Here is a 288,358-nt window from a genome sequence, read left to right as displayed (position 1 = left end):
ATTAGACAGCTGTGGTCTGACGTTTACGTCCACTCATCACGGACATGAATGTCACAGGAATTTTTAATGATTTCTTTGACCTGTTGTTCCAGCGTGGAATGATTCATTTAACACTTTAAATGACTTAAAAAAACACGCTGGAATTTAATTTGGATTTTCCCTCAGGGTCAAAAGTTTACAAATATTTGCCTCCACTCAGTTAAAGATGCAGCGCTGGAGCTTCTACAATGTCTTTTGTCTCGACAAGGTCTGTACACAGATTACTAATCCAATGATACTGAGGTGCACAGGTCTGATTCATTCCCACACCAGTACCTCTGCCTGTCTCACATCAGCTACAATTATCCCGGTAACCAAACCGAGGCAGGTTAAATGATAACACGCAATTTGGAAAAAGCAGGATAATGTTTAGAAGGGATAAAGAAATCTGAGCTGGCAGCAATCGCTTCAGAGTGTCGGGTCAGAACACTTGCAAATGTTCAGACGTGAGAGGAACGAACAGGCAGACACTGTTGTTCGGCTGCCATTTGTCTCTGAACTGAAGCTGCGGACATGCACACCTATGGTGCATTCAGGGGGCATAGGGAATCCCATACACAACCCTAACCCTTTTGTACAATAGCATTAAGCTTCGTCTTCCCAAAACCTCAACCCTGGAGCTAGGCTTTAAAGGCAGTCTGTGCCCGGACACCAAACAGTTTAAAGGAAGTCTACAAATTCTGCCAAAAACAGAGATCGGATATTATTCCAGAACAAACGTCTGATCAAACATCTGTATGTATGCAAGAAGTTCCTGTTGTATAAAGTGGAAAAAGGAAGCGTTCAAAGAAATCGCCAACAGACCACAACTGTGTGTTTCTGTTAACAGTTTGATGTTCACAATAATAAATCTCAAATTATTTGTGTCCTCAGTTTGGCCTTTGCTGTGTTGCATCCTTTAGGATGAAAATTAATTTGGCTTCAGATTAGGGGTGGGGAAAAAATCGATACTTTGTAGTATCGTGATATTTTGTTTGATAATAATGTATCAATACAGGGACAGCAGAAATCGATACTTTGTTACAAAAAGGTTTTTGTGCTGCAGAGCATGTTGATCCTTTTTCTGAGCAAGAATCCTGACATTCCTTCACTGTCCAAATGTGTTAATTTAAGACATGTTTTATTTTAATTAAGTTTAAAACTTTTTTATTTAATGTAAAATTATATTTTGTTTTAATTTACTTTCAAATTCTTCAGTTGCTGAAGGGGCTGCATAGTTTTCATAAACTGCATAGTTCAGAATAGCTATAATTGTACCAGATGGTTGATTCAGTTAAGTTGGACTAGACTGTGATACAAACCGTTCAGTTTGTCAACAATAAAACTGAAATGAGAGAAAGACTAAGTGTGAGACTTTGATATTAGATAAAATGAATATTGATAAAGTTTACCTTTATGTACAGAATCTGAATATCGCAAAATATTTTAAAAATTGCAATAATATCGTATCGTGAGTTAAGTATTGTGATAATATCGTATCGTGGGATGTATGGTGATTCCCACCTCTACTTCAGATACTCCGGAGCATCTAAGGACGAGCAGCGAATCTCACGTTTGATTTCACTTTAAAATAATCTAAGTTTGATAAAGAAGTGATTCACTGCTCCTTCTCTGTAAGGCGACCTGCCCGCCCAGTTTGTAAAAAGTCACAAACTGACATAAAAGTTAATATTTTTATGTTTTCTTCATGTCCGTGAACACTTCACAGTAAAGTATTTCAATAGTAAGTGTGTTTCGTGGTAGCAGCCCATAATTGTCCAGAAAAAGTGGAGAACATCACCATGGTAACCACAAAACCAAGGATTTTTACCTGAAATTAAATTTTCTGAACCTAACCCAGTCACAGTTACTTCCTAAACGTAACCACATTATTATTCATTAATAATGTATTTCATATTCATACAGGTATGACTAAACTTGGATCTTTGGTGTGAGCGACAGAAGGATTTGTGGAAGTGGGAAATGTGGACACCACCAGACCCATCGTGCTCCGAACATGAAGCAACGTTTGGAAATTCTTGTCAAAAATGTCAAATTTGAGTTCAGAATAAACAGACGGGTTATTTTAGCACTTTATTCCACATTCACCGACTCGGGGCTCAAGGATACTTCACCATCCAGACTGGAGAAGCCAGGGATCAAACAACGAACCTCCCAGTTAGTAGGTGACCCGCTCTACCTCCTGAGCCGCATCCACTCTGAAAGTTCAAAGAGCAGGAACATTTCACAGACTGTTGGACGTGGATGAAACGAGGCAGTAAGACATGCTGAGTGATGAGCTCTTCCAGAGTTTTGTAGTTCCTCTACAGCAGATCTCCATCAGCAACAACTGTCGAAGAGTCTCACGGTCTCATCTGGATTCTCTGAGGACTCTTTCACACACTTCCTTTACATCTCGACGTCATCGACTGAAAAAAGACTGAAGACGAGGGGAAATCGTGGCCGCAAGCTTTTGTCTGGGTTCCTGTTTTTGTTTAAACCCACTCAAATGTTTACCTGTCTTTCATTTATTTATTTGATTTATTTCGTTTTTGTATGATCCAGACTTTGGGCCTGATGTGTTTTTAACCTGCCTCAGCGTCCTGCATTCGGCCCTCTCTCAGGTTCAGGTACCTGTAGGTGGATTAGGTCTGTGATTCATCCTCACAAACAAACAGCACGGAGGCATCAATCCCCACGACATGAGCTGCTCTGGCTGAACGTCTGGGGACAAACAGGACCTCTTACTGTTGGCTGAACACAGAAGACTGTTTCTGATCGTCGGAGTGATGTGAGGAAGAAAAAGGCTGATAGCAGTGCAGAGCTGAGACGCAGATTTTTCCGGGATGTGATGAGGGGAAAAAAGCTCTCGGCGGAGGAGAGCGCGCCTGCGATCGTCACAGCCGGAGTATTAAAGCTCGGTGCTCACAGAGAAATGCAGGCATGTCTCGGCTTCCCTGACTAACAGGTGTATTTGCATACATTCTGCCAACAGTTTGTTGACATGTCTGCAGTTCTTTTCTTATCTCCAACGCAGACGTACGAGTCAGGGACTCGACGGTTTTTCAGACGTCTGTAATCGCTGTCTAAACAACACGATGTGAACACAGTCGTGACTTAAACCTAATAACACACAGGCGGCGTGACGCGAGGCCCGCTCTGCACTTCCTGCACGACAGCGGGCCCGTGTCTGCTTTAGTCAATACAAACCAAGCAGCGGCGGCTCCAAAAGAAATTAGAGGTAAATTAGACTTTAATGGCGTGCAGGATGCTTCTTCAGCATCCTGCACGCCATTAAATATTTAAACTTGTAATTTTCTGTTCTAATTTCAGCAACTTTTTAATATATAATTTACTTTATTCACCTACAGTTTGACATTTGCTATATTCATGTTTGTGTGTCTTGGATTTTATGGTCATTTTCTGAATTTGTTGAATTTTTCTTGTTTTTCTGTGTCGAGCTTCCTCCTGTTAACATTTAAACAAAGATTAGTGAAAAACGGCTGATCCAAATCATCCTCTTATTTTCATACCTAATAAAATTATGAGCATAATTACATCATTTTATACAATCACAAATAAAAAATAAAGTTCACGGGCACAAGAAGAAACCCAGAGCAGTTATCTCCTCACGCTGAGCTGCGCCAGAAACAAAAAGAAAGGGCAAAATATACGTCAGCGAGTCAGGAAATACAAAACAAAGAATGCTGCTCTGAATCAGAACCACGGTTCAAAAACAAGAGAAAACGCAGAATAATAAACACGGCACAGCTTCCATTAAACAAACACTCGACTCTATTCAGGCGAAAACCTTTAGAAAGTTCACAGAAAGCTTCTCAGACGTTTTCAGATGTTTTTGTGTTTGTCCTTCTTCAGTATATGTTTCTGATAAATCCACAGGGACACAATCCAACAAATATTAATGAACCTCACACTTCTAAATGTCGAAACGATAACAGCAGCGTGCGGTGAAAGAAAACGCTCAGAGAGAGAATGATATATAAAAATGTACAAACTGGATGAAACAAAAGTAGAGACGACGTCGAGTCGAGTGGAATTTCTTTTGTAATCATCTTTATCATCATCCTCATCATCCGTCTTTTATTATTATAATCAGTTCAGTTTTATTTGTACGGCACCAACGCTCCATCTTTACATGGTACCATAAACATTTACCTCAGCAGGAGCTGAAACAGGGAGCGGGACCGAATCATCCGTGTGCAACCAGGCTGCGAGACTGGAGCAGGTCTGCAAAATAGTCTGTCGCCTCATTCAAAGCAACTTTGGTGCATTGAGACAAAAATGAAACCGAGTGAGTCTGCAATCTGTTTCTGACCGAATGACAAGAAACTGTGAAAATCAGCAGAAATTCACATTAACTGAGTCCAGACAGAACATCTTAGATTTGAAATGATATCCCATGAATAGTGACGTCGTTGCTGGACTTTTACCTGAAAAATGACAGAAAGCATTAAGACTGGCTGTAGTGTGCTGGCAGTCTGTCTGAGACTGGTTGCAGACTGGTTGCAGACTGGTTGGACACTGGTTGCCTCCCACCAGGACACCTGTGCAGTTGCCTTCAGACTCCAGAGCAGAAACCTTTGTTGCATGCAGGGAAAGCAACACAAAAAGAGAACTTTAACACTACATAGCAATAAATAATAGCATGCATTAAAAATGTGCGATTAAAAGTGGTCGTGCAGAGGATACCGGACACTTTGGCTCGCAGGCCGGAGCAGCCAGGGATCGAAACAGTGAGATCAGAGCGGCTTAATCAAGCGCTCGGCGAGTACCTGTGGGCGATCTTTGAAACGCCGCCGCCCCGTCCAAAGCGTGCCGGCATCAAATCCGGCTGATTCCTTGAAAAAAAACTCAATCAGTTCTTTTCCAGCTCATCTCACTGAAACTGGACTTCACAGGTTTTTAGCTGAGTTAGCTAAACCAGGCGTGCTGCGTTTACCCGTCGAGTCCAACACGACTACTGGACCTGCAGTCAAGTGCAATCAGACAACCACTGAGTTTTCCTGTTGCAAGCAGGCTGCTGCCCTGCTGTTACTCTAGTGTGAGCCATTAACCAGTGGCCTTAATCTGAGGCACGCACTCATCATCTGATTTTGACTCCTCTGCTGAGGTTTCAGCCTCCAAGTCTTCATCTTATCTCCGTATCTTATAATGACAACGTAATAAACGGGATGGAAGCAGATTCTTAAACAGCTTCGTGTTTGTAGGAGTCTCTTAATAAAAATCACATGCTTTTACAAAACTGATCAGCTGATTTGATAACATCAGAGTGTGGATGACCAAAAACCTTTAGAGGCCCAACATTTAAATTCTCGTTGTGCTTTTCCATGTTTGGGCGATGCTGACACAAAGACTTTGGTTCTTTGAAATGTTTTCAAATTAACTTTTAATCTCATCATTAATAACTGAATTATTTTAGTAGCTTTAGACCATGTGATCATTCAGCATGATAACAAAGCAATAACTTTGGATATTTTAAACTGTGAGAGCAAAAAACCCATGTAGGCTCTGATCCTGGCGAGACTTCTGGTTCCTGTTGGCAGAGCGACTGAAGATGGCACACCCCGGCTGAAACCACGTGGTGCATTCCAGCTTTTCTTGTGTGTGTGGTGTTAGAATACGCTCAGAGGACTCTTGTCAGGAAGGTTGTCAGGAAGCCAGGGCCGACAGGTTGAACTGGATCTGAATAGTTTGGCAGAACATCTTGAGTTTGTTCAGCACACATTGCAGAAGTGCTGAGAGAAACCTGAAAACAAGCCCATCACGTGACGCTTCTTAAATCTGACGTTGAGACAAACGGTTGGGAGCAGTCAGACAACGTTAAATAAGATGGATCTAATAACTCCTGCAGGTTCACTGCGCCAGAGGAACAGAAAACGACCATTACTGTAAATTATCATTCATCACAGGGAAAAAGTAAAGGGCATAGTAAGATTTGGATCATGCAACCACAGCATCCTCGGTTGGATTCCAGCTGGCGACCTTTGTTGAATGCCACCCCCTCTCTGCATCCTCACTTATACTGCTGGTCTGAATTGGGTAAAAGCAAAACTGCACAAACAGGAACACGTATATCAGCATACATGTTTCATCATGCGGTCGGCTTCTGAAAACAAAGCTGAACAAATATGAATGATGAACCGACGGGCTCGTGTTTAAAGTCGTTTCTTTTACTGTGATCCCAGCCGTGGTCGATTTCACAGCATTTGCATCAGGCTGTAAACGGCTTTATTTCTGCTGCACACTTTAAACATGCGAGCGGGGGACCGACTCGCTGCTGGAGCCTCTGCTGGACGTCAGGGGAACTGCAGCTTCTAACACTTCTACCTTTGCTTTAATTACCAGTTACTGTTGACTGAAACGAAGCACTTTATGCTGCTACTTATAAATACACATGTCACTTCATTAGGTACACCAGATCTTCTGCTCATTAACACATATCTAATCAACTAATTTAGACACATGAACATGTTTGAGATGACCTGTTCAAACTGAGCACCAGAATGATGTGGAAAGCCGATTTACCCCAACACCCATCTCTGAATGGTTCAGAAAACAGGAAATATGCAGCACGCTGCAGTTCTCTGGGACGACATGAGGTCAGGCATCTGCAGAGGAGCATCTCTGAATGCACAACACGTCAAACCTTCTCTGTGAGGCTTCTCAGTCCGTGTCCTGCAGAGGTTTCACACCTGAGCGCTGGTGATGGTAATGACCCACAGCTTTTGATGACTTGTGATTAATTCCTGGCCAGCTCTCCACAGGATCCCCTCAACCCCTGTTTAACCCCCGGTTTAATACGTGGGACTCCAACTGTTGTTTTAAAACTGCAGAAACCTTTTGGATGAGAGGCAAAATATCTCCACAAACCAAAAGACGTCCCACTGCCCTCTTTTCAAGCCCTCGAGACAACACGTCCAACCTCGGGACAGCTCAGAACCGTGACCACTGTGTACCATCTCCTGACTGCTTCAGGCAGGCTAACGCACCGCTAACGCTTTCTTTAACATGAGTTCACTGTGGTCTCCAAAATCAGCAGACCTCCGTTCCCTAGAGCACCTTTGGGACGTGGAGTTCTCATCATGGATGCAGCCAACACATCTGCAGCAGCTATGTGACGATGTCATGTCAACATGGAAAATGTTTGCAGCACTTTGTTGAATGTGAGCCATGAAAACCTGCTGAGCCTTCAGTGTTTTTATAGAAACAGAAATGTAGTTTCACTTAAGAAGTGGAACTGCAGGGTTTGGCATTTCTGTGGTGGTATTCAGCTCAAGAAGCAAAGATAATAATCTAATAAAGTTGTTTTGCTCAAGGACAAAATTCAAACAAAAACACCTCAAATGAAACAACTTAACAACCATAAGATAAAAGAGCCCTCATCTGACGGGCAGCAGATCGTTCCTGACTGCACGACTGAGTCCATCATAAACAATACAGCAGCTTCTTATTCAAATGACCCCAGTCATGCTCTCATGGAGATAAAAAGCTGTCGTCCTGATGAGGAACTTCTTGGTTCTTTTTATTTTCCTGGGACTTCGCACAAAAACACTAAACTCATTAAAGAAAAGAGCCCAGGTATCTCATTTCCATCTACAGTCCAAGGGCAGGTGCACACAATATTAAATAAGCTATAAAATACCAGACCATCATACTGGAAGCACAGGATAACAATCCAGCTGAAAAGGCTTTTAAAATGCTGGATATGATTAATGTAGACAGAGCTGCTTTCTTTTTGTTTTTTTGCTTGAAGAGAAAAGATGAAACTGTGAGAGCTCTTTGCAGAACGTAATGGGCTTAAATGAAAAGGAGGCTTGTGCAGAAGTGGAGCTCCTTTGGGGAACTTACCCCGAGCAGCTGACCTTGAGGCTCTGCTTGTCTGATCCACGCAAATCCAAACAAATCTTTTTAATGGTGGAGGCGTGGATTTAATCTAAATGAAATCAGGTTCTCAAAACTGGATATTTTGTATTTCATACAGATGCAAAAAAAGTGAAATTGCTGCAGTTTCCTCTCCAGAACTTTCAATTCAGCTCAATTCAATTTTATTTATTTAGCACCAAATCACAACAACAGTCGCCTCAAGGGGCTTTATATTGTACAGTAGATACAGAGAAAAATCCAACAATTATATGACCCCCTATGAGCAAACACTTTGGCGACAGTGGGAAGGAAAAACTCCCTTTAACAGGAAGAAACCTCCAGCAGAACCAGGCTCAGGGAGGGGCGGGGCCATCTGCTGTGATTGGTTGGGGTGAGAGAAGGAAGACAGGATAAAGACATGCTGTGGAAGAGAGACAGAGGTTAATAACAGATATGATTCAATGCAGAGAGGTCTGTTAACACATAGTGAGTGAGAAAGGTGACTGGAAAGGAAAAACTCAATGCATCATGGGAATCCCCGGCAGCCTACGTCTATTGCAGCATAACTAAGGGAGGATTCAGGGTCACCTGGTCCAGCCCTAACTATATGCTTTAGCAAAAAGGAAAGTTTGAAGCCTAATCTTGAAAGTAGAGATAGTGTCTGTCTCCCGAATCCAAACTGGAAGCTGGTTCCACAGAAGAGGGGCCTGAAAACTGAAGGCTCTGCCTCCCATTCTACTTTTAAATACTCTAGGAACAACAAGTAGGCCTGCAGAGCGAGAGCGAAGTGCTCTAATAGGGTGATATGGTACTACAAGGTCATTAAGATAAGATGGGGCCTGATTATTTAAGACCTTGTATGTGAGGAGCAGGATTTTGAATTCTGGATTTAACAGGAAGCCAAAACAGGAGAAATCTGCTCTCTCTTTCTAGTCCCTGTCAGGACTCTTGCTGCAGCATTTTGGATTAACTGAAGGCTTTTCAGGGAGTTTTTAGGACATCCTGATAATAATGAATTGCAGTAGTCCAGCCTGGAAGTAATAAATGCATGAACTAGTTTTTCAGCGTCACTCTGAGACAGGATATTTCTAACTGTAGAGATGTTGCGCAAATGGAAGAAAGCAGTCTTACATATTTGTTTAATAATTGCGTTGAAGGACATGTCCTGGTCAAAAATGACTCCAAGGTTCCTCACAGTGTTACTGGAGGCCAAGGTAATGCCATCCAGAGTAAGAATCTGGTTAGATACCATATTTCTAAGCTTTTCAGCACCAAGTACAATGACCTCAGTTTTATCTGAGTTAAGAAGCAGAAAGTTAGCGGCCATCCAGGTTTTTATGTCTTTAAGACATTCCTGCAGTTTAACTCATTGGTGTGTGTTATCTGGCTTCATGGACAGATAGAGCTGGGTGTAAATGGTAAATGGTAAATGGACTGATTCTTATATAGCGCTTTTCTACTCTCTCGGAGTACTCAAAGCGCTCTATACAACATGCCTCATTCACCCAATCACACCCATTCTCACAAGCACTTTATCTACACGTAGTGCTTTCTAACAACATTCATACACATTCATACTCCGATGGACGCATCGGAGAGCAAGTTGGGGTTAGTATCTTGCCCAAGGATACTTGACATGCAGACTGGAGGAGCCAGGGATCGAACCACCAACCTTCCGATCAGTAGGTGACCTGCTCTACCTCCTGAGCTACAGCTACAGGTGTCATCTGCATAGCAGTGAAAATGTATGCTATGTCTTCTAATGATGCTGCCTAAGGGAAGCATGTATAATGTAAACAGAATTGGTCCTAGCACTGAACCCTGTGGAACTCCATAATTAACCTCAGTGTGTGAAGAGGACTCTCCATTTACATGCACAAATTGGAGTCTATTAGATAGATATGATACAAACCACTGCAGTGCAATACCTGTAATACCTACAGCATGTTCTAATCGCTCTAATAGGATATTATGGTCGACAGTATCGAACGCTGCACTGAGGTCTAGCAGGACAAGCACAGAGATGAGTCCACTGTCAGAGGCCATAAGAAGATCATTTGCAACCTTCACTAAAGCTGTTTCTGTGCTGTGATGAGCTCTGAAACCTCAACTTTGAGGGCCTGTTTAAGTTGCATTCAGGTGCACTGAGTTGCCGACGTGTCTCCACGTTTAGGAGCGAGTCGGTCGCCGTTAGAGTGGTTGAGAGGTTCAGGCTAGTGACGGGGTGTGAGCCGGGTTAAGGCATTTATCCTTGTATGTGTGACATGATGTTCATGGAAAACTCAAAGTGATGACGGAAAATCCCCTGCATGGACGGACGAGGTTGCCAGCATTGGGAAAAACCCGCCTGGGGGAGCAGAGGGTGCTCAGTGTCATGTGTTCATGAACGAGCCTCGGTTGATTTGACAGAAAGAGTACTCAGTAAGTTTTGGAGTTGAGACCGATCCAGGAAGGATTATTTACCATTTGGAGATAAGGCACAATTAAACATATATAAATGAGCTTTCAGATATTGTTCATCTGTTGTAGATAGTTTTCAGGCTTGAGACTTCTTTTGTCCTCTACTTGACCAGATGCTCTACACACCATGACGAGATGTGCTAAATTTTAGGCCAACAACTCTTTGGGAATCAAACTGTATTATCTTTGGTATTTGATTTAGATTGGGCTGAGGCAATGGGAACAAAGATGTGTTTCAGTGACAGGCTGCTAGCAACAAACAGCCTAAAGATACAAATGAAATGCATTCTTTGCTAAATTGTTATGCGTAAGACGCTCATCTGCTGAGTTAGGAGCCTTTTTGTGCTTGAATGATTCTTAGGTCAGAGCTACATGCCTCTGAAAGTGGTCAGGTACAAGGACCGGACTGAAATATTGCTCAAGAGCACGTTAAAGAGTTGCACCGAAGAACTGTAGGGCTGTGTTTTGGGCATCATCTTTTTCTTTCTTTTTGTCTTTGTTTCTTTTCTTTGCCAGTCTCACTGAATTCTTTATCTGCTAATATTGACACAAACCAACTGTACAGGAGGCTGTGCCAGAGTCTCCACATAACGATCACACCTGGGACCGGGAACAGAAGAGAAAATGAGAAGGAGAGCAGAAAAATTAGATCAGCAGAGGTCCCTTTTTAATGAGGAGACAGAAGTTGTTTGTTCAGGGAGGTTTCTGTTTCTCTTCCTCGAATAAAGAAGTGGAAGGCTCATAACCGGGTCACTCGCTACAATCACCATCTGAAATCTTACTCGACCTTCGTCAGTCCAGATCCAATGAGCAGAAATGTCAGAGGCAGCGTGACGACGCCTCCTCCTCATTTGATGATTCAAACCAACAAACGAGCCGTTGTCCCGCTGCTTTCTTGACTCCCGTGTTTACAGGCCTGCAGGCAGGTTGTCAGACACAAACCAACACCGAGGCGCATTGAAATCCACAGCCGGAGTTTATCTGATGTTGAACTCACAGCCACTCTGGAAAAAAAGCAGTTTTAAGTCTTCATTGCTTCTAAAGTGACAAACTGAGCAGGAAAGTGGCTGTGACACATCATTGTGTTACTGGGTAACTGTTTGTTTTGACATGATCATAAATTAACTGTTTTCCATGAGATGGTTATTTTTGGACGTGGGGATAAAAGCTCGCTGTGTCGAGGTCGAGTAGTTGCTTTCTTGTGATCACAAGAACACAACAAACAGAGAGAGGGAGTGCGGCGTGGTCTTAAAGGCGGAGAGAAAGCTTCCTTTAAAGGCTCTGTCCTTTTGTCGCGGTTAGTTAGACTCAGCTGGTGAAATCAATGTTTTAAAGGCTTGTGAATTGTCGAGTTTAAGCGTCATTGCTGAAGATAATAAACTTCAGACTCCATGTTTTTAATGAAAACCTGGGTTATTACCTGCAGGTAATACTCAAGTTGGCGTGTTTGGCTCTAAGAGCTATGTTTGTCTATCTGGATGCCATTAGCTTGCCCTTCAACACCACTGTGGGGATCGTTGGGGCTCTTTGGGGTTAAAAATGGGACACTGCTCCGCTCGACTTCCCGTGTTAGGCGACATATCCGATGCTCCACTTTGCCAAAAGAAATAATGTTTGTCAAACTAGCCACGATCTTTGGCTTCGATCTTATGAAAAAGGGCAGGCGCCCCCGCCTCTGTCTTCATGTGGCTTGAATCATCTCCACTGACGTGGTTTGAGAAGAAAACTGTGTTTGAACCACTTTAACCAGCGTGGGTCTGATTTTAGGCGCTGTGGTCTCCTGCGAGTTGACAGCGAGACATGTTTATTATGTTCCACTGTGGATTTGTGTGGACACGTATTATCAAATTTCAGCGGTTATAATGTAACCATGAATCTGTGTTTGTTAACTCCACTAAACGGTTTCTCTTCTTTGTTGGTGGATGGGTGACGGTTTTCAGAGAAGGCTGCAGGAGACACCGATGGTTGACAGAATTTAATAAATGCAGCAGCAAAAAGTTGGCAGCAAAGTGGCGACTTTAGGCAGGAGTCTAGAACAGGAGAAACAGGTTGGCACAGCGAGGAGGAGGAAAAACCACTAACTGTAAGGTCAAACATCAAAATGCCAAAACCACAAACAGTCAAGTAAACTTTGTTAGTGAGCCAAGAGACACTACACTCAGAGCGAGGTATGATCTTTAAGCAGGAGGCGGGTGGGTGACGGCCTTTGTCTGGTGACGGGTGTGGCGTTTGAGTATTTAGGGATTATGTTTTTATTGGCTGTGTTGTTTTTGGCTCTTATGTCTTAGTTAATCTGCATGTTGACATGTTGGATGCACCAGTAAGGCACAGCGTTCGCTTAAAGTTTCACTGCTGATTGGTCCTCGTCTTGTACACAAAGTGCAGCCAACAGAGCAACAGCGAGCGACTTCAGGGAACCGGGTGGGGGTCACCGATGAGTCTGAAGATTTCAAGCTGGCAGAAGCGTTTGGTTACTCATCCAACTGACTTCTTCAGTCTCAGCTGACTGCAGGTTTTCCCAAACCAACAATCACTTCCTTTGCACAATGACTGACACGAGCCCACTGACTAACGATGGGCTGTGAGGTCAGTGTTGGAGAATGCACACCAGCCGATCTCTCCTCCTGAGGACTGGGCGTCACTTAACTTCACTTACGTAGCGTTAGTGATGTCTGTATATTCCATTTCTATTTTTATTTTTGGAAATGTCTCAATGTTCTCAGGAAATGTGAAACTGGCATCCAAGAGTAGCTGCACTGGTTGAGTGGGCAACCATGGCACAGGCTGCTGCAGGGGGGACCGGTCTGAGTCCACCCAGAAGAACATTCAGGAGACTCTGACATTAAAAATGCCCTCAAACGTGTCACATTCAGCCACCTGTGTCTGACCACACCCCCACAGAGCCGTTATCCATATGCATTGGGAGGCTGACACACTCTCAGACTGCAGGCACAGCTTTCAGCCATCAGTCTCCTCCAGGTTTGGGCTGAGGAGGAGGACAGTCTTTCTCCCCACTGTGACCAAGTGATGCTCACAGCAGCGTCTGGTTGTTGGGTTTACACTGTAATACTGACGAGTCTTTGCTTTACAGCGTCAAGCACGCCGAGGCAATTGTTGTTGTCTGGTGCCACATAAAACCTGAGGTTAAAAATAAATCGGTTCAGTTTTATGGGCTTCGGTTTTTTTAAGGACAGAAAACAAAAGGACATCAACAAAGTCCGAAAGTCTTATTTTACTGTGCCTCATCTTCTTCGGCATCGAAGAAGAATGATCTTTCCGAGCACCAAATATAATTGAGTATTGAACTTGTTTCAAGGTAACTGACTTGATTTGTCTAAAAGGTTTTTTTGCAAGGTTTCTATGTCCAGATGTGCCATATGTGTAGGAGGGAGCGAACTTCAATGAAATTGGATTTTTTAAGAATTTCTGTTCTCAAAAAACTTATTTTAAAAAAAGAGAATAAAAGTTATTTCAAGGGTTTCCTGTCTTTATTTGAAGATGTCTGAATTTCTAAACTTTTCTGAATAATGAAAGACAAATATTCTGTGGTAAAGGCTAACACCGTCTGTCTGCAGCGGCTCGGTGCAGAGATGCTGAGACCTTCTGAGGTGTTCCTGCATCTGCCCCGGGGTCTCCTCCCTACAGGACAGGAAATATTTGTCCAGGAGGTGTACATGAAGCCACCATCCGGACACTTTGGATGTGGGGGAGTAACTATGAGCGTCTCTCTTAAGATCCAGACAAGCTCATTTCATTCTTTCAGCCACCACATCGCTCCATTTTCAGGCTCAGCTCTCTCTTTACCACAACAGATCGTTACAGCTCCCTCTCTACTCTTACTGCGCTCACAAACAAGAGCCTGACATTCTTGAACTCGTCCATTTGGAGCAGTGAATTCCCCACAAGCTGGAGGTCAGCGCTCGATGAAGCCTGCAGAACTCCCTGACCTCTGGGCAAAGCTGCAGAAGGATGTTAGCATCCAGAGCATCGGGGAATTTAGGGTGAACCTCATCCACCCCTGGAGCCCACTCCATCCATCCATCTGTCCATCCTAGCTGTGGCTCGGGAGGTACGGCAGGTCATCTACTATGTGAAAGTGTCCTTGAGTGAGATATTGAAGTCTAAATTGAGTGTGAGTGTGATCAAATACAGCACTGTGAGAATGTCAGTGTGCTTTCTAAAGCTCTGCATGCTCAGTGAGAGTAAAAGGAACTATGAAAACACCAAACCATTTATTACGTGTCCGTCTGTCTGATGAGAGACCAACGAGAGAAATCCAGAAATCCAAAACAATGTTAATGAAACAAACCTGAACAAACATTTCTAACATTTCTTTAAGACTGTGCAGGAAGTGATGTATGTGCAACCATGCTGAGATATAAAGTAAGACTGCCTGCTGTTTATTCTAAAGCTCAAAGACTCCCGAAACCTGAAACACGACAACAATAAGACACCAAACATGCAGCGAATTATGAGTCACCAGGGTCCAAATCCCGAGGCCAGGACATTCATTCAGATGCATGCAACCAGAAGATCTCTCACAGCGGCGAGCGGTCTGTCTGAAAGTCTGAAACAAACACATAAATCTGAAAGATTTTGCTGTAGAAGTATCGTCCTGACTTTTAAGAGAAGTTTTTAACCTCACTGTTTGCTGGCCCGAAGCAGGAACTTCATGGACTTTGTGCTGATTGTCCCAGTTTGCCCCAAAGACAAACAGATTACTTAGAAATGACAAAATACTTGGAAATGTGATTTAATCACATGAAATATCAGCTCACCGTGTGCTCGGTTAGATAAGTGATTTAAGACGAGGATACAGCTTTGTCTTTAAGCACAGTCACTTCTCAGAATTCAGCAGAACTCGTAAAAACATTCAAAACAAAGTTTCTCTTTTACTTTGTGTTTATTCTGCTGAGACGAGCTCCTTTGTCTCTGCAGCATTTTGTCTCTTAATGTGGATTTTAGATAAAACTCTGGACTCATTCAACGTTGAAACAAACAATCTACAACTGAGGGGAACTCATTTCCTTTTTTAATTGCATCACAAATCGCTTCAGGAATTCATTCTTCGCTGAAGTGGGTGTATTTCAAATCAAGTACGAGCTGCCTGATCACAAAATGTCAACACTTCATCTCCGCTAACACCTGAAACAAGGCAAGCTGAATTAAAAACACACCAAATTATCACTTCTGCTTCTCAGTTACTTCATAAAGAAAATTATGACAATAAATAAACTAACAATGTGATTTGTTTGCAGCGTAACCAGCTGTGAAGAATAAATATGAGTCTTTGATGGTTCGGCTTCGCTGGCAGAACTTTCTGGAACAAAGATGGTCTTCAGATCCTCGAGGCCTCTGGGAAATCTGAGGAGCTGTGACGACAACCGAGAGGTCACACAGACACACACACACTCGGCCTGATACAAATACATATTGTATGCATCAAACTGTATAATCTTTGTTAGCTGACACAATTTCCTGAACCGCAGACGATCACCCTGAATGTCTCATTTAAACTCTGCACAGATGCTGAGTCATCTGCCTGCTCGAGACGAAGATCCAGAAAATCATCTGTGCAGAATCCACGATGCAGAAAGTCTTCATGCCGCAGCACGCTTCCTCTGACAGCAGAGTCAGGTCGTGTCTGTTCAACAGGACAATGAAGCGAGTCCAGCTGTTTAAGCTGTATCTGCAAGCTGCTTTGCAACCCGCGGCCTGCCTAGGTTGGTTCTTCTGTGCTGTGTGTGAATCATCTGTTCACGTTACCTAAGCTTCGTCTTTTGTTTGCAGAAAAGTCGCCATCTTCCATCCAAACTAGACGCTGTGAAAATCTGCCAGCAACCAAAACATCCACCAGGAGGTTTCTGGTGCAGTGCAGTGTATCTCTGACCAGTTTCCTCCAGCCAGCAACCACTTACCAACCCGTCTGCGTGACTATGGCTACGTTCACACTGCAGGTCTTAATGCTCAATTCCAATTTTTTTGTCTGCTCGTTCACACTACAAATAAAATGCGACAGCAAACGCGCTCTAGTGTGAACGCTCAAAGCGGCCGCATGCGCAAAAGAAGACGTCACACACAACGCGCTCTGTTTAGACCCAGACCAACAGTATTGTTTGACTGATGGCCTTAATATAAAGACTTCGGACTTTACGTTTCCCAATTTTGCTTTAAGTTATTTTGTTATTTACATAATAATGTAAATAACCTAATAATGATCCTTATTGCTGTTTTAGAGGAGTAGTGCTTCAAAGGATAGTTGCAGATTTCTGTCAGAATCTGCAGATTATACAGTACAAATAAAATGTTCACGTTTCTCCAACGTTGTCTTCCCAACAGTTTCACCGGATGGGCAGGAAGCGTTCACGATGTCTTCTCCGGAGCTGATAATTGCCGTCTGTCTTGTGTCAGTGATGTAAAAGACGGATTTAATGCGACATGACCATCAAACAGCAGCTTTCTAAAACATCAGGTATGTATCGGATTCAGAACCACATACGAAAGTGACCCATATCGGATTTGAAAATATCGGATTTGTGCCGTTCACACAGTCACACCATGATCGGACATGGGTCGCATAGGGTCAAAAAAATCGGATTTGATGCGCTTTCGCCTGCAGTGTGAACGTAGCGTTAAGGGCTAAGCTCAGATAAATGGTTATTTATCTATTATGGCACTTTTCTACTTTCCTGAAGTACTCAAAGCGCTGGATACAACATGCCACATTCACCCAATCATACAAGCACTTCTAAACACGAGTGCAAACTAAACTACATTCACACTCCGATGAACGCATCAAACATCTTACCCAAGGATATTTGGCATGCAGACTGGGGAAACCAAAGATCGAACCACCAACCTCCCGATCAGTCGCGGATCTGCTCGACCACCTGAGCCACAACCAACCCCCTCTGTTCCCTGGGATGAAGTCTGGTCAGTTTTTAGCATTGTCTTCCTGTCACATGATGCCTTTTGTCTCTGCCCTTCAAGATGAAATTTACTGAGAATTATTTCACCCTAATTCTCCATCTTCCCTGTGGTAATGAGCCTAGCCATACCATCTGTAGCTATGCAGCAGTTAGCAGCTCATCGGCTAGTCTGACTTCACTAACCGTCCAAACCTCAGATTTTTGTCGTTTAACACTAGTGTGGAGCTGTGACCATCGTGTATCTCCTTTACGTGGAAACGGGCTCGCTGACGTCCTTCTGAGACCTGTATATCCTCGTTTTCGTGTCTGGATCTTAAGCTTTATGGTAACAGCCGTGAGAAAAACAGCAATCATCATTTTATGGCAGCTGAGAGAATCTGGACCGTTTTTCCACGGCTCTGTGAAAAAATGAGCAATGTAGCTTTTTAAATGATTTCATCAAAGTAAAGTAACTCATGCCGTTCACATTTACATGAATACTTCCCTAACGAGTGTCTTCAGGTCTGAATATTTCAGTGTCTGCTTTGCTTTCACTGCTGGTAAACAAGCATCGCTCTGCACAGCCATTTTTCTCATTTCAGAGACATTTTTTTATTTCCAGCCCTGAAAGCGTTCTCGATTAAATACACGCCGTTTGATGTGGTGCGGTCAGCTGGTTGAAGGCACCAGAAGAATGGACGTCCTTTAAAATGTGCTGATAAAAATGACTGGAGCTGTAAAGACTGCTCACTGTCAGCCAGCCTGCCCTTGATGGTGCTGCTCTCAGATTTGTCTCGACGGCCTTCTTCACCTGCTTAGTCGGGAAATCTGCCAAAAGAAGGCAGAAATATGCAAAGCAACAAAATTAATGTTATAATTCTACAGAAAAGGTCACTGAGAATATTTGGAGGCACTTTCTTTGTAAACTCCAGTGTTAATGACTGCAATGACATCCTTTCTCTGTGTAAAGGTGCTCACCACGGTTACTCCATTGTTTCATCAAGAATTAGAGCAAAAGCTGGAAAAACCCTGATGGTGTAACGTGCTCCATTTATCTAAGAACAAATCGGTCAGCAAGACGTGGAGTCCTGAGGGGGGAGTCGCATCAGACGAGGGTTATAGATAAAGTAGTTTTGGCGAATCATTACTCCCACAGTATTTTTGGACTGTGCCCTATATTTCCTCCAGGTGTGGAGGAGCTTCTGTCCCTGGAAGTAAGACAAAGTCAAACTCAGTCTTTATCAATATTATTTACTGAGGAACTCTGACTCCAGGCTCTGATGTCATTATTGGTCTCTATTTACATTTATTATGTGTCCTTTCAGCATTCGTGACTGGCTTCAGGTGATTTATCGAGTAAAGTCTGTAAGTTGGTTGAAGCTTGAGCTGAATAGGAAGACTCGTGGTTGCTTCATGAACACATCAAAGATATTGATTGCAAGTAGTTGTGGCAACAAAGCGATTACCTAAAGACTGAATGTGCAACACCGTCATTGTCTGAACGGCTACTCCAAACCATCCCAGTCACATCGAGTCTCCACCTGCAGGCTCTGCGCTGCCTTTACTCACCTCTGCCCATTTTCTGTGTCATATTTGCACTGAGCGAGAATAAACTGTATGAGGCTACGTCCACACGTACACGGGTATTTTTGAAAACAGAGATTTTCCGTTTTCGTTTCAAAAAATAATCCCGTCCACACGTAAAGGCAGAAATTAAGGAAAACGCTGCTAGGAACATGCCACAGCAACAGGTGGCGCCATATTCCTAACCGTGCAGAAATGTTGGCCAATCAGAAGTCTAGAAGCCTCGGTGGGAAAAAGTAAACAAAGCTGGGGCATAGAAGCAGAACCGAGTCGTATGTGTGGAGGGACAGTAGCTGTGTGTGTATATGTAAGCATTTAAACACTGCAGAGACAACAATTAACAGTAACAGTATTGTAGAAATTCATTTCACCGAAACAATAACGTGGCGCACAGTGTGACGTCAGAAAATGCGCACACCTTTGACGCTGCGTTTTCTCCATTTTTCTCGTCCACACGTAAATGCAAAACGGAGTTTTAGAAAATATCCACCCTGGCCGGAGTTTTTAAAAATCTCAGTTTTCAGTGACCAAAAACGCCGTTTACGTGTGGACGAAAGGTGCAAACGCATAGAAAAATCTGCGTTTTCAAAAATACCCGGGTACGTGTGGACGTAGCCTGAAAGATGGAGGAAACTGCTCCAACTTAGGGGTGGGTTTAAAAAATCAATTTCCCAATTAATATCAATTTTAAATTAAATAATCATAAATAACCATATCAATTCATGATTTAACGCTAAATTCACTTTGGCATTAAATCATAAATCGATTTTTAAATATAAACGTATTTTGCCTGAAACGGTAGAATCTCAGGTTAAAGTTTACAAAACGATTTCAACAACATCCAAACAGCTGAAACAGTAAATGAGAGCAGGCACACGGATTCTGCACAAAGCGTGGAGCGTTCATCCGACGCCACGCACACAGACACGCCGTCGGGCCTGAAAGTCAACAGCTCACAGATTCTGATGATGCAGGTTTCGTCACTCTGACCAAAATTCACTGAACCGGCAGAAAAAGAAGATCCAACCCACACTTTATCACTTTGTCACCAGTCTACTGTTGTGTACAGCGCTGACGGTCTCCGTCAAGAAAGCCTCATTTCTGCTGTTCAACACTGAAGAAATGAAAACTTTTTAAAATGATGCCAAATTGCAGAACGCTCAGCTGTGTCTGTAATCAAACCTCTGTAACTTCAACAGCATCAGGTCATGTTCAGATTGTTGATTTGTGGTTTTCTTCGATATTTTTTAAGGGGTTTCGAATCGACCTTGTGAATCGAATTGAAACGATTATAGAAATGGAAATCGATACCCAGCCCTACTTTGACTCCAGCTGTTGTTTCTGGACCTCTGAGGTTAATCAGAAACATGTAAGAAGAATATGAGGCTGGTAGAGTCAAAGATACGTGTTTGTACTTTGGAGCCTTTCTGTTAATTTCTGAAAGGTTAACGAAACTCTTGGACTGTCGCCCGGGCGGCTGAGGCTTGTGGCCATGCGTGACCACATTATTTAGGATTATGGATCAAAACTACATATTTGGAAGAAGAAATAAATAAGAGAGCCATTCACAGCTAACAGCATAAGAAGAAACGCTGCAGTGAGAAACTGAAAAGTTTTTTCTCCCTTTAAGCGTCTCTTTCGTAAATGTAAGCTGGTACGTTTCATCAGGGAAGAACAAAGAGCACAGTCAGAAATGCTGTCCACGTTTTTTAACAAAGCCTTTTATCACACAGCTCCGTTCCACCGTCTGATCATATGTTTCTCTTTTAGCTGCTGATTGGCTGTTTGGGGCAGATGAGCCACCATCTTTGCCAGCGGGCCAGTTCTCTGATCACGTCCCTGAACCAGGGTTTTAATAGTTTTGCAATTTTCATTAGTTTTAATTTTTATTTAGTTTTGACTTCAGATTTTCAATTTTATATCAGTTTTAATTAGTTTTTACCAATTGTTTGCTAGTTTAGTTTAGTTTTTATTTTTTTGAAAATCCTTAGTTTCAGTTTAGTTTTGATTAGTTTCAGTTATAGTTTTAGTCGTGTTTGCAATAATTAAGTGTAACAAAATCCCAGTTTCATCATATCAGTCATTCTGCTCATCCTTGGGTATGTTGCTATTCCAGCTACCATACAGCACCCTGGACAGGTCGCCTGTCTGTCGCAGGGCTAACATGCAGAGACAGACAACTCACATTCCCACCTATGGGTTCTTTAAATAAATAAAGGCAGATGAACAACTATTGATACCAGGCAACTATAAAATGTATATCTTGGCCCCAATGAGACTATTAACTCTCGCAGCACCGGGTGTTCGTAATTTTGGTTCAAGTGAATTGATAAACTTTTTGAAGGTAATTGACTCACACAGTTGTGTAGATATCCCCGTCCTGTTGTCTCGGGATGCATCACGCTGCCTTGCCTGGGGTTAGCTTCTGTTTCTGGGGATGAGGGTTGAGTGTGCTCCCTTACCTTCTCAAGGTAAGCTAGGTTAGCCTTCTTGTGTGAGCTTTTCAAGTGCACTTTAAGGTTTGTGGGATTTTTTTCCCTTTAGAAATGTCCCTCATAATTTGTCTGTTTCCACTACAAGACACTTGCTTTATCCAAAACACAGTCATATTCAAAGTAATCCCAAATTGGACTCTGGCTCCCGACTTTTCCTGACATGATTCTGCGCGTGGACGGAGCAGCGACACAGACGACTCGACTAACGTACTGCCACCTGCTGGCATAATGAGACACAGCAAGAAAAAAACCTGGAAACTAAACTTCATTTTCACCCTTGACTATTGTCTGACACGCACACATCAATGAAAACTAAACACATTTTTGCTATAAATTCAGTTAATTTTAGTTAGTTTTGTGAACACTCATTCCAGTTTTAGTTAGTTTTCCTTTTTTTGTTTTTATTTTTATTTCCGTTAACAAAAATGTTTTTTCACTTCTAGTTTTCGTTATTTCGTTAGTTTTCGTTAACGATAATAACCTTGCCCTGAACTCTTCTGGTATTCACTTCATTTCTACCATCTATTCATAACAAAGCACTTCAGCCCTTAAACTGCAATCCAGGAACAATGAAGGTCATTCGTGTTGTGGATCCTCTTGGAAACATGAAACGTGTTCCACTTGGATGCAGCAACAAAAACTTTAACAGCTGATAATACCAGCACGCACCCAGTACGACCTGCTCTGGACCTAAAGCTATATTTATCAGTTTTATTTCATTATTAATCATTCTCACTGTTTTTCTGTGACCCCGGGCAAGATGATGACAACAGACTAACCACAAAAAAACCACAGCATATTTAGCGTGATGGGAAAAAAATCATGCAGGTGGCACGGTAGTTAGCACTGTTGCTGCACAGCAAGAAGGTCCTAAGTTCAATTCCAACATCAGGTCTTTCTGTGTGGAGTTTGCATGTTCTCCCCGTGTTTGTGTGGGTTCCCTCCGGGTACTCCGGCTTCCCCCCACCGTCTAAAGAGGATGATCTGATATCGTCGTGTTGGTGTTGTTCCCAGATCATCATGAAAATGTTGTTCCAGGTTCAACATTGCAAGTGACCAATCACATTATTGTGACGTTATTCTTTTGCGCACCAACCCAATCGTGCATTTATGAAATTCCAATGTTGCAAGGACAATATCAATTCTGCTTAGCGTTGATTAAAGGGTTAGGGTCAGGGTTAGGGTCCGTTGATCGGCGGACAAAGGCGGTTTCTCGCAGCTTAAGTACAGTTTTTTGTTTTATGCCGGTTTTTGCCGAAGTCGCAAAAGTATGACATCACAACATTCTGACTGGTCACTTGCAATGTTGATCCTGGAACAACCTTTAGTATGATGATCTGGGAACAACACCAACACGAGGACATCAGATCGTGCGTCCAAAGACATGCAGCTTGTGGGGATAGGTTAATTGGATAATCCAAATTACCACTAGGTGTGAATGTGCGAGTGAATGTGAGTGCGAATGGTTCTCTGTCTCTGTGTGTTGGCCCTGCGACAGACTGGCGACCTGTCCAGGGTGTACCCTGCCTCTCGCCCTATGACAGCTGGGATAGGCTCCAGCGACCCTGAAAAGGAGAAGCGGATGGATGGATGGATGGATGGGAAAAAAGAAAATACGTTTTTTCATGATCAGGCGTTGTAACTGAAGCAGCTCAGCAAATTGTCAGAAACTCAGCCGTCGCGTTTGTCAGACCCTCCGGGTGAGAAGGTTTTGTTTTGTAACTGAGCGCTAACAGACGGTTCAGAATAACCATCAGATGAGCTGAAGCATCCTCCGATTCACCGGCATGAAAGAAGGAGCTGTTCGCTAATTTGTGAAGAGGATGAATCCAATCCTTTATATGCCGATGGTAAATTTGTGGTTGTATTTTAAGTGCCAGCATCCAAAAGAGAAGAAAAAATATGAGAGAATACACTCAGAAATAACTAGATTCAGTGGCTGAATGGGCCAAGAGCTTGGATGAAGAACTCAAGGTCACAGGTTCAAGTTTCCTTTCAAATTTCTAATTTGCGAGTGTTTTCAAAGCCTACGTGTAGTGGAAATATTGAAAAGCTTCACGAGAAGAGTGCTGAGGCTATGCAGAGTATTAGCTCACTGCAGTACGCAGCTGCGCTGAGTTGTGGCGTGTTTGGAGTTGACACACTGCTTTTGCTTTTGACAATCAAGAGGCAGCATCTAAAGGAAAAACTTGAAAAAGCTCTCGCTTATGAAGACTCAATGGCTCAATCAGCAAAGCAGACAGGTTTAGAGGTGATGAGATCAAGTCACATCTCTGCTTCTGAAAGGCTGTTTGAAAGCCGGCGGCGGTGTAAAGACTGAAAAGCTGCCAGTGAAGCAGCTGCAGGACTGAGCTGATAGCATGAAGGCTGTGGGTTTGAGTCCCATTTACAGCCTCAGTCTCTGAACCTCTGAGTGTCTGTGGGAGACACAGATATGAAGAGGGAGCTTTCATTCCTGCCTGACTAACGCTAACAATCACAGAGACTTTTAAAGAAGAGAAGCCCAAATCAAGGTTCAAACTCTAAGAGGGAACCAAAAGTTTCATGACAGAAAAGGCCAGAAAAACAGCCCCTTTGGAACCACGAAGACTCAAACATCTGGACACATCTGCTGGATAATCAAAAATGAAATCACATCTGGAGAACTAAATAAATAACCACCAACGTTTGAAATGGAGAAATTCAAAGACCTCAAAGACCCCGACCAGACAACCAAAACAGGATTTTGCTCAATATACAGACATGAACCCATCGAAGCATCGAGTGTCTCTGCTGTCAGATCATCTGCATCTCCTCCCATCCTCTGTCACTCCAACCTGCTGCACGTCCTCCTCCAGTACATCCATGGATCTTCCCAGAGTGTTCCTCTTTTCCTCCTACTGGGATGCTCCATATTGAACATCTTTAATCCAATATATCGTCCCCTGGGTTTCGGCACCTTCAGCAATTCAGTCTGAGAGCAGGTCAATCCATTTTACTGTTGAACGCGTCATTTCTCATGTGCTGCAGGCATCATTGCTTCTAGTGAGTAATGAGAAACCTCTACATCTGATCTCAGGGTTTCCCCACCTGCCAAATAACTGTTGCTGTTCTCCAGCAGACCAAGTTAAAGATCCTCCTCACTCCCAGTGAAGATCTGAGCCTTCACGTTGGCAAACCTTCATCTTCATATGGGATCCAGAACTATAACCTGTTCACACTGAAAACCTAACCAAAGCCAGCCCTCAACAGATAACTGAAATCAAGACCCCATCAGAGAAGCAACACACACATCACACTTACAAAAACCAAGCTGGAGAAAATAAAACATCAGCAGCGCCACTCCCCTCGTCCCTCGGAGCCTTTGAAGTACCCACATGAAATGTTCAGGGCTGAAAAACACGTTTCATCTCTGTTCACAACTGTAAACAGATCAGGTTGCTGTTGCAAGACAAAATCTGATTTTGTTCAGCACGATTTATTTCCATAACCAACTCTGAGCGCCGGCATCGCGGGACATCTACTGGTTTCAACCCCAAACCTGCACCAGTTTAACGTCTGTGACGTCGAGGAGTAGAAACGAGCCTGGATGTTTGATCAGTTTCTGATCACTTGTTCAAAACCAGAAAACCAAAAACAACCAGCCGGCTTGTCTCCCTCAGCAGCGTTGTTGTATTACAGCTTCTCACCAGCAGGGGCAGCAGAGAGCCCGAGCTGCAGATCAGCAGCAGGTGAGAAAGACGAGACAACTGAGCACCTGAGTTTCACTGCCGCTCGTCCCGGTGAGTCCCTGTTTGTTTATGACTGTGTGTGTTTGATTTGTCATCACTGAACTTTAATCATTTTCAGGTTTATGGCCTTGAAACACTCGTTCATATCCTCATCTCATTAAACAACCTGACGTCACAGACTTACTTACCAGTGAGGGAGGATGAAATCAATGACGTGCAAAACTTCAGGTCCCGACTGTCCAATAAAACCTTTGGACGTTTCTGGCTCTCACAGTGAAGCTCAGGTTGAAGTCCCTGAAATGTTTGGAGCTTTGTGGAAATCACATTTGGCAGGAAGGGGGCTGATTTTTTTATTTCCTCATAAACGGAAAACAGATTTTTTCCCCAAACAATCCAAATCAGCCGAATACTTTCACAGAGATTAAAACCTGAATATGGAAAAGCACAGCAGCATTTCACCAGGTAACAAATCCAAATTATGTTTTTAGGAAGAACAAAACAGATTTAAAATCTGTGGTTGTGATCGCACTCATTTTCTCACTAATATTAATTTTTAAATACAGTTTGGAAGCAGAAACAATTTCTGCAGCTCAAAGGAGTTTTCTTTAATAAAATAAAACTCTGTGAATTTAAAGGAAATGTCCATTTTTCATACTGGACCAGTGTGGTGATGATTTACAGACTGAGTGAGCTGTGCTGATGGGTTTCTTCGGCTCGCCATTTTTTGTGATATTTCTTTAAAAAGTTGTAAATCTGTTCAGTAAACATCTTTAATGACCTTAAAAACAAGAACTGTGTGCACAAGCGTTCATTCATTTAGGATCTTCTCTGATCCACACAGGCTCAAACACAAACACCCCGCTGATCTTTGCTTAAAAGTTCCAGAGCACGTTAAACCTCGGCCGGATGCTTTTGCGAGCAAGCTTCTGGAATAACTCTGTCTGGCTATCTGACCAGTGTTGTTTGCAGAGTTTGTTTCCAGAAGCTTCGTGTTATCCTGTATCCTTTATTTGGGATCACTGTCCTGTAGGAGCACCAACTGTGTCCCAGTTTGAACCGTCTGGCTGCTGATTTGAGGTGAAGAATCATTATTCCATCTACCAGAACCACTGCCAGGTAAACGCTGTTCCCAGTTCTGCTTGTGACTCCTGGACGCTTCCTGAACATCCCAGCAAGATCCTCTCATCTGAGGGCGACGGGTTGGATCTCCTTCCAGACTTTGGCAAAGAGCACAAACATCCAAATAACTTCTGCTTATGAATAGTTGGTTGAACTGATGATTGTGAAATCTGCAGATTTTTAGAAACGGGTCTGAGAGACCTCCCAAACTTAAATCCAAGTTCCTTTGACTTTTCCGTAGTCCTGAGCGTCCGTCTGTTCTGTCAAACAAATCCTTTTTATGCTGCAAAGAGGATCCCAGCTGCAGCCGATCATGGACACTACCCGGGAGTTAGCAGGCCTCGGCCCTGTCAGCGTTTATCTGAGCCTGTATGCAAACGCGTAACCCTGCAGATTGTTCTTGTTTTTTAGTCACAAAAGTTCTGCGTTTTAACCACATCAGCAGCTTCCTGTCACAGGCCAGCGTCCTCTTTATAGCCTGGTTGTCGGTTTTCTTGAATATTTAGCGGCAATGTAATAGCACAGCGCTTCGTTGAAGGTTGTTGAATTTGCTGTTCTTCTTTATTTTTGGGGTATTTAACCGTCATCGGAGGCTGACCTGAGGTTCTCCCCCAGATGTGCCCGCTGGGTCGCTGTTGGCGGCGCATTATTCCTGATCGTGTGAGGCAACATCCTTACGTCACGGTTTTTTCCTTCCCACTGTCGCCAAGTGCTCACAGGGGTCGTTCGGTTGTTGCAGTCTTTACCTTACAGGTGGCTGCTGTTGTGATTTGATGCTGTGTGAAGGAACCTGAACAGTATTCATGTGGAATATGGCCGAAGGCCTACCGAGCGTAAAGGTTACTTTCCTCTAAAACCTTTGTTTGTCAGGTAAAGGTTTTAGTCAGAAATGATTCTTGACTGCTGCTCAAGTTTGTTTTTCTTTCATTTATTGCCATATCGCATGTTGTTGCTTTTGTGTGCTGCATTTCTGGCACCTGCATCCACCTGAAGGATGTGTAATCAGAAACCGAGCCTCTGCGTTTGTCAGTCCAGGCCAGCGTTCACCGCTCGCTGCAGAGAAAAATCAAGACAATCACACATTTTTAAAAAGCGATGTGTGCAGGCTGTTTGTCGGGCCGCTTTGTTTTTGCAGCCTCTCGCTGTACGTTTTAAACTCCACCACCAGCTCACCTGATTCAGCTCTAATGCAGTATTGATTAGGCGCTGTCTGAGCATGCCAGCGCGGATCAAAGCTGCGATAAAGACTCGGGGGTTACGCTGCTGCATATCGATCGCTGAACCTGTTGTTAGTGAAGATGTTTCTGTGATTCATCGTCAGTGCGAGCCCGTTTCAGGTCGAATCCTTCGGCAGCGATTGTGTGTGAGCCGCGGGTATTTTGATCATCTGTCGCCTGCCTGTGAAGTGAAAGCGTGTGAGTGAGAATATACGTCTGTTTGAAGCCGCAATCAAACGCTTCATAAAGAATATCAGAAAGTAAAGATTCAACACATTTGGCTTCTCATTTAGTCTCTTTAACATCGCGCCTGTATTCAGGAGCTCGTGATAACCTGCGTTTAATGAATTTCCTTTAATGTGTGTTTTCAATTAGCCGAGCGCCCTCGTTAATGAACCCGCCGCTGTAATAACGCTCCGTCCCCCTTCAGGGATCAAACTCGCGTGCAGGAGCTGCTGATGGTGCAGCCGACCGTTTATCCTGCCGAGCGCTGAGGAGCGGCCCTTCATCATCCTCCTCTTCCGCTTTAAGACGGTGATAAAGTGCTTCTTGCACAGGCGGGGCCGTGATTCCGGCTTCCCGATGTGTCCCAGGTACGTCTTATTCTCGTCCTCGTGTTCATCGTTTCTGCAGCCGTGGGGGAAGTAAACATCCAAACCGCAGTTTATCTTCGCCGAGGGTTTCTGCTTCCTGCTGAAGTCCTCCGCTGCTTGCATCAGCTTCTTCTTCATGCAAATGCAACATGAAATCTTACACCGAGCCGACACTCAGTAGTAATGAGGAGAAAATCAGCCTGTGTTTAGTGAAATTAAACACGCATGTCTTCGGTGATGACTTCCTCTCATTGTTAGAGAGCGCCTGAATCCCAAGAATGAAAGACTGCATTATTTTGATGTAGCGCCTCCGTCTGTTCAAGCATTAAATCTGACAGCACTGAATGCTTAAAAACGATGGATGTAGTTAATTCAGTTGCGAGCGTCCAGTTTTAAGCTCGACACTAATAAAATACTCAAACCTCAGCCTCCAAAACTGAAGCACAAACACAGGCAGAGCACTGAAAGCACAAACACATCGGAGGTGAAGGCCGGCAGCTACAGCAGCCTGTGTCGGCCTCCACCTGTCAGTCAAACAGGCCAGGTGAGTTATTAACGCTCTGTAACACTCTTATGTTGAGACCAGAGGCTGTGAATGTGTTTATTTCTGCTGTGAAGTTGGATTTTTACCACAGGAGTCTGTGGGGGCGGACTCGTTGCTGGCGCCTCTAGTGGCCATTAGAGGAACTGCAGTTTTTAGGTTGCTTTAGCCTTTGTTGGTTGTAAATGAGCTAAATATTTGGCAGGTCCTCTTCCTCCTACAGTCAAGAGCTCCATGATTCAGATTTTTACCGTATGAAGGTGACAAGATGGTTCCTTTGGTTTTTCAGCTCCAAACAACGGAGAACCATTGATGTCTGCTGGGTTGGCTAACAGGAAAGTCAGGCGTGTCTCTTTGTGTAGGTTTGCTTGGTTCTCCATCGGGATTATCTTTGGTTTTCAGAAACGTGTTCGTGTCTTTGATCATCTGGTGGCCACATTTGTTTGGCCTCATGTGTTTTGGGTCTCTGGTGAACACGTGGTTACGTGTTTGGATCTCCTGTCACAGCACAGCAGGGTCAACATCTTATTTTGGGTTCTCCAAAGTGGAGGTCGGTTACTGTTATTTTAAGGTCTTTACCTTACAGTATAATAGGCGAGTGAGTGGGCACTTTATCATGAAGTTAAAGTCTTTGTCTGGTGAGTGGGTCAAAGTCAGTATATTTATATAAAGAACTGTGTTTGGCGATTCATCAGTTGTGAGGGGAGGTGGTCTGTTTATCATTACAGATGTATTTATATAGATCATGTTGTTCTCCACTAATAATATCACCTTATTTCTGGTTCTCCTGATTCTGAGGAGACCAGGTGGGAACCTTTTTAGTGATTTTATATGGAATTCCTCCACAGCATGTCTTTATCCTGCCCTCCCCCCAAACCGGTCACAGCAGATGGCCCCGCCCCTCCCCGAGCCTGGTTCTGCTGGAGGTTTCTTCCTGTTAAAAGGGAGTTTTTCCTTCCCACTGTCGCCAAAGTGCTTGCTCATAGGGGGTCATATGATTGTTGGGTTTTCTCTGTATTATTTTGTGGTTCTTACCTTACAATCCGGTCGTTAAGTGATGATGTGACGAATCCTACTTCCGGGCCTAAAGTAGTCTGCGTTTAATATGCTTTTGTGTTGTTAACATGTTTAATGTTTTGTATTTTCTTCTATTTAATCTCAAAAAGCTCCTAAAACAGTCAGTGATCACTGTTGACCTCCCTCGGCTTTTATTACAGCTAATCATTTATTTAAGCTCAGTTTTTAAACCCTTATGATGTAACTACAGCCCAGCCCATGCAGCAGTATATGAATGACTAACCTCGTATTGTGGATGGATTATCTCAGTTGTTCTTCTGGCTGAAGTTTGGTCCTTTTACAGCATCCTGCCATGCAATTACATTTGTTCCTGACCACCGAGAACACTCACGCTAACTTTTATGGAGTGGAAAAAAAGTTAGCTTGTTTATGTTATGCTAACATAGCTGTGTCGCTAGCGGTCACGTAGCACATCATTATATACCAGCTAGCCAAACTTCAGTAACCCTACAAACGTCACTGCTGTTTAGTTTTCTGTCTTCATTTCTGTTGGAAGTGATAACAGAGCTGTACGTTTGAATTTGTTTCCAAAACCCCGCAGTCAGGACATGCTATATTGTATTTAGATAGAAGCTAGCGAGCTAAATTCCTGCTAACTTCTAACTCCGTTAAATGTCATAAATTCCGTTTTCACGGATGCCTGGATGTTAAACTCAGTTGTTACACCTGGTAGAGCAGAACGCTGATCATTTTATTAAAGATGAAAGACTTTAGACAGTTTTTCAACTCTCAGTAATGCCATAGTGATCGTTTGATATATGGACCTGCAGCGGAGTTTAGGCCCAGACACGGCTAGTGACGTCAGACTTAACGACCGGATATAAAGCACCTTGAGTTGACTGTTGTCATGATTTGATGCTGTAGAAATAAAACTGAACTGAATTACCCTTTAATATTTTAAATCTTAAAACAAACTGCTTATACCTGCAGTGGTTTAGATGTTTACTGTTTTCAGGATTTATTGAATATCAGAGTGAATCTTTGTCTGTACTGGAAGCAGGAGCTTTTCTGAACTTGGAGAACCTCAGACTTTTTTGTGTTTAAACTGAAAACATATTCAATGTTTTAATCAGTAAAACATGGATGGAAGAATTAGCCAAAAGGAAAAGAAATGAGCAGAAACTGAAGCAGATTTCAGGCGTGTTCGTCTCTGCTGCTTAATTCTGCTGCTGTTTGTTGACTTGTTCCATAAACCTACCAGTTTGTTCAATTTCCCTCCAAATAAATAACATCTCAAACAATCTGAGGAGATTAGAAATAATCACTGATGAAACCGTGTTAATGTATTCTCGTCAGAGCGAGAAAAAAAGTCGCTCGCATCAAATTGACGTGAAATTTTCTGACACACAGGGAGGTGAGTCTCAGCCTGACCCCGAACCTGCTCTGTCACAGTCGCTTAAAACGGCGTCGCTCGGCTTTTAAAGCAGACACGCCTTTGTCAGTCCTGTTCACGGGACAAATGTAAACTGAAAGTACAGCAAACCCAACGACAAACACCACCTGACCTCCTCCTGTAGCTCCCACAGCTCCTCCAGGTGAGCCGCAGAGGAGGAGGAGGAGGAGACATCCTGAGCGCTCGGAGGACACGCTATAATTCCCTCTGACAACATCTTTAATGGCTGCTGCTGATTCCTGCGCTGTTAGATGGGGGAGGAGGAGGAGGAGTTGGGGGTTGATGTAACCAGGCTGAAATCACAGTTTTAACATCCCAATCTGTCAGAGTATCTGAAAACGAGACATCTGACAGGCTGCGGCGCTGCAGAAGGTGTCAGAAACAGCAGAAAAGCAACACACAGAAGTGCAGACGCTCACACACACACATATTTACTCTGCCGCCTGCTGAACTCGCTGATTTTTAGAGGTTTTACAGGATTATCTGTCCCATACTGCAGCTGTGACTTCTCTATATTTGGGGATTTGGTTAAATGTCTCCCGCTCTGATCAAATACTCTTTGAAAACGTTCCTCTATGGTTTGTTTTATGTTTCATTAAAGCACCTGAAGTCAGGCTGTCTCTGTTGGTGATCAATGGAGGAACTTATGTCCTGTAAATCATCATAAGGCTGCGTGTGTGTGTGTGTGTGTGTGTGTGTGTGTGTGTGTGTGTGTGTGTGTGTGTGTGTGTCATATGCTTTGCTTTTTATTTTTGGGATTCAGACTAAAGCGTCTTTATGCTGTGATCACACACCAAAAAATAGAAACACCTGCACAGACGAACAGCAGCCTCAGACAGACGAGTAATTTATTGTTTCACACTTTTTTTTTTTTACATCTAATTAATTGGATGATTGGTTCTCCGGAGACCTCATTGATCGTTTTGTCTCAGAAATGTGAAAAAGTCCTCCAGAAAGCAAACACCAGGTCATCGTCACAGGAAAACAGCCTGAATCCAGAGACTATTCTGCAGGTTTGCTTTTTATCTTTTAATTTATTTGAATTGATTTATTACTAATTTAATAGGAAACAAGTCGGTTTATTATCAGAGGAGCTGGAAAATGTTTTTTACTTCAAAATGACTAAAACTATTATCTAATTATCAAAATCGGTGCACAGTATTGTTCATTTAACTGACAATTTCCCGCAGCTCTTCAGCATCGTAACTTCACTGTCTGAAATGTCTCTGAATTATGTTTGAAAAAAATCTAGTTTATTGAATAGTTTCTGATGCAAAAACTGCAAACACACCTGACTTTACCTGACTTTTTGCCAACTGTGGGTGGGCGTGACCTGTGAAATCTGACCCGTTGGTGACGGGGGGAACTAGAGCTGGGCCATTTTATGGTAAGACTGGTATAATGTTAGGCTATGATTAGAAAAGGAAATATCGCGATAGAATATGGGTAAAACGCATTGTTTTCATACGCATGCGGTAGAAAAAGCACAGCGGCGACAGAGAACGAGAAGAGCGAGATCATTGAATGAAACAGATGAACCAGAATTGGTTTGTAAAAACTTAAGTTTTGTCCATCAGATACAAACCAAAGCACATTTTTTTGTAGAGCATGCAAGCGAGCTGTCGTTATTACCGTATTTTTCAGACTATAAGGCGCTCTTAAAAAATCGACGGTGCACTAATTTGCACTAATAAAGTTGTGGAGCTGTAAAGTATTTTGTCTCGCATCAATTATATCGTCAGTTTTATTGTTATCGCAAATTTTCAAATATATCGTGATAAATATTTTTGGCCATATTGCCCTGCCCTAGTGGTGACTTTTTCGCCCTAAAGATAAACAACTTTTTATTGTTAATCAGAAAATCTGAGTTTTTAGGAAACGGAAGAATAAATAATAATAATAATTTTGGACCTCGGCTAGTTTCCGTGTGCTGCTGTTGGAGAATTACATTTAAAACAAACGATGAAGCGATTCAGACGTTACAGGCTTTCGTTGCCTTGGTAACCTGCTGTCTTATAGTCGACAGAATCCTTTGATGTCATCAGTCGTATTTCGGAGCTACACATTTGCATCATCAGCAGTTATTTCCTGTCATCAGTTGAAGTCACTGAAGGATACAGGAAGTGACTATCGCCTCTCCCCAGGACATTGATGTCGACCGAGAAGCGAATTTTTAAGGCGGTGCGATTATTTTCAAGGTCCAGTCAGGTGAGTTTATGCCGGTTGAAGTAACAGAGGTGAGTCTGTGTTTGCTTGAGTTCAAATGTTTCAACTTTGGTGGGAAAAGCTCTTCACCGAACACCAGAAATGGAGGAGGAGCTTATGAATGCCGTCTGAGGGGCAGATTTTAGAAGAGACAGGAAGTAGCTTGGAGAAGACTCCATGCTAAGCTCGTATCCCGTTAACGTGGCGACCGTGACGCCACCCGCTGGTGTGAAGTCCTGTTTTTGACGCGAGAGGAGTTCTTCTGACGACCAGGAAATATAAACCAGACGTTTTACTGACGCGTATCGAGTCCTGAGCTCACGAGCTCAGCAGGAATCTGTTTCCAGAGCTGACCGAGACGTTTTTTATAACTTCTTCCTGTCAGGAAGCCTTTGTACTCACAGCTGTCGCCATCTGGTGGTCTTCAGACAGAATGCAGGTTTAGGGCATTTCCACATTAGCCTCATTGTTCCGAGGCTAATGTGCCATTAGCCTCTACCCCCATGTTTGGGTGGTGTACAACCGAGGTGTTGGTTGGTGTTCAGCTCTGGGTCTCCATGTTACCCCCGCCATCCTGAGGTGGAGGCTGCAGGACCAGCAGTTTCTCCACGAGATGGACTTCATGGTCAGAGCGTACGCTAGTTTCACACCTGACATCTATGGAATGACCCTCAGTCCTCCATCACCTCCACCTGTATCCATGAATCCTTTTTATTATTATTGTTGACCTAACATGAATAACCATCGTCTTCCATTAATACTGAAGGCTGAGTGAATGAGACGCTCACACAGCTCTGATGGAGGCGTTTGATGTCTTATTTTCCACTAAACAAGATGATGAAGATGTTCCACAGAACATTTTGTTTTCACTTTGTCGCCCTGCAACGAATCCTCTTACAGTAAGAAAGGCTGCGTTTACCTTTTACCTGAGCGTGTCTCTGAGTTTCTAACAGAAACGCCGTCAAACAAGATCCTCTTACACATTAAAGATGTCTGCGCTCTAATTTCAGCTCATTTCTGATTTTCAGATGTAACAGAAATGTATCAGACACAATGTTTGATTTCTTTGTTGTAATGATCATTAGAGGTTTATCGTTTCACTGGTTCAGTATTTGTTACTGTTTTATTGTTGATTTTAACTATTATCTCAGAAATAGAAACACTGATTTGCACGATGGGACTCAGCAGTCCTGGTTAATCTGTGAGTTTAGAGCCAGAGCCAAATACTGCAGGGGATCTATTAAAGGTTTATTCATTTTTAAATGGTTCTGACCTGATGTGGGCGTGAGTAACCCAAGTAAGACCGTGTGAGCTGGTGTTTCAGGGAGGTGTTTGTCTCATCGGGTGGTGTTTCAGAGTCTTTGCTTCAGGGCAGACACAGCTGGGACCGTTTTTGGTCTCCTGAGTCGAGACTGATAAATCTGATGGAGCTCAGATCCTGAACCACGCTGGAAACGTTTGCCTTCAGAGTAAAAGCGGCACCTTTAGAAACACGTTGGTTTCAACAGTAAGGCACAACTTTCACTTTGAAGGTGAATCGTCTCCGTTTCTATTTTTCCCGGTCTTCCAAATGTCACTCGGTGGTCTGTTGGTGAGTGTTTGCAGACAGAGAGCACGTTCGACAGCAGTAATGATGGGTTTTGGAGCTGTGTCCTCTTTACAGGGGATGAAATCTGTCACAACAGTGACTGAAGGTTACCAGGGGTCACCAAGTGGTCTGTAGGCGGTGTGATTGAGGCTTAGTCAAACCCAACACGGGCAAAGACACCGACACAGCAACTCCTTAGTAAATTCATCCGTCCATCAGTGGGAAAGAAGAGATTTCCTAGGATGGAGAGAGACTGCACGCTGCTAGTTCAGCCTTAGACGTGACGGAGAGACGCTTGAACAACTTCCACGAGTATCTCATGATGGTGACGTTGGTTACCTTTGAGCATTGCTGCTGAAATAAACCAGAGTATTGGTGTAGTATCGTGTTACAGGACTGCTGCTGTCCTCGCTGGTGTCAGATGATTGATTAAATAAATGTGATGAAGCCCGGCTGAAGGGCCCCCTGTGAGTTTTTGCCCGGGGCCACGACAGACTGTAGAACCGGCACTGCTGAACTGTTTATCGTGTCCTTAGGCAAGATAATAAAGCCTCTAAAAACTGAATTGTGGTGTTAAAATGTGCAAGTGTGGACTGTAGTGGATGTTTTTGTGTCATCAAATGTGTCCCACCTGATTTGCCTGGAAGAAGGAATGACTCTCGCGTCCTCTGTTCTTGGCCAGGATGAAACTCCTTGCTGGGCTGTGACGATGAGGAAACTGAAATAAAACGTTTTCTACTTCTGAAACAAATTTTTGGCTGTCGTTCATAAATACGAGCATTTAAAAAATTCATAATGGGGGAAATGAGAGACAACACCTTGACAATTTTTGGCTTTGGTGCATGGTGTCATACCTGGGGAATATCTCGCTGAAACATATTCAAGCTTTAATAAGATTAAAATAAGATTAAAATTCTGCAGAATATACGAGAAACTGTAATAAAACAGCCTCATGGTTGAAACTGTGGTTTCTGCAGGCCTCCAAGCCTGCTGTCAGACGTCCACATGTTTCAGGGATCGGCGTTAACCCGAGCCCACATTCACAGATATTTACTCTCAAACTCTCAAGGAGTTTTCTAGATGATGGGATTTTGAAACGATGATAGAAAAACAGCCCTTGAAACGTAATTTTTAGAGCAGTGAATTCAAAACAGCGCTTTTTAATCCGAGGACAGGGTCATGTCAGGTAAACTTCTGGGATATTGATCTGGTCAGTTAAGTAGCAGAAGGGGCAGACTTCATGAGGGTGTCCTGAGGGCCCCACATCCTCTAGGGGGCGCTGTGCTCTCTGCCCGGCACCGTGGAGCCTGAGTGGCATTTACCATAGAAACAGGTTCAGCCTGAGCACATGTGACAGATGTGACAGATGTGACTGGAGAAATGCTGCCCAGCATCGTTCCAGCACATGGTCTGGTGGTGGTTGGTGATGGTCCACTGCCATCAGGTATCAGGGCGAAGTCCTTGGACCTGCTGACCCTATGCTGGTGCAGGGGTCCTGGATCGTCCTATGCGAGTGTGCAGGCAGTTCCTGGACAGAGGTGGAGGCTGGGCCAACAGTCCAGGTGTAATTCTTTTGTCATCCTCACAGATAAAAACTGAGACGGTAAAACTGTGACTCAGACCTGTGGCTCGTGACGTGATCCACTCCACAAACCACACAGTCCTTTCAGTGGGCCGGATCGAGGCGTCCGACAGGCCAGTTTTAAACCCCGGGCCGTATGTTTGACACTTGTCGTAGTCACTGGAACGAATCTTCATAAACGGCATTAAAACTGACGCGTTGCCACTTTAAGCTGCAAACTGGCGCCTGTTTGTCTCGGCGCGTCGATCCGCGCCCGTCTGCTGCCCCGCCGAGGCTAACGCTAAATTCTGAGAACATTATATAACGTCGCCGCAGCGCTCACATCTGCACACGGATCTGCCTCCTAATGCAGGCAGAGAGCCACTCTTCAAACTCTCAGACATTACACAGGGGAGTTTGCATCTCGCTCCGGCGACCCGGCGGCGCGCAGGGAATGTAAAGGAAAACACGTTAGTCTAGTTAGAAGTGACAGACTCAAACAGCTGCGGCAGCTTTGATGCAGAGGAGTCAGGCGGTTCCTGTACGCCGCTTTGCGGTGTTAATATAGGTTAATACGACACGGGAACATAAAGGTATACAGCCGAGAATAAACGTGACAGCTCGAGAGGAGGAACGCTGACGCTCGTGTCCAAACGTGGCCCGACAAGAGGAGCGCCGCTGACAGGGGCAGCAACGCACATGTATACACACCGGGCTACACGTATACACACACATCAATATATATGAACACACACACACACACACACACATCAATATATATGAACACACACACAGAATCCGAGCTGGTGTAATTCTCTGTTCCTGTGACAACACTTTCATTTCAGCACTGACCCAAATAGACCCACATGGCTCTGCCTGAGTGTGTGTGTGAGTGTGTGTGTGTGTGTGTGTGTGTGAGAGAGAGAGAGATAAGGGTTTACTCTAGTTGTGAGGTCTGGCAGCTTCAGGGAAGGTTTTATTTTTGAGATCTGAGGTCAGAAACAAGATTCTGAGAGTTCACCTCGCAGATGTAAATACAGGATTGAAAAGAGTGTGTGTGTGTGTGTGTGTGTGTGTGTGTGTGTGTGTGTGTGTGTGTGTGTGTGTGTGTGTGTGTGTGTGTGTGTGTGTGTGTGTGTGTGTGTGTGTGTGTGTGTGTGTGTACACGTGCATAAGTTAAAGGAGCGCTGCACCCCAGTTTCCCAGCCATGCAGCTTCCTGTGAACGCTGAACAATCCTCCATCACAATTGTTTCAAAAGTTTTGACCCTGCGGATTTCGGTTCATTGCTGATTTGAATTGGATCTGTATTCAGGTGAGAGAGGTCACACACACACACACACTGTAAACACACAGCAGATGGTTAGTGCGACTGTGCTGAGCCGGCTCCCTGAATATAGCACAGAGGTTTGAATGCAGTCTTTGTGCGCTGAAGACCTCAATAGCCTCGATGCAATTGTGTAACGGACCTCCTTTCACAGAGATGGAGGCAGAGCGAGAGGAGGGAGGGGGAGGAAAGTAGCGCAGGGGTGAAAAGTGTAGGATGAAGAGAGGAGACGCAGAGACTCGATGAGGAAAAGGAAAGCAGGAAGAACGGGATAAACCAAAGGGAGAAGACGGAGAGGGTGAGAGTTGGGCCAGAAGTATGTGGACACCAGGATGTGTATCTCCTCATTCACATCGTAACACAGAGACCCTGCAACCATCCATCTCTCTTTCATGATGATGATGATGATGAGGGATCACTCCACACATCTGTGTGGTTATGGTTGAGACGCCGTGATGCGGCTGAATTTATTACGAATACTTTAAAGCACTGAGGTAAAGTCACCTCGATGAGGGAGCGTCCATCAGTCCCTTTGACCGTCGTCCATCCCCGAGCTCACCGTCCGTCGACACAACAAAACTTTTCACCCGCAGCGCTCCGTGAACCAGCCTGCACGTCTGCAGCACTGAGCAGAAACGGCGCGCAGGATAACGGAAGTCCTCGTCGCAGCTGACGTCAGTAGGCGTCGCCTTGGTGGCCGCGGAGCTCCGAGGCCGGGCCGGTGTCCACGTTTTTGTGCCGTCAGTGAAATTGTGCACCACTTGTTGAACATCAGATTAAAGCCACCGCGCTCCACACACGTAGGGAGATCCCAGACGAGCTTCTGACTGATTCTTTCAGGCTCTGCCCACGGCGGGTGCGTTTGTGGGGATGGGAATATAGATCAGCAGGAAACAGCTCCCCACTTCGATCCACGTGGGGGTGTCCCTCGTCCCTTTTTACCACTTGTGTGTCAGGCTTGACGGTACTTGAACTCACTTGAAGCAGCTGCTCCAGCCGAGAGCAGGCAGTCCTCTCCGTTCACGTATCCGACTGAAAGTGGCCGACTGACTGCCAGAGCAGCCAAAACCACAGCAGCGGCACACTTAACAACAAAAAAAAGGATTACAAGAAAAACATAATAAATGTGAGAGGTCTTTACCCTCGAGACTCACACACAATAGTATGGAGGAGCCTAGCTTTCACTGGAACTGATGGGCTTAGACTGAACCTTGGAAAATAGCCCAAGGCCAAGATTCAGTTGGATAAAAAAGGGTCCTCATACTTTTGGGCATTTTTATTCTGAGAAACAAAAGAGTCAGCCGTGTAGAAGCGACTGAAAGGTGGCTCAGAGTGTTTTAGCTGTAAAATTAACAGGAATTCGTCGCGCCTCCAACGGTGTTGTGTAGCATTTTAACATCCCAATAATTAACACGTTGACTCACAGCTGTCACAATCAGCATTTCCCCAGACGTCGCAGCTGCAGGAAACACTTCGAGCAAAGTTTGTGGAAGTAAAGCAGCTCGTGAGGTTTCCGTTAAAACGTTCCTCCTCTGTGCAGATCTACCGCATCATTTTTAAAAGTCGGTTGTGACTGAGTTGCGACGACCCTGTGAAGGCCAAACGCAGAATAAAAAGTCTTTTCCTGACAAATAAATCCCGGGTATGCCCAGCCTCGTCTGAGCGCCGGGCTGTGGGCTTAGCGGGCACATTAGCTGCACGTTAGCTGCACGTTAGCTGCACATCAGAAATTTGTGCATTAAAAACATTTTTCCGACTCACGTATTCTTATTGCCGCCGTTCACACAGACCTGCCACTGTCACAGGACTAGGGATGGGTATCGTTTAGGTTTTATCCAAACCGGTACTTTTGAAACGGTGCCTAAACCGGTGCTTAAAGAATCAAGAACACAAACTTTGTCCAAAAACCTCTCATGTTCAGCTGTTTTTTTTTGTAAAAAGATAACAATGTTAGCCTTTTCTGCAGCTATGGGGCATATATGGTATCACTCTTGGTTGGAAGCAGCTTAAACAATGGAAAAACACAACACGCTATGTATGTATGTATGTATGTAATAACGTGGTTAGCCTACTCAACGTAAATTACACACGAACAACATTAAGCTACTCACGCAGAGAAGAACGGCTGCTGCTGCATCATCATCCTCATCATTTCTGCTACACTGGCAGGGCTAGGGGCCAGGACTCTCCTCTTCGGGTTCTTGGGGGATGTTGCTAACTCCGGGTCCGATAACAGGCACCACACCCGCAGTAGATGTGCTCGGTGTGAGGTCTCGCAGCAAGCTATCAAATACGGCATATTTCTCGGCTTTTAAAAAAACGCTATGCGTCGCCAGGTGTTTCATCAGATTTGAGGTGTTACCTCCTTTGACAGCATCACAGTATCAGCTTAAAGCACTTGTTGCAGCTGCTGAGTTTGCATCTTTTGCTGTGAAGTACAGCCAGACTTTTGACCGCTTCGCCTTGGGCATTTTTAATCTTTAGCTCTGCTCTAAAAGAACGTACGTACCTGGACCCGTCCACTATCCTCGGAAACGTAAAATGATTGGCTAGAATCTAAAGTGTATCACAGCTCAGGAAAAAAAAAAGCACCGAAATGTGCGCTGCTTTTCAGTCTGGTTACTACCGTTTATGTCAGAACTGGTGCCATCATGGCACCGGATACCGGTACCCATCCCTACACAGGACGCTGTTTATTATTTTAGCTCAAGCTTGACTTTTTTTCTTTCAGTTTTTTGGATCCGAATAAACAGATCTGACCAATCAGACGACTGCGTTTGGAAACAAGTGCGCTTGTAGCTCAAAACAAGCAGCAGTACTGAAAATACAAAGAAACTTTAAAATCGTGTTTTCCCTCAGACGCAGCGCTTTACACAAATCCTCTCTGCTGCTGAGATCTGGATGAACCAGAATCTGTTTCTTCCTTTTCTCGTGTAGCAACAGCTCGTCACTGCAGGAAAGATGCACCACACGCTCGGTGTGCAATGCCCTTCAGTTGGCATAAAGTTATAAAATGCTTTCAGCAAGAATAATAGTAAAAGTATTTTTACTCAGCAGCTGATGAAAACAGAAGCAGATGTGAGGTTACCTTCAGCCCACGCCTCGGGCTTCTCCTGTACCTGAAGTATTTTGGTTCCATATTCTTGTCCTGGGACTTTTTAGCCGTTCACATTTTAAACTAATCCTCCTTTCTCCCACTCTTAGTGCAAACAAACATTTATCCTGTCTCAAACCAGCAGCTTTAGCTCCACCCAGTTCCAAGACAACTCTTTTCTGATTGGCTGCCCCTCAAACAGAACATTTGAACAGCAGGTGGGTGGAGCCTCTTTGTTAATAGCATCCATATAAGCCGATTCCTTCATAAAGATCCAGGAGTGTTGAAACGTGTACAAACTTCCAGTTAGACCCAAAGTCTTGAACCTTTTTTTACAAGCGTTCTTTAAATGACTCATTTGACACAAAATTCAAACGGCTTCAAAAAGTGTCGATGACGAGCTTCACGGAGTGGAGTTAGCACGTGTGCTTCCTGTTCACTCCTCAGGCCCGCCAGCCCGTTTGGTGCTTTGGTGCTGGTGCGCCTGACACGGAGCTGGATTGGACGTCAGTGGCAGCTGGTCGCTGTGTTCAGGTCGGTGGTGTGTGGACTGTAAAAAGCTGGATTAGTGCACTTTTTATTTTAAATGCTTCCCGAGACTCTCTGTTCACACACTGTAATGTTTTGTGTGGCTCCTCGTTTCCCCCCGGCCTCTCGGCGGAGAAGGAGAGCACACACTCAGAGCCACAATAGCCTCACTAATGGGAAACCCACCAGGTTGAAATAAAGCAGAATTATCCTTTAAGCCCTATTTTGGACGGGATTAACCTTTCGGGGAGGTGGATGTGGCTCCGGGGCACTGATCCGGATGGGATTTTAAACTTCTCAAAATTACATGATCTTGTTTGTACAAGATAATCAGCAGGACGATCCGAGGGAGGAAGAAAGGAAACATCATTAAATCAGACGTGTCAAAAAGACTCGTCAGGACCTTCCTGTGACGAGTGTTTCCTTTAGTGTCACGGCGATGCAGTCGGGGTTCCCCGTGCGTTACAGACGGGAGGTGATGATTGGCATTAGAATATAACACAGTTATCAGAGTTTGGACTTTGAGCCACACATGTATATGGACTATAAACACCAATAAATAATGGTGTGTTTATTTATTTATTGGCAATGATGTGACATCTGCTCACTAAGGTAAGCTCACGTTAACCAGCAGAAAGCCAGGGAAGCTCCTGCAGGTATCCTTGGCAACATGCCGAACCGTGGGTTTGCCCCGATGCATCCAAAGGAGCGTGAGTGTGAACGTCAGGCTACAAGTGCTTCGGCTGTTGTCCTGAGTACCAGTGCACTTCCTGAAGCCTGGGTGTGATCCACTGTAGGTCAGGACCAGCCGTGAGCATTCATGCTAACTTAGCTTCAGATTTATTTCCCCTTTTTGTGTGTTTACAGTTTTTATATGGACACATTTGCCCTGCTGACCCATGTATGGCAGTCATGTGACCACTCCATGTTAACTTGTCCAGGTAACCTGAATAAGGTCAGTGACCCCAACTGCCTGTTGCTAGGGCAGGGGTCGGCAACCTGCGGCAGTTATTCTCCACCGTGAACTATGTTAGAAACAAACACGCTCACGCCTCACAGACGACAGCTTACAGTCCTGTAAAGATAAAGTGACTTCGTACAGCCTGATCTGCAGACGCTGTGCGCAGAGGTTCAGGAGCAGAAGTCTTATTGTAAACATATCCCGGCAGACCCGACGATGTTTGCATGAACACGCTTTTCAGCATCTCTTTATTGACCACTTTACACACACGGTTGCTGTACGCACACAGCCGGCTGTAGCGTTTCAGCTCACAGCCCGACACACACCAACAACAGCACAGACGTTAAGGCAGCGAGGCGTGATGGCGGGTGCCGCTCAGGTGCATCCGCCTCCCCTGCAGCAGCACTGCAGACCACGCCCCGCCACACACATTAACCAGGTAAAATACATATTTTGGCAGAATTTTGCAAATATTTATTTTTCATCTTTCAGCAGCATCGAGCTTTTTTCCAATTATTTTTTTAAAAGTCAGGTCAAGGCTCCAAAAGCCCAAAGGCGATATAAGGTTGGCGGCTCACAGCAGTTTTTGTTTGCTGGATCATTTTAGTTCAGCTTTCCTTTTGTTATATTTCACACCTTAGTTGTTCACACAAAGCATAAAGGTATAAAACAATATATACAGTGTTATCTTCATTTTAGATGTCAACAAGGATTTGCAGCTCCCAGTGTTTTCGTTTGCGTGGAAACTGGCTCCAAGTGACTCTTTGGGTGTTAAAGGTTGCTGACCCCTGACCTGACTCTGTAAACCACTCAGCTGGTTTCACCGGGTGAAGCTGCTCTTTGCTTTGGTCGCTGACGATGTCGACTTGTCTGCAGATGTTTCACAGCTGCTCTCTGAGCTGCAGTGAAGCCGTAAAAAGTTCGACACGACCTGGAAGCATAGCAAGTTCCCCTTCAAAATAAAAGCTTTGAATCGGCTACCCATGAAAATAACAAATGCTCCATCTCAGACACTGAATTCATTACCCAGTGTGTGATATCATCCTCCATCATCATCATCAGGGTGATTTTTTATTCTTGTGCTTTTATTTCTTTAAGATAAACTGTGAAAAATAAAAGATGGAGGAAAATTATACAAATTATTACTCACATATGCAAAATCATTATTTAATTAATTTCTAATTTGTCAACAAACGCTGCAGTTAAAAGGAGAAAAATGTGAATTTTCTGGCATTTATTTCAGGTTCAGCCGTCACAGAGAATATGAAAATGGATGAAACGCTTTCTCAGCTCAAACTTTAAACTGGGCTGACTCTTATTTTTCATATTTCTCTGCAGAAAACATTTATGTTTGATCGTTCTAACCAGCTGGATATTTTTAATGGCACAAAGGAGGAGAACGGCCCTGCCACACCTGAGCGAAGGAGGCGAAGGAGGCGAAAGGCTTCGGTTTGCAACGTGGAAACGGTGAAAATCAAAAGCAAGCTGTGTGAGCGAGCCGTGCCGCAGTTTAATCACTTCAATTGCAGCTTTTAAAGGAAACTGGAAGCAGAGAAAATAGTGCCTCATTTTCTGTTTTGGTGACGTTTGGGAGCCAGAAAAACAGGCGGAGAGCCGAAATGAAAGGCTGGAGAATGAGGGCAGGGTGAGGCAGAGATCAGGTTATAAGGAGTGAGGAGGGCGTAAAAGAGCGAGACGGAGGGAGAGAGCGCAGACAGAGGATGGAGAGAACAAAACCGAGCAGAGGGAGAAGCGACGAAGCGAGACGAGTGACGAAAAGAATACTAATAGATGAGAGACACACAAACACTCCTCCGCTGGAGTTTGTCTGAGGTCTTTACAGAGCGACTCTCTATATAGTGTGAATGCAAACGTGTGACAGGTGATCATCATCATCCTCCTCCTCGTGCTCACAGCGTCCTCGACTGCATCAATTAGACAAAGGCAGTAATGCGGTGGCGGTAATGCGGTGGCGTTTGAGCGGCGGTGACGGGTCCTACACTTTGTGAATTTCGATGAGTGAAATACAGCCGACACGTTTCTGTGCGGTCGCACTTCTGCCAACACGCTAAACACTTAAACGTGTGTTTGGAAACTTTCTGTTGGGTCTGTGTTTCCACAAGCCCGCTGGTTTAGAAACGTATTCCCGTTAACCACAAAAACAAGGCGAAGATCAAGGGAGGCCCCGCCGGTGTCTCAGCGAGCACTCTGGATCCTACCACAGACTGACCCCGACGACGGCCTCCGCTCGCTGCCTTTTATTGGGAAAACAGTTCACACAAAACACATCACAGCAAAAGCACCTCCCACCGTAAACCCCCAATGGTTCTAAGACAGGGAACTATGTGTGTGTCTCTGTACGCATGACTTCCTGCTCACCAAAAGGGTCATAAAAGCAGGAAGCAACAACACGAGAAACAGATCTGTCAGAGAGGATGTATCTGCAATAAAACCTCCCCCAGCACCGAGTGGCTGCAGAGATGGTCAGGATCTTGATCCTATAGATTGAACTCAGTTTACAAATTTAAGAAACACAATGACACATTCAACCATTAGACTTAACATTTCTCCGTGTGTTTATTGGCTTTGTAATAATGAGAGCTTCACTGACTGTTTGAAATACTGTGCAGTTATCTCAGTGCAACTGAAAGCACAGGTGTGACGTGTGCGCTCGCTGCCCAGAGCCTCGCTGCATCAACAGTGAGCAGCGGTCGCTAACGTTAGCTTCAGCAGGGCGTTTGGTCCAGATTGATTTTCACAGACCCTGAGCTCTTTCCTCTGGTTGCTGATGGCAGCTCAACGATCCATCCATCCATCCATTCGCTTCCGCTTATCCTTTTCAGGGTCGCAGGGGGCGCTGGAGCCTATCCCAGCTGTCATAGGGCGAGAGGCGGGGTACACCCTGGACAGGTCGCCAGTCTGTCGCAGGGCCAACACACAGAGACAGACAACCATTCGCACTCACATTCATTCACACATTCACACCTAGTGGCAATTTGGGTTATCCAATTAACCTATCCCCACAAGCTGCATGTCTTTGGACGGTGGGAGGAAGCCGGAGTACCCGGAGGGAACCCACGCAAACACGGGGAGAACATGCAAACTCCACACAGAAAGACCCCGGCCTGATGGTGGAATTGAACTCAGGACCTTCTTGCTGTGCGGCAACAGTGCTAACCACCGTGCTGCTCAAAGATGTCTCGCATAATTAAAAAAACGCCTGCCAGGTGTTTGGGTTTGAGCAGCGCTCTCACCAACTTCACCGAGCACAAAATCTAAAAGATGAAGCTCAGATTTCAGCTAGCGAGAGCCAAACACCTCCAGCAACCACTCGTTGTGGAGTCTTCACTTTTCTCAGCTGATGGTTGCTGACTCGTCCCCAACCTTTGATTGGTCCAAACCCTCAGAGCGCATCTGGAAACTCGGTGATCAGCTGTTACAAACTAACTGTCCTCAGCTTCATGGAGCGCAGCTGTAACTAGCTACGTGTGTCTCACTTCCTAAATCAGATCTGATTGGCTGTTCTGCGGGGCTGTGTTGTCTGATCAGCTGATCAAGGATGTCAGCTTGTTTACATATTTTCTAAAGAAATTATTTTGGAGATCAGTAAATCACAGAGAAACATGAACAGCTGGTGACTCACAGCGCTTCCAGAGGTCCTTCTGTAGCTGCAGGTATCGCCCCCTGATGGTCATTAGAGAGAGTGCAGCTCCACGTAGGCTTAACTTCCCGACACTGAAGCTAATGTCCATCTTTTCTACTGTGGATGGTTAAAGTCCGTGTGGGAAGCTCTGCGTATATACAGAAATGTGTTCATAAATAATAACCGTCTGAGCTTGGACTCGGTGAGCGATGCAGGTCTGTGTTACAGTCTGAGTGAAGCAGTTCGTTTAGCAGTTAATTCGCAGATGCAGGAACGATCGAAGAGGAGCTTCAGGGATTGTTAAACATACACAGACCTCATTATTTGAGTTTATGGACGTGTTTAATAGGAGCAGCCATCACTGGAGCACGACAGGAAGTGAGGAAAAGCAGTTTACCTTTGATCTCCTGCTGAATCCAGATGTTGGCTCCTCCCACATGTATTTCCAGGTTGATTCTTTGTCTTCGCCCCTTCAGCAGCTGCCCGGCAGAGGTCACGCTGCGTCCACCGGGTTAGTGAATCAACCAGTCGGTGTTGGAGGTGTCGGTCGGGCCGGTCGCTCCCAGAGATGGAAGCGTTTCTATTTAAAGCCACCGTGCAGACGCGGCATATGTGGGGTCACCCGAGGACGCGTTTTTTCCTCAGTGGAGGCTCAGAGTGTGTTTGTGCACTCATGCGTGCCCCCCGCCCCCCCCGCCTGCATCCGTGCATACGTGTTGGCTGGCGTGTGTTTAGGTTTCCCGACGCACTGACCTGAAACTGGGAGTTGGTGAGCGGATGGTTTTAAAGCCGTGAACAAACAGGAGTGAGAGTATATAAGGTCTCTCCTGACCTGGTGACTCACCCGCCGAGGAGTGTATTTATGTTTTCTTTTCTTTTTTTATTAAATGGAGGTCATATAGCCTCGGCGAGCGCACACGTGCCGAGCCGGAGTGTGTTTGTTCGCTCAAACGTGAGAGCGTCAGAGAACATGAGGCGGTGTGTACATTCAGCCGGCTGCCTGGTATCCTGGGAAGACCCGTCACACAGGCCGGCTTTCCGCCACATCACACACACACACACACTCACACACACACACACACACACTCTTACCCTCAACTTTACCCTCGCATAAACCCAGCCTTCATCCTCCTTAAAGTTCTGATTCCCATCATGAGGAGCAGCTTTCTGTTTACAGCAGGACTCTGGAAGCAGATTTATCTCACTCGCACATGCACACGCACACACACGCACACGCACATGCACACACACGCAGCTACATCTCCTGCGTTTCTGCAGTCACACATGTCCTCAGTTTGACCTCTATCTGACCTCGCTGCAGCTGAAAGTTTCTGAAAATCGTGCAACAGAAAAAGTCGGCTTCAGTGACGGCGCTGATCTTAAATTCACAGACATAAAAACAGAAGAAGAGAAAAACAGAATAACTGTTTCATATCCAGGTCACACGTGTCGTAGTTTGAATGACGTTTTGTGACATCAGCAAAAGCTTCATTTACATGTTAAATCAGCTGACGCCACCATACTGTCGTTTAATTAAGGTTGAATTCTCGGAGCTGCGTTCAGACTATGAGACACACATCAGCCTTCGTCTACACTGATTTCGTGGAAGCGTCTCTCGACTGTGGTTCTGTCACGGGAATCGAACCAGGCTCACACCGGACCTGCTCCGTCTGGTTGCTTCTTGGTGCAGTTTGTTTGTGCAGCAGCCAATAAGAAGCATCGGGGTCAGACTTGGAAACACCTCGACGTGAGGGCGACTTTTTTGTCTTCAGGTTTGAGATAAAAATCTGTCTGAGAGCGCGAGACGTTCAGGGTTTGTTCTGGTCTCATAATTAACTGCACCGAGCGACTCCGGTGAACAGATGATGAATTAAAAAGTAAAACTGCAGCAGAAAACAGTCGACTTCGTGCTTGCAGGCGCAAATATAATAATATTGGGTTTAGTTCTGCCAATGCCACGCACAGAAAGCGATGCTTGGGAGGGGCTCGATGTTTTTATTATGTGCTTCCAGAAGACAAAGAGACAGCAGATTAGGCAGCTAACATGGAACTGCAATTAAGCACTGCCCATTTATAAACACAAGCTGACAAATACAGAAGTAAAATGAACCAATAAACTTCAATTATCTCTGGTGGGCCTGACAGTAAGCGAATAACCAACTCGTCCAGTTTTAGGAGGCTCGGTGAGTGAGGAGGCCAGAATATGACGTCTGTCTCGTGTTTCTGACCTTTCACGTAATTTTGTGTAATTTGAAGCAGAATTTAGCAAAGTGCTGTTTGTCTGTTTCTGAGAGTTCATCGCGTTTCACCAGTTTTGTGCGTCAGCGATGCTTTTGGGAGCAAATATGCTTGTTTATGCAGTGCTGTCCTTGGGTTGCAGAGTTTCTTATATATAAGTGGAAATGTGATTTATGAAATCATATTTTAGGTTTTTTTAGGTGTTTTTTTTTTCTATACCACCAATTCACAACAGATTTATCTCGTATTACCCTACAGCAATACAGAGAAAACCCACAACAATCAGACGACCCCCTATGACCAACCACTTGGCAACAGTAGGAAGAAAAAGCTCCCTTTTAAAAGGAAGAAACCCTGGGCAGAACCAGGCTCAGGGAGACGCAGCTAAACTGACTGCTAACAAATAGCTTAAAAGCTGAACTCTGGATCCAGCTGCTGCTTAAACACTTCGCCAAACCCAGAAACTGCCCATCTGTCCATCTTCTTCTGCTGATCCAGTCCAAGGTGGTTGGAGCCTATCCCAGCGGTCACAGATCGAGAGGTGGGGTTACATCCTGGACAGGTGGCCAATCAGTCACAGGGAATCCTGAAGCTGATGATTCAAACAACCCAGGACACTTCCACCACCTCTGACTGAGGTAATGTTGGAGACTCTGACTGCTATTTGCTGTGTCGTGTTCGGTTTATGATGCTTCCTGATGCAAAATGTAATCTATTCATCACAAGCAAGACAGAGCCAGGAGACCCATCGTCATGCCTAAACACCTCAACTGCCTCCTTTCGATGTGGAGGAGTAGCGGGTGTACTCTGAGACCCTCTCGAATGACTGAACTCCTCCCCCTATCTCTAAGGGAGGTCAGCCTGACTTCGGATAAAGCTCATTTCTGTTGTATTTGCATTCTCGTTCTTTCAGTCGCTATCAAAACTTGCGCCATACTATAGATGAGGCTAGGAACATAGATTGACCAGTAAATCGATAGCTTCATGTATTTGCTCAGCTCTGTCGCCACCACAATGGACTGCAGACACCGTCTGTGAATCTCTCGCTGCCCTCTCTCGTGAATAAGACCCAGAGATACTTCCTTTCTCCACTTGGGGCGGAAGCTCATCATTGACCCAGAATTAACTTTCTGGCTGAGGACCACGGCCTCAGACTTGAAGGTGAAGGCTGCTTCACACTCGGCTGTGAACCACTTCAGCATGAGCTGGAGGGCACCACCTGATGATGCAGAACAACATCAGTCCTGGTGAAATCCACCACCCTCCAGGAAAAAGTCCAACTTATCTCAACCGGCATCCAGGACTGTTGTTACAGGCCAAAACCTCCATGAAAAATCCAAACTGAGTTCTTTCACACTGCAAAACCATCCAGTCGGACAGACTGGACCATTGTCCTAGCCCGTTCTGGCCAAAGTCGTACCTACTGCGATTGAGTATTGACTATTGATTTATTGATTAGCATTCAAATATCTCAGTGAATACAGAATAAAGATCTACCACAAAGCAAGAAAGCACGAGACAAGGCTAATCAAAAGGTATTAGCTGAAGCATTTGCTTATTACGCCAACCCTTTTAACAAACGATCTTTTAGCATGCAGCTCATGCTAATTATTATTCAGCCATGGATTCCCTTTTGGAGCGGCCTCTGGTGGACATCGGAGACATTGCGGTTTCTGGCTTCATTCTTCAGGCTCTTGCTGGGAAAAGACGTATATACGTTTTTTAAAGTACACATAATTTATACCTGCAGCCCCAGTGTTGTGTGTTCTGCTAATTATGCGTGGTTTAGGTTCATTGTGAACATTTTCTGTGAGCTTAGAGTTCCTCGGTGTAACCAGAATAAATCAGGTCAGTCTCAGAGGGTCAGCGTGCATTACACATGAAGCCGGCTGACTCTTGATTTGGGTTTAGACAGTTTTAATACCAGCGTGCAGTAAAGTAAATGCAGTTCAAACAAAGAATCAGTGAGTGCTGGATATTTGTCTCTCCCCGTAAGCATTCACCGAAGGCCAGACTTCAGCCTGTCAGGGGTCTTCTGAGGACACGGCGGTCCAGCCAAGCAATCTGTCAGAGCTGAGGCATCCGGGACAGGCGGCCATCAGTTAATTCAGGGAGGGGCGGCTGGGTGAGGGGAGGCCGCGGCAAATGTTCTCATGTTAAAGGGATTATCTGAGAACAGAGCCAGGGAAGCGCGGCGGGCTGGAGGGACTATATTTCACTGCGGCGGGATACAAACTGTTCCCTCTGCTTTGATGGTCAGCACAACGGCGCCTTTTTAACCCGATTTCAGCCGTTTTTCTTTCATTCAAAGTTGGAGGAGACATATAAGCTCACTGATCCCACCAAACCCAGACGTGTGTCATGGATGTGAACCTACAGCGAAGAAAGGGTGTCAATATCCATGCATGTCCTTCATGTTTAAATGCAGCTTTGGAGGGTTATGACCCCAAAACCTGATCCGCAGATGGAGAACAGAGGTCCAGTTTGTTTCGTGTTTGTTTCATACAAAAAACATTTGGTAACTAACGTGGTTGTGAAGCGGTGATCAGATGCAGACTGGTGTTACCAGAAGCCTGTTTTAAAGACATGAACAACACCACTTTTGTTTATCTGCATCTAAATGGTGTCTGCACGGTGTCTGGCCTGTCGCAGCCGTCGCCTCTCTGCTCGTCTCTGTCAGCGTCATAAACATGAAATGCGATCACGTCTGCATCAGTTAGATGGATAAGAAACGGACCCTGAAGCAACAGGTCAGGTGTGCAGTTTGTTTTTCCCTTTGATGTTTTAAAGGTTTCACAGGTTTTTGTTCTGTTGGGAAAAAACTTAACAGAAACTTCTAAGAAGTTCACTGCAGCTGTCCACACGTCTCCATTGGCACAACTTCAACTGTCAAATCCTAAAAAACCAAACAACATGTAGACACATGAGCACAGGAAGTAGGAAGAAAGGTCCAGTAAGGCAGGACGTCTAAAACCTGACTCAGACTTCAGCCAAGAGAATCTGAGATGTTTGAGTCTGAATCAGAATCAGCTGATTATCCTTTAAAATAACTGCTATATTTAACAAAGCTATAAACACTTTCAGAGTTACTGACAGGATTCATTTAGGCCCTCGAAGTACATCTGGGTGGGTCGAAATTCGGTGTTTTGTTTCTAATTCCAGCTTCTTCTTTTTGTTAATTGTCCCTTGGGGATAAATAAAGTCTTCTGATTCTGACTTTTTGAGTCGTCAGAACTTTGTGAATCCAGGAGATCCAGAGGAAATCCTCAGGGCTGAAAAGCCTGCGACCAAACCGAGGTTACAGCCACTCCGAGGGTCAGCATCTAAAGTTTCTGCTCAGCACGGTTTGTCTCTCTAACCTGCTTCAAGCCTCAGACGCATCATAGACTGAATGAACCGCATTTCTAAGCATCGTACCTTCACGTTGGACCTTACTGTTAGCTTGTTCTCTTTGTGACTGTTTGGCCAACTTAAATCACCCATGAACCACCAGCAGTGGGTGGAGCCTAGTTAATCAAGCCTTTACGGGGCTCCACCCCCCCAGCGGCCCTGAGCCAGATGTGCAGTTAAGAAAACGAATGTGACCGGACCTGTTTGTCTGCGTCTTTCTTCACCAGCTCTAACATGGAAGATAAGATCGATGTTTGCCGGGTCTGAACATAATCATCAGAGAGAATTGTTTGCTTTTAGGGGCTACTTATACTCCTTATCAATATTATTAAAACACTTGTAGGGACCCTGATAAGAGCTGCCAGTAAATGAAGTGCAGTGTGCCGGACAGATAGCGATCCCCTCCTTTTGTGACTGCAGCTTAATGAGTTATTATCGTTGTTCCTATTGAAAAAAACGATGTATAATTAAATTATGTGTAATTGAAGGAAAATCCTGGATGAATTTTAAGCAGCGTTCCTTCTGATGTAGTATTTAAAGGCTCAGCGCTCGGCTCGCACGTGCAGGCTGTAAACTTCAGAAATCCAGGGAGGAGAAAACACAAAAAGCTGCAGTGACGCGTCTGCGAGCCGACAGCGGTGAATTATTTATTCCCATGTTGGAGGGATTATGGGGGAGGAGGGGGAGGAGCTCTGACAGTTAATAGAGGAGTGGAGAGAAACGCTGTTTGTGCCGTTTTCCCTTTTTTCTGATTAATGGATATAATGAGAGGTGCGATGACTGTTAGCAGGTTTCCAGCCAGCGTGTTAGCGTTTATGAGAGCTCGCCACTGAAAAAATAGACCGACAGCTTAGGATGACGAATAAATACAGGACAGCTGCCACCTGGACTCAGAGTCGTACGTATCACGCTCACAGACGCAGCAGAGGGAGGCTAAGTTACACTCTGAGGTCAGCGGGTCACATGAGGTCATCTTCATGCACATGTTCGTGGAAACAAACCCCTCCCCCTGTCCCGCCTTCTCCTCAGAGACTTTAGAGGAACTCCAGTTAAAGTTTTCACAGTGATTGTCTGTGTAGATGCTGCAGATGTCACAGGAGGGCAGGGGTGGGACTCGTTGCTCCACCTTTAGGCTGAAATTTGTTCCTTTATTGACTTTGGACAAAGTTTAGGCCTCAGCTTTTATTTTGGGGGGAAAATGAATAAAATCAAAAGGCCATAAAACCAAACCACGACTTTAAAGACCGAACAGTCTAAATATAACGAGTCAGCCTTTACTTTGGTGTCATATTGGATATGTTTGAGTATTAAGAACAAAAACACTGTTTGGTCTGAGAATAAAGCTTAAATGCTGGCGCAGGTTTAGCTCAGTGCGTTGGGCGACCACATGCCCGGCTGACAAAGGCCGGCCTGGGTTCGAGTCCTTTGCCGCATGTCTTCCCCCTTCTCTCCCTGCACCTGCTCTCCTGTCCTTCCTTCGCTGTGTTGGTCAAATAAGCTGAAAAAGGCCAAACAATATGTGGAGATTAAACCCTCTACAAGCTGAAAATATTTCTCTTTATATTGGACACCACAGGTGAAACTAAAACCTCAGAGGACTTTGAAGTTTGTGAGAGAGAAATGATTGAAACAGTAACACGAGGGTCAGCGGCTCGGTGACCTGGTGGGGGTCGCACTGGCCTGTATTTGACTGTTTTCACCCCCCGGCCCGTCTGTGGATGCTCTCCTTGGTGTTGTTATCGTAGGAACATCGATATGACGCGATGAGAAAAGCACCGCCGGTCCTCTCTGACCCGTCGGGTCTCGTTGGGTCTGGACTGCTCTGGCCGCTCCTACAGATTTGCATCTGCAGAGTTTGTGGAGGTCGGGTCGGCGCCTCAAGCTGTTTGCTGCGTTACATGTGGATCTACGGCGAGTCGGCACGCGGCCTCGTTTTTCAGCTCCTCTCTGACAGACGCACAGTTGGGATCCATCTCGTCCTCACGATGCAAACGAGCGGACGCACGAACGAATGAACGGATGAATAAGCTGCCGGGGCCGAGCGATGCGTTTGCGTGCGGCCAGTCAGCAGCCAGGCGTGTGGATATGTAGGGCGATGCAGCGAGCAGGCAGCGACCGCGGGCACAAGCCGCGATGGGAGGGGTCTGTGGAGGGGTATAGGAAGAGCGATGGAGAGAGCGACGGGGTAAAGCGAGGAGAGATGTCCTCAGAATGACCCACATCAGCACCAGACAGCTTCACCCCCTCCCCCTTACTCTATATCTCCTCATGCTCGCTCGCTCTTTGCTGCGTAATCGGCTGAAAAAAGAAACGAGGGGAAAAAAAGCAGAGGAGCACGAGCGGGACGCCTGCACTCTAAAAACGCTCTCATGAAGGGTTCAGTAAAGGTTCCCGAACTCTGATGAAAACAGGAAGTGTGTTTGTGATCTGCAACTTCATTAAACACAAACCTCTGACCACAACAGCCTTTCTGACGCCGCCACATCATTTCACGCTAACATGAGCTGAATCTCACTGAAACCTCCGACGTGCGGAAACGGTAACCATCCTCACACCGGCACACGGAGCTGTCGGGAATGCCACGTCACTTTCCACTCGCCGTTTCCTCTCAGAGGTTTCCCCGTAACCACGGAGCCGCAGTGACGTCACCTGCTCACACCTGCACTTTGGCCCTTTTGGTCTGACTGCACTCCGAGGCACACTGCATCCTCATTGGCTGACGACTTCTGACTGACAGAATGCTCACCAATAAGCAGCCGTTGGTTTCTGACTTTCACCGTAAAATAAACGCGGGGATTTATCCTCCGTGGGTCGTGTCGAGGACGTGACTGAGCAGGCCGAGGACGCTGAGGAAACAGTTTCCGAGGTCCAAACTCTGTGTAACATGTTCCAAAGTAACCCATTACTGTAATCACATTACATTTTTCAGTAATACAGTAATGTAATGAGTCACAAAGCCCTTCAGTTATCTGCACACCTCTCTTTCTGCATGCGCGCTTCTGCTCCGATCAGCTGATGCGAGAGCCGTCATCCACACATGGACAAAACTTGGAACGTCGCCCGATGAATGGCCGGCCTTCCAAAATGACTACAAGAGCACGTGACACGAACATCAGGACAACTGAGTGATTGCAACGCAACAGAGGCTTAGAGATAAAGTCACCTCGAGGTTCTTCATACAAGGTGAGGAAGCACTTGGCAACAGTAGGAAGGAAAAACTCCCTTTTGACAGGAAGAAACCTCCAGCTGTGACTAGTTGGGGTGAAGAAGTGAGAGAAGATGAAACCCCCAGTGCATCATGGGAATCAGCAGCCTACGTCTATTGCAGCATAACTAAGGGAGGATTCAGGGTCACCTGGTCCAGCCCTAACTATATGCTTTAGTTTGAACACAAAAGTACTGAGTAAAAGTAACAAATTACTTTCTCTAGCAACTCATTCGGTAGATGATGCATTACTTTTGATAAAAGTACTAGTAGTAATAGATTACTTTTTGTACTAATGACCCCAGTAGCAGTGGCACCCATGATTGTGCCTGACACGCGTGTGATAGTGTTGCACTGATTGGTGGGAGTTGTGTGTTTGCAGCAGTGCAAACAGGAGCTGCTCATAATGAATTCAGCTAACTTTTAATGCCTGCTTGGCTTCCTCTGCGGAGGCTGTCAGCCTCAGAAAGCCTCGGCTCTAAAAGGGCCCTGCACGCTCTCCTGCGCTTCTACGTGCTCGTGTGTGAAGCTAACGCGGTGGGAAGCAGGACCGGTGTTTTTCAGAGTGTGCTCCAGAGACGGAGCGTGTGAGCGCAGCATTAAACGGGAGGTTTAGCCCCGTCGGCGGCGCTATAGATTCAAACACGTGCGTGGAAGTAGGTCAGTAGTGAAAGGGTTCACTGCTGTCCTCGCACGGCCTCTGCTCGGCCCGTCACACCACACCACTCGCGTCGACTCTAATTTTCTCTTCCTCGCCCCTCCTCCTCCCACTGCCCCCTTCCTCCTCCCCCTTCATCCCTTTCTCTCTGCCCCGATTAGGAGCAGGTCCCACCCCTGGTTCAGACGGGTCTCCTGTAGGTTAACTCTTCCCGCTCCGAGTGAACTTTCATCTCCCTGCGAGGTTCCTCCTCGGCGGTCGGCTCGTGTTTTCACCGCGGCCTCTGCCAGACCATGTGCGGCGTGTAACTGGTGTTTTTGAGGGAGACCCGACGCCACAAAATGGGGCCAAGCTCGGCGCTGTGAAGGCAGGACATGAATCAGCCTTTTCTCCCCGAAGCTCGAGTTAAAAGCAGAGGCCAAAAAAATCTGGGAAATTAAGGAGAGAGGGAAACGGAGCCAGTGAACTTCCAGGAAGGCTGGATAAAACCCAGATCTGTGAACAAATGGTGTATTACCCAACCCGGCCAGCTTTACATGATTTACAGTAGAGGTTAGAGAGGGGCGGGTGGCTGAGCTCACACCGCCATCTGCTGGAAAGCAGCGGCAGCGCGAGGACAAGCCCCCCTTTAACCACACAGACGAGCCAAAATGCCCCATCATGGCTCCCAAAAATGTGGCACAAATTCACACCGAACCCGGAGCGAGTGTAAGCAAAGATGTTTTCTGAAAGGCGCTGAAACGCCGAGCGATGAGGGTTAACGCGAAGATGTAGAGGCGAATACAGTGGTTTGAATATCTGGAGGAGAACAGCGTGTTCCCAGGACTGGTTCGGCTGGTTTCTATGGTGCTGATGGTTTCTATGGTGGCGGTGTTTTTGGTGGCGGCGCTGAATACCTCGAATAATTGAGGCGGTTCAGCGAGGAGGGAAAACAGCGCCGAGAGTTAAAGAAGGAACAATGAGAGAACGCTGGAAATGAATCTTTTTAGACGCAGACACAGATATCATAAAGCTCAAAATATACACGTGTGCTCGCAACGGTCACTTAACCGACGGTCAACACATATCTAATCAGCCAATCACATGACAGCAACTCATTTACTGGGATTAGAGTGTACAATATCCAGACCCCGTTACAACCGAGGCCTGCAAGAGCATCTCTCCGTGCACCACCTGTCCAAGATGGAAGCGGATGAGCTACAGCAGGAGAAGACCACACCGGCGACGCTCCTGTCGGCTCAGAGCAGGAAACTGAGGCTACAGCTCATACAGACTTAAAACTGGACACAGACCAGCGGGAAACACTGCCCGGCTGCTTCCGAAAGGAAAACACACCACGTCATAAAGCTCCAGTCATCTCCAGCTGGTAACACTGGGAATCACCAAAAACCCACCGGTGGCCACCAGCACACTTCAGCCTGTGTCAGTTTGATCTGTCCAAACCTCACGAACATTAAAAAGTGCCGGTTTGGAGGAGCGTCTGTAACGCTGGAGCGCACGGTATCAAGAATCAGCCTCAGACCACAGCAGCTACAAGGACCAGGAGAGCTGCTGCATCATGTGACTCCACAGTAGAAAAAAATCAGCTGACTCTGAGGAAGGGGTCAGGTGAGACCTCCAGGGCCGACGAGCACGTCGTTAATCTGAAACGAACGCCTCGGTGTTGTCCTGCTGAAGTCTCTACATCAGTCACTCTGAGCGGTCACAGCAGCGCCGGTGCCAGTGCGACACCTGCTGGTGGTTTCAGGAATTTAAGAGAAATCCAGCAGCCTCACATGTTACTGCTGATTGCACATCTGCATGTGTTTCCACCAGAGTTTAGAGGATGTTTCATTAAAGGTGGTCTGATAAACCTGAGCTGCTCAGCCCGCGGTTCACGTCTGCAGGCTTCAGCTCACCGACTCCTTCCTGTTTCACAGCAGAACAAAACTAAAGAGAAAAACCTGAAATAAGATCAGAACGCCTTTCAGGGAGCGATGCCTCGACGTCCCTTGGGCAGGTCGATCCTGAGCCTCGGGGGCTCCACCTCCAACAGCCCCGCCTTCAGGTTTCAGCCTCCAGCCGTGCGTTACGGTGACATCAGCGAGGCCACGAAGGACCTTCAGAAGCACCAGTGCGGTTTTAAATGAGCCGGTGTGAAAACACCCAAACCCAGAGTTTGTTTTTTAGTGGTTATGAGAGAGAAACAACAAAGCTGTGTGTGTCTGTAAATGTTACAACAGGTCTTAGTTGTAACATCTGATAAAAACATGACGTCAAAATGTAGCGTTCGTCTTTATTTTAGGGTCTTTATGTCCTCATCGGGCCGAGGAGCCAACACTGCGCCCGAGACACCGAGGTGGCCCGCGGGCCGGAGTAAAGATGCTGAAAGACCGGAGTTTGCCATCTATTGTAAATGATTTCTAAAAAACATCAAATGTTTGAAGAATTTATGGAGAAAAACTCCTTTTTTAAATTTAAAGGTAAATTACAGCAGTTACAGTTTCAGACATAATTTGAGAACAATATCTGAAAATGCAGTTAAATAAAACTACACTAAAAACTAAAAGTGCAGTAAGATGCTGTCAGTAAACATGAGCATCCAGGACCCACCGGCCAGCGGGAAACACTGCCCGGCTGTGTTTTTCCTTTTTTATTCCTCGTTTCCGCTAAATTTGCCGGTTTTTTAACCTTCAGTAACACCAACACGCTGTCGGTTTTATTTACTCGAGACATTTTTTTGATCGTTTACAGGCACAAAATCCTGATTTTACAAAGACTCGACTGTATTTGGAACATGAAGATAAAACGCGTTCACACAAACATAAAACAGGAAAACAAACTAGTTTTTTCACTTTTTATTTTTTGCTTGCAGACAAAAAAAGATCCATGAAAGTCCAGATATAATAAATAAATTAACTACTAAAAACCGTCGACTATTAAAGCGATTTAAAGAAGAGGACGAGTGGTTGAAAGGTTACAGAGAAGATTTTACTGCCCACCTCCACCTGCTGATTGTTCCTTGATGGTTGCATATCCTATCAGAGACCTACGAGGTTCCCTCACCACAGGAAGAGCACAGAAAAGCAAAATAAAAGCTTTTTCCCCCCATATGAAAAGTTAAAAAGCTCCTGTAAGAACTGAGCCTGGTGGTTTATTGTCCCTAAAATATCGTCTTTAATTCGAGGAAACCTGAAAGATCTCATTTAACTAGTTCACCCGTATTTGAGCTAATAAACGCAGTAATAACTATGTCTTCTTCTGCTGTTCCTCTTTGAAGCGATTCGCTGCCTTTGGAGGCGAACGCCGTCTGAAAGACATAATTATTTTCATGCATACAGTAAAGGAGAAACCTGTTGTCGAGTGTAAATGTCACAATCTTGCCGAGTTTGTAGCTTAGCCGACTGAGGTAAAGTTGCCTGTTTCCTGAAGTAGAGCGCACCTGCCTGTGTGTGTTTTCTTTTTGGACGAGGAGACGGCGCTCGGGTTCAAACGTCTCTCAACTTCATCGGTTTGTGAAGTTCAGATTATTTTTTTTAAAAACCCAGAAAAAAATAATCCGAGCAGCGTTAAAGGAAAAATCCACTTCCATCTGAACGTTTAGTTTTTGCTCTGTGACACGTCCGGTGATGTCCCAGCTGTTTACCTGTTACCTCTCCAGTGTGTCCTGGCCAGCCCTGGGATCTCCTCCTGATTGGACACATCTCTGATAGGTGTTCGGGAGTCCAAGCCTATTTTCAGGGTGGTCAGGAGGCGACCGACCTGCGGTCACCACTCGCAGCCCGTCAGCAGGGGTCAGGGAACGCAGAGCATCTGGAAAACTGACAGACAAGCTGTCCCGTTCCTGCAGACAAACTTGGAGCGGCTTCTCACTCCCAGCCCGGAGTGTCGGGAATATTTGAGAACCGATTCTGAACCCAGCTGACCTGCGGCTGAAGACCAACCCAGTGGACCAACCCTGAGGTGGAGGCCATCGCTCAGCCCAGATCTTCCGTCCACTGAAGGGAACAAACCAAGCTCGCACTGCAGCCCTGGAGGCCCCACCCCCACCACAGGAGCTGGAGCAGCGCTCTGTAACCAGGATCAAACGGGATCGCTCCTCTAGCATCCTGGGATCTATGAGCGAGACCCACCTGAGGCTGAAACCCTCTGGACCAGCATCCGTCGAACACCATCTGTGGATGCTGGTGGTGTGAGCGGTGCAGTCGTGATGCAGGTAGTTTGATTAGAAGCTTCAAACCAGCAGTTAAAAGTTTCCATCGGCACAGACGAGTAAACAACAGCGAGAATCAAAAATCTGTTTATGTCGAGGCGTGCTCATCTGTGGTTACCCTGCAGAGGGTAAAACTGAGCACGCTCTGAGTTTTAAAGTGGATTTTCCCGTTAACGGTGCGTCACGTGTTCTCTGGTTGTTTTGGTTCAAACTGAAATGATGTTGAAACTGAACCCGAATGCCTGAAAACAGATTCAGCTTCCATTATATGTTTTATGTTGTTCAGACTTTAAGAAATCACCTGGAAAAATACAAAAAGTCGGCTGTGGGTCTCTTTCCAGCGCTGCGTTTGTCTTTATTTAAACAATCGTAGAAACAGAATGGCACTGATCCGACTTATCGGAGCGGTTTTAAAAACCTCGTCTTCAGAGGAGCCGAGTGTTTCCGGGCCGGAGGACGATCCCTCCGGAAAAAACGTCCGGCGGTTCCTCTGTTAATCTGAAAAAAGTCCTTTTAATAAAGAGAAAACCATGCGAGGTCTGACCTCTGAGAAATGTCCTGGACTTCTGTCTTTATACAAACGCTGATTTCTTTTTAGTTCTGTATGAAAATGTGAGTAAAAGTCGCTGTCAGAGTAAAAGCTTGTTGTTTGTACAGGAGCAGAGTTGAAGCAGCGCCGTTCGGTCCCCGGCAGACTAAATCCACACGCTCCGTCCTCCATCGCGGCGATTCTCAGCTGCACCGCGACCCAAAGCCTCTGAGGCTCCAACTCATCGCTCGACAAGCGAATGTCCATCTGACCTTACCGCGGCCATCTTTGAGTCCCGAACCACCAACTGAGAAACACCACATCCTCTGTCATCTCTGCGCGGGGGGAGCAACGATAAACCTGAGGAAGGACAGGTGGGGAGAAGAGAGGCGGGTAACTACGGAGAAACACGCCGGTTCATTCAGGATTCATCTTGTTATCCCAACAGCGTCACATGGAGGTAACTCAGGAAGTCAGCCCCGGGTTTGGTGAGATGGCTAACAGCACCTTCACCCGAGGCCAAGTTTGCAGCATCTGACCAATCAGAATCATGGACGTGCCTACGGTGCACTGACTACAGGGACCCACAGGAGGGTCAGCGCTGTACACACTGACTGTGCACTGCCTCATGGGGCCCACAGGAGGGTCAGCGCTGTACACACTGACTGTGCACTGACTACAGGGGCCCACAGGAGGGTCAGCGCTATACACACTGACTGTGCAGTGACTACAGGGGCCCACAGGAGGGTCAGCGCTGTACATACTGACTGTGCACTGACTACAGGGACCCACAGGAGGGTCAGCGCTGTACACACTGACTGTGCACTGACTACAGGGACCCACAGGAGGGTCAGCGCTATACACACTGACTGTGCAGTGACTACAGGGGCCCACAGGAGGGTCAGCGCTGTACACACTGACTGTGCACTGACTACAGGGGCCCACAGGAGGGTCAGCGCTATACACACTGACTGTGCAGTGACTACAGGGGCCCACAGGAGGGTCAGCGCTGTACATACTGACTGTGCACTGACTACAGGGACCCACAGGAGGGTCAGCGCTGTACACACTGACTGTGCACTGACTACAGGGACCCACAGGAGGGTCAGCGCTATACACACTGACTGTGCAGTGACTACAGGGGCCCACAGGAGGGTCAGCGCTGTACATACTGACTGTGCACTGACTACAGGGGCCCACAGGAGGGTCAGCGCTGTACACACTGACTGTGCACTGGATTCAGTTCAAAGCTCGGAAATCAAACAGAAACATGGAAATCTCCTGAACAACCACTGCAAAGTGGAGCAAACATCAAATCTGTGGCACAGCTGCAGTGTCAAAGACCGGGCCATGTAGTCTGTCTCCTGTAAACGACTATTATATGAATAAAGTTCAGTCTATTTGAAGTCAGGAGGCTAAGCTGGTAGAAGCAGAACTGCAGCACATGTCCCTGCAGAGAGCAGATTCAACCAATCAGGAGCTGTAATATCAGGCAGCTCCTCCTGTGCTGACAGGCTGTGGTTCTTATCTGTAGTTGGGTCGACTGAGCGTGAGTGAAGAACAAAAGGTTTCATGAAACAAACTGCTTCTACCTGCTCGTCGACTCACGCGTCTGCAAACTGTGCAGTAATTTTCCTGGTTTTAGTTTCTGCTGAATCTCTGGAAATAAAAAAGGAATAAAACTGAAAACATCGCTCACCTGTCTGCTCACGTCTGCTCTTCTGCCTGAGGCTGTGATTGGCTGAAACCTTCAGATCCCTCCCGGATCTCTTCATCCTCCTCCTCCTCTTCTGCGTCCTTCTCGTCTTCCTCCACGCAGTCGTCGTCCGATGCCTCCTCTCCTTGTTCTTTCACCTCCATCTCTCCCTCGCTGTCTGCGTGCTCTGCCGTCGCCTCCTCCTCCTCTTCCTCGTCCTCTTCCTCCCCCTCCGCCTCCTCGTCGCTGAAGAGCTCCGCGCCCTCCTCCGCCCTCCTGGCGGTCTCGGAGAACCAGTCTCTGACCTGCTCGTAGCTCATGCTGGACTTTGCCACCAGCTCGTCCAGGTCCTTCTCGCTCAGGGCTCGGTGCTTGAGGTAGTACTCCTTCAGAAAAGCCTTACCGGACTTCACCTGCAGGAGGAACAAAGATCACCTTCAGTCAGTCACTTAAAATCCTCACATTTGCTACACAATGAGTCCAGGAGAGGCTGGACGATCCGGGGATCGAACCAGCGACCTGGTTGGCAGACGACCTGCTAAAGTCCAGCTGAATACTGGAGTTCTCCAGCTGCTCTCCAGCAGTTCAGAGACAGGCTGTTGTACCGCCTCTCACCCAACGATGGCCAGCCGAGTAGGAATTTGTTTCTTTTTTTTTTTTTTACTAAAAACGCACCTTGATGGCACCGTCGCCGCCCTGTGGAGAGCGCTTGCAGGGATACGGCCGGCGCGTCCTCCTGGACCAACCACGGAAACGCTTCCTTGACTTCTTCTGGCTCTTAGCGCCGCCGTTCAACGCCTCGTCCACCTGGAACAAGAAAAAAACCCGTCAGATGTTACCAGGAGATGAAGCGTGGCGTTTGTGTTACATCACAAAAAAGGTTTCCTGCGTGCGCACCTTCCCGCTCTGGTAGAGGTAGTACCACTTCAGGTTGCTGTTCTTGCAGGCGTAGCGCGTGTCTCCGAACCAGTTCACGATGTACGTCCTCGGCAGCCCGCTCTCCTTCGCCATCTGGTCGTACTCCTCGGACGTCGGCCACTGCGAGTGGACGAAGGCCTTCTTCAGGATGTGTAGCTGCTCCGGCGTCTTCTTCACCAACTTCCTGCTGAAGGGCGGCGTGCCCTGTCGTTCCTGAGCCGAGGGCGAAGGCGCGGCGGCCGGTTTCGCCTTCTCATCGTCTCCCTCTGCGTCGCTGTCCTTCGACTGACCCGCCGACGGCATTTTCCTCCTCTCCGTGAACCAGGCGTCTACCTCGCGCCTCGTCAGCTTCGTCTCCGCCCGCAGACGGCTCAGCTCCTCGTCTGAGGGCGTGTCCGACTTCTGGAAGCTGGCCTCCAGCACGAGCAGCTGCTCCGGAGTCTTTTCCTTGAACTTCTGCGGCGTGAAGTCGGGGAAGGCGTGGCGGAATTTAATGCGGAGGTCGCTGGAGGACCCAGCTGAGCCCGGAGCGCCGGCCGAGGTTGGCGAGGAGTCGCTGGCATCGTCGCTGGAGTCGATGACGATGGTGGAGGTGTTGTCGCTGTTGTTGCTATCGTTGATGCTGATGCTACCGCCACTGCTCCTTCCTCCTCGGCCGCCGCCGGCCGCGGCTCTGCCAGGCGTGGCCTGCGTCAGCAGCAGGCTGTGGTGGTCCTTGGAGTTCCTCTGGTTGTAGCGCGTGTCGCTGAACCACTTCTTTATCGCTCGCTTGGAGAGTTTGGTGACCTGCATGAGGCGCGAGATCTCCGCCTCGGTGGCGAACTGCCGCCGGCTGTAGCTCGCCTTCAGCTCTGCCAGCTGCTCTTTGGACTTCTTCGGCTTGCTTGTGGTCGAGTCCAGACCGAGCGACACGCCGGCCGACGAAGACGACATCTCGGCGTTCGATTCAGACGTGGACGGCTCGGCGGCTTTGGGCTGGCTGCCGGGGACGCCCGCGACCGTCAGCGTGATGGGAGAGGCGACGGGGACCGCGCCGCTGTTCCCGGCCACCTGAGTGAGGACGAGGCCCGGCTGACCGACGATCTGACACGTCTGGAAGATGTTCTGCAGGCCGTTCGTGGTGGCGGCGATGTTAGCGGGGATGACGGTGATGGTCTGAGGGATGGTCTGCACTGTGCCGTTAAACTTCTTCCTCCGCGCCTCCTCCACCTGCAGAGAGGAGCAGTAGAAGGTCAAAGGTAAGGTGTGACATCACCGACTTTCAAAAGTTATTAAAGTTGTGGGAGTTATTGTTTAGATGCTGCAGTGAAGATGTTTCTGCCTCAGGCTTCCTCAGAGCCACAGACTTATTCTACATCTACGAAACAACCAGAACGACTTCCTGTCAGGAAACTGAACAACCACAATCATCATCAGCCACAACAAAATCTGACCGGGAGTCACGTGATCAGTGAGGCGGTGACGGCCTATAAAAACCTGTTTTATAAAGCGACCTGACGAGTCTGGCAGCAGTTAATAAACACTCATTAACTGCAGTTCTTAACCCTTTAAGACCTACCATAGAACCAAGTCCACCAGAGCTTATATTATATGTTTACATGCTGTGGAGCCATTTTTGGGAGTATTTCAAGTTGCTATACATCAATACAACCATTACAGCCTAGATTTTAATAATATGTCTGCATTAAGTGCATAGTAATTACATAAATTGCAAAAAATTGCAATAAACTAAAAAAAAATTGAAAATCGTTTTTGTTTTTTTAACATATATTTCTAGTTAGAGAAATTTAAGAGGCTTATCCCTCAAAACTGTAAATACAAAAAAGTTGCACAAAATAGTTTCCCACCACAGGAAATTTATTTTGAGTGTCTTCATAGTTTTATTTTTGAAATACACCAATTTTTATATACTGCAGGAAAAAGGAAAATAAATATTATAATGCAAATTTGCAAAAAAGCAGCATATGCATCAAAATAAACTATTTCCAGCAGTGCAATATGAGTCCTAAGCATCCCAGAAACCACACAGAAAGTCATAAAGTCAAACATAACTTTTAAAAACACCAGTATAGGCTCATGAGGCCCTGATGGTAAAAAACTACATTCCCGCGAAAATGACGTCACTTCCGGTTTCGGGCAGGTCATGGCAGACATGCGATAGTTCGCGCTGACGTCTATTCCAACGTAGGAAGTGTTACGAACAGCTGATCGGATCGGCAAAGCGTGTTTCTGGAATATTATGTTTTTGTTGCTACAAGTGCTTTTTATGCAGTTTTTGCAAAGCTATATGTGGAAGGAAACTGTGACCGAGGACAAGCTGATGGCATAAGATGTAAGAACAACTCCTCCGGTTTCATATGCAAAAAAAATTATTGCTCTAGCTCACGTGGTTGCAGAGCTACCGGGATTTAAAAATAGTTACGCAAAACAGAGCGTGCCCGCTCTGACCGGCTTTAAAGGGTTAAAAACTGGACCACGTTTGTGCTCAAGCACTTTTTTTAATGACCCAGGAAGAAGTCTTTAAAAACAAAAGTTAATGATGTAGTTTCTACTCACACAGAGTGACACTCAACAGCACAATGATGTTTCCTGATGTTTTTCTCTGAGAGTAAATCTGACATAGGAGCAGATTCTTCCTGTTACCAGGATTCATCTGTAAACGTGTCGCTGACGCTGACTGCAGATGGACCTGGAGACGCAGCATCAGCGACACGTTGAAACAAACTGCTGCAAAATCCACTTTCAGTTTGAAGCCTCTGGTGGCCTTTCAGAGCTGTGGGACCTGCTGAGACTCGCCCTTCAGGCTGCTCACACACAAACTCGGGATATCTGATCAAATTAGACTCTCGCGTGGTAACCGGAACAACATCAGACGTGACGGGAAGTTTAACTGCGTGTGTGTGTGAGCGTCTGCTGAAGCACCCACCTCCTCCGGCGTCCAGCTGACTCCGTGTTTGAGCCTCTGAGCAGAAAACCAGACTTTGATCTGCTCCTCGCTGAACTTGGTCTGCGACGAAAGGCCCACGATCTCCGACACCGAGGGATACGGAAACCTGCGACACAAAAAGCACACGCGCTGAAACGGCAGCGGGATTACACACCGAGAAACACGTCTGTGTGCTCGTGGAGCAAAGCAGTAACCTCCACCCGTCTGTGCTACGGGTGCCTCCATCCAGCTGTGACTGATGTAAATGTGGGTGTAGTAACCGGGCGGGTCGGCTGCTTTTCATCAGGTGCACAGAAAAGTGCAGTAAAATAAGATAAAGCATGAGCGACAGCTGGCCTTTCAAAATAAGAGCGAGCCAACTGTCTGACAGTGATAAAATATACAAAAAGCTAAAATCAGTGGGCGGTTCCACGTGTGCGGCGCCCCTCAGGTGTGCTTACCTGTTGTAGGCGCTGACCAGCAGGACGTTGTTGTCCATGGCTGCGTTGTAGGTGGGGATGCTGCTGATGGGGATGAGGAGCTGCGTCTGCGTGCTGTTCTGCTGGCTCTGCAGGGCTGACAGAACCTGCGCCAGCGTCCCCGGAGGCAGCACGCCGCCACCAGCGGGGGAGGCCCCGCCTTTAATCTGCAGCACATTGGAGCTGTTCACCACGATGCTCTGCGGCACGGCCTGGACCTGCAGCGGCGCGGTGACGGGGATGAGGCGAGGGGCGACGGCAGCGGGGGCCATCGGCGCAGGCGACAGCGCAGGCGGCTCCTTGTCGTCATCCTCGTCGTCGCTTTCCACTTTGATGACATCGTCGACGGCCATCTTGTGCGCGGCGGTGAACTTCTTGGGCTCAGCTCGGCTCTTGTTCCTCATGATGGGCGTCTTGCTGAAGGCGATGCCTCTGCGCGCCGTCTCCTCCGCCTCGTCCTCCTCCACTTTGACGAAGCTGCCGTCGAAGGTCAGGTCGTTCACCGTCTGCTGGAAGATGGTCTCGTTGTTGCGCTTCACCATCGTCCGCGTGAAGTTGTCCTCGCCCGGGTGCAGCCGAGCGTTGTGGGCCAGCAGCGTGTCGTAGCTGGAAGCAGAGGATCATGGGTAATTAAACTATGGTAAAGTCCACAGTGCTGATGCTCAGTTACAGATCATTTTTACATCCTGACACTTGGCGTAAAAGTCACTGAGCAGCAGCTTTCAGCCCTGAAATTAGGGATTAAAACAGTGATTTTTTTAATCGTCTCTTTATTGAGATTAAAAATCGCTCTTTCTGCTGTGTTTGTGTGTTTTTTAAGGAAGTGAATGAAAGTTTTGTTTCCTTCTGCTTGCTGGGACAAGGACTGCTGCTGTGCATTTACAGGAGGATTAAAAATGAAACATTAAAAATGGACGAGTGGAGCCATAATCGGCGTTTTTCTGTCTGAAGATGATGAACTTTGACACGTGTTGGTGTGTTGGGTGTTATCAGTTACTCTAACCTGCCTTCAGGGCCTGGATTTGGGCTGTTTTGGCTCTTAATCTTTCACATTTCTTTTTAAATAAACGCACTTCCTGTCAGGTGGTGCGAGCGTGGTACCTCTTGGTGTGGTAGTCACACTCCATGCAGACATAGGAGGTGTTGAGGACGACGTCGGGATGCTCCGTGTCCACGTGCATGGTGAACAGGTTGAGCTCCGACGTCTGGAAGCTGCAGTATTTGCACTCGTAGCCTCCCTCCGCTGCATTCGAGTCCAGGTAGGGGTCCGACGCCGCGACGTCACGCCTGCCGTCGGCCTCCTCTCCTCGCTCCTCCAGCAGGCCGGAAGCCTCCGAGGAGACAGTTGCCGCGCCGTTGCTGTCCTCCGGATCCGCCGCGCCTGTTACATCCTCCATCTCCTGGTCCGAGTCCACAGTTTCTCGGGGAGGAACCATGCAGGGGATGGTGGACTTCCTCCTGCTCGCCATCCTGAGTTTGGGTGAGCGCCGCGTTCAGCCGAGTGTTGGAGCCGACTCAGTTCAAGCCGTCCTGTCGTGGCTCCATAAAGGAGGTGGTCACCAGTCGAAATGTTCCCTTCGCTGTCTTTAAACCCTGTAGCACAGAAACGCATCATTACTCAGAGCACACGATCACGCCACCTGTTCAGATCACACATCAGCAGTTAACCCTTTAAAGCCGGTCGGAGCGGGCACGCTCCGTTTTGCGTAACTATTTTTAAATCCCTTTAAAACCAGAACCGCGTAAGCTAGCGCAATAATTTTTTTGCATATGAAACCGGAGGAGTTGTACTTACATCTTATGCCATCAGCTTGTCCTCGGTCACAGTTTCCTTCCACATATAACTTTGCAAAAACTGCATAAAAAGCACTTGCAGCAACAAAAACATAATATTCCAGAAACACGCTTTGCCGATCCGATCAGCTGTTTGTAACACTTCCTACATTGAAATAGACGTCAGTGCGAACTATCGCATGTCCGCCATGACCTGCCCGAAACCGGAAGTGACCTCATTTTCGCCGAAAATGGAGGTTTTTTACTTGTAGGCCTTAAAAGCCTTTACTGGTGTTTTTAAAAGTTATGTTTGACTTTATGACTTTCTGTGTCGTTTCTGGGATGCTTAGGACTCATATTGCACTGCTGGAAATAGTTTATTTTGATGCATATGCTGCTTTTTTGCAAATTTGCATTATAATATTTATTTTTGTTTTTCCTGAAATATATGAAAATTGGTGTATTTCAAAAATAAAACTATGAAGACACTCAAAATAAATTTCCTGTGGTGGGAAACTATTTTTTGCAACTTTTTTGTATTTAAAGTTTTGAGGGATAAGCCTCTTAAATTTCTCTAACTAGAAATATATGTTAAAAAAACAAAACAAACGATTTTCAAATTTTTTGTAGTTTATTGCACTTTTTTGCAATTTATGTAATTACTATGCACTTAATGCAGACATATTATTAGAATTTGGGCTATAACAGTTGTATTGATGTATAGCAACTTGAAATGCTCCCAAAAATGGCTCCACAGCATGTAAAAATATAAAGTAAGCTCTGGCGTTCTTGGTTCTATGGTAGGTCTTAAAGGGTTAAATTATCACGTACGGGTCGCTCCACCTTCATCCACCTTCATCGCTCTTGTCTGTCAGAGGCTTTGTATACAGTGAAGTCACATGTTTTTAAATGAACTGTGCAGTTATTATGCTGTAAATGCTGAAACAAGGTCATGCTGATCAAATCACAGTATTAAACTCTTCCAGCACCATCAGTGAATCCTTCCTATGATTGCTTGATCACGACCACGCTCAGTATCATAAAATCAACGATCCATTTGTTAACACATCATACAATAAAATGTCCTTTTACAGCAAAGATGGAGGGCGACAGCTCGTTATTCCGCAGCTCTGACTGGTTAACTAGCCTGTCTCAGAAGAGCAACTGCTCATGGTAGCCACAGGGCAACGGGGCAACACAAACAGTGTCACGCCGCAGAAATCAGTCTGATTCTCAGAGGATACAAAAAAACCAGACACACACACACAAAAAACAACAAATAATCTTTCTGTTGCTCCGAGTTGCAGGTCAGGAAGACGCCACCAGAGGGCAGCACATTGTCCTGTAAGCTATGGTGAAAAGTACGGCCAGCCTACGCTGACATGGTCTGTCCCACTTTGCAAACTGCTGGATTATATAATCCAACGAGGCTTTAGCTTACACTGACGACAGCAATAATTACTTAAATGAATATTTTGGGCATAAACAGCAAATGTATGAGAGTTAAATAGTTTAGTCGCATAATCCTTCATAACTACAGCTACAGACAGCTTTGGTGTATGACAGCAGGATCCTTTAGATGATAAATGTAACTCCTAACGTCTTTATCATTATTCTGTCATATTACATATCAGGTGTTACTGACCACGTGACTGTGTTTCTATTACCACTTAATTAACCTGCCGTCCCCGTACACAAACAAACCCAGAGGTGTTGAAGCCGTCTTGGTTGGGTCTGTCTCCTCAGCTGCTTTCTACAGTTTTGTTTATTAACTGTTAATAAAATCAGAAGTTGCCAAAAGTCCCAGTTTTGGTTTAATTAGTTAAAAAACTAACATCAGTGAAAGGGGAGGAGCCTGAGTCAGTGTCAGCTGATGGCTTCTTCTTCTGTTAGTTTATGTCAGGCTCTTAGCTGCCTGACTCTGTTTGGGCAGAAACATGGTGACCCTAAAGATTTCATTTTCCTTTGAGCCGTGGATTTAGGGGCAATAACGCAGAGTATTCAGAAAACCACACATGATTTTAAATACTGTAAACAAAACAACAACATAATAATTAAAATAGTGCCAGTGTGGGGGATGATCACAGGATCCTTTCCATGAGTAACGACTCTGACCACTAACCCTGCAGCTCACTGTGAGACATCAGGGACATATAAAAGAATGAAAGCAGTTTTCCACCAAAGCCAGTGTAACTTTGCTACTGTGCACCCTGGAGATGCGTCTGGTACAGTGGCAGACCTAAATAAACTTTTACTGCAGTATATCCTAATCTTATACTGCTGCTGTACTGCATTTCTGAGGTAAATATTTGCACTTGTTGCTGCCCTACTTTGACTGTAGCCTCTACTTAATTAAGTCTGCGCTTTATTCCTTTGAAACAGCTGTAAACAGCTGATAGCTTCAGATTGGGATCATTGATTAGTCCAAAGTCCTCCTTTGTTTTCTTATTAATCATCGTATGATCCCTGGTGACCCTTCAGAGGGGCCCAGGCCTTAGTTTGGGGACCGGTTTACAAACCGTTACCAGCTACTTCAGTCAGAGATACATTTCCTGCAGGGAAGGTACTTCTGATACTTCTGCTCAGCACTGATTGCAGTACTCAGTGCCTTGCCTCGGCGGTTGGGGGCTTGGTTCGTACTCGGTGTACTTCCTGCCCAGCACACACGTAAACATGTTAGAGCTCCACGACTATCTCCCCTGTCCTCACTGAACATCCTCCCGCTAACGTTAGCTAGCCGCTCCGCGCTGTGCTAGCCGACGCTCCGCTGCTTGCAGCGGCCAGCAGGCTCCAGCTGACGCCGCTAGCAGCCTGCTGAGAGCCCGGGCGTGTTTACCTGCACTGTCGGTTTCCGTTTTCCTGCATGTCGGAGCGAACAGTTAGCTGTAGCCGTCTCTGTTGATACGCAGTCTTCCGCCTTTTGCTTGATTTCACCGCGGCTCCCATCTGCTTCAGCCGGACACAGAGCCGCTCCAGCGGCCGGGGAACATGCTAACTACCGCCGGCTAGCTCCGGTTTGGGCCGGTCGCCGCTCCGACTCGCATTGCTCGCTGTCGCGCTTTGTTAATGAGACGGACCGTTTAAGTGAAAAGGGTCCGATAGTTCACCGAATCTGACGATGGCCATTTTTCATACCGCCACTACAAGCGAGCAACGGCCGAGAAATGTAACCGGTTTGAGCTTTTCGCAATAAGAGCATCAACGCAAACACGAGAAACGCCAGTAACATGAACCGTGTGGGTAACTGTGTAACAGTCACCGCTGTAGTTGAAGTCAACAACCACAGCGACGAAACCCATTTAAATACGTTAAATTACACTAATTACATCTCACAAAACCTACAACCTGCGGTGCTGTTATTACAAATTACTAATAGTATTAGAAATATTTCATTTAAAAATGATGCTATGTTATTTTTTATTTTAAATTTCAGTTAGTGTAATAATGTTCAGGATGTGGGTTTGAATCATCTGGGCTTTTCTGTGTGGAAGTTATCTCCAGGTACTCCGGCTTCCTCTCACAGTCCAAAGCGTTTAGGATACCTGGTGATTCTGCGTGGACTGTGTGAGTGAATGGTCGTCTGTGTTAGCCCCCCGACAGCCTGGTTACCCGTCCAGGTGCACCCCGCCTCTCGCCCTGCGGTAGCCGGGACAGGCTCCAGCCCTGGGTGGTGTTTTCTTCCAAGTAAAAACAATAAGTTTGTTTTACAGCGTTTCATATTCTGGGATGTGTTCAGTCAAAATAAAGCGCAACGTAGATGAAAGGAAACTAAGAAAGTATATTTAAATGAAAGCTAATGATGATCACTTATCAGCACACTCAGCTCACCGTGGCATCGACAAACCACCAACAATGTATAAAAAGACTTTATTTTGAAGAAACCTCCGTGAAGCGGAAGCGTCTCTCAGCGTGCTGAGGTCAGTGTGTGACATTAATTAATTATTTTTTATTTTTTAAATATACACACACATATATGAGCATGGAGGGCACGAGCAGAGCCTTTGTGGTTACGTCACATGGCTGCGCTCCGACTTTCAGAGTAAAAGTACCATCACACACACACAGGAGAGAAAAAATCCACCATCATGAACTGAACTCACACACTGAACTCTAGCCTTACTTACAAATCACTAATATCATTTATTTTATTTAATACTAACGGATTCATGTGAGAAACTGAAATAAGCTCTTTGAGTCTGAAATCCTTGAAACTGTTTCCAGCTCTCTGTAAACACTCAGATACTAACGTTTCCCAGCATCTGCATTTCTGTCAACTCTTCTGTTTCTGGAGCTCGAACCTTCATCTGACTGTGACTCTGTGTTCAGGCACAAACACCCCTCGGCAAGCCCGATCGGCGGCGGTTTCGGGGCCGCGGGTCTCGTGTTTGACACCCTGGTCTACAGGTTTGTCTCAGAGTGAAACATGCAGCTGAGGCAGCTGAGGCCTGTGACCCCAGCTGCATGTTTTCATGGTTTTATTCTGTGGTTTCGTGCTGGAGTCGCATGTGCAGGCTTTCAGCGGTCAGCTGAACAGGAAACAGAGACGGCGGCTTCATTCACGCTCACAGAGACTTTATTAAAGCCACATCAGATAAACAGCATGGAGATAAACATGGTATTACTGTTTGAAAAGCACTGCACGATAAAGCACACAGGAGAAACTGAACGATTGCTGACGAATGAACGACACGTTTGTTTGAACACTGAGGTTTATTGAAGTCGAGCTGCTGGAGGTCAGGAGAATCGATCGATTTCTGTCTTCATTTCCTGGAAAACAAAAGTGAGAAAACTGAAAATGTGCTGATGGCGTCTGTGCGCTGCAGGCTGGAGGCTCGTACTTGATAAAGAAGCTACTGTAATCAGTTATTTATACTGAGGTCACATGAGCACAGCGTCCTCTGGGTCTGTGTGGGCGTCGTACCTGCAGCAGCTCTGCCTTGTTGCAGTTGTCTCTGTGTCGGTAGATGCACTGAGCGAGCCGGGCGTAAAGCTTCTCCAGTGGCTCCACCTCGGCGCCATCCGTCTTCGCCACGGCTCTCCTCAGGAGCTCCTGAAAAACAGAAACCGGTTTGAGGTGGTGCCTGCAGAGGGCCGTGGGGCCCACGGCCCCCGCTTTCAGACCTGTGAGCAGCTTTTATTCATTACTGGCTGCTGGGGTGGGGGAGGGGATGCTGTGCGACTTCCTGTTTGTTTCCGGTCTGAAAGCAGCTCTTCAACCGTTGGTGCTGCAGACTGAAGATGTGAGCAGACGGCTTCCTCCAGTCAGACGTGAGCAGATTCCTTCATGTTCAGCTTCCTGACGACTCGCTGAGAGCAGACGGAGACGATGAAGAGCTTCCTCCTCATCGTAAAAGGACAAACTCAAGGCGTCTGACCGGTAAAGCAGGACAGCCGCAGCTTCTTGTTCCTCATGTTAGTCAAGTATACTTCACTCTGTATGTAAACTCAGACGGACCATCCAGGTATGGAGAGTGAAACGAAGTTGGAGATGTAAATCTGCAGTTACGTTAACAGCCAGCAGGGGGCTCCAGCTGTGTCTGTGACCTTGTTAACTCTGCGTTGTTGGGTTTACGGTCACACTGAGTACAGTGTGAAGGCTATTCTCTTCACGCTGATCCAGGATCTGCTCACTGATGAACGCTGACTAATGAACACAGCGTCACATTTTATTCAGTTTGAGCCCCTTAAAGAGGCGAGCTGAGACTCACCTTCAGTTTGCTGCGATCGACGATCAGCGGTGGAGTTTCTTCCTGCTGCAGCCTGTCCTGACTCAACACCTGCTCCAAAGCCGCCTTGTTGGCCCTCGACTCAGACTGTTTGCTCTTCTCTGAGGAGGAAGACAAGCAGAGGAAGAGGGCATTACCCTGCAGTGCCTCCCACAAACAGCCAACTCTGTGCCTTCACAGCTGAAATCAACCAGGTTATGGCAAAAAGAAATGACTGTTTTCAGCTAACGGTAGACATCATTTCCTTTGGGATTAATATTCTGATTTGTTAGAAAGCTGCAACACACACACACACACACACACACACACACACACACACACACACACACAGCAGCCGTGTTATTGGTCAGATCATTTTAAAAACACCACTCAGAGCAGCGAGCAGCTCCGTCACTAACTCTGAAACTCTGCACCATCGATCGACGTCAGAGGAACTGGAGGCGGAAGCTAACAGGTCAGGTCTGATTGGCGTGATGCAGCCATCAGATTTACAGATGCAAAGCTCCGCTGTGTGTGTGTGTGTGTGTGTGTGTGTGTGTGTGTGTGTGTGTGTGTGGTATTTACAGTGTGAGCTGAACCACAGAGCCACACTCTGGAAGCGTGGCGTTAGCGCTCCTGCAGCGTGTTTCATTCAGACTAAAGCAGCCGGCTCTGACACCTCAGACGCTCCTCCTGCTCGATGCCCGGAGCGCTGTGGAGCCTTGTGGCGTGAAGCGACGGCCTGTAGAAGCTCGATCGGCAGCGGCTGCGCTCTGAAGCGGTCCAGTGAGTCGGGTTAGTACAGCGAGGCGCTCGCACTGCTCGTGCTCACGCGCACAGACCTAAGCTGTCCGCGGTCTGCCCGTTCAGCACAGTCTCCGGGCCTGGGGGGGTCTTTGATGAGCGGGTTCGACGCACGCCTACAGGTACGCCATCAGCCAGCTGGCGATGAACCGGCTCGGTGTGGCGGTGATACCCGTTCGTGAGGACTCCGTTGTGGGCTCTCGTGATGCGGTTTGGGGTGCGATGGAACCCGCTCAGGCCGCCGTCACTGCTCTCTGATGGGCTGGATGAGCCAGCACCAGCAGACCCGTTTACCGCTCGCCGTCCAGCAGCTCTGACCTCCTCCGCACTCGACTCAGAGCTGAACTTACTGGACATGGAGGAGAGGGAGGTGAAGGAGGAAGAGGAGGAGGATGGGACTGGTGGCTCCTCCTTCTTCTTCTTCTTAGGTTTCTTAATGACGCCGGTGCTCCACTTGGACTTTCGGGGCCGTCTGTAACGTTTCTTCTTACGAGCTGGAAAACAGAAGTGGGGGTGGAGTGGGGAGGAGGAAGAGTAAAGGTCATTAGAGAGAAAGGTCACTTCTCGTCCTCTCTTCCTGTCCTCGCCTGCCCTGCGGCGCTCACGTTTGAGCAAACACTGTGGCTTCCTGCTCTCGCTGCTTTCGTTTTCACTGACACGTTTTTAAAGCAGCTTTTTGCTGCAGCAGCTGAAAGAAGCGCCAAGCTTCCTGTTCATCAGACGTTTCACAGCGTGAGACGAACCCGGAGCCTCAGTCCTGCTGCGAGTCTGTGAATCCATCGTTAACATGACGACTTCTGCTAAACATACACAGACAAAGAGAAAACAAAGAAGAAGGACAGGCAGAAAGAAAAAAAGAGGAGGCTTGGAGGCAAACAGCAAAGTCTTATCGCAGGTATCATTTGTTTGAAAAGTGAATCAATAATTTAGAGAGGGCGTGGATGTGTGGATGTCTGGTTTATGACGATATGTTGCCCAAGCTACCAAATGAAACTATAGAATTGATGGGGTGTGGGGGGGTTTGTAGTTTTTCCAATACAAAAATATTTGTACACCCAAGTCATTACATTTTATTTATATAGCACCAAAACTAAACAACAGTCAGCTCAAGGCGCTTTATGTTGTGAGGTAAGGACATCAGAAAATTAAAACACAGTCTTTTAGGTTTTCATTACATTTTTTGCACCGTTTTTTAATGTTGTTTGTTTTTAAAACTCACACTTTAAATTGTACTCAGGCTTAAGGTTACGGTGAGGCCACTTTGAGTGATGGTTGTATATGAAACTGGCAGCTGTAGCTGCTAGCTAATGCTGTGCCTCACCTCAGCTAATTTTAGTCACTGAACTCCCCCTCTTGCTATGTGGTTAATTATGCTCAGCGTTTCCGAAAAGGTCTTTGTTAAGGTTTTTTGTGAGTGAAATTGAAGTATTTTTTTTGTAGGTCACTTAGGAATAATTAGCATGGGTCTGTGTAGCCTGTGTATGGTCACTTCTGGCTGCAAAATAACAAGATGTGATGGCCACAGTGCTAAACTTAGCTTCAAATAGAGGGATTCGGAAACACCAGTTACCCTCCTGTTGTATTAATTACATGGCTGCAGAAGCAGTGTTTGCTGTGGCATTAAACCATACTATCACAACAGTCATCTGGCCTAAACCACCAGGAATAAAAATATTTAGGAGAAAGCAAATAGCATTATGTAAATGATACACAACAGCAACAAATGATATGAAAAACGGAGACGGACAAATTCGAAAAGTTCCAAATTTAAATTCTTATGAGTATTATGTAACATCATGAGCAGCTGTGTTTTATTTTGCCTGAGCCGCTCTCATGGATGAACAACATGCCACCATCATGCGGTGTTCTTCATAATTTAGCATTAATTGAGACTTAAACTACAGGAGTTCAGCAGCCCAGCACGTTCCCGTCGTTAGACGCAGTGCTGACCGCACAGTGAACTAGGAATAGGGAAAAAGAAAGAAAATAGAAAGGAGAAGAAAAGAAAAAGAAAGGAAGGAAAAAAAAAAGAAAAAAAAGAAAAAAAAAACAAAAAACAAAAAAAAACATGACGACTTCTGTTTTACTCTCATTTGATCTAAAAGCTGCTCTGAGGAGGCGATCCCAAAGAAAAACACATTTCTGTAGATCCACAGACGAGGAGAGTCAGCTCGCTGGCTGACAGACGACTTTTTATAAAGTTTGATGGTTACTTTTTGATCTTATAAAATCGACTGTTTTTGTGATTTAAACGTCACCTTTTTGGCATTTTGTGAAAGCAGCTGAGTTTTGAGAACTTCTGAAGAATATTTTTGGAGCAGCCTGATGTCCTAATGTTTGGTACGTGAGTCCAGACTCTGAAACAGGAAGTGAAACTGGTGTACTCATCAACTGTCACTTCTCTCTCACGGACCAATTAAAAGTAGGGGCGGGGCTTATCAGCACTGCTGACAGTGGCTGACGGGTGGTTGACGGCTCACTGGTGAACACGCTGACTCTGACGGTGATCAGACCTGATGTGATGTCTGCTGGTTTGCTCTCACGTCACTCATATTTCTAACGGTTTTGTGACGCAGCTGCTGACGTCTGAGCCTGAGCCGCCCCCGTGTCCTCTTTAAAAACACCAGATAAAACTAATTTCTGCTGTTTCAGTTCAGGGGTGAACTTACGTTGGAGAGTGTTTCTGGAGAACGCCGCGCTGCAGACGCCATCGGCCTCCTGCGGGTTGGCCACCATCAGAGCTGTCACCAAAATAAAAGTCTTAATATAAAGTTTGACAGTACACTGTTAGCAGCAGCTGGATGAGGTGTGAACATCTGGCTGAGTTTCACCTCTGTGGATGCGCGACTCTCTGATCTCCTCGCAGACTCTCTCGAAGTCTTCGTCCAGCTCGTCTCTGATGATGGCGCGGACCGTGTCCTTCAGGGCGCACGCTCGGTGACGGATGTTGCGATCTGACACACACACACACACACACACACACACACACACACAGAGTAAAACAAACAGGTTTTTTATCACCTCTCCGCAGGTGAGTCCAGCTGAGAAATCTGCTTCTGTTTAGTTCGTCTCTCCTCAAACAGACGCAGACAAACAGAAAAGGATATTTTTTTAACCAACAGCTGAACTTATAGCCCCGCCCACTGTGGAAATGTTTCCACCTGGAGACGCCTGCTCCGTCTGTCTCAAACAGACAGCAGAAGAAGAAGAAACTAAAGAAAAGGAAGGAGACTGTGGGGCAGAGGACAAACTAAGAGAACGGTCACGGGTGACATCGTCTCACCCATGGGGTCGCTGTCCGGGTTGTACTCCAGAGCGTTCTTCCAGATGAAGTCAGCGTCCGCCATGAACTCGCCGACGGTGACGTACTTGTGCTCGTCGATGTTGGTGAGCAGGGTGGAGAGGTCCATGGGCTTCTTAATCACCATCAGATAGTCGGGGACCTGGAGGAGAGGAAGGAGGAGAGTTTCTGCTGACGGTGTTTGGTTTGGCCACTCGGGGGCAGCAGAGATAAACACTCTGGGCTGATTCACAGATAGAACAGGCGAGAGCGGCAGCGTTGTTTTCGTTTTATAAACCCCTGGTTGGCCTTCCCCTGACACCAATGAGCCAATCAACAGTCAGAACAGGAAACCAATCATGATGTCATGCACGGTGTCGGCGCGAGGCTGCGGTCTGACCCACTCGTGAGTGTAGTAAACATTTCTGACGTTTGCTCCGCGTGCTGATGGGAAACTAAAATCTGATTTAGTGAATGCTGAATGTGTGGATTTGTTCCAACATTCTATTCAATTTTATCTCTATATCACTAAATCACAACAGCAGTTGTCTCAAGGTGCTTTATCTGGTAAGATACAAACCCTACAAAAATATAACAGCCCACAGTCAGACGACCTCCTATGAACAAGCACTGTGGCGACAGCGGGAAGGAAAAACTCCCTTTCAACAGGAAGAAACCTCCGACAGAACCAGGCTCAGCTAAGATGACTGCTGACCCGTGAGTCTGGTCTTGCAATCTGACCTCATCAACCTGCACTGAATCTGCTGCACGCTTTTTTAATAACATGTACGGCGTGGAGCTGGGAGGAAGGCGTGAACTGATCCGATTCCGTTTGTTTAATTATTCACGACCTTAAAACTGAGCGGCAGATGTCGGCGTGTCTTTCTCTCAAACTCTCACCTCCTCGATGTCGACCGGTTTGGTGAAGGCTTTGAAGCGGCGGTCCAGAGACAGGCGCTCGGTGATGTTTCGCAGGAAGAGACGGAGCTCTCGCAGCACGTCCTCCTCCTGCTCCTCCAGGCGGAGGTGCTCTTGCTCCGACATTTTGCGAGGAGGCGGCGGTGGAGCTAGGGGGAGGACCTCCATTGCCTGAGATACTGAGAGAGGAGGAGGAGGAAAGAGTGAGCAATCTATCACACTCTGGGCTTAACAACCGCAGCATGAAGGCGGAGTCACACACATGTTTTTCTCTTAGAGGGAGGGGCCTCAGCCGCCTGGTTCAGAATGAGATCCTGGAAGAAGCTGGTCCTCTCCTGCTGGGTGGGAACTCTGAGGACGTAGACCTCCTCGTAGTCCTCCCGAAACAGGCTCTGAATCTGGGAGCAGCACAGCATCGAAGATAAAACCTGTGAAACCTCCACGCGCAGGGACACAGCTGAGATAAAGCTTCAGTCCTCACCTCTGGGTCCAGCTGCTGAAAGGACACGCTGCAGGTGGCGAGGAGGAGGATGGGAGAGAAGGACGGGATGCTGCCCAGCAGGCTGAGGAAGGATGCCCTCAGTGCCGGCCCCGCAGTGTCCCACCACTGCTGGATGTGCGGCATGTAGAGGATGCTGGGAGACGTTCGCTTGGCCTCACAGAACACCTGATCAGGGGAAAGGTCAAAGTTCACATCCTGAGACTGTCCGGCATAGACAGGCTGCTTTAGATAATTAAATAGACACAGAGCCGCCTGTTAACACTTCTAAAATGATTAAATGAAGTTTTTATGAAGTGTGTTTATGTTCGTGTGCACATGCGTGTCGACCTGTACATGCACATGTCTGGAGGAGTCACCTGTGCACAGGCTTCCTCTGGCGACGTGCTGCTGACACCAAACAGCACGGCTGAGTCCAGGCTGTGGACGGTGAAACGCTCCAAAGCGTGCAGGATGGCGGGGGCCAGGTGGGAGGTTTGACCTGCGCCAGGACGACCTGCCAGCAAGATCCTGGGGCGGTGAGACGTCGGCTGTTTGACGGCACTCCTACAGGAGGTCGGGGGAGAGGACCAGAGAATGCAGCGTTTATAGAGCCCATCCCTGCTTTCTACATGACCAGTTGACACATAAATCACGTACACGTATAAATCATACCTGTGATACTGCAACGCAGTGTTTGCTGCGGCACCTTTACTGCACTTTAACACACAGAATCTAACCTCGGATCACAGGAATCAGTGAAAATGTGGCGCTTTGACCCAGCTTTAGACTCGGCTCCTGTTACCATGGTGATTCACTTCATAGCCACGCCCCTCAGGTGTGGATAAAGGCTCACCTGAAGAAGTGCAGGAAGGTTTTGTTCTTGGAGGGTTTGGAGATGCTGGAGCCCTCGTCTTCGTCAAACATCAGAGTGTCATCGACGATACCCGAGGTCAGGTCTGACACAGGAAACAGGAAGTTTGTAAACAGGAAGTGATGTGTAGACACAGCAGAACTTTGGCCTCTGGCTCACCTGGTTCCCTCTTCCTCTTCATGCCCTCCTCAGCGTGTGGAAACATCCTCTGCAGGGCATTGAGGATTTCTTGCAGGGCGCCGCCTAGAAGCAGGTGGACCACAGGGGACAGCGGTTTGGCCGGGGAGGCGGCAGAGCGGTGTGAGGCGGGCGACATCTTCTTCAGGGCTGCTGCAAAGTCGCAGCTGCTGACGGCGATGGTGGAGACATCCAGCAGGAGCTTCTGGGACGTTCCGTAGATCTGCGGGTAGCGTCGGCGCAGAGCGCACAATGCCGCCTCGGTGCACACCGCCCTGATATCAGCGCCGCAGTAACCTGAGAGTGACGGAGGCGCAGGAAGTCAGGTTACCAATAAAAAAATAAGAGACAAAGAAAGCTGCTGCCATTTTTCTCACCGACACATTTTTCTGACAGTTCATCGAGAAAGTCTTCAGACGGAGGAGGTTTCCACTGCCGAGTGTGGATCTTCAGAATGGCTTTACGAGCCTGAAACACGCACACACACACACACACGCACACACACAAAAACCACACCTAAATTAAGGTCCCTGCTGCAGTTCCTCTGATGTCCAGCAGAGGCGCCAGCAGTGAGCCGGCCTCAGACTCCCACGGTAAAACTTTACAGCAGAAACAAACGTTTACATCCTGATCCTGAAACAATCACTCTCCTTCATCACAACCGTGCTGTGAGATTTTTTAACACCAGCTCACACTGACGCTGCACAGATTATGGATACAGCTTAAAATATATATAATCTAATAAAGTAAAGAGTCACCTCTCTGTCGGGAAGGCCGAACAGGAACTCGCGGTCAAAGCGCCCGGGCCGCCGCAGCGCAGGGTCGATGGAGTCGAGCCGGTTTGTGGCTCCGATCACGACGACCTCCCCTCGACTGTCGAGCCCGTCCATCAGAGCGAGGAGCGTCGACACGATGGAGCTGCGAGGATTTCCATTTATTTAGTCTTTAGCCTGTTTCCTTTTCTTTGTGTCAGGAATAATTTTACAAACGTTCACAAACAGATTATTACTAATCTACAGCGGCGTCAGCGCCTCTGACCCGTTACACTGGATCTCAAACTCTGACACCACTGAGGTGACACGTGTGGAGAAGCTGACCTGTGGATCTGGTCCTGCCTGCTGGATCGGACCGGAGCCAGACCGTCGATCTCATCGAAGAAGATGATGGACGGACGCATCCGATACGCCTGAGGACCACACACACACACACACACACGCACACACACACACACACACACACACACACACACAGAAAAACACACACACACACACACACACACACACACACACACACACACACAGAAACACACACACACACACACACAGAAAAACACACACACACACACACACACACACACACACACACACACACAGAAACACACACACACACACACACACACACGCACACACACACACGCACACACACACACACACACACACACACACACACACACACAGAAACACACACACACACAGAAACACACACACACACACACACACAGAAACACACACACACACACACACAGAAACACACACACACACACACACACACAGAAACACACACACACACACAGAAACACACACACACACACACACACAGAAACACACACACACACAGAAACACACACACACACACACAGAAACACACACACACACACAGAAACACACACACACACAGAAACACACACACACACACACAAACACACACACACACAGAAACACACACACACACACACACAGAAACACACACACACAGAAACACACACACACAGAAACACACACACACACACACACACACACACACACACAGAAACACACACACACAGAAACACACACACACACAGAAACACACACACACACAGAAACACACACACACACACACAGAAACACACACACACACACACAGAAACACACACACACACACACAGAAACACACACACACACAGAAACACACACACACACAGAAACACGCACAAATTTTAAACATTTAAAGTTTCTAACACAGCAGACACAAAGTGCTGTCAGAGTATTAAAGTGTTGCTGACACAAACAGATGCAGATATATGTCACAGTGCTCAGAGAAGCAGCATCTCTCTGCTCAGACTCATTAAACTCACTCAGGTGAACGTTTACCTGCTCAAACAGCAGCCGCAGCTGTCGCTCTGACTCGCCCACCCACTTGCTGAGGACGTCAGCTCCCTTCCTCATGAAGAAGGACACCTTCCTGTTGCCGTGGCTACACTCGTTGGCCAACGCCCGTGCAACCAGCGTCTTCCCCGTCCCGGGAGGTCCGTAAAACAGACACCCTCTGCAGAGAGACGCAGGTGGAGCGTGTTCACTGTGTAATCCGTCTTAAAAACATGAAGTCCAACCTTTGACCTCTGCCCACTCACATCATTCAGTCTCATGTTTCCTCTGAGCTGCAGTCTCAGCAGGACTCAGTAACTACTACAGCACACATTTACCTTTGTGAGAAGGTAAACTCATCATGTCCCTGCATCAAGCATCACTCACCTCTGATGGTTTCTTTATATATTTAGAATCTGGGGTACACAAGCGTGTATTCATATCTTTGTGGGGACCAAATATAGAAAGTTTACTATACCTTTGGCGACCAAAATTCTGGTACCAAAGAGTTTGAAGGGATTTTTGAGACTCAAAATGTGATTTTAGTCTCAGGGTTACAGTTAGGTTAAAGTTAGGGTAAGAGGCTAGGGAACGCATGACGTCTATTAGATGTCCCCACAAGACATGAATACCTGACGTGTGTGTGTGTGTGTGTGTGTGTGTGTGTGTGCGTGTCACCTGGGAGGCTGAATCTTGAAGTTGTCAAAGACCTCAGGGTAGAGAAGGGGGAAGACGACCATCTCCTTCAGAGCTGAGATGTGACCTGACAGACCCCCAATACTGTCAAAACCCACCTGAGGAAGGAAGGAAGGAAGGAAGGAAGGAAAGGATGGATATAACAGGATCAGGTGGAGAACAAAACAACACAATTAGAAGATTTTTCTGTGAATCATGTGTGAAACACGTGGTCACAGGAGAACATATCTAAGGTTTAATCTCACAGATTGGTCGATGGCCATGGGATCGATGTCCGCCAGGCCCGCTCCTGCGGCCATCTTGTCGTTGCGGGTTCCCAAAAGGTTGCCGGTACGCAGGCTGAGTGGGAGACAGCTGAGAGCGAGAGACAAGTCTCAGTAATACAGGCAGCAATCCACATCTAATCTACTCCGTACGCCTCGTGCTTCACAGTTAAAAGCATTGATGATGGACGATGTATCAGGAAGTGGTTTGATGATCCAATCAGATTGGCTGTCTCTGACCTGTCAGGGGCCTCCTCTTCATCATCAGAGTCTTCATCAGATTGTTTGGACCAGGCGCTCTTAGTGGGTCTGCAGGAAGAAACAGAGACCTGAGTGTGACGGATGAAGGTGAAGGATCCAACAGGTGAAGTTTTGGTGATGATGATGAGATCTCTGTTATTCCTGTAGTGAAGGTGGTGATTTTACATCACCCACCTCTGCACTGTGTTTGTGCTGTCCTCAGCTGACCAACAGCATGGCTGCTGAGGTTACAGCACTAACAGGGCTGAGCTCCAGTTTGGTGAAATTGTAGGACTTTAAAAGCAAGTTTGCAAAGGTTTTAAAAGCCAGTGATGTCACAGTTTATACATCAGTCTATGGTGGCCCCTCAGGATCAAACGGATACAGGAACATTTGTGAGGGAAAATAAAAACAAGAATGCAGAAAAAGTGTGACCTGAGTTTTTGAGGGTTTAGCCTGTGCAGCTAACCTGCTTCAGATTACATCATACTTCAGTGTTCAGCTGTGTCCTGCTTTATTTGAAGGAGAGAGGAAAGGCGTGTCCACGCTCTGACCTGAAGGCTGCTCTGCGGGTCGTGTTCGCTCCGGAGGCGCTGACCGGGAAGGTTCCTCTCAGGAAGTCTAATCGATACCAGAGAAAACAAAATCATCAGAGCTGGAGCTTCAGTAAGTTTCAAGTGTGTGGTTTTATTTTTCTCCTGAAGAACCCGTCGTTCACCGATTTGTAGTCTTTTAGGGTTTTTATTGTATTACTCAGCATGTACAGACGGCGTGTTTGGAGCGGCGTACTGACCGCTGGTCGGGCCTTGGTACAGCGACGAGGCTCGGCTCAGTTTGGCATCAACGTTGTGGCTGACGCTGCAGTTGCTGTCTTCATCTGCTGTTATGGCCTTCCTGCTGTCCTCGTCAAAGCTCGCCCCTGGAGACACCAGAGAAGACCTTTTTACCACCTCGTCTCCCTCTCGTCATCATTCCTCTGCTTCTAACCATCTGCACTGACCTCGGCTGTCCTCGCTGTCGCTGAGCTCTCCTCGTAGTGGGACTGGTGTTTTACTTCTCTGGGCTTTAGAGTAGATCTTCTGCAAATGTATCAGTTATTAGGTGTGTAAAGATCAGTTAATCATCCCGTTGTTTATCATAGTAATGCATTTTTCATCTGATTAAAGTGACCAACGTGACAACGAGGGATGGGACTGTTTTTGGACATTTCACAGATCAGTTAACTCGTTACTGAGGAACATTTCAGAACCGCTAATATAAACACAAACTCCCACTCTGGACACAGAGCTGTGGGCCTGTGTGATGTCACAGCTCTGACACGTTCTGCTCGTTTCCAGCTCCATGTTTGTGTTCTAACCGTGACCCCTAATCAGGATGCAGGTAATCACTGATTGATATGTGGCAGTGTGGTAAATATGTTAAATGGTCACCTCGGCAACCAGAGCCTCGAATGTCCGCTAGCGGCCAACCGCGAGCTACAAAGTGATGATAGGTGGACTGACATAAGACTGGAGCACAGTGCCTTAGAATAACACGCAGTTTAAAGTAATCCTTATTATTCTGGGCCTTGCAGCCCCTCAGGCCATCCTCTGTCAAGGTGTTGTAGCTCCTCCCCCTTTAAGGTGCACCTTAGGATTACACAGACATCACACAGATCCATGAGTAAAAGAAAACTTGACCAAACTGAGAGTTTCAAGCAAGCTTTTGGTTCACTGGGATGACTGCACATACAACAAACTCATTATTAGAAACCTGACTGATGTGAACATCCACGGCTGGGACAGAAGATCTGTGAGCCTGCTGTTGTTCTCTGACAGGATGTAAAGCACACGCCACACTTCACACACTCTGATTACAAACGTCTCAACGACTCTCATTGTTTTACTCATTCAGAGCAGGAGAAACTCCATGTGAGGAGGAAATATGAACACGTGAACACAAAAATAAGGGCTGGTGCTTGTCAGCTGCTTTCCAATATGGTGCCAGCTGATATAGACGTTGCCCCCTCCCCACAAGCCGCGAGCAGAGGGAGGGGGGCTGGGTGCAGCCGGGTCCACCGCCCTCATAAAGACCTGATAAGAGAGGCAGCGCCCACCGAGACGGCGGCCTCAGCTGAGGGTTCACAGCTGACTCGGGATGTAAACAAACTCTCAGCGTTGATTATCAGCGTAAAAACATAAACACAGCTCCACGGCAACAGTGACGCCACAAAGCGCACACACGCGTGTGCCTTTATAAACACTGCAGCTGCCTTAGATGTTTGCGTTGCAGTGCAGTCTGGGTAATGATGCCAAAAGGTTACGGTGAGGAAAACGTGTCCTCTGTTCAGTGTTTTCTATTTGATCCTTAAAGACTGTTTGTGATAATGGAGACGATCACAGACGATCACAGTTACTGACCCCAGAACAGCTGGTGACCAGCGCACAGCTGTCTGCATCTGAGCAGACTGTTTGAGCCGACGTCACTCCTGGTCAACGGGGTCGTGACCTTTGATGACCTCTGACTTGTGGCAGAAAATACTTGACACAGCGTCTGGTTTGAGTCCTCGCTCATACAGATCAGCATCTGTGAGCTCTTTAATTACAGCACTGTGTTGACCCTCCCCTCGTTTCTTTATATTTTTCTTCCAATGAGCCAAAAGTCTGAAAAAGGTTTTCTTTTTCACTCATTTTCAGTCCAGTCCTTCTACCTGAGCGTGTTCAGAGGAATGACTTTGCCTGTAATAACTGAGAAACAGGCAGGATAAATACTTATAATCACTGATCCACTCTAACGGCTCTACTCACTCCTTCCTTGTTGTTACTGAGCCGCCTCTTCTTCTTCATGCTGTCCATCCTGTTCAGGACCGACCTGGCGGCGCTGCAGAGAGAACAGCGTGGACGTCACCACGATTCAATCTACCGTATTATCACAATCGTACAGGTTTGTGGCATAAAGATCAGTGCAAACATGGCGGACGGCCACATGTGGCCTCATTCATCACATCACTCTGAGCTCCTCAGGTTAAACTTCAGACTTTTAATGTATCAAAGACATCCGTGAATCCCAGCAGGGACGATAAAACACAGACCTGTTGTTCTGCGTGCTTCTTTCTTTGGCTGTCTCAGTGTTAACAATCATCATAACCTGAACTCATCTCAGTGTCTATGTCACTGCTTTTACTGCACGTCCATCACCTCACGTCAGGAGGATTTTCTTACTTGGTGCTGATGCCGTCGAACATGTTGGAGGCCTCGTACCTGCTCGTCACTTTGGTCAGCCTCGTGCTTCTCCTCAGCCGGCCACCTGACACACACACACACACACACACACACACACACACACGCACACACACACACACGGGGGAGAAACTACAACCTTTAATTCCTGAGCTCGTGTTTCCGACTGATGCTGGACTGTTTTACATTAAGAGGTGTTTCTAATGTTGTGTCCAATGCATCTTCAATATGAAGTCATAATATTAGAGACACGTGCAGGTACACAGCACTGATGAGTAAAACCACCACTGAAGCTCAGCATATTTTAAATACATATTAAAACCGTTTCCCCTCATAAACATATAAAATATCAGGACTTCAAATGATGCTCTTACATAAATAAATATTCAGAGAAATGTTTTGTTCTGCAGCTGGAGAAATAATGGACCATTTTGTGGTCTTGCGCTGTTCCTGTGTGAGATGTTTTCCTGTCTTTGTGTGTAAAGTTTAATAAAGTGCACAGTGTAAACTCTGAGATCTTTCGGAGCGTGTTAGCGTTGTTTTTCTCACCTGAACGCTTCTGGAGCCGCTGAGATTTCCTGCCAACACAAAACAAACATCAGTGACAGTAAAATGAAAGATTCACGTCACACACTGACTCGTGAACCACAGTTAGAGCCGGTTTAAAAGCACCGTTCACATCTGTATCCTGTGGCCTGCAGCTGGATTGTTCCTGAGCGCAGTTCCTACTGCACGCCGACACAGGTGCCATGATGAATTGTAATCGCCCAGCTAATCATTTTAGCTCTGAGCATGCTCAGTAAAACAGCTTTAACTGGTGACCTTTGTCTGACCTGATGACGCTTCCTGCTGCTTTCTCATCTTCATCCTCGGGTGTTTCGGAATCGGTGAGGTTCTGCTCCTCATCCTCAGATTTACATACCTGAGGAAGATTTGAGAGGTCGGGTCACTCACACTCATTTGGAGGCGCATACAGCACTACACGTGATACACGCATCACAGACAGTTTTACACTAAGTGAGCTTCACAGGACTGCAGCTGTAAGACCAGAGAGGTATTTTACACCTGTCATATGACCAGGAAACCTGCTGCACCATGTGACCTTACAGTGGTTTACATGAGGCTGATGTAAAGTTAAGGAAAACAAAATAAGAGAGTGACCCGCTCAGAGCCACCTGAATGTCCGGTACTTTGTGAATGACAGTTAAAGATGACCCTGACGTCACATGCAGGTAGAAGGAGAGCGCTCATGTGTGAGGAGGCAGCTGTAAGCCGCTTCTCTGTGTGCGGCTGAGCTCAGAATAAGCTAGTAAAATATCTGCAGCGTAATTAAAAAACGTTTAGTTTCCGATTTAAGCCCCAACACTAATGATAATATCTGGAAGTTTTTTTTAATATTCATAATAATGATGATAAAAATATGGTTACTTTTAAATGTAATTTATACATTTAATTTGTTTTTTAAACGTATTTCTTTCCATTTCGTTCTCAGAAACTAAACTAAGCTTCGCGCTCACTCGGCGGCCATCTTTAAACAGGGTTTTTATTTATTACCCGGACTTTTACTAAAGCTCGTTAAAGCAGAGCGAGTGCGACCAGGAGGAAACTCCAACTGTTTACTGATTTTTACTAAAATAAGTTTAAAAAGCTGCCCCCGGTCCTCTCCCGGTCAGTTTAACGTTTTCCTCCCTCCGGTTAAACTGACGGTCATTTAAACGTCGCCTTGAGTTAAACCTTACACACCGAACACGGACACACTCACATCGGACCGTCCGGACTCTTGAATCCGGGGAGCCTTCTTCCTCCTCCGGGTCTTTATCTCAGATCGTGCCGGGGTCCCGGTGCTCGAGCTCAGCCCGTTTCTCCGGTCCGCGTCCCCTCTGCCTCGGAGCGTCACCATGGTAACGACGCAGGCATAAGCTAACGAGATTAGCCTTAACGACAAAATTAAAGAAGAAACTCCGAAGAGGCTGACCCCTCCGAGTATCCGCCGGCTGTTTGTTCCCGAAGAGCGTCTCCGACTGTGGAGGCTCAGCTGAAGCTGCAACACACCCAAACACGAGCTCGATAAGCCGACAGACCGCACAGCTACACCGCTGTGGTTCAAACGCGAGGGTTCTGCCGCCACCTGCTGACGTCATGCCGTAATGCGCGTGGTGCGTAAACTGATAATAATAATAATAATAATAATAATAATAATAATAATAATAGTACAGGTGTTTTCAAAGCTCTGTCCTGTCAGCGGCTGTTTAACTGTGTCGATCTGCGGCTGTTTGCTTTATCAGTGAAGATAATTAATTATTTTAGTGAATAGAAATCCAGTTTCTCTCCCCCCTCTGTTCTCAAACAACCAGTAATAATGGTTAAATTAAGAAATCTAGTTGGAACCTTAAGTTTTCAATTAAAATAACAAGTTAATGCTTCAAACTGTAACATTTAAGACGTGCAAATACAAATAATTTTGCTTAGTTTTTTCAAAGCAAGTTAATTTTAAATGGATTAAATATTGATTAAACATCTTTAATTGGTTAAATTGATTAAATATCATCTGACCTGACTGACTGTATTTAATGCCACATGTAATGATCACCTTGAGTGTCGTAAAGCTGCACACTAAAATCTGTTTTCTCTTTGCTTTCCTGAAAACTTCCCTCCAATGGGACTGCAGTGGTGATTCCTTTGTTTGTCCAACCAAACATCCAACAATTTAAAATCTACAAGCCACTGCTGCACTGTGGTAGTATTTTGTAAGCAGGCAAAAGAACCTGAAAGTTGCGTTTTATGGTTTATTTATCCAGTTTGGCAAACAATAACAAAGATCCATTTCTGTTGCTTACTGCTGCTTCTCCTGCTCTGGTAAAAAACACATAGGCCCTCCCCAGTGCATGCTGGTCCTATACCAGTCTCTTAATTTATAGAAAAAAATGGCCCCACAGTTCTTCCTGACTGACTTAACAAGATAAACAACAAAACAAAACAAAAAAAATGGTGCAAGTATTAACCTACAAATAAAACGTGTAAATAACAAAAGATATAAGTAAACCAACAACAAACTAACAAATTTCAAAATAATAAAAATAAAGAACAAATCGCTCCAACAAGGACTGCATGAAATTTTCCATCCATCCTTTTCTGGACGCACGCTGCACATGTGGTCAGTCTGCAGGGCTCACTTGAAATTATACCAGGAAAAAAATAATAATGAAAAAAGACTTATGAACAAACTGAGATAGTTTTATTAAAATACATAAAATCCTGAATTCACCTCTGACCTCATGTGACGTTCACTGTGACTGAGGTTCAGCTTAAAGAGTCACTACACTTTAAGCTGAACTACTTTTAAAAAAACAAAAACCCTTAGTCTTCATGCTCTGCACACTGGTACCTATGTTTTGGTAAATCTGGTGTTCTGTGTAGATCTGACGCTGTATAAAACACATTTCATGTGCTCTGTGTTTGTCCTTCAATGTGCGCTGCATTACTGGTCCATGGTGTAGCATTTGGCATTTTCCCCATTAAAAAGAAAACAAATTGATTGTGTATTTATTTCTATTACATCTGTGTGTGAAACACGCTTATCCTTTAACACACTGGCACCAGTTACATACAGAGGAGTGTTCAAAAAGATGAAGTAACTTTGGTAAGACATTCATCTGGATTCATTTAGGACACAACTGTAAATCTAATTATCTCAATGTTTCAACCACATTAAGCTTTAATACTTCCAAAATGGGAGTAATCCCGCCAACTTAGTTTCATTCTCTGCATATCCAACCTCCTCTAGTTACAGTCTCCTCTTCCCTCTCCTCTTTACGCTTGATCTCCACATCGGTGACTCCCTGGCCTCTGGTGGTGCATGTCAAGAGGGGTTTTTCGCCGTCCTTTGAGTTCTGTGCATACACCTCAACATGAGCTGGAAGGAGAAAATGTAAAACGATGTGCTCAGTGTGGATCGACACATGATAACTTGCTAGAATGAGCAGGAAATAGCATCTAAATCAAAAATACTTTCAAACATTCACAATGTGACTGCTCCTTGAAGATGACCCAAAACGATACAGCTGTGGCACACCTGTCACATACCAGCTACACTTTGTGCTCCATTTGTTTTTTGCTTGTTCTGTTCAGCTTTGCATGTTAAGATAAGATATGAACTTTATTTATCCCGAGGGAAATTCTTTTATCATGAGCATGCTCACAGCAGCAAGATGAAAGAAGAAAAAAGAGTGCACAAGAATACAATAAAATAGAATACAATAAATAAAATAATAACATACCTATCAGTAAAGTGAAATAGTTGTGCAAAATGAATTAAAAAAAAAAAAGAATTAAAAAGAATTTTAAAAAGTAGTGTAGCAGCATATACTGGGAGAAATGAGACAAACGTATAATCAATAACTAACATATGACTAATAATATTGCACAAAGAGTATAAAACAAAATTACATTAATATTAATCCTAAAGGTCATCTACAGAGGGAGGAAGAGTTATACAGTCTTATTGCCACCAGTACAAAGGATTTCCTGTGGCGGTCAGTTCTGCATTTCGGGACGATGAGTCTTTTGCTGCGTGTGCTCCAATGGTCCATAATGGAGGCGTGCATGGGGTGGGAGGGGTTGTTCATGATACTGAGAGGCTTTCTAAGCATTCTCCTCTCAGACAACTACACCAGGTTCTCCAGTCTGGCACCCAGGACAGAACCAGCCTTTTTAACCAGCTTGTTCAGCCTGTTGGCATCAGCTGTCTTCACCCCACTGCCCCAACACACAGCTGCAAAGAACACCTCTCTACCACAGCGTGGTAGAATATGGTCAGCATTTTCCTACAGACATTAAAGGACCTGAGCCGTCTAAGTAGGAAAAGCTGACTCTTGGACCAGTCCAGTTTACGGTCGATGTGTACCCCCAGGTACCAGTAGTCCTCCATGACCTCCACATCAGCCCCTCTGATGATGACGGGGTAGGCGGAGGAGTATGCTTCCTAAAGTCCATTATCAGTTCCTTTGTCTTTGTGATGTTAAGTTGTAGATGGTTTAGCTCACACCACTCAACAAAGCTGTCCACCACACTCCTGTACTCCTCCCATCCCTGATACAGCCCACAATGGCTGAGTCATCAGAGAGTTTCTGCAGATGACATGACTGTGACTTGTACCTGAAGTCAGATGTGTAGAGGGTGAAGAGGAAGGGTGATAGGACCGTCCCCTGTGGCGCCCCCGTGCTGCCCAGGATGTTATGTGAACGGCAGCTCTTCAGCCGGACATGCTGTGGTCGACTTATTAAATAGTCCGTGATCCAAGCTACCAGTGGGGCGTCCACCTGCATTTCTGTGAGCTTATTCTCCAGCAGTGATGGTCTGATCGTGTTAAAAGCACTGGAGAAGTCAAAGAACATGACCCTCCCAGTGCTCCCAACAATGTCCAGGTGAGAATAAGCCTGGTCCAGCAGGTAGATGATGGCATCCTCCACACCGATATGAGGTCGATAAGACAACTGCAGGGGATCCAGCCAAGGCTCCACCAGCAGATGCAAGTGTCTCAAGATGAGTCTCTCCAGCATCTTCATGACATGTGAAGTCAGAGCCACTGGCCTGTAGTCACCGGGGATCGACGGGTTAATCTTTTTGGGGACAGGAACCAGGCAGGATGTCTTCCAAAGTGATGGAACCCTCTGCAGTTTCAGACTCATGTTGAAGATCTGATGTAGAACTTCAGACAGCTGGGCAGCACAGCACAGGGCCTTGGTACTGATACCATCAGGGCCAGCAACTTTACTGGACTGGAATCTCCAGCGCTGCTGGAGCCCATCACCCACCGAGAAAAAAATCAGACTTATTGCTGGCTATGCGGACAAAGCTCTTGCAACGGTTGTATAAGGACTGAATGGCCTGTAGGGGAAAAACACCCTACACTCCTGGAGCACCCCCCACAAGACGCCCCGAGGGACACGGTCAAATGCCTTCTCCAAGTCCACAAAACACAGGTAAACTGGTTGGGCAAACTCCCATGCACCTTCAAATATCTTCGAGAGGATAAACAGCTGGTCCAGTATTCCATGACCAGGACAAAAACCGCATTGTTCCTCCTCTATCCGAGGTTTGACTAACTGATGGACTCTCATTTCCAGCACCCTGGCATAGACTTTCCCAGGGAAAGAGGAGTGTGATTCCCCTGTAGTTGGAACACACTCTCCGGTCTCCCCTCTTAAAAATGAGAACCACCACCCCGGTCTGCCAGTCCAGGGGTACTGCCCCTGATCTCCACGCAACATTGTAGAGGCGAGTCAACCAAGACAGCCCTAGAACACCCAGAGCCTTTTTTTTTTTTTTTTTTAAGTATGTTTATTGAGATTTTTTGATATAAGGGAAAAAAGGACACAAAAACAAATCAAACAAACAAAAAAACCAATAAAACAAAACAGACAACACAACAGCAAGGGCAAAAACACACAAATAAGACAAAAGATTACACTGCAACAACAAAAATACTACTTCAACACTGGCAATAAACAGAAATAAAACACTAAGGTGGTAGGCTGAGTTATTGGTGATCGATCAAACAAGACTTTGTTTTAATACATGATCTAAAAATGGCTTCCACACATCAAAGAAATTACTACGTTTGTCCGCTAATGTGTACCTAATTCTCTCCATGTGCAGTAAAGCAGTCAGTTCTGTCAGCCACATTTTGAATTGAGGTACAATATCCGACTTTCAGAGAGTCGAGATAATTTTCTTAGCAATTACCATTCCAAACAAAACTGTAGTTTGTGCAGCAGAGCTGAGGTGTAAAAGGGAAGAGGAAGATCCAAACAATGCAGTTATTGGGTCCGGCTCTAATGTGCAATTATAGATATCAGAAAAACATTTAAAAATGTCCAACCAATAGTTATGCAATTTGGGGCAAATCCAAAATAAATGAGTGAGAGAGCCTTCTCCAAGTTTACAAAGATCACATGTTGGACTAATAGAAGGAAAAATCCTGTGCAGTTTAGTTTTTGAATAATGAAGTCTGTGAAGCACTTTGAATTGAATTAACCGATGCCTTGCATTTATAGAGCATGCATATTAGATCGTTTTTTTTAGTGAAATATAATCCCTCCAGAAAGACAGGAAAAGCCCGGAAACTTACTTTAAAACTAAATATGTTCCCTAAAACAGTGACAGAGCTACAGACCCATGACAGCCTTACACAGTGAGCCAGCAGCTGTGACCAGCACTAGTTGTGCAGTTAATAAAAGGACAGGTAATGTTTGTCGCGCTGTTGCACACACAGCACGCTCGTTTGTTTCGTCAGGTGCCACAAGTCAGCTTACCAACGTGTACGTAATAAGCTAATACTCCTGTGTGCTGTACACTACAGTGTACGCTGTACACCTACTTACTGGTTTTGTCGCATCAGTCTGTGTCTCTGAGTTAACTTGTGTTTCTCCTACAGCTCCCGACCGCAAAAAATGCGCGTGCTCTTTGTGAGCTCGTTCCCGGCTCGTAACCAGCGCTTTCTGCCGTCAAGAGCGATCATTGGTTAAATGTGATCGTGTGACTGATGCAAGCCAGATCCTTTTATTTAGCAAAAGCTATGATTGATAGTTAAATATTCTTTTTGAGGGGCACAGACAGGACTCCGCACGCACACACACACTTAAAAAAAAAAAAAAAAAAAAAATTTGCTTCCACAAAAGGGCACTTTGGGCACATTCCTTACACATTCCCACAGTCACTGAATAAGCATCTGTGGCACAAATAAGCTTCAGGGACTGACTTGTTTTTTAGAACCGACCTTTGATAGTTGGATGTTGGCTTAATTTTTACCCAAAGAGAAATTTGACCCTAATAATAATTTAAAAAAAAAACAAAAAACACGATACTGTGGTGAATACTTACCTCAACTTTGATGGTTTTTTCACAGCTATTTATTTAGAAAAAAAGTAAACATGTTACAAGGACACAATGCACATTGCAGAGTACATGAATGGGAAGTAGGAATTCCTCCTCTCTATACTTACACTCCTCCCTAACAAATGCCAAGTCATCATCTCCATATTGTGTGTCCTACTTTTCGAGTTTCATTGAAGTGTATCCAAGTGCACAAGATGAAAAACATTCTATTAGTTTTTAAGCCTCTTACATTTTTTGTTGGACACAAGAACAACTCGAGCATCTTTCTTTCGGGAGCCGAACTAGGGCTTACAAGTTTGCCGTGCCCCTGGGGACCAGTGCGAGGTTGTGCAGCGTGGAGGGTCCAGACACTCCCACGGCGCAGACTTTGCTATCCGCACAGAGCGTTTCTGGTGTGGCTTATGCAGAAGAGACAATACAGCTCCCGATAAGCATGTCTGTTGTAGCCTGCCCTTTATAAATATATCTCTTTGATTATTCAAACAGTGTTTAAATTGTGACTCGGTTGTTATCCAAAAACATTTTATCTATGTTACTGATTTAAAATATACAGATATATATTTCAAGTTTTTAGCTCAAACAGACTCTTGAGCATATTCATATAGCAAATCCACATAACCAGTGTGGAGCCTAATGTACATCTTTGAACTGTATGTTAATCAGTACATGAAGCGTACCTCTGAAAAGAGTCCATCATTTGTGAATTTACTGATTTGTTTTTTAACTGCAGTTTTCACAAACTGCGGATGATGAAATCCTCTGTATTGTAGAAAATGTCTTTAAACTATCGCTGTTCCTACTTACTGAGTTCCCGAGCTACTTCTTTACTATGTGAATAAACAATTTGAACGAGAAAGGATTTAAAGACACATTGAAGCAAAGGCAAAAAAAAATTTGTAAAGAAATTTATGTGACCATTATGTGAGGTCACGGCAGGAGTTCCCTGAGTTGACACGTATGAACCATAAAGTCAGTTTGGACTGAGGAGCAGTTGATAAACTGCATTCAGTCTTGACAAAATTACTTTTTTATCCAAAGCATGCACAAGAAATCAAATCTCTGTATCACATTGATTTCAATAAAGTCTTATTATTTTATGGGGGCAATATCACAAATTACCGTAGATCATTAATAGGGAACAAAAAAGGAGGAACACATCAGCAATAGGAGACAGAAATTTTGACACGTGCTTATAACTTAAAACACAAAAAACCCAGTTACAGCTGCTAAGATTTATGGTATAAACCAGACTTTCACAGTCTGCATCTTTACAGGGTTTTTTCTGCTTTTGTTCACTCCTAGTGTGATTAACAAACAACAACCACAAACACAGAGCCCACTAACTATTAGCCGCTTTTCCCCCTAAACAGTCAGTTGACTGACAGAAATGCAATCCATTATTGTGAACGCTGAAGGAGATGTGCTCCATAGTCAAACTTATATTTCCTTAACTTACATCCTATATTCTGTTTAATTCCGGTATCCCTTTGATGGAAAATTGGTTAAACCATTGCTCAACTTATGTCTGAATGACAGCAGATAATTCTGATGAAAAGGAAACTGACCACGTAAGCACTTTGCAGCTGAGTCGAGGGCTCGTGGAAATAAGGTCAGGAGGAGTCCGGCGTGAGTACGGCCTGACATTCCATTTGGGACATCTGACAGACACATTAGTGGATAGTGGTTAAGGCGAGAGATTGCTATTCTGTCTTTTACAACGGTACAAAGGGAGGACTAAATGCCGCTTTAAAACAGTTCAGGTATCTTTGTGTTTACGGGGAGAAGTGAATAACTGGGGCCGAGGCTCTGAAAAGAGACGGTCGCTTCACCGATGGGCCTGGGCTACTTTGAGCTGGTTAACATCGACGACGAACGTAAGACTGAGTGCACAGACATAATTGATTGTCTGGACAATAAGAAATTCCAGATATGTTTTCCACAGGGAGCAGATACGGAAATAAAAGATGTAGCCATTCCAGGGCAGCAGAAACCTCCACACGCATCAAATAATGCAAAGCGCAGCGGTGGAGTGACATCAGTCTTAGATGTAGCACGGCAGAACGGATTGAGTCTAAAAACAGCAAAGAAATGGGCAGCAGCAATGACTGTAAGAAGGTTTACAATCGACTTTGTCAGCAGTATCCGCGTCTGAAACGATGGATGGAGAGTAGATTTCCTAAAAATTCTTTCCAGGAAGCACTGAAAAACAGGAAGGAGAACTTTGGAAAGAGACGACAGTCTTTTACTGAAATTCGCAGTGTTATGTTGCTGCTCGAACTGCGCGAGTCAGTTTGTCTCATAACTGGTTCCTTCATAAAGCAAGGCACAGGCTTTGTGCTATTTGACAACTTTGTCTTGACCGACGCCCACTTATTCGACTACTGGGTTAAATCAAACTCACCTAACTGGCATGAATTTGTAAACGTTACCGTGGTCTTTAACTTTGAAGACCAAGAATCAATCAGGAACAACCTCAGCGCTCAGGTGTTCATCGGCAACGATAAGTTAGATTATGTCATACTTAAGCTGGAAACAGAGAAAGTGCCGCCGGGGCTCCTTAAGAGATTTGGGCCTGAGCCTTCAGACGGCGAGGCCTGTTTCGTCGGACACCCAGGAGGAGGAGTGAACAAAACGAGTCCCACGTGCGTCATCGAGAAAGAGAGGCGAGAGAATAATGAAAATGTAGAAGACTGCGAGGAATTTTGCAGTCTTTGTGAAATTAATCAGCAAATCAAAAACGACCCGTATGAAAATATCTACGTCACCTACAACACTCTCATGCACCACGGCTCTTCCAGCTCCCCGGTTTTCGATGCAGAGGGACAAGTGTTTGGTCTGCACAGTGGTGGGTTTTTCTACGGGTTTCCGAATCTTAGCGAGAATGTGTTATGTGAAGGCTGTGTGCACGCAGGGGTGGTGACATGAAGGACCCAAAATGCAGACTCAGGAAATCAAAGGTGAACTTAAATACAGCTTTAATGTTAAACTCAAAAAAACAACAAAACTGAGTATCCAAAAATAACTTACACGAACAGACTGACAGAACACACAGCTATATAAACAGTAGATCGCGACAATGACAAACTGAAACACAGGGCTTAAATACATAGAGGGAGCAATCAGGGAATGGACAACAGGAGGGAAACACAGCTGGGGCAAATCAGAACTGACGAGACAAGGAAGCGTAAACTGAACACACTGAGATAAGACAGAGACCTTCAAAGTAAAACAGGAAACACATAACACAGACTGAACAAAAGACACAGACTCACATGCAGGCACTACAACAGAGGGAACAGAGACGTGGGACCAGGGCAGACAGACACTGACTGAACACGGGGATATAGCCGACAGGGGAGACAGCAACTAAGGATTACACAGAGACAAACCATAAGACATGACTCTAACGAAAACCCAAAGACTAGAAATTATAAATAATATAATAAACTCAAAACCCCTGGGTCAACGACCCAGGCATCCTAACAGAATGTGATTGAGTACGCCTTTGCTCTGCTCACTATATTTGAAAACTTTGTGGATAATCTGAAGATAGATGAGTATGGGGAGGTGCTGGAAAGAGTTGAGCAGGAGGCAAAGGGAAATCCTCACCTAGAAAACGTTATAGCCTGTGTTGCGGGGTCAAAGGAAGGCAAACCTGACGCGTTGTTGCAGGAAGTTGAGAGTAAAACAGATTCTGAGGAGATTGGTGATGCACTAGAATCTCTGGTCAAAGCACACACGGCTGTGTAGAGACAGAATGATCGCAGTAGTTTGTTTGCTTGTTTTGTACAGACGAGTGTTGAACTCTTATTTTACAAATTCTTAGTTTTCACTCGTTATCATTATTATTACGACAAAGGGTATGGGGCTCTTGACAACCATTTTCACCGTGTCACCATTTTTGGAAAAAGCAAGAACAATTTGTGTTTCCTTTTTTATTTTATCGTAGTTTTGTTTTTTAGTTTTGACAGACTCAATACATTTAACTTTGTCATAATTTTTTTCTTTCATGAGCCTTTAAGATTAGTTGAGTGGCCGCATGATTTTTCATTGCTCAACTAGTGTAATGAAATCAGTTTTTCTACTTTTTTTGTGTGCGTGACCTCACTGTAGATGCTGAAGATGTTGTAATCCCCGTCCCTCTTTTTTCCCCCGCTCCATCCCGCTGTTTTTCCCCCCCTCTTCCTTTCTCCCTTTTCTTTTCCTCATTCAAGTCTGTCCCGTATCTAGCAAGTGAAAATAAAAAATAAATAAAATAAACAATAAAAGGTAAATCAAATAGACCATTACGGCAAGGCTGGGATGGTCAATTTGGTAAAGTAAATCCGTTGGGCATCTTCCTTCGCCTTTAGACAATAATTCTGATGGCAAAAAAACCAAACGGGACAGGCAAAAAAAAAAAAAATCAAAGATATCATTACTGACTCGACCCTCCCATTTATCCAGGATTAATACCAGCTACAGCTTGTGTTCCACTTGATAAATGGACTTATATTTGTGTAATCTTTCTCACATGGTGTGTCGTAAACAGTGACAGAAAAATGTCTGTCACAACATCTGAGACTATTTACATTAAGGCAAAGCTGAAACAATTTTGATATTTAATTAAAAAATTAATTTCAGCAATCTTATTGTCAAAACAGACAACATTTTGTTGAAATGGGTTTGTGTGTGGAAATATAGTCATTAAATGATGTTGAACAGCATTTTGAAAAGTACGTTAATGAGAAGAAGCTGGTTTGCTGGACACGCTTTCTGGAGTAGAGCCAAACATTTTTAATTGTGGAACCAACAACACTCATGACCTTTGTAAACTTTAAATTTCCTTGTGATGGTGGTGCGACTTAAATGAACAGAACCACATTCAGCATTATGATCATAAATACTTTGCCTATTGGTGTTGTTCTGGTAAAACTTGGTAAATCTCAATCACAATTTTGGCTTCCACAATTAAATAACCATAATGAAGTGTGTGTTCTGTCAATACAATGTGAAGCAAAAACAAATCAAGTACTGCGGTGTATACAGCCTAAATAGTGCATCAGTGCACTGAATTTATGTTAGTAAGGCCAATTTTTTTTTAAATTCAGGAATTTGTGCAAATATGAACCAGAACTCTTCTCTTTAAATGACAGTGCACTATAAAAGGTTGGTTACAAAAATCATAAATAATTGTAACAAATAATCATAATTATCATTTTGGGAAAAATTGCGCAGCCCTATTTTCATCTGATGGAAGTTCTTATGAGGGCTTTGGACATCTTGGCTTGCCACTTTCAGCAGTCTGGCTGTTTCCAGGGCCTCAAAATCTTAACTGTCATAAGCATCACCTGCAGGAACACACAGCAGTATTATTTTTACATGTATGAAAACAAACAGAAGGTTCAGTGTTGATATTTTTTATTTTTTTGTTTCCCTTAAGTGTAAATCTGTGCAGTGCAAATTTCAATAAAACATACTCACAAGAGAAACCACAGTCAAAGTCGAGTTCGATCAGTCATTCTAATGTTGTTAATAAAAGAAAGTGTATTTAGATGTGGATTTAAATTGTATAAACAACAACAATCCCACATTATATTTTGTAAAACACTAATAGCAAGCAGTATCATGGTAGCTTTGAAAAAAGTGAATTTTGTAGTTGCATCAAATTTATATATTGCAAAACTGTTCCAAGCATTGAAGCTATATTTTTACAGAGGAAAACTTACCTGTTGATGAGATGAGTAGACTCGTCATCAGTGTTATTGCCTGCACAAAGACACGGACAAACGCACGCAAACATTACTGCTGCAGCATCTCCCACAAGATTGTCACATGTATCAAAGCCCCTTGTCAAAACACCAAATGCAGTGGTTGGCCAGCAGCTGCTTGTCTACATGAATAAATGCATGAACTAGTTTTTCAGCGTCACTCTGAGACAGGACATTTGTAATTTTAGAGATGTTGCACAAATGGAAGAACGCAGTCTTACATATTTGTTTAATACAGGGGTCAGAAACTCTAGGCACGCGTGCCACAGCTTGCACACAAAGGGTTAACTGATGGCACCACCATAGCTGGACTGGCCATCGGACATACCGGGCAAATGTCAGGTATGTCCGATGGCCGGTGATTTTTTGTTTTGTTGTAACGGTATAAACAATGAAAGGTGGTGGATTGGATGCTGGTCTATGTGTAAAAATAATCCAGTTGTTTGGTGGTGGCTGTGGCGGAGCTTCCACAGAGGCAACAGGTGGATGAGAGAAAGGGGAGGCAGGAGGAGCAGAGACCCGAGGCAGCTGCCGGTCCGAGTGTCAAGTGAACTGAACTTCAGGTAAGAAGTTATGACCTGCAGTCTATCTGGTCAGATATAAACCAAGTTTAGGTGGAGTTTATTTTCATTATGCTGACTATACTAGCTAGCATGACGGAGTTTCTGTACAGCTGGGTGGGTGCTATGGTGTTACTGATAATGAACTTTATTTTATTCATAAGATTAGTTAGTAGAGTGTCCAACCGTCCTGTAAAAAACTGAATCGTCCTGTATTCAGAGAAAATATTACGTATTTCGTATTGAGGTGAAAAGGAACACAGTTTGTCCCGGACTTCAGCTACAATGGAAAAAGACACAAAGCTGGAGTTACTCTGCACAGCTGCCTCATCTTCTCTCTTTCTCTCACCCTCCTGTTGATACTTCAATCATGAAAGTGTGTGAAGGTTCTCAGTCATCCAGGTCATCGTAGTCAAAGGAGCTTGGAAAGAAAAGCGTCTGGACTTCTTTAAGTTGCTTGAAGACGTTTCACCTCTCATCCAACAAGCTTCTTCAGTTCTAAAGTCAAATGGCGGAGAGTCCCAGATTTAAACCCAGTGGGAGTTTCCCCACAAAGAGGGACAAAAGGACCCCCTGATGATCCTCTACCTAATCACATGAGCCAAGGTGTGAAAACAGGTGTGGGTCACAATCACCCAGGGTTTCGGGTGAGCTTATTGCTTATTGTGTGCCAAGTCTTGATGGCTTTTCTATGTTGTGTATTTGTGAAGTGGCTGTTTGGTCTCTCCAATGTAGAGGTCTGTGCATTCCTCACTGCACTGTACAGCATACACCACATTGTTAAGTCTGTGTTTAGGAGTTTTGTCTTTGGGATGAACCAGTTACATAAGAAGAAGCCTAAGAAAATTCTCGGATGAGAGGTGAAACGTCTTCAAGAAACTTAAAGAAGTCCAGATTCTTTTATTTCCAAGCTCCTTAGACTACGACGACCTGGATGACTGAGAACCTTCACACACATCAAAAAGAGCACTTTTGAGATGCGGTGGAACTGGAGATTGGGGCGACCGTGGCTCAGGGGGTTGGGAAGTGCATCTGTAACCGGAAGGTCGCCAGTTCATTCCCCGTGCTCTCTGTCCTGGTCGTTGTGTCCTTGGGCAAGACACTTCACCTACCGCCTACTGGTGTTGGCCAGAGGGGCCGATGGCGCGATATGGCAGCCTCGCTTCTGTCAGTCTGCCCCAGGGCAGCTGTGGCTACAACTGTAGCTGCCTCCACCAGTGTGTGAATGAATAGTGGAATTGTAAAGCGCTTTGGGTGCCTTGAAAAGTGCTTTATAAATGCAATCCATTATTGTTATCATGCATTTACCTGAATATTGTAAGTTGCTGTAAATATGCCAAATTCTCACATAATGCATGTTAGAGTATTGTGACTTGAATAGATTATGTGCAACACACATTGATATTCAAATTCTGAATACATTAAAAGCTAAAGCTGGATTCAAACATGAGTGTACCAATTATTTTTTTGTGTGATCAGAAAAATAATGACAAAGAGAGTCTTCTAAAGAATCAGTAAATCTCACTTTTGACAAATGACAAAAACAAAATAAAAGTTTCTTACCCCAAAACTTAATAATCTTCTTAGCGCTGTGAATGACTTCACAGCTGTACATGGACAGGTCAGACTTTAAAACCTCCACTTCTATTTTTATCTCAAAGGCTTCATCGTCATTTTTGAAAACTCCTGTGCTTTGCAGTCCTTCCTTTTCTGTTAGAATTTGTCCTCTCTTTTTGATCCTCATGGTGATAACATCTGGGTAGAAGCCGTTGGCGACACACACCAAAGTGAGCTTTGTCTCAACCTGGGATTTCGTTTTGTACAGAAACACCTTAGGGGGAACTAGAAAGAGAAAATGTAAAGTGATATGTGCACAGTGGCTCAACATAAATGATAAGTACTAATGTAAATTCTATGCCAAATTCCAGCTAACAACATAAACAGGGAGGCCCACAACCTCTTAGCATACTGCAGTGTCTTTAATCTAACGCTTTTACATATATTGCTGCCGCATTACTTCTTAAATCATGAAGACAGTTGCTTAATAAGATATTTATAAGAAATTAATAATAAATAATAATAATTATTATTAATAAATAAATAATAAGATACTTAGGAAATAAATATCTTATTCCTATCTAATAATAATAAGATATTTATTTCCTATCTTATTCATAGCCTTTTCTTTTTTCTTTAGGTCACGAGCAGTTGTGTAAGCATTTCACTGCATATCGTACTGTGTATGACTGTGTATGTGACAAATAAAATTTGAATTTGAATTTAAAGTGCTGGTTTAAAAGTCCTGACCAATTTGTTTATAACCTCTCCTCCAGACTGCACCTGGCCTGGCCTCTAAACAAAAACACAAAAAACACAAAGTGCCAAGCCAATCTGGGTCTTTTTTGTCTCATTTTATGGTAAAGCTTCTGGGAAGGAATGTGCCAAGTGCAGTATGAAGGAGAGGGAATTTGGTATGAGGTTGAAGAATCTGTTGATTTGAAACATTTTACAGTCTAGGGGCATTTTCTAAATATTTTTATATTAATGTTTCCACTAGTAATTTATTTAATTTATTACCACTGTATTGTATTTAAGCAACATATTGAGCACTGTTATTTATTTATTTACACATCATCTGTGACCAGCTACATCAGCAAGTGCATCGATGATGTCACTGTCTCTAAGACTATCAAAATATGCTCCAACCAGAAACTATGGATGACTGCAGAAGTGCATGAACTGCTAAAGACTGGAGACACTGCCTTCTGCTCACTCTTGATGGCGCTGTCACTTGGTGTTCGCTCTCTCTGTGGTAGAGTATCACTTCCTGTTCCTGCTCAAACACAGTGGTGTTTCTTAGTAGCTTATCTGCTATGCAATTTAATTAAAAACTTTAAAATACATTCTTTTTTCAGAGTATAATCTTCACGTGCTTCATCCGGAGCACACTTTCTGTGTACTCACTACATAATTTAAAGCCAAAGTATTCACTCACTGTCTCTGTACTGTTTCGCTAGCTTAGCTTAGCCGACTCGTTAGCACCATGGCTACTTCACCTGTCCCTCCTGCACTTTCCTGCTCATTGTGTCAGATGTTTAGTTACTCCTCGGCCTCCTTTAGCAGTAATGATACTTATAACAAATGTAGCATATTTGCAGCTCTGGAGGCCAGGATTACTGAATTGGAGACTCTGCTTCGCACCCTTCATTCACCTGTAGCTAGCCAGGCCCCTGTAGCTGGTGCAGCCGAAGATAGCATAGGCCCCGCTAGCTGTTCCCCGGCAGACCCCAAGCAGCTGGGGAAAGAGGGCGGCTGGGTGACGGTGAGGAGGAAGCGTAGTCCTAAACAGAAGCCCCAGGTACACCACCAACCCGTTCATGTGTCTAACCGTTTTTCCCCACTCGGCGACACACCCGTCGAGGGTCAAACTCTGGTAATTGGTGATTCTGTTCTCAGACATGTGAAGCTAGAGACACCGGCAACCATAGTCAATTGTCTTCCAGGGGCCAGAGCAGGCGACATTGAAGGAAATTTAAAACTGCTGGCTAAGGGTAAACGTAAATTCAGTAAAATCATAATTCACGTCGGCAGTAATGACACCCGGTTACGCCAATCGGAGGTCGCTAAAATCAATATTGAATCGGTGTGCAACTTTGCAAAACAATGTCGGACTCTGTAGTTTTCTCTGGTCCCCTCCCCAATCAGACCAGGAGTGACATGTTTAGCCGCATGTTCTCCTTAAATTGCTGGCTGTCTGAGTGGTGTCCCAGAAATGATGTGGGCTTCATAGATAATTGGCAAACCTTCTGGAGGAAACCTGGTCTTGTTAGGAGAGACGGCATCCATCCCACTTTGGATGGAGCAGCTCTCATTTCTAGAAATATGGACAAATTTATTAAACCTCCCAAAATGTGACTATAAACATAAATAAATAAAATACAGCAATTCCTCCACGTAAGATGCTATAGTGGAAACACTATAGCAGTCTCGTAACAACACTCCAGACTCAGACTTTAAACAAGTGAAGAAAATTGATTGCCAAATGGTGTGCCCTGACATAAGATATCAGCATTTTGTGATGAATAGGAACAGGTTGTTTGGAGCTAGTCACAAAACTCCCACTGGAGAGGAACACACCCAGTTGTTGGTGCCAAAAAAATGTACAGGTCCATGTTTTATGAGTTCATTCTTGAGGATGAATGCAATTAGAATCACTGGCCAAACCCTATTTGTAGTGTGGAAGGTGCCCAGGGCCTCCATTGGATTTGTTGGGTGGTGTTGGATTTCATTAAATTAAATGGTGAGGAAGTATCAAGCGCAAGGAAAATTTTAATTCGGTACTCTCTGCTTGTATTACCCCTTTCTTCTAGCTCAAAGTTACTCGCCAAGTGGCAAGGATCCTTTGTGGTCACACAGCGAGTGGGAGATATTGACCAGGAAGTGGTGCAGTTGGATAGGGAAAGAGCCAAACAGATCAAAACTTGGTCAAGGAATGACATGTGTCATTCATGAATCACACTCCCTGCTGGTGGCTGATGCTCTCAGGCGTTGGTGAGTTGGTGGTTCTTGGTGTCTGGGGCTGGGTGCTCAGGTATGTAACGGCTCACTCCCGGTGGCTGCATGGCGGGGCCTTCCGCCCGTGGCTCAGGCAGGTCTCTTCTGGCATGTGGGGGGCCCTCAGGCCTCTGGGCCTGGGGCTCGGTCCTCTCTGGCACAGCTGGCTGCCAGCAGAACCCACGGGCATGTCACTGCAGCCCCCTCTGGCTTCTGCTCCGTGGCTGCTGGGTTACCCCTCATCTGGGGCTCTCCTCAGCTCCTCCTAGGAGGGTGACACAGATGCCCCTCCAGAGCCTCATTGGGCTCTCAGACAGGTACACACAGGTGTTCACAGACACAAACTACACCTTTCTTGGCTGCTACCTCAAAGCACTTTGTGCGCTGTTGGTCCTGCAAGATGCACAACAACACTGAATATTTAGTATTTACTGTTAGCTAGATTAATGCGATGGTGCTGCGATGTTGTATTTATGCAACATTAAGGTGCAGATTGAGGTCACCGTAACATAAATAAAGATAAAGCAAGCTGCACGAAATGGGCAAAGAGAACAGAGAACAGAAAGCGAGGGAGAGCACTTGCTATTATCCATGACGGATCAATCAAAGGCATTGAAAAGCTTTAAGAAGTCTTTAATTTTCCACACATGACAGTAAAAGAAATTTCTGAGAGGATTCCATCGATTATTGAGAATAACCTAGAGCTAGAAAAAGTTGTTGTTCATGCTGGAGCTGCTGACGTCTTTCTGAAAAAATCTGAAATTTTAAAGAAAGACTTCTTGGATTTACTTCAGAACTTTCAAAACTACAAGGTAGAACCTCACGTATCTGGACCAATTCCAGAAACGCCCTCAGATGAAGAATATAGCAGGATGAAATTCAGCAGGTTTGTTAAAACTGTCTGTGCTGAAAGGTCAATTCAATTTCTAAATAATTTTAAGATTTTTTGTGGAAGGAAGCACCTGTTTACAAGAAATGAACGTAACATTAATAAGAAAGGTCAGAGGCTTTATCTTCTGAACTTGTTGTCTCGTGTGAACTCACCGCCCTGTTCTCAAATTCAGATAAAGACATCAGAATCAGCTTGCACAATATCAGCTGAGACACACAGTGGATGCCAACCAGCTGGATCACACAGAGACCATGACATACTTGCACCCTTCAGTGATAAGCCCGCCAGAGACATATCAGCCGACCCAAAAACAACGGTCCCTGATGACTTTCGAAAGAAACAGAGTTTCAGCAACTGTGTACAGAAACATATCAGTTGACATAGCTCAAACTGCTGAGTTACTATGCCAACCCCCAACAACTTCACTTCCAGCAGCAGTTACAGCAACTCCAGCTAAATATACAGATTCAACTCTGTGCAGAAACTCACCAGCTGATGTCTGTACACCTTCATGATCATTATCCTCATCAGTGATCATATCACCATTTAAGTCATTCCCCGAACCCCTTCAAACCCAAATTAACAGAGGGATTCATCTGACACCAAAAGTGGTACCACACCCACCTACTAATTATAAACAATATGGCTCTCCACTCCACCTAACCAAGTCTGATATCTGATGCCGACCGGACGCCATTACCAGATTGCATCATTCCTTCATGTGTCCAGTCACTCTTATTCTTATTCTGAAAGTAAAATACCAGTTATTATAAGCAATAGATCCTTACACACTAAAAGTACTTATAATCAAACAGTACAGAATCTGAATATAATTGCAAAAATAATCTCTCAATCACTGAAAGAAATATTAAAGCAGCTGCACTAAATATTAGATCCCTATCAGGGAAGTCTCTCCTAATTAATGATTACATCACTACACATGATATACATGCTCTGTTTCTTTCAGAAACTTGGTTAGATGGAAATTCAGAACAAACTGTGCTAATAGAGACTTGCCCAACTGATTATCACTTCATTAGTGAGACCAGAAAAAAACAAAAGAGGTGGTGGTCTTGCTGCAATCTTTCACCAATCACTAAACTTCAAAAAGGTTACGCTAGGTGAGCACCTCAGCACCTTTGAATATTTAGCTACTGAAACAAATGAACCAAACAAAGTTTTATTTCTAAACATCTAACACAAACTTTTTTAATGATTTCAATGACCTTTGCTCTGCAATATGTCTAGAATATGACCAATTGTGCAATTGTGGAAGATTTCAACATCCATACTGACAAGCCTCAAGATAGCAGAACAAAAGCACTAAATGATGTCCTCCATAACTTTGACCTAATCCAGCACATTAGTGAGCAACGCATAATCGAGGACACACTCTGGACCTACTTATTAGCAAAGATCTAAATATCTCTAACATTGCTGTAACTGATATTGCATTATCTGATCACTTCTGCATTTCATTTGAAAGCACCAGTTTAGCCAAAATACCTAATCAGAGTAAGATCACTGTTAAAAAACGCTTCCTTAAAGAAAACTCAGCTGAAAACTTAAACTGATGTACACTTCTACCTTATTGAAATCACCAATATCCACTAACACACATTCAGTAAACAAATTGATAGATTGAGCCATTTAAGATTAAAACTGTCTCTAGTAAAAAAGAAGTCTCCGTGGAGAAGTGATCCACTGGTATGTAATGAACTAAAGAGAGTGCTGGTGCGCTGAGAGAAAATGGTGGAAAACTCTACTCCAGGTTCATTGCGAGATATATAAAGAGAGGCTGAATAAGTATCAATTAGCCCTGAAGGATGCAAGGGAATCATTATTGTCTGAGATTATTCACAGAAACAACAATAATGCTAGGACATTATTTGCTACAGTGGAGAGATTAACTACACCTCCAGTGGCAGCAGCCCCTGAACTAAGTTCCACTATAGGGCCTGCAATGAATTTGCCAGCTTCTTTACTGAAAAGATCTTGAACATCAGAAGGTCAATCAGCATATCAGTTTCAACCCCAATACCGACGTTAAGCCCAATTGACACCCATGCAGAGAAAATGACTCATTTCCAAACAATAAATCAATCAAGCCCTGATAAAATTATTGAGAAACTAAGCTCTGCCACCTGCTGCTGTCAGGTTGTTGTGTGTGGGCGAGGAAGAGATGACCCAAACGCACGACTCACGTTGCTGAATGATGATGATTTATTAGAGCGAGTGAACAGAGCAGGAACGGCAGGACTGACTAACTAACTTAAAGACTGAATGGTTGGCTGAACAACGGAATACAAACGGGAAGGACAACAATCACATCATCATTGACACGACCAAGACCAGGAAGGAACTGAGGACTTAAATACACTAGCTGAATAATGACTGATAGGTGACAGGTGAGTGAACAGCTGAACATAATTGAACTAACGATACATGGAATGAGTTGGAAGACAATACACAGGTACACAGGCTGAAACAGGAAACAGGAAGTGAAAAACATGGCAAAATAAACTGAACATGACAAAACTGAAAACACTGGGTCAACGACCCAGGAAACCTGACAGCAGCTTTGATATCTTACCAACAGGTTTTCTTAAAAAGGTCCTCCCAGCCATCTGGGAGGATCTGATCCCAATAATTAACACATCCCATCTATCAGGTGTCTTTCCCAAAGCCTTAAAAACAGCAGTTATCAAACCAATATTAAAGAAGAAGAACCTAGACAGCACATTAATGCAAAACTACAGACCAATCTCTAATATTCCATTTATGGGTAAAATTATTGAAAAAGCTGTTTTCCAGCAGTTAAACAGCTTTCTCACAATGAACAACCGCTTTGATATTTATCAGTCTGGTTTTCGTAGGCACCACAGCACCGAGACAGCCCTTGTCAAAGTGTTTAACGACATCCGTATAAATACTGACCGTGGGAAGTCCACAGTATTGGTACTACTGGACCTTAGTGCGGCGTTTAACACCGTTGATCATGATATATTACTGGAACGTCTAGAGAGCTGGGCCGGACTTTCTGGTACAGCACTCGACTGGTTCAAGTCCTACCTTAAGAACAGGAACTTCTATGTGTCAATTAGCCCATTCTCATCACAAAAAATAGAAATCACATGCGGGGTCCCCCAGGGCTCCATCCTAGGGCCCCTCTTACCTGGCATTTATATGCTCCCATTAAGCCAGATTATAACCACCAATAATATTAACTACCACAATTATGCAGACGCTACTCAACTTTATATCTCAATGTCACCAGGTGATGTTGAACCTATCCAAACCCTTAATAAATGCACTGAGCAAATTAACAACTGGATGTCTCATAATTCCTGAAACTGAACAAAAACAAAACTGAAGTACTTATCTTTGGACCCAAAAAAGATCGATTAAATATCAGTCATCAGCTTAAACTGGTCCAACTACAAACTACCGACCAGGCCAGAAATTTAGGCATAATAATGGACTCAGACCTGAACCTCCAGGGCCACATAAAAGTTATAACAAAGTCAGCCTTCTATCACCTGAGGAACATTTCTAGGATTAAAGGACTGATGACACAAGGAGACCTAGAAAAACTCATCCATGCATTTATCTCTAGCTGCCTTGATTACCGTAACAGTATCTTCACAGGTTTACCTAAAAAAAATCAATTAGACAACTGCAGCTGATCCAGAACGCTGCTGCGCATGTTCTCACTAGAACTAAGAAAATAGAGCACATTACTCCAGTTCTAAAGTCATTACACTGGCTCCCTGTAGCTCACAGAATAGACTTTAAAGTGCATTTATTAGTTTATAAATCCTTGAATGGGTTTGCACCAGAGTACATTAGAGATCTGCTATTATAGTACAAACCATCCAGATCAGTCAGGTCCTCCAGCTCTCGTTTATTGACAGTCCCTAGAACCAGAACTAAACATTGAGAAGCAGCTTTTAGTTTCTATGCTCCTCACATCTGGAACACACTACCAGGAGACTGCAAAGCTGCAGAGACACTGAACTCTTTTAAGTCTAAAATTAAAACTCACTTATTTAGACTTGCTTATGAGTAACTGATCCTATTATGGCTTTCCACTTGCTTGTTTTTAATTTTCATACAAATTATTGTCTTGATTATTGTTTTATTGTAAATGCTTTCTTCTAAACGTTTTCTTATATTTTAAACTTTAAAGTGATTTATGTTTTATTTTATGTTTTAATTTTAATCATGTAAAGCACCTTGAATTGCCTTGTGCTGAAAGGATGCTATACAAATGAAATTGCCTTGCTGTGTTTATTATGTTGCTCTCTTTTTTTGCTTGTTTTTTCTTTTTTTTCTCTCAACGGGTAATCCGGGAGATTTTTTTTTCTTTTTAAGTGCCCTTTCTCACTGTCCCTCATCCCCTCTGTTTTTCTTTTCCTCCATCTTTCCTTCTCCCTTTCCTATCCCCCAGCCATGTCTGTCCCATCTGTAACAACTGAAAATAAAATAAAAATAAATAAATAATAATAACAAAGGTTGATCAAATGGACCAATACGGCAAGGCCGTGATGATCTACTTGGTAACGTAAATCCATTGGATATCTTTGTTGGCCTTCAGACATCAGTTCTGATGGCTAAAAAACCAAACAGGACCAGGAAAAAAAAAAAGGAATGACATGAAGTGGCGCCGGAGGTGCCATAGTCAGCTTGTCTCGCCTCACTCCATTGTATTAACCATCTTACATAGGCCTAGTACGCAGATGTTGCTGCATCGCAACACCATTTTCCACTCACCTCAACCAGCTGTGGCACATGGCCACGCCTCCCTTGGCCTAGTTTTTCTGAAGGTTTATTCAGGTTTAAAGGGTTTTTTTCACCGAACCGTTTGTCACCAAAGTGCTTGTATTAGTGTAGGGTCTTTTCCTTACAATTTAAAGAGCTTTGAGACAACTATTGTTCTGATTTGGCGCTATATAAATAAAATTGAATTGAAATGAAATGACTTTTGTATCTTTAACATTATTAAAATTCACTTCCGAGAAATAAAGCACTTACTTGGTCCAGAAGTAGCAGCAGTAGAAGATCCTCCTGTCAACAGATATAAAACAGAGGCAAAAGATGCTCAAAGACAATGAAATATTAGTATCTCGCTGTTGGGCTAGCCTGTGTCAAGTTTGTGCAAACATTTAATTAATCTTTGATAGGTTTTAAAGTGTTAGGTTGGCATTCAACTTTTTTCCAATCATATATGCTTACATTTATCTAAATGAAAGACCGTAGTTCAGAAAATCAAAAGATCTGACTCAAAATTGGTGTGAAAAAAGTCACAAAAGACCAAGAAAATGGATGGAGGTGGAGAACAAGGAGTATCAGATCTATCATTCTGGGACGCAAACGTCATATTGTTGGACATAAGAAGGAAATCAGAGACTGCAGGTGATGATATACAAGATGGAAGACTTTTTTAATGGCTGTCATTTTAATGTAGAATCTGAAAATGTTTCCTTTCATATTTTCAGGTAATGGGCAAATCACCTTATATGCACCACTTAAATTTAATTGCTCATTTAGCATATTTTTGGAATGTTTTGTAAAACTGTAAAAAATTACCAAAAGTAAATCATTACTATTTTTTCCTGTACTTTAAAAATTATATAGTATACTGAACTTACCACAAATCGGTCTTTTACAGTAGCACACAAAAATAATAACAATTGCAATAATTGCAATTGTGGGCACCATGATGTGAGCTTTGTTTCCATTAAACACACTGATATCTGAAACACAGAAAACATTCACATTAATTGTGTCTTGGCAAATTGGCCCTGAACGAGGGACCAGACAAAGAGAGATTCAAAACCACGTATGAGTAAAAGATCAAGAGAACAGTTTACCCAGCCACCCAGCCGAGGATAGGGTTAACTACTGGTGGTGGTCAGAGGGCCCAGTGGCGCCAGTGTCCAGCAGCCTCGCCTCTGTCAGTGTGCCCCAGGGTGGCTGTGGCTACAATGTAGCTGCCATCACCAGTGTGTGAATGGGTGGATGACTGGATGTGTAAAGTGCTTTGGGGTCCTTAGGGACTAAGTAAAGTGCTATACAAATACAGGCCATTTACCATTTAACGGGCCCCCACCCAGAAGGCATGCCTGGGGAGGGTGCCTGAGGGTGACCGGCTTGTGGCTGGACATTAGTCCATGGGGCCCGGCCGGACAAAGCCCAAAAAAGGGACATGGGCCCACCCTCCTTTAGGCCCACCACTCACAGGAGGTGCCGTAGGGGTCAGGTGTATGTCCTGCGTGGTGGTCATGGGCCGATACCCGGCTACCGAGACTAGCAATTGGGACATGGAATCCCACCTTTCTGGTTGGAAAGGAGCCTTAGATAGTCCTTGAGGTTGACAGATACTGATAGATATAGTTGGGCTCACCTCAAAACACAGCTTGTGCTCTGGAACCAGTATCCTGGAAAGGTGCTGGACTCATTGTGGAGTTTGATAAGAGGCAGGGGCCTGGGGTGGGTATCTTACTATCCCTTTTGGCTTGCTACCTGTACACTAGAGTTTTTCCCAGTGGACAAGAGGGTTTGTTCTCTCCACCTTTGTATTGTGGAATGGGTCCTAACTGTGTCTGTGCTCATGCACCAAATGAAAGTTCAGAGTACCCGGCCTTCTTGGAGTCCCTGGGCGGGGTACTTGAGGGTGATCTACCTGGGCACTCTGTTGTCCTACTGGGTGACTTCAACACTCGTGGGCAATGACAGGGGCGTGACTGGGAGGAACCATCTGCCCTGCCAGATCTAAACCAGAATGATATTTAGTGGCTGGACTTCAGTGCAAACAACAGTTTCTCCATAACAAACACAATGTTCAAACATAAGGGCATCCATGACTATACATAACAACAGCACACCCTATGCATGGCATCAGTCAGCTAAATCTGCAACACACACCTTGGCAAAGCTTCAACAGCATTTCAAAAGACACTGGGGACACTGTCCAAATAGACCATGTTTAGCATCTACACTGCTAAAAGCTGCTGCCCTGAGCTGCAGCAACAAGGTGGTTGGTGCCTGTAGTGGTGGTAACCCCAAACCAGATGGTTACACCAGAGGTGAAGGGAACCATCAGGCTGAAGTAGGAGGTCTATCAGGCATCTTAGCCTGTGGGAATTTTGAATGCAAAGTGCCAAGTGAAAAGCAGCTCACGCACTGACTGAAGCAAAAACTTGGGTGTGGGAGCAGTTCAGAGAGGAAGCAAAGTCTGGGGACGAGAGAGATGACTCATCTATCACCAGGGCTGAGGACACTGAGGCAGTTGAACAACTCCTGGTGGAAGGCCCCCTAGGGCAGTGGTTCTCAACCACTGTGCCGCAGCACATAGGTGTGCTGTGAGAAATGATCAGGTGTGCTGTGGAAGATTCTCTGGTTCCACCGGATTAATACTCTAAGGCTACGTTCACACTGCAGGCAAAAGCTCATCAAATCCAGCTTTTTTGACCCTATACGACTCGTATCCGATCTTGGTATGACAGTTTGAACGGCACAAATCCGATATTTTCAAATCCGATCTGGGTCACTTTCATATGTGGTGCTGAATTGGATACATATCTGATGTTTTAGAAAGCGACTGCTGTTTGAATGGTCAAGTCGCATTAAGTCCGTCTTTTACGTCACTGACACAACACAGATGCCGATTATCAGCATCGGAGAAGACAAACGAGAAAGCACGGTGGCGGACACTGGAGACAGGGCGAGTCAGTGGACAGAAACCGAGGTTTTGGACTTGATTAGCATATAGGGAGACAATTCTATTCAAGTTACGACTGTGCAGAAATTGATAGACTGCTGCAACAACACCTACTAGCTCTGTAGCCACCATTTTTACTTCCGTAAACAGAGCGCGTTGTGTGTGACGTCTTGTTTTGCGACCGCTTTGATGGTAGTGAACTGTTCACATGAGAGCAACTTTGCTGTCACATTTTATTTGTAGTGTGAACAACGAGACCAAAAAGAAAAATCAGACTTGATCAAAAAATCGGAATTGAGCATTAAGACCTGCAGTGTGAACATAGCCTAAACGACCAGCGTGAGTAATGGGCAGAAAATTTACATTCTCTTCCACTAGAGGGCAGTAAATCTACCTGCTCAAATTAAATAGGTCACCAATTGCCAGTAAAACAGAAGAAGACAAGAAGAAATTAAATATGCTGTGAGTGCGACTACACAGTGTTTAATAGCAATAGATAAATATTTCAAAAGAAAACGTAGTCAGTCTGACCCAGTCCTGGAGAAAATTCCAACCCAGATGAAGGCCCTAGCATGAGTAGTGGTCAGAAAAAAGCAAAAAGGGTATACTGGGAACAAACTGGGCCAATTCTGCTATAGCTGGTGTGCGGTGCAAATAGTTACCTGCCACTTGCCCTATGGTCGCTGGGATGGGCTCAAGCCCCCATCCCCACGACACTGACAAGGATAGGTGGAAGAGAATGGTTGGATGGATGGAATTTCCAGGCATAGCGTGCCGATGATGTGGTTGTATTGGTTTCATCAGGTGGTGACCTCTTAAGCGGTTTGCAGCCAAGTGTAAAGCGCTAGGAATGAGAATCAGCACATCCAAATCTGAGGCCATGGTCCTCAGTTGGACAAGGGTGGAGTACCCACTACATATCTCAGGGTCTTGTTCACAAGTGAGGGGAGAGGGGAAAGGATTATAGCTGCGGCTGGAGTAATGCAGACGTTGTAACGGTCCACAGTGATGAAAAGAAAGCTGAGTAAAGCTTTCATTTTATCAGTCATTCTATGTCCTTAGTTTCACCTATTGTCAGAAGTTCTGAGTAGTGACTAAAAGAAAGAGAACTGAGATACAAGTGGCAGAAATGAGCTTTCTGAAGTTTGGCTGGCCTCTCCCTTAGAGACAACGTGAGGAGCTCAGCCATTTGGGAGGGGCTCAGAGTAGAGCCTCTACTCCTCCACATTAAAAGGAGCCAGTTAAGGTGGTTTCAGGCATCTGACAAGGATGCCTCCTGTGGGCCTCCATTGTGAGGTGTTCCAGGCATTTCCCATGAAGATGGGCATAACCAGGACATGCTGGAAAGATTAAACTCCCTTATGGTAACCACTTCTGGCTGATTCTTTTTTTCTTTGTATGAACCATGACTGACAATACATCATTATTTTTTAAACTTTACTTTAATAGATTTTTTCTTAGCATAACAAAGAGATGGAGAGAATCACATCTCGCTTCAAGTCAACTGTTGTTATGATTTGGCACTGTATAAATAAAATTCAATGAACTGAAAACATTTTACCAACCACAAAATGGGTGAAAGAGAAAGTACAAAAATATACACTTTATGGCAACAAAAACAACATATGCTCCTTTACAAAAAATTAGAGGAACCATGTGCTCATTGTCTTGATATCATGCACATATAATAAAGTATAATGTATTATTATTATAACAATTTCTGTAAAATTAAAAAGATAAATTAAATGAACTAAATTCCAGAATTCCAGACTAATATTGCAGGAATCAGATGATGACTATAAAAAGAGTTTCTTACCCCAAATCACTTTAACATTCAATTGGGATGCCTCATGTATGACTTCACAGGTGTACAGCGACAGGTTAGACTTTAAAACCTCCACATGGTCACTTCTCTGGGAGGTCTCGTCTCCATTTGGAACAACTCCTGAGCTAATTAAGCCATCTTTTTCAGTTAGTATGTACTCATTCCTTTTGATCCTCATGATGATGTCTTTTTGGTAGAAGCCTGTGACGAGGCATATGAGGGTGATGTTTGTCTTGACCTTAGCTTCCTTTTTGATTGCATACACCTCAGGAGCAGCTGGAAAAAGAAAATGTGAAGTAGACACATGTGATATATTTGCCTTTGGCATTGCAATAATACACTGAGTATAAAAATATATATACATAAAGCGAGTAAAATAGTAGTAATAGTAAAACTATTGAACACACCATCAATTTTCTAAGTAAATCTATTTCTAAAGGCTCTATTGACATGAAATTCTAACCAGATGTCAGTAACACCACATCCAATCCAGACACGCAAAGAAATCAAACCATAGATGTCCATAATTTAAGTTATGGGTAATAATGACAAATGACACAGGCGAAAAAACCTGAGTGAAGTTGCCCCTGATCCTAACTATATGGTCTAAGGAGCTTGGAAAGAAAATTGCCTGGACTTCTTTAAGTTGCTTAAAGACGTTTCACCTCTCATCCAACAAGCTTCTTCAGTCCTAGGGTCAAATGGTGGAGAGTCCCAGATTTAAACCTAGTGGGAGTATCCCCCCCCCCAAAAGAGGGACAAAGGACCCCTGATGATTGTCCCGATTCGTGATTGATTTGTTTTTGGCAGCAGCCTTTTTTGTGTCCTGACTTATGTGTGTAAAGCGTTCATGCCATCAGCAACTTGTTTTTTTTTTTGTTTTGTTTTGTTGTTTTGAAAAATAAATAAATTTGTGATCACACTTGTGGATCACAGTGACACATAATGATTAGGCATATGATTTACAAATATAGATGAAGTTTATTCTAAAATTCAAGGAGAACAGACAAAAACAGCATTTTCAGTTGTGTCTTGACTGTTGTTCTCTGTGTAGTGTGCTGAGTTTTTGTTTTGTTTTTGACGTGTTGCTTGAGTGAGGAGTACTGTGACTGTGGCTCTCACCATGCGACCTTGATGATGATAAGTTCAGAGCCAGCTGAGAGCTGGGTTGTCTGCTTTGTTTTAGGTGATAAATCAGAAAAGTTTAAACTTAGTTTCTCGTTTTGAAGAAAAGAAAAAAAAGAAAAAGGAGGTTTTGTGTTTCTCAGCCAAAAACAACTACAATTTCATTTTCTGTTTTTGAGAAAGGAGAATTAAAAATAATAATAATAATAATAAAACAAAGAGTGATGTTTTGTTTAAGTGGTGAAGAAAGCTAATACTGCAAAATACTGTATAGTGCATGATCTGTGAGCAATAAATAAAATCACTGAAATGATGCCACCAGTAGCAGCAGATCACCACTCTATATTGAATCAAGTCACTCCAAAAGAACAATGGTTCTCAGTGATAGACTTATCAGACGCTTTTTTCTCAGTGCCTTTACACCCCGACTCACAACACCTGTTCGGCTTCACTTCTGAGAGACAGAGACAGTTTCTACTCTACGTAGATAACATTTTAGTGACTGGCCACACAGAGGAAGGGTGTCTTCATAACTCAGCAGTATTAAATGTCATGAAATAGTCTAACTCACTCACAGTAAGTCAGCACAGCAGTATAGGATAATACAAACCTATCTAATAAATCTAATAATTTTCACATTCTTTTAATTCAGAAGTATGATGTGGCCTATAGCAGCATCATGATTTACTCATTTTGATTACAGGTATAATGTAATATATAACAGCATAATAATCTCACAACTGCTACAAGCACATTTGCCTTTCTTAACACACACGAGAGAAAGGCAGCTGTTAAGAAAATGCCCTTTTGGGTGAGACAGGCCTACAGGCCCTGCATGCAAGTGTACTAACACACATACATGCAATGAAGAGCAGCTTACACTATAGCACACACTATACATGCGCCTATATCTCCCATTGCTGTTAAAGCAGGGAAAACTTAACAGAGTTTTGTTGTCAAATGCTGAATTTATCCACTGCTGACATTTAACTCTCCAGCTTGCAGGACAACAGGTGAAACGTTTGTGAAAATAGAGAAGAAAAAGAAAAAAATAAAGACAGAGAGAGAGTCTGGTATGACCAAGCAGTAATCAGACAATAAATTTAGTTGGTAATACAATAAATTGTAAGATGCTTTCTGTTTGATTGATGCAACACAAGTAATTTACTGTATGAAGGAAATTCTCTTTTGTGATAATATTTTGAACGTGCATTTCTGGTGACCTGTCAACTTAGCGCATTATGAGCTGATATGCAAATTAGTTGATTGATACTAGATTTGGAAAAATGACTGGATTATAAAATAAGTAAATAAGATGTAACAGAGGGTTGAAATTAGTTTCTTATTTCTAGTGTGTGGAGAAAGGTTTTATCATGGCACACATCTGTTTAAACGGGAGGAAACTCCTCATGTGATATGAAATTTAGCAATTTGCAAATGTGCAGCACATCTGAAATTACAAAGGGAAACAATTTTGCTGACAACGCTACAAAAGCAGCAGCCATAGCAACCACAGTCTGAGGATTCCACTTCCTCCACAGAAATCAACTAGGAAAGTTTCACCCTTGCTTGGTTGCTTCAGTGGTGAGGGTGAAGTGCTGATTGAGCATTGCTCGCACTTCCACCTCCAGCTATTGACCAACTCTAGGGTAACCAAGCAGTAGGGTGTGACGGACCTGTACGCAGCCATGGGAAGGTGGACCCTCTTGGTTACCTTGACTACGATGCTCACCCTTACAGGACCCCAGCTGAAGCCAACAACAGCTGAACCACGAGGCAGACAGAAAAGATGGACACACGACAACTCTCACCTAACGGACATGACACAAGACCACATCCACCCTTGGATGAACAATGGACCAGGACCAGGGCAGAATCAGCAAATACAGACTGTTATGTCTGTTCTCATATGCCCACCATCGACGACACAAACCCATTTATCATTTACACCAGGGGTGTCAAACTCAAATTCACAGTGGGCCAAAATTCAAAACTGGAACAAAGTTGCGGGCTAACATTAATATTTATTGAAATATATTTATTCCTCCAGATTTAAGAATGAATCTTTTCTTATGGACTCAAACACGTTTTGCTGAAAAACTGAATATGGAACAAGCAAAGCTTAATACTAAACAATATATATATTAGCTGTATAATACCAGTAGGCCAGCTCTGATAGTAATTTGGCATGGCTTCGCGGGCCAAATGTAATTAGGCTGCGGGCCAAATTTGGCCCGCGGGCCAGAGTTTGACACCTATGATTTACACGCTTCACGTCAACCTTCTAGGAGGGTTACAACACAAGAAAATCACCAATGAAGACGTTGGATTTGATAAAGGAGCATGTGATCAACTTTTCTGGATCAACTTCAATGTGACAAACCGGAATACATCCATCCATTTCCCAGTGTTCTTGGACCAAACCCCAGGGAAGAACCACTCCATGTGCTATAAGCAAAACAAAGGTAACAGGCGGCTTGGAAACACCACTAACTGCAACCGGACCGCTGGAGGGAGAGAAGGTTCCCCTGTGAACACAACTGGACCATCTAATGGCACATACTGGGTGCAAGGAATGGCCTGGCTATGTGGACAACGGGCATATTTCATACTACCCCCAGGCTGGACAGGAACATGTGCTCCTATATTCCTGTCAGACCACACTTTCAGAATGACCGCAGTAAACACTACTTCAACTGTACGCCGGAAAAGAAGATCAACGAAATTCAAACACATGACCCAATATGGGGAAGCGACGTACCCAAGGAATTCAAACTGTGGACTACCGGACAGAAAGTACTCCACACATTGTTCCCCTGGGTGGGAACCGGAAAAAACATGCTGAGGATTGAAACTCTGGACTACCGTTTTGGACTTTTCCTGAACGCGTCGTGCAAAATCAACGAACAGCAGAACCAGGAAATCGATGCATTACGGATCGCAGTGATGCAACATCGAGTAGCTCTGGACATGATACTAGCAGAGAAAGGGGGACTTTGCGTCCTCTTTAACAACACCTGCTGCACTTACATACCAGACAATGTACACTAAACAAACATGACTGACGCCCTGAACGCCTTGAGACAGATCCAACAGGCCCAAAATCAGGACTATGTGAGTAATACAAGTGACTGGTTTTCTTGGCTTTACACTGGCTCCTGGTTACAGGTGTTAAAAAGACTGCTCATCGGAGTTGGGATATTTTTACTTTTATTTTGTGTTTTTGTAACATGTATCCTGCCATGTCTAAAGCTCATGATTAACCGCATAATTGTTTCCACTGTTGCTGCATACATAGACGTGACAAATGATGATGATGATGACCCCGACCTGTTGGAACATGAAGACTTTGTGTGATTAATGATGATGTGACAGAAAATTATCAACAAGATGTTACATACTGATATCTCATTTAAAAGGGAGTTTTTCCTTCCCACTGTCGCCAAAGTGCTTGCATTGTTGGGTTTTTCTCTGTATGTATTATTGTAGGGTCTACATTACAATATAAAGCGCCTTGAGGCGACTGTTGTTGTGATTTGGTGCTGTATAAAACAGAATGAATTGATGCAATGCCATTTTTTCTGAGTAGATACAAAGAAAAGAGAAGGGGACTTGGAACTGAGCTCTTTGGGACACCACACGAGGAGGAGGACACGTGGTCACAGAGACTTGTCAGTTTACTCTGCCAAGAAACACCTGAACCACTCCAGTGCTGTGCCCCTTATGCCTATCAACTTCTCCAAACGAGAGAGTAAAATGGCATGATCCACTGTATCAAACACAGCTGTCAAATCTAAAAGTACAGGGACAACAAAGTCGCCAGTGTCAGTAGCCAAAAATATGTTATTAAATACTTTTAAAAGGGCTGATGTAAGGATTTAAAACCAGATTGGAAAACCTCTAAAACATTTTTCCTTTCCAGAAAGGGCATTAACTGGCTGTAAACTATCTTTTCAAAGATTTTAGAAAGAAAAGATAGTTTGAAGATAGGCCTGTAATTTGCAAGAACCGTGGGATCAAGAACAGGTTTTTTATTCAGAGGCTGGACTACAACATGTTTAACCCTCTGGGGTCCAGGGTATAATTTTTTGATTACTCTTGATTTTACCTCTATATTTAAAAACTGTTTATCTTGCTGTGTTTGATATCATTTTTTTAATGCAACTTCACATATCTGAATTTGGAGTTTGTTTGTTAGATTTTCAGGGTTTTTTTTTGTCTGAATTAAAATCAATTGAGCTAATACGGTATGTCAAAATGAAAAAAACAAAGTCATATGGTACTATTTACCTAAAAATGCAGCAAAGGCCTCAGGTGTTTTTTTAAATAACCATTTAAAACTATTTACAGAACAATCAGATGTTCTGCAACAAATAAGAAGGCACACAAATTATTTGTGCCACTCCAAAATTAGTTTCTGTCCACTATAAGACAGAGGAGCACACCACAGGGCTAAACCTTGCAGGTATGACAACACGAGGTATATCACTCATCTTGTTTTCCGCCTGGAAATAGCGTTTACACTGCAATCTGCCTATGGTGACTTTTTTGGAACAACTGTGACATTCACTATAACTGACACACAAAACAACGACTACACTGCACACTAACTATAATCTCCAAACATGCTAAACGTCACCAATCTCTCATATGTGAAAACTCACTCTCTCTCACTGGGGTCACTCCTAACCCCCCCCCCTAAACAACCAAGTGCCACATGTTTTGGCTTCCCTTCATTGGCTTCCTGTTAAATCCAGAATTCAAAATCCTGCTCCTCACATACAAGGTCTTAAATAATCAGGCCCCATCTTATCTTAATGACCTTGTAGTACCATATCACCCTATTAGAGCACTTCGCTCTCGCTCTGCAGGCCTACTTGTTGTTCCTAGAGTATTTAAAAGTAGAATGGGAGGGAGAGCCTTCAGTTTTCAGGCCCCTCTTCTGTGGAACCAGCTTCCAGTTTGGATTCAGGAGACAGACACTATCTCTACTTTCAAGATTAGGCTTAAAACTTTCCTTTTTGCTAAAGCATATAGTTAGGGCTGGACCAGGTGACCCTGAATCCTCCCTTAGTTATGCTGCAATAGACGTAGGCTGCTGGGGGATTCCCATGATGCATTGAGTTTTTCCTTTCCAGTCACCTTTCTCACTCACTATGTATTAACAGACCTCTCTGCATTGAATCGTATCTGTTATTAATCTCTGTCTCTCTTCCACAGCATGTCTTTCATCCTGTCTTCCTTCTCTCACCCCAACCGGTCGCAGCAGATGGCCCCGCCCCTCCCTGAGCCTGGTTCTGCCGGAGGTTTCTTCCTGTTAAAAGGGAGTTTTTCCTTCCCACTGTCGCCAAAGTGCTTGCTCATAGGGGGTCATATGATTGTTGGGCTTTTCTCTGTATCTATGAAGCGCCTTGAGGCGACTTTTGTTGTGATTTGGCGCTATATAAATAAAATTGAATTGAATTGAATGTTGCCATATAATTCTTTGATTGGTCAACATGGTCTATCTTAACACCAATAGGAAAGGAGTGTTCTTTCTTTTCTTTTTTTTTGCTCTCAAGCAGAGAGTGCTTGCCCAACTAGTTATTAGGTATAGGAGCAATCATTTTTTCCACACAGGGCCATGTAGGTCCTGTGTGCCTCCATAACCAGTTACCAAGACTATATGAGGGTACCCTTGGAAAATCTACTAGATGATTTGAATGCAGCACAATGGACAATACCTACTGCGACCACTACCAAGACTAATTAGCTGATCTAATATATATATATATATATATATATATATATATATATATATATATATATATATATATATATATATATATATATATATATACACACACACACACACACACACACAGTACTATTCTTAGTTAGTGTATTGTCTGTCTTGTTAATGTTGGTTTATAACGGAGCACTGTAACAAAAAATAACTTCCCCCAGGGATCAATAAAGTATTCTGATTCTGATACACCACAGCAGCAGTGATCAGCAACATGCTTGGCTACAAGATGAACAGCCACAAGGAGCAGTACCCTCCCTTGAGAAGGAGAATAGAGGCCAAGATCAAGGAAGCAGGGAGGGAAATTAGCCTACTATTGGAGCTGCGGAAAGGCCCGATGAAGAAGGTGCCTTAGAATTACAGCAAGCTGTCCATACTTGAGGCCTTGGAAACTGTCCAGCAAAGACTCACAGCCTTGGCCAGCCGCGTGAAGAGGTATACCCGAGAAATACAAGGCAGGAGAATAAATCAGCTGTTCTTCACAGCACCATCCAAGGTGTACTCTCAGTGGCAGGTGACCAATATGAGAACAGCACCACCAAGGCTGGGGATAGAACAATACAAGAAGAGCAGAAGGACGCAGCCTATAACTGAAAAGCTCAGTGGATAGTGGATCTAAGAGCAGACGACAGTAACCTCCCCGAGCAGCGTCCAGTAACCATCACAGTGGCAGACATCCAAGAAAGGGTCTCCAGTATGAAGAGTTGGACAGCACGGCCCCGACATGGTTCATACCTACTGGCTGAAGAAGCTGACTGCACTCCTAGGCTGTGTCCCAATCCAGTGACCCAATCCTTCAGAGTACGCATTTTGAGACCTATTACGTCACAGCGACGCAACGACGGCTGTCCCAATCCGAAGAGTATTCCAAATGCACCGTCGATTTCCCCAAATTTGAAGTGTGGTCTGGTGTACACTTCGTGGTCCCATATATCCTACAATCCATAGCGCGGCGGTGGGTGTGGATAATTTTGCCAAAAAATACGGCAGACAGCTGAAGCAGAGCGGCCAAAAAGTGAACTGTCAAAAGTAAGTACTAAATATTATGTCACTTATTTATGTGCGAATGTTCAATAATGAACATTAAAACATTACTGTTGGCCACATGTCGGCAAAGTTATGTGACATTAGTGATGTTTGTACTTTCAGCGTTAACTTGGTTTTAAAGCCTTTACTTTCAAATTTACGCTGTTCAATAGTCGACCTTAATCTTACAGAGAATGTTGACAGGTCTCGTCCACGTCGCCGCTGGCCACGAGCCAAGCCGCTCGAGTGTGGCCAGCCATACCTGCTTCCCCACTGCCACCTTCCACGTGGTCGGCCCCCTGACCCATTGAACTATGAACTGCTGTGCTGTCAACCTCCAAGACGGCCCCCCGAACTAATTAACTGTGGACTTTTGTGCCGTCACCCTCCAGGTCGGCCCCCTGAAAGTTTTAAGAACCATCTCCTGAGCTTTAGTGCCTTTCATAGACTTTTTGCACCTTTTTTGTGGGACTTTTGCTCTGGTTTTGGTCAGTTTCAGTTTACCCCTGTGTTTTAGTCTCCTTTTGCCCTTTATGCGTTTCATGCTGCGTGTCTTATGTTGTCAAGATTATATTGTCTGATACTGCACAGGACCCTCAAGCTCCCAGACCTCTGGTAGAGGACCGGCGCTTGAAGGATAGACCGCCTGCAGGGTGAGTGGGGAATTTTTTTTTTTTTTAAAGATGTGTGTATATACAGACAGTGATGTGGTGTCCCATATTTCCCATTTTTTGTTCAAGTTTGTTAATTTATATTAAAACTTCTACAATTTAATTTTATGATTTTAAGTCATACATACAGGTGTTTCTAAGCTGCTGTTGCCCACAATTCAATAAGTTGCTCAGCCAATCAATGCAGGTGTTCTCCAGGTAGTTCTTGGTGTAGCCTTTAGCATTCCAGTAGTGGTCCCACTTTCTCTTGGTGAGTTCTGCCACATAATTCACAGCTCCCCACTCTTGGCCTTTATTATCCAAGTACAGGAAGTCATCTCCATCGTAGTTGTACTTCCAAAATCCCTGCAGAAACTTGAGCTTGCCACCAGGCTGCATTTCAACCTCACAGCCCACCATCCACTGAAGAACATGCAGGACTAAAAGAAGGGAGGATGAAATAAAGAACAAGGAAACTGAAAAATAAACACTCAAAGGAAAGAAGAAGCAGTGGGTGAAACCTGAATACAAGTCAAATGATTAAAAAACTTTTAACATTTGATCTTAACCTAATTTAAGGCTAAAGCATGCTTTGATATAAATTCTGTTTTGTTGATTTTTTTCATTGATCCTTCACATTTTTGGGATCTTACCGGAATCATTCTGTCCCATTTGCTGCATCAGAATGTTGATGCTCTCTTTAAACCACTGCAGCTTGTTCTTGCGGGACTGTGTGCCTTCTTTCCAGTAATTCTCAGGTACACATGTTTTCATCCACTCCTGTTTGGGAATTTTTGCCTGATTCTCGCTGTCAAAGTAGTCGATCATCTTGTCGTCCAGCAAACCCATGGCTGTGAACTCGTGGATGCCCGGGAGTCCAACAGGTTTGGAGAGTCCCGTGTAGATGTAAGTGAGGGAGTGATTCTCTGAAAGTCCCACAGGTGGGAAAACATAGAGGGAAATGTATTTATTCCCCACAGGCGAGAAGCACCATATGCACCACCATCTCTTATCCTTTACTGAGCAGGTACAGTGGCTTGCAAAAGTATTCGGCCCCCTTGAACTTTCCCACATTTTGTCACATTACAGCCACAAACATGAATCAATTTTATTGGAATTCCACGTGAAAGACCAACACAAAGTGGTGAACACGTGAGAAGTGGAACGAAAATCATACATGATTCCAAACATTTTTACAAATAAATAACTACAAAGTGGGGTGTGCGTAATTATTCAGCCCCCTTTGGTCTGAGTGCAGTCAGTTGCTCATAGACGTTGCCTGATGAGTGCTAATGACTAAATAGAGTGCACCTGTGTGTAATCTAATGTCAGTACAAATACAGCTGCTCTGTGACGGCCTCAGAGGTTGTCTGAGAGAATATTGGGAGCAACAACACCATGAAGTCCAAAGAACACACCAGACAGGTCAGGGATAAAGTTACTGAGAAATTTAAAGCAGGCTTAGGCTACAACAAGATTTCCCAAGCCTTGAACATCCCACGGAGCACTGTTCAAGCCATCATTCAGAAATGGAAGGAGTATGGCACAACTGTAAACCTACCAAGACAAGGCCGTCCACCTAAACTCACAGGCCGAACAAGGAGAGCGCTGATCAGAAATGCAGCCAAGAGGCCCATGGTGACTCTGGACGAGCTGCAGAGATCTACAGCTCAGGTGGGGGAATCTGTCCACAGGACAGGACTATTAGTCGTGCACTGCACAAAGTTGGCCTTTATGGAAGAGTGGCAAGAAGAAAGCCATTGTTAACAGAAAACCATAAGAAGTCCCGTTTGCAGTTTGCCACAAGCCATGTGGGGGACACAGCAAACATGTGGGGGACGCAGCAAACATGTGGAAGAAGCTGCTCTGGTCAGACGAGACCAAAATGCAAAACGCTGTGTGTGGAAAACTAACACTGCACATCACTCTGAACACACCATCCCCACTGTCAGATATGGTGGTGGCAGCATCATGCTCTGGGGGGGCTTCTCTTCAGCAGGGACAGGGAAGCTGGTCAGAGTTGATGGGAAGATGGATGGAGCCAAATACAGAGCAATCTTGGAAGAAAACCTCTTGGAGTCTGCAAAAGACTTGAGACTGGGGCGGAGCTTCACCTTCCAGCAGGACAACGACCCTAAACATAAAGCCAGGGCAACGATGGGATGGTTTAAAACAAAACATATCCATGTGTTAGAACGGCCCAGTCAAAGTCCAGATCTAAATCCAATCCAGAATCTGTGGCAAGATCTGAAAACTGCTGTTCACAAACGCTGTCCATCTAATCTGACTGAGCTGGAGCTGTTTTGCAAAGAAGAATGGGCAAAGATTTCAGTCTGTAGATGTGCAAAGCTGGTAGAGACAGACCCTAAAAGACTGGCAGCTGGAACTGCAGCAAAAGGTGGTTCTACAAAGTATTGACTCAGGGGGCTGAATAATTACGCACACCCCACTTTGTAGTTATTTATTTGTAAAAAATGTTTGGATTCATGTATGATTTTCGTTCCACTTCTCACGTGTTCACCACTTTGTGTTGGTCTTTCACCTGGAATTCCAATAACATTGATTCATGTTTGTGGCTGTAATGTGACAAAATGTGGGAAAGTTCAAGGGGGCCGAATACTTTTGCAAACCACTGTATGTTTTAAGAGCCATGAATCAGAAGGTTTGGCCCTTTGGTATTTCAGTCACTGATTTAAATCAATGAGCAGCAGTAAATAAGCACATCTGGGTTATTTTTGTCACAGTTTTTTAAATAAATCTCTTTAGACTTGATTTAAAGTATTTTTTGTTTTTGCATCTGTTCTGATTATTAGAACTGTACGGGTAATAAATCTTTGCACCATCAGGAAACGGGTTAAATGAAAAACAAAACATTTCAAAAAAATTTAAATAAAAACAACAAAAAATTTATACAATTACAAAAAACTTGAATTTACACATTTAAAGTAAAATAACAATGGAAAAACGCCTGTAGATGTGAAAAATCATGTTTATATTATTTTATTTGGAAATTTTTTTTTTTTTTTTTTTTTTTTTTTACACAAAAAGACAGTAAAAGCTCAGTTACAAGTGTAAAATAATTTCACAAATATTCCATGTTCATTAACATGCCTTCCCGATCTGTCATATTTATCTCATTTTCCTTCTGCCTGTCATGTCTCTCTCTCTTATGCTCTTTTATTTATTTCTGCATGCAAGAATGTATTTCAGTGTTTGCGATCATCCATATACACACACAATAACAGTCCCTCTCGCTCAGTTGTTGGCATTTGCTCTTGCTCGATCCTGAGGACCTGCTCTCAGTGTGTCATTCACGTTCACAACATCTGTGTAATGATGTGCGAATCATGAACGATTCGTTCAATATACTAAGAATCATTTTACTGACTCATGAATCATGATTCACAAGCCCAACTGACTCACTGACTCATCCCTGTTGCTGTTAGCAAACTAATTTCATTAGTAGAAATGTATCTAGCTTATAATTAAAATTGTGGAGAAAAACACAACATCTAGTTTCTTAACAAAAACATTTTTGGTCTAAACTGGAAGAAAAAACCCTGAGTAGAAGCTCATATCAAGACAATAGCTCCTCAGTTCACAATAGCGTCGCTTTGCTAACATGCTAACAGCACATTTAAGCTACTCACCCCCTCCCTCCTGTGCTGAATAGTAGCATGAACGAATCACTCACTGGCTGTGTCCCAATTCAGGTTCTGCAGCCTTAAAGGTGGCATTTTAAGGCCGATTACGTCACAGCGACGCGCCGAAGGCTGTCCCAATTCAAAGGCTGCTCGAAATGTGGCCCTCAAATGCGTCCTTCATTTCCCTGAATTTTAAGGATGGGTCCGTGTATCCTTCATGGTCCAACATATCCCACAATTCATAGCGCGGCAGTGGTGTGGATAATTTTGCCGGGAAAAAAAACGGTTGAAGCGAAGGGCCCGAAGAGTAAACTTTCAAAAGTAAGTACTGAATATGACGTCACTTATTTATGTGCAAATGTTTAATAATGAAGAACATTAAAACATTACTGTTGGCCACATGTCGGCAAAGTTATGTGACATTAGTGACGTTTGTACGTTCAGCTTTTACTTGGTTTTAAAGTTGGTTGGTTTTTCTCTGTTTCTTTCTCTCTGATTGTGGAATAAAAGTATGAACATGTGTTTATAAGTTACACTTGTGTTTGAATCCTGCAGCTCATCACACATTTGATTTCCATGTGTGACGACTGCAAGTGTCCAGAGTGAGGACAGACTGAGGGACCCACTGCTGCACATCATCTGTGAGGCTTTGCACCCCTGATGATCCACCAGGACAAACTCAGCAGTGTGTGAGGAAGAGGAGGAGGAAGAGCCAGCAGCAGCTGACAGATGGAGAGAATAGACAGACTGTTCCCTGTTTGTGAAGGACTGCTAGAAAAGTTTAACATCACTAACTGTCTGTGCTGAATCAGTCTTATTAGGTAATGTTCAAATAATGTTATCATCCCGTGTTTGCAGTGTGGGAGAAAGTACTCAGAGCCTTCAAGTTACACACTATGAAAGGCAGCAACAAGTTTAATGTTCAGAAACCTAAAGTATGTATCAGCAGCAGAACGGACCTAAAAATAAATGTTTGTTTCAGTTCTATGAAGCTTTGAGTATTTTGGATCAGTAGCTGCTGTGTATGTTGCATCATATCGCTGTAATTGTTTATATGCTTTATATATTCTGAGCTAAGCTGATCTATAGTGTTACATCATATTCTATAAGGATGTTATGTGTTTGTAGACTTTCTTCCCAGTTTGACCCATTTAGCAGAAGTCAGCCTGTTTAAGGCTCTGATATCTATTCTGTGTGACTTAAAGCAGTTATGACATGGTCTGATTTTCTCACCCAATAAAGGAATATTTCATATATCAGTCTACTCTTCATTTGATCAGAAACAGTTATCACAGCTCGTACATTCTCCTTTTTACACATATATGTAAGCATTGAGCCAAATTTAGTAATGCCAACATATTAAAAGAACAATACTTGTCTCTTATATATGATACACCTATATATGCACTGTCACAGATACTTGAGTGTCTTTGAGTGAAGATTTAAGGTGATATGAAATATAAATAACTGCAACTTGAATCTGTACTAAAGCTCAGTATTTGACACAGAGTTCATTACAGATTAATATAATAATAACTTTAATATTATATTTACATTACCAAAGTGAGATGACTTTAGTCTCATGAACAACATTAGCTAATTGTTATTTACTAGCTAATCTTAAATGACTGTTCAGTACAGAAATGAAGCCCAACAATCATGTTTTACAGTCCTGTGGTCTCAGCCTCAGATACTCAGCTAATCACACAGAGCTCATGTAGAAACAAACAAATGAACAAAAGATTTTCTCCTTCATTTCTGTCAAACAAAGCTGTATGACACGTTTCCAGCGGTTTCATGGTTGCTAGGCGACCCTGGGCAGTGCGACGAAGGCTAGACCATCCCATTTAAGAAGCCTCGCACTTCCGGCCTTAGCGGTCTTTGAGTAGCCCTTGAGGTCTTAAGGCTGCAGACCCTGAATTGGGATACAGCCAGCCACTCACTCACCCCCTGCCTCCTGGCTCACAGCTTCTTCTTCTTCTTGGTTGGCAACCAATTTTAAGGCGCATTACCGCCCCCCGGCTCACAGCTCAGTGAACATTTAGATGAGAAAATATATATTTGACACATTCAAGGAAAATACTAATAAAATAAAATTAAAATAAATAAAATGAATGTTCCCTTTAGAATTGTTTTGCTCTTTTTTGTTCTATTAAATAGTTGTTTTCTTTTTCAATCACTCATCTTAGCAGTAGGATTTACATGAAAAGAGAAACAAATTAAGTTTGAGTGAAAATGTATATTTTTTGCACTCTCTGGTCAACTGACTCAGTGAATCAAATGACTCAAAAAACCCGATTCACTTTGGTGAGTGACTCATTCAAACTCGATTCAGTAAAAATAATCAAATTTACCATCACTAGTGCTTAGTGCGCACTTAACTCTGTACACCGTTGTAACTGTGCCACAAAACCAACCAATCACAGACTTAGATGCAAAAAATTCTGCCCAGGCAAATATCCCAGAATGGCTACGACTTCCGGGTAGGCTATGAGAGGGTGTAGATGCGTGTGTCAGTGGCTCCTGCACCTGACTTGTTGAAATTGCGATAATCATCAAAGTAACACATCTTTTTCTTAAAAAGCAATAGAGTGGTTGTGAAGAGTGCATTCTTTTTCGAAATGCCACCAAAAAAAAAAAAGACAAACCCAAAGCAAGTGGCGACTGAAACGACCGATCTTGGTGAGGCCTCGGCTGAAAATGACGGCGCTAAAGCTAGCACGCCCGCTAGTTCTGCACATGAGGAGTACACACAAGGCAATAAACAAGTGCTGTCTGCGATTGCTTCTTTGGACACCAAGATAACTCAAATAAAAGCGGACATTTGTGATACTCTGCGTGGGGAAATTGCAACGCTGAGGGTTGAAAATGATGGGGCCATTTCAGCTTTGAGAACTGTGATGGAAAACCACAGCTGAAGTCTTTATCAGAATCGGCTACAAGCACATCAAACTCCGTGGTGAAATTAGAAGAAAAAGTTAAACAACTTTCTAGCAAAGTGGAACAACTGACTGAAAAATGCATTGATCTGGAAGGGCGTTCAAAGAGGAACAATATAAGGATAGCCGGGGTACCTGAAGGCAGAGAGAATGGTCAGCGCGTCAGTGATTTTGTGGCAAAGCTGTTACGAGATCTATTGGACCTGGATGAAACTCCGCTGTTGGACCGAGCACGCAGAGTACTGCGAGCGACCCCAGAAGATGAAGCCCCGCCACGACACTTGATCGCGAGGATACATTACTACCACACCATGGAAGAAATACTACGAAAAGTTTCTATCAGAAAGAATTTGAAGCTTGGTAAAACGACATGCAGCGTTTACTCCAGTAAGGAATCTGCTTCGAGACCAACCTGGAGTTAAATATGGACTTCTATACCCTGCCAAACTCAGGGTGACATACAACGATACGGAGCTGGTGTTTACGGATCCCAATGAAGGGTTGGGGCCCATATCTTGACTGCATAAGTATGGAGAGTACCAGAATTAAGCCGCCTTAATTTATTCAAATGCAAGACAATGGAAATAGAAATGTAAAGAATGTGGATTTAACCTTTTGTACATGGAATGTTAAAGGTGTAAATGAGCCTGTTAAGAGAGGCAAAGTGTTATCACACTTGAAATCTCTTAAAGCGGATATTATCTTTTTACAAGAAACTCATCTGAAAAATGCTGCTCATAATAAACTTAGGTGTAGATGGATTAATCAGGTGTATTACTCAACATTTTCTAAAACCAGAGGGTTAGCTATATTAATTAAGAAAGATACTCCATTCAGGCATACCTCCACTAGCTGATAAGAATGGTAGATATGTATTAGTGACCGGGGAGCTGCACGCCATTCAGATTATTCTACTGAACATTTATGGATCTAACCATGATGACCCAGAGTTATATAGAAAGGTTTTCAGCTTAATTCCAGATATACCTAATGGTAATTTAATAATTGGAGGTGATTTTAATTTTGGGTTAGACCCATACTTAGATAAATCCCTCTCCAAAAAAACAAAAAAAAAAAACAAAAAAAAAAAAACACATTGTGTAAAGGTAGCAACTTTATTAAAATATATATGAACAATCTGAATATTTGTGATGTGTGGAGAACTTTAAATCCATCAGGTAGAGAGTATTCTTTCCACTCTTCTGCACATAACGTTTATTCAAGGATTGACTATTTTCTGGTAGATGGAAAAATGCTCCCCCTTGTTCATAATGTAACCTATCACAATATTATTATCTCTGATCATTGCCCTGTCACCTGCTCCTTTGCACTTAACAACTTCACCAAAGCATATAGGAATTGGAGATTTGACCCACAACTACTGAGCGATTTAAAATTTCAACATTATATAAGTTCTCAGACCTCTTTATTCTTCGATATAAACAATAATGCAGAGACCTCACCGGACATGTTATGGGAAACGTTTAAAGCCTATATCAGGGGGTGCATAATATCATATCAGGCCTCACGGAATAAAAATAATAAATTGGAACAGTTAAAATTAGAAAAAATGATCCACGATTTGGACGCCAATAATGCAAGGGCTCCCTCTTTAGATAAGTACAACACTATTTGTGTTGTTAAAATATAAACTAAATCAAATACTAACCAGCAACATGAATAGAGCGTTCACCTTTGTAAGACAGAAGTACTTTGAATTTGGGGACAAGCCACATAAGTTGTTAGCTAGACAGCTAAAGAAGTTAGAAAATGACAGGATGATTCACAAAATTAGATCACGCAATGGAAACCTGGTTACATCACATAAAGACATTAATGATAACTTTAGACAGTTTTATGAATCTCTGTATACTTCTCATCCCACTGCAGGGCCTAAAGATATGCAGGACTTTTTAGATAAGTGTGACCTCCCTGTGTTAGATCAGGTGTATCACAAGATCCTGAATGCTGAGATTACAACTAAAGAAATGACTAAATCTATTGGTTTACTAAAAAAAAATGTTAAGAGTCCAGGCCCAGATGGGTTAGGGAATGAATTTTACAAACATTTCAAGATTAAACTTGTTCCATATCTACTTAAACTGTACAACCATCTATACAAAGTGGGCAATCTATCACCAACATTGAATGAATTATTACAGTACTCCCAAAAAGAAGGTAAAGTCTTGGAGGAAGTGGGATCATACAGACCTATTTCTTTATTAAATTCGGATCAAAAAATCTGGGCTAAAATACTAATGAGTAGACTCAATATGGTAATAGATAAACTGGTACACTCAGATCAAACAGGCTTCATACCAGATAGGAGTTCCTTTAATAATCTTAGGCGTCTATTTAATATAATTTACTCCTCCAAGGTGCAACAGGATCTACTTGTACTTAGCTTAGATGCCGAAAAGGTATTTGATCATGTGGAGTGGTCCTCTCTTTGCTGTCTTAGAGAAATTTCAACTGGGACAAGATTTAATCTCCTGGATAAAATTACTCTACAAGAACCCCACAGCCAGAATCCTTACAAACCAAACATTATCCACTCAGTTTAAGCTCAGCAGAGGGACAAGACAGGGATGTGTTCTTAGTCCATTATTGTTCGCTCTGGCTCTGGAACCCCTGGCACAGACAATTCGTACTCACCCTGATATATATGGCTATGACACAGTATATACTTCTAATACTATATCGCTCTATGCTGATGACATTTTACTATACATAACAAAACCCCTAACTTCCCTCCCAGCAGCCCTCTCCGTTACTGACAAATTTGGCACCTTTGCCAGTTACAAGATCAACTGGGGAAAAAGTGAAGTATTGCCCATCAAATTTGAAAGTAGTGAGTGGCTTGCATCTCTCCCATTTAAAATAACTTATGAAAAAATTACATATCTGGGCATCACAATAACAAGAATATATAGTTCCTTAGTAAAAGAAAACATTCTCCCTCTACTGGAGAAGCTAAAAAACAACATCCAGTTTTGGAGGACGCTCCATATCTCATTGATAGGAAGAGTGAACTCAATAAGGATGGTATTTCTCTTGCAATATCTGTATTTGGTCCAAAATATCCCAATTTTCCTGCCCAAATCTTTCTTCAAAAAGTTGGATGCCATTATTATGCCATTTATATGGAACTACAAAACACAGAATAAAAAAAAGAACATCTACGTCAGGGGTGTCAAACTCAAATACACAGTGGGCCAAAATTCAAAACTGGATCAAAGTTGCGGGCTAACGTTAATATTTATTGAAGAAAAAGAAAAAAAAAAAAATCTTCCTCCAGATTAGAGATGGCACGATACCACTTTTTTATGTCCGATACTGATACCGATATCATAAATTTGGATATCTGCCGATACCGATATGAATCCGATATAGTGTGTTTTTTAATCAATAAAATTTTTTTTAATATCTTGCTGCATTTTGTATAAGTTTATACTCAAGTTTAAATAAATAACTAAAGCTATTCTGTTATACCTTTATGTAAAAAATACACTGCACTATATTTCCTAGTTCAGCAACACTGATCAATCTAATAAACTTAAACCTACTCTATCCTCCCTATTCTGGTATTTTAAAGAGTACTTAGCAGAAATATTAAGCAACCTAACTAATAGGGTTGCAAACTCCCAGCAAAAAAAAAAAAAAAAAGGGAACCACCCTCCACCTCATGATGCTTAATTGATGTAATTAAATTTAATTTGATGCAGGGGGAAATGCACAGAAATAAATTATTTTTCAAGAATAATTAAATAGATTCAACATCTTTCTTCAACAGAATTGCAGACTGCACAGATGGTATCTTCCCAAAGGAAAAAGTACTATAGCTTACTAGGGTATATTAGACTTAACAGTTACTATATACAGTAATGGACTTCTATATATTTTACATCAGATTAAAACTTTGGGTGTAAGAGTCAGATAATTATTTATTAAAAGCTAGACATTTTAAATGAGAATAAGAAAGAAAAGTATGTCTTTGTGCCCCCTTTTCCCTGTTCATGCCCTATCGGCCCCCCTGGCTACACTTTGCTAGATCCGCCCCTGCACAGTTACCAGCCGTCAGCTGCGTAGAAAAAGATCCTGGTGTAGAAATAATATTAAATAAATTCTAACAACAGCTTATCAAGCCTAAACGTGCTGCTGTGGTTCAGCCGCTGGTTTCCTCTTTCTGGTGAGAAGTGGGCCAAAAACTAAGAAGAGAGACGGACTCGCTACAGAAAAGCCGATCAGCTGATCATTAAGCAGTTTCACGGTTGAAGTAGCAGCAGGAGAGAGAGAGAGAGAGAGAGAGAGAGGCAGTCGCTCCATATGTCTGTTGTTAAGCTTAACGTGGGAATGCTTTACAAACATTCAGAGATGAACTTACACACTTGCTTTACTTCTCTCTGGGAAAACTTCCTCGGAGATGAAATGCTGGTTTGCTAGCAAGGCTACAAACACACACAGCCGCTCTATCACGTGATGCACACTGCTGTGACGTGCTACGGTTATGAGCCGAGTTAAGTCTGTAGCAAGTTTTGTGAGGTGCTTTTTTGATATTTAATGGATCGGATTACATTTTTTATTTCTCGCCGATATCCGATCCAGTAATTTGGGTCAGTATCAGACCGATACCGATACGTAATATCGGATCGGTCCATCTGTACTCCAGATATGAGAATGGATATTTTCTTATGGACTCAAACAAGTTTTGCTGAAAAACTGAATATGGAACAAGCAAAGCTTAATACTAAACAATATATATAACTTATATAAACGTATATATATAACTTAATATTGCACACATGCAAAATCAAAATTCCAATTAAATAACACATCAGTGGAATTCATTTCTTAAATAAAAAATGTATTTGCAGCCTTCTGAATTAAATTTTATCATTTATCAAATTGTCATCATCTTCTCCCACCTGTCCAGAAAGCTCCTGTTTTCTGCCTCTCTTTTTTCCATTTTGGGATCAGTAGCATGGCAGTATTTGCATGGTTGCTATGACTATGGTCAACAGAGAAGAGGGTGCTAATGGGTCCTGTCATGACTGACGCGCCAAAACACCAACAGAGCATTCTGGGAATTGTAGTATTAGCAGTACATGCACTGTATAATACTGGCAGGCCAGCTCTAATAGTAATTTTGTATGGCTTCGCGGACCAGATGTAATTAGCCAAATTTGGCCCGCGGGCCAGAGTTTGACACCTATGATCTACGTAAACACGGATCCCTTGGTGGACTTGCACTACCTAATTTTATGCATTATTATTGGGCATCAAATTTAAGAATAATTTCCCTCTTACTGGATGATACAGCGTTACTCCCCCATGGTCTGCAGATGGAGCGGGAGGACTGCCTTCCTTACTGTGTTGGTGGAATATTACTTTCTCCTACTCCCTTGACAAGTGCACACTATAATTATAACCCAATGATCCATACCACTTTGCGAATTTGGAAACAAATAATTAAGCACTTTAAACTGAAATCATTATCAATGAGTACGCCTGTTACAGCTAACCCCTCTTTCCTTCCATCATGTGCAGACGGAGCCTTCAACGTGTGGCAGGAACTGGGAATTCGTAAATTAAAAGACTTGTATTCAAATGACACCTTCATGTCATTTCAACAATTAATAGATAGATTTGGACTACCGCGCAGCCATTTTTTTTTTTAGATATCTTCAACTACGAAATTATATCCGCACACATCTGCCGCAGTTTGAAAGCATGCCGTGTGACACCTTGGATAGATGCCTTAGTGATAGCCGGGGGTTCAGACAGCGAATCTCATTATTCTATAACTCACTACAGGAGATGAGTACACCTTCAACTCACTCAATTAAAGAGGAGTGGGAAAAGGAATTTAGGAAATTCCCTATCGGAAGATTTTTGGCAGGAGGTGTTACGCAATATAAAAACGCTTTTTATTAATTCCCGTCACTGTTTAATTCAGTATAAAATTGTACGCAGGTTACATTACTCCAGTGGCGTGTCTAGAAAATTTTTGTTGGGGGGGGGGCCAGGTAGGGGCACAGATTTGGAGAAGGGTGGCAGATGTAATTGGCAGATAATGTTAAAAACAATTCTACCAACCGTTTACCATAATTCAATAACCCTATAAACCTAATAACCGAATGTGCTTTTAACTCTTATTATAATGAGATTTTAACCACTACGGTGCAAAGTTTTTAGATACTGTGTTGATAAAGTACAAGAGATACAATCAGTCAGTGTTTATTCAGCATTCAAGGACAGCAATATTTGCATAGTATTTTTACTGACATGTAGTGCACATATGTTTTGGGCAAAAACATTTTTGAATATTAAAATATGAACATTTTTAACATACAATTGGCAAATTAGCCAATGCAAAACCAATGCCTATTAAAAAAAGAAGATCATTTTCTTACAAACTGGTGTTTGATTTTGAAACAGGAAAAAAGTGGGGAAACAACTGAAAAGACTAACATTTGAATGAAACCTGAAAGCAAGTAAATACTTTATATGCTGCCTTATGGTAAACTTTGGTAATATTAATGTATAAAGAACAACACTGGCTGATGATGAAATACAGTCAGCTGGCACGGTGATACTGCCAGTATTAACCTGCAGGGCTGGACTGGGACAGAAAATTGGGCATTTTGACTACAGACCGGCCCCCCAGGTATTAAAGCCATAAAGCCTTTGAATGAAAACAAATGCTGTCTTTTTGGTATATGTATGATTTCTATACATTTACGTCAGATAAAAACTTTGTTCGCAAGATTCAGATAATTATTTAATAAAAGCTAGACATTTTAAATGAGAATAAGAATGTATTTCTTTGTGCCCCCCTTTCCCTGTTAATGCCCTACCTGCCCCCCTGGCAACACTTTGCTAGACCCGCCCCTGCACAGTTACCAGCTGTCAGCTACATAAAAAAAGGATCCTGGTGTTATTTGTCTCTCAGAAACAGTTCAGAACTTCAACTCATCCATGTCACCTAAAAGGTAAACCTGTTTCTCCATCACCTGTTCAGCTCTGATGATTCAGTAAGGACGTCTCCTGGTTTCATCTTCATGTTTCCCTCTCACCACATATCCAAACCGACATCATGACCAGCAGCTTTACAGCTGTGGCTCCAGCAAACATCAGCTGATACTAGAAATTAATATTAAATAAATTCTAACAACAGCTGATCAAGCTTAAACGTGCTGCTGTTGTTTAACGCGACATCCGCTGGTTTCCTGTTTCTGGCGCAAAGTGGGCGATAAACAAACGAGAGAAAAGTTGATCAGCTGATCATTGATCAGTTTCATGATTGAAGTAGCAACAGTAGAGGGAGGGGGGGGGGGGGGAGATAAGAGGCAGCTGCAGCATAAAGACAGAAAAACTCCAGCTTTGTGTCTTTTTCCATTCCAGCTAAAGCACGGGACAAACTGAGTCTCTTCTCAGCTCAATACCAAACGAGTAATATTTTCTCTGAATGAGGGACCATTCCATTTTTAAGGAGCCGTTGGCAACTCTACTAACTAACCTTATAAATAAAATAAAGTTCACTATCAGTAACATCATAGCAACCAAACAGCTGTATAGAAACATTATGCTAGCTCACGCAGTACGAGTTATTGTAACTGACTGTAAAAAGTCAGCATAACGAAAATAAACTAAACTTGGTTTATATCTGACCCAGACAGACTGCAGGTCATAACTTCTTACCTGAAGATCAGCTCACCTGACACTCGGACCGGCGGCTGCCTCGGGTCTCTGCTCCTCCTGCCTCCCCTTCCCTCATCCACCTGTTGCCTCTGTGGAAGCTCCACCATAGCCACCACTAAACAACTGAGTTATTTTTACAAATGGCCAGCATCCAATCCACCACCTTTCATTGTTCATGCCGTCACAAAAAAAAAAAAAAAAAAAGTCATCAGCCCACCGCGCAAATGTCCGATGGCTAGTACAGCTATGTTAACTTGTTAATCTTTCCCCGAAAAAATGTTTTCTGTGGTGCCTCTTTCCTGCTTGGCTCTCCTACCTTTGCTAACATGATGCTCATAGTGCAGAAGCCGGTGCTGCATTCACTTACCCTCGGACATCTGAGCTTCACTGTGAAACCATAATCGTACATTTGATATTTCATTAAATTTTATAGTTTTAACTTTGGGGTGGCCAGTCTGGTTGGCGGGGTGGCCTGGGGGCTGGACACGCCGCTGCATTACTCAAGGGTAAGACTTCACAAAATGTACCCAGACTCCCCTCTGTGAAAAAGGTATGACACATTATGGAAATCTGTTACATAGTTTTGCACTTTGTCCAAGGCTTCGGGGTTTTTGGTGTGACATTTTTACTTACATTTCTAATATTTTTAAAAACAAGATTGAGCCAAATCCAACAGTAATTATCTTCGGGATCTCCAAAGAAACACAGAATTTACAACACTCTCAAAAAAAGGTTTATGTCATATGCATTGATCATCGCAAAGAAACTGATCCTGCAGCTTTGGAAAGGCAAAGAGGTTCCTGTGTTAAAGATGTGGCTTGCAGAGCTTACAAATACTCTTCACCTTGAGGAAAAAAAAAAAAAGGATTTTTATATATATATATATATATATATATATATATATATATATATATATATATATATTAGAATGGCAATGTGAAAGATTTTGAACTAATTTGGCACCCTTTACCTGCATATCTTGGGAAAATATAATTTTTGTGGCAGTCGGGGGATCGGGGCCCATAGAGGGTGTTTTTTTTCTCGTTTGTTTTGTTTAGAGAAAAAGGGGGCATAAGTTCTATTCATTTGTAACAACTGTGATACTTGCTTCTAATAATAGATATTTGAAATATCCCAGAATGCATGTCGTCCATAACCTAAACGGGGTAGTGGCGGAAGAACGGAGAGTGTCGGAGTTTGAAATATTTCTCTCTCTCTGGATCACTAAATAAACTTTTAAGATATTTCCAGGCGAGAATGTTGCTGTATAAACTTAATCACATCACATATTTGCAAAAGTAACATTTTCGGAGATGCCTGTTACAACTGAGCGAGAGGGGCTGTCATTGTGTGTATATATGGATAATCGCAAAGACTGAAATACATTCTTGCACGCAGAAATGAATTTTGTTCGCTCAAAATCATTTTCTCCTCAACATGCAACATTTGCTCCTGCAATTTTTTTTTACGTGCGCTCTGAATAGAGGCGCGAAAATAACGCCATAAAATATGCACCCCTTTACTTTCACTTTTAAGCCGACTTATTAAAATTGCTTAGAAACTGTAACTCACCACTGCTTGCCTTGAGTAATGTCCCCAAAAGGACAAGAACTGCGAAGACGAACATTTGAAATCCTAAGCATATCCTTTTTCTCGTTTTAAACTCATTTTTTCGCGTTTTTTGAATCGTGTATGCTCGCCATTTCTTTCGACACGATCGGTCTTCCGGAGCAACTGGTGTAGATTAACCGGGCAATGTCAAACCAGGAAATAATCACTGTGCAGGGCGAGCACTCCCTCTGCCGCCTCTGCACTCCAGTATCAACACCCAACCCTACAACATAACCTAACAGATCTACACCTGAGTGCACAGATTCGGTTTGTATAGGGCTTTTTTTCTGGGATTACACACAACCCTGGAAAAATAATTAATACATAATGGGCTTGGATTAACAACATTATAAATGAAATGTGCTCTATTTGGAAGCAGCCCGCCCCCTCCCCTTTCAACAGGTTGTGTGTGAGACTTCAGCACAGCAGCAAGCAGGCGCACTGAGGGCCCTTGTGCTCACTTTTTGCGTATATGTGTTTGATAGAATTTAGAAAACACATTGGTGCAAATTATAAGTCCTTTCATAATGTCTTTAGTTTTTGTGTTTGTTGTAGGGCTGTCAACGTTAATGCCGTCATCACCATTAACGTGATTAAAATTTTAATCGGTGCCCATGCAATCCCCAAAATGCGTTGGCATGACGTCGGGGCAGCGTGGGTGCAAACAACTTCTTTTACCGATGCCATCCTGGGTAACCGCCCGTTTCAAAAACCGCTACTGCCACTGTGAATGTCTTTAAAATGGATCTCTTTGCTCGTTTTTTAATTTCTCTTTGCTATTTGGGCTGATTGGGACCTGATGAATGTAAAAACAAAGAATAATCAGATTTTATTTTTTAACCTGATTTTTGTTGGCTTTCTTCTTGCCACTCTTCCATAAAGGCCAACTTTGTGCAGTGCACCACTAATAGTTGTCCTATGGACAGATTCCCCCACCTGAGCTGTAGATCTCTGCAGCTCGTCCAGAGTCACCATGGGCCTCTTGGCTGCATTTCTGATCAGCGCTCTCCTTGTTCGGCCTGTGAGTTTAGGTGGACGGCCTTGTCTTGGTAGGTTTACAGTCGTGCCATACTCCTTCCATTTCTGAATGATGACTTGAACAGCGCTCCGTGGGATGTTCAAGGCTTGGGAAATCTTTGTGTAGCCTAAGCCTGCTTTAAATTTCTCAGTAACTTTATCCCTGACCTGTCTGGTGTGTTCTTTGGACTTCATGGTGTTGTTGCTCCCAATATTCTCTTAGACAACCTCTGAGGCCGTCACAGAGCAGCTGTATTTGTACTGACATTAGATTACACACAGGTGCACTCTATTTAGTCATTAGCACTCATCAGCCAACGTCTATGTGCAACTGACTGCACTCAGACCAAAGGGGGCTGAATGATTACGCACACCCCACTTTGCAGTTATTTATTTGTAACAAATGTTTGAATCATGTTTGGTTTTCGTTCCACTTCTCACGTGTTCACCACTTTGTGTTGGTCTTTCACGTGGAATTCCAATGAAATGGATTCATGTGTGTGGCTGTAATGTGACAAAATGTGGGAAAGTTCAAGGGGGCCGAATACTTTTGCAAACCACTGTATGAATGGGAGCTGAGCTACTTTGAACCTAGATTTGCCCCTGCAGTTTAACACACTTGAAGGAAGTGTTTTCTATGTCCTGTCACTACGTGCCTTTAAACATCAAACCAATTTAAAAATAAATGGGGGGAACAGCCTAAGCAGAGAAGCCCAGACCTCCCTCTCCCCAGCTACCTGCTTATCCGGGGGAACACCAAGGCGTTCCCAGGCCAGCTGAGAGATATAATCTGTCCAGCATGTCCTAGGGCTGCCCCAATTTTAAAAAGACGATTTATTAATCATCTTTTTAAAATCAGATATAAGATCTGTATGTGATGTAAAGTTACGTTTTTTCATATAGTGAAATGTCCCACATGACGAACTGAAAGTTCATCACCTTTTGGAGAGTCAGGTGATTAGAGGAAGTTGTAGCCCCTTTGCATTTCCAATTCCAAAAGAAGACTGCTTTTTGGGTTATTTATATTTAACCACATTACAGATGCATTACGGAGACAAAAGGATTGTCTCTGTAATGCACCAAGCACATTTCAAAGATTGATGGAGAGAATGTTTGGTTCCCAGATTCACCAATCATTTTGTTGTATCTGGATGATGTAATTGTCTTTTCTGCCATAGTGGACGAGCGGTATAAAGCATATAGTTAGGGCTGGATCAGGTGACCCTGAATCCTCCCTTAGTTATGCTGCAATAGGTGTAGGCTGCTGGGGGATTCCCATTATGCACTGGGTGTTTCTTCTTCACTCACTATGTGTTTATACACCCCACTGTATTTAATCACTAGTTATTTGAATCTATGGCTCTCTTCCACAGCATGTCTTGTCCTGTCTTCCTCCCCTCACCACAACCAGTCACAACAGAAGGCATCGCTTATGAAGCCTGGTTCTGCCAGAGGTTTCTTCTTGTTTAAAGTTTTTAGTTCTCCTGTTGCCCAAGCACTTGCTCATACTGAGTTGTTTGACTGTTGGGGTTGTCTGCATTATTGCGAAATAAATTCAGAGAATGCAGTTTTATTTCATTATGAAGAGTTTAAAAAGCATAAATCAGTAAATTTTCAAGAATTGCAAAATAAGGAAGTTTCACACTTAATTTTTGAGACTCAGGTACATGAAAAATGTATTTATGGCAGAGATTCAGATATACTGTTTAAAAGATTACCCTGCTTTTACCCATTTTTGCAAAAGATACACTATTAAGTTCTTTTCAAACCTTATTATCTATTTTTTATCAGGATCCGAGCTCACACCTGTGTATTTGAAATCATTAATCTCCAGCCATTTATAAAAGCTACACCTTCATTAAACCAGTTTGAGATAAGAAGATAAAATGATGTATGCAGCCACAAAAAACAAAACAAAAAACCTTGATTCCCTACTGACATGTTTTTAGATTTATCAGGACTCCACTGAGGTTTTAAATACATTTTTAACTGAGGAAACCCACCTGACCTCAATTAAATTTATCAGAGGTTGGTAAATGGTAAATGGCCTGTATTTGTGTAGCGCTTTTACTAGTCCCTAAGGACCCCAAAGCGCTTTACACTACATTCAGTCATCCACACATTCACACACTGGTGATGGCAGCTACATTGTAGCCACAGCCACCCTGGGGCGCACTGACAGAGGCGAGGCTGCCGGACACTGGCGCCACCGGGCCCTCTGACCACCACCAGTAGGCAACGGGTGAAGTGTCTTGCCCAAGGATATTTGATATGCAGCCAGGAGGCAGCCTGGGATCCACTGACCTTCTGATTAGTGGCTGACCTGCTCTGCCACCTGAGCTACAGTCACTTTAAGGTTCAACTTAAAGGAGCAGTAACAATTTCTAAATGTATTTTATGGAGATCAACAATGAAATTTCAATGCTGATCCACCAGTTTTCCATTCTTTAAATGCAACAAAAGCAGAAATATCCGACTGATCCTCCCATAGTCTCAAAATCTGCTTCACATGAGTCTTCATGGATAAAATTTCTTGTCACTGGGCTGTGGCAGGAGATTGACGAGGAATCCAGCACACGGGGTTGTTTATCAGTGCGATTTACTGCAGGAACAAAAAAAGAAGTATTAATTTACATTTCATTTTGCTTTTTTTGTTCTGGCTTGTTCTTGAATCCTCTTTGGCAAACCTACAATCTACCTTCACTAACTATGGTTCAGATTATAAAAACAATTCACAGCAGGTTCTCTATGAGAGATATACTGATTGGATAACAAAATGCAAATTAATAAACTGCAAGCTTTTACATAAAAGGCAATATAAAAACAACTTGAACATATATTCAAGCTGTTCAAACTTTAACTTCAAGTAATTTAATGTAATAAAACTTTCAAACATTAATGATCTTATTAATGCTGATTTATTAGTACAATTATCTTTGCACTAATCTCATTTGAGCTCAATGTTAAAAGTCTATACTGCATACTACACTATTTATGCCATGCTAAACTTAGACCTAAAAGTAAAGAAATTTGTGTTTGGCAAGTTTTTCTTGTGCACAACTCACAAACTCACACACAAATCCATTTTCCTTACATGTGTCACCATTTAAGAGGAAATAAACAGGCTTTCCAACGGAGTCAAATTTATTGCCAAAAAGCATTGTTACAAAAAATAAATAATCAACCAAACACAAATTTCTTTAATTTTTCTGAAAGATATTTTATGTCTTCTACTCTAACATTTTTTTTTTTAATATTTCTACATTTTTTTCCCCATCATACTTTGTTCAAACTGACACTTTGCTATCTGTTTCCTCCATAGCATACCAGCAACCAGTGTAGTGCTGCTTTGACAAAAATCAAAAAACACAGAAATAAACTTTAAATAAGCTAGTTTTTACAATATTTGATCCGACTCTTGATTAGCCAGGATCAGACTAACATCAGACTGGTGCCCATCTTGAGTTGTAAGTAACTAAACTCTTCAAAAATTTGCACTGTGGTACAGTTTGTTTGAAATACATCCTGTATTTGTAGAGCAAGAACTCAGTCTTATGTATAAATCAAATCATTACAATAGTAAATTTACAGTAAAATAATGTAACATATTTATGCATCACTGCACAGGACCAAGCTTGATCCAACACGTCTGCAGTTCGAAACTTACTGATGCTGTTCTTGACAGGCTTCGCCAGTGTTTTCCTCATCAGTTTCCCCTTCAGCTAAAACACAAATGTAAAAAACTAAAGTTAATTATTCTATATCTATATGGCTACAGTTTCTGTAAAGATGGTGCACATACATTTTGCATTAAACAACATGGCAAGGATAAATTGCAGAATGACAAGGTTTGTGGTCAATCTAATGTGAAGGCCATTCTTCTCATTATTTACTGCAGTGTTTCCCAGTGGTTGTGGATTACCTATGGTGGTAAGTGGTGCTATTAGGTAGTTAAAATTGCAACCCAGGTTATATTTGTATAAATTAAAGACTGAAAATTTCCCACTGTTACTGAACACCTCGCATCCAAGGCATCTGTACACACCTGGAGAGAGGGATTAATGACTTTGCTAAATATAAGGGTGCTCCTCAATAATTTTTTATTTTCTATTTAGGAAGTATTAAAAAAGTAAAAGAGCTGTAGCTCCCACAATTATTGTATATCATTACCCATAAGAAGGATCGAAGTACATTTTAGTGAAATAAAAAGAAAGCACTACAGCATTAAAGTCTGAATTAGTTTCACTTAAAGCTATCCCCTTGTCATCCACATCTACAAACACACACAAAGAACATACAAAAATTGTTGTGTTGCAACGGTTTTTGTATGAACATCCCTGCATAAGATACTTACCAGGCATGAGAGGTATATGCTCATAGACAGGTTTGTGACCTAAACACACAGAAAAATATTAAATCAAACTGTTGTAACCTGTTATCAGACTATCAATTTTTTTTCTTTCTGCTAATTATCTACTATTTAATTCAGGCCACTAAAATCTGTCAGAGAAATTGTTTGTAAAGTGTTTCCCACTCAATTGATATGTAAAAGTTAAAAATATACATTATATAAAATCTTAACAGTTACAGATTACCTTTGCAGATACATTCTGATATCTTAATTTAAACAACTTTCAAAATCTACAACAATTTAATTATTTCAATATTTATTTTCAAGTAAGAGAAACAAGTTAATAATTATTCAGGACCACAGATAAGTTTAATGATATTTTCAATGTTTCTAACATCTGTTTGTAATGTTTGATCTATAACTATTGTAAGATGGTTGCAAATCAGTGCTACTATTAGTGTTTTCACAGAGTTAAATGAAATGGACTGTAAAAATCAACAATAAATAGTTTCTTCTCTTCCATAGATCTGGGTACCAGGATAACACTAACACTGGGTGAAATAAGTATTTGATCCCCTGCTGACACCCTATTAGAGCACTTTGCTCTCGCTCTGCAGGCCTACTTGTTGTTCCTAGAGTATTTAAAAGTAGAATGGGAGGCAGAGCCTTCAGTTTTCAGGCCCCTCTTCTGTGGAACCAGCTTCCAGTTTGGATTCAGGAGACAGACACTATCTCTACTTTTAAGATTAGGCTTCAAACTTTCCTTTTTGCTAAAGCATATAGTTAGGGCTGGACCAGGTGACCCTGAATCCTCCCTTAGTTATGCTGCAATAGATGTAGGCTGCCGGGGATTCCCATGATGCATTGAGTTTTTCCTTTCCAGTCACCTTTCTCACTCACTATGTGTTAACAGACCTCTCTGCATTGTGTTTTGCTCTGTATGTACAATAATACCTACAGAGAAAAACACAGCAGTGAAAGAAGAAAGAAGAAAAAACTCCCTTTTAACAGGAAGAAACTTCCAGTGAGTGAGAAAGGTGACTGAAGAAGAAACATCCAATCCAAACTGGAAGCTGGTTCCACAGAAGAGGGGCCTGAAAACTGAAGGCTCTGCCTCCCATTCTACTTTTAAATACTCTAGGAACAACAAGTAGGCCTGCAGAGCAAGAGCGAAGTGCTCTGATAGGGTGATATCAGGGCTTGCAAAATCGCTAGCCCGACGTCCCGGGGCTAGCGATTTTTCCAGTCGGGCTACCAAAATCTATCTCTGCCCTGCCCGTCGGCCTATCGTAGCAAGGAAAAATATATGTCAATGCTTTTGCATTCTTTCGGAAATGTAGCTGGGTAATTATGTCATTGGCATCGGTGAGCCACTGTCAATATGTGAAATCGCGTTTGAATTTGCGCTTGTTTTTTGCTTTCACTTTGCAATCGCGCGAACTGTGTATAGAGAGCGACAGCACTGATTGGTGAGTGACGATAATTTGCGCACCAATTCCGGAAAAGTTATGACAAATCAGACTATAAGGCAAAAAGAATGTGCAGCTTTATGGTTTCATGGACAAAAGAATTTCTGTGGCTGCAATATGACGAGCTAAATAACCAGGGCTGCACATAAGTGGTCCGCAGGTGCGCATTCGCTGTCAAAATAAAAAACGCCACAAGATAAGAAGTTGCAACGCGTGTTTGCGTACATAAGATTTTCTGGAGGAGGACTCTTAAAGATGTCGAAGAAGCTCCTTTAAGCAGTTACTGTGATGTTCCTCCACCTCCAAAGAAATGTCAGGAGTCCAAACCACAAAAGAAGCGCGTATTCTCGGAAAAGTGGTTGCAGGAGGTGAGCTGGCTTCAAACAAATGATGAACGCACAGAGATGTGGTGCAGAATGTGCCGTGAAAATCCCACTCTAGGACAAAAACAGCCTTTTATATGGACGCAAACGCACGCTGCGACTTCTTATCTGGTGCACGTCTTTTATTTTGACAGCGAATGCGCACATGCGGACCACTTATGTGCACCCGTGTAAATAACATAATGTTCTGCCGGGTGTGTTGTTGGTTTTCCCTCGATTTCTGAGTCGACAAGTGCCTTTGTTACTGGGACCAGTCATTTTAAGAAAGGCCCCCATTAGAATACATGAGAAATGCAAGAAACGCATTATTGCTCAGTCTGCAATATCTTTCCCAGAACAAACACCAATTGCAAATAACATACTAAAAATAAACCTGAAAATCTGTTTAGAACAGCTACTATGTTGCAAACAGTGAACTATCACTGGCAAAATTTAGCAGTCTCTGCAAACTTCAAAAAGCAAATGTCCTCGATCTTGGTTCCACTTGCCTCTTACCCGTGACTTCAGTGGAAATTTCAAATTCAGGATCTGACACAGACTGATTCATGTTCTATGTTCAAGTTCATAGAAATTTCTGTTCAATTAGAACCAAGTATTTGAGTTGATGATTGTAATTTTTATACAATGTTGTAATTTGTGTTTCAACAATTTTTTGATTAATGTTTTGTTTCCTTTACAATATTATACTTTAATGTATAATATTGTAAAGGAAACAAAACAGGAAACAAAACATCAATCAAAAAATTGCTCTCTTTTTTATTCGGGCTACTTAAATTTAAGTAGTCCCTGCCCGAAGGGCTACCAGGGATTTTGAAATTTTGCGAGCCCTGGATATGGTACAAGGTCATTAAGTAGGGGTTTTTATAATCGATTTATTGATTAAAATCGATTCTGGCTTGCATAACGTGAAATCGATTCATTAAAATCCTGAATCAATTTTTTAATATAAATTTATTTTGCCCGAAATGCCAGAATCTCAGGTGAAATCTCAACAACCACCAAACAGCTAAAACAGTAAATGAGAGCAGGTACACCGATTCTGCACAAAGACGTAAACACAAAGCGCTGACGCATCAGAATCAGTGAGATGTCGCCTTTCTCACCGATGGCACGGACACGGTCGGGGCTGAAAGCCGACAGCTCGCTGATTCTGATGTTTCGGCGGGTCCAAGCTTTGTGTTTACGGCCTTTTTGTGCTGATTCTGAAGCTGTTAGTTTTATCTCTCTCCAAACAATAAAAATAAAACTGACTGAACCGGCAGCAAAAGAAGATCCAAACTAAGCTTCACATAAACATCGTCATGGATTCACTCTGACTTTTACTGTTTTGCTTCCACCAGATAAAATCACACTTCATGCACAGCTCTCTCTCTCTCTCTCTCTGTACTGTTTTCTTCATTATTCGCTTGCTTGTTTCGCACAAGTCTACCGTTGTTTACAGGCTGTCGGCCGCTGTTTTTTTCCCGTTTACATACTTCTGAAAAGAAAACCTAATTTCTGCCGTTCAATACTGAATAAATTTAAACTTTTTAAAATTATTCAAAATGCAAAACGCTCAGCCGTGTCTCTAATAAAACCTCTGTAACTTCAGAGGTAATGTTCATAAGTTGATTAATGGTTTTCTTTCGTTTTTGATCTACTGCAGAATATTTTTATAAAATCCCAGAACAGGAAAATCACCTTCATGTTTTTCTGTGTTTTATCTTCAGCTACTTTGACACAAAGGCCTCTGCTGTGATGCTCACACCTTTGATAAAGTCTGGAAAGTGTCAGCTTCCTTTATAGATACAAAAATATGTAAATGTACTGATCTGAATTATAATATTTCTGACTGTCAAAATTTTCCAGATTCAAATTGAATCGAATTAAATCGTGGATCAATCAATTCGGGACCTTGTGAATCAGAATTGAATCGATTCTAGAAATCAGTGACGATACCCAGCCCTATCATTAAGATAAGATGGGGCCTGATTATTTAAGACCTTGTATGTGAGGAGCAGGATTTTGAATTCTGGATTTAACAGGAAGCCAAAACAGGAGAAATCTGCTCTCTCTTTCTAGTCCCTGTCAGGACTCTTGCTGCAGCATTTTGGATTAACTGAAGGCTTTTCAGTGAGTTTTTTGGACTTCCTGATAATAATGAATTACAGTCGTCCAGCCTGGAAGTAATAAATGCATGAACTAGTTTTTCACTCTGAGACAGGATATTTCTAACTTTAGAGATGTTGCACAGAAAGATTAAGTAACCACACCTACCAATAATGCATGTTTTATAGACTTGCGTAGACCAAATAACCAGGACTGCAGCCAGGACTGCAGCCATAGCCCCAATGATCACAGCTTGATTCCCATCAGAGTAATCCTGTTGATGGTTAACTTAAACACAGAAAACATTCACATTAGTTTGGGATTTAGTGAAAACATAATTTGATGACCATCCTTAGTCAGTTTTGACACCACTTTATCATGTGACCCTTGAGTTACTTGACCCAGAAAAAATGGCGTAGGAGTGTACAAACAGGAAACGATAAGCAGCAATAATGACAAGTTAAATGGCCATTAATGATGCAAAGCTAGTTATTTATCTTTGTGGTGAGCAGCAATATTAATCAATATTAGACAGCAGCCTAAAAAAAATTACATGAAGATTTTTTTCTGGACCAATTTTTTAGATCTAGCCTGTTAATTATAATTTTCTTTTCTTTGACACATCACATTTGTTCAAATAACCTGAAAGAGTGCATGATGACATCTTACAGCACCAAAATGGCTACGACAGTAAGACTTTTATACTTCATGGCAATAAAAACACCATGTTGACTCATCTACATGAGTTAAAGCAGGTATTACAAAAACATGTGAGTAGGGTTTTATTTTTCCTTAAAATACCCCCAAAACAAAGCAAAATACATACAGAGGAACCGTGTAAGTGCTCTACTTTGTTGCCTTGAAAACATGATTAACTCACTCTGAATTCAAATACAGATCTAGCCCTGTAAGACTCAACCCATCAAAAAACAGCCAGAAAATTCTGATTTTTTTGGAACTGAGATGTTTATTAACCCTTCAAAACAAAATCCATTGTTTATAATCTATGTTTTGTATCACATTTGATACATTGGGCATTTGTGGCAACTTTTTGTTAACAACAATGTTAATTTTAGACAAAAATTGTTTTGTCCATAACATTTTGAAATTATAGAACGTGTTTTACAGTTTTTCCTCTCAGAAACTCCTATATCAAATATGATACAAATGGTATTATAGGGTTAAAGAAGAAAATGGACTGTGATCAGAAGACTAATGATACAGGCACCAAATCATAACAGCAAAACTTTCTTACCCCAAATCACTGAAACATGCAAATTCGTTGCCTCATGAATGAGTTCACAGCTGAACTTTGACAGGTCAGACTTTAAAATCTCCACAGACTCTCTCCTCTGGAAGGTCTCATCGTTATTTGGAAGAACTCCTGAACTCTTCAGGCCGTCGTCTGCAGTCAGAACACGTCCGTTCCTTGTGATCCTCATGATGATGTCTTTGGCGTAGAAGCCTGTGGCGAGGCAGGTCAGGATGAGGTTTGTCTGCACTTTGGCCTTCTTTGCAAACACAAACACCTCAGGTGGAGCTGGAAGCAGGAAATGGAAAGTGACGTGTGCATGATGACTTAACACACATAACTGAACCATCCCTGAATATGTATTCATAACAAAAAACTAGTCACCACACAGAGTTTTATATTTTTATAATTGATAATACAATTTTCCTATTTAAATGAGGTTTGAGATCGTAGGAAACTACAAGTACCTCAGGCTGCGGCAAGACAACAAACTGGAGTTCTCTTGCATGAATGTATAAGAGGGGCCAGAGCAGGCTGTACTTTCTGAGAATGGTAAATGGCCTGTATTTATATAGCGCCTTACTAGTCCTTAAGGACCCCAAAGCGCTTTACATATCCAGTCATCCACCCATTCACACACACATTCACACACTGGTGATGGCAGCTACATTGTAGCCACAGCCACCCTGGGCCGCACTGACAGAGGCGAGGCTGCCGGACACTGGCGCCACCGGGCCCTCTGACCACCACCAGTAGGCAACGGGTGAAGTGTCTCGCCCAAGGACACAACGACCGAGACTGAAGGCTGTGCTCCTTAACATATAAAGGAAACTGCTGTTGCTGTTCTACCAGTCTGTGGCCACCAGCTGATCTTTTATGTGGTGATGTACTTGGGGGGGGGGGGGGGGGGGGGGGGGGACGACTCCCTGGTGACAAGGGCAGAGAAGAGGACAAACTGCTGAACATCATGGACGATGTCAGCCACCCACTGCACTGTTATCAATGCACAGAGAAGCCTGATGCTCCTCTCCAGGAGTACAACCAGCAGGACTAAAACCTCCTTTGTACTCCGAGCCATCAAACATACAACTCAGCACTTGGGTTGGGGGGGGGGTAACATGACGGGAGAGGTGGGCAATAAACTAAACACACTGACACTTTCCCAATTGCTGTTGATATTTTATTCTTAATTATTTGTACCTGCTTGGTATTTTTTCTTTTTTATATTTAAGATAATGTGGCGTGCTGCTGGAACCATGATTTCCCTGAGGGGACCTCCCCAAGGGATTAATAATGAAATTAAAAGTTCTTTTCTTTCTTCTAAATAATGACCATCCCAGCTAGCTCAAGGTTGGTAAATTCAAAGCTTAGTTAATCCTTTGCTTAATTAATTGTACATATTATAAGTAAACCAAATTATATAATTAAATATTAATTACACTTTTTGATGCTTTTAATGTGAAATGTTGACCTAAAAAATGTACCTCACTTTTTATGTAAATATCTAAGTTTGTCTCATGTTTTAAAAACCTGTTATGTAATTTATCTATTGCTTATTTCTATCTATAGTTACTTCTATAGACTCCACTAATAATAAATTTTAAAACAACCTTTTTCATGTCATACATACATTTCTTTTTGAGCTGCTGTTGTTCATAATTCAAGAACATGCTCAGCCAATCGATGCACTCGTTCTCCAGGTATCCCTTGGTGTACTCTTTCAGCACCTGGACGCCGTCCCACTTCCTCTTGGTGGGTTCTGCCTCGGGAGTCGGAGCGACCCAGACTCCGTTTTTATCATCGAAGGACAGGAAGTCGTTTCCATCGTAGTTGTACATGTCCACGCCTCGGACAAACCTGAGCGTGCCGTCAGTCTGTTTTTCACCCTCACAGCCCACCATCCACTGAAGAACGTGAGGGTCTGAAGGAATGAACAAAGAATTTCTTAAAAATATAAAAAGATGATGAATACTGTAAATGAAACTGTTAAAAAAACTTTTTAATTTAAACCAAGAAACAGAAATAAATTGTTTCTGACCTGAAGAACTTGATTTCAAGCTAATTCAAGCTGAATAATTTTTATATAAAAATCTTATTTTGTTAATATTATGTAGGTTCTTCAGATTTCATGGATTGTACCTGAGTGATTAAATCATTAAAACAGCAAAGACTTACTGTCTAAGTCATTCTGTCTCATTCGCTCCATCAGGATGCCGATGTTGACCTTGAACCACTGCTGCTTGGTCTTGCGGGACTGTGTGCCTCTTTCCCAGTAATCAGCAGGTAAACGCTCTCTCATCCACTCCTGTCTGGGAACTTTCACCTGATGCTCGCTGTCAAAGTAGTCGATCATCTTGTCGTCCAGCAAACCCATGGCTGTGAACTGGTGGATGCCCGGGAGGCCGACAGGTTTGGAGAGCGCCGTGTAGATGTAGGTGAGGGAGTGAGTCTCTGAAAGTCACACAGGAGGAAATGTTTTTATCCCACACAGCTGTGAAGCTCCATGTGACTCATGTTTAGGATGACTTAGCATTTACAGTGCCATGAAAATCAGTAAGCCCCCTTACTGATTTCTAAGTTTTTTATGCATTGTCTCAGCTAGAAACTTAGAAATGTAAACTGGACTAAGAAACCAACAAGAGTCCTATAGAGAAAAAAATCTACCCACTGATAATCAGGGATTAGTTCACATTAATAACTGATATTAACTAATTGTTCAAACTAAAGTTAAAGTTTGTGTGAAAACGTCACCGAGCTGTTTGAGACCTACAAATTGTACAGAGGTTTAAAATCAGACGGAGAACTTCCTGTTCTTGTTTGGCTTGTGATTACATTTTGTTTAGTTTTAATGTCTCTGAACTTTCTCTGGAAGGAAAAAACATCTAACTATTTTCTTTAGCTTTTAAAAACAATTTAAAAAAGTATTTTTACCCAACCAAAACTTAAACTCAACTTAAAAGTTACTTTAAACTCAGAGCGTGGATAGAAAGTAGCATTCCTTTCTTGTTGATACAGAGTTCTTTGAAATTTCTTCTTTTTTAGTTCCAGTTTTACATGTTGAGGTGAGTTTGTGTCCCTGTATTTGTAAATGGAGTCCAGGCTGGGAGGGAAGACAGAGTATTAATTTTGATCACCTTTCTGTGTCTGTTGTCTTCACTGTAAGTTGACTTTGTTCATTAAAACAGAGAAATGTAGAATATTCCTGAACCATGAGGGAGGAACAGAGAAACACAGAGAGCTCCTTTAAAAAGCAGTGAGAGCTCTTCAGCAGCACAGACGTGATCTGTGTTTGTCATTTAGTGAGGACAGAGCACGGTGCTGTTCTCTGCAGAGCTGTGATCAGGGTGCCATCCACTATCAACTTCCTAAATCTTCTCTCTGACACATAACGGCCACATTAAACCAGAAGTAACACTGAAACTGATGAACAACCTCCACATAAAAACAAAAGAATAACAAAGTAAACTTAAATGAAAATTAAAAAAAAAACCCAAAAAAAACCCTATATGACACAATATTGTTAAAAAATCTAAAACTATAATAAATGTCTATATGTTTTCACATAGCTGTAAAATTGAGAGGTATTTTAGTAGAAATATTTTATGTTATATAATATAATAAAACCATATTTTTTCCTCCTCTGGTACCGAGTGTACCGCAATCAGCTGATCAAAACAGGTTACAGGTTACAACATACCAGCACAAACATAACTGTTTCTCAGCACGTCTGCAGGGAGGGTAGGAAAAAAAAAAGAAAAAAGCGGCAGCTCAAAGCACACTTTTTGGAGACCTTTTGTTTTTTCCACACATCACCTCACTGACTGGATGACTGTATATTAGGAGTGAGACAAAGTGAAGCCCCACTGTCAGGCGGAGATTTGCCTTCCTGCAGACGTGCTGATAGATGTCAGGATTTTTAATCATCATCAGTAAGAAACTGTAATGTTTGTGGTGTGATATGAATGCAGTAACCTGTGATGTAGTAAACATCCATCCATTCGCTTCCGCTTATGCTTTTCAGGATCACAGGGGGCACTGGAGCCTATCCCAGCTGTCACAGGGCGAGAGGCGGGGTACACCCTGGACAGGTCGCCAGTCTGTCACAGGGCTAACACACAGGGACACACAACCATTCACACTCACATTCAAACCAATGGGCAGAGTTTCCAATTAATCTATCCCCACTAACTGCATGTCTTTGGATGGTGGGAGGAAGCCAGAGTACCCAGACTCCAGTTTGTAGGTCTGCTGACTCACACAGGCTCTCCTCCAAAGTCCTCATTTATAAAGTGCTTTACAAACAGAACATCACAGCTAACAGCTGAATTTTAGCCAAACAGCAAACAGCCACATCCTAAAGTGGACAGTAGAACATGAACATAAACTCACTGCTGCAGCTCTACAGTGATCCCCTAACACTGATGTTTAGTTTTACAGTCCTTATTTTCCTCTGAGGTATCAATCCTGTCACTTGTTAGTAGGGGTGCAACGATACTCGTATTGATATTGAACCGTTCGATACAGTGCTTTCGGTTCGGTACACATATGTATCGAACAATACAATTTTTTTATTTATTTTACCAACTTCTTCTGAAGATGCTGTCTGTGTTGAGCGCTCAGTGGATCTGCGTTCGACTACTCTGTCTAGGCTCCACTGTCGAGCGCAGATCCACTGAGCGCAGCGCAAGCTAGCAAGACAGAAGCTAAGCTCCTTGCAACATGGCAAATTGAACCTCCCCCACCCTCATTCAGATCTGGCGTTTGGAACTATTTTGGTTTTCATGTGACGTATGACCCTGAAGGTAAGCGCGTCATGGACAAAAGTAAAACAGTATGTTGGATGTGCCAGCAATGCTCAATTACATGGGTGGGAACTAGTGCGTTAGCTTGTTAAGGTGTTGACGCCGTCCAGCCCCACGCACGGGGCGATCTGCGGTAACTCGTAAACGGAGATTTGCGGCGTTATGGCGTTAATGTCATTTTAACGAGATTAACGCTGACAGCACTAGTGGGAACACAACGAATATGACTGCACATTTACGCAAGTGGAAGCAGACAAAAACAACAAGCACGCATGCTACAAACTTTACCCGAGTCATTTAGACAGCCGTTAGCACATGATTCTCCTTATGGGGACCTGATATGTTTAATATGCTGCTGAGAATATAGCCCAGAAGAAGCGTATAGTATAGCTTTTATTTTGGAAAGAGCCATTTCTCTGTAATAAACTCTCTTTTCCAAAGATGAGTGATTCCTCCATCAGATAGATTTATTATTTTATTACTTTGTTGTTTCAGCAACAATAAATTTAAAAACTGTACTTTTGAGTTAAAATATATATTTATAATTTTAATAAATGACAAATCAAAAAGGCATGAACATTTTTTTTTGTATCGAAAAAAATATTGAACCGTGACACCAAAGTATCAAACCGAACCGTGAATTTTGTGTATCGTTGCACCCCTACTTGTTAGCTAACATCGGCTAATGCAGTGGCTCCCAAACTTTTTTTGCTAGGCTCCTATTTGTTATACCCCCCCCTCCCCTGATTAAGGAACTGACCTCCCAGCGCATTGTTCCTTCAGTGGGCTGGTTTCAATCATTATGCAAATGTACTGTTTATAAGATTGGGGAAACCTGCAGTCAGCTGAGACTGAAGAAGCCACAAAACGCTATGTCCAGATGAACAGAATCAACTTTTTGGAGACAGCCCAGCATGTGCTCCCGACGCAGAGTTTCTGTTGGGAAGTGTTCTGACAAAACACTCTACCTAACAAGCTGTCCTACTTGTTGTTACTGCACATGCACACAACTTAAAACAGCCAAGTTTTAATGTTGTTAATGGTGTTAATAGTACACGCCTATTACTTGATCCTACCCCGATCTTGTGCGTGCGAAAAAGGGTTAGTATTATATGTTTTGCTTCTTTATTACAGTTTATACTTGTTTTCCTTAAGCTGTTTTCAATTTAGTAACTTTTCAAGCTAACATGCGTTTTGTTTTTTGTGCAAAAATACTCCAATTTGCAGTCTCAATTGAAGTCATATTTCAAATCTTGATTTAGTACTTCTAAAATCTGTAAACTGGCATACAGCGTAAACCTTGTCAATTAATGTTAGTCCTCCTGCCTAAATAAACACAAGCAGGAAGCACGTTTTGACAGTGTGATTTGGCCATCAGAACGTCCTACCTATAGGTATGTACGATAGTACATCGTACATACCTATAGGTACCTATACCTATAGGTATAGGTACCTATAGGTAGGAAACCATGTAAGATAGTATATTCTGATAAGGTAGCACAGATTGATAAACATGACTATTAATTTACGCTATGGTAGGATGTTTTGACAAAGTAGGACGTTTTGTCAGAATCCATCCATCCTACCTGACAAACCATCCTACCCGTTGTTTCTATGCATGCGCACAACATGAAATTAAGTGGCGAACCGTCCTACCTTTGTGAATTTAAGCTACAAGCATACTTCAACAGCTAAAATTAAGTGGTGAACAATCCTATCTTTGTGAATATGAGATAGAAGCTTAATTTTACAGCTACAATTCAGTGGCAAATCATCTTACCTTTGTTAATGAGACCTAGAAACAAACTCTGACGTGCCAAACCATGCTACCTTTGTGAATGTGACCTACAAACATACTTTAACGGGTAAAATGAAGTGGCAAACCGTCCTGGCTTTATGATTGTGAGCTACAAGTATACTCTGATGGGCACAGTTAAGTGGCAAACAGTCATACCTACTTAAATTGGTGCTGGAATTACTCTGTGACAGCAGAAATGTGCATAAACTACTTACGGTAGGACGTTTTGTCAGAACACCTGATGCGCTTAGCTTCCCTTTTTGTGTTGTGCGCATGCACGCACATACTCAGAAACAACGGGTAGGACGGTTTACGGGGTAGGCTAGCTAAATTCCCAGAACACCGGCAAAATGTGAACTGTATGAGTGAGGAAATAAAAGATATTCTCCGACACCAGACATATGGAATCATGCTACGCTACTAAAAATAAATGAATAAAACTTAGAACAGTTAATTAAACTAAAACCGTCGTTTGAAATGTTTCACGGTCAGACAGTTACTTTCGATTTTAAACAACCTCGTGAATGTTTGTAAAAACTAACAAAAAAACCCCGCAAACTCACCGCATTTCCCCCTCAGCCCTGTCCCCAAAAGGACAAGAACTGCGATAATCAGCATTTCAATCTCAGTAACACCATTTTCTCGGTAATAAACTCAACATTATTGATCTGTTAGACCGAGTTTTCCTCTCCCCGTCTACCCGCCTCTTTCTGCTTCCTGCTTTCATCTGCTGATGGCGCATTCAGGGACCGCACATAAACGAGAGATATTTAATGCAGGTCCACAAGTCACCGTCTTTTTTCATTTACACAACTAAAACAACAAAACTACAACCAGTGGCGTGTCCAGCGGGCCACCCCCCAACCAGACTGGCCACCCCGAAGCTAAAACAATAAAATTCAATCAAATGTACGATTATGTTTTCACAGTGAAGCTAAGATATCCGAGTGTAAGTGAATGCAGCGTCGGCTTCAAGACGGTGTTGTGCCAAAGTAGTAGTTGACCCTCCGTCAAAAATTGTTTCCCCATTCACGGGAGCGCGCAAAGTAGGAGGAGCCACGTGCCCAGCTCCGTTCTGTACGCTACTTGTCACTGATCTGCAGTCGACGCAATAAAGAGTAAAAGTTGGAAAACAGCAGACTCGATGAATTTAATATTAGTTTCGTGACATTGTAATGTGCCGTGTGGAAGACAATTTACCTTAAACTGTACACTAAAATAACCTGCTGGGAATACTTTGTCTAGAAAAAGACTTTGATACTATAATACTGTAAAAACCAGACGCGATCATGGAAACACGTCGCTCTCCAGTGAATTTACTCTCGGTTTACACTTTGTAGCGAAGCTATCACCAATGAGTTTATTTGGAAAATCAATCACAGTATAACCAATAAGTACAGTAACTTTGGAGACGATTTCTTCTTCACAGCAAAAGTTATGGAGGGGTACAAAATTTATCAGGCTGTGTGGCATCGGCTGCCAAAATGTGTGCCCCCCCCCAATCTATAATGATGCACATTGGCAGAGGTTTTCTTTGTAAATAAATAAAATTTAAAACAACATTTAAATATATATATTTATCGTCTTTGTAAGTAACAGGGCTTTTCAAAATTTTGCAAGTTAGTTTTGGCCAACCTTTCGTAGGCCTACTCGACTCCGACATATAGATGCTGATAGTGGCGTGCCTTCTGATTTGTACCAGTTTATCTTATAACCTGACAACCTTAAAAATGACTCTACGCATGTGAGCAGCGCTGGTAAAAATTAAGTGTTATCCATTAATACTGCTAAGATGTTGTCAGCATATAAATAACTTGCTCCCTGCCGCCTGCGTGAACACCTCTGATAGCCATGTTAGCTCGATTAGCTAAGATCAGTGGTTCCAGAAATATCGTGAAGAAGAGCGGGGACGAAGAACACCCCATGCGGGTCCCACGACTGAGATGGAAAAACTCTGACACCAATCTATTTGTCAAAACTGCTCAGGAGGACATTTTGTCAATAATCAGGTTCTCTGGCAGCAGGTCAGTCACATGACTGAACAATGAGTATGTGTTAGTCCCTGTAGGGAAATGACTCCTCTGCATTTAACCCATTCACCCAGTGAAGCAGTGGGCAGCCACCAATGCAGCGCCGGGGAGCAGCGTGTAGGGACGGTACCTTGCTCAACCTCAGGGCCCTTCAGTGGAGTTGAACCACCAACCCTCCGATCACGGGGCAGCTACTCTACCTACTGGGCTATCTCTGAACAACTGGGTATAAAAAGAGGCGGAGTTTCTCAGGAATTAAAGATGGACACAAAAATATCAGAATTATGTTCGTCAGTGTTAAATTATCTACAGGAAATAATCCAAACGTGATCATCATCGTTTTATTTTGAAATGAATAGTGTTGCTGTAACTGCTTCCACCTTCATGCTGTACGGTGGTACAATCACTCACTTTGGTCACTGGAGGACTTTAAAACGGCTTCAAACGAAATAATTATAAAAACTGTCATTGTTTGGATGCAGGAAGAAAAAGACTGAAGACAAATGAAAGGATCCATCAGCAGCACCTGACGCTCGTCGCTCCAACATCGATAAAAACACTCAACTCATGATTCACACATTAAGTTCAGTTTATTATAAGAACAACACAAAAATACTTTTACTTTCTGATCCTTCACATTACGACTGAAACACTTTTTAAACAGAAGCTGTAAATATTTCTGACAAATATGACTGTCGTTCACTATAATGACGAGGTTTCAGGATTGTGGGAGAGTTACACTGAAGGTCCTGCAGCTGATGTGTTGCTGATGTATAAAAACTGATTCCTGTGTTTCTTGACTTTTCGGAGCTTGTTGTCAAACACTGAGTGGATTTTTCTCTACAATCTTCTCATCTTTCATGAATCATTTCCTTCCAGCGGCTCTGAATCAAACTGCTGCTCTGAGGTTTCCAGGCTTTACTTTCTGAGCTCTTTCAAAGAATCCAGTTTATATGAAACTGCAGCAGCTTTGAAAGTTGGATTCACTTTTTTATTCTCACTGCTGCACAAACCTGATTTGACATGTTTGAGTAAAAACTCCAAGTTTAAACTGTAAAATGCAGCAAACGTGAGCCTCCTCTTAGTCTGCATGTTGGGACATGTGGTAAATACACTTGTTTTGGTAAATGTGGCTTCAGGGAGCCTTCAGGCGCTCTGACGGACGTTCTTGCAGACGTCAGAACATCAGCTGGACGGGCTCCAGCAGCAGTCTGCCTGAACCCGGGCTGTCGGAGTCATCGGCTGCAGGGATGAACAGTGTTAGAGTATCACAGAGGAGCACGTGCTCTGGCCTCTTCTTCTGCTTTGACTTTTGCAAACCTGCATTGACTGTGTGTTTGCTGTGAGCATGACTCAGCAGGAGGAGGCAGTCACATGACAAACAGCTGTATGAATGAGATCTGCTCAGTGCAAACTGCTTACTCATGATTTCTGTTCTTTATAAAGAGCTGAAATATTGACTCAGAAGATATAAGTGTGACGCACAGACAGCAACACCTCACAGTAATCAGATTACTAGATGAAGGTTAGTGATTACATTTCCTCCACACACTGATTTCCTTAATAAACGATACTTACAGGAGACACCTGAGTCAGAGGCGGAGTCAGGGGCGGAGTCAGGGGCGGAGTCAGGGGCGGAGTCAGAGGAGCTTTGAGAGTCTGAAGGAAAGAAATTAATTCAGGTAAACTTGTGAGTTGAATATGTAAAAATAACAATATCATGATAAAAAATAATTAACATGACTTTCATATTTACGCATCACTGCACAGTTGAAAACACACAAACTTGAAAAACTAAATAAATAAATTGCTGCACAACCAGTAAATTTTTAAGCTAATGTTCAGGAAAAGTATTTCCTGTTTAGAGTTCAGGTTGGAATTTTCCAGAGAAAATCTAAAGGAGCCGGCAGAGACCCTGTAGCAGACTGATGGATGATCCACAGTAGACGTGCACACAGGAAACTCTCCACACTGTGGACCTAACTCTGGATTCACCCACTCAAATTCAGTTCAGTAACTGACTCTGAGTTCAAACATTGGCCTGAACAGAAAAGTGACTGTGGTCAGAAAACTAAAGCTGCAGGGATCTGCTGCTCTCCAACACAACGTTAAACAAAGAGGAAAACTGTGACAAATCAAAAAAACAAAAATAAAATAAAGTGTCTCACCCCAAACTCTGGTAACGCTCACAGCAGATGCTGCATGAACGACTTCACAGCTGAACGCAGACAGGTCAGACCTTAAAACCTCCACATGGTCTCTCCTCTGGAAGGTGTGGTCTTCATTGGGAAGAACTCCTGAGCTCATCAGGCCGTCGTCTGCGGTCAGGACACTCTCATTCTTTTTCATCCTCAGGACGATGTCTGCTGGGTAGAAGCCTGTGGCGAGGCAGGTCAGCACCACGTCTGCATCCACTCTGGAGGTCTTTGCATACAGGGACACCTCGGGTGGAGCTGGAGGAGGAAATGTAAAGAGGTGTGTATCTCCTCAGCTATCGCTGCAAACAGGAACCGTTCAGCTTTCTTTGACCCCTAACGACTGAGCACAGCTGTGGCAGACGTGTCGCACGCTGACGTTTAGTTTGTGGCTTCCACACAAAATGCTTTCACATCTGTAGTCTCACATCTGGAGCTGAACGTCACTAAGCACTTGGAGAGACGCTCGTTTATCTCGTCTCTGTGACTTTTTTATCCACCAGGTGTTTCTGTAGGTGAACACCTGCCGTGTGTGGGGAGGGCGCAGCGAGGTAGTACAACGACAGTTTGAAGATAAAAAGTCAGTTTTTGACTGATTACCAGTGTTGGGAAGGTTACTTTTAAAATGTATTCCATTACAGATTACAGATTACATGCCCCAAAATGTATTCTGTAACGTATTCCGTTACGTTACTCAATGAGAGTAACGTATTCTGAATACTTTGGATTACTTAATATATTATCATGCTGTTTACAACTACATGAATGTACTATTGCTGTGATTTATTACTGTTACTGAAGGTCCGCGGCTCCGAACCGTAGTAAAGGGACCTCTGGCTAATACGGTGGGTTCTGTGTCGGGCTCGTAGCTGAAAACTAGCTTTACTTTGTTGTCTGGGTCAACTTTGCTAGCAGAGACAGAGAGAGGCGTTGAAAGGCTGCTCCAACAGAACTTATTGTTTCAGAGGAAAACACGAACACGGTGTACAGTCGAGTCTTAATAGTTTACTTACAGCTGGGCTCGTCAGGCTCTCTTCTTGGCTGCAGTGGTTATTATTATATTTACATGCTTCCAGCTCCCGTTTCTGCTCGATGACAGCTCGTACTTTTCCTTTTTCTCCCTCCCTCGCTCACAGACACATAACGTGTATGGCAGTCCATTCTCCCTGCAGCACGGACTACACTGCCCATGATGCTACATTCTTTAGAGCTATACCTGTAGCATTCTGCCTATTAGCTTAGCACAACAACAACAAAAAGGCCTCTCTCACCCAGGAAACACGCAGAGAGAGAGAGTGTCACCTTGTAACCATGGCAACCGTAACGCTGCCTGGAACAACAGAACGTAGCTGTCAAACAAAACCCAAACAGTCCTGACCCGCCACAATATGAAACAGGGAAGTACCGCCGTGTAATCCTTTTATTTCAACAAAGTAACTGTATTCTAAATACCACCTTTTTAAACGGTAACTGTAACGGAATACAGTTACTCATATTTTGTATTTTAAATACGTAACGGCGGTACATGTATTCCGTTACTCCCCAACACTGCTGATTACTGATTTTGCTGATAGGTAGTCGTGTGTTCTTTCATTTATATTGAGCTGTAAATCTGCATTACTGCTGCCATAATGACACTGTTGTGTTCAAATAAAGGAGGAAATAATCTTTAAGCTTTTTACATTTATTTGACCTGAACTTAGAAAAGTTGGAAGTTTAACTGAAGGTTCTTGGATTTCTGAATGTTATTGAACCATAATCACACACAAAGCCTCCTCTATGGAGTCTGATAATAATAAATATCAAAATACAGAAACTAGATGTCATACATACAGGTGTTTCGTGGCTGCTGTTGTTCATAATTCAAGAACATGCTCAGCCAATAGATGCACTCGTTCTCCAGGTATCCCTTGGTGTACTCTTTCAGCACCTGGACGCCGTCCCACTTCCTCTTGGTGGTTTGTGCCTCTGGAATCGGAGCGACCCAGACTCCACTTCTATCATCGAAGGACAGGAAGTCGTCTCCATCGTAGGCGTACATGTCCATGCCTCGGACAAACCTGAGCGTGCCGTCAGGCTGCGTCTCACCCTCACAGCCGTGCATCCACTGAAGAACGTGGAGGTCTGGAAGCAGGAGGGCGAAATAAAGGAAGAACAAACAAAGGACAAGGAAATAAAGATTCAGAGGAGACAAGATGAGGAAGCAGGAACAACTTGTTCCTGACCTGAGGAACCTGATCTCAAATGGAAGACTTTTTCAATAAAATGTTATTTTGTTGATGTCATGCAGGTCTTCAGCTTTCGAGGGTCTGACCTGAGTCATTCTGTCTCATTCGCTCCATCAGGATGCCGATGTTGACCTTGAACCACTGCTGCTTGCTCTTGCGGGACTGTGTGCCTTTTTCCCAGTAATCAGCAGGTAAACGCTCTCTCATCCACTCCTGTCTGGGAACTTTCACCTGATTCTCGCTGTCAAAGTAGTCGATCATCTTGTCGTCCAGCAAACCCATGGCTGTGAACTGGTGGATGCCCGGGAGGCCGACAGGTTTGGAGAGCGCCGTGTAGATGTAGGTGAGGGAGTGAGTCTCTGAAAGTCACACAGGAGGAAATGTTTTTATTGCAGCCAGCTGAGAAAAACCATCTGAATATTTACATCCACTATGAATCAGGAAGCTTTGCTCTTTGGTATTTTAGTCAGTCCCTGATAAACAATGATTACGTCCATTCAGTTTTTCTGTCTCTTTAAACCTCTGTGTGCTACATTTGTTAAAGAGCAGCTGCTCTAGAGGACATTAACTAAGGTCCACCTGTTAAAAACCACAGAGTTAAAACATACAGTTACAAAATGAGCTTAATCAGATCTCTCAGACAGCATCGCAATGATTTACAAAGTTATTGTAGAAAAATATGGACGATGGTGGACAAGTGAAGGACAGAAGGATCCATCCATCATCCATCTATCATCCATCCATCATCCATCCATCATCCATCCATCCATCATCCATCCATCATCCATCCATCCATCCATCCATCATCCATCCATCATCCATCATCCATCATCCATCCATCCATCATCCATCCATCCATCATCCATCCATCATCCATCCATCATCCATCCATCCATCATCCATCCATCCATCATCCATCCATCCATCCATCATCCATCCATCATCCATCCATTATCCATCCATCATCAATCATCCATCCATCCATCATCCATCCATCCATCATCCATCCATCCATCATCCATCCATCCATCCATCCATCATCCATCCATCATCCATCCATCATCCATCCATCCATCATCCATCCATCATCCATCCATCAATCCATTACCCATCCATCCATCATCCATCTATCATCCATCCATCCATCATCCATCCATCATCCATCCATCAATCATCCATCCATCCATCCATCCATCATCCATCCATCCACCATCCATCCATCATCCATCCATCATCCATCCATCCATCCATCATCCATCCATCATCCATCCATCCATCCATCATCCATCCATCATCCATCATCATCATCCATCCATCATCCATCCATCCATCATCCATCCATCATCCATCCATCCATCATCCATCCAAACATCACCCATCCATCCACCATCCATCCATCATCCATCCATCCATATTCCACCCATCATCCATCCATCCATCCATCATCCATCCATCCATCATCCATCCATCATCCATCATCATCCATCCATCATCCATCATCATCCATCCATCCATCAATCATCCATCCATCCATCATCCATCCATCATCCATCCATCATCCATCATCATCCATCCATCCATCAATCATCCATCCATCCATCATCCATCCATCATCCATCCATCATCCATCCATCCATTACCCATCCATCCACCATCCATCCATCATCCATCCATCCATCATCCATCCATCATCCATCCATCCATCATCCATCCATCCATCATCCATCATCCATCCATCCATCATCCATCCATCCATCATCCATCCATCCATCATCCATCCATCATCCATCCATCTATCCATCATCCATCCATCCATCATCCATCCATCCATCATCCATCCATCATCCATCCATTCAGCCATCATCCATCCATCCAGCCATCATCCATTCATCATCCATCCATCCATCCTCCATCCATCTATCCATCTATCCATCTATCGATCCATCATCCATCCATTCAGCCATCATCCATCCATCATCCATCATCCATCCATCCATCCTCCATCCATCCATCATCCATCCATCATCCATCCATCCATCCATCCATCATCCATCCATCCGTCCATCCATCCATCCATCCATTCAGCCATCATCCATCCATCATCCATCATCCATCCATCCATCATCCATCCATCCATCATCCATCCATCATCCATCCATTCAGCCATCATCCATCCATCCATCCATCATCCATCCATCCATCCATCCATCCATCCATCCATCTATCCATCCGTACAGAGAGAGGAGAGAGAGATCACATGTAGAGCAGAGAAACTTACTTGTTGGAGGATCAAGACCAACAGAAGGCCGACCTGTTTAAAACCACAGAGTTAAAGAAAGATTTGAAACACACGACTTCATTTTAGCAGAAACATGAAAACATGAATCCATCCTGGTTTATATCTGAGCTGCTGCTGTGATGGTTGGAGATATTTTTTGGCCTCTTAGTCCCAACTCAGCACAGCTGAAACAGCACAGCCTGCTCAGTGGTGTTACTGAGCATGTCCATCCCTTTATCACCACAGTGTTTCACCCTCTGATGGCTGCTTCCAGCAGGATAACACACCATGTCACAAAGCTCAGATCATCTCAAACTGGCTTCTTGAACATGACGATGAGCTCAGCGTACTCTCAGTCACATGTTGTTGTGTTACAGCCTCAATCAAACACAGATTAAACTCATTTTTCACTTCAACGTTCTTCACACAATACCTGATAAAGCACTGTGAACACTGTCCAGATGCTGTGTGTAGACAGATTAGATTTAAGCAGGTGGTTGTAATGTTATAGCTGATCAGTGTGTGTGTGTGCATGAGAGAGCTCAGATCTAGAGAAGAGAAATGAAGCACTTACTTTTACTTGGAGTGGGAACCACAGCAGAAGGTCCACCTGTTAGAAACATAGAGTTCATCTAGGGCTGCCACAAACGATTATTTTGATAGTCGACTAGTCACCGATTATTTTTGCGATTAGTCGACTAATCAGATCATCATCCATTGGACGTAAAACGTACAGCTTATTGCACCAGCAGCCATCTGCTCTTATATAACTATCATTAGCTTACAGCTTTAAGTGTTTAAGGTATGTGCTAACTAACAATAAAGACAAGATGATAGTTTATTAAATTTTAATGAAATTTGCAGATTGTTTCGGTGAAGTTTAATAAACTCCTTGCTATCTAAAATATAACAGGACACCGGAGTATATTCTCGAGCATCTCACACTTCTGATAATCAGCTGTCTGCTTGACGTTTATTCAGCTGTGTAAAAACTATAACTTTAATCTCAGCCAAACTGATTTACTCAGGAACAAATTCCTCAGCTGAATTGGAAAAACTCATTCATGCTTTTGTGTCATCACGATTAGACTACTGTAATTCCCTGTTTACTAGCTTGGATAAATCATCTCTTTCTCGCCTCCAAGCCATACAAAACGCAGCAGCCAGATTACTGACTCGCTCTACCAAGCGTGTTCACATTACTCCTATCTTATATTCTTTACATTGGCTCCCAATAGAGTTTAGAATTCACTTTAAAATTCTTGTTTTAACATACAGAGCACTAAATGGCCAGGCTCCAGATTACTTATCCAAGCTTCTTATAAAATACACTGCTGCTCGTCATCTTCGCTCACAGACTCAGAGTCTCTTAGTTGTTCCCCGTACACGACTGAAGACAAAAGGGGACAGAGCCTTTCAGTCTGTTGCACCAAGGCTGTGGAACAGTTTGCCACTACAATTACGTTTGCTTGACTCTGTGGATTCTTTCAAAAAACAGTTAAAAACTCTTCTGTTCAAACAAGCCTTTCGTTGATCTACATATTTTATATTTTTACATTATTTACATTTGATCTTTTACATTGTATATAATGTTTATTGATTTTACTGTTTATTTTAATATTTGTGTACAGCGCTTTGTGATTGTCTGTCTGCGAAAAGCGCTTAATAAATAAAGTTTACTTACTTAAATAAAATACTAAAAAAAAAGCGAAACAATAACATTTTTAAGTTATCTAAGTGACTTATATATCATGTTTAACCTGAGTAGCGAAAGACAGCGGTGGGTTTGAAAACGATTTGCCGGGAGTCCGGTGTTCTCACGGCTCTAGTTAGCCTAGCCCCCGGCTAACTATCGAGCTAGTGGGTAAGAGACGTCTCCGAAAACGTCGGAGCGCTTTTGAAAATATGTGGTGTCTTGATAAACTGAGCAGATATTTGAGGTTTACACAGCTACATTCTCGCCTGAAAATATGTTAAACGTTTATTTTGTGACCCAGAAAGAATAATAAGAGTAATATTAAAACTAACTAGCTGCCGCCATTGTTGGAAACTGAGCTGGGCTGCGCTATGAATTCTGGGACAGAGCTACTTCTTCTTCTTCGGGGTTTAACGGCAGCTGACATCCTTGTACATGCAGTGCTGCCATCTTCTGTTTCAGTCCGTTATTACACTCTTAAATCCTACTACTTATTCCTGCGTCTTTTGGGATCTTACAAAGCTTCAAACGACGCGTCGACTATTAAATCAGTCGTCGACGATTCTGATAGTCGACGTAATCGTGACTACTCGAGTAATCGTGGCAGCCCTAAGTTCATCTTTCTCAGTTAACTTCAGTGATTACTTCCTCCATTCCTACAAAACTGCTCAAAGAAGTCCTGCCATTGATTAATTCTTCGATCTTAAATATGATCAACCTATCTCTAATAATCAGCTATGTACCACAGGCCTTCAAGGTGGCTGTAGTTAAACCTTTACTCAAAAAGCATCTCTAGACCCAGCAGTCTTAGCTAATTATAGGCCAATCTCCAACCTTCCTTTCATATCAAAAATCCTTGAAAGAGTAGTTGTCAAACAGCTAACAGATCATCTGCAGAGGAATGGTTTATTTGAAGAGTTTCAGTCAGGTTTCAGAGCTCATCACAGCACAGAAACAGCTTTAGTGAAGGTTACAAATGATCCTATATTAATGCCCTTGTGGTAGCGTATCACCCATTAGAGCTCTTTGCTGTCAGACTGTAGGCTTCCTTTGGTTCCTCCAGTATTTAAAGTAGGACGGTAGAAACAGCCTTCTCTGTACACAAGCTGTCATCACCAACAAAGGCTTTTGTACAAAGTAATAAAATAGTCTCAGTAAGCGTGTTCAACAGTTATTTTACCTGCTGCATGTCGAGAGCAGAGACACTTACTTGTTGGATGAACAACAACAGAAGGTCCACCTGTTAGAAACACAGAGTTAAACGACACCAAACAACATCAAATATTTGAATGAATGAAATTAAAATTTATTTTGGAATCCAGTCTGTTTTCTTTTTTGTAAACACATCTTGAAAAACACATCTATTATTTTATATTTGCTCAAACATATCAAGCATAAATACACCAATCTTCCAGGTCAGACCTCGTCACAGGCAGTGTTGTTTTATCTTGTTCACACAAATATTTCCCATTTTAAATATTTCTCTTTTTATCTGAACTGCTCATAATTTAAATATTCTTAATAAACATTTTGAAATAAAAATAAAATGTAATTCATTTGCCAGTTTCTAGTTTGTGAGTATGTGTTCATCTTCATCCATATGTTAGCAGTGTGTGTGATTTGGTGGCCTGGGGCTACATGTAAAGTTTCACTCAGAGCCACCAAACTCCTACTTAAGGAAAAATGATGTACAATTCCACACAGTGAATTTTAGGACCTGAATATATTAATAACCACTTCTGAATTCAAACACGGGTCTAAAGAAATGAAAACAGAAAAGTCTGAAAAATGACAAAAATAAAGTTTCTCACCCCAAACTCTGGTAACGCTCACAGCAGATGCTGCATGAACGACTTCACAGCTGAACGCAGACAGGTCAGACCTTAAAACCTCCACATGGTCTCTCCTCTGGAAGGTGTGGTCTTCATTGGGAAGAACTCCTGAGCTCATCAGGCCGTCGTCTGCGGTCAGGACACTCTCATTCTTTTTCATCCTCAGGACGATGTCTGCTGGGTAGAAGCCTGTGGCGAGGCAGGTCAGCACCACGTCTGCATCCACTCTGGAGGTCTTTGCATACAGGGACACCTCGGGTGGAGCTGGAGGAGGAAATGTAAAGAGGTGTGTATCTCCTCAGCTATCGCTGCAAACAGGAACCGTTCAGCTTTCTTTGACCCCTAACGACTGAGCACAGCTGTGGCAGACGTGTCGCACGCTGACGTTTAGTTTGTGGCTTCCACACAAAATGCTTTCACATCTGTAGTCTCACATCTGGAGCTGAACGTCACTGAGCACTTGGAGAGACGCTCGTTTATCTCGTCTCTGTGACTTTTTTATCCACCAGGTGTTTCTGTAGGTGAACACCTGCCGTGTGTGGGGAGGGCGCAGCGAGGTAGTACAACGACAGTTTGAAGATAAAAAGTCAGTTTATGACTGATTACTGATTTTGCTGATAGGTAGTCGTGTGTTCTTTCATTTATATTGAGCTGTAAATCTGCATTACTGCTGCCATAATGACACAGTTGTGTTCAAACAAAGGAGGAAATAATCTTTAAGCTTTTTACATTTATTTGACCTGAACTTAGAAAAGTTGGAAGTTTAACTGAAGGTTCTTGGATTTCTGAATGTTATTGAACCATAATCACACACAAAGCCTCCTCTATGGAGTCTGATAATAATAAATATCAAAATACAGAAACTAGATGTCATACATACAGGTGTTTCGTGGCTGCTGTTGTTCATAATTCACGAACATGCTCAGCCAATCGATGCACTCGTTCTCCAGGTATCCCTTGGTGTACTCTTTCAGCACCTGGACGCCGTCCCACTTCCTCTTGGTGGGTTGTGCCTCTGGAATCGGAGCGACCCAGACTCCGCTTCTATCATCGAAGGACAGGAAGTCGTCTCCATCGTAGGCGTACATGTCCACGCCTCGGACAAACCTGAGCGTGCCGTCAGGCTGCGTCTCACCCTCACAGCCGTGCATCCACTGAAGAACGTGGAGGTCTGGAAGCAGGAGGGCGAAATAAAGGAAGAACAAACAAAGGACAAGGAAATGAAGATTCAGAGGAGACAAGATGAGGAAGCAGGAACAACTTGTTCCTGACCTGAGGAACCTGATCTCAAATGGAAGCATTTTTCAATAAAATGTTATTTTGTTGATGTCATGCAGGTCTTCAGCTTTCGAGGGTCTGACCTGAGTCATTCTGTCTCATTCGCTCCATCAGGATGCCGATGTTGACCTTGAACCACTGCTGCTTGCTCTTGCGGGATCGTGTGCCTCTTTCCCAGTAATCAGCAGGTAAACGCTCTCTCATCCACTCCTGTTTGGGAACTTTCACCTGATTCTCGCTGTCAAAGTAGTCGATCATCTTGTCATCCAGCAAACCCATGGCTGTGAACTGGTGGATGCCCGGGAGGCCGACAGGTTTGGAGAGCGCCGTGTAGATGTAGGTGAGGGAGTGAGTCTCTGAAAGTCACACAGGAGGAAATGTTTATATTCCAGCCAGCTGAGAAAAACCATCTGAATATTTACATCCACTATGAATCAGGAAGCTTTGCTCTTTGGTATTTTAGTCAGTCCCTGATAAACAATGATTACGTCCATTCAGTTTTTCTGTCTCTTTAAACCTCTGTGTGCTACATTTGTTAAAGAGCAGCTGCTCTAGAGGACATTAACTTAACTAAGGTCCACCTGTTAAAAACCACAGAGTTAAAACATACAGTTACAAAATGAGCTTAATCAGATCTCTCAGACAGCATTGCAATGATTTACAAAGTTATTGTAGAAAAATATGGACGATGGTGGACAAGTGAAGGACAGAAGGATCCATCCATCCATCCATCCATCATCCATCCATCATCCATCCATCCATCCATTCATCATCAATCCATCCATCATCCATCCATCCATCCATCCATCCATCATCCCTCCATCATCCATCCATCCATCATCCATCCATCATCCCTCCATCCATCATCCATCCGTCCATCCATTCATCATCAATCCATCCATCATCCATCCATCCATCCATCCATCCATCATCCCTCCATCATCCATCCATCCATCCATCCATCCATCATCCATCCATCCATCCATTCATCATCAATCCATCCATCATCCATCCATCCATCCATCCATCCATCATCCCTCCATCATCCATCCATCCATCCATCCATCCATCATCCATCCATCATCCATCCATCCATCCATCCATCCATCAATCCATCCATCATCCATCCATCCATCCATCCATCCATCCATCATCCCTCCATCATCCATCCATCCATCATCCATCCATCATCCCTCCATCCATCATCCATCCGTCCATCATCCATCCATCCATCATCCATCCATCCATCCATCCATCCGTCATCCATCCATCCATCCTCCATCCATCATCCATCCATCCATCCATCCATCAATCCATTCATCATCAATCCATCCATCATCCATCCATCCAACCATCATCCATCCATCATCCATCCATCCATCATCCATCCATCCAACCATCATCCATCCATCATCCATCCATCCATCTATCATCCATCCATCCATCCATCCATCCATCCATCAATCCATCCATCATCCATCCATCCACCATCCATCCTCCATCCATCCATCATCCTTCCGTCCATCATCCATCCATCATCCATCCATCCATCCATCATTCATCCATCATCCCTCCATCCATCATCCATCCGTCCATCATCCATCCATCCATCCATCCATCTGTCATCCATCCATCCATCCTCCATCCATCCATCATCCATCCATCCATCCATCCATCCATCATCATCCATCCATCCATCATCAATCCATCCATCCATCCATCCATCATCCATCCATCCATCATCCATCCATCATCCATCCATCCATCATCCATCCATCTATCCATCATCCATCCATCCATCATCCATCCATCCATCATCCATCCATCATCCATCCATTCAGCCATCATCCATCCATCCAGCCATCATCCATTCATCATCCATCCATCCATCCTCCATCCATCTATCCATCTATCCATTTATCGATCCATCATCCATCCATTCAGCAATCATCCATCCATCATCCATCCATCCATCCATCCATCCTCCATCCATCCATCCATCATCCATCCATCATCCATCCATCCATCCATCCATCATCCATCCATCCGTCCATCCATCCATCCATCCATTCAGCCATCATCCATCCATCATCCATCATCCATCCATCCATCATCCATCCATCCATCATCCATCCATTCAGCCATCATCCATCCATCCATCCATCATCCATCCATCCATCCATCCATCCATCCATCCATCCATCCATCCATCCATCCATCCGTACAGAGAGAGGAGAGAGAGATCACATGTAGAGCAGAGAAACTTACTTGTTGGAGGATCAAGACCAACAGAAGGCCGACCTGTTTAAAACCACAGAGTTAAAGAAAGATTTGAAACACACGACTTCATTTTAGCAGAAACATGAAAACATGAATCCATCCTGGTTTATATCTGAGCTGCTGCTGTGATGGTTGGAGATATTTTTGGGCCTCTTAGTCCCAACTCAGCACAGCTGAAACAGCACAGCCTGCTCAGTGGTGTTACTGAGCATGTCCATCCCTTTATCACCACAGTGTTTCACCCTCTGATGGCTGCTTCCAGCAGGATAACACACCATGTCACAAAGCTCAGATCATCTTAAACTGGCTTCTTGAACATGACAATGAGCTCAGCGTACTCTCAGTCACATGTTGTTGTGTTACAGCCTCAATCAAACACAGATTAAACTCATTTTTCACTTCAACGTTCTTCACACAATACCTGATAAAGCACTGTGAACACTGTCCAGATGCTGTGTGTAGACAGATTAGATTTAAGCAGGTGGTTGTAATGTTATAGCTGATCAGTGTGTGTGTGCATGAGAGAGCTCAGATCTAGAGAAGAGAAATGAAGCACTTACTTTTACTTGGAGTGGGAACCACAGCAGAAGGTCCACCTGTTAGAAACATAGAGTTCATCTAGGGCTGCCACAAACGATTATTTTGATAGTCGACTAGTCACCGATTATTTTTGCGATTAGTCGACTAATCAGATCATCATCCATTGGACGTAAAACGTACAGCTTATTGCACCAGCAGCATCTGCTCTTATATAACTATCATTAGCTTACAGCTTTAAGTGTTTAAGGTATGTGCTAACTAACAATAAAGACAAGATGATAGTTTATTAAATTTTAATGAAATTTGCAGATTGTTTCAGTGAAGTTTAATAAACTCCTTGCTATCTAAAATATAACAGGACACCGGAGTATATTCTCGAGCATCTCACACTTCTGATAATCAGCTGTCTGCTTGACGTTTATTCAGCTGTGTAAAAACTATAACTTTAATCTCAGCCAAACTGATTTACTCAGGAACAAATTCCTCAGCTGAATTGGAAAAACTCATTCATGCTTTTGTGTCATCACGATTAGACTACTGTAATTCCCTGTTTACTAGCTTGGATAAATCATCTCTTTCTCGCCTCCAAGCCATACAAAACGCAGCAGCCAGATTACTGACTCGCTCTACCAAGCGTGTTCACATTACTCCTATCTTATATTCTTTACATTGGCTCCCAATAGAGTTTAGAATTCACTTTAAAATTCTTGTTTTAACATACAGAGCACTAAATGGCCAGGCTCCAGATTACTTATCCAAGCTTCTTATAAAATACACTGCTGCTCGTCATCTTCGCTCACAGACTCAGAGTCTCTTAGTTGTTCCCCGTACACGACTGAAGACAAAAGGGGACAGAGCCTTTCAGTCTGTTGCACCAAGGCTGTGGAACATTTTGCCACTACAATTACGTTTGCTTGACTCTGTGGATTCTTTCAAAAAACAGTTAAAAACTCTTCTGTTCAAACAAGCCTTTCGTTGATCTACATATTTTATATTTTTACATTATTTACATTTGATCTTTTACATTGTATATAATGTTTATTGATTTTACTGTTTATTTTTAATATTTGTGTACAGCGCTTTGTGATTGTCTGTCTGCGAAAAGCGCTTAATAAATAAAGTTTACTTACTTAAATAAAATACTAAAAAAAAAGCGAAACAATAACATTTTTAAGTTATCTAAGTGACTTATATATCATGTTTAACCTGAGTAGCGAAAGACTGCGGTGGGTTTGAAAACGATTTGCTGGGAGTCCGGTGTTCTCACGGCTCTAGTTAGCCTAGCCCCCGGCTAACTATCGAGCTAGTGGGTAACAGACGTCTCCGAAAACGTCGGAGCGCTTTTGAAAATATGTCCTGTCTTGATAAACTGAGCAGATATTTGAGGTTTACACAGCTACATTCTCGCCTGAAAATATGTTTAACGTTTATTTTGTGACCCAGAAAGAATAATAAGAGTAATATTAAAACTAACTAGCTGCCGCCATTGTTGGAAACTGAGCTGGGCTGCGCTATGAATTCTGGGACACAGCTTCTTCTTCTTCTTCGGGGTTTAACGGCAGCTGACATCCTTGTACATGCAGTGCTGCCATCTTCTGTTTCAGTCCGTTATTACACTCTTAAATCCTACTACTTATTCCTGCGTCTTTTGGGATCTTACAAAGCTTCAAACGACGCGTCGACTATTAAATCAGTCGTCGACAATTCTGATAGTCGATGTAATTGTGGCAGCCCTAAGTTCATCTTTCTCAGTTAACTTCAGTGATTACTTCCTCCATTCCTACAAAACTGCTCACAGAAGTCCTGCCATTAATTAATTCTTCGATCTTAAATATGATCAGCCTATCTCTAATAATCAGCTATGTACCACAGGCCTTCAAGCTGGCTGTAGTTAAACCTTTACTCAAAAAGCATCTCTAGACCCAGCAGTCTTAGCTAATTATAGGCCAATCTCCAACCTTCCTTTCATATCAAAAATCCTTGAAAGAGTAGTTGTCAAACAGCTAACAGATCATCTGCAGAGGAATGGTTTATTTGAAGAGTTTCAGTCAGGTTTCAGAGTTCATCACAGCACAGAAACAGCTTTAGTGAAGGTTACAAATGATCCTATATTAATGCCCTTGTGGTAGCGTATCACCCATTAGAGCTCTTTGCTGTCAGACTGTGGGCTTCCTTTGGTTCCTCCAGTATTTAAAGTAGGACGGTAGAAACAGCCTTCTCTGTACACAAGCTGTCATCACCAACAAAGGCTTTTGTACAAAGTAATAAAATAGTCTCAGTAAGCGTGTTCAACAGTTATTTTACCTGCTGCATGTCGAGAGCAGAGACACTTACTTGTTGGATGAACAACAACAGAAGGTCCACCTGTTAGAAACACAGAGTTAAACGACACCGAACAACATCAAATATTTGAATGAATGAAATTAAAATTTATTTTGGAATCCAGTCTGTTTTCTTTTTTGTAAACACATCTTGAAAAACACATCTATTATTTTATATTTGCTCAAACATATCAAGCATAAATACACCAATCTTCCAGGTCAGACCTCGTCACAGGCAGTGTTGTTTTATCTTGTTCACACAAATATTTCCCATTTTAAATATTTCTCTTTTTTCATCTGAACTGCTCATAATTTAAATATTCTTAATAAACATTTTGAAATAAAAATAAAATGTAATTCATTTGCCAGTTTCTAGTTTGTGAGTATGTGTTCATCTTCATCCATATGTTAGCAGTGTGTGTGATTTGGTGGCCTGGGGCTACATGTAAAGTTTCACTCAGAGCCACCAAACTCCTACTTAAGGAAAAATGATGTACAATTCCACACAGTGAATTTTAGGACCTGAATATATTAATAACCACTTCTGAATTCAAACACGGGTCTAAAGAAATGAAAACAGAAAAGTCTGAAAAATGACAAAAATAAAGTGTCTCACCCCAAACTCTGGTAACGCTCACAGCAGATGCTGCATGAACGACTTCACAGCTGAACGCAGACAGGTCAGACCTTAAAACCTCCACATGGTCTCTCCTCTGGAAGGTGTGGTCTTCATTGGGAAGAACTCCTGAGCTCATCAGGCCGTCGTCTGCGGTCAGGACACTCTCATTCTTTTTCATCCTCAGGACGATGTCTGCTGGGTAGAAGCCTGTGGCGAGGCAGGTCAGCACCACGTCTGCATCCACTCTGGAGGTCTTTGCATACAGGGACACCTCGGGTGGAGCTGGAGGAGGAAATGTAAAGAGGTGTGTATCTCCTCAGCTATCGCTGCGAACAGGAACCGTTCAGCTTTCTTTGACCCCTAACGACTGAGCACAGCTGTGGCAGACGTGTCGCACGCTGACGTTTAGTTTGTGGCTTCCACGCAAAATGCTTTCACATCTGTAGTCTCACATCTGGAGCTGAACGTCACTGAGCACTTGGAGAGACGCTCGTTTATCTCGTCTCTGTGACTTTTTTATCCACCAGGTGTTTCTGTAGGTGAACACCTGCCGTGTGTGGGGAGGGCGCAGCGAGGTAGTACAACGACAGTTTGAAGATAAAAAGTCAGTTTATGACTGATTACTGATTTTGCTGATAGGTAGTCGTGTGTTCTTTCATTTATATTGAGCTGTAAATCTGCATTACTGCTGCCATAATGACACTGTTGTGTTCAAATAAAGGAGGAAATAATCTTTAAGCTTTTTACATTTATTTGACCTGAACTTAGAAAAGTTGGAGGTTTAACTGAAGGTTCTTGGATTTCTGAATGTTATTGAACCATAATCACACACAAAGCCTCCTCTATGGAGTCTGATAATAATAAATATCAAAATACAGAAACTAGATGTCATACATACAGGTGTTTCGTGGCTGCTGTTGTTCATAATTCAAGAACTTGCTCAGCCAATCGATGCACTCGTTCTCCAGGTATCCCTTGGTGTACTCTTTCAGCACCTGGACGCCGTCCCACTTCCTCTTGGTGGGTTGTGCCTCTGGAATCGGAGCGACCCAGACTCCGCTTCTATCATCGAAGGACAGGAAGTCGTCTCCATCGTAGGCGTACATGTCCACGCCTCGGACAAACCTGAGCGTGCCGTCAGGCTGCGTCTCACCCTCACAGCCGTGCATCCACTGAAGAACGTGGAGGTCTGGAAGCAGGAGGGTGAAATAAAGGAAGAACAAACAAAGGACAAGGAAATGAAGATTCAGAGGAGACAAGATGAGGAAGCAGGAACAACTTGTTCCTGACCTGAGGAACCTGATCTCAAATGGAAGACTTTTTCAATTAAAATGTTATTTTGTTGATGTCATGCAGGTCTTCAGCTTTCGAGGGTCTGACCTGAGTCATTCTGTCTCATTCGCTCCATCAGGATGCCGATGTTGACCTTGAACCACTGCTGCTTGCTCTTGCGGGACTGTGTGCCTCTTTCCCAGTAATCAGCAGGTAAACGCTCTCTCATCCACTCCTGTCTGGGAACTTTCACCTGATGCTCGCTGTCAAAGTAGTCGATTATCTTGTCGTCCAGCAAACCCATGGCTGTGAACTCGTGGATGCCCGGGAGGCCGACAGGTTTGGAGAGCGCCGTGTAGATGTAGGTGAGGGAGTGAGTCTCTGAAAGTCACACAGGAGGAAATGTTTTTATTCCAGCCAGCTGAGAAAAACCATCTGAATATTTACATCCACTATGAATCAGGAAGCTTTGCTCTTTGGTATTTTAGTCAGTCCCTGATAAACAATGATTACGTCCATTCAGTTTTTCTGTCTCTTTAAACCTCTGTGTGCTACATTTGTTAAAGAGCAGCTGCTCTAGAGGACATTAACTTAACTAAGGTCCACCTGTTTAAAACCACAGAGTTAAAACATACAGTTACAAAATGAGCTTAATCAGATCTCTCAGACAGCATCGCAATGATTTACAAAGTTATTGTAGAAAAATATGGACGATGGTGGACAAGTGAAGGACAGAAGGATCCATCCATCATCCATCCATCATCCATCCGTCCATCATCCATTCATCATCCATCCGTCCATCATCCATTCATCATCCATCCGTCCATCCATCCGTCCATCATCCATCCGTCCATCATCCATCCATCCATCATCCATCCGTCCATCATCCATCCGTCCATCATCCATTCATCATCCATCCGTCCATCATCCATCCGTCCATCATCCATCCATCCATCATCCATCCATCCATCATCTATCCATCCATCCATCATCCATTCATCATCCATCCTCCATCCATCCATCATCCATCCTCCTATCATCCATCCTCCATCCGTCCATCATCCATTCATCATCCATCCGTCCATCATCCATCCGTCCATCATCCATCCATCCATCATCCATCCATCCATCCTCTATCCATCCATCCATCATCCATTCATCATCCATCCTCCATCCATCCATCATCCATCCTCCTATCATCCATCCTCCATCCATCCATCATCCATCCTCCCATCATCCATCCTCCATCCATCCATCATCCATCATCCATCCATCATCCATCCATCCTCCATCCATCCATCATCCATCCATCCATCCATCATCCATCCATCCATCCATCATCCATCATCCATCCATCATCCATCCATCCATCCTCCATCCATCCATGATCCATCCATCATCCATCCATCCATCATCCATCCATCCATCCATCCATCCATCCATCATCCATCCATCCATCCATCCATCCATCATCCATCCATCCATCCATCCATCATCCATCATCCATCCATCATCCATCCATCCATCCTCCATCCATCCATGATCCATCCATGATCCATCCATCCATCCATCCATCATCCATCCGTCCATCATCCATCTGTACAGAGAGAGGAGAGAGAGATCACATGTAGAGCAGAGAAACTTACTTGTTGGAGGATCAAGACCAACAGAAGGCCGACCTGTTTAAAACCACAGAGTTAAAACATACAGTTACAAAATGAGCTTAATCAGATCTCTCACACACCATCGCAATGATTTACAAAGTTATTATCCAAAAATATAGACGATGGTGGACAAGTGAAGGACAGAAGGATCCATCCATCATCCATCCATCATCCATCCGTCCATCATCCATTCATCATCCATCCGTCCATCATCCATCCGTCCATCATCCATCCATCCATCCATCATCCATCCATCAATCATCCATCCGTCCATCATCCATCCATCCATCCATCATCCATCCGTCCATCATCCATCCATCCATCCATCATCCATCCGTCCATCATCCATCCATCCATCATCATCCATCCATCAATCATCCATCCATCCATCCATCATCCATCCGTCCATCATCCATCCATCCATCCATCATCCATCCGTCCATCATCCATCCATCCGTCCATCATCCATTCATCATCCATCCGTCCATCATCCATCCGTCCATCATCCATCCATCCATCATCCGTCCATCCATCATCCATCCTCCATCCATCCATCATCCATCCATCCATCCATCCATCCATCCATCCATCCATCATCATCCATCCATCCATCATCCATCATCATCCATCCATCATCCATCCATCCATCCATCCATCCATCATCCATCCATCATCCATCCATCATCCATCCATCCATCCATCCATCCATCCATCCATCATCCATCCATCCTCCATCCATCCATCCATCCATCATCCATCCATCATCCATCAGTCCATCATCCATCATCCATCCGTACAGAGAGAGGAGAGAGAGAGCACATGTAGAGCAGAGAAACTTACTTGTTGGAGGATCAAGACCAACAGAAGGCCGACCTGTTTAAAACCACAGAGTTAAAGAAAGATTTGAAACACACGACTTCATTTTAGCAGAAACATGAAAACATGAATCCATCCTGGTTTATATCTGAGCTGCTGCTGTGATGTTTGGGGATATTTTTGGGCCTCTTAGTCCCAACTCAGCACAGCTGAAACAGCACAGCCTGCTCAGAGCATGTCCATCCCTTTATCACCACAGTGTTTCACCCTCTGATGGCTGCTTCCAGCAGGATAACACACCATGTCACAAAGCTCAGATCATCTCAAACTGGCTTCTTGAACATGACAATGAGTTCAGCGTACTCTCAGTCACATGTTGTTGTGTTACAGCCTCAATCAAACACAGATTAAACTAATTTTTCACTTCAACGTTCTTCACACAATACCTGATAAAGCACTGTGAACACTGTCCAGATGCTGTGTGTAGACAGATTAGATTTAAACAGGTGGTTGTAATGTTATAGCTGATCAGTGTGTGTGTGCATGAGAGAGCTCAGATCTAGAGAAGAGAAATGAAGCACTTACTTTTACTTGGAGTGGGAACCACAGCAGAAGGTCCACCTATTAGAAACATAGAGTTCATCTAGGGCTGCCACAAACGATTATTTTGATAGTCGACTAGTCACCGATTATTTTTGCGATTAGTCGACTAATCAGATCATCATCCATGGGACGTAAAACGTACAGCTTATTGCACCAGCAGCAGCTGCTCTTATATAACTATCATTAGCTTACAGCTTTAAGTGTTTCAGGTATGTGCTAACTAACAATAAAGACAAGATGATAGTTTATTAAATTTTAATGAAATTTGCAGATTGTTTCAGTGAAGTTTAATAAACTCCTTGCTATCTAAAATATAACAGGACACCGGAGTAAATTCTCGAGCATCTCACACTTCTGATAATCAGCTGTCTGCTTGATGTTTATTCAGCTGTGTAAAAACTATAACTTTAATCTCAGCCAAACCGATTTACTCAGGAACAAATAAAACACTGAAAAAAGCCAAACAATAACATTTTTAAGTTATCTAAATGACTTATATATCATGTTTAACCTGAGTAGCGAAAGACGGCGGTGGGTTTGAAAACGATTTGCCGGGAGTCCGGTGTTCTCACGGCTCTAGTGAGCCTAGCCCCCGGCTAGCTATTGAGCTAGTGGCTAACAGACGTCTCCGAAAACGTCGGAGCGCTTTTGAAAATATGTGGTGTCTTGATAAACTGAGCAGATATTTGAGGTTTACACAGCTACATTCTCACCTGAAAATATGTTAAACGTTTATTTTGTGACCCAGAAAGAATAATAAGAGTAATATTAAAACTAACTAGCTGCCGCCATTGTTGGAAACTGAGCTGGGCTGCGCTATGAATTCTGGGACACAGCTTCTTCTTCTTCTTCGGGGTTTAACAGCAGCTGGCATCCTTGTACATGCAGTGCTGCCATCTTCTGTTTCAGTCCGTTATTACACTCTTAAATCCTACTACTTATTCCTGCGTCTTTTGGGATCTTACAAAGCTTCAAACGACGCGTCGACTATTAAATCAGTCGTCGACGATTCTGATAGTCGACGTAATCGTGACTACTCGAGTAATCGTGGCAGCCCTAAGTTCATCTTTCTCAGTTAACTTCAGTGATTACTTCCTCCATTCCTACAAAACTGCTCAAAGAAGTCCTGCCAATAATTACTGCTTCAATCTTAAATATGATCAACTATCTCTAATAATCAGCTATGTACCACAGGCCTTCAAGCTGGCTGTAGTGAAACCTTTACTCAAAAAGCCATCTCTAGACCCAGCAGTCTTAGCTAATTATAGGCCAATCTCCAACCTTCCTTTATATCAAACATCCTTGAAAGAGTAGTTGTCAAACAGCTAACAGATCATCTGCAGAGGAATGGTTTATTTGAAGAGTTTCAGTCAGGTTTCAGAGTTCATCACAGCACAGAAACAGCTTTAGTGAAGGTTACAAATGATCTTATATTAATGCCCTTGTGGTAGCATATCACCCATTAGAGCTCTTTGCTGTCAGACTGTGGGCTTCCTTTGGTTCCTCCAGTATTTAAAGTAGGACGGTAGAAACAGCCTTCTCTGTACACAAGCTGTCATCACCAACAAAGGCTTTTGTACAAAGTAACAAAATAGTCTCAGTAAGCGTGTTCAACAGTTATTTTACCTGCTGCATGTCGAGAGCAGAGACACTTACTTGTTGGATGAACAACAACAGAAGGTCCACCTGTTAGAAACACAGAGTTAAACGACACCGAACAACATCAAATATTTGAATGAATGAAATTAAAATTTATTTTGAAATCCAGTCTGTTTTCTTTTTTGTAAACACATCTTGAAAAACACATCTATTATTTTATATTTGCTCAAACATATCAAGCATAAATACATCAATCGAACCTTCCAGGTCAGACCTCGTCACAGGCAGTGATGTTTTATCTTGTTCACACAAATATTTCCCATTTTAAATATTTCTCTTTTTATCTGAACTGCTCATAATTTAAATATTCTTAATAAACATTTTGAAATAAAAATAAAATGTAATTCATTTGCCAGTTTCTAGTTTGTGAGTATGTGTTCATCTTCATCCATATGTTAGCAGTGTGTGTGATTTGGTGGCCTGGGGCTACATGTAAAGTTTCACTGAGAGCCACCAAACTCCTACTTAAGGAAAAATGATGTACAATTCCACACAGTGAATTTTAGGACCTGAATATATTAATAACCACTTCTGAATTCAAACACGGGTCTAAAGAAATGAAAACAGAAAAGTCTGAAAAATGACAAAAATAAAGTTTCTCACCCCAAACTCTGGTAACGCTCACAGCAGATGCTGCATGAACGACTTCACAGCTGAACGCAGACAGGTCAGACCTTAAAACCTCCACATGGTCTCTCCTCTGGAAGGTGTGGTCTTCATTGGGAAGAACTCCTGAGCTCATCAGGCCGTCGTCTGCGGTCAGGACACTCTCATTCTTTTTCATCCTCAGGACGATGTCTGCTGGGTAGAAGCCTGTGGCGAGGCAGGTCAGCACCACGTCTGCATCCACTCTGGAGGTCTTTGCATACAGGGACACCTCGGGTGGAGCTGGAGGAGGAAATGTAAAGAGGTGTGTATCTCCTCAGCTATCGCTGCAAACAGGAACCGTTCAGCTTTCTTTGACCCCTAACGACTGAGCACAGCTGTGGCAGACGTGTCGCACGCTGACGTTTAGTTTGTGGCTTCCACACAAAATGCTTTCACATCTGTAGTCTCACATCTGGAGCTGAACGTCACTGAGCACTTGGAGAGACGCTCGTTTATCTCGTCTCTGTGACTTTTTTATCCACCAGGTGTTTCTGTAGGTGAACACCTGCCGTGTGTGGGGAGGGCGCAGCGAGGTAGTACAACGACAGTTTGAAGATAAAAAGTCAGTTTATGACTGATTACTGATTTTGCTGATAGGTAGTCGTGTGTTCTTTCATTTATATTGAGCTGTAAATCTGCATTACTGCTGCCATAATGACACAGTTGTGTTCAAATAAAGGAGGAAATAATCTTTAAGCTTTTTACATTTATTTGACCTGAACTTAGAAAAGTTGGAGGTTTAACTGAAGGTTCTTGGATTTCTGAATGTTATTGAACCATAATCACACACAAAGCCTCCTCTATGGAGTCTGATAATAATAAATATCAAAATACAGAAACTAGATGTCATACATACAGGTGTTTCGTGGCTGCTGTTGTTCATAATTCAAGAACATGCTCAGCCAATCGATGCACTCGTTCTCCAGGTATCCCTTGGTGTACTCTTTCAGCACCTGGACGCCGTCCCACTTCCTCTTGGTGGTTTGTGCCTCTGGAATCGGAGCGACCCAGACTCCACTTCTATCATCGAAGGACAGGAAGTCGTCTCCATTGTAGGCGTACATGTCCACACCTCGGACAAACCTGAGCGTGCCGTCAGGCTGCGTCTCACCCTCACAGCCGTGCATCCACTGAAGAACGTGGAGGTCTGGAAGCAGGAGGGCGAAATAAAGGAAGAACAAACAAAGGACAAGGAAATGAAGATTCAGAGGAGACAAGATGAGGAAGCAGGAACAACTTGTTCCTGACCTGAGGAACCTGATCTCAAATGGAAGACTTTTTCAATTAAAATGTTATTTTGTTGATGTCATGCAGGTCCTTCAGCTTTCGAGGGTCTGACCTGAGTCATTCTGTCTCATTCGCTCCATCAGGATGCCGATGTTGACCTTGAACCACTGCTGCTTGCTCTTGCGGGATCGTGTGCCTCTTTCCCAGTAATCAGCAGGTAAACGCTCTCTCATCCACTCCTGTCTGGGAACTTTCACCTGATTCTCGCTGTCAAAGTAGTCGATCATCTTGTCGTCCAGCAAACCCATGGCTGTGAACTGGTGGATGCCCGGGAGGCCGACAGGTTTGGAGAGCGCCGTGTAGATGTAGGTGAGGGAGTGAGTGTCTGAAAGTCACACAGGAGGAAATGTTTTTATTCCAGCCAGCTGAGAAAAACCATCTGAATATTTACATCCACTATGAATCAGGAAGCTTTGCTCTTTGGTATTTTAGTCAGTCCCTGATAAACAATGATTACGTCCATTCAGTTTTTCTGTCTCTTTAAACCTCTGTGTGCTACATTTGTTAAAGAGCAGCTGCTCTAGAGGACATTAACTTAACTAAGGTCCACATGTTAAAAACCACAGAGTTAAAACATACAGTTACAAAATGAGCTTAATCAGATCTCTCAGACAGCATCGCAATGATTTACAAAGTTATTGTAGAAAAATATGGACGATGGTGGACAAGTGAAGGACAGAAGGATCCATCCATCCATCCATCCATCATCCATCCATCATCCATCCATCCATCCATTCATCATCAATCCATCCATCATCCATCCATCATCCATCCATCATCCCTCCATCATCCATCCATCCATCATCCATCCGTCCATCATCCATCCATCCATCCATCCATCCATCATCCATCCATCCTCCATCCATCCATCAATCATCCATCATCCATCCATCCATCCATCAATCATCCATCATCCATCCATCATCCATCCATCCATCCATCCATCCATCCGTACAGAGAGAGGAGAGAGAGATCACATGTAGAGCAGAGAAACTTACTTGTTGGAGGATCAAGACCAACAGAAGGCCGACCTGTTTAAAACCACAGAGTTAAAGAAAGATTTGAAACACACGACTTCATTTTAGCAGAAACATGAAAACATGAATCCATCCTGGTTTATATCTGAGCTGCAGCTGTGATGGTTGGAGATATTTTTGGGCCTCTTAGTCCCAACTCAGCACAGCTGAAACAGCACAGCCTGCTCAGTGGTGTTACTGAGCATGTCCATCCCTTTATCACCACAGTGTTTCACCCTCTGATGGCTGCTTCCAGCAGGATAACACACCATGTCACAAAGCTCAGATCATCTCAAACTGGCTTCTTGAACATGACAATGAGCTCAGCGTACTCTCAGTCACATGTTGTTGTGTTACAGCCTCAATCAAACACAAATTAAACTCATTTTTCACTTCAACGTTCTTCACACAATACCTGATAAAGCACTGTGAACACTGTCCAGATGCTGTGTGTGGAAAGATTAGATTTAAGCAGGTGGTTGTAATGTTATAGCTGATCAGTGTGTGTGTGCATGAGAGAGCTCAGATCTAGAGAAGAGAAATGAAGCACTTACTTTTACTTGGAGTGGGAACCACAGCAGAAGGTCCACCTGTTAGAAACATAGAGTTCATCTTTCTCAGTTAACTTCAGTAATTACTTCCTCCATTCCTACAAAACTGCTCAAAGAAGTCCTGCCATTAATTAATGCTTCGATCTTAAATATGATCAACCTATCTCGAATAATCAGCTATGTACCACAGGTTACTAACAGATCATCTGCAGAGGAATGGCTTATTCGAAGAGTTTCAGTCAGGTTTGAGAGCTCATCACAGCACAGAATCAGGAAGCTTTTCTCTTTGGTATTTTAGTCAGTCCCTGATAAACAATGATTACGTCCATTCAGTTTTTCTGTCTCTTTAAACCTCTGTGTGCTACATTTGTTAAAGAGCAGCTGCTCTAGAGGACATTAACTTAACTAAGGTCCACATGTTAAAAACCACAGAGTTAAAACATACAGTTATAAAATGAGCTTAATCAGATCTCTCACACAGCATCGCAATGATTTACAAAGTTATTATCCAAAAATATGGACGATGGTGGACAAGTAAAGGACAGAAGGATCCATCCATCATCCATCCATCATCCATCCATCCATCATCCATCCATCCATCATCCATCCATCCATCATCCATCCATCCATCCATCCATCATCCATCCATCATCCATCATCCATCAATCTATTATCCATCCATCCATCATCCATCCATCCATCATCCATCCATCCATCCATCATCCATCCATCCATTATCCATCATCCATCCATCCATCCATCATCCATCCATCCATCATCCATCCATCATCCATCATCATCATCCATCCATCCATCCATCCATCATCCATGCATCATCCACCCATCCATCATCCATCCATCCATCATCCATCATCCATCCATCAATCCATTACCCATCCATCCATCATCCATCTATCATCCATCCATCCATCATCCATCCATCCATCATCCATCCATCATCCATCCATCCATCCATCCATCCATCATCCACCATCCATCATCCATCCATTATCCATCCATCATCCATCCATCCATCCATCATCCATCCATCATCCATCCATCCATCATCCATCATCATCATCCATCCATCATCCATCCATCCATCATCCATCATCATCCATCCATCCATCATCCATCCAAACATCACCCATCCATCATCCATCCATCCATCATCCATCCATCCATATTCCACCCATCATCCATCCATCCATCCATCATCCATCCATCATCCATCCATCCATCATCCATCCATCATCCATCCATCCATCATCCATCATCATCCATCCATCCATCATCCACCCATCATCCATCCATCCATTACCCATCCATCCATCATCCATCATCATCCATCCATCCACCATCCATCCATCATCCATCCATCCATCATCCATCCATCATCCATCCATCCATCATCCATCCATCCATCCATCATCCATCCATCATCCATCCATTCAGCCATCATCCATCCATCCAGCCATCATGGGTGGCTGTAGCTCAGGTGGTAGAGCAGGTCATCTACTGATCGGAAGGTTGGTGGTTCGATCCCTGGCTTCCCCAGTCCCCAAATATCCTTGGGCAAGATACTAACCCCAAATTGCTCTCCGATGCATCCATCGGAGTATGAATGTGTGTGTGAATGTTACTTAGAAAGCACTTAGAAAGATGTGCTTGTGCGAATGGGTGTGAATGGGTTAATGTACAAGTTGTGTACAGCGCTTTGAGTGCTCAGAAAGAGTAGAAAAGCGCTATATAAGAACCAGTCCATTTACCATTTAAGAACCAGTCCATCATCCATTCATCATCCATCCATCCTCCATCCATCTATCCATCTATCCATGTATCGATCCATCATCCATCCATTCATCCATCCTCCATCCATCTATCCATCTATCGTTCCATCATCCATCCATTCAGCCATCATCCATCCATCATCCATCCATCCATCATCCATCCATCATCCATCCATCCATCATCCATCATCATCCATCCATCCATCATCCACCCATCATCCATCCATCCATTACCCATCCATCCATCATCCATCATCATCCATCCATCCACCATCCATCCATCATCCATCCATCCATCATCCATCCATCATCCATCCATCCATCATTCAGCCATTCAGCCATCATCCATCCATCCAGCCATCATCCATCCATCATCCATCCATCATCCATCCATCCGTCCATCCATCCATCCATTCAGCCATCATCCATCCATCATCCATCATCCATCCATCCATCATCCATCCATCATCCATCCATCCTCCATCCATCCATCCATCAATCATCCATCAATCCATCCATCCATTCAGCCATCATCCATCCATCCATCCATCCATCATCCATCCATCCATCCATCCATCCATCCGTACAGAGAGAGGAGAGAGAGATCACATGTAGAGCAGAGAAACTTACTTGTTGGAGGATCAAGACCAACAGAAGGCCGACCTGTTTAAAACCACAGAGTTAAAGAAAGATTTGAAACACACGACTTCATTTTAGCAGAAACATGAAAACATGAATCCATCCTGGTTTATATCTGAGCTGCTGCTGTGATGGTTGGAGATATTTTTGGGCCTCTTAGTCCCAACTCAGCACAGCTGAAACAGCACAGCCTGCTCAGTGGTGTTACTGAGCATGTCCATCCCTTTATCACCACAGTGTTTCACCCTCTGATGGCTGCTTCCAGCAGGATAACACACCATGTCACAAAGCTCAGATCATCTCAAACTGGCTTCTTGAACATGGCAATGAGCTCAGCGTACTCTCAGTCACATGTTGTTGTGTTACAGCCTCAATCAAACACAGATTAAACTAATTTTTCACTTCAACGTTCTTCACACAATACCTGATAAAGCACTGTGAACACTGTCCAGATGCTGTGTGTAGACAGATTAGATTTAAACAGGTGGTTGTAATGTTATAGCTGATCAGTGTGTGTGTGCAGAGAGAGCTCAGATCTAGAGAAGAGAAATGAAGCACTTACTTTTACTTGGAGTGGGAACCACAGCAGAAGGTCCACCTGTTAGAAACATAGAGTTCATCTAGGGCTGCCACAAACGATTATTTTGATAGTCGACTAGTCACCGATTATTTTTGCGATTAGTCGACTAATCAGATCATCATCCATCGGACGTAAAACGTACAGCTTATTGCAGCAGCAGCATCTGCTTTTATATAACTATCATTAGCTTACAGCTTTAAGTGTTTAAGGTATGTGCTAACTAACAATAAAGACAAGATGATAGTTTATTAAATTTTAATGAAATTTGCAGATTGTTTCAGTGAAGTTTAATAAACTCCTTGCTATCTAAAATATAACAGGACACCGGAGTATATTCTCGAGCATCTCACACTTCTGATAATCAGCTGTCTGCTTGACGTTTATTCAGCTGTGTAAAAACTATAACTTTAATCTCAGCCAAACCGATTTACTCAGGAACAAATAAAATACTAAAAAAAAAAGCGAAACAATAACATTTTTAAGTTATCTAAGTAACTTTTATATCATGTTTAACCTGAGTAGTGAAAGACTGCGGTGGGTTTGAAAACGATCTGCCGGGAGTCCGGTGTTCTCACGGCTCTAGTAAGCCTAGCCCCCGGCTAGCTATCGAGCTAGTGGCTAACAGACGTCTCCGAAAACGTCGGAGCGCTTTTGAAAATGTGTGGTGTCTTGATAAACTGAGCAGATATTTGAGGTTTACACAGCTACATTCTCACCTGAAAATATGTTAAACGTTTATTTTGTGACCCAGAAAGAATAATAAGAGTAATATTAAAACTAACTAGCTGCCGCCATTGTTGGAAGCTGAGCTGGGCTGCGCTATGAATTCTGGGACAGAGCTTCTTCTTCTTCTTCGGGGTTTAACGGCAGCTGGCATCCTTGTACATGCAGTGCTGCCATCTTCTGTTTCAGTCCGTTATTACACTCTTAAATCCTGCTACTTATTCCTGCGTCTTTTGAGATCTTACAAAGCTTCAAACGAGGCGTCGACTATTAAATCAGTCGTCGACGATTTTGATAGTCGACGTAATCGTGACTAGTCGAGTAATCGTGGCAGCCCTAAGTTCATCTTTCTCAGTTAACTTCAGTGATTACTTCCTCCATTCCTACAAAACTGCTCAAAGAAGTCCTGCCAATAATTACTGCTTCAATCTTATATATGATCAACCTATCTCCAATAATCAGCTATGTACCACAGGCCTTCAAGCTGGCTGTAGTTAAACCTTTACTCAAAAAGCATCTCTAGACCCAGCAGTCTTAGCTAATTATAGGCCAATCTCCAACCTTCCTTTCATATCAAACATCCTTGAAAGAGTAGTTGTCAAACAGCTAACAGATCATCTGCAGAGGAATGGTTTATTTGAAGAGTTTCAGTCAGGTTTCAGAGCTCATCACAGCACAGAAACAGCTTTAGTGAAGGTTACAAATGATCCTATATTAATGCCCTTGTGGTAGCGTATCACCCATTAGAGCTCTTTGCTGTCAGACTGTAGGCTTCCTTTGGTTCCTCCAGTATTTAAAGTAGGACGGTAGAAACAGCCTTCTCTGTACACAAGCTGTCATCACCAACAAAGGCTTTTGTACAAAGTAATAAAATAGTCTCAGTAAGCGTGTTCAACAGTTATTTTACCTGCTGCATGTCGAGAGCAGAGACACTTACTTGTTGGATGAACAACAACAGAAGGTCCACCTGTTAGAAACACAGAGTTAAACGACACCAAACAACATCAAATATTTGAATGAATGAAATTAAAATTTATTTTGGAATCCAGTCTGTTTTCTTTTTTGTAAACACATCTTGAAAAACACATCTATTATTTTATATTTGCTCAAACATATCAAGCATAAATACACCAATCTTCCAGGTCAGACCTCGTCACAGGCAGTGATGTTTTATCTTGTTCACACAAATATTTCCCATTTTAAATATTTCTCTTTTTATCTGAACTGCTCATAATTTAAATATTCTTAATAAACATTTTGAAATAAAAATAAAATGTAATTCATTTGCCAGTTTCTAGTTTGTGAGTATGTGTTCATCTTCATCCATATGTTAGCAGTGTGTGTGATTTGGTGGCCTGGGGCTACATGTAAAGTTTCACTGAGAGCCACCAAACTCCTACTTAAGGAAAAATGATGTACAATTCCACACAGTGAATTTTAGGACCTGAATATATTAATAACCACTTCTGAATTCAAACACGGGTCTAAAGAAATGAAAACAGAAAAGTCTGAAAAATGACAAAAATAAAGTTTCTCACCCCAAACTCTGGTAACGCTCACAGCAGATGCTGCATGAACGACTTCACAGCTGAACGCAGACAGGTCAGACCTTAAAACCTCCACATGGTCTCTCCTCTGGAAGGTGTGGTCTTCATTGGGAAGAACTCCTGAGCTCATCAGGCCGTCGTCTGCGGTCAGGACACTCTCATTCTTTTTCATCCTCAGGACGATGTCTGCTGGGTAGAAGCCTGTGGCGAGGCAGGTCAGCACCGCGTCTGCATCCACTCTGGAGGTCTTTGCATACAGGGACACCTCGGGTGGAGCTGGAGGAGGAAATGTAAAGAGGTGTGTATCTCCTCAGCTATCGCTGCAAACAGGAACCGTTCAGCTTTCTTTGACCCCTAACGACTGAGCACAGCTGTGGCAGACGTGTCGCACGCTGACGTTTAGTTTGTGGCTTCCACACAAAATGCTTTCACATCTGTAGTCTCACATCTGGAGCTGAACGTCACTGAGCACTTGGAGAGACGCTCGTTTATCTCGTCTCTGTGACTTTTTTATCCACCAGGTGTTTCTGTAGGTGAACACCTGCCGTGTGTGGGGAGGGCGCAGCGAGGTAGTACAACGACAGTTTGAAGATAAAAAGTCAGTTTATGACTGATTACTGATTTTGCTGATAGGTAGTCGTGTGTTCTTTCATTTATATTGAGCTGTAAATCTGCATTACTGCTGCCATAATGACACTGTTGTGTTCAAATAAAGGAGGAAATAATCTTTAAGCTTTTTACATTTATTTGACCTGAACTTAGAAAAGTTGGAAGTTTAACTGAAGGTTCTTGGATTTCTGAATGTTATTGAACCATAATCACACACAAAGCCTCCTCTATGGAGTCTGATAATAATAAATATCAAAATACAGAAACTAGATGTCATACATACAGGTGTTTCGTGGCTGCTGTTGTTCATAATTCAAGAACTTGCTCAGCCAATCGATGCACTCGTTCTCCAGGTATCCCTTGGTGTACTCTTTCAGCACCTGGACGCCGTCCCACTTCCTCTTGGTGGGTTGTGCCTCTGGAATCGGAGCGACCCAGACTCCGCTTCTATCATCGAAGGACAGGAAGTCGTCTCCATCGTAGGCGTACATGTCCACGCCTCGGACAAACCTGAGCGTGCCGTCAGGCTGCGTCTCACCCTCACAGCCGTGCATCCACTGAAGAACGTGGAGGTCTGGAAGCAGGAGGGTGAAATAAAGGAAGAACAAACAAAGGACAAGGAAATGAAGATTCAGAGGAGACAAGATGAGGAAGCAGGAACAACTTGTTCCTGACCTGAGGAACCTGATCTCAAATGGAAGACTTTTTCAATTAAAATGTTATTTTGTTGATGTCATGCAGGTCTTCAGCTTTCGAGGGTCTGACCTGAGTCATTCTGTCTCATTCGCTCCATCAGGATGCCGATGTTGACCTTGAACCACTGCTGCTTGCTCTTGCGGGACTGTGTGCCTCTTTCCCAGTAATCAGCAGGTAAACGCTCTCTCATCCACTCCTGTCTGGGAACTTTCACCTGATTCTCGCTGTCAAAGTAGTCGATTATCTTGTCGTCCAGCAAACCCATGGCTGTGAACTGGTGGATGCCCGGGAGGCCGACAGGTTTGGAGAGCGCCGTGTAGATGTAGGTGAGGGAGTGAGTCTCTGAAAGTCACACAGGAGGAAATGTTTTTATTCCAGCCAGCTGAGAAAAACCATCTGAATATTTACATCCACTATGAATCAGGAAGCTTTGCTCTTTGGTATTTTAGTCAGTCCCTGATAAACAATGATTACGTCCATTCAGTTTTTCTGTCTCTTTAAACCTCTGTGTGCTACATTTGTTAAAGAGCAGCTGCTCTAGAGGACATTAACTTAACTAAGGTCCACATGTTTAAAACCACAGAGTTAAAACATACAGTTACAAAATGAGCTTAATCAGATCTCTCAGACAGCATCGCAATGATTTACAAAGTTATTGTAGAAAAATATGGACGATGGTGGACAAGTGAAGGACAGAAGGATCCATCCATCATCCATCCATCATCCATCCGTCCATCATCCATTCATCATCCATCCGTCCATCATCCATTCATCATCCATCCGTCCATCCATCCGTCCATCATCCATCCGTCCATCATCCATCCATCCATCATCCATCCGTCCATCATCCATCCGTCCATCATCCATTCATCATCCATCCGTCCATCATCCATCCGTCCATCATCCATCCATCCATCATCCATCCATCCATCATCTATCCATCCATCCATCATCCATTCATCATCCATCCTCCATCCATCCATCATCCATCCTCCTATCATCCATCCTCCATCCGTCCATCATCCATTCATCATCCATCCGTCCATCATCCATCCGTCCATCATCCATCCATCCATCATCCATCCATCCATCCTCTATCCATCCATCCATCATCCATTCATCATCCATCCTCCATCCATCCATCATCCATCCTCCTATCATCCATCCTCCATCCATCCATCATCCATCCTCCCATCATCCATCCTCCATCCATCCATCATCCATCATCCATCCATCATCCATCCATCCTCCATCCATCCATCATCCATCCATCCATCCATCATCCATCCATCCATCCATCATCCATCCATCATCCATCCATCCATCCTCCATCCATCCATGATCCATCCATCATCCATCCATCCATCATCCATCCATCCATCCATCCATCCATCCATCATCCATCCATCCATCCATCCATCCATCATCCATCCATCCATCCATCCATCATCCATCATCCATCCATCATCCATCCATCCATCCTCCATCCATCCATGATCCATCCATGATCCATCCATCCATCCATCCATCATCCATCCGTCCATCATCCATCTGTACAGAGAGAGGAGAGAGAGATCACATGTAGAGCAGAGAAACTTACTTGTTGGAGGATCAAGACCAACAGAAGGCCGACCTGTTTAAAACCACAGAGTTAAAACATACAGTTACAAAATGAGCTTAATCAGATCTCTCACACACCATCGCAATGATTTACAAAGTTATTATCCAAAAATATAGACGATGGTGGACAAGTGAAGGACAGAAGGATCCATCCATCATCCATCCATCATCCATCCGTCCATCATCCATTCATCATCCATCCGTCCATCATCCATCCGTCCATCATCCATCCATCCATCCATCATCCATCCATCAATCATCCATCCGTCCATCATCCATCCATCCATCCATCATCCATCCGTCCATCATCCATCCATCCATCCATCATCCATCCGTCCATCATCCATCCATCCATCATCATCCATCCATCAATCATCCATCCATCCATCCATCATCCATCCGTCCATCATCCATCCATCCATCCATCATCCATCCGTCCATCATCCATCCATCCGTCCATCATCCATTCATCATCCATCCGTCCATCATCCATCCGTCCATCATCCATCCATCCATCATCCGTCCATCCATCATCCATCCTCCATCCATCCATCATCCATCCATCCATCCATCCATCCATCCATCATCATCCATCCATCCATCATCCATCATCATCCATCCATCATCCATCCATCCATCCATCCATCCATCATCCATCCATCATCCATCCATCATCCATCCATCCATCCATCCATCCATCCATCCATCATCCATCCATCCTCCATCCATCCATCCATCCATCATCCATCCATCAGTCCATCATCCATCATCCATCCGTACAGAGAGAGGAGAGAGAGAGCACATGTAGAGCAGAGAAACTTACTTGTTGGAGGATCAAGACCAACAGAAGGCCGACCTGTTTAAAACCACAGAGTTAAAGAAAGATTTGAAACACACGACTTCATTTTAGCAGAAACATGAAAACATGAATCCATCCTGGTTTATATCTGAGCTGCTGCTGTGATGTTTGGGGATATTTTTGGGCCTCTTAGTCCCAACTCAGCACAGCTGAAACAGCACAGCCTGCTCAGTGTTGTTACTGAGCATGTCCATCCCTTTATCACCACAGTGTTTCACCCTCTGATGGCTGCTTCCAGCAGGATAACACACCATGTCACAAAGCTCAGATCATCTCAAACTGGCTTCTTGAACATGACAATGAGTTCAGCGTACTCTCAGTCACATGTTGTTGTGTTACAGCCTCAATCAAACACAGATTAAACTAATTTTTCACTTCAACGTTCTTCACACAATACCTGATAAAGCACTGTGAACACTGTCCAGATGCTGTGTGTAGACAGATTAGATTTAAACAGGTGGTTGTAATGTTATAGCTGATCAGTGTGTGTGTGCATGAGAGAGCTCAGATCTAGAGAAGAGAAATGAAGCACTTACTTTTACTTGGAGTGGGAACCACAGCAGAAGGTCCACCTATTAGAAACATAGAGTTCATCTAGGGCTGCCACAAACGATTATTTTGATAGTCGACTAGTCACCGATTATTTTTGCGATTAGTCGACTAATCAGATCATCATCCATGGGACGTAAAACGTACAGCTTATTGCACCAGCAGCAGCTGCTCTTATATAACTATCATTAGCTTACAGCTTTAAGTGTTTCAGGTATGTGCTAACTAACAATAAAGACAAGATGATAGTTTATTAAATTTTAATGAAATTTGCAGATTGTTTCAGTGAAGTTTAATAAACTCCTTGCTATCTAAAATATAACAGGACACCGGAGTAAATTCTCGAGCATCTCACACTTCTGATAATCAGCTGTCTGCTTGATGTTTATTCAGCTGTGTAAAAACTATAACTTTAATCTCAGCCAAACCGATTTACTCAGGAACAAATAAAACACTGAAAAAAGCCAAACAATAACATTTTTAAGTTATCTAAATGACTTATATATCATGTTTAACCTGAGTAGCGAAAGACGGCGGTGGGTTTGAAAACGATTTGCCGGGAGTCCGGTGTTCTCACGGCTCTAGTGAGCCTAGCCCCCGGCTAGCTATTGAGCTAGTGGCTAACAGACGTCTCCGAAAACGTCGGAGCGCTTTTGAAAATATGTGGTGTCTTGATAAACTGAGCAGATATTTGAGGTTTACACAGCTACATTCTCACCTGAAAATATGTTAAACGTTTATTTTGTGACCCAGAAAGAATAATAAGAGTAATATTAAAACTAACTAGCTGCCGCCATTGTTGGAAACTGAGCTGGGCTGCGCTATGAATTCTGGGACACAGCTTCTTCTTCTTCTTCGGGGTTTAACAGCAGCTGGCATCCTTGTACATGCAGTGCTGCCATCTTCTGTTTCAGTCCGTTATTACACTCTTAAATCCTACTACTTATTCCTGCGTCTTTTGGGATCTTACAAAGCTTCAAACGACGCGTCGACTATTAAATCAGTCGTCGACGATTCTGATAGTCGACGTAATCGTGACTACTCGAGTAATCGTGGCAGCCCTAAGTTCATCTTTCTCAGTTAACTTCAGTGATTACTTCCTCCATTCCTACAAAACTGCTCAAAGAAGTCCTGCCAATAATTACTGCTTCAATCTTAAATATGATCAACTATCTCTAATAATCAGCTATGTACCACAGGCCTTCAAGCTGGCTGTAGTGAAACCTTTACTCAAAAAGCCATCTCTAGACCCAGCAGTCTTAGCTAATTATAGGCCAATCTCCAACCTTCCTTTATATCAAACATCCTTGAAAGAGTAGTTGTCAAACAGCTAACAGATCATCTGCAGAGGAATGGCTTATTTGAAGAGTTTCAGTCAGGTTTCAGAGTTCATCACAGCACAGAAACAGCTTTAGTGAAGGTTACAAATGATCTTATATTAATGCCCTTGTGGTAGCATATCACCCATTAGAGCTCTTTGCTGTCAGACTGTGGGCTTCCTTTGGTTCCTCCAGTATTTAAAGTAGGACGGTAGAAACAGCCTTCTCTGTACACAAGCTGTCATCACCAACAAAGGCTTTTGTACAAAGTAACAAAATAGTCTCAGTAAGCGTGTTCAACAGTTATTTTACCTGCTGCATGTCGAGAGCAGAGACACTTACTTGTTGGATGAACAACAACAGAAGGTCCACCTGTTAGAAACACAGAGTTAAACGACACCGAACAACATCAAATATTTGAATGAATGAAATTAAAATTTATTTTGAAATCCAGTCTGTTTTCTTTTTTGTAAACACATCTTGAAAAACACATCTATTATTTTATATTTGCTCAAACATATCAAGCATAAATACATCAATCGAACCTTCCAGGTCAGACCTCGTCACAGGCAGTGATGTTTTATCTTGTTCACACAAATATTTCCCATTTTAAATATTTCTCTTTTTATCTGAACTGCTCATAATTTAAATATTCTTAATAAACATTTTGAAATAAAAATAAAATGTAATTCATTTGCCAGTTTCTAGTTTGTGAGTATGTGTTCATCTTCATCCATATGTTAGCAGTGTGTGTGATTTGGTGGCCTGGGGCTACATGTAAAGTTTCACTGAGAGCCACCAAACTCCTACTTAAGGAAAAATGATGTACAATTCCACACAGTGAATTTTAGGACCTGAATATATTAATAACCACTTCTGAATTCAAACACGGGTCTAAAGAAATGAAAACAGAAAAGTCTGAAAAATGACAAAAATAAAGTTTCTCACCCCAAACTCTGGTAACGCTCACAGCAGATGCTGCATGAACGACTTCACAGCTGAACGCAGACAGGTCAGACCTTAAAACCTCCACATGGTCTCTCCTCTGGAAGGTGTGGTCTTCATTGGGAAGAACTCCTGAGCTCATCAGGCCGTCGTCTGCGGTCAGGACACTCTCATTCTTTTTCATCCTCAGGACGATGTCTGCTGGGTAGAAGCCTGTGGCGAGGCAGGTCAGCACCGCGTCTGCATCCACTCTGGAGGTCTTTGCATACAGGGACACCTCGGGTGGAGCTGGAGGAGGAAATGTAAAGAGGTGTGTATCTCCTCAGCTATCGCTGCAAACAGGAACCGTTCAGCTTTCTTTGACCCCTAACGACTGAGCACAGCTGTGGCAGACGTGTCGCACGCTGACGTTTAGTTTGTGGCTTCCACACAAAATGCTTTCACATCTGTAGTCTCACATCTGGAGCTGAACGTCACTGAGCACTTGGAGAGACGCTCGTTTATCTCGTCTCTGTGACTTTTTTATCCACCAGGTGTTTCTGTAGGTGAACACCTGCCGTGTGTGGGGAGGGCGCAGCGAGGTAGTACAACGACAGTTTGAAGATAAAAAGTCAGTTTATGACTGATTACTGATTTTGCTGATAGGTAGTCGTGTGTTCTTTCATTTATATTGAGCTGTAAATCTGCATTACTGCTGCCATAATGACACAGTTGTGTTCAAATAAAGGAGGAAATAATCTTTAAGCTTTTTACATTTATTTGACCTGAACTTAGAAAAGTTGGAAGTTTAACTGAAGGTTCTTGGATTTCTGAATGTTATTGAACCATAATCACACACAAAGCCTCCTCTATGGAGTCTAATAATAATAAATATCAAAATACAGAAACTAGATGTCATACATACAGGTGTTTCGTGGCTGCGGTTGTTCATAATTCAAGAACATGCTCAGCCAATCGATGCACTCCTCCTCCAGGTATCCCTTGGTGTACTCTTTCAGCACCTGGACGCCGTCCCACTTCCTCTTGGTGGTTTGTGCCTCTGGAATCGGAGCGACCCAGACTCCGCTTCTATCATCGAAGGACAGGAAGTCGTCTCCATCGTAGGCGTACATGTCCACGCCTCGGACAAACCTGAGCGTGCCGTCAGGCTGCGTCTCACCCTCACAGCCGTGCATCCACTGAAGAACGTGGAGGTCTGGAAGCAGGAGGGCGAAATAAAGGAAGAACAAACAAAGGACAAGGAAATGAAGATTCAGAGGAGACAAGATGAGGAAGCAGGAACAACTTGTTCCTGACCTGAGGAACCTGATCTCAAATGGAAGCATTTTTCAATAAAATGTTATTTTGTTGATGTCATGCAGGTCTTCAGCTTTCGAGGGTCTGACCTGAGTCATTCTGTCTCATTCGCTCCATCAGGATGCCGATGTTGACCTTGAACCACTGCTGCTTGCTCTTGCGGGACTGTGTGCCTCTTTCCCAGTAATCAGCAGGTAAACGCTCTCTCATCCACTCCTGTCTGGGAACTTTCACCTGATTCTCGCTGTCAAAGTAGTCGATCATCTTGTCGTCCAGCAAACCCATGGCTGTGAACTGGTGGATGCCCGGGAGGCCGACAGGTTTGGAGAGCGCCGTGTAGATGTAGGTGAGGGAGTGAGTCTCTGAAAGTCACACAGGAGGAAATGTTTTTATTCCAGCCAGCTGAGAAGAACCATCTGAATATTTACATCCACTATGAATCAGGAAGCTTTGCTCTTTGGTATTTTAGTCAGTCCCTGATAAACAATCAGTTGATAAACTTGTTTTTTTCTTGGAAAAACTAGGATTGTTTAATGTGACAGTTCTGAGACCCGACCCATCGTTCGTCTGTTCTTGCTTCTTTTCTCGTGACTGTTTCCAGAACACAAGCTGCTCTCTGAGGTGAGCCTGTATCTGTGTCTTCATGCTTTAGCTCCAGCTCTTCCCCACCACAGAGAGGATGACACAAGCACAAATTTCTGACTGCCAGGTCCTCCTCCTACGGTCCCCATAAGGCCAAAGACCCTCACTGATGAGCCCCTCCCCAAGGCCTGAGCCTCCCAACCCTGTCCTGACGGAAGCATCTTGGTCCATTGCTGTGGAAAACATGACTCCTTGAGGTACAAACTCCTCCCCAATGATAAGGTTGTGATTCATACATGAGTAAAGATCTCTGTTTGTATGCTGAACAAAATGTCATGTTTCTGTTGTGTAAAGATTTTAGTGACATACTTAAAAATGCAGACACAAAGACAAAAGTCTGTAGACAGACTACAGCTAATCTAAAATCCCACCTTAAGAATGTGCCTGGATACTAAAACAGCATCAGCAGAGTTCTGACACCAGGCTGAAGATGACAGCAGGTGAGTAAAGAGCATTTTAATCCAGTGGTGCTGACCTGTTGATAAGTGCTAATGCTAACATGAGACCTGGAGAGAAGAACAAACTGAAACTGATCATTTACACACAAGTAGAATTTCAGCAAGTGAACCAAAGGAAACAAGTGCATCAGAGGTCGTGTGCTCAGTACCAGAGTGGGGATGACTAAAGGAGCTGCTGCTGAGCATTGCAGCTGTAACACAGTTTTGTGTGATCAAGTTGTGCGTTAATGAACCTCGAAGTGTTATTTCTTTTGGTCAGTTAATTGGCATGATACTGATTATACTTAACCAGTGCATGTTAAAATGATGCCTCAGTACTTTGATACCATGTTGTTGGATTATTTAGTACTAAGTTAGTAGCAGTGACCATCCAGCTGTATTAGGAATAAAGGACTTTTCTATTGTTTAGTTGAACTGTTGCTAGTTTGCCATATTTGTGCCTTACTAGTAACAACTTGTAAGACATGTGCGGTTTAGCCAATTGATCTCTACAGTGACCCCTTGTGGACATTATGAGATATTGCTATGACTCTACTTATTGTAGAATTACCTGTTTCTGTTTCCAGAAAACCATGCTCAGAGTCACACATACTGTGTACTATACAACAATAAGTTCAAGTATGGCTGCACTGAATTTAGATTAAGCCTGGCAAGCACTTTGATGGAAACAATCTTAATTAAAGAAAGTTAACCCAACTCCTGGACTGCTGCAGTTCTTCTAACAGAAGACTTAGCCCAGACTTTTATACCCAGTATTCCAGTATATATATATATTCCACAGTAAGTGTGACAAATAACGCACTAACATCAGTGTTAGTAAAGACTTGTGCAGCTCTGATGTTGCTGAATGTGGAAATTAGAAGCAGCACTCGGTCATCTCAGGATGCACTAACACGGAGTTTTCTCTCGGTCCGTGGGGACAGTTACAGACATGGAACATCTCGTGTAAACTATTTCCTCCTTTGTTTTAGACGTCAGGCCTGTGCAGCAGGGTTAAAGCTCTAGAATCGATCAAATATATTTTCTATCTATCAAAAATAAAAAGCGAATCGATCATCTGAAATGTGCGTCACTCTTTACTTTCACTTTTAAGCCTCCTGCAGGACGGTCACTCACCGCCGTTCACGCACAGTCCTGTCCCCGAGAGGACCAGAACCACCATGAGGATCATTCTGTTCTCGTTTAGAACCAGTTTTATCCTCCTGCTGGAGCGGGGTTCTCTCCGTGTCTGCCTGAGACCCACAGCTGCTCGCCTTCCTGCTTCCTGCTGATGTTAGTGAGCAACAGCTGGAAGACATCAGCTGGATAACGGTTTCTATTTTTTTTATTCCCAGCTTTATTCTGGAAGATCACACACGGAAGAGCAAACCCTGGAACACCAAGACTAAAAATAATAATACAAACACATAAAGGAGAGAACAGAGTGACTTAATCAGAGCATTTAAAATATCTTTATTTATTTTTATTAGTGTAAATATTTCAGCGTCATTTAAGTTTTTTAGCTACAGTTTTATTTTGAGGTATCTGATGTGGCGTAATCTAACCTGTTTTATTGTGAAAGGTTTAACAGGAAGTGAAAGTCGGTAAACCGGTGTTCTAACAAACACCCTACTTGTGTTACTGTGCGTGCGCACAACTCAAAACGGCCATGTACGATGGAGGCATAAACCACGTAAGGTAGCTCGGATTGATAGACATGACTGTAAATTAACGCTATGGTCGAACGTTTTGTCAGGAGGTTTGAAAGGTTTCCAAGGCAACCTTAGCCCTTTAAACCCCATAATGTGAAACAGGCCGCCTGGAATGACTTCGTTGTTTTAGCTGTAAAAGTGTCATAAAGTCTGTGAGGATGTGCTTCTGTCCCTTTTCTCAGGAATACGACTTCTTTCAACATCTGGTAGTTGTTTTGTTTTACTGAATGTTATAAGTGTGTAATAAGGGAGTAATAACGGGAACACACAAAATGAAATTGACATTTTGCAAATTTTTACTGAATGGAAGCACTCAGATTGTACGTCAATCAAATATTTAGAATTAGCAATTTGAACTTCGAACTAAGAAACACTAAACAACAACAAATATGTGAACTTTGGCCCTGTAGTTTGCAGCATAACTAAGGGAGGATTCAGGGTCACCTGTCTCAGAGTGATGCTGAAAACTAGTTCATGTATCACACAGCGGAAAATTGTGTTCTTATATTTAGTTTTGGATCAGACTGTGTGTTGGTACATAGTGTTGATTTTATATTGCATGGTTTTATCCTCATATCAGGGTGGAAAATAAGTATTTGGTCACCTCAAACAAGGAAAATCCCTGGCTCTCACAGACCTGTAACGTCTTCTGTAAGAAGCTTTTCTGTCCCCCACTCGTTACCTGTATGAATGGCACCTGTTTGACCTCATCATCTGTATAAAAGACACCTGTCCACAGCCTCAACCAGTCAGACTCCAAACTCCGCCATGGACAAGACCAAAGAGCTTTCGAAGGACACCAGGAAAAGAATTGTAGACCTGCACCAGACTGGGAAGAGTGAATCTACAATAGGCAAGCAGCTTGGTGTGAAAAAATCAACTGTGGGAGCAATCATCAGAAAATGGAAGACATACAAGACCACTGATAATCTCCCTCGATCTGGGGCTCCACGCAAGATCTCATCCCGTGGGGTCAAAATGATCATGAGAACGGTGAGCAAAGATCCCAGAACCACACGGGGGGACCTGGTGAATGACCTGCAGAGAGCTGGGACCAAAGCAACAAAGGTCACCATCAGTAACACACTACAACGGCAGGGAATCAAATCCCGCAGTGCCAGACGTGTTCCGCTGCTGAAGCCAGTGCATGTCCAGGCCCGTCTGAAGTTTGCCAGAGAGCACATGGATGATACAGCAGAGGATTGGGAGAATGTCATGTGGTCAGATGAAACCAAAGTAGAACTTTTTGGTATAAACTCAACTCGTCGTGTTTGGAGGAAGAAGAATACTGAGTTGCATCCCAAGAACACCATACCTACTGTGAAGCATGGGGGTGGAAACATCATGCTATGGGGCTGTTTTTCTGCCAAGGGGACAGGACGACTGATCCGTGTTAAGGACAGAATGAATGGGGCCAAGTATCGTGAGATTTTGAGCCAAAACCTCCTTCCATCAGTGAGAACTTTGAAGATGAAACGAGGCTGGGTCTTCCAACATGACAATGATCCAAAACACGCCGCCCGGGCAACAAAGGAGTGGCTCCGTAAGAAGCATTTGAAAGTCCTGGAGTGGCCTAGCCAGTCTCCAGACCTCAACCCCATAGAAAATCTGTGGCGGGAGTTGAAAGTCCGTGTTGCTCGGCGACAGCCCCAAAAATCACTGCTCTTGACAAGATCTGCATGGAGGAATGGGCCAAAATACCAGCTACTGTGTGTGCAAACCTGGTAAAGACCTATAGTAAACGTTTGACCTCTGTTATTGCCAACAAAGGTTATGTTACAAAGTATTGAGTTGTATTTTTGTTATTGACCAAATACTTATTTTCCACCCTGATTTACGAATAAATTCTTTACAAATCCTACCATGTGAATTCATGGATTTTTTTTTCACATTCTGTCTCTCACAGTTGAAGTGTACCTCTGGTGCAAATTACTGACCTCTGTCATCATTTTAAGTGGGGGAACTTGCACAATCGGTGGCTGACTAAATACTTTTTTGCCCCACTGTATTTACATTGTGTATTTTAGTGTAGTTGCACAATATTCTTTTAATCCACTGTGGACTAAGCGGACAGTTGTAGGCACCTGTGAGGTGGGGGCATTCCCCAAGGTGGCCTATCAGCCGCCAAACTGACCTATTAAGGGGGATAGTGAGCGCAGAGACGGGAAAGAGCGACACACGAAAGGTGAGCAGGAGGAGAAGAAACGGGGGAATTTTAGCATATGAGAAACATTTGTTTAGCCTTTGTTTTGATAGTATAGTCCAGTCCAGATAGTTATCTCTGCCGGCAGGGTTTTTTTAGCGTCTTGAGAACACTCTTTTTATTGTATAGGAGGGATTTTAAACTGTATTTGTAATTCTGGCTGTGTTTGTTTCCATGGAAATAAATGGTGTGTTTAAGGCCAACTTAATCTCTGTGCCCTGAGCGCTGACCCACTCACTCCCCTTCCTCTTGTATGTGAACAGACTTTGTGGTGAAGATTTAGATCCACCAGCCATAGCGGTTACACATGCTTTTATTACTTCCAGGCTGGACGACTGTAATTCATTATTATCAGGGTGTCCTAAAAACTCCCTGAAAAGCCTTCAGCTAATCCAAAATGCTGCAGCAAGAGTCCTGACAGGGACTAGAAAGAGAGAGCAGATTTCTCCTGTTTTGGCTTCCTGTTAAGTCCAGAATTAAAATCCTGCTCTTCACATACAAGGTCTTAAACAATCAGGCCCCATCTTATCTTAATGACCTTGTAGTACCATATCACCTTATCAGAGCACTTCGCTCTCGCTCTGCAGGCATACTTGTTGTTCCTAGAGTATTTAAAAGTAGAATGGGAGGCAGAGCCTTCAGTTTTCAGGCCCATCTTCTGTGGAACCAGCTTCCAGTTTGGATTCAGGAGACAGACACTATCTCTACTTTCAAGATTAGGCTTCAAACTTTCCTTTTTGCTAAAGCATGTAGTTAGGGCTGGACCAGGTGACCCTGAATCCTCCCTTAGTTATGCTGCAATAGACGTAGGCTGCCGGGGGATTCCCATGATGCATTGAGTTTTTCCTTTCCAGTCACCTTTCTTGCTCACTATGTGTTAACAGACCTCTCTGCACTGAATCATATCTGTTATTAACCTCTGTCTCTCTTCCACAGCATGTCTTTATCCTGTCTTCCTTCTCTCACCCCAACCAATCACAGCAGATGGCCCCGCCCCTCCCTGAGCCTGGTTCTGCCGGAGGTTTCTTCCTGTTAAAATGGAGTTTTTCCTTCCCACTGTCGCCAAAGTGCTGCTCATAGGGGGTCATATGATTGTTGGGTTTTTCTCTGTATCTACTGTACAATATAAAGCACCTTGAGGCGACTGTAGTTGTGATTTGGCGCTATATAAATACAATTGAATTGAATTGAACTGTCAGAGGCCATAAGAAGATCATTTGTAACCTTCACTAAAGCTGTTTCTGTGCTGTGATGAGCTCTGAAACCTGACTGAAACTCTTCAAATAAGCCATTCCTCTGCAGATGATCTGTTAGCTGTTACAGACGGGACAGACATGGCTGGGGGATAGGAAAGGAAGAAAGATGAAGGAAAAGAAAAACAGACAGGAAGGAGGACAGTGAGAAAGGGCACTTAAAAAGAAAAAAAAATTCCCGGATCACCCGTTGAGAGACAAAGATAAAACAAGCAAAAAAGAGAGCAACATAATAAACACAACACCATCAAAATAATCTAGCTGGTGAGGGGCGATAGGCCTCCAAACTTTGGACGGCCTGAGATGTTCCCAGAGAGGTGGAGAGGTGAGTTACATTAGAAAGATCAGAAAGTGTGTTTGGATTGACAACAACTGTGATGACACATTATAACCTGTTATTAAAGTTCTGGCCCTGCTTTGATCAAATGTGGGTTACTGCTGGTTAGTTAGTGTGACTTCATACAAACCTGTGTGTTACACCAGTGGAAGAAGCTTTTCCTTCATCAGTCTTCTTGTTTCTTACTATAGTGGTGAACAGCGACACTAACACTCTCTGGCTCTATGCTGCCCCCCTGTGGTCACAGTTGTAGTCAGTGTTGGTATGAAATGTTTGAAAGCTTCAGCACCACAGACAGCTACAGGCAGCTCCACCCTCTCTGTACCATGTCTGCAACCTGTAACTTCAGTGTGTTGATTTAAATAATGAAATAAACTCTGGCTGCACATCGTTCTTCTTTTCTTTAAAAACAAAAACAAAAACGGTTAAATAGTGTAAAATATGTAAATGTACAAACAAAATGTACAAAAGTTAGTGGTCCCAGAATAATTACAACTTTAAATAATTATAATCATAGCGAGGTTTGGCCTGATGGTGGCAGTAATGGAAACATTAGAGTACCACCATCATCAGTTTAAATTTACCACATTTGATTTGAAGAACACTCAAGGACACTGTACACAGCAGAATAATAAAAGCAGTAGAAAAGCAGGCAGTTTACACAATCATAAAGTCATAACGCATAAAACAAATTTAACATAGCAGAGTGGAGAGGTTATGTGGGATAAGCTATTTTGAACGAGTGCGTTTTTGTCTAGACTTAAAGAGAGAGAAGAAAGTGATATTTCTTAAATCAGGAGGTCGAGAATTCCAGAGTTGAGGAGCAGAGCAGCTGAAAGCCACGGTGGCAAGACAGGGGGAGGGGCTAGAGAGAGAGAAGAAGAAGATCTAAGACACTGAGATGGGATCATCATCAGAGATAGATGATGAACAGCCTTAAATGTATACAAAAGTTGTTAGGTTTAATGTATGTGTTGTAGGTTGCCATTTAAAAAGCTAGAATGCTTCTGTTTGCTATCTATGTAACCTACGCATACGACTACGTGCACGACATTGATAAGGGGAACAAGCAGCCTTGAGAAGAACAGATTCTACCAACAACAATCTGGGAGAGCTGCACTCCCATCATATAACCACACACAATGTATAATCATGCTTGCACAGCACAATCACACTTTGTAACCAAAATACAGCAACAAGCTTCATGAATATTAATGTGTGTAACCAATAAAAAAAACATGCAGGGAGAAAGCAAGTTGAAGTGGGTTGGAAACAACAAAGCTGCTGCAGGACAGGAGTGATGTGATGGATGGAAGGGGTCCTGGTGATGATACGAGCCACAGAGTTCTGGACACATTAAAGCTTATTAATGGATTTTTGAGTAAGACCAAAAAGAAGTGAATTACAGTAATCGATCCGAGCAGTAACAACGCTGTGAACAAGAACGGCAGCGGCGTGTGGAGTGAGAAAAGGACGGAGACGATTAATGTTGCACAATTGAAAATATGCAGACTGAGTAACATTATTAATGTGTGAATTGAAAGATAGAGTACTGACAAGGATGATACCCAAACTTTTCACAGAGGAAGAAACGGAGACCGGCAAGTTATTGATCGTAATAGATAAACTGTTGGTCCTGGATAATGTTGATTTAGAGTCGACCAAGAGAAGCTCAGATTTGTTATTGTTGAGTTTAAGAAAAGTAGAAGTGAACCATGAATTTAGTTCGGCTAAGCAGAGGGTGAGGGAGGATGGGGGGAGAACAGAATCAGGTTTAGTGGACAGATAAAGCTGGGTGTCATCAGCATAACAGTGAAACTGGATATTATATTTATGAAAAATGTGTCCAAGCAGAAGAAGGTAGATAATGAAAAGAAGGGGCCCCAGGACAGATCCCTGGGGCACGCCAGTGACCAGAGGAAAGGGCTGAGAAGTGAAGGATTTGAGTTGAATGAACTGAGTGCGATCAGACAGGTATGATTTAAACCAGGCTAGTGGAGTATGGGAGAGACCGATGGAGGCTAGCCTACTGAGAAGTACAGAGTGAGAAATAGTGAAATAGAAAGCAGCGCTCAGATCGAGGAGAATAAGAATGGAAAGTAAACCGGAGTCAGCTGCCATAAGAAGATCATTGGTTATTTTTATAAGTGCTGTTTCTGTGCTGTGGGAGGGACGAAAACCAGACTGGAACTGTTCATACAGATTATTATTAGTTAAATGTGAGTGGAGTTGTGTGGCAACTATCTTCTCAGGAATATTTGAAAGGAATGGTAGATTGGAAATAGGACGGAAATGATCAAAATTACTGGGATCTAGACCAGTTTTTTTTTCACTATTGGGGTGATGGCAGCAATTTTGAGGGAAGCAGGAACAGTTCAAGTTCAAGTTCAAATTGTATTCACCACATGCAGTGGCAGGTTGCCCTGCAGTGGAATGAACCCGACCCCCGACCTTACACACACGACACAGACATCACATGGAGATACAAGTCAGAGAACGGTTGCATTACAGAAAAAACACTGAAATATACACTACAATGGGAAAGTACAAGAGGAAAAAAGAGACCTCTGCTCATGCTGGGCTATAGAGGACAGCACGAGAACAGGAAACAAAAAACTCCTCTGCACAGAAAGCACATAAATGTCCACAACACAACATTATAGAGCACATGACAAGCCACAGGGTTGGGTAGGGGATAAGGAGTAATCCCAGGCAACACAGCAGCCATCCTGCCACTGCGCCAACTCTCCAGCGCGGGCCCAGACCCGCCTCGTGTTCCAAGGAGGCAACAAGCATCGAAGGCATTGGAAGGGGAGGGGGGATGTGTGAGTGCTTATCAGTGTAAGTGTATGTGTGTGCGTGTCCATAGTTTAGCTGAGACAGTGTCCTCCGCCCTATCAGGCTAAGTAAACAGTCTACCAGCCAACCCAGGTGGCCTTGCATGGAATGGGAAGGAACAGACTCAACACCGTTGTTATCAGGGAGTTTTTGTTCAGCTCCAGCCTTGAGCCCACAGCTGGCGCCGAAGGGGTAGCCGCATCATAATGGTGATTTTTCTTTTACAAACAACTCATGAGAATTTCAAGCTGTTTTTAACACTCCGACACTGGTCTCTCAATCTCCCGTTGGATAGCTGCGAGTTTCTCCATGATGTTATTTACCTTCAATTCTGTGGTCTTTTCAGTCTTTGCTCACAGAGCAGATTCTGAGACCTCACGACCGCAGCCAACTGATCCGCGATGTAATCCAGCTTCTGCCCAGAGGTGTTGTTCCGAGTGGATTCTTCCCTGATGTAATCCAATATACGCTCAGAGGTGTTATTCTGAGTAATCACTGCAGCCGTAAGCGCCTCCAAGGTCTTAACCATGCTGCACTCAGTGAGCCCTTTCTGAGAAGCCGCACCTCGATCGACAGTCCCGCCAGGCACACGATCCTCCATTTCTGCCACCCGTCCATTGTGTACCCAGGTTCTCCCGAGCCCAGACTGGGAAAAGGGTGTCAATAGCATTCAGAGACCAGTTGATCAAATCCATAATTCTCTTTTAGGTTTTTAGACACAGACTGTGAGAGACTGTTCCAGGGAAGTGAAATACACACGAGACAAGACAAGGACACAAGAGGCTAAGCAGGGAAGATAAGGGGAAGGAGGAGAGGAGAAAAGTGGGACCGCCTTCGCCGAGAGCCAAACGAGTTCCAGTGGTAAATGAAGAATAGATGATAGCAGATATGAGGGGAAGCAAAGAGGGCAGACAGGCCTTGACCAAAACTGTAGGAATGGGGTCTCGCTGGCAAGTAGAAGGTTTCGACTTACAGATGAGATCTGAAATATCAGTAACAGCAGAAAAACAGTGTGATGGGAGAGGAATCACAAAGGAAGAGCTACAGGGAACATTGGAAACCAGGTCTTTGTGCATTGTGTGAATTTTCTCAATGAAAAATAACATCAGAGAATCACAGAAGGAAGATGAGTAAAGGTGAGCAGGTAAAAGATCTACTGACCTGAAAGAAGAGTTGGACAGTGAAAACAGTATCTTGGTTAAGTCATCATTTGAACAGATAATGGTGGAGCAGTAAGCAGAAGCTTTTGTTGAGCAAATAAAATGTATTTATTTTCTTCTTTATGCTCACACATTCAGATTTTCCCCTCAGTGGTTTCATTCGTGTAAACATTGGATGTTTAAACATCTCTAATTAGAAAAACAGCTGAAACTAAAGTGTGTGTTTCCTTAAACGACGTCACTTCCAATCTGTTGCAAGATTTCTCTGCCTGCCAACTAACAGCAGTCAGTAAGATATTTACCCAGAACGAAAATGAAAACCAGAGAGCAGAAAAGTAAAAAAACAAAAACAATGTTGGGGTTGGCCCGGAAGCAGAGAGGAGAAGAGGGTCAGAACATGTGGACAGTATGAAAATGGAGGAGGTGAAAGAACTTCTCTGGAGGACGGACGTGTTGCTAACAGTGGCAGCTTTGAAGATTGGCTGCAAAGGCAGAGTTTCTCTGGAGACTTGGAGGCAGACAGGAGCCCTCCTGGGGCCTGGCTGGATAACTCAGAGGTCTCAGACAAATAGAAAGGAAAATCTTTAGGCTCTCTGGCTCTGGTTATACAGGGATACCCGGCTGGGGTACACTCACTGGGGCAGTGTGTCCACGCTCAAACTCCAACCAGTTACTGGGGATGCCCCTGGTGGAGCAGTCCCTGAGCTGGAACTGGTTTCATTATGGGACCTCTCACCTCTGACAGACCTAGCAGCAGCATCAAGGTTTGAAGGCTGCCTGACTCAGACTGGGCTTGGATGCTGGATGGCTCAGGTTACAGGGAGACACACTTCCACAGCCACCTCGTCCAGCTTATCCAAGGGAACATCAAGGCGTTCCCAGGCCAGTCAAGAGATCTAATTTCTCCAGCTTGTTCTGGGTCTATCCAGTGATTCTACCATAGAAGCATGAACAGGTGGAGACAGAGGCTGCAGCCTGACTGCTCATCAGTTACCTGCTGAAGTTCAGGGTCTGGCTGCTGCGCTAGTTATGGTGTTCTTGATTACAAAAGCATCACAAGTAAACCAGGAAACACTAACTAGAACACACAGCTGGAGGGATGAGGGAGATCATGACAAGTGTTGGAGTGACTTTGTTAAAAATTGTCATTGTTGTGCTTCGAATTGTGAACCTTGTTTAAACTGCATGATTGAAGATATTCTTGTTTCTATTCTCCTCCCCTGCGTGTAGGATGGTGGGGGAGGCTACAGCTATAGTGTTCAACTGCAGGCACATTCCATGTAAAGATTCTGGTTTCCTTATTTGCTCAGGAACGTCCACTTCCTGCCCTTTATGGGCTCACCTATGATTGTATATGGTGGACCATTAAGGGGGTTAAGCCATATACAGGGTGGGGGGAGATGACCCTTTTATGAATACAGATGTTGTTAAATGTTTGTAAACATATGTTGTGTAGCAGGAAGTCACGTATACAGAGACACACACATACAAACACATTCACAGAGTGTGTTCTCTGAATAAAAGGCTGCGAGGGAAGTTTGGAGTTTGGAGTTGGCTACGGGCGAGCTTGTGTCAGTTCTGGGAGGCAATCTCCCCTTGCAAGCAAACCGTACCAGTGGCTCTTGTGTTCTGTTTGCAGTCTCTCGTGGTCTGAATCCAGCAGGGTCGTTTGTTTAGACCCAACAACGAGCAACACAAGGGAATGCTAACACATCCTAACACAGGAAGAGGGTGGGGACACAGAGGAGGGATGATAACAGAAAACCTGAGGCTAGATAACAAACTAAGACCTGGGGACACAAACAGAGACACAACAATCATAACCAAAACTTCACCTCAGAACATGAAATGAACCAGAATCAGACGTCAAACACAAACGCTGGCTCACAGACCAGGACCATGAGCCTCTACACAGAAAGACTCCACCCAAAACAGGAACTCTCTATCTGAGAAGTGATGGTGCTCACCACTGCAGCACCACGCTGCCCTGTTAGTTTCTGTGCTGGTAAAAATAAAGATGAATAGATAGTTCACTCTGACATATTTCCTGTGTCACAAACACTTCTTCTCTCTGCTGCTTCTATGTACTTACAGTTTGTAGAAGGCAGCGTCTAACAAAGCCGTGTTATTATAAACATACTGCAGCTGCTGAGTTAAAGCTTATTATCTCTGTGATAGAAAATATTAAAAACAAAACTTCTTTCAGTGTTTTACATTCATGTAACTGAACTTCAGATCTTGTTGAATGTTGTTTTCATTTGTACATAACTGACAGTTTGACGCCTCCTGACGTGTCAGAAGAACTGTGACCTTTCCTGTTTTACTTCCTCTTTGTTTTCTCTTCAAAGCTGTCGGACTTAAAGACACAGACAGACGGTGAAGCTGCTCAAATATCTTTCAGCTCAAAATGTCTACAGAAATTCAAAGTGTTGAAGATTTCAGGGTGAAATACAGCAGAGGGTCCCAAGAGGATGGAGGAGTGAGAGAGCAAAGTGAGGTGGAGGTGTTAGATGATGGAGAGCAGCACCCTGACGTCGGCCTACAAGAAGCTGGTAAGCAGGAAATCATCAAAGTGACAAAACCAAAGAAAATGTTGATGATGAAAGTGTTGTTCAGTGTCTTTTAAAGCTCTGATATCCGATATTAAACCCGATTCTTTTGTCCCCATGATAGAACAGAGAAAACCGACTCTGTGTGTTAAAATATTGATATTTCTTTTATTCAATCATCTTCCGGAAGAGAGAGACCTCTGCACAGCTCAAACGCCAGTTGCAAGAGCTCTCTAACATTAGAATCATAAACTGTGCTTCATATAGGTTTTATTTTGGTACTTTACACATCACACATTCTCAAACATTGCTTATATGGCAAGTTCCTCATTTCAGTGTCTTAAATATTAATATGGCTGTGCACTAAAGCTTCCTGTTTTTCACTTAGTTTGTGAGTTAAAAGTGGCCTTGCTCTACAAGCCTTTATTAAAGTACATAAAACAATATAATCAGCAGATACACATTAAAGATATTTCTCTTAACACCGACCACTTTAAGACATGTTAGTGTTCGTGTCACATGTCCCCAGAATATGTTTCCAGTTTCAGTCCAAACTGGCACTTTTGTAACAAACTCGACTAATTTGTTTGGTAAATCTGATTTACTTCATTTCTACTGGGATCATTCCTACAGTGAGGATTAATAAAAAGCTCCAAAGTCTCTCATTAGTGCTTCATAAACGGATTTTTGTTTTATCTTTGTAGATGTTCACACCGAGAAGAAGCTTCCAGCTGTGAGAAGAAGCTGGTTCAGAGCTTTTGAAGTGAACCTGGGAGTGCTGTATCTGCTGATTGTGGTGGGAATCATGACACGCTGTGAGGAATTTTATTCCAATATGTTAGATGTTTGATTTTAAACATTTGAAGTGAAATGATTTGATGCTGCAGACCTGATTGTGTTTATTTCCTGTTCCCACACTGCTGTGTTTCTGTTACTCCACTGGAAAACACACAAACAGCAAACTTGTTACTGTAATGTTATTGTAGGGTCTACCTCACAACATAAAGCACCTTGAGGCTGTTGCTGTGATTTGGAGAAGTAAAACTGAATTGAATGATTAAGACAACGTGTGTCCTCCAGTTGGACAAACCTCAAACACCTCATCTAAGTAGCACACAGGTGTAATCCTAGTCAGGAGCTTTCAGTGTGGAGGAGCTCCAGCTCCTTCGGCCCTGCCGAGAAATTCGGTCTATTTGGCAAATCTGATTTATCTATTTATTTGCCAGTGATGCGAACCGAGGTCTGATCCTGGTTGTACAGGCAGCAGAAAGCCGACAGCAATGGTGGGACTGATACATCAGACTCCTTAATCACCCCACACAGGCCCAGCCAAGGATGTGGTTAAGTGTCTTCTCTCCACAAAACACTTGCAGACTATATGGGTAAAGTCCTACACATCCTTGAGAGCATGAAGAGTCCAGTGTTGCATGGAAACCACATTGTTGCTCTGAATTTGAGATTTCACAATTGGATGGACTGTCTCCTTCAATATTCTGACATAAACCTTCTTAGGGAGGCTGAGGAGTGTGATCTCCTGAAGTTTGAACCCACCAGCCCAGATTTACAAATCCAGAGGCCGAGTACCCGACTCTCATGTAATGTTGCAGAGGTGTGTTAACCAGGACGGCCCAGCAACAAAGTATGAATGAAATGCATCAGTTTTTCTGCGCAAAATGTAGAAATGAAAGGAAAAGTTAGTGAATGACATAAAAAGGGAAGAAGTGAAATATAAATTGTTGTTCATTTAAAGAGTGACTGAGACGTGGTTCAAACTTTCCACATCGACTGGATGAACCTCAACAGTTCAACAGTTTGTTTCTCTATAAGGCAACAGCAAGAAAACAAACTGTAACTGAGAAAATAACACTTCCTGGGTCGAACCAACTGTGACACTGAGGTGTGACTGTGTTTGTGCTTTTATGTGTGAACGTTCAACGTCTTTAGAAAAAGAAGAGTTTATACATTTTCTGCTTTATGCAAACTCAGTTTGATATTTTCTCAAAAACTCAACAAAGTACACATATTGTACAACACAGAGTTTTATCTGTAGTTAAGAGAAACACAAAATACAGTTAAGAAATTTTTATGCAAATTAATCACAGGGTCTGTGTTTCTTTACATGCTGCCACTTCCACTTACTGAATCCCAGCAGCCAACAAACATGCAGCTTCACAACCAGAACGTGTCCTTCTGCCACAGCAAATACAGGAAGTACCAAAAACTGCAGTTCTTTTAATGACCACTGGAGGCTGATGCTGAAAGCGAGTCAGTCCCCACAGACTCCCATGATTATATCAACAAAGCAGACAGGCAGCAGCATCTGCTGCAGACTGATGCAGGTGCAGTCACACTATGTTAGACAGTGGCCGTCTGTCATTGTGCGACTAGTTAGTTCACTTGGTGTATTAAGCAGGTAGCTAACAAGCTAATGTTAGCTCCATTCATCTGCTGGGATATATCAATTCATCTTTTTTTATTACATCAAATCACATCAACAGTTGCCTTGAGGTTCTTTATATTATCAGGTAAAGACTCCACAATAACAAAAACAACAACACAGAGAAAACTCCCAGCAGCTGCTGATGTTTGGATTTTAAGGTGGTTTGATTCTAGGTTTTAAATCAGTTGATGACCTTCAGCTGACCTTTAGGTCCTGGTGGAGCTGTGACAGACTTAATGCTGAATCAGGAGAAACATCACGCATCTGTGATGTGAGAATAGAGACGCCTGCAAAAGGACGTCTGAAAGCAGGAAAAACTGTAACAGGAGTTCCTGGAAGCTGCAGGAAGAAACATTTATTAATTATAAATAAGCAGAAAGAGGAAGTGTTGAAGCCTCAGAGCAGCTTTGACTGAATGTAAAAAGACATATTTTCAGTGAGAACAGGCACATGTCACATGAGTCAGAATCTATTCTTTCAAAGCATATAGATAACATCTCTGACTACAGGTGTAGAAATGCTGTTTGATTCTTCACCTTCTTCCTCCACACTGAAGCACAATTATTCTGAATCTTGTCAGTGGTTTTTGTTCACAGTTGATACGTATTTAGCTCATCAGATTTCCTGTAGTTCTAACACCTCCACCCACAGGACATGTTAAAGAACAATGGCTGCAAGTTTCTGACTCTTATTGATATTTGACAAAGCAGAGGAAGAAGATTATTTCTGTTCAATGTTTCACTCATTTTATTTTATTTTATTTTATTTTGATTTATTTTAGATGCTTTGAACAAGAGTGAATTCAACAAAATGAAGAACAGCCACACTGAGCTCCAGGATGAACTTCAAGGTAAGCAAACACCAAGTTCTTATATCACAGATATATTTGTAGAACATTTTAACTTAATTTGAATCTTTTTTTCTCTAAAGACACAAAAACCAACCTGACTCAGTTACAGAGCCGTTATGATGAACTGAGTAAAAACCACAGTCAGCTACAGGAAGAAGTGAAGAAGCTGAAGGAGAAGATAGAAGGTAATAAAGTTAACTAATAGAAAACATCAGTGTTACACAGTGATAACCTGATTGTGTCTTTGTTTTGAATCCTAAATGTTTGATGCTGTGTAACAGTTTCTCTGTATAAATGTAAGTTTCAGTTAATTATGAATAAGAGAGAAAACCTGAGTTTAAATGAAGTATTTACAGGGAAAATGACAGGGACCAAAGATTAATGTGATACAACATGACACAAAGTCTGTCTTTAAAACATGTGTTTGACTTTAAGAGAAGTGTGATGAAGGATGGACGAGATTTGGAAGCAGCTGTTACTTTAAATCCACTGAGAGGAAAACTTGGTCTGACAGCAGGAGAGACTGTCAGGATAAAGGAGCTGATCTGGTGATGATAAACAGCAAAGAGGAACAGGTGGGTGTGTTTGTTCATGTCTGTGTGATCTTTGATGGAGCTGACAGTCATCTGTTACTTGTGTTTTTGACCTGCTGTCAGTCTGTGACCTGCTTCCTGTTTCCACTCTGATGGATTTCTCTCTGATTTCTGCACAATGGAAGAAAAGTTTCATCACATTTATTCTTCCTTCAGACATATTCACAAGATGATGTCACCACAACAGAAGTGCTGAATTATGACTGGAGACAATATTTGTGTCTCTTCTCAAACAGGAATTTATCAGTGAATTTGTCAGTAGTTTCAGAAGATACTTTTGGATTGGTCTGGAAGCCAAAAACACATCAGGAGGATATGAATGGGAATGGGTGGACGGAGCACCGCTGACAGAAACGTGAGACATTAGTTTGTTTCTATTCCAGAGTTATTATTTAGAAGTGAAACATTGATGTTTTGGAAGATAGATCAGCAATACATGAGTTGAGCTATTTTCCAACAGCCCCACAAACTGAATGTAAAGAAAAGCAGAAATCCTCCTTTGAATGAACAGCTGTGCTTGAACTCTCTTCATCTGCAGTCTGTGATGACGTTCAGTTACAACAAGTCAGTTTGAAGAAATCAGGATTGAAACATGTTCAAAGCAGCGACCGACACATTTCACTTTGTTCAATTTGTCTTCATGTTTTTTGTGCTGTAATGTTTCTTTTCTCACAGAACAAAAACTGTTTCAGAGAATTCCTGTCTCTTCTTCTTTGGTGTTTGTAAAACTTCAGAACATATGAAGGAAGAAGCTTCAGTAAATATGACCTGATAGACACACATTTCAAAGTGATGTCTGTAAACAGCTGACAAAACAGTTTCAAACAGCAGAAAGTCAGCTCTGACTTATTTTTATTCTCCATTTTTACAGCAGGAAGATTTCATATTCATCAAAGCTTGAAAGCTGTTTTAGTGTGCATGATGATTCTCAGAGAAAAGTCTAAAGGAGGGAAAGTGGGCGAGAAACCTGGGAAAGAAATACAGGAAATATTGGAAATATTCCAAAAGAGACTCATATTTATATGAATGTGACAATAGTTATGAGTTTAGTCCAGTTTCATATCAGATTTGATCTCTCTGACAGGTTCTGGAGAAAAGGACATGAGAATCCCGGTTATGGTTACTATGGAGTCTGCTGTGATGATGATGGGAGATGGATGCGGTCATTTTATTTTTCTTATTCAAATACCTTCATCTGTGAGAAATGAGTTTGGTGCTTTGATGTAAATGTTTGAATAATCCAACCAAAGACACCTCACTATGAAATGTCCTGCATGAGCCTCAGACTCAGCTTACAGTCTTTACTTGTTCATTCTGCATCATATATTGATTACATATATTGTCCCTCTGTGCTCTGTGCTGTACAGTAAGGTTGGAAGTCATCCACACAAAACCTTGAAGTACTTCATTACTCTGTAGTTCCAGCAAATTGTTCTAATAAAAGTCAAAGTGCAGCTTGTCTTTACTTTGGTTTACTTGGTTTATTCATCAGTCTGTTGGTCCTAAAACTTCAGTAAACGTCTTCTTCAGTTTCTCTCAAACAGCTGAAAGTAGCTGCTTCTTACTTTTAGCTACAAATCAGGAACCAAGAGACTGAAACCAGCACAAATTCAGTTTGTCAAACTTACAACGTGTGAATAAGTGAAGATGAATCCGTTTAAAACAGCTTTCCTTCTTCTTCTTCACTTACATCAAAACACAACTTTACCTTCCTGCTTAGTTTGCAGCGAGCTGCCTGCACAGCGTTAACACACTGAAGGTCAAAGTTCATTTCAGCATGACAGAAAGGAAAAGTCCAGAAACAACAACCCTCACAGTGGACACGGTTAAAGTCTGTTGATTTAAAAAAAAATTTAGGGGGCCTAGAACTGAGCCCTGTGGGACACCCCACAAGAGAATAGCAGAGGATGACACATGGTCACAGAGACAGACACAAAAAGTTCACAGAGTCAAGTTCTTCTCTTTCAAGGCTCTATTTTTCACCAGAGCTACAGTATCCAGAGTCGTACGTAGTGAAGAGTCAAAGTTATTAACAAGATAATCGACCTCTGTTGGAGTAGCGTTCAGATAGTAATAAACGGTAGTAACCAGACCGAAAAGCAGCGGTGCTTTATTTTCCTGAGATGTCATACGCTTCAGATTCTAGCCAATCATTTTACCTTTCCAAGGATAGTAGGCGGGCCCAGGTACGTACGTTCTTTTAGAGCACGTTATTACATTAATGCATGTAAGGTGAACTAGCAAACACCGTCGTAGTTACATGCGGCTGTCTTCTTGTTTGATGGCAGATACTCCCTTCACCCTTCTGGTTAAAAAGGCTAAAATGACCAAAGAAAAAGTGGAAAACAGTTAAACATGAGAGGTTTTTGGACAAAGTTTATGTTTTTTCCATTGTTTAAGCTGCTTCCAGCCAAGAGTGATACCATATATGCCCTATAGCTGCAGAAAAGGCTAACATTGTTATCTTTTTACAAAAAAAAGCTAAACATGAGAGGTTTTTGGACAAAGTGTGTGTTCTCCATTCTTTAAGCAACGTTTAAGCACCGGCACCGTTTCAAAAGTACCGGTTATGCACCGGTATCGGATAAAACCTAAACGATACCCATCCCTACTCTCCACTGCTGTGTAATCAATGATTGTAAATGTAAATGTTATCAAGAAATAATCAGACAGGAGACGGTTTTCAGGAAACACTGTTAAATGTTCAGTTTCTATGCCATATGTTAAAACAAGATCTAGAGTGTGATTAAAGTGGTGGGTGGGTTCTTTTACATTTTGAGAGAAGCCCATTGAGTCTAATAACAGATTAAATGCCATGTTGAGGCTGTCATTTTTAGCATCTACATGGATGTTAAAATCACCCACAATAATTATTTTATCTGAGCTCAGAACTAAATCAGATATAAAGTTTGAGAAATCAGACAGAAACTCTGTGTAAGGCCCAGGTGGACGATAGATGATAACAAGACTGGTTTCTGAGTTTCACAGCTGGGGTGGACGAGGCTAAGCATCAGGCTTTCAAATGAATTAAAAGTCTTACACTTTCTTATTCTTATATTTTTTATTACAGAAAAAATAGAAACAAACAAATGAAATTTATATTTTTAAATGGGGAAAAAAAGAGTAAACAGAATAACTTTTTTAAAGAAAGAACACAAACTCCAACATCAGCTTTTGTCCTGAAAGAATTTTTCTACACAATCTTCAAATATTTGATGCTTTACAATCCATCATTATTATCAGTAAACGCCCACACAATGGAAGACATTTCAGGATTACAAGAAGAATTTGAGTCTTACAGCAAATATTTCACTGATTCATCCACAGACAGCTTCATCATGTGGACTGAACCTTTTACCGTAAAGTTCAAACTTAAAATCTAGAATATAATTAAAGCATCTTATCCAATCAATAAAGTAATCCTAGCTTGTGCTGAATAAAAGTAGAAATTACCTTGGAAACAGAACTTTTCAAATTAAGAGCTTACATGTAAATGCAAGAAAATACTGAAACACAACATTTTCCAGATTTCTGCCCTAAATTTCCCACAGAAAAAGTTTCTCTATTTTCAAACAAAGTTTCACTGCAAATGAATATTTAAGGCACAATAAAACAATAAATGTATTTACACAGACAGACTGTAGTTTTTGTAATCATCTAGAAGTTCACTCAATTTGGCCAAAAACTCATAAAAGCCATAATAAAAAAAGAGATAATCAGTTTATGCCACGCCCCCATTACAATGATCACACCAGAGTATCTAAAATCATTTAATTCTCATGAGCACCTGAGGTCTGGCTGTTTGTAAAGGTCTGATTCATTAAGCCAACTTACAGTGAAAGGGTTAAAGCACCAACCTTCACATTACATTTATGCTTTGTTTAGTATCCAAGCATTTTATTTTATGTATTCACTTCTAAATATTATGATTTTAATTATATTTCTCCTACATAAAAACATTATATGCATTAACAGACGTCACACTAAAACATTTTCTTCCACCTGCCTGGAGATGTTTCCTGCAGAGGCAGCAGGTGTGACTGCTGAGCTCCGCCCACTTTATCAGATGCAGACTTTAGCGTCTGCTTTGTGTCCAATCGGTATGAAACTATTCTCACAGGTGCATAAACCAGTGACAATGTTTCAAATATCTTTACAAACATGTTTTCAGATTTATGATTTACTCTAAAAGTTTTAAACTTATCAAAACTGACTCATAAATTTTGCTGTCATGAAGCTTCAGATTGAGGAAGCATGAACACTTTTAAAACCCATTTCATGGAAAGCTAAAGAACCACATTATACCTCAGATTTTTAATCTGTAAAGTGCAAAATAAACTATTTATATTTATCATTATTATTTTTAATTATTGTAGCCTGTATGCCAATAATCTAGTTCATGCGAGCCGTGAAACTTGATGTAGCTGAAGATTCAGGACGACTCCTGGGCCTGACCTTGTTTGTCAGAATCAGCTGCAGAGAGGAGCAACAGTATTATTTTACATGTAGAGTAACAGCAGGTTCTCAGTGAGGGATGCACCAACTTAAACTCTTATGTGTAATCACACTGAACTTTTTTTAACTTTAAATCAGTTAAATATAACAAAGACTTCAACAATAGAAACCTACTGATATTTATTAGAAAATGTAAAAGTCCAAAAAAATAAATAAATTAAAAAGTCATCACATTCATTTGACCTCATCTCATTTCACTTTAATCGGTCTTTACAGCTCACTGCTCTTATTTACACTCACACTAGTGTCTTCTTTCAAATAAAGTCTCTAAAGTTTGAAAGGGAACATAACGAGAGAAACTGAAAGACACACACACTGAACTTCAGGTAAGAAGTTATGACCTGCAGTCTATCTGGTCAGATATAAACCAAGTTTAGGTGGAGTTTATTTTAGTTGTGCTGACTTTTTACAGTCAGTTACAATAACTCGTACTGCGTGAGCTAGCATGACGGAGTTTCTATACAGCTGGGTGGTGCTATGATGTTACTGATGTTGAACTTTATTTTATTTATAAGGTTATTTAGTAGAGTTTCCAACCATCCCATACAAACGAAATCGTCCCACATTCAGAGAAAATATTACGCGTTTCGTGTTGAGCTGAAAAGGAACAGTTTGTCCCGAACTTCAGCTAGAATGGAAAAAGACACAAAGCTGGAGTTATTCTGTCGTTACGCTGCACAGCTGCCTCTTCCCCTGTCATTCTCTCCCCTCTCTCTCCTGTTGCAACTTAAATCATGAAACTGATCAATGATCAGCTGATCGGCTTTTCTCTCTTGTTTGTTTATCACTTTGCACCAGAAACAGGAAACCAGCGATGTCGTGCTAAACAACAGCAGCACGTTTGATCAGCTGTTGTTAGAATTGATTTAATATTAATTTCTAGCATCAGCTGATGTTTGCTGGAGCCACAGCTGTAAAGCTGCTGGTCATGATGGTTTGGATATGTGGTGAGAGGGAAACATGAAGATGAAACCAGGAGACGTCCTTACTGAATCATCAGAGCTGAACAGCTGATGGAGAAACAGGTTTACCTTTTAGGTGACATGGATGAGTTGAAGGGAAGTTATGAACTGTTTCTGTTTTCTAAGTAGCTGACAGCTGGTAACTGTGCAGGGGAGGATCTAGCAAAGTTTTGCCAGGGGGCCAGGTAGGGCATTAACAGGGAAAAGGGGGGCACAAAGAAATACTTTTCTTTCTTACTCTCATATAAAATATTTAGCTTTTATTAAACAGTTATCTGAATCTTACAACCAAAGTTTGTATATTAATTCACAATATTGGCTGTAGACCATTGTTAATCATTCAGAATAAAGAACAAAGAATAAAGTAATGCTACAAAGCGTGTTCATGCAAACATTGTTGGTCTGCCGTGGTACAATGGGACTTCTGCTCATGAACCTCTGTGCACAGCGTCTGCAAATCGGGGCTGTACGAAGTCACCTCATCTTTACACAAAACTGTAAGCTGTCATCTGTGAGGCGCGAGCGGTGTTTGTTTTTACCATAGTTCATGGTGGAGAATGGCTGCTCTGCTGAGTTTTGCTCTCTGTAGCCGTATGAATGGCAAACTACACTGATTAGCAGCGGCATAGGCACACTTTAAATTTCTTCTGAAATTTTCGCTTTCTATTTAGTACAATAATTCCAAATGTCATAATCATCATGTTCATTAATGTCTAACAACTTATTGATCCAGCTTTGCAAGACCAATATCAGGCTGGTGCATCCCTCTCCATATGTCAACTTTCTAATATCCTAAATTAACTCATTGTGAATCTGTGAAGCACATCTGAGATACTTACGAGAGATCAGTCAGAGACACCAAAGTCAGAGCTATCGTAATCACTGTCTTGGTCAATGGACACTGTGAAAGGAAAAAAAGCACAGTATTCAGCTGCAACATGAGTTTAAAATCAGTCAAACCAGAGTACAAAGTTATGTAACTTTACACACAAAAATTACACAAAAATATTACACATTGATACAACACGTTAGCTGAGAAAGACTTACTGTTGCTGCCTCTGAGAGCTTTGACTTCATCAGAGTCTTCATCAGCCTCCTCGTCATAGTCAGTGTCCCCTCCTAGAAACACACACACAAAATGTTAAAGTTCATCCTTTGTTGTATGTGCTGCTAACTAAACTAAACCAAACTTAAGCCACAAACTCATGTGATGTTAGTGATAATTTGTTTCTGCAATTCACTCAATTTGTCCCAAAACTCATCAAGGCCTTATTAACAAAGAATCAACTACTGTCACCCCATTACAATGATCACACCTGTGTACCTTAAATCCTCATAAGCTGTCCTGTGATCTCACAGTTTGTAACACTCATGTAATTTACTGTCTATTAATTTTATTTAAGATGTATTTTGGTTCTATGTTTTACTGTAAAAAGTATGTATTGTGATTGTAAGCCAAAAAAGGGACAATGGTTGAGATTAGAAATAGCTATAAGAGAGTGATATTATACCCCTTATGTCAAACTGAGTGATTTATGACCCCCTAGAATGATTTATGGTCATAGGAAGTAATAAAGTAATAAAGGAAGTTATAAAAATATGATATTCATAAAAATATGCTAGTTCATAGCTCATTGCTTTTTCCCCCTAAAAAGAACTAATTGATTATTTAAGTTTCTTATATATCAAATAGCATTCTTTTATTTTTTAATCCATTAAAAAAAAAAAAGTTTTTATTTTTTTTTATGCTTAAAAAACGCCATCTGGTGGTGGCTCAGTGTGTGTGCGAGGGCGCGTGCACCAGGCTGTGTGTCTGTGTCTCCGGACTTTGTGTGTCTCGGGCTCCGTGCTTATGTGTGAAAACGTGTTAATAATACATAGTAAAATAGTGAAACTGTTTAGTTAAACTTGTGCTTTTGTTCAGTATGCCCAGAAATACAGGCTGCATGCCTTTGGGGAAAACTTTATTTCAATTTATATGCATTTGTTTAATCCGGACAAGGAGATTTAGAATAAAACGCAGAATCGTGAAAAAAGAAAAAAAAACTCTGGCGATCCCTGAAAAACGCACCGCTGCTCCAATTCAATTCAATTTAATTCAATTTTATTTATATAGCGCCAAATCACAACAAATGTCGCCTCAAGGCGCTTCATAGATACAGAGAAAAGCCCAACAATCATATGACCCCCTATGAGCAAGCACTTTGGCGACAGTGGGAAGGAAAAACTCCCTTTTAACAGGAAGAAACCTCCGGCAGAACCAGGCTCAGGGAGGGGCGGCCATCTGCTGCGACCGGTTGGGGTGAGAGAAGGAAGACAGGATAAAAGACATGCTGTGGAAGAGAGACAGAGATTAATAACAGATACGATTCAATACAGAGAGGTCTGTTAACACATAGTGAGTGAGAAAGGTGACTGGAAAGGAAAAACTCAATGCATCATGGGAATCCCCCGGCAGCCTACATCTATTGCAGCATAACTAAGGGAGGATTCAGGGTCACCTGGTCCAGCCCTAACTATATGCTTTAGCAAAAAGGAAAGGCTCCCAACATAAAAAACTCTTTTCTCCAAAAAAACCCCTGGTAGGTAGCCCCTCTTTTCCCCAAACCTTATATTTCGGAAACAGGGGAAAAATCCTGAAAAAATGCTCCGCGTTTTCTCCAAAACACCTGAAAAAACCCTACTCGTTTTTCTCAAATTCACCCCGATCCTTAGACTAAATAACCAGGGAAAAACTCCTGAAAACCCTGCTAGCTACCCCTTTTATTCCCAAAAACCTTATATTTCGGAAACAGGGGAAAAATCCTGAAAAGTCCTTAGTCTGTTTTCTTCAAAACTATCCCTCTTACCAGCTACCTCTAAAATTCAACGCAGAGTCTAAGTTCTCCCTTTGCTCTTAATCAAACCGCAACCGCTTCCAGAGCACAAATATTTCCTGCTTGTTCGCTCCACATCTGCCGCACAATGATTCTGGCTATTCGTTCGAAATTTCCCCCAGAGACCAACTCCGCCTAACTTAGCCCCGCTGCCAATCACATAACAATGGGGCGGCTCCCCTCGCACCCCGGTTAGCCATTCGGCTGCAGGTCCGATGGAGGAGAGATTCAGGCTCAACACCGGTGGGCTTTGGGGCTATGCTTTCAGCCTTAGAGAGAACGAAATCTATTTCTACCAGCTAAAAGCGGGTGAAAGTTTTGGTCACACCGCGGATCGCCTTTACTTTGTCTGATTGGGGTGTTTTGAGCCTCATCACTACGCCCGAAGTGCAGAAGAGCCTGCGGGAAACGAGCTCGCAACAACCACGAACCAGGGATCAACAACTGCCGTCGCTTTCCCTATGTGCATATCGTTCGGTAAGTGTTAATCTTCCTCTCTAACTACATTTTTGCATTTTCCTTTTTACCATTCTGTCAATCCTTTCATTTAAAAAATATCACAATGGTTTGTAACACGTACAATACACCATCCGTCCATCCATTCGCTTCCGCTTATCCTTTTTTCACAGGCTCGCGCGGTGCGCTGGAGCCAATCCCACGTACAATACACTTTAAAATATAGATAAGCTCGAATTTAACTCCCGTAAAAGTTTATACATTACATGTCTACATCACCTATCATGGCCTCATCAGGTATCTCATATCATCTTGTTATTGTTATGTTATGCTCCTTTGATATTTTGCTAGTTTGCGTGTTTTAAAACTCTTTTTGTTTTTCTTTATATTTTCAGACTCTGATTTAAGCCAGATGTGTTAACCTGATCGCTGCGAAACACCAGCACTGCGTGGATTTTGACCGCGAGTGACCGGATGTTGTTTCCGGCCTGAGGTTGCCTGAAATGCCGTGAGGCTCGTTTGAAAGATTGAACCCGAGACCAACTCCGCCTCCAAGGCGTGCCTACCTTAAGCTGCCACCAGTGAGATATCAGAGCCGGGCTCCACATATCCAATCAGGAGCACGAGCAAGACAGCTTTTGCAGACTCTCCAGAAATATACAAGTCCTTACCAACTGCTCTGCAACCCAGTGTTTCTGGTCCCCTCACTAACATCGCTTTTTGAGATATTTTTTATGAACCACCAAAAAAGCAATTTTACCCCACAGTACCTTTTCAGTGATATCTACAAAGGTGTACTCATTTCTTTGTTATGGTAAAAAATTGATTCTATTCTATTCTATTCTATTATGTAAAAGTCCAGACCCTCTGAGGATTATCTGAGTACTTCTAACATTACACAAAGCAAAGGTCTCCATCAGTGTTCATGAAATGCTGGGTTTATCCTTCTTGTGAGGGAGCTGCTGGTGAAGATGGAAGGTCACGCGCTGGACGGATCAATCGGTGGCCGCGTTACAGGACGCACTCGACGACGCAGACTGGGACATGTTCAGAAACAGCTCCGACAATGATGTCAACGTGTTTACGGAAGCGGTTGTGGGATTCATCGGGAAACTAGCGGATGATACCGTGGAGACAAAGACTATCACAACGTTTCCCAACCAGAAGCCGTGGGTGGATGAAACCATCCACGACGCTCTGAGATCCCGCACCGCTGCCTACAACATGGGACTCACGACGGGGGACATGGACCCGTACAAAGCCGCGTCATATAACGTGCGGAAGGCGGTGAAAGAGGCGAAGCAGCGCTACGGGAGGAAACTAGAGTCACAACTCCAACAGAGTGACTCTAGGAGCCTGTGGCGGGGACTAAGGACAATAACGGATTATAAAGCACCAACAACCGGTATGACGAACACGGCCGTGACTCTGGCAGATAAGCTGAACACTTTCTATGCTCGCTTCGAGGCTGCAGCTAAGGACTCCAACGATGCTAGTGCTAGCGGCGCTAACGGCTGCAGACAGGAAGATACTGCCAGCACCGGAAACGTGCTTGTCATCTCCGAGCATGAAGTAAGGAGAGCCTTCAAGAGAGTGAACACCAGGAAAGCAGCAGGACCAGACGGCATCCCAGGTCGTATCCTCAGAGACTGCGCATACCAGCTAGCTCCTGTGTTCACTGAGATATTCAACATCTCTTTATCTCAGTCGGTGATCCCCACATGCTTCAAAGAGTCCATCATTGTTCCTGTCCCGAAGAAACCCCACCCTGCTTCTCTCAATGACTATCGCCCTGTAGCCCTCACCTCAGTAGTGATGAAGTGCTTTGAACGCCTGGTCAGAGACTTCATCATTTCTTCACTACCAGACACACTGGACCCACTACAGTTCGCTTACCGTCCAAATCGTTCCACAGACGATGCCATCTCTCATCTCCTCCACACATCACTTACTCACTTGGACACTAGAAGGGGGAATTATGTTAAAATGCTCTTCATAGACTACAGCTCTGCAGTCAGTGGATCTCCAACTTCCTAACTGGCAGACCACAGGCAGTAAGGATGGGCGGACATGTCTCAGCCTCCACCACTCTCAGCACTGGAGCCCCCCAGGGGTGTGTTCTGAGCCCCCTGCTGTACTCCTTGTACACATATGACTGTGTGGCCACTACCAGCTCCACCACCATCATCAAGTTTGCTGATGACACCGTCGTGGTGGGCCTGATCTCTGACAACAACGAGACGCCCTACCTGAAGGAGATTAGGAATCTGGAGAACTGGTGCCAGAGGAACAACCTCCTTCTAAACGTCAGTAAGACAAAGGAGTTGATAGTGGACTTCAGCACTAAGCAGGAGAGGAACTACCAGACCCCCGTCATCAACGAGTGCCCAGTGGAGAGAGTGGACAGCTTCAAATACCTCGGAGTTCACATCACGCAGGACCTGTCATGGTCCTGTCACATCAACACCGTGGTGAAAAAGGCCTGTCAGCGTCTCTACCACCTCAGACGCTTGAGAGACTTCCGACTGCCCTCCAAGGTGCTCAGGAACTTTTACTCCTGCACCATAGAGAGCATCCTGACGGGAAACATCTTAACCTGGTTCGGGAACAGCACCATGCAGGACAGACGAGCTCTACAGAGGGTTGTGCGTTCAGCTGAGCGCACCATCCGCTCAGAGCTCCCTGACCTGCACTCAGTCTACAGCAGGCGGTGCTGGACCAAGGCCAGGAAGATCGTGAAGGACCTCAGCCACCCCAACAACGGACTGTTCTCTCTGTTGAGGTCAGGAAAGCGATTCCGCTCCCTGAAGACCAACACAGAGAGACTGAGGAGGAGCTTCTTCCCACAGGCGATACGGTCTCTCAATCACACCACCACACAGTACTGACCCACACATATAGTTCTTACACACACTGGACATTCTGGACATTGTTTTCACTTCATCACTTTAAGCATATTTGCACTGCACAAGACACTATATAATGTGGATTGCACAACACTGGACATTATATTCCTCATTTCCAGTTAATATTTGTACAGCTGCTGTTATTGTGTGTGTATATATATATTTATATTTCTTCATACATTTTATATAGTTCTATACTATGTATTTTGTTGTACAGTTATTTTATTTTCAACTTTAATTTATATATTTTATCTTATTCTTTCCCAGTTAAATTTACCCTTCATTCTAATTTGTGTTGTACAGTTATCTCATTCTTAACTTAATTTTTATATTTTATTTTATTTTATTCCTTCCTGGTTAAATTTACCCTTTTTTATTTTCATATTTATTTCCTATCTTATTCATAGCCTTCTCTTTTTTTCTTTAGGTCACGAGCAGTTGTCCAAGCATTTCACTGCATATCGTACTGTGTATGACTGTGTATGTGACAAATAAAAAATTTGAATTTGATTTGAAGATCACGAGCCCTGCTTGATCCCGGCGATGAGTTTCAGTCTTCCTGGTGTTTCTGAAATGATGCCTCTCACTGTGGGTCAACAGAACATCTGGCACAGGACAGCTGTAATGAAAGAAATTGAAGAAGTTTTGAAAAAAAAAATCTTGGAAATGCCCTATATGTGAGAAGCAGATTTTGTATTTACTTTTCTTTTGCCAATCAAGATAACTAAAAGTATAATTTTCACCAAACAATTACTAACCTTGTCATCTCCTGCACTGTCTGTTTTGGGCTCTGGGCTTGTCCTTCCCAGCGCTCATGAGACTGCTTTGCTGCACTGTGGTATGAGGTGCTAACCTGTTGACAGTGTTGGGAAGGTTAATTTTAAAATGTATTCCACCAAAGATTATAGAAGTAATGTATTCTGAATACTTTACAACTACATGAATGTACTATTGCTGTGTGATTTATTACTATTACTGAAGGCTACTCGCCATACCAACACCAACTAGATGTTAAAATCATAATATAAATGAGTAACAGTAGGTGGACATTAGGTAAGGCTGCACTTTTTGCAGCGATCTCGTGTAGAAAACTATTCCGCGCGTATATAAAGCAGGTCCGCGGCTCCGAACCGTAGTAAAGGGACCTCTGGCTAATACGTCGAGTTTGTGTCGGGCTCGTAGCTGAAAACTAGATTTACTTTGTTGTCTGGGTCAACTTTGCTAGCAGAGACAGAGAGAGGCGTTGAAAGGCTGCTCCAATGGGACTTATTGTTTCAGAGTAAAACACGAACACGGTGTACAGTCGAGTCTTAATAGCTTACTTACAACTGGGCTCGTCAGGCTCTCTTCTTGGCTGCAGTGGTTATTATTATATTTACATGCTTCCAGCTCCCGTTTCTGCTCCGTGACAGCTCGTACTTTTCCTTTTTCTCCCTCCCTCGCTCACAGACACATAACGGGTATGGCAGTCCATTCTCCCTGCAGCACGGACTACACTGCCCATGAGGCTACATTGTTTAGGGCGATGCCTGTAACACTCTGCTATTGCCTTCATATTAAATCATTTTTGTATAATAATTTTTAGAGGCTCTTATTGCGTGTTTTGTTTGGGTTTCCAACGGCATGGAATTACCAAAAATAGAGAGACCATAGCTTAACATATAAAACAGGAAAATACCGCCATGTAATCCATTTATTTCAACAAACTAACTGTATTCTCAATATCACCTATTGAACGGTAACTGTAACGGATACATTTACTCATATTTTGTATTTTAAATACGTAACGCCGGTGCATATATTACGTTACTGCCCAACACTGCCTGTTGATGAGATCTTGTGCCGTTCCTAAAACACCGGCCTCCAACTCCTAAAGAGACACGGGTGTCCCTAAATTTAGCTAATATTAGCTTCGGGCTAGCTTGCTACGACGAATAGGCTAATACCAGCATTTTACCACAACTTCACCAGATGTAGCTAAAAAAAACTAAACTAATGTCCAGTCCAGTGGGACAGCAAGGAAAGATGACAAAAATGATTACTTACTTGCGGTTTGGAGGGTCCAGCTGAAATTGAAGCAGCCATTGAAAGACGGGAAGAGAGAAAGATGGCAGCTTGGTCAGCACTAGTGGCCTCTATAATGTATGCAAATACACGCGGGCCAGAATCCCCGGTTTCAATTTTTTTTCGTTTTCAATACAAGATTTTTCAGTACATTTATTTCAGTTACAATATTTTTTTTCGGTTTCAATATTTTTTTCGCTTTCGTTTCAAGGTGGCATCGTTCTGATTCCACAGAAATGTCCCTCAAAAAAAAAAACAGTCTGCACACAAATACGCAGAATGTTAGATGTCCACATTCCTTAAATGTCCTTGTTCCTAATGTCCTTGGTTCTTTTTAAATATTAAAATAAATTTGCATCTTGTGACACATTAAAAGTAAATACACTGGCATTGCTGTGCATCACCCGCAGTTACAGCAACAGCACAGCTATTGCACCTGAACTGCGCATAACCACTTAGCTGGCCGCGGCTGAACTAGCAGGCCCAAGAAAGGAAAAAACACTAAGCACTCATACTAAATAAAACTGTCACAACATTGCAATACTATGAAAACACATCTTAAACACATTTACTACTATTCTGACTGGTTAGTTGTTTTTTTCAGTGCATTAAACTGCAATAGCGGTGCTAAGTGAGCTAGGCTAACTCACCAGAATAGTTCAAAAAGTTCGAAGAAACACTCCGACTCCTTCGAGGTAGGTACCCGTCTGTGGTTCACCGCTAACGACAGCTCTCTCACAAATATTAATTGAACCTCTTTTCTCTCTTTCAACTGGGAAAAACCGTGCTCCGCGGCAGCATGGAGTTTTTCCTTGCCGTCTTTGTTCTTCTACACCACACACCGCGCACCGAGCTGCAGGTGATGCCTTCAGGGCAAGCCCGGAAATTAAACTATCAGACGAGAACTACGATGCATTCAAAGAACCCTGTACTTCTGATTGCTGTAAATCTTACCAGGGTTACATTTGTTTCTTTTTTCATTCTAGCTGAAATCCGGGACAAACTGTGTTCCTTTTCAAATCAAATCAAATCAAATGACTTTTATAGTCACATCACATGTGCAGTTACACTGGTACACTACATGTGAGTGAAATTCTTGTGTGCGAGCTTCACAAGTATGGAACGCCAGGACTGCCATAATGAATTAATTAAGTACACCATTAAATAATTAATTAAATGTGGCAATAATTAATTAAAATGGGAAATAATTAATTAAATAAATAGTTATGACACATGTAATTAATTATTTATTGACACATTTAATTAATTATTTATGTATTTCACGTTTTAATTAATTATTGACACATTTAATTAATCATTTAATGATATATTTATTTATTTCATTTAGGCAGTCCTGGCGCCTGGCTCTCATCTTGAATTAATTTTATCTGTCAACCTCACCCATCAAACGCAGGGGGCGGGGTTAACGCTGCCCATGCAGCTTCTCTAACATTTGATTGTTGCCGTGCAAAGTAAGTCAAAACAGGTCGATCCTAGATAATCGATTGCTTGTGTAGACTTGGGGCAGCCAGGTATCCAAGAATGCATTTCAAATCACAGGCAGCAATGGCGGTGGTGTAGTTTTAAAATACCCCGTTTTTCTGTCACCAACTACACTTTTAACAGTGTTTTAGTCGTGAATGTCCTAGAAACAGGAGTGATACACCTGCTGCTGTCAGACCTGCAGGTATCAGGCTGTGATGTTTCCTTTATAGTGGACAGAAATATTTGCAGTGGCACAAATAATTTGTAGCATCTTGTTGAAGAACAGCTGATTGTTCTGTAAATAGTTTGAAATGGTTATTTAAAAAATCAAGGTAAAATTAAATGGATGCAAATAACTTTGTTGTTTGCAAAACTTGTGCATATGATTTTAAAATTGACAGTTTATATTTGCATTTAAAGTTATGAAATATGATCATTAAACATGTTTGTGGTTGTTACAGTTTTTTGTCTGATTTTGATCAATTGTGTTAACACAGTTTGTCAAAATGAAAACATGACTGTAAATTCAGACACGTGAGGTTGTGCTGAAAACAACGATACCAAACAAGGCAAGTAAATAGTTTTTAAAGGTGAAATGTGGAGGAAACATCAAAAGTAGTTGGACCCCAGAGGTTAAACATTTTTATAAAGTAACACAAAAGTTACTTTTCAAGTAATTAATTACTTTTAGAATCTAGTAACTCAGTTACTTTTTTGAAGTAGTAACTAGTTACTATAATTAATTACTTTTTCATAGGAACTTGCGCAACACTGCTATCTACACACTCCAAACACACGAAACATGACAAATCTCTCACATCTCAAGACTCTCTCTCTCTCTCTCTCTCTCTCTCTCTCTCTCTCTCCACTTTATCTCGGCTGTAACATCTGATGATGTAAAATGAGGACACGAGGATGCGTGGCACATTAAATGTTGCACAACGTATTTGTGAGTTTCATATCAGATAAGAAAAACATTTTCAGAAACCGTTCAGATGCACTTTTATCATGTTGTCCTATAAATTTGTTCCATCATGTGACTCGGCTGTCATATAAACACTTCTGTGTTCTTATTTAGTCACAGATCAGATCATCACATCTGTCAGGACAGAAAAACTAGCAGCAGTAAAAAGTAATTCATTTGAAAGCCTGATGCTTAGCCTCGTCCACCCCAGCTGTGAAACTCAGAAACCAGTCTTACTTGTTATCATCTATCGTCCACCTGGGCCTTACACAGAGTTTCTGTCTGATTTCTCAGACTTTATATCTGATTTAGTTCTGAGCTCAGATAAAATAATTATTGTGGGTGATTTTAACATCCATGTAGATGCTAAAAATGACAGCCTCAACATGGCATTTAATCTGTTGTTAGACTCAATTGGCTTCTCTCAAAATGTAAAAGAACCCACCCACCACTTTAATCACACTCTAGATCTGGTTTTAACATATGGCATAGAAACTGAACATTTAACAGTGTTTCCTGAAAACCCTCTCCTGTCTGATCATTTCTTGATAACATTTACATTTACAATAATTGATTACGCAGCAGTGGAGAGTGGACTTTATCAAAGTAGATGTCTTTCTGAAAGCGCTGTAACTAAGTTTAAGAATATAATCCAGCCACTGTTATCATCGTCAATGCCCTGTACCAACACAGAGCAGAGCAGCTATCTGAACGCTACCCCAACAGAGGTCGATTATCTTGTTAATAATTTCACCTCCTCACTACGTACGACTCTGGATACTGTAGCTCCAGTGAAAACTAAGGTCTCTAATCAGAAGTACCTGACCCCGTGGTATAATTCTCAAACACGTACCCTCAAGCAGACGACTCGTAATCTGGAGAGGAAATGGCGTGTCACAAATTTAGAGGATCATCATTTAGCCTGGAGAAATAGTTTGTTGCTTTATAAGAAAGCCCTCCGCAAAGCCAGAACAGCTTACTATTCGTCACTGATTGAAGAAAATAAGAACAACCCCAGGTTTCTCTTCAGCACTGTAGCCAGGCTGACAAAAAGCCAGAGCTCTTTTGAGCCAACCATCCCTTTAACGTTAACTAGTGATGACTTCATGAACTTCTTCACAAATAAAATTTTTATCATTAGAGAAAAAATTACCAATAATCATCCCACAGATGTAATATTATCTACAGCTACTTGTAGTTCCATTGATGTTAAGTTAGACTCTTTTTTTCCAATCGATCTTTCTGAGTTAACGTCAATAATTACTTCCTCCAAACCATCAACGTGTCTTTTAGACCCCATTCCTACAAAACTGCTCAAAGAAGTTCTGCCATTGATTAATTCTTCGATCTTATATATGATCAACCTATCTCTAATAATCGGCTATGTACCACAGGCCTTCAAGGTGGCTGCAGTTAAACCTTTACTCAAAAAGCCATCTCTAGACCCAGCAGTCTTAGCTAATTATAGGCCAATCTCCAACCTTCCTTTCATATCAAAAATCCTTGAAAGAGTAGTTGTCAAACAGCTAACAGATCATCTGCAGAGGAATGGTTTATTTGAAGAGTTTCAGTCGGGTTTCAGAGCTCATCACAGCACAGAAACAGCTTTAGTGAAGGTTACAAATGATCTTCTTATGGCCTCTGACAGTGGACTCATCTCTGTGCTTGTCCTTCTTGACCTTAGTGCAGCATTCGATACTGTTGACCATAATATCCTGTTAGAGCGATTAGAACATGCTGTAGGTATTACAGGTATTGCACTGCAGTGGTTTGTATCATATCTATCTAATAGACTCCAATTTGTGCATGTAAATGGAGAGTCCTCTTCACACACTGAGGTTAATTATGGAGTTCCACAGGGTTCAGTGCTAGGACCAATTCTGTTTACATTATACATGCTTCCCCTAGGCAGCATCATTAGAAGACATAGCATACATTTTCACTGCTATGCAGATGACACCCAGCTCTATCTGTCCATGAAGCCAGATAACACACACCAATTAGTTAAACTGCAGGAATGTCTTAAAGACATAAAGACTTGGATGGCCACTAACTTTCTGCTTCTCAACTCAGATAAAACTGAGGTCATTGTACTCGGCGCTGAAAAGCTTAGAAATTTGGTATCTAACCAGATTCTTACTCTGGATGGCATTACCTTGGCCTCCAGTAACACTGTGAGGAACCTTGGAGTCATTTTTGACCAGGATATGTCCTTCAACGCACATATTAAACAAATATGTAAGACTGCATTCTTCCATTTGCGCAACATCTCTAAAATTAGAAATATCCTGTCTCAGAGTGACGCTGAAAAACTAGTTCATGCATTTATTACTTCCAGGCTGGACTACTGCAATTCATTATTATCAGGATGTCCAAAAAACTCACTGAAAAGCCTTCAGTTAATCCAAAATGCTGCAGCAAGAGTACTGACAGGGACTAGAAAGAGAGAGCATATTTCTCCTGTTTTGGCTTCCCTTCATTGGCTTCCTGTTAAATCCAGAATTGAATTCAAAATCCTGCTCCTCACATACAAGGTCTTAAATAATCAGGCCCCATCTTATCTTAATGACCTTGTAGTACCATATCACCCTATTAGAGCACTTCGCTCTCGCTCTGCAGGCCTACTTGTTGTTCCTAGAGTATTTAAAAGTAGAATGGGAGGGAGAGCCTTCAGTTTTCAGGCCCCTCTTCTGTGGAACCAGCTTCCAGTTTGGATTCGGGAGACAGACACTATCTCTACTTTTAAGATTAGGCTTAAAACTTTCCTTTTTGCTAAAGCATATAGTTAGGGCTGGACCAGGTGACCCTGAATCCTCCCTTAGTTATGCTGCAATAGATGTAGGCTGCCGGGGGATTCCCATGATGCATTGAGTTTTTCCTTTCCAGTCACCTTTCTCACTCACTATGTATTAACAGACCTCTCTGTATTGAATCGTATCTGTTATTAATCTCTGTCTCTCTTCCACAGCATGTCTTTATCCTGTCTTCCTTCTCTCACCCCAACCGGTCGCAGCAGATGGCCGCCCCTCCCTGAGCCTGGTTCTGCCGGAGGTTTCTTCCTGTTAAAAGGGAGTTTTTCCTTCCCACTGTCGCCAAAGTGCTTGCTCATAGGGGGTCATATGATTGTTGGGCTTTTCTCTGTATCTATGAAGCGCCTTGAGGCGACATTTGTTGTGATTTGGCGCTATATAAATAAAATTGAATTGAATTGAATTACTGCAGAGTCTCAGGTTCGTGTTCAGCCCAGGCTCTGTGCTGCAGCTCAGCCCCTCTCTCTCCCCCCACTTTCTTTACTGTTTCAATGGTCTCTGTCCAAAAAACAACAACAAAGAAATATCTGTGAAAAAGTAGAGTTCATAAACTCAAATCATGAATGAATAAATAAATAAAATAAAATGCAAACATTTTATTTTGAAGGAAATTTAGTTTAATTTGTTGAACAAACCTTCAATAAACCCAGAAAGTTGATTCTGTTTATCTGGACTTTGTGTTATCAGTTTTAATTCTAACTATGAAAAAAATGTGGTTCAGCTTTTCCTGTCATGACCTCTGTAGTTCCTGTTCAAAGCAGCTCACAGAGAGACAGAGGAAGCGAAGCGACAGCAGCATCAGAATACAGAGGACCAACATTTACTTATGATTTACTGCAGAATCAGAATCAGCTTCACATAGAAAAGCTCCAGTTAACAGAGAAACACAGCGACTGAGTGACAGCTCTGCTGTACAGGAAACTGATACTGCTGAAAACTGAGCATCTTAAAATGTCTTCCATCATCGATGAGGATCCAGAGTTGAGCATGAGTGTGAAATACAGCAGAGGAGAGGACAGAGGAGAGAGACTGGAGGGACTGGTCCTCCTCCATGAGAATGTGGACTCCAGCACAGACCATCAGGTCCCTGTTTCAACACAGGACGGAGGTAAGTATCAAATACTGAGGGATCAGGAATCAGGAGAGACTGTTTCCATCTTCTCAATAAAATATCAAACTAATACAGATCCATCAAAGCTTTTGGGTCCAGAGACTCAGTTTATTCATAGTGTGGAGGAAAGTTCAAGCTTTGGTGAAGGTGTGCAGTCTCTGCTCTTATTATGGTTTATATGTTTCTATATTTTTAATGTTTTCTGTTTATTTAGAGAATAAATGATAAAAATTGTCTAGTTTAAAGTATCAGTGTGTTATTTTAGTAAGTGTAGAAACTCTTCAGTCTCCACAAGCTGACAGAAAAGTGTTGGAGGAGTTATCTCACAGATCAGTGGTGAAGGCAGAAATAGAAGAAACAAGGAAGTGTTGGTCGACACTGTGGAGCGAGTATAACCACGGAAACTGCTCAAAGCACACTTTTCACAGCTAGTTTTAGCTGACAGGAAATCAGACCAATGAATAACAACTCTGTTTTCATTTCAGCAAATCATGGAGATATTGTTTTAATGACATAATATTCATATTATAATAACCAACATTGTCTTCATGATCTGGTCTTTGTGTGAAACACGGCTGATACACATTCGTCTGTTTCTGAGTCACATCAAAGCGTTTCTCTGTCAGAGTCTCTGTTCTCACATATGTAAAAGTCACCTGAAGACAAACATGTGACAAAGTCTCCTGTAAATATCAAAACTGCTAGAATGAACTTGTTCAGCTCATCATCAGGTCGGCTGCAGGTGGAAAGTCTTTCTGACGATAAACCAATAAAATACGCTTGAAAAATGGGAAACAAACTATGATTAAAACATGTTTAATAATTAAATTAACAAATTATTTTCTCCATTTTGCCTTCGTAGAAATAAAAGCCCAGGAGAAGCTTCCAGCTGTGAAAAGAAGCCGTTTCAGAGCTGTTGAAGTGAAGCTGGTGGTTCTGTATCTGCTGATTCTGGCTGGAATCACAACACGCTGTGAGGAGTTTTATTATCATGCTCATGATACACTCCCATGTTAAAATGAGCACCTTTGCTGCCTTAAAAACATGTTTCCATTCAGGACCAAATGAGTTTTGGTCTCTAAGGATAGTTTCCTCTTCATAAAAACTGCACGGTGGCATTTTAAATGGAATTCTCTGATCAATAATATGAGCTGCTGTGTGGTACAGCCTGACCAACACGTTGGTTTTGCTGACTGAGCTTCTAGTATTTCATGAGTCTGTTACTTAGCACTGATTAGCAGGTGTGTGTCTGTGTGCATGATTCCTGGCTCATATCTTGTGTGTGTTGTGGAGGTGGAGTGAATGTTCTTGTTGTTCCTTCAAACTCTTCACTCAACACGGTGATTCTGTGATTATATCAACAAAGCAGACAGGCAGCAGCATCTGCTGCAGACTGATGCAGGTGCAGTCACACTATGTTAGACAGTGGCCGTCTGTCATTGTGCGACTAGTTAGTTCACTTGGAGTATTAAGCAGGTAGCTAACAAGCTAATGTTAGCTCCATTCATCTCATAGGAAAATGAAAAACTTTATTTAAATCATTTTAAATTTTAAATCTTCGGTTGCATTTCTAACCAGATATTTTGGTGAGTTTGGAAAAAGAGCAGCTGAAGGACGAGATGGAAGGTAAGAAACTATTAAAAACTGTCAGAGTTGGAGACGGATTTGAAAGGTAACTGATTTTACATTTTGAATCAGCTTCTTGTGTTAAGATAAAAAAAGAAACAAACCAAATTACAGCAGCTGACCTCCCAAACTAACATAAACAGGAGAAACTGTTCACAGTCAAAGGCAGCTCAGCCCTACAAACTCCTTCCAAGTGAAACAGGAAACACACAGTGAGAGCTGCACTTCCACAGGAAGTACCTGATCACATGGAAACACCTGTGATATGAGGAAGTGTTGATTCCCAGTGTTGTCTGTTCTTAAAAAGCATATAGATAACATCTCTGACTACAGGTGTAGAAATGCTGTTTGATTCTTCACCTTCTTCCTCCACACTGAAGCACAATTATTCTGAATCTTGTCAGTGGTTTTTGTTCACAGTTGATACGTATTTAGCTCATCAGATTTCCTGTAGTTCTAACACCTCCACCCACAGGACATGTTAAAGAACAATGGCTGCAAGTTTCTGACTCTTATTGATATTTGACAAAGCAGAGGAAGAAGATTGTTTCTGTTCAATGTTTCACTCATTTTATTTTATTTTATTTTGATTTCACTGAAATATTTCAGATGCTTTGAACAAGAGTGAATTCAACAAAATGAAGAACAGCCACACTGAGCTCCAGGATGAACTTCAAGGTAAGCAAACACCAAGTTCTTATATCACAGATATATTTGTAGAACATTTTAACTTAATTTGAATCTTTTTTTCTCTAAAGACACAAAAACCAGCCTGACTCAGTTACAGAGCCGTTATGATGAACTGAGTAAAAACAACAGTCAGCTACAGGAAGAAGTGAAGAAGCTGATAGAAGGTAATAAAGTTTGAATAACTAATAGAAAACATCAGTGTTACACAGTGATAACCTGATTGTGTCTTTGTTTTGAATCCTAAATGTTTGATGCTGTGTAACAGTTTCTCTGTATAAATGTAAGTTTCAGTTAATTATGAATAAGAGAGAAAACCTGAGTTTAAATGAAGTATTTACAGGGAAAATGACAGGGACCAAAGATTAATGTGATACAACATGACACAAAGTCTGACTTTAAAACATGTGTTTGACTTTAAGAGAAGTGTGATGAAGGATGGGCGAGATTTGGAAGCAGCTGTTACTTTATATCCAGTGAGAAGAAAACTTGGTCTGACAGCAGGAGAGACTGTCAGGATAAAGGAGCTGATCTGGTGATGATAAACAGCAAAGAGGAACAGGTGGGTGTGTTTGTTCATGTCTGTGTGATCTTTGATGGAGCTGACAGTCATCTGTTACTTGTGTTTTTGACCTGCTGTCAGTCTGTGACCTGCTTCCTGTTTCCACTCTGATGGATTTCTCTCTGATTTCTGCACAATGGAAGAAAAGTTTCATCACATTTATTCTTCCTTCAGACATATTCACAAGATGATGTCACCACAACAGAAGTGCTGAATTATGACTGGAGACAATATTTGTGTCTCTTCTCAAACAGGAATTTGTCAGTAAATTTGGAGGATCCTCCTGGATTGGTCTGAGAGCCAAACACACATCAGGAGGATATGAATGGGAATGGGTGGACGGAGCACCGCTGACAGAAACGTGAGACATTAGTTTGTTTCTATTCCAGAGTTATTATTTAGAAGTGAAACATTGATGTTTTGGAAGATAGATCAGCAATACATGAGTTGAGCTATTTTCCAACAGCCCCACAAACTGAATGTAAAGAAAAGCAGAAATCCTCCTTTGAATGAACAGCTGTGCTTGAACTCTCTTCATCTGCAGTCTGTGATGACGTTCAGTTACAACAAGTCAGTTTGAAGAAATCAGGATTGAAACATGTTCAAAGCAGCGACCGACACATTTCACTTTGTTCAATTTGTCTTCATGTTTTTTGTGCTGTAATGTTTCTTTTCTCACAGAACAAAAACTGTTTCAGAGAATTCCTGTCTCTTCTTCTTTGGTGTTTGTAAAACTTCAGAACATATGAAGGAAGAAGCTTCAGTAAATATGACCTGATAGACACACATTTCAAAGTGATGTCTGTAAACAGCTGACAAAACAGTTTCAAACAGCAGAAAGTCAGCTCTGACTTCTTTTTATTCTCCATTTTTACAGCAGGAAGATTTCATATTCATCAAAGCTTGAAAGCTGTTTTAGTGTGCATGATGATTCTCAGAGAAAAGTCTAAAGGAGGGAAAGTGGGCGAGAAACCTGGGAAAGAAATACAGGAAATATTGGAAATATTCCAAAAGAGACTCATATTTATATGAATGTGACAATAGTTATGAGTTTAGTCCAGTTTCATATCAGATTTGATCTCTCTGACAGGTTCTGGGCAGCAGGATATGGGAATCCCCGTTCTGGTATCTATGGAGTCTGCTGTGACGATGATGGGAGATGGATACAGTTCAGGTCTTCTACTTCAATGACCTTCATCTGTGAGAAATGAGTTTGGTGCTTTGATGTAAATGTTTGAATAATCCAACCAAAGACACCTCACTATGAAATGTCCTGCATGAGCCTCAGACTCAGCTTACAGTCTTTACTTGTTCATTCTGCATCATATATTGATTACATATATTGTCACTCTGTGCTCTGTGCTGTACAGTAAGGTTGGAAGTCATCCACACAAAACCTTGAAGTACTTCATTACTCTGTAGTTCCAGCAAATTGTTCTAATAAAAGTCAAAGTGCAGCTTGTCTTTACTTTGGTTTACTTGGTTTATTCATCAGTCTGTTGGTCCTAAAACTTCAGTAAACGTCTTCTTCAGTTTCTCTCAAACAGCTGAAAGTAGCCGCTTCTTACTTTTAGCTACAAATCAGGAACCAAGAGACTGAAACCAGCACAAATTCAGTTTGTCAAACTTACAACGTGTGAATAAGTGAAGATGAATCCGTTTAAAACAGCTTTCCTTCTTCTTCTTCACTTACATCAAAACACAACTTTACCTTCCTGCTTAGTTTGCAGCGAGCTGCCTGCACAGCGTTAACACACTGAAGGTCAAAGTTCATTTCAGCATGACAGAAAGGAAAAGTCCAGAAACAACAACCCTCCCAGTGGACACGGTTAAAGTCTGTTGATTTAAAAAAAATTTTTAGGGGGCCTAGAACTGAGCCCTGTGGGACACCCCACAAGAGAATAGCAGAGGACGACACATGGTCACAGAGACAGACACAAAAGGTTCACGGAGTCAAGTTCTTCTCTTTCAAGGCTCTATTTTTCACCAGAGCTACAGTATCCAGAGTCGTACGTAGTGAAGAGTCAAAGTTATTAACAAGATAATCGACCTCTGTTGGAGTAGCGTTCAGATAGCTGCTCTGCTCTATGAGCATTGAAGATGATAACAGTGGGTGGATTATATTCTTAAACTTAATTACAGCACTTTCACAAAGACATCTACTGTGATAAAGTCTGCTCTCCACTAGCGATGGGTACCGGTAATAAACGGTAGTAACCAGACCGAAAAGCAGGGCACATTTCAGTGCTTTATTTTCCTGAGATGTCATACACTTCAGATTCTAGCCAATCATTTTACGTTTCCGAGGATAGTAGGCGGGCCCAGGTACGTACGTTCTTTTAAAGCACGTTATTACATTAATGCATGTAAGGTGAACTAGCAAACATCATCATAGCTACATGCAGCTGTCTTCTTGTTTGATGGCAGATACTCCCTTCACCCTGGTTAAAAAGGTTAAAATGACCAAAGAAAAAGTGGAAAACAGTTAAACATGAGAGGTTTTTGGCCAAAGTTTGTGTTTTTTCCATTGTTTAAGCACTGCTTCCAGCCAAGAGTGAAACCATATATGCCCCATAGCTGCAGAAAAGGCTAACGTTGTTATCTTTTTACAAAAAAAAGCTAAACATGAGAGGTTTTTGGACAAAGTGTGTGTTCTCCATTCTTTAAGCACCGTTTAAGCACCGGCACCGTTTCAAAAGTACCGGTTTGGCACCGGTATCGGATAAAACCTAAACGATACCCATCCCTACTCTCCACTGCTGTGTAATCAATGATTGTAAATGTAAATGTTATCAGGAAATGATCAGACAGGAGACGGTTTTCAGGAAACACTGTTAAATGTTCAGTTTCTTTGCCATATGTTAAAACAAGATCTAGAGTGTGATTAAAGTGGTGGGTGGGTTCTTTTACATTTTGAGAGAAGCCAATTGAGTCTAATAACAGATTAAATGCCATGTTGAGGCTATCATTTTTAGCATCTACATGGATGTTAAAATCACCCACAATAATTATTTTATCTGAGCTCAGAACTAAATCAGATATAAAGTCTGAGAAATCAGACAGAAACTCTGTGTAAGGCCCAGGTGGACGATAGATGATAACAAGACTGGTTTCTGAGTTTCACAGCTGGGGTGGACGAGGCTAAGCATCAGGTGTAGTGGCGAATTTCTGTCCCAAGCTTCGAAAAAAAATAATTCTTCCACTTCTTAATGTGAGCTGTTCAGATTTATTTCTGACTCGTACATACAAACAAAAGATGTCACGGTCAAAAAACTATTTGCTGCTACAGCGCACATTTCCATTGCCGTCCTGGCTCACTCTAACCTGCTACCACACATGCGCTGTAATGTTTTCTTACCCGACACGAATTAAACGCGAAGCATTTATTCTCTAACAACATATTATACAAAATCAAACATGTAACATAATAACTGAAACAGTATCAAAAATATCTCTCTATAGATTGGCTCTAACATTTCCAGCCCCCTAATTGGAGGGCGTGAAGACTGACAATTAGCGAACACTTACAAAAGAGCCAAATAACATTAACACTTCCTGTATCACACATGGTCATTCAAATTATCTTTCACAAAACTTGTAACCGACCAGAAAATATACTGTATTTTCTCATTCCAAGTTACATGACATTCTCACAGATCAAGCATAGCTTGTTAATGGGTCTTTCTAAGGTGTTAGTCTTTGTCTTGATGATCACACGCCGCACCAGACCCTTAGCATCTGGAATGACACGAAGAACTCTCCCCAACATCCACGAGCTTCTTGGCGCTGACTCATCGACCACCATTACAATGTCCCCCACAGTTACGTTTCTTCTGACCTGAGTCCACTTTTGACGCTCTTGAAGCATAGGCAAGTACTCGCGCACCCACCTCTTCCAAAACAAGTCAGCAAGATATTGCACTTGCTTCCAACGGCGGCGGGAGTATGAGTCTTCCTTTCTGAAAAGTCCAGGAGGCAAACCCGGCTTTTTCTTCATTAGTAGCAAGTGGTTAGGAGTCAGGGGTTCCAGGTCTGTTGGATCATCTGTTACTGTAGTCAGCGGTCTGTCATTTAATACTGACTCCACTTCACACATTAGTGTCAGTAAACCTTCATCATTGACCAACTGTTCCTTCAGTATAGACCTCAGGACCTTCCTCACGGTTCTGATCTGCCTTTCCCATATCCCTCCAAAGTGAGAACCAGCGGGTGGGTTAAATACCCACTGGATTCCCTTTTGCATGAGACAATCTAGAATCTTTGACTGATTCCACTCTTGAATGGCTTCGCGTAACTCCCGTTCAGCAGCAACTAGGTTGGTGCCATTATCTGAACGCATGACAGATACCTGACCTCTTCTGCACACAAAGCGTCTGATGGCGTTCAGACATGAATCAGTGTCCAAAGTGTGCGCAATTTCAATGTGCACTACTCTTGTTGTAAGGCAGGTAAACAACACACCATACCTTTTTACTGTGCTGCGGCCATGCTTCACATTAAACGGTCCAAAGTAATCAACCCCAACATTAGAAAAGGGGGGTTCATCAGGTAGAAGCCTATCCTCTGGCAAATCTGCCATCTTCTGTTCCAGTGGTTTGCCTCTAGTTTTCCTGCAGATTACGCACCTTGACAGAAACTTCCTCACTTCTGAGTTAGCGGATGGAATCCAATACTTCTGTCGCAGCCGTGAAAGCATATACAGTCTTCCACAGTGCCCAATCTTCTCATGTATATCCTGCAAGATCAGTGTGGTGATATGTGAGCCCTTTGGGATAATGACTGGGTGCTTCACATGTTCTGGCATCCCAGCAGCTGCGAGGCGACCACCAACTCTCAAAACTCCGTCCTGCATCACTGGATCAAGTTTCCTCAAGTGACTAGTCTTTGTCACACACTTGCCTTTCTTTAACATGGTGATCTCTTCTTGGAATTGTTGACTTTGACAGAACTTAATGATCTCTGTCTCAGCTTGCACCAGATCTTTCAGGGTAAGTGTTGTCTGCATTGATTCGTTGTCTTGTTCTTTCTGTTTAACGTACGTCTCTTTCCTTTTTTCACATCGTCGTAGCAGTAAGTCTTTGAGTTTGATCATCCATGCCACAGCTCTCTTCACTCGATGCCAGCTGGAATAGTGATTGATCAGCTTGTTCAACGTGTGAACATTCTCAGCTGCATCTGTGAGATGTACCATGGTTGCATGCCTCACTTCGCTGTCATCTTTATCAATCCTTTCCTTGTCAGGTCTTTCTGGCCACTTTCTTTCTGGGGTTTTCAGGAAAGCTGGGCCGTGGAACCAGCTTAGATTCTTCATGAGCTTAGATGGTGCAAGCCCTCTGGATGCACAATCAGCTGGATTGATTGCTGTACCAACGTACCTCCACTGCTGAGGATTTGTTAGCTCTCTAATGACCGCAATGCGATTGGCCACGAATGTCTTGAAGCGAAGATTCTCATTTTCAATATACTTCAACACAGTTGTGCTGTCAGTCCAGAACGTAGATTCAAGAAGATTCATCTGAAGCTCTGTTCTTAACATTTTGTCTGTCTTTGCAGCAACCATAGCTGCAGTCAACTCTATTCGTGGAATAGTGGTTTGCTTCAGGGGCGCCACACGGGATTTTCCCATCATTAACGTACAGTGAACACGTCCGTCATTGCTGGTCATCCTCAAGTATGATGCTGTTCCATATCCACTTTCGCTCCCATCAGAAAAATGGTGAAGCTGTGCTGTTGCGACAGGACCAAAGTCCAATGGTCTCACACACCTGGGTACGATTACCTCTGACAGCTGGCACAGCTCTTGTAACCACTTGTTCCACTTATGACTGAGCTGTTCTGGGATCTCATCATCCCAAGCAAGACCCTCCCTGCATAACTGCTGCAAGATCATTTTTGCAGGGAGAGTTCCTGGGGAAAGGAATCCCAGTGGGTCGTAGATGGAGCTGGTGACGGAAAGTATCCCACGTCTCGTCACAGGTCTTTCTTTGACGTTAATCTTGAACTTGAATGCATCAGACTCAGGGCACCATAGAACTCCTAAAGCACGTTCCATAGGCAGCAGGTCATGGTTCAAGTTCAGTTCTCTGACATCTTTGGCTCTCTCATGCTCAGGGATGAATGCGAGCAAGGCACGACTGTTGCTTGTCCATTTCGTTAGGTGAAATCCTCCACCAGAGCACAATTCAGTGAGGTCTGTGTATAACTCCATACCTTGAGTTTCCGTGGCAACAGACTTCAAGCAGTCGTCAACATAAAAATTTTCCAGAACTGTGCTTACAGCTTCAGGTGATGATTTGCTGCGGTTCTCCTCTGCTGTTCTTCGCAGTGCATAGTTGGCACAACTGGGAGAAGAAGTCGCACCGAAGATATGCACCATCATCCTGTACTCAGCAATGTCTTGATTGAGGTCCCCTGCTGGCCACCACAGAAAGCGCTGCAGGTCAGCATCGTCATCCGGGACACACACCTGATGGTACATTGCTTCGATATCTGCTGTAAAGGCGATAGACTCTTGCCTGAACCGAGTCAGCACTCCGATCAATGAGTTTGTTAAATCTGGCCCTTGTAGAAGTTCACTATTCAGTGACACTCCTTGGTAGCTGGCAGCGCAGTCAAAGACTACCCTCAGCTTCTTTTTTTGTGGATGGTATACCCCATGGTGGGGAATATACCACTGTTTTCCATCCTTGCGGTTTAACTGTGTTGTTGGAACCTCAACGGCATATCCCTTGCTCAACATATCACTCATGAAGGCAGTGTATTCTTCATGGAGTGCAGGATTCCTTTTCAGCTTGCGCTGAAGGCTCAGTGCACGCTGTAACACTGCACTTCGATTGTTCGGCATCTGAACGCACGACTTCTTCGTAGGAAGACTTATGGAATAGTATCCATCAGTGAGACGAGTAGAGCTTGACACAGACTCCATGAAGTGGTGGTCCTCTTGAGACATTCCTGCTTTATCATCACAGTGACGCTCTGGAAAGTCGTGGTTATACTGTCGTACAAGCAGTTGTTCCACATCGTCGATGGCTATTCTGTTCACAATAGCACATGGTTGTACATCATTGGCTGCAGTATCTGTTTCTCTCAGTGGTCCATTCAGAATCCATCCAAGTGCTGTCTTTACGGCATATGGACCATTGTCCTCACTTGGGATCACCTTCCATGGCTCCAATATGGTGTATTCTTTAGTTCCAATGAGAAGCTCCACTTCAGCCTCAATATGAGGCAACCTCACCTCGCGGAGGTATGGCCACTTGTCAACCTCTTTCTGGAGTGGGATGTTCTCTCTGGAAACAGGAATACTTTTCTGTGTGAAGACCTTTGACAGTGCGATAAAATTGTTGTCTGCCAGACTGCTGACTTCCAATTCTGTGAGCACATAACTCTCCTCTCGGCTTTTGGAATTTATGGTCCTCAACGTTAGCTCGGTTCGTCTGCCCTGCACCTTCAACTGCCTTGCCAAGGCTTCGGTGCAGAACGATGCAGAGCTACCTGGGTCAATGAAAGCGTAAACCTCCACAGCCTTGTCACTCTTGCAGGACTTCACCCTTACAGGTACAATGGCAAGCACGCAGCTGCCTCCAGCCCCAGTACAGGCACTTGTCTCCTTTTCTTCAGACAACCCTGCTGGGCCTTTAGCAGTGCTACCCGTATTGACCTCAGCGGGAGGCTTCTCTTCCTCATGACTTGAGAAGTGCAACAAACTTGGATGCTTGAGTGAACAAACCTCGCACACCATCTTCCTTTTGCAATCTCTGCTCATGTGACCCTTTAGCAGGCATCCAAAGCAAAGTCCGTTTTTCTTCAAGTAGTCCACTCTATCCTTATGAGTCTCCTCTCTAATCTTGTAACACTCTTGCAGTGTATGAAGTTTCCCACAGAACATGCAAGGTCTTGTGAAGGCGCAATTGAGTGACAGGTTGCTCTGGATCTTACTCACTCTGCTTCTTTTGTCCATTTCTGAACCTTGGTTAACCTTGATAGCAAAGCTGCTCCCATGTCTAATGTCTTTCTTCAACTTATTTCCTTGCTGTGGCTTTTTCATGACCTTGTCTGACACTGCTGTTTCAAGATCGCCAAAGAGCGGGTCGGACATGATCTTTGCTTGGCGTTCAACGAAGGCCACCAGCTCTGTGAATCTTGCTCTGTTGCAGCGCCGCTCCTGGATATCATATGCGTGGATTCTCCAGCGCTCTCTTATTTTAAATGGCAACTTGGAAATGATGATCCTCATAGTTGCAGGGTTGTCCATCTCTTCCATATAGTCCACATCCTCCATGGCATTACGACAGCTCACCAGGAATACAGAGAATGCGCTCAACGCCTTTCCATCTTCAGCCTTAATTTGTGGCCACTTCGATGCCTTCTCAATTAGCGTGCTAGCAATCTGTAACTCATTTCCATATTTATCTTGAAGCAGCTGCAGAGCCCTTTCATACCCCCGATGTTCAGGCATATGCTGACAACTCCTCACAAGATCACGAGGCTCGCCTCGAGTATACTGCTCCAGAAAATATAGCTTGTCTGAATTGCTATCAGCTCTGGTGTCAATAGCGTGCATGAACGCCCTCATGAACGACCTGTACTCCAAAGGATCTCCGTGGAACACTGGCACATCCCTTTGTGGTAACCGAGCCAGCTGTTGGTTCTTTACAAGCATCTCTGTGATATCTGCCTGTTTCTGCATCACTTGATAAAGCTCACTTGGTCCGGTCTCCTGAAGTGAGACACCATCTTGGCGTTGGCTTGGCCCCTGCAGTGGAGTTCTATGTGTCTTAGGTATGACCCCTTCTGCAGCACCTGAATCACCAGGATTCCTCCAAGAGGCAGACCTCTCTATCTCTGTTGGCTTCCCTGGTGTGTGTTTTACGTTGGCATGACCATTTTCATTATTCATCTTCAGGAGGTCACGACGTGGCATTACCGTAAGTCTGGTTTTACTCACTTGAGACTTAACCCCTTCACATTCCTCATACACTTTAACTTTGGCAGTAGACACTGCAATGGCTGTTTCAATTTCCAGTCTTTCCTTTGCAGCTTTAATTTCTGCTTCTTTTAACTCTAGAGCTTGTTTTTCTTTCAGAGACGCTGCTCGTGCCATCAGAGCTGCTCTGTTAGCTTCTTCCTTGACACGCTCTGACGATGCTGTCGACACCCTTGACGTGTTGGATACTTTAGACGTGTTTGACACTCTAGATGTTTTTGACACTCTGGATGCACTGTCCATGGGAGTTATCTCTTGATCACATGTTTGAATTTCAATCCATGTATTAACTCTATTAATGAACTGCAAACATTGTTCTGACATTGGCTGAAACCAAAGTTGTTGGTCAGCCTCCTTTTCCTCCTCATCTTTAATACACAGCAACACTGCATAATTGCATTCTTGAAACTCTTCATACAATTTCTTGTAAGCTTTCAGTGCCTCTCTCACATCATTTACAGCCGGCAGAATTTCACGGCTCAAAAGTCGCTCAGTTTCATCTTCCTGTGCTGTCACTTGTCCTAATTTGCCTCTTCTCACCTTTGTGAGCTGATGCAGTTTGAACTCTAGACCTTTGTCTGTCATCGCCCTCTGGCTGTCATCACGCGTAACTACACCCACACTGTCATTAATGTCGTCGGCCATTGTCATTATATAACACCGCTAAGCCGTAATGATTTTCTTCGGCACAGCTGTCGGGTGGTGTACTGCACAAACTCCTTTATGCTACTTCCACAGGTAAGATGCATCTGAGAAAACACTTTTTACTTAGCTGTTCGCTGTGTCGTTGTGTGTAGGCGTCCTTATGCCGACGATCCGGTGACTTTTCTATGTCTCAGTCGGTGGCTCCACCGCGGAAAACATTCTTCCGTTACTCGCTAGTTTTTTGACTTTTATGTAGTGGCGAATTTCTGTCCCAAGCTTCGAAAAAAAATAATTCTTCCACTTCTTAATGTGAGCTGTTCAGATTTATTTCTGACTCGTACATACAAACAAAAGATGTCACGGTCAAAAAACTATTTGCTGCTACAGCGCACATTTCCATTGCCGTCCTGGCTCACTCTAACCTGCTACCACACATGCGCTGTAATGTTTTCTTACCCGACACGAATTAAACGCGAAGCATTTATTCTCTAACAACATATTATACAAAATCAAACATGTAACATAATAACTGAAACAGTATCAAAAATATCTCTCTATAGATTGGCTCTAACATCAGGCTTCCAAATGAATTAAAAGTCTTACACTTTCTTATTCTTATATTTTTTATTACAGAAAAAATAGAAACAAACAAATGAAATTTTTATTTTTAAATGGGGAAAAAAGAGTAAACAGAATAACTTTTTTAAAAGAAAGAACACAATCTTCAAATATACGATGCTTTACAATCCATCATTATTATCAGTAAACGCCCACACAATGGAAGACATTTCAGGATTACAAGAAGAATTTGAGTCTTACAGCAAATATTTCACTGATTCATCCTCAGACAGCTTCATCATGTGGACTGAACCTTTTACCGTAAAGTTCAGACTTAAAATCTAGAATATAATTAAAGCATCTTATCCAATCAATAAAGTAATCCTAGCTCGTGCTGAATAAAAAAAAAAATTACCTTGGAAACAGAACTTTTCAAATTAAGAGCTTACATGTAAATGCAAGAAAATACTGAAACACAACATTTTCCAGATTTCTGCCCTAAATTTCCCACAGAAAAAGTTTCTCTATTTTCAAACAAAGTTTCACTGCAAATGAATATTTAAAGCACAATAAAACAATAAATGTATTTACACAGACAGACTGTAGTTTTTGTAATCATCTAGAAGTTCACTCAATTTGGCCAAAAACTCATAAAAGCCATAATAAAAAAGGAGATAACCAGTTTATGCCACGCCCCCATTACAATGATCACACCAGAGTATCTAAAATCATTTAATTCTCATGAGCACCTGAGGTCTCGCTGTTTGTAAAGGTCTGATTCATTAAGCCAACTTACAGTGAAAGGGTTAAAGCACCAACCTTCACATTACATTTATGCTTTGTTTAGTATCCAACCATTTTATTTTATGTATTCACTTCTAAATATTATGATTTTAATTATATTTCTTCTACATAAAAACATTATATGCATTAACAGACGCCACACTAAAACATTTTCTTCCACCTGCCTGGAGATGTTTCCTGCAGAGGCAGCAGGTGTGACTGCTGAGCTCCGCCCACTTTATCAGATGCAGACTTTAGCGTCTGCTTTGTGTCCAATCGGTATGAAACTATTCTCACAGGTGCATAAACCAGTGACAATGTTTCAAATATCTTTACAAACATGTTTTCAGATTTATGATTTACTCTAAAAGTTTTAAACTTATCAAAACTGACTCATAAATTTTGCTGTCATGAAGGTTCAGATTGAGGAAGCATGAACACTTTTAAAACCCATTTCATGGAAAGCTAAAGAACCACATTATACCTCAGATTTTTAATCTGTAAAGTGTAAAATAAACTATTTATATTTATCATTATTATTTTTAATTATTGTAGCCTGTATGCCAATAATCTAGTTCATGCGAGCCGTGAAACTTGATGTAGCTGAAGATTCAGGACGACTCCTGGGCCTGACCTTGTTTGTCAGAATCAGCTGCAGAGAGGAGCAACAGTATTATTTTACATGTAGAGTAACAGCAGGTTCTCAGTGAGGGATGCACCAACTTAAACTCTTATGTGTAATCACACTGAACTTTTTAAACTTTAAATCAGTTAAATATAACAAAGACTTCAACAATAGAAACCTACTGATATTTATTAGAAAATGTAAAAGTCCAAAAAAAAAAATAAATTAAAAAGTCATCACATTCATTTGACCTCCTCTCATTTCACTTTAATCGGTCTTCACAGCTCACTGCTCTTATTTACACTCACACTAGTGTCTTCTTTCAAATAAAGTCTCTAAAGTTTGAAAGGGAACATAACGAGAGAAACTGAAAGACACACACACTGAACTTCAGGTAAGAAGTTATGAGCTGCAGTCTATCTGGTCAGATATAAACCAAGTTTAGGTGGAGTTTATTTTCGTTGTGCTGACTTTTTACAGTCAGTTACAATAACTCGTACTGCTACTAGCTAGCATGACGGAGTTTCTATACAGCTGGGTGGTGCTATGATGTTACTGATGTTGAACTTTATTTTATTTATAAGGTTATTTAGTCGAGTTTCCAACCGTCCCGTACAAACGAAATCGTCCCACATTCAGAGAAAATATTACGCGTTTCGTGTTGAGCTGAAAAGGAACAGTTTGTCCCGAACTTCAGCTAGAATGGAAAAAGACACAAAGCTGGAGTTATTCTGTCGTTACGCTGCACAGCTGCCTCTTCCCCTGTCATTCTCTCCCCTCTCTCTCCTGTTGCAACTTCAATCATGAAACTGATCAATGATCAGCTGATCGTCTCTCTTGTTTGTTTATCACTTTGCGCCAGAAACAGGAAACCAGCGGATGTCGCGCTAAACAACAGCAGCACGTTTGATCAGCTGTTGTTAGAATTGATTTAACATTCATTTCTAGCATCAGCTGATGTTTGCTGGAGCCACAGCTGTAAAGCTGCTGGTCATGATGTTTGGATATGTGGTGAGAGGGAAACATGAAGATGAAACCAGGAGACGTCCTTACTGAATCATCAGAGCTGAACAGGTGATGGAGAAACAGGTTTACCTTTTAGGTGACATGGATGAGTTGAAGGGAAGTTATGAACTGTTTCTGTTTTCTAAGTAGCTGACAGCTGGTAACTGTGCAGGGGCGGATCTAGCAAAGTGTTGCCAGGGGGCCAGGTAGGGCATTAACAGGGAAAAGGGGGGCACAAAGAAATACTTTTCTTTCTTACTCTCATATAAAATATTTAGCTTTTATTAAATAGTTATCTGAATCTTACAACCAAAGTTTGTATATTAATTCACAATATTGGCTGTAGACCATTGTTAATCATTCAGAATAAAGAATAAAGAATAAAGTAATGCTACAAAGCGTGTTCATGCAAACATTGTCGGGTCTGCCGTGGTACAATGGGACTTCTGCTCATGAACCTCTGTGCATAGCGTCTACATATCGGGGCTGTACGAAGTCACCTCATCTTTACACAAAACTGTAAGCTGTCATCTGTGAGGCGCGAGCGGTGTTTGTTTTTACCATAGTTCATGGTGGAGAATGGCTGCTCTGCTGAGTTTTGCTCTCTGTAGCCGTATGGATGGCAAACTACACTGATTAGCAGCGGCATAGGCACACTTAAAATTTCTTCTGAAATTTTCGCTTTCTAGTTAGTACAATAATTCCAAATGTCATAATCATCACGTTCATTAATGTCTAACAACTTATTGATCCAGCTTTGCAAGACCAATATCAGGCTGGTGCATCCCTCTCCATATGTCAACTTTCTAATATCCTAAATTAACTCATTGTGAATCTGTGAAGCACATCTGAGATACTTACGAGAGATCAGTCAGAGACACCAGAGTCAGAGCTATCGTAATCACTGTCTTGGTCAATGGACACTGTGAAAGGAAAAAAAGCACAGTATTCAGCTGCAACATGAGTTTAAAATCAGTCAAACCAGAGTACAAAATTATGTAACTTTACACACAAAAATTACACAAAAATATTACACATTGATACAACACGTTAGCTGAGAAAGACTTACTGTTGCTGCCTCTGAGAGCTTTGACTTCATCAGAGTCTTCATCAGCCTCCTCGTCATAGTCAGTGTCCCCTCCTAGAAACACACACACAAAATGTTAAAGTTCATCCTTTGTTGTATGTGCTGCTACACTTCCTGTAATTCCTGTATTTTGACTTTCTTACTTTGAGCACATTTTGTCAACCGATACTTTATCAAACCTTTACTCGAGTGTTTTTGACACTAGCAGCTGTATTTCTGTAAAAATTGCCTGCACTTTTGCCACCTCAGTTGCGACTTTTCTGGAGTTTGTACAGTTTTTGTATTGACACTTTCAACGTTTAACGTGTTATCCTTGATCACAGTTCTAAACAAATTAACTTTCTTGACATAAAAGTAACCCAAAAAAGCAACTATATGTGCAGTTCTCTTTACTCCAAAACTAGTTTAAGGCTATGCTGTTGCTGTGATATGGCCATACAAATAATATTAAGTTAAATTATTCTTGAGAAAAATATGGTTGCTTCATGGCTACCTGTTCAGAGAATTTGCAGGCTTTTATGGAAACTGTCACAATGTAACACTCACACTGTCAATTGCAATACTATGAAAACACATCTTAAACATAATTAAACACATTTACTACTATTCTGACTGGTTAGTTGTTTTTTTCAGTGCATTAAACTGCAATAGCGGTGCTAAGTGAGCTAGGCTAACTCACAAGAATAGTTCAAAAAGTTCGAAGAAACACTCCGACTCCTTCGAGGTAGGTACCCGTCTGTGGTTCACCGCTAACAACAGTTCTCTCACAAATATTGATTGAACCTCTTTTCTCTCTTTCAACTGGGGAAAACCGTGCTCCGCGGCAGCATGGAGTTTTTCCTTGCCGTCTTTGTTCTTCTACACCACACACCGCACACCGAGCTGCAGATGATGCCCTCAGGGCAAGCCCGGAAATTAAACTATCAGACGAAAACTACGATGCATTCAAAGAACCCTGTACTTCTGATTGCTGTAAATCTTACCAGGGTTACATTTGTTTCTTTTTTCATTCTAGCTGAAGTCCGGGACAAACTGTGTTCCTTTTCAAATCAAATCAAATGACTTTTATAGTCACATCACATGTGCAGGTACACTGGTACACTACATGTGAGTGGAATTCTTGTGTGCGAGATTCACAAGTATGGAACGCCAGGACTGCCATAATGAATTAATTAAATACACCATTAAATAATTAATTAAATGTGTCAATAATTAACTAAAATGGGAAATAATTAATTAAATAAATAGTTATGACACATGTAATTAATTAATTATTGACACATTTAATTAATTATTTATGTATTTCACATTTTAATTAATTATTGACACATTTAATTAATTATTTATTGACACATTTAATTAATTATTTATGTATTTCACATTTTAATTAATTATTGACACATTTAATTAACTATTTAATGATATATTTATTTGTTTCATTTTGGCAGTCCGGGCGCCTGGCTCTCATCTTGAATTAATTTTATCTGTCAACCTCACCCATCAAACGCAGGGGGCGGGGTTAACGCTGCCCATGCAGCTTCTCTAACATTTGATTGTTGCCGTGCAAAGTAAGTCAAAACAGGTCGATCCTAGATAATCGATTGCTTGTGTAGACTTGGGGCAGCCAGGTATCCCAGAATGCATTTCAAATCAAAGGCAGCAATGGTGTAGTTTTAAAATACCCCGTTTTTCTGTCACCAACTACACTTTTAACAGTGTTTTAGCCGCGAATGTCCTAGAAACAGGAGTGATACACCTGCTGCTGTCAGACCTGCAGGTATCAGGCTGTGATGTTTCCTTTATAGTGGACAGAAATATTTGCAGTGGCACAAATAATTTGTGGCATCTTGTTGAAGAACAGCTGATTGTTCTGTAAATAGTTTGAAATGGTTATTTAAAAAATCAAGTTAAAATTAAATGGATGCAAATAACTTTGTTGTTTGCAAAACTTGTGCATATGATTTTAAAATTGACAGTTTATATTTGCATTTAAAGTTATGAAATATGATCATTAAACATGTTTGTGGTTGTTACAGTTTTTTGTCTGATTTTGATCAATTGTGTTAACACAGTTTGTCAAAATGAAAACATGACTGTAAATTCAGACACGTGAGGTTGTGCATAAAACGATGAGACCAAACAAGGCAAATAAATAGTTTTTAAAGGTGAAATGTGGAGGAAACATCAAAAGTAGTTGGACCCCAGAGGTTAAACATTTTTTTAAAGTAACACAAAAGTTACTTTTCAAGTAATTAATTACTTTTAGAATCTAGTAACTCAGTTACTAACTCAGTTATTTTTTTGAAGTAGTAACTATTACTATAATTAATTACTTTTTCATAGGAACTTGCGCAAAACTGCTATCTACACACTCCAAACACACGAAACATGACAAATCTCTCACATCTCAAGACTCGCTGTCTCTCTCTCTCTCTCTCTCTCCACTTTATCTCGGCTGTAACATCTGATGATGTAAAATGAGGACACGAGGATGCGTGGCACATTAAATGTTGCACAACGTATTTGTGAGTTTCATATCAGATAAGAAAAACATTTTCAGAAACCGTTCAGATGCACTTTTATGCAGAGTCTCAGGTTTGTGTTCAGCCCAGGTTCTGTGCACTAGAAATATTATAAACAGTCGTCTCCATACCACAGTTTGCTTTCAGTAAACACCGACGGCATTCATTGATAGCATAGCACATCCATGTTAGCAGTCTATAAACGATTGACATATATTAGCACAGGTATCAATAAAGGACTACCGTATTAAACACTTTTACTAACCTCAGGCAGAAGGACAGGCGCTCTGCAGGTGGGATTGAGCGCCTGTAGTTGGTGTCTAGGCGGGCGATGCTTGGACCAACGCGGGACAGCAGGTCCTCAAACTGGGCGAGGGGAAGACGGCAATATCGCTGAAATCGAAAGTCATCCAGGCGCAGCTCCTGGAGCAAGTGGTGAAACTCACCAAACTGCTCACGCGTCTGAAGGACCTGATGGACCCAGGTACGGCGAGGACGTCCTTAACGACGCTGCTCTGCTCTCCACAGTAAATAGAGAAGGGAGACTCTCTCTTCAAACGCTAGCTCGACAGCTGCCATCTAGCAAAGATACCGGTCTGGCACAACTTCCTCCCACATCCCTCCCACATTTCCGGTTCACGCACGTCAAAATATGCAATTTTGAGCCCTGCTTGATCCCGGTGATGAGTTTCTGTCACGATCGGGCGGACTACACACGATAATTCGGCGTGCCCGTGTGGCGTGCTGGCTAGACCGAAACGCGGGGAAGGCTATCGATGGGTTGGAACAAACACGCAGTTAATCTAGTAACGATCAGTGCACGAAGCGTGGCTTCGGACTGGCGTTACAGACGGAGAGCGAGCGGAGCCGGCATGAGAAAAAGAAACGAGAGGAATAACACTCACGGTTGCTGAATCAGACGGACACTGACGTCGGCAAAGAGTTGGAGCTTCTGACATGAGGAGAACGATGTCTGAGCGGCGAACAGGTGGGTGGCGTCACTCTTTTAAACCCGGCCCCGTGATCAGCTGGTGATCAGCTGATCACCGGCTGACAGGAACCCCCCCCTGACAACCGGCACCCGACGGTCCAGGACGGCGGCGACGGAAATCCGAGATGAGGGAGGGATCCAAGATGAAGCAGGACGGCACCCAGGAGCGCTCCTCAGGACCGTAGCCAGCCCAGTCCACCAGATACTGGACCCCCCGACCCCGGGGACGGGAATCCAAGATCCGCCGGACAGTGTAGACAGGACCCCCATCGACGAACCTGGGCGGGGCCGGGGCCGGGGAGGGGGGCGTTAGCGAGGAAGTAACGCGCCGCTTAAGCTGCGAGACGTGGAAAACCGGATGGACCTTCATGGCGGGCGGAAGCCGGAGACGGTAAGTCACGGGGTTGAGCCGGGCAGTGATCTCGTACGGACCAACGAACCTGGGAGTGAGCTTCCTGGACTCGGTGCGGAGCCTCAGGTGCCTCGTGGAGAGCCAGACGCGATCCCCCGGCTGAAAAGGATGACCCGAGCGATGGCGGCGACGATGCTGCTTGGCGTACAGAGTGTTGGCTCGGGAAATGGCCGCCCGCGCCTTGATCCAGGCCTGACGACAGCGGCGGACCATCTGTTCAGCAGCAGGCATGTCGACCTCCACCTCCTGATGGCCGAAGATAAGAGGATGGAAACCGTAACAGGTCTCAAAGGGCGAGAGACCGGTGGCAGAAGAGACGTGAAAGTTATGAGACAGCTCAGCCCACAGCAGGTAACGAGGCCAAAGCGACGGTTGGGCAGAGACGAAGCACCTCAAGAAGCGCCCCAGCTGTTGATTGGTCCGTTCAACCTGCCCATTGGTCTGCGGGTGATAGCCAGACGAGAGGCTGGGAGAGGCTCCAATCAGGCAGCAAAAGGCTTTCCAGAACCTGGCGGTGAACTGGGGCCCCCGGTCGGAGACAATGTCCTTGGGGAACCCGTGAAGCCGGACGACATGGTCCAAGAAGAGCTCGGCCGTCCGTTTGGCAGAAGGGAGGCCAGCCAGGGCGACCACGGGCACTGCCATCGAAAACCGGTCTACAAAGGTGAGGATGGTGTCAAGACCGCCCACGGATGGGAGGCCAGTAACAAAGTCAAGGCCAACATGGGACCAGGGACGTCCCGGCACAGGGAGAGGGTGAAGGTCGCCAGTGGGAGGCTGAGTGGAGGACTTGGCCCGAGCACAGGTGTCACAGGCGGAAACGAATTCACGGACGTCCCGGGCCATGGAGGACCACCAGAAGGCACGACGGAGGAGTTGCAGGGTCCTGTCAGGCCCCGGGTGACCAGAGAGCGGGGAGGAGTGAGCCCAGAGTAAGGCCTCCTGACGGCACCGGGAAGGTACATAGAGCCTCCCAGCAGGGGTGTCAGGCGGAGGCGGTTCGGCGGTCAGGGCATCCCGGATAGAGTCCTCCAGGGGCCACCGAAGGGGGGGCAGCGAAGCACTGAGAAGGTAGGATAGGTCCAGGGTCTGACGTGAGGCCGTCCTGGGCGAACTGTCTGGAGAGAGCGTCTGCCTTAGCGTTCTTGGAACCAGGGCGGTAGGCGAGGTGGAAATTGTAAGGCTCAAAGAACAAGGCCCAACGGGCCTGCCTTGGGTTGAGCTGCTTGGCAGACCGAATATGGATCAGGTTCTGGTGATCAGTCCAGATCAGAAAAGGGTCTTTCGTTTCCAAGAGCCAATGCCGCCACTCTTCTAAGGCCCACTTGATGGCCAGGAGTTCTCGGTCCCCGACTCCGTACCGTTGCTGCGTGGGAGAAAACTTCCTTGAGAAATAGCAGCATGGGTGAAATTTTCCATCCGGACCATGTTGAGAGAGGACGGCGCCAGCGCCGACATCGGAGGCATCCACCTCCACCACAAAATCTCTGGCAGGATCGGGGTGGAGCAGGACGGGGGCCGTAGTGAACCGGTGGATGAGGTCGCGGAATGCCCGTTTTGCGCCTGGGGAGAGGCAGAAGGGCTTAGGCAGGTTAGCTGGTTTGGTGAGGGATGTCAGTGGGGCGACAACGGTGCTGAAATTCCGAATAAAACGCCGATAGAAATTGGCAAAGCCCAGGAAGCTCTGTAGCTGCTTAAGGCTGGAGGGCTGAGGCCACTGGGTCACGGCTTGGAGTTTTTGCAGGTCCATGGTGAGGCCATCAGAGGAGATGGTGAAGCCTAGGAAGGAGGTGGACCGCTGATGGAAAGCACACTTCTCTAGTTTGCAGAACAGCTGGTACTCGAGCAGCCTGCTCAGCACGGCCCTCACATGGCGAACATGGTCCACTTCGGTGCGGCAGTAGATCAAGATGTCATCCAGATAAGCAAACACCCACCGGCCTAGCATATCCCGCAAGACGTCGTTGATTAGATGTTGGAAGACAGCAGGGCTGTTGCAGAGGCCGAAGGGCATCACCAGGTACTCCCAGTGCCCGTGAGGGGTGATGAAGGCCGTCTTCCATTCATCCCCTTCCCTAATGCGCACCAAATTGTAGGCGCTGCGTAGATCCAGTTTGGTGAAGACGCAGGCCTGGGAGAGGGAATCGAGTGCGGTGGATAGCAGAGGAAGAGGATGGCGGTTCTTGATGGTGACTTTATTCAAGCCCCGATAATCTATACAGGGGCGGAGCCCGCCATCTTTCTTCTTGACGAAGAAGAATCCAGCAGCAGCAGGAGAAGTAGAAGGGCGAATAAAGCCCTGTTGGAGAGCCTCAGCAACGTATTCCTCCATGGCCTTATTCTCTGAGGGAGACAGAGAGAACAGGCGCCCACGAGGAGGGACCGCTCCCGGGAGGAGCTCAATGGCCATGTCGTAGGAGTGATGAGGCGGTAGAGTAGAGGCTCGCCTCTTACTGAAGACCTCAGATAGGTCATGGTAAGCCGGAGGGATCTTATCCAGATCAGTGAGCTCCGGGGGTGAGGCCTCTTCTGACTCCGGGTCCTTTTTGGTCCGAGAGAGAAGGCAGCGGCGCGGACACTGGGGACCCTAATCCAGGATCTGGCAGGAAGACCAGGAGATGTGGGGGTCGTGTTGACGGAACCAGGGGTATCCAAGGATGAGAGGAGAGGTAACGGCCAAGACTACAAGAAACCGGATCTCCTCCTGATGATCCCCAATAGACATGCGAACCGGCTGGATCTGGAACTGGATCGGGTAGGGTTGGAGGGGTCGCCCGTCTACTGAGGTCACCGGGAGAAATCGATCAACAGGAGTTAACGGGATGCGTAGTCGGGAGGCTAGTGTTTGGTCGATGAAGTTCTCAGCGGCTCCGGTGTCCAGGAGGGCTTCAGAAGAGAACTGGCGGTGTTTCGGGTGGAATGTTACTGGTAACAGAAAACGAGAGGGGCCAGAGAAGTGTGAAGGGCCAGGTGGGACTCCCCTGCAGCCTACCTGGCGTCGTCGTTTCCCGGACGTAGCGGGCACTGGGGACGACGGTGTCGAGCTGATCCACAGTAGGCGCAGAGGCCCTCACGCCAGCGTCTCTCTCTCTCTCTCCCTTAGGGAGTCCACCCAGCTGCATGGGCTCCTCGCTGGATGCACTGCTTGAGCTAGCAGCGGCTCCTTCAGAGGGGGAAGGAGACTGCGAAGACGTGGCCCTCTGAGGCTGGAAGGGTTTGAAGGCCCGGGGGGTGTGGCGAGGCCGCGACATCACTCGTTGATCGATCTTCAGGGCGAGGTCCACGGCCTCATCCAGAGTTTTGGGGGCCTCACGGCCGGTCATCTCATCTCGGATGTAACCAGCCAGTCCCTCCAGAAAAATGGAGCGTAGAGAGGCATCACCCCACTTCAGCTTAGCGGCCAGGGTACGGAATTGGGAGGCAAAGTGACAGACAGGTCGACTGCCTTGGCGTAAATGAAGCAGCTGTGACTCCACTTCCACTTCACTACTCGGGGGAACAAATGTCTTTCTTAATTCCTCCACGAACAGGGCATAATCATTGCAAGCCGCAGATTTATTGTTGTAGAGGGCCGCGGCCCAGTCTTGAGCCTGGCCAGACAAGAGAGAAGTCAGCATTGCCACTTTTGCATGGGCGGTGGCATATTTAGTGGGCTGACATTCAAACAGCATGTCTAAAGTGGCAAGCAACCCATCAGGCCGGCCGTCAACTCCGTTCCACTTATCTGGTAGTCCGATCCGGGGCTCCGCGCTCACCGGCGCTGGCTGACGTTGCAGCTTGGTGACGGAAGTGGAAAGTTGGAGGACGTTTTCGGTGAAGGACTCCATTTTTGTGCTCATCGGATCTACCACACCGCGAAGATATATCACTTCAGCTTTCAGCCGTTCAAATTCCGCTGGGTCTTTATGCGGCTCAGACATCCTGTCACGATCGGGTGGACTACACACGATAATTCGGCATGCCCGTGTGGCGTGCTGGCTAGACCCAAACGCGGGGAAGGCTAGCGATGGGTTGGAACAGACACGCAGTTAATCTAGTAACGATCAGTGCACGAAGCGTGGCTTCGGACTGGCGTTACAGACGGAGAGTGAGCGGAGCCGGGATGAGAAAAAGAAACGAGAGGAATAACACTCACGGTTGCTGAATCAGACGGACACTGACGTCGGCAAAGAGTTGGAGCTTCTGACATGAGGAGAACGATGTCTGAGCGGCGAACAGGTGGGTGGCGTCACTCTTTTAAACCCGGCCCCGTGATCAGCTGGTGATCAGCTGATCACCGGCTGACAGTTTCATTCTTCCTGGTGTTTCTGAAATGATGCCTCTCACTGTGGGTCAACAGAACATCTGGCACAGGACAGCTGTATTGAAAGAAATTGAAGAAGTTTTGAAAAAAAAAATCTTGGAAATGCCCTATATGTGAGAAGCAGATTTTGTATTTACTTTTCTTTTCCAATCAAGATAACTAAAAGTATAATTTTCACCATACAATTACTAACCTTGTCATCTCCTGCACTGTCTGTTTTGGGCTCTGGGCTTGTCCTTCCCAGCGCTCATGAGACTGCTTTGCTGCACTGTGGTGTGAGGTGCTAACCTGTTGACAGTGTTGGGAAGGTTAATTTTAAAATGTATTCCACCAAAGATTATAGAAGTAATGTATTCTGAATACTTTACAACTACATGAATGTACTATTGCTGTGTGATTTATTACTATTACTGAAGGCTACTCGTCACACCAACACCAACTAGATGTTAAAATCATAATATAAATGAGTAACAGTAGGTGGACATTAGGTAAGGCTGCACTTTTTGCAGCGATCTCGTGTAGAAAACTATTCCGCGCGAATATAAAACAGGTCCGCGGCTCCGAACCGTAGTAAAGGGACATCTGGCTAATACGTGGAGTTCGTGTCGGGCTTGTAGCTGAAAACTAGCTTTACTTTGTTGTCTGGGTCAACTTTGCTATCGAGAGACAGAGAGAGGCTGCTCCAACGGAACTTATTGTTTTTGGAGGAAAACACGAACACGGTGTACAGTCGAGTCTTAATAGCTTTCTTACAGCTGGGCTCGTCAGGCTCTCTTCTTGGCTGCAGTGGTTATTATTATATTTACATGCTTCCAGCTCCCGTTTCTGCTCCGTGACAGCTCGTACTTTTCCTTTTTCTCCCTCCCTCGCTCACAGACACATAACGGGTTTGGCAGTCCATTCTCCCTGCAGCACGGACTACACTGCCTATGAGGCTACATCGTTTAGGGCGATGCCTGTAACACTCTTAAATCATTTTTGTATAATAATTTTTAGAGGCTCTTATTGCGTGTTTTGCTTGGGTTTCCACCGGCGTGGAATTACCAAAAATAGAGAGACCATAGATTAACATATGAAACAGGAAAATACCGCCATGTAATCCATTTATTTCAACAAACTAACTGTATTCTCAATATCACCTATTGAACGGTAACTGTAACGGATACATTTACTCATATTTTGTATTTTAAATACGTAACGCTGGTGCATGTATTACGTTACTGCCCAACACTGCCTGTTGATGAGATCTTGTGGCATTCCTAAAACACCGGCCTCCAACTCCTAAAGAGACACGGGTGTCCCTAAATTTAGCTAATATTAGCTTCGGGCTAGCTTGCTACGACGAATAGGCTAATACCAGCATTTTACCACAACTTCACCAGATGTAGCTAAAAACAACTAAACTAATGTCCAGTCCAGTGGGACAGCAAGGAAAGATGATAAAAATGATTACTTACTTGCAGTTTGGAGGGTCCAGCTGAAATTGAAGCAGCCATTGAAAGACGGGAAGAGAGAAAGATGGCAGCTTGGTCAGCACTAGTGGCCTCTATAATGTATGCAAATACACGCGGGCCGGAATCCCCCCCCCCAGCAAGCCCCCAGACGCCAAAACAGTGCCAGCAGATTGAAACCAAAAAAAATGGATTGAAACTGAAAAAAAAATGTAAGCAAAAACAAAAAAATTACAGTTTCAACTAAGTGTTTTTCACTATCAATTTTTTTTCGGTTTCAATACAAGATTTTTCAGTACATTTATTTCAGTTACAATATATTTTTTCGGTTTCAATATATTTTTCGGTTTCGTTTCAAGGTGGCATCGTTCTGATTCCACAGAAATGTCCCTCAAAAAAAAACAGTCTGCACACAAATACGCAGAATGTTAGATGTCCACATTCCTTAAATGTCCTTGTTCCTAATGTCCTTGGTTCTTTTTAAATATTAAAATAAATTTGCATCTTGTGACACATTAAAAGTAAATACACTGGCATTACTGTGCATCACCCGCAGTTACAGCTACAGCACAGCTATTGCACCTGAACTGCGCATAACCACTTAGCTGGCCGCGGCTGAACTAGCAGGCCCAAGAAAGGAAAAAACACTAAGCAATCATAATAAACAAAACTGTCACAACATTGCAATACTATGAAAACACATCTTAAACATAATTAAACACATTTACTACTATTCTGACTGGTTAGTTGTTTTTTTCAGTGTATTAAACTGCAATAGCGGTGCTAAGTGAGCTAGGCTAACTCACCAGAATAGTTCAAAAAGTTCGAAGAAACACTCCGACTCCTTCGAGGTAGGTACCCGTCTGTGGGTCACCGCTAACAACAGCTCTCTCACAAAAATAATTGAACCTCGTTTTTCTCTTTCAACTGGGAAAAACCGTGCTCCGCGACAGCATGGAGTTTTTCCTTGCCGTCTTTGTTCTTCTACACCACACACCGAGCACCGAGCTGCAGGTGATGCCTTCAGGGCGAGCCCGGAAATTAACTTATCAGACGAGAACTACGATGCATTCAAAGAACCCTGTACTTCTGATTGCTGTAAATCTTACCAGGGTTACATTTGTTTCTTTTTTCATTCTAGCTGAAGTCCGGGACAAACTGTGTTCCTTTTCAAATCAAATCAAATCAAATGACTTTTATACTCACATCACATGTGCAGTTACACTGGTACACTACATGTGAGTGAAATTCTTGTGTGCGAGCTTCACAAGTATGGAACGCCAGGACTGCCATAATGAATTAATTAAATACACCATTAAATAATTAATTAAATGTGGCAATAATTAATTAAAATGGGAAATAATTAATTAAATAAATAGTTATGACACATGTAATTAATTAATTATTGACACATTTAATTAATTATTTATGTATTTTACATTTTAATTAATTATTGACACAATTAATTATTTAATGATATATTTATTTATTTCATTTTGGCAGTCCTGGCGCCTGGCTCTCATCTTGAATTAATTTTATCTGTCAACCTCACCCATCAAACGCAGGGGGCGGGGTTAACGCTGCCCATGCAGCTTCTCTAACATTTGATTGGTTGCCGTGCAAAGTAAGTCAAAACAGGTCGATCCTAGATAATCGATTGCTTGTGTAGACTTGGGGCAGCCAGGTATCCCAGAATGCATTTCAAATCACAGGCAGCAATGGTGGTGGTGTAGTTTTAAAATACCCCGTTTTTCTGTCACCAACTACACTTTTAACAGTGTTTTAGCCGCGAATGTCCTAGAAACAGGAGTGATACACCTGCTGCTGTCAGACCTGCAGGTATCAGGCTGTGATGTTTCCTTTATAGTGGACAGAAATATTTGCAGTGGCACAAATAATTTGTGGCATCTTGTTGAAGAACAGCTGATTGTTCTGTAAATAGTTTGAAATGGTTATTTAAAAAATCAAGGTAAAATTAAATGGATGCAAATAACTTTGTTGTTTGCATAACTTGTGCATATGATTTTAAAATTGACAGTTTATATTTGCATTTAAAGTTATGAAATATGATCATTAAACATGTTTGTGGTTGTTACAGTTTTTTGTCTGATTTTGATCAATTGTGTTAACACAGTTTGTCAAAATGAAAACATGACTGTAAATTCAGACACGTGAGGTTGTGCTGAAAACAATGAGACCAAACAAGGCAAATAAATAGTTTTTAAAGGTGAAATGTGGAGGAAACATCAAAAGTAGTTGGACCCCAGAGGGTTAAACATTTTTTTAAAGTAACACAAAAGTTACTTTTCAAGTAATTAATTACTTTTAGAACCTAGTAACTCAGTTACTAACTCAGTTACTTTTTTGAAGTAGTAACTATTACTATAATTAATTACTTTTTCATAGGAACTTGCGCAACACTGCTATCTACACACTCCAAACACACGAAACATGACAAATCTCTCACATCTCAAGACTCGCTCTCTCTCTCTCTCTCTCTCTCTCTCTCCACTTTATCTCGGCTGTAACATCTGATGATGTAAAATGAGGACACGAGGATGCGTGGCACATTAAATGTTGCACAACGTATTTGTGAGTTTCATATCAGATAAGAAAAACATTTTCAGAAACCGTTCAGATGCACTTTTATCATGTTGTCCTATAAATTTGTTCCATCATGTGACTCGGCTGTCATATAAACACTTCTGTGTTCTTATTTAGTCACAGATCAGATCATCACATCTGTCAGGACAGAAAAACTAGCAGCAGTAAAAAGTACTGCAGAGTCTCAGGTTCGTGTTCAGCCCAGGCTCTGTGCTGCAGCTCAGCCCCTCTCTCTCCCCCCACTTTCTTTACTGTTTCAATGGTCTCTGTCCAAAAAACAACAACAAAGAAATATCTGTGAAAAAGTAGAGTTCATAAACTCAAATCATGAATGAATAAATAAATAAAATAAAATGCAAACATTTTATTTTGAAGGAAATTTAGTTAAATTTGTTGAACAAACCTTCAATAAACCCAGAAAGTTGATTCTGTTTATCTGGACTTTGTGTTATCAGTTTTAATTTTAACTATGAACAAAATGTGGTTTAGCTTTTCCTGTCATGACGTCTGTAGTTCCTGTTCAAAGCAGCTCACAGAGAGACAGAGGAAGCGAAGCGACAGCAGCATCAGAATACAGAGGACCAACATTTACTTATGATTTACTGCAGAATCAGAATCAGCTTCACATAGAAAAGCTCCAGTTAACAGAGAAACACAGCGACTGAGTGACAGCTCTGCTGTACAGGAAACTGATACTGCTGAAAACTGAGCATCTTAAAATGTCTTCCATCATCGATGAGGATCCAGAGTTGAGCATGAGTGTGAAATACAGCAAAGGAGAGGACAGAGGAGAGAGACTGGAGGGACTGGTCCTCCTCCATGAGAATGTGGACTCCTGCACAGACCATCAGGTCCCTGTTTCAACACAGGACGGAGGTAAGTATCAAATACTGAGGGATCAGGAATCAGGAGAGACTGTTTCCATCTTCTCAATAAAATATCAAACTAATACAGATCCATCAAAGCTTTTGGGTCCAGAGACTCAGTTTATTCATAGTGTGGAGGAAAGTTCAAGCTTTGGTGAAGGTGTGCAGTCTCTGCTCTTATTATGGTTTATATGTTTCTATATTTTTAATGTTTTCTGTTTATTTAGAGAATAAATGACAAAAATTGTCTAGTTTAAAGTATCAGTGTGTTATTTTAGTAAGTGTAGAAACTCTTCAGTCTCCACAAGCTGACAGAAAAGTGTTGGAGGAGTTATCTCACAGATCAGTGGTGAAGGCAGAAATATAAGAAACAAGGAAGTGTTGGTCGACACTGTGGAGCGAGTATAACCACGGAAACTGCTCAAAGCACACTTTTCACAGCTAGTTTTAGCTGACAGGAAATCAGACCAATGAATAACAACTCTGTTTTCATTTCAGCAAATCATGGAGATATTGTTTTAATGACATAATATTCATATTATAATAACCAACATTGTCTTCATGATCTGGTCTTTGTGTGAAACACGGCTGATACACATTCGTCTGTTTCTGAGTCACATCAAAGCGTTTCTCTGTCAGAGTCTCTGTTCTCACATATGTAAAAGTCACCTGAAGACAAACATGTGACAAAGTCTCCTGTAAATATCAAAACTGCTAGAATGAACTTGTTCAGCTCATCATCAGGTCGGCTGCAGGTGGAAAGTCTGTCTGACGATAAACCAATAAAATACGCTTGAAAAATGGGAAACAAATTATGATTAAAACATGTTTAATAATTAAATTAACAAATTATTTTCTCCATTTTGCCTTCGTAGAAATAAAAGCCCAGGAGAAGCTTCCAGCTGTGAAAAGAAGCCGTTTCAGAGCTGTTGAAGTGAAGCTGGTGGTTCTGTATCTGCTGATTCTGGCTGGAATCACAACACGCTGTGAGGAGTTTTATTATCATGCTCATGATACACTCCCATGTTAAAATGAGCACCTTTGCTGCCTTAAAAACATGTTTCCATTCAGGACCAAATGAGTTTTGGTCTCTAAGGATAGTTTCCTCTTCATAAAAACTGCACGGTGGCATTTTAAATGGAATTCTCTGATCAATAATATGAGCTGCTGTGTGGTACAGCCTGACCAACACGTTGGTTTTGCTGACTGAGCTTCTAGTATTTCATGAGTCTGTTACTTAGCACTGATTAGCAGGTGTGTGTCTGTGTGCATGATTCCTGGCTCATATCTTGTGTGTGTTGTGGAGGTGGAGTGAATGTTCTTGTTGTTCCTTCAAACTCTTCACTCAACACGGTGATTCTGTGATTATATCAACAAAGCAGACAGGCAGCAGCATCTGCTGCAGACTGATGCAGGTGCAGTCACACTATGTTAGACAGTGGCCGTCTGTCATTATGCGACTAGTTAGTTCACTTGGAGTATTAAGCAGGTAGCTAACAAGCTAATGTTAGCTCCATTCATCTCATAGGAAAATGAAAAACTTTATTTAAATCATTTTAAATTCTAAATCGTCGGTTTTGTTGCATTTCTAACCAGATATTTTGGTGAGTTTGGAAAAAGAGCAGCTGAAGGACGAGATGGAAGGTAAGAAACTATTAAAAACTGTCAGAGTTGGAGACGGATTTGAAAGGTAACTGATTTTACATTTTGAATCAGCTTCTTGTGTTAAGATAAAAAAAAGAAACAAACCAAATTACAGCAGCTGACCTCCCAAACTAACATAAACAGGAGAAACTGTTCACAGTCAAAGGCAGCTCAGCCCTACAAACTCCTTCCAAGTGAAACAGGAAACACACAGTGAGAGCTGCACTTCCACAGGAAGTACCTGATCACATGGAAACACCTGTGATATGAGGAAGTGTTGATTCCCAGTGTTGTCTGTTCTTTCAAAGCATATAGATAACATCTCTGACTACAGGTGTAGAAATGCTGTTTGATTCTTCACCTTCTTCCTCCACACTGAGAACAATTATTCTGAATCTTGTCAGTGGTTTTTGTTCACAGTTGATACGTATTTAGCTCATCAGATTTCCTGTAGTTCTAACACCTCCACCCACAGGACATGTTAAAGAACAATGGCTGCAAGTTTCTGACTCTTATTGATATTTGACAAAGCAGAGGAAGAAGATTATTTCTGTTCAATGTTTCACTCATTTTATTTTATTTTGATTTCACTGAAATATTTCAGATGCTTTGAACAAGAGTGAATTCAACAAAATGAAGAACAGCCACACTGAGCTCCAGGATGAACTAATTTAATTTAATTTAATTTAATTTAATTTAATTTAATTTAATTTAATTTAATTTAATTTAATTTAATTTAATTTAGGTTCTTACAAAAATATTTTAGATGCTTTGAACAAGAATCAAATGCAGGATGAACTTCAAGGTAATTGAATCCTGGATTCTAAAATCACTATTGTCAGAACATTTTAACTTAATTTGAATCTTTTTTTCTCCAAAGACACAAAAACCAGCCTGACTCAGTTACAGAGCAGTTATGATGAACTGAGTAAAAACCACAGTCAGCTACAGGAAGAAGTGAAGAAGATGATAGAAGGTAATAAAGTTTAATAACTAATAGAAAACATCAGTGTTACACAGTGATAACCTGATTGTGTCTTTGTTTTGAATCCTAAATGTTTGATGCTGTGTAACAGTTTCTCTGTATAAATGTAAGTTTCAGTTAATTATGAATAAGAGAGAAAACCTGAGTTTAAATGAAGTATTTACAGGGAAAATGACAGGGACCAAAGATTAATGTGATACAACATGACACAAAGTCTGTCTTTAAAACATGTGTTTGACTTTAAGGGAAGTGTGATGAAGGATGGACGAGATTTGGAAGCAGCTGTTACTTTATATCCAGGGAGACTAAAACTTGGTCTGACAGCAGGAGAGACTGTCAGGATAAAGGAGCTGATCTGGTGACGATAAACAGCAAAGAAGAACAGGTGGGTGTGTTTGTTCATGTCTGTGTGATCTTTGATGGAGCTGACAGTCATCTGTTACTTGTGTTTTTGACCTGCTGTCAGTCTGTGACCTGCTTCCTGTTTCCACTCTGATGGATTTCTCTCTGATTTCTGCACAATGGAAGAAAAGTTTCATCACATTTATTCTTCCTTCAGACATATTCACAAGATGATGTCACCACAACAGAAGTGCTGAATTATGACTGGAGACAATATTTGTGTCTCTTCTCAAACAGGAATTTGTCAGTGAAATCAGAGGACTCTCTTGGATTGGTCTGGAAGCCAAAAACACATCAGGAGGATATGAATGGGAATGGGTGGACGGAGCACCGCTGACAGAAACGTGAGACATTAGTTTGTTTCTATTCCAGAGTTATTATTTAGAAGTGAAACATTGATGTTTTGGAAGATAGATCAGCAATACATGAGTTGAGCTATTTTCCAACAGCCCCACAAACTGAATGTAAAGAAAAGCAGAAATCCTCCTTTGAATGAACAGCTGTGCTTGAACTCTCTTCATCTGCAGTCTGTGATGACGTTCAGTTACAACAAGTCAGTTTGAAGAAATCAGGATTGAAACATGTTCAAAGCAGCGACCGACACATTTCACTTTGTTCAATTTGTCTTCATGTTTTTTGTGCTGTAATGTTTCTTTTCTCACAGAACAAAAACTGTTTCAGAGAATTCCTGTCTCTTCTTCTTTGGTGTTTGTAAAACTTCAGAACATATGAAGGAAGAAGCTTCAGTAAATATGACCTGATAGACACACATTTCAAAGTGATGTCTGTAAACAGCTGACAAAACAGTTTCAAACAGCAGAAAGTCAGCTCTGACTTCTTTTTATTCTCCATTTTTACAGCAGGAAGATTTCATATTCATCAAAGCTTGAAAGCTGTTTTAGTGTGCATGATGATTCTCAGAGAAAAGTCTAAAGGAGGGAAAGTGGGCGAGAAACCTGGGAAAGAAATACAGGAAATATTGGAAATATTCCAAAAGAGACTCATATTTATATGAATGTGACAATAGTTATGAGTTTAGTCCAGTTTCATATCAGATTTGATCTCTCTGACAGGTTCTGGAGAGAAGGATATGGGAATCCCCGTTATGGTTACTATGGAATCTGCTGTAACATTGATGGGAGATGGATACAGTTCAGGTCTTCTACCCTAATGACCTTCATCTGTGAGAAATGAGTTTGGTGCTTTGATGTAAATGTTTGAATAATCCAACCAAAGACACCTCACTATGAAATGTCCTGCATGAGCCTCAGACTCAGCTTACAGTCTTTGCTTGTTCATTCTGCATCATATATTGATTACATATATTGTCCCTCTGTGCTCTGTGCTGTACAGTAAGGTTGGAAGTCATCCACACAAAACCTTGAAGTACTTCATTACTCTGTAGTTCCAGCAAATTGTTCTAATAAAAGTCAAAGTGCAGCTTGTCTTTACTTTGGTTTACTTGGTTTATTCATCAGCCTGTTGGTCCTAAAACTTCAGTAAACGTCTTCTTCAGTTTCTCTCAAACAGCTGAAAGTAGCTGCTTCTTACTTTTAGCTACAAATCAGGAACCAAGAGACTGAAACCAGCACAAATTCAGTTTGTCAAACTTACAACGTGTGAATAAGTGAAGATGAATCCGTTTAAAACAGCTTTCCTTCTTCTTCTTCACTTACATCAAAACACAACTTTACCTTCCTGCTTAGTTTGCAGCGAGCTGCCTGCACAGCGTTAACACACTGAAGGTCAAAGTTCATTTCAGCATGACAGAAAGGAAAAGTCCAGAAACAACAACCCTCACAGTGGACACGGTTAAAGTCTGTTGATTTAAAAAAAAAATTTTAGGGGGCCTAGAACTGAGCCCTGTGGGACACCCCACAAGAGAATAGCAGAGGACGACACATGGTCACAGAGACAGACACAAAAAGTTCACGGAGTCAAGTTCTTCTCTTTCAAGGCTCTATTTTTCACCAGAGCTACAGTATCCAGAGTCGTACGTAGTGAAGAGTCAAAGTTATTAACAAGATAATCGACCTCTGTTGGAGTAGCGTTCAGATAGCTGCTCTGCTCTATGAGCATTGAAGATGATAACAGTGGGTGGATTATATTCTTAAACTTAATTACAGCACTTTCACAAAGACATCTACTGTGATAAAGTCTGCTCTCCACTAGGGATGGGTACCGGTAATAAACGGTAGTAACCAGACCGAAAAGCAGCGCACATTTCGGAGCTTTATTTTCCTGAGATGTCATACGCTTCAGATTCTAGCCAATCATTTTACCTTTCCGAGGATAGTAGGCGGGCCCAGGTACGTACGTTCTTTTAGAGCACGTTATTACATTAATGCATGTAAGGTGAACTAGCAAACACCGTCGTAGTTACATGCGGCTGTCTTCTTGTTTGATGGCAGATACTCCCTTCACCCTTCTGGTTAAAAAGGCTAAAATGACCAAAGAAAAAGTGGAAAACAGTTAAACATGAGAGGTTTTTGGACAAAGTTTGTGTTTTTTCCATTGTTTAAGCTGCTTCCAGCCAAGAGTGAAACCATATATGCCCTATAGCTGCAGAAAAGGCTAACATTGTTATCTTTTTACAAAAAAAAGCTAAACATGAGAGGTTTTTGGACAAAGTGTGTGTTCTCCATTCTTCAAGCACCGTTTAAGCACCGGCACCGTTTCAAAAGTACCGGTTTGGCACCGGTATCGGATAAAACCTAAACGATACCCATCCCTACTCTCCACTGCTGTGTAATCAATGATTGTAAATGTAAATGTTATCAGGAAATGATCAGACAGGAGACGGTTTTCAGGAAACACTGTTAAATGTTCAGTTTCTATGCCATATGTTAAAACAAGATCTAGAGTGTGATTAAAGTGGTGGGTGGGTTCTTTTACATTTTGAGAGAAGCCAATTGAGTCTAATAACAGATTAAATGCCATGTTGAGGCTGTCATTTTTAGCATCTACATGGATGTTAAAATCACCCACAATAATTATTTTATCTGAGCTCAGAACTAAATTAGATATAAAGTCTGAGAAATCAGACAGAAACTCTGTGTAAGGCCCAGGTGGACGATAGATGATAACAAGTAAGACTGGTTTCTGAGTTTCACAGCTGGGGTGGACGAGGCTAAGCATCAGGCTTTCAAATGAATTAAAAGTCTTACACTTTCTTATTCTTATATTTTTTTATTACAGAAAAAATAGAAACAAACAAATGAAATTTTTATTTTTAAATGGGGGAAAAAAGAGTAAACAGAATAACTTTTTTAAAGAAAGAACACAAACTCCAACATCAGCTTTTGTCCTGAAAGAATTTTTCTACACAATCTTCAAATATACGATGCTTTACAATCCATCATTATTATCAGTAAACGCCCACACAATGGAAGACATTTCAGGATTACAAGAAGAATTTGAGTCTTACAGCAAATATTTCACTGATTCATCCACAGACAGTTTCATCATGTGGACTGAACCTTTTACCGTAAAGTTCAAACTTAAAATCTAGAATATAATTAAAGCATCTTATCCAATCAATAAAGTAATCCTAGCTCGTGCTGAATAAAAGTAGAAATTACCTTGGAAACAGAACTTTTCAAATTAAGAGCTTACATGTAAATGCAAGAAAATACTGAAACACAACATTTTCCAGATTTCTGCCCTAAATTTCCCACAGAAAAAGTTTCTCTATTTTCAAACAAAGTTTCACTGCAAATGAATATTTAAGGCACAATAAAACAATAAATGTATTTACACAGACAGACTGTAGTTTTTGTAATCATCTTGAAGTTCACTCAATTTGGCCAAAAACTCATAAAAGCCATAAGAAAAAAGGAGATAATCAGTTTATGCCACGCCCCCATTATAATGATCACACCAGAGTATCTAAAATCATTTAACTCTCATGAGCACCTGAGGTCTTGCTGTTTGTAAAGGTCTGATTCATTAAGCCAACTTACAGTGAAAGGGTTAAAGCACCAACCTTCACATTACATTTATGCTTTGTTTAGTATCCAACCATTTTATTTTATGTATTCACTTCTAAATATTATGATTTTAATTATATTTCTCCTATATAAAAACATTATATGCATTAACAGACGTCACACTAAAACATTTTCTTCCACCTGCCTGGAGATGTTTCCTGCAGAGGCAGCAGGTGTGACTGCTGAGCTCCGCCCACTTTATCAGATGCAGACTTTAGCGTCTGCTTTGTGTCCAATCGGTATGAAACTATTCTCACAGGTGCATAAACCAGTGACAATGTTTCAAATATCTTTACAAACATGTTTTCAGATTTATGATTTACTCTAAAAGTTTTAAACTTATCAAAACTGACTCATAAATTTTGCTGTCATGAAGGTTCAGATTGAGGAAGCATGAACACTTTTAAAACCCATTTCATGGAAAGCTAAAGAACCACATTATACCTTATATGTGCAAAATAAACTATTTATATTTATCATTATTATTTTTAATTATTGTAGCCTGTATGCCAATAATCTAGTTCATGCGAGCCGTGAAACTTGATGTAGCTGAAGATTCAGGATGACTCCTGGGCCTGACCTTGTCTGTCAGAATCAGCTGCAGAGAGGAGCAACAGTATTATTTTACATGTAGAGTAACAGCAGGTTCTCAGTGAGGGATGCACCAACTTAAACTCTTATGTGTAATCACACTGAACTTTTTTAACTTTAAATCAGTTAAATATAACAAAGACTTCAACAATAGAAACCTGATATTTATTAGAAAATGTAAAAGTCCAAAAAATAAATAAATTAAAAAGTCATCACATTCATTTGACCTCATCTCATTTCACTTTAATCGGTCTTTACAGCTCACTGCTCTTATTTACACTCACACTAGTGTCTTCTTTCAAATAAAGTCTCTAAAGTTTGAAAGGGAACATAACGAGAGAAACTGAAAGACACACACACTGAACTTCAGGTAAGAAGTTATGACCTGCAGTCTATCTGGTCAGATATAAACCAAGTTTAGGTGGAGTTTATTTTAGTTGTGCTGACTTTTTACAGTCAGTTACAATAACTCGTACTGCGTGCTAGCTAGCATGACGGAGTTTCTATACAGCTGGGTGGTGCTATGATGTTACTGATGTTGAACTTTATTTTATTTATAAGGTTATTTAGTCGAGTTTCCAACCGTCCCGTACAAACGAAATCGTCCCACATTCAGAGAAAATATTACGCGTTTCGTGTTGAGCTGAATAGGAACAGTTTGTCCCGAACTTCAGCTAGAATGGAAAAAGACACAAAGCTGCAGTTATTCTGTCGTTACGCTGCACAGCTGCCTCTTCCCCTGTCATTCTCTCCCCTCTCTCGCCTGTTGCAACTTCAATCATGAAACTGATCAATGATCAGCTGATCGTCTCTCTTGTTTGTTTATCACTTTGCGCCAGAAACAGGAAACCAGCGGATGTCGCGCTAAACAACAGCAGCACGTTTGATCAGCTGTTGTTAGAATTGATTTAATATTAATTTCTAGTATCAGCTGATGTTTGCTGGAGCCACAGCTGTAAAGCTGCTGGTCATGATGGTTTGGATATGTGGTGAGAGGGAAACATGAAGATGAAACCAGGAGACGTCCTTACTGAATCATCAGAGCTGAACAGGTGATGGAGAAACAGGTTTACCTTTTAGGTGACATGGATGAGTTGAAGGGAAGTTATGAACTGTTTCTGTTTTCTAAGTAGCTGACAGCTGGTAACTGTGCAGGGGCGGATCTAGCAAAGTTTTGCCAGGGGGCCAGGTAGGGCATTAACAGGGAAAAGGGGGGCACAAAGAAATACTTTTCTTTCTTACTCTCATATAAAATATTTAGCTTTTATTAAATAGTTATCTGAATCTTACAACCAAAGTTTGTATATTAATTCACAATATTGGCTGTAGACCATTGTTAATCATTCAGAATAAAGAATAAAGAATAAAGTAATGCTACAAAGCGTGTTCATGCAAACATTGTCGTGTCTGCCGTGGTACAATGGGACTTCTGCTCATGAACCTCTGTGCACAGCGTCTGCAAATCGGGGCTGTACGAAGTCACCTCATCTTTACACAAAACTGTGAGCTGTCATCTGTGAGGCGCGAGCGGTGTTTGTTTTTACCATAGTTCATGGTGGAGAATGGCTGCTCTGCTGAGTTTTGCTCTCTGTAGCCGTATGAATGGCAAACTACACTGATTAGCAGCGGCATAGGCACACTTAAAGTTTCTTCTGAAATTTTCGCTTTCTAGTTAGTACAATAATTCCAAATGTCATAATCATCACGTTCACTAATGTCTAACAACTTATTGATCCAGCTTTGCAAGACCAATATCAGGCTGGTGCATCCCTCTCCATATGTCAACTTTCTAATATCCTAAATTAACTCATTGTGAATCTGTGAAGCACATCTGAGATACTTACGAGAGATCAGTCAGAGACACCAGAGTCAGAGCTATCGTAATCACTGTCTTGGTCAATGGACACTGTGAAAGGAAAAAAAGCACAGTATTCAGCTGCAACATGAGTTTAAAATCAGTCAAACCAGAGTACAAAATTATGTAACTTTACACACAAAAATTACACAAAAATATTACACATTGATACAACACGTTAGCTGAGAAAGACTTACTGTTGCTGCCTCTGAGAGCTTTGACTTCATCAGAGTCTTCATCAGCCTCCTCGTCATAGTCAGTGTCCCCTCCTAGAAACACACACACAAAATGTTAAAGTTCATCCTTTGTTGTATGTGCTGCTACACTTCCTGTAAAGACGACAAACAGTTTGAGCTGAATAAAGCAAAACACCAAACTTAAGTGACTCATGTGATGTTAGTGATAATTTGTTTCTGCAATTCACTCAATTTGTCCCAAAACTCATCAAGGCCTTATTAACAAAGAATCAACTACTGTCACCCCATTACAATGATCACACCTGTGTACCTTAAATCCTCATAAGCTGTCCTGTGATCTCACAGTTTGTAACACTCATGTAATTTACTGTCTATTAATTTTATTTATGATGTATTTTGGTTCTATGTTTTATTGTAAAAAGTATGTATTGTGATTGTAACCTCAACAAGGGACAATGGTTGAGATTAGCAATAGCTATAAGAGAGTGATATTATACCCCTTATGTCAAACTGAGAGATTTATGACCCCTAGAATGATTTATGGTCGTAGGAAGTAATAAAAATATGATATTCATAAAAATATGATATTCATAAAAATATGCTAGTTCATAGCTCATTGCTTTTTCCCCCTAAAAAGAACTAATTGATTATTTAAGTTTCTTAATATATCAAATAGCATTCTTTTATTTTTTAATCCATTAAAAAAAAAAAAGTTTTTATTTTTTTTATGCTTAAAAAACGCCATCTGGTGGTGGCTCAGCGTGCCACGCTGAGCCACCACTAGATGGCGTTTTTTAAGCATAAAAAAAAAATAAAACCTTATGTGCATTACATCAGTTTCATGTTTTTTACTTGGAATATGTTAAACTGCACTGTCCCTTTTAAATTAATTAAAAAACCCTCAAAGCACTTAATATGCTACATTCACACAATCACTTTCTATGACTTGTGTGCTCTCCAGTGTTGGTCAAGTTACTTGAAAAAAGTAATCAGTAATTAATTACTGATTACTTCCCCAAAAAAGTAATCCCGTTACTTTACTGATTACTTATTTTCAAAAGTAATTAATTACTTAGTTACTTTTTAAAAACACGATTTACAACCTGAATAGGTGATAAAGTGATAGATCTTTCAGCCCAATTCTACTTTTTTTCTGCATAATCATCATACAAAATGTAATCAAATGGAAAAGTCTCTTTTTAAAACTTGTTTTATTAGTTTTAATCTTTTAACTTTATGCATCAAGCAAAAATTTAATTATCTGCAACATTCTCTGACTGGAAGAAATTAGTTTAACATTTAAACCTATTTTCTGCACATTCCAGCACATAATTAATATATATATATATATATATACATATATATATATATATATATATATAAAGTAGAGTAGGCGGAGGTTTACCCTGGTGCAGGTGTGCAGCGGTCAGTGGAAGAATCTGCGAGTTTCTCTGTGAGTTTCCCATTACGTCGTAGCTACTCGGTGCTTGTTTGGAAGTTTAGGGTTTTTTGCTGTAAAAAGACGTTTTCTTCCCACGCACAACGGACACTAATGTTTTTGTCACTTTTTATGAAATCAAACTCAAAGTAAGGTCAGTACTTCCACGCTTTAAACGCTGCACGCTCATACTCTCTCTGCACTCCATATATGATCCATTGTTGATCTGCACACAGCTGTTGTCACGAACGTCGCACTCGCTTACGTCACTGTCATGAGACATTCTCACAAAAAAATCACAGTTTTAGTAACGCAGTAACGCAGCGTTCCTACGGGAAAGTAACGGTAATCTAATTACTGTTTTTGCAATAGTAATCCCTTACTTTACTCGTTACTTGAAAAAAGTAATCGGATTACAGTAACACGTTACAAGTAGCGCGTTACTGCCCATCTCTGGTGCTCTCTAAAAAAAAAAGAAAAAAAAGTGCTCACTAACACAACTTGGGGTTAGTATCTCAAGGACATTGGCATGCAGACTAGAGGGAGCAAGGGATTGAACCACCAACCTTCCACTCAGTAGGTGACCTGCTCTACCTCCTGAGCTACCGTGACATTAACAAACTGTGAATCTGTGAAGTGCATGAACCAGAAGTACTTACCAGAGTCACTGTCTTGGTAAATGTGCTCTGTGAAGGGTAAAAAAACAAAGTATTCAGCTGCAACATGAGTTTAAAATCAGTCAAACCAGAGTACAAAATTATGTGACTTATAATTACACATTGATACAACACGTTAGCTGAGACAGACTTACTGTTGCTGCCTCTGAAAAGTTTGTCGTCAGCATCACATCCTCCAAACAGACACTCATCCTTTGTTGTAGGTGCTGCTACACTTCCTGTAAAGACGACAAACATTTTGAGCTGAATGAAGCAAAACAGCAAACTTTAGTCACAAACTGATGTGATGTAGTGATTGTTGCTTATTGATCTGTTTCCAAATGGTTATGGTGATAAGTGGTGCTGTCATGTAGTTAAGAGTGGAAGAGTATACACTAGGTTATATTTGTAGTCATTAATATTAACTTGGTAATTCCCCAGTGTTCCTGAACATCTCACAAAGAGTGAAGGAAATGACTCGACTATCCTAAAAACCTTTTTGTTTTGTTTGTTTTGATTTTGTTTGTTGTTACAAAAAAAGGTAATCTCTCTCTCTCTCTCTCACACACAGGTTAGTTAAGGACAAACTGCTCCACATGTGAGGAAACATTTGAAGCTGATCTGTTTCTGTTTATTCTTTTATTTATGAACTGAAGGTTAAAATCAGCTTTAGTCTCCTAAGACCCGAACTCTTCCACAGCAGCATTTTTAATTTCTCTTTGATATTTGGGCTGATTGGGGCCTGATGAATGTAAAAACAAAGAATTACTAGATTTTTTTTACCTTATTTTTGTTTTTATGAAAAATCAGAGCCACGTATGAGGATATTCGTTTAAAATGTTGATAGAACAGTAGCAGCATAATGTCCTCATACATGGATATCAGGCCCTTGTAGAGCAAAATTAAGTATTTTGGTCTAAATAACCCAAAATGTGACGTCCACATATGTGGACGCCAGGTCCTAGGAGGTTATGGTTTTCAGCTGCTGCTGTATAAATATTATTACCACATCAAATAATAAGAGCTTATGTGTTAAAACTTAAATTAATAGATAACGTTTACCAAAAACCAGAGCAGAAAAATAAAGTGCTTACGTGGTGTAGTAGTGTAAACAACCCGAGGAGAATCTGTAAACAAACACAAAAGACCAAAGGACATATTTATTCAGTCAGTGCTTCATGTTTGATTCTTTTGATCTGTTCATATAAAAAATTACATTTTAACAGAGTTAAGTTAAAGAGCAGTGACTCCACAGAGAAACACTGAAAGACAAAAGTACGTCTGAGTTTTTCTTCTGTTTGTTTCATAAAGAGAAACTGAGCAGCGCAGTCACAGAGAGGAACCTCTGTCCTCTGCACACACCTGACAGCAGCCATGTTTCACCTGTCGGGCTCAGGTGTGAACCACTGCAGGGTGGAGCCAAAGCTCACAGCTGGCTGTGTGGAGCCCAGCTGTTGTAAAGGAAGGAGCTCAGCAGCAGACTGAGCTGCACAAACAGAGGAGAGAGCAGGAACCAAAGATCTGCTGTGCTGCTCGTTTAAAGGAGTCGCTCTTAATCAGACCTCACTACACTTTATTTCAAACTTCACCACCAGGTGGCAGTGTTTCACAGGAAGTGTCAGGAGCAGTTCCTCTAGTATGGAAGCAGTAGATGCAGTATTTGGGATGTGAGCAGGTGCTGTGGTGGTTTCACTGAGCAGGAAGGTTGTGGGTTCAAACTCAGCTGGAGCCTCTCTGTGGCTTTGTGTTCTCCCACAGGTTAAACATGTGCTCGTTACATGAACTGCTGACCTACACTGAACACAGGGACCAACATGAGAGCAGAGCTCTCTGAAGGGACCTGAGTCACAGACTGTCTGTGATCCTGCAGGGACCAAACTGACAGACAGCTACTGTCCTGTTACTGTCAGATTAAAGGTGTTAAAGGATCGGCTCAGACTGACTCGAGTCTCTGAGCATCAAACTTCATAAGAGAAAAATAAAGATGTTACCTTGGTTGTTGTTGGCTCCACGTCTGCGTCCTGTAAACAGACGTAACACAGACTGTCAGTGATCATGGATGAACTCAGTGGTTTGTTCTGCATGTGTGAAGCAGCTCAACTCTGATGTCATCATCAGACCTCAGCAGCATGTTCATTAACATGCAGTGTGAATGAATCACATGCTGAAGTGTAATCCTACAGTTTACTGTGATCCAGACTGACTGTTGTTGAAGAGTTTCACAGTTCTACATGCAGATGTGTCTGAGTGGAGACGGTGGAGGAAACGAGCTGCACACTATCAGCAAACATCAATCGTTTCTGTTCTGCACAGAAAAACTAATACGACCAATACGGCAATGCCATGATGATCCATTTGGCAAAATAAATCCATTGGGCATCCTTGTTGGTCTTCAGACAACAATTCTGACGGCTAAAGAACCAAATGGGACAGAAAAAAAAAAAAAGGAAAACACCAAGGTGCTCCCAAGTCAGCCAAGATATATAATGTCTCTCCTGTCCTGGGTCTCCTCTGGACACCCACATCTATGCTGATCTCACCTTGACCCACGACACCAACACCCTGGTAAAGAAGGCCCAGCAGTGGCTGCACCTCCACCTCAGGAGGTGCAACAGTTAAAAAATAGACTGGACAGAAATTAAAAAAACAACATTATTGATACTTTTTAATGTGAAATGTTGTCACACACTGACCTAAAAATTTAAAAAAGGGTTCATGAATTTCTAACTTTTATAACTAAAACTACTCTACAGGCTCCACTAATAATGAATTAAAAAAAACAATTTTTTCATGTCATACATACATTTCCTTTTGAGCTGCTTCTGTCCATAATACACAAACTTGCTCAGCCAATCGATGCACTCCTCCTCCAGGTATCCCTTGGTGTACTCTTTCAGCACCTGGACGCCGTCCCACTTCCTCTTGGTGGGTTCTGCCTCGGGAGTCGGAGCGACCCAGACTCCGTTTTTATCATCGAAGGACAGGAAGTCGTCTCCATCGTAGCTGTACATGTGCACGCCTCGGACAAACCTGAGCGTGCTGTTAGGCTGAGTTTCACCCTCACAGCCCACCATCCTCTGAAGAACGTGGAGGTCTGGAAGCAGGAGGGTGAAATAAATAAATAATGTTTAAATAAACATCAGAGGAGAAAATATGAACATAAATCAAATCATTAAAACCTTTTTAATTTAAACCAGTAAGCAGGAACAATTTGTTCCTGAGTTGAGGAACTTCAAGCTCAAACATTCCTCTACAGACAGTTTAGTTCATTTCATGCTTCGTTATTGATCATTCAGATTTCATGGATTTTACCTGAGTGATTAAATCATTAAAACAGCAAAGACTTACTGGCTGAGTCATTCTGCCTCATTCGCTCCATCAGGATGCCGATGTTGACCTTGAACCACTGCTGCTTGCTCTTGCGGGACTGTGTGCCTCTTTCCCAGTAATCAGCAGGTAAACGCTCTCTCATCCACTCCTGTCTGGGAACTGTTGCCTGATGCTCGCTGTCAAAGTAGTCGATCATCTTGTCGTCCAGCAAACCCATGGCTGTGAACTGGTGGATGCCCGGGAGGCCGACAGGTTTGGAGAGCGCCGTGTAGATGTAGGTGAGGGAGTGAGTGTCTGAAAGTCACACAGGAGGAAATGTTTTTATCCCACACAATTTCCTTCTCTCACCCCAACCAATCACAGCAGATGGCCCCGCCCCTCCCTGAGCCTGGTTCTGCTGGAGGTTTCTTCCTGTTAAAAGGGAGTTTTTCCTTCCCACTGTCGCCAAAGTGCTGCTCATAGGGGGTCATATGATTGTTGTGTTTTTCTCTGTATCTACTGTACAATATAAAGCACCTTGAGGCGACTGTTGTTGTGATTTGGAGCTATATAAATACAATTGAATTGAACTGTCAGAGGCCATAAGAAGATCATTTGCAACCTTCACTAAAGCTGTTTCTGTGCTGTGATGAGCTCTGAAACCTGACTGAAACTCTTCAAATAAGCCATTCCTCTGCAGATGATCTGTTAGCTGTTACAGACGGGACAGACATGGCTGGGGGATAGGAAAGGAAGAAAGATGAAGGAAAAGAAAAACAGACAGGAAGGAGGACAGTGAGAAAGGGCACTTAAAAAAAAAAAAATCCTGGATCACCCGCTGAGAGAAAAAGATAAAAGAAGCAAAAAAGAGAGCAACATAATAAACACAACACCATCACAATAATCTAGCTGGTGAGGGGAGATAGGCGTCCAAACTTTGGACGGCCTGAGATGTTCCCAGAGAGGTGGAGAGGTGAGTTATATTAGAAAGATTAGAAAGTGTGTTTGGATTGACAACAACTGTGATGACACATTATAACCTGTTATTAAAGTTCTGCCCCTGCTTTGATCAAATGTGGGTTACTGCTGGTTAGTTAGTGTGACTTCATACAAACCTGTGTGTTACACCAGTGGAAGAAGCTTTTCCTTCATCAGTCTTCTTGTTTCTTACTATAGGGGTGAACAGCTACACTAACACTTTCTGGCTCTATGCTGCCCCCCTGTGGTCACAGTTGTAGTCAGTGTTGGTATGAAATGTTTGAAAGCTTCAGCACCACAGACAGCTACAGGCAGCTCCACCCTCCTGTACCATGTCTGCAACCTGTAACTTCAGTGTGTTGATTTAAATAATGAAATAAACTCTGGCTGCACATCGTTCTGCTTTTCTTTAAAAACAAAAACAAAAACGGTTAAATAGTGTAAAATATGTAAATGTACAAACAAAATGTACAAAAGTTAGTGGTCCCAGAATAACTACAACTTTAAATAATTATAATCATAGCGAAGTTTGGCCTGATGGTGGCAGTAATGGAAACATTAGAGTACCACCATCATCAGTTTAAATTTACCACATTTGATTTGAAGAACACTCAAGGACACTGTACACAGCAGAATAATAAAAGCAACATAAAAGCAGGCAGTTTACACAATCATAAAGTCATAAGGCATAAAACTAATTTAACATAGCAGAGTGGAGAGGTTATGTGGGATAAGCTATTTTGAACGAGTGCGTTTTTGTCTAGACTTAAAGAGAGAAAAGGAAGTGATATTTCTTAAATCAGGAGGTCGAGAATTCCAGAGTTGAGGAGCAGCTGAAAGCCACGGTGGCAAGACAGGGGGGAGAAAGAGAGAAAGAGAAGAAGATCTAAGACACCGAGATGGGATCATCATCAGAGATAGATGATGAACAGCCTTAAATGTATACAGAAGTTGTTAGGTTTAATGTATGTGTTGTAGGTTGCCATTTAAAAAGCTAGAATGCTTCTGTTTGCTATCTATGTAACCTACGCATACGACTACGTGCACGACATTGATAAGGGGAACAAGCAGCCTTGAGAAGAACAGATTCTACCAACAACAATCTGGGAGAGCTGCACTCCCATCATATAACCACACACATGATTGCACAGCACAATCACACTTTGCAACCAGAATACAGCAACAAGCTTTATGAATATTAATGTGTGTAACCAATAAAAAAACATGCAGGGAGAAAGCAAGTTGAAGTGGGTTGGAAACGACAAAGCTGCTGCAGGACAGGAGTGATGTGATGGATGGAAGGGGTCCTGGTGATGATACGAGCCACAGAGTTCTGGACACATTAAAGCTTATTAATGGATTTTTGAGTAAGACCAAAAAGAAGTGAATTACAGTAATCGATCCGAGCAGTAACAACGCTGTGAACAAGAACGGCAGCGGCGTGTGGAGTGAGAAAAGGACGGAGACGATTAATGTTGCACAATTAAAAATATACAGACTGAGTAACATTATTAATGTGTGAATTGAAAGATAGAGTACTGTCAAGGATGATACCCAAACTTTTCACAGAGGAAGAAACGGAGACCGGCAAGTTATTGATCGTAATAGAGAAACTGTTGGTCCTGGATAATGTTGATTTAGAGTCGACCAAGAGAAGCTCAGATTTGTTATTGTTGAGTTTAAGAAAAGTAGAAGAGAACCATGAATTTAGTTCAGCTAAGCAGAGGGTGAGGGAGGATGGGGGGAGAGCAGAATCAGGTTTAGTGGACAGATAAAGCTGGGTGTCATCAGCATAACAGTGAAACTGGATATTATATTTATGAAAAATGTGTCCAAGCGGAAGAAGGTAGATAATGAAAAGAAGGGGCCCCGGACAGATCCATGGGGCACGCCAGTGACCAGAGGAAAGGGCTGAGAAGTGAAGGATTTGAGTTGAATGAACTGAGTGTGATCAGACAGGTATGATTTAAACCAGGCTAGTGGAGTATGGGAGAGACCGATGGAGGCTAGCCTACTGAGGAGAACAGAGAAGAAATAGTGTCGAAAGCAGCGCTCAGATCGAGGAGAATAAGAATGGAAAGTAAACCGGAGTCAGCTGCCATAAGAAGATCATTGGTTATTTTTATAAGTGCTGTTTCAGTGCTGTGGGAGGGACGAAAACCAGACTGGAACTGTTTATACAGATTATTATTAGTTAAATGTGAGTGGAGTTGTGTGGCAACTATCTTCTCAGGAATATTTGAAAGGAATGGTAGATTGGAAATAGGACGGAAATGATCAAAATTACTGGGATGTAGACCAGTTTTTTTTTTCACTATTGGGGTGATGGCAGCAATTTTGAGGGAAGCAGGAACAGTTCAAGTTCAAGTTCAAATTTTATTCACCACATGCAGTGGCAGGTTGCCCTGCAGTGGAATGAACCCGCCCCCCGACCTTACACACACGACACAGACATCACATGGGGATACAAGTCAGAGAACGGTTGCATTACAGAAAAAAAACACTGAAATATACACTACAATGGGAAAGTACAAGAGGAAAAATAGAGACCTCTGCTCATGCTGGGCTACAGAGGACAGCACGAGAACAGGAAACAAAAAACTCCTCTGCACAGAATGCACATAAATGTCCACAGCACAACATTATGGAGCACGTGACCAGCAACAGGGTTGGGTAGGGGATAAGGAGTAATCCCAGGCAACACAGCAGCCATCCTGCCACTGCGCCGACTCTCCAGCGCGGGCCCAGACCCGCCTCGTGTTCCCAGGAGGCAACAAGCATCGAAGGCATTGGAAGGGGAGGGGGGATGTGTGAGTGCTTATCAGTGTAAGTGTATGTGTGTGCGTGTCCATAGTTCAGCTGAGACAGTGTCCTTCGCCCTGTCAGGCTAAGTAAACAGTCTACCAGCCAACCCAGGTGGCCTTGCATGGAATGGGAAGGAACAGACTAAACACCGTTGTTATCAGGGAGTTTTTGTTCAGCTCCAGCCTTGAGCCCACAGCTGGCGCCGAAGGGGTAGCCGCATCATAATGGTGATTTTTCTTTTACAAACAACTCATGAGAATTTCAAGCTGTTTTCAACACTCCAACACTGGTCTCTCAATCTCCCGTTGGATAGCTGCGAGTTTCTCCATGATGTTATTTACCTTTAACTCTGTGGTCTTTTCAGTCTTTTGCTCACAGAGCAGATTCTGAGACCTCACGACCGCAGCCAACTGATCCGCGATGTAATCCAGCTTCTGCCCAGAGGTGTTGTTCCGAGTGGATTCTTCCCTGATTTAATCCAATATACGCTCAGAGGTGTTATTCTGAGTATTCACTGCAGCCGTAAGCGCCTCCAAGGTCTTAACCATGCTGCACTCAGTGAGCCCTTTCTGAGAAGCCGCACCTCGTCCCGCCAGGCACACGATCCTCCATTTCTGCCACCCGTCCGTCGTGTACCCGGGTTCTCCCGAGCCCAGACTGGGAAAAGGGTGTCAATAGCATTCAGAGACCAGTTGATCAAATCCATAATTCTCTTTTAGGTTTTTAGACACAAACTGTGAGAGACTGATCCAGGGAAGTGAAATACACACGAGAAAAGAGAAGGACACGAGAGGCTAAGCAGGGAAGATAAGGGGAAGGAGGAGAGGAGAAAAGTGCAACCGCCGTTGCTGAGAGCCAAACGAGTTCCAGTGGTTAATGAAGAATAGATGATAGCAGATATGAGGGGAAGCAAAGAGGGCAGACATGCCTTGACCAAAACTGTAGGAATGGGGTCTCGCTGGCAAGTAGAAGGTTTCGACTTACAGATGAGATCTGAAATATCAGTAACAGCAGAAAAACAGTGTGATGGGAGAGGAATCACAAAGGAAGAGCTACAGGGAACATTGGAAACCAGGTATTGTGTGAATTTTCTCAATGAAAAATAACATCAGAGAATCACAGAAGGAAGATGAGTAAAGGTGAGCAGGTAAAAGATCTACTGACCTGAAAGAAGAGTTGGACAGTGAAAACAGTATCTTGGTTAAGTCATCATTTGAACAGATAATGGTGGAGCAGTAAGCAGAAGCTTTTGCTGAGCAAATAAAATGTATTTATTTTCTGCTTTATGCTCACACATTCAGATTTTTCCCTCAGTGGTTTCATTCGTGTAAACATTGGATGTTTAAACATCTCTAATTAGGAAAACAGCTGAAACTAAAGTGTGTGTTTCCTTAAACGACGTCACTTCCAACCTGTTCCAAGATTTCTCTGCCTGCCCACTAACAGCAGTTGGTAAGAAGATTTTTACCCAGAACGAAAATGAAAACCAGAGAGCAGAAAAGTAAAAAAAACAAAAACAATGGTGGGGTTGGCCCGGAAGCAGAGAGGAGAAGAGGGTCAGAACATGTGGACAGTATGAAAATGGAGGAGGTGAAAGAACTTCTCTGGAGGACGGACGTGTTGTTAACAGTGGCAGCTTTGAAGATTGGCTGCAAAGGCAGAGTTTCTCTGGAGACTTGGAGGCAGACAGGAGCCCTCCTGGGGCCTGGCTGGATAACTCAGAGGTCTCAGACAAATAGAAAGGAAAATCGTTAGGCTCGCTGGCTCTGGTTATACAGGGATACCCGGCTGGGGTGCACTCACTGGGGCAGTGTGTCCACGCTCAAACTCCAACCAGTTACTGGGGATGCCCCTGGTGGAGCAGTCCCTGAGCTGGAACTGGTTTCATTATGGGACCTCTCACCTCTGACAGACCTAGCAGCAGCATCAAGGTTTGAAGGCTGCCTGACTCAGACTGGGCTTGGATGCTGGATGGCTCAGGTTACAGGGAGACACACTTCCACAGCCACCTCCTCCAGCTTATCCAAGGGAATATCAAGGCGTTCCCAGGCCAGCCAAGAGATCTAATTTCTCCAGCTTGTTCTGGGTCTATCCAGTGATTCTACTATAGAAGCATGAACAGGTGGAGACGGAGGCTGCAGCCTGACTGCTCATCAGTTACCTGCTGAAGTTCAGGGTCTGGCTGCTGGGCTAGTTATGGTGTTCTTTTTTTTTTTTTTTTTTTTTGCCTGTCCCGTTTGGTTCTTTTGCCATCAGAATTATTGTCTAAAGGCGAAGAAAGATGCCCAACGGATTTACTTTACTAAATGCACCATCCCAGCTTTGCCGTATTGGTCTATTTGATTCACCTTTTATTGTTTATTTTATTTTCACTTGCTGAATATGGGACAGACTTGACTGGGAGAAAGAAAGAGGGAAAGAAAAACAACTGAGAAGAGGGACGGGGGAGAAGGGCAAAAAACAAAAACCAACAGAATAAGCAGACAAAAAATAAATGAATAAATAAATAAATAAATATATCGATCACCTGGATCACCTGTTGACAAAGAGAAAAGAAAACAAGCAGAAGAAAACGAGAGTAATAGAATAAACAACATCACAATGATATATGGGAATATGACAGTAAATACTAAATATTAAACATTATTGTGCAGCACGTAGGATCGACAGCGCACAGTGTGCTTTGAGGTAGGAGCCAAAAAGGGTGTAGTTTGTGTGTGTGATCACCCGTGTGTACACCTGTGAGCATGGACGCGCTTGTTTTAAAAGGTTCCTTCGTATAATGATCTGCTAGAGGGTGTGGGGGGGCCACAGCTCCGTCCTCCAGGGCATGAAGCAGGTATGGAGGAGATCAAAACTCCAGACATCCAGAGGCCCTCAGAGCACAAGAGACCAAGGAAGACCAACAGAGGGGCAGCTGCGCCACTGTCCCAGAAAGAGCTGAGGAGTGTCCCAGATGAGGGGTCAGTCAGCAGCTGCGGAGCAGAAGCCAGGGGGGGTTGCAGTGACGTGCCCGTGAGCTCCGCCGGCAGCCACCGATGTCTGAGGGCGTCTGCCACCGGCAGGGGAAGTGGTGGGGGGAGATAGGCCTCCAAACCTTGGAGGGCCTGAGATGTCCC

At 42.9% G+C, this 288,358-nt stretch overlaps 9 protein-coding genes and 2 pseudogenes across 19 annotated transcripts; 5 read left to right on the top strand and 6 right to left on the bottom strand.

The window, feature by feature from the left end:
- Window positions 1–58,248: 58,248 nt before the first annotated feature.
- Window positions 58,249–71,073, bottom strand: LOC102784791 (zinc fingers and homeoboxes protein 1-like). Its single transcript, XM_087835039.1, has 8 exons — window positions 70,746–71,073; window positions 67,238–67,729; window positions 66,119–66,742; window positions 65,658–65,784; window positions 62,711–63,940; window positions 62,489–62,620; window positions 61,817–62,226; window positions 58,249–60,477 (listed from the first exon to the last, which is right to left on the bottom strand). The coding sequence occupies exons 2-7, from the start codon at window positions 67,603–67,605 to the stop codon at window positions 61,825–61,827; spliced, it is 2,883 nt and encodes a 960-aa protein (XP_087691165.1). The 5' UTR covers window positions 67,606–67,729; window positions 70,746–71,073; the 3' UTR covers window positions 58,249–60,477; window positions 61,817–61,824.
- A 1,398-nt stretch (window positions 71,074–72,471) lies between these two features.
- Window positions 72,472–88,818, bottom strand: LOC102784329 (ATPase family AAA domain-containing protein 2-like). 3 transcript variants are annotated; one of them, XM_087835587.1, is made up of 28 exons: window positions 88,451–88,818; window positions 87,522–87,610; window positions 87,238–87,266; window positions 86,671–86,755; window positions 86,257–86,329; window positions 84,471–84,549; window positions 84,264–84,389; window positions 84,025–84,091; window positions 83,471–83,539; window positions 83,213–83,321; window positions 82,950–83,065; window positions 82,278–82,452; window positions 81,243–81,331; window positions 80,904–81,063; window positions 80,523–80,613; window positions 80,128–80,442; window positions 79,951–80,053; window positions 79,475–79,661; window positions 79,098–79,283; window positions 78,879–79,014; window positions 78,599–78,795; window positions 77,702–77,861; window positions 77,250–77,372; window positions 77,088–77,159; window positions 74,457–74,912; window positions 73,618–73,736; window positions 72,831–72,959; window positions 72,472–72,676 (listed from the first exon to the last, which is right to left on the bottom strand). In XM_087835587.1, exons 1-28 carry the CDS (start codon window positions 88,586–88,588, stop codon window positions 72,644–72,646), a joined length of 3,711 nt encoding a protein of 1,236 aa, XP_087691713.1. In that variant the 5' UTR covers window positions 88,589–88,818; the 3' UTR covers window positions 72,472–72,643. The 3 variants fall into 3 exon arrangements, 1 of the variants encoding a protein (XP_087691713.1); XR_015717154.1 differs by lacking the exons at window positions 72,472–72,676; window positions 72,831–72,959 and having other exon boundaries at window positions 73,646–73,736; window positions 74,200–74,912; XR_015717155.1 differs by lacking the exons at window positions 72,472–72,676; window positions 72,831–72,959 and having other exon boundaries at window positions 73,646–73,736; window positions 74,200–74,912; window positions 86,710–86,755.
- A 7,295-nt stretch (window positions 88,819–96,113) lies between these two features.
- LOC102786432 (serine protease FAM111A-like) lies at window positions 96,114–98,334 on the top strand (annotated as a pseudogene).
- A 565-nt stretch (window positions 98,335–98,899) lies between these two features.
- LOC102784049 (H-2 class I histocompatibility antigen, Q10 alpha chain-like) lies at window positions 98,900–140,481 on the bottom strand. Its single transcript, XM_006809120.3, has 10 exons — window positions 140,331–140,481; window positions 125,128–125,400; window positions 124,624–124,914; window positions 115,880–116,164; window positions 111,992–112,096; window positions 111,375–111,407; window positions 102,458–102,736; window positions 100,293–100,332; window positions 100,048–100,086; window positions 98,900–99,914 (listed from the first exon to the last, which is right to left on the bottom strand). Exons 1-9 carry the CDS (start codon window positions 140,383–140,385, stop codon window positions 100,062–100,064), a joined length of 1,386 nt encoding a protein of 461 aa, XP_006809183.1. The 5' UTR covers window positions 140,386–140,481; the 3' UTR covers window positions 98,900–99,914; window positions 100,048–100,061.
- Window positions 119,271–120,370, top strand: LOC148096563 (syncytin-A-like; annotated as a pseudogene).
- A 2,453-nt stretch (window positions 140,482–142,934) lies between the features above and the next one.
- On the bottom strand, window positions 142,935–158,243 carry LOC102783770 (H-2 class I histocompatibility antigen, Q10 alpha chain-like). The gene is made up of 8 exons (XM_006809119.3): window positions 158,093–158,243; window positions 153,105–153,380; window positions 152,560–152,850; window positions 150,933–151,217; window positions 149,846–149,965; window positions 145,741–145,779; window positions 145,054–145,108; window positions 142,935–143,988 (listed from the first exon to the last, which is right to left on the bottom strand). The coding sequence occupies exons 1-8, from the start codon at window positions 158,145–158,147 to the stop codon at window positions 143,976–143,978; spliced, it is 1,134 nt and encodes a 377-aa protein (XP_006809182.2). The 5' UTR covers window positions 158,148–158,243; the 3' UTR covers window positions 142,935–143,975.
- A 1,887-nt stretch (window positions 158,244–160,130) lies between these two features.
- On the bottom strand, window positions 160,131–201,911 carry LOC102785861 (uncharacterized). Of its 3 annotated transcripts, XM_087834589.1 has the most exons (40): window positions 201,731–201,911; window positions 199,604–199,876; window positions 199,123–199,413; window positions 198,222–198,506; window positions 197,616–197,645; window positions 195,942–195,977; window positions 195,370–195,402; window positions 194,527–194,559; window positions 192,996–193,268; window positions 192,514–192,804; window positions 191,613–191,897; window positions 191,012–191,041; window positions 189,334–189,369; window positions 188,763–188,795; window positions 186,346–186,381; window positions 185,774–185,806; window positions 184,828–185,100; window positions 184,345–184,635; window positions 183,444–183,728; window positions 182,838–182,867; window positions 181,164–181,199; window positions 180,603–180,635; window positions 179,745–179,777; window positions 178,207–178,479; window positions 177,725–178,015; window positions 176,824–177,108; window positions 176,221–176,250; window positions 173,907–173,942; window positions 173,335–173,367; window positions 171,150–171,422; window positions 170,669–170,959; window positions 169,768–170,052; window positions 169,167–169,196; window positions 166,835–166,870; window positions 166,261–166,293; window positions 164,069–164,341; window positions 163,588–163,878; window positions 161,728–162,012; window positions 161,138–161,218; window positions 160,131–160,801 (listed from the first exon to the last, which is right to left on the bottom strand). In XM_087834589.1, exons 1-40 carry the CDS (start codon window positions 201,783–201,785, stop codon window positions 160,737–160,739), a joined length of 5,925 nt encoding a protein of 1,974 aa, XP_087690715.1. In that variant the 5' UTR covers window positions 201,786–201,911; the 3' UTR covers window positions 160,131–160,736. The 3 variants fall into 3 exon arrangements, with proteins under 3 accessions (XP_087690715.1, XP_087690716.1, XP_087690717.1); XM_087834590.1 differs by lacking the exon at window positions 180,603–180,635; XM_087834591.1 differs by lacking the exon at window positions 186,346–186,381.
- Window positions 201,912–212,445: 10,534 nt separating this feature from the next.
- LOC148096562 (uncharacterized) lies at window positions 212,446–217,736 on the top strand. Its single transcript, XM_087834600.1, has 7 exons — window positions 212,446–212,648; window positions 213,350–213,460; window positions 215,867–215,935; window positions 216,016–216,120; window positions 216,371–216,510; window positions 216,765–216,883; window positions 217,613–217,736. Exons 1-7 carry the CDS (start codon window positions 212,504–212,506, stop codon window positions 217,734–217,736), a joined length of 813 nt encoding a protein of 270 aa, XP_087690726.1. The 5' UTR covers window positions 212,446–212,503.
- Window positions 217,737–236,439: 18,703 nt separating this feature from the next.
- On the top strand, window positions 236,440–240,763 carry LOC148096561 (uncharacterized). Of its 3 annotated transcripts, XM_087834606.1 has the most exons (8): window positions 236,440–236,674; window positions 237,540–237,650; window positions 238,256–238,303; window positions 238,913–238,981; window positions 239,062–239,157; window positions 239,413–239,552; window positions 239,807–239,913; window positions 240,643–240,763. In XM_087834606.1, exons 1-8 carry the CDS (start codon window positions 236,518–236,520, stop codon window positions 240,761–240,763), a joined length of 849 nt encoding a protein of 282 aa, XP_087690732.1. In that variant the 5' UTR covers window positions 236,440–236,517. The 3 variants fall into 3 exon arrangements, with proteins under 3 accessions (XP_087690732.1, XP_087690735.1, XP_087690733.1); XM_087834609.1 differs by lacking the exon at window positions 238,256–238,303; XM_087834607.1 differs by lacking the exon at window positions 238,256–238,303 and having other exon boundaries at window positions 239,062–239,165; window positions 239,418–239,552.
- A 25,310-nt stretch (window positions 240,764–266,073) lies between these two features.
- Window positions 266,074–270,615, top strand: LOC148096560 (CD209 antigen-like protein A). Of its 5 annotated transcripts, XM_087834634.1 has the most exons (9): window positions 266,074–266,400; window positions 267,266–267,376; window positions 267,987–268,034; window positions 268,639–268,686; window positions 268,825–268,839; window positions 268,915–269,018; window positions 269,270–269,404; window positions 269,659–269,765; window positions 270,495–270,615. In XM_087834634.1, the coding sequence occupies exons 1-9, from the start codon at window positions 266,244–266,246 to the stop codon at window positions 270,613–270,615; spliced, it is 846 nt and encodes a 281-aa protein (XP_087690760.1). In that variant the 5' UTR covers window positions 266,074–266,243. The 5 variants fall into 5 exon arrangements, with proteins under 5 accessions (XP_087690760.1, XP_087690764.1, XP_087690762.1 ...); XM_087834638.1 differs by lacking the exon at window positions 267,987–268,034 and having other exon boundaries at window positions 268,915–269,010; window positions 269,265–269,404; XM_087834636.1 differs by lacking the exon at window positions 267,987–268,034.
- Window positions 270,616–280,847: 10,232 nt separating this feature from the next.
- Window positions 280,848–281,763, bottom strand: LOC102785572 (major histocompatibility complex class I-related protein 1-like). Its single transcript, XM_006809125.3, has 2 exons — window positions 281,496–281,763; window positions 280,848–281,241 (listed from the first exon to the last, which is right to left on the bottom strand). Exons 1-2 carry the CDS (start codon window positions 281,692–281,694, stop codon window positions 280,907–280,909), a joined length of 534 nt encoding a protein of 177 aa, XP_006809188.3. The 5' UTR covers window positions 281,695–281,763; the 3' UTR covers window positions 280,848–280,906.
- Between the last annotated feature and the right edge of the window lie 6,595 nt (window positions 281,764–288,358).

This window comes from Neolamprologus brichardi, chromosome 22 (genome assembly GCF_056152115.1).
Source record: "Neolamprologus brichardi isolate AB-2024 chromosome 22, ASM5615211v1, whole genome shotgun sequence".
NCBI classification, from domain to species: domain Eukaryota; kingdom Metazoa; phylum Chordata; class Actinopteri; order Cichliformes; family Cichlidae; genus Neolamprologus; species Neolamprologus brichardi.
The sequence above is the reverse complement of the archived record's forward strand: the minus strand, read 5'-3'. Positions and strand labels throughout refer to the sequence as shown.

Coding starts and splice junctions, on each gene's coding strand:
- LOC102784791 (XM_087835039.1), bottom strand. CDS start 67,605: ATGGCGAGCAGGAGGAAGTCCACCATCCCCTGCATGGTTCCTCCCCGA. Junction 63,941..65,657: donor TCAGCTGGACGCCGGAGGAG/GTGGGTGCTTCA, acceptor TCCTCTCTGCAG/GTGGAGGAGGCGCGGAGGAA. Junction 62,621..62,710: donor ACCTCTACCAGAGCGGGAAG/GTGCGCACGCAG, acceptor TTCTTGTTCCAG/GTGGACGAGGCGTTGAACGG.
- LOC102784329 (XM_087835587.1), bottom strand. CDS start 88,588: ATGGTGACGCTCCGAGGCAGAGGGGACGCGGACCGGAGAAACGGGCTG. Junction 84,550..86,256: donor TCAGTAACAACAAGGAAGGA/GTGAGTAGAGCC, acceptor ATACATTTGCAG/AAGATCTACTCTAAAGCCCA. Junction 81,332..82,277: donor TGCGGCTGCTGTTTGAGCAG/GTAAACGTTCAC, acceptor TGTGGTCCTCAG/GCGTATCGGATGCGTCCGTC.
- LOC102784049 (XM_006809120.3), bottom strand. CDS start 140,385: ATGTTCGTCTTCGCAGTTCTTGTCCTTTTGGGGACATTACTCAAGGCA. Junction 116,165..124,623: donor ACAGCAGCTTAGAAACACCT/GTATGTATGACT, acceptor TTCTTTTTCCAG/CTGCTCCTGAGGTGTATGCA. Junction 100,087..100,292: donor TCTACTCATCTCATCAACAG/GTAAGTTTTCCT, acceptor TAACAACATTAG/AATGACTGATCGAACTCGAC.
- LOC102783770 (XM_006809119.3), bottom strand. CDS start 158,147: ATGCTGATTATCGCAGTTCTTGTCCTTTTGGGGACAGGGCTGAGGGGG. Junction 151,218..152,559: donor ACAGCAGCTCAAAAAGAAAT/GTATGTATGACA, acceptor TCCTGCTTCCAG/CTCCACCTGAGGTGTTTGTG. Junction 145,780..149,845: donor CTATAAAACATGCATTATTG/GTAGGTGTGGTT, acceptor CTGTGTGTTTAG/GTCACAAACCTGTCTATGAG.
- LOC102785861 (XM_087834589.1), bottom strand. CDS start 201,785: ATGATCCTCATGGTGGTTCTGGTCCTCTCGGGGACAGGACTGTGCGTG. Junction 177,109..177,724: donor ACAGCAGCCACGAAACACCT/GTATGTATGACA, acceptor TTCCTCCTCCAG/CTCCACCCGAGGTGTCCCTG. Junction 173,943..176,220: donor TGTTGTTGTTCATCCAACAA/GTAAGTGTCTCT, acceptor TGTTTCTAACAG/GTGGACCTTCTGCTGTGGTT.
- LOC148096562 (XM_087834600.1), top strand. CDS start 212,504: ATGTCTACAGAAATTCAAAGTGTTGAAGATTTCAGGGTGAAATACAGC. Junction 215,936..216,015: donor GCTCCAGGATGAACTTCAAG/GTAAGCAAACAC, acceptor TTTTCTCTAAAG/ACACAAAAACCAACCTGACT. Junction 216,884..217,612: donor GGAGCACCGCTGACAGAAAC/GTGAGACATTAG, acceptor TCTCTCTGACAG/GTTCTGGAGAAAAGGACATG.
- LOC148096561 (XM_087834606.1), top strand. CDS start 236,518: ATGTCTTCCATCATCGATGAGGATCCAGAGTTGAGCATGAGTGTGAAA. Junction 236,675..237,539: donor TGTTTCAACACAGGACGGAG/GTAAGTATCAAA, acceptor TTGCCTTCGTAG/AAATAAAAGCCCAGGAGAAG. Junction 238,982..239,061: donor GCTCCAGGATGAACTTCAAG/GTAAGCAAACAC, acceptor TTTTCTCTAAAG/ACACAAAAACCAGCCTGACT.
- LOC148096560 (XM_087834634.1), top strand. CDS start 266,244: ATGTCTTCCATCATCGATGAGGATCCAGAGTTGAGCATGAGTGTGAAA. Junction 267,377..267,986: donor GGCTGGAATCACAACACGCT/GTGAGGAGTTTT, acceptor ATTTCTAACCAG/ATATTTTGGTGAGTTTGGAA. Junction 269,019..269,269: donor AGATGATAGAAGGTAATAAA/GTTTAATAACTA, acceptor CTTTAAGGGAAG/TGTGATGAAGGATGGACGAG.
- LOC102785572 (XM_006809125.3), bottom strand. CDS start 281,694: ATGGGTTTGCTGGACGACAAGATGATCGACTACTTTGACAGCGAGCAT. Junction 281,242..281,495: donor GAGGCAGAATGACTCAGCCA/GTAAGTCTTTGC, acceptor TCCTGCTTCCAG/ACCTCCACGTTCTTCAGAGG.